The 288358-nt window shown below is 40.5% G+C and overlaps 12 protein-coding genes and 1 long non-coding RNA gene across 21 annotated transcripts; 7 read left to right on the top strand and 6 right to left on the bottom strand.

Moving 5' to 3' along the window:
• Positions 1 to 14110: 14110 nt before the first annotated feature.
• LOC117499471 (trichohyalin-like) lies at positions 14111 to 17287 on the bottom strand. Its single transcript, XM_034151875.1, has 10 exons — positions 17190 to 17287; positions 16583 to 16741; positions 16355 to 16439; positions 15998 to 16033; positions 15769 to 15840; positions 15605 to 15661; positions 15422 to 15481; positions 15294 to 15340; positions 15037 to 15085; positions 14111 to 14512 (listed from the first exon to the last, which is right to left on the bottom strand). The coding sequence occupies exons 1-10, from the start codon at positions 17285 to 17287 to the stop codon at positions 14195 to 14197; spliced, it is 981 nt and encodes a 326-aa protein (XP_034007766.1). The 3' UTR covers positions 14111 to 14194.
• A 2266-nt stretch (positions 17288 to 19553) lies between these two features.
• Positions 19554 to 25690, top strand: rnft1 (ring finger protein, transmembrane 1). The gene is made up of 9 exons (XM_034153343.1): positions 19554 to 19740; positions 20352 to 20806; positions 21479 to 21555; positions 21654 to 21754; positions 21963 to 22116; positions 23278 to 23436; positions 23514 to 23579; positions 23665 to 23766; positions 24677 to 25690. Exons 1-9 carry the CDS (start codon positions 19715 to 19717, stop codon positions 24809 to 24811), a joined length of 1275 nt encoding a protein of 424 aa, XP_034009234.1. The 5' UTR covers positions 19554 to 19714; the 3' UTR covers positions 24812 to 25690.
• Positions 25691 to 25979: 289 nt separating this feature from the next.
• Positions 25980 to 35973, bottom strand: rps6kb1a (ribosomal protein S6 kinase b, polypeptide 1a). Its single transcript, XM_034153342.1, has 15 exons — positions 35600 to 35973; positions 34579 to 34622; positions 34247 to 34367; positions 33758 to 33826; positions 32584 to 32731; positions 32348 to 32405; positions 31068 to 31168; positions 30861 to 30951; positions 30649 to 30739; positions 30416 to 30523; positions 30273 to 30335; positions 30062 to 30139; positions 29868 to 29975; positions 29286 to 29398; positions 25980 to 28667 (listed from the first exon to the last, which is right to left on the bottom strand). The coding sequence occupies exons 1-15, from the start codon at positions 35669 to 35671 to the stop codon at positions 28427 to 28429; spliced, it is 1506 nt and encodes a 501-aa protein (XP_034009233.1). The 5' UTR covers positions 35672 to 35973; the 3' UTR covers positions 25980 to 28426.
• A 9316-nt stretch (positions 35974 to 45289) lies between these two features.
• On the bottom strand, positions 45290 to 109984 carry LOC117469273 (vacuole membrane protein 1-like). Of its 4 annotated transcripts, XM_034113704.1 has the most exons (12): positions 109882 to 109984; positions 108213 to 108306; positions 107894 to 108032; positions 102353 to 102443; positions 100909 to 101019; positions 84248 to 84493; positions 78771 to 78902; positions 68954 to 69034; positions 68515 to 68631; positions 64784 to 64845; positions 49053 to 49155; positions 45290 to 47911 (listed from the first exon to the last, which is right to left on the bottom strand). In XM_034113704.1, exons 2-12 carry the CDS (start codon positions 108283 to 108285, stop codon positions 47768 to 47770), a joined length of 1299 nt encoding a protein of 432 aa, XP_033969595.1. In that variant the 5' UTR covers positions 108286 to 108306; positions 109882 to 109984; the 3' UTR covers positions 45290 to 47767. The 4 variants fall into 4 exon arrangements, with proteins under 4 accessions (XP_033969595.1, XP_033969578.1, XP_033969569.1 ...); XM_034113687.1 differs by lacking the exon at positions 45290 to 47911 and having other exon boundaries at positions 48724 to 49155; positions 108213 to 108309; XM_034113678.1 differs by lacking the exon at positions 45290 to 47911 and having other exon boundaries at positions 48724 to 49155.
• An 83-nt stretch (positions 109985 to 110067) lies between these two features.
• Positions 110068 to 113820, top strand: ptrh2 (peptidyl-tRNA hydrolase 2). Of its 4 annotated transcripts, none has more exons than XM_034152014.1 (2): positions 110068 to 110089; positions 112702 to 113820. In XM_034152014.1, exon 2 carries the CDS (start codon positions 112712 to 112714, stop codon positions 113225 to 113227), a length of 516 nt encoding a protein of 171 aa, XP_034007905.1. In that variant the 5' UTR covers positions 110068 to 110089; positions 112702 to 112711; the 3' UTR covers positions 113228 to 113820. The 4 variants fall into 4 exon arrangements, with proteins under 4 accessions (XP_034007905.1, XP_034007888.1, XP_034007897.1 ...); XM_034151997.1 differs by lacking the exon at positions 110068 to 110089 and adding an exon at positions 111916 to 111960; XM_034152006.1 differs by lacking the exon at positions 110068 to 110089 and adding an exon at positions 111934 to 111956.
• A 2075-nt stretch (positions 113821 to 115895) lies between these two features.
• cltca (clathrin, heavy chain a (Hc)) lies at positions 115896 to 152833 on the bottom strand. 2 transcript variants are annotated; one of them, XM_034114003.1, is made up of 31 exons: positions 152526 to 152833; positions 139969 to 140176; positions 139562 to 139564; positions 136264 to 136532; positions 135923 to 136084; positions 135704 to 135817; positions 134839 to 135012; positions 132420 to 132617; positions 131620 to 131820; positions 129941 to 130093; positions 129535 to 129657; positions 128799 to 128936; positions 128539 to 128703; positions 128242 to 128422; positions 127479 to 127642; positions 126039 to 126164; positions 125806 to 125948; positions 125228 to 125462; positions 125001 to 125123; positions 124172 to 124317; positions 123899 to 124082; positions 123620 to 123812; positions 122566 to 122723; positions 122001 to 122273; positions 121595 to 121912; positions 120872 to 121003; positions 119638 to 119748; positions 119378 to 119548; positions 119075 to 119296; positions 116867 to 116942; positions 115896 to 116534 (listed from the first exon to the last, which is right to left on the bottom strand). In XM_034114003.1, the coding sequence occupies exons 1-31, from the start codon at positions 152565 to 152567 to the stop codon at positions 116401 to 116403; spliced, it is 5040 nt and encodes a 1679-aa protein (XP_033969894.1). In that variant the 5' UTR covers positions 152568 to 152833; the 3' UTR covers positions 115896 to 116400. The 2 variants fall into 2 exon arrangements, with proteins under 2 accessions (XP_033969894.1, XP_033969902.1); XM_034114011.1 differs by lacking the exon at positions 139562 to 139564.
• Positions 136539 to 158630, top strand: LOC117469578. Its single transcript, XR_004554602.1, has 3 exons — positions 136539 to 139311; positions 157612 to 157616; positions 158618 to 158630. It is a non-coding gene; the product is annotated as an uncharacterized LOC117469578 (long non-coding RNA).
• Positions 158631 to 164124: 5494 nt separating this feature from the next.
• Positions 164125 to 168388, top strand: pdzd3b (PDZ domain containing 3b). Its single transcript, XM_034114424.1, has 10 exons — positions 164125 to 164168; positions 164621 to 164685; positions 164767 to 164978; positions 165050 to 165266; positions 165367 to 165500; positions 166142 to 166346; positions 166431 to 166627; positions 166707 to 166916; positions 167965 to 168177; positions 168283 to 168388. The coding sequence occupies exons 1-10, from the start codon at positions 164125 to 164127 to the stop codon at positions 168313 to 168315; spliced, it is 1530 nt and encodes a 509-aa protein (XP_033970315.1). The 3' UTR covers positions 168316 to 168388.
• A 2040-nt stretch (positions 168389 to 170428) lies between these two features.
• On the top strand, positions 170429 to 172216 carry atp5l (ATP synthase, H+ transporting, mitochondrial F0 complex, subunit g). Its single transcript, XM_034115132.1, has 3 exons — positions 170429 to 170577; positions 170992 to 171152; positions 172018 to 172216. The coding sequence occupies exons 1-3, from the start codon at positions 170526 to 170528 to the stop codon at positions 172114 to 172116; spliced, it is 312 nt and encodes a 103-aa protein (XP_033971023.1). The 5' UTR covers positions 170429 to 170525; the 3' UTR covers positions 172117 to 172216.
• Positions 172217 to 175157: 2941 nt separating this feature from the next.
• On the bottom strand, positions 175158 to 195139 carry ftr82 (finTRIM family, member 82). Its single transcript, XM_034115053.1, has 9 exons — positions 195028 to 195139; positions 194561 to 194627; positions 180642 to 181257; positions 179160 to 179255; positions 178825 to 179058; positions 177657 to 177816; positions 177502 to 177558; positions 177241 to 177300; positions 175158 to 176430 (listed from the first exon to the last, which is right to left on the bottom strand). Exons 3-9 carry the CDS (start codon positions 181230 to 181232, stop codon positions 175910 to 175912), a joined length of 1719 nt encoding a protein of 572 aa, XP_033970944.1. The 5' UTR covers positions 181233 to 181257; positions 194561 to 194627; positions 195028 to 195139; the 3' UTR covers positions 175158 to 175909.
• Positions 186961 to 192554, top strand: ftr83 (finTRIM family, member 83). Its single transcript, XM_034115109.1, has 7 exons — positions 186961 to 187559; positions 188252 to 188347; positions 188531 to 188764; positions 189263 to 189422; positions 189543 to 189605; positions 190323 to 190400; positions 191700 to 192554. Exons 1-7 carry the CDS (start codon positions 186984 to 186986, stop codon positions 192221 to 192223), a joined length of 1731 nt encoding a protein of 576 aa, XP_033971000.1. The 5' UTR covers positions 186961 to 186983; the 3' UTR covers positions 192224 to 192554.
• A 100-nt stretch (positions 195140 to 195239) lies between the features above and the next one.
• Positions 195240 to 201027, top strand: ruvbl2 (RuvB-like AAA ATPase 2). Its single transcript, XM_034115098.1, has 14 exons — positions 195240 to 195351; positions 196366 to 196420; positions 196599 to 196654; positions 196863 to 197004; positions 197153 to 197282; positions 197366 to 197432; positions 197999 to 198105; positions 198200 to 198293; positions 198466 to 198684; positions 198766 to 198884; positions 199463 to 199582; positions 199675 to 199804; positions 199956 to 200070; positions 200635 to 201027. Exons 2-14 carry the CDS (start codon positions 196366 to 196368, stop codon positions 200658 to 200660), a joined length of 1380 nt encoding a protein of 459 aa, XP_033970989.1. The 5' UTR covers positions 195240 to 195351; the 3' UTR covers positions 200661 to 201027.
• A 15597-nt stretch (positions 201028 to 216624) lies between these two features.
• Positions 216625 to 286355, bottom strand: spns2 (spinster homolog 2 (Drosophila)). 2 transcript variants are annotated; one of them, XM_034115086.1, is made up of 13 exons: positions 285915 to 286355; positions 265802 to 265867; positions 247437 to 247573; positions 243224 to 243375; positions 240573 to 240639; positions 237924 to 238054; positions 236724 to 236879; positions 236248 to 236437; positions 234119 to 234184; positions 233555 to 233653; positions 229494 to 229657; positions 226492 to 226538; positions 216625 to 220567 (listed from the first exon to the last, which is right to left on the bottom strand). In XM_034115086.1, exons 1-12 carry the CDS (start codon positions 286144 to 286146, stop codon positions 226496 to 226498), a joined length of 1503 nt encoding a protein of 500 aa, XP_033970977.1. In that variant the 5' UTR covers positions 286147 to 286355; the 3' UTR covers positions 216625 to 220567; positions 226492 to 226495. The 2 variants fall into 2 exon arrangements, with proteins under 2 accessions (XP_033970977.1, XP_033970967.1); XM_034115076.1 differs by having other exon boundaries at positions 226502 to 226538.
• Between the last annotated feature and the right edge of the window lie 2003 nt (positions 286356 to 288358).

Genomic DNA, 288358 nt, shown 5'->3' with positions numbered 1-288358 from the left:
AAGCAGTGCTGCTTTTGCCTTTTCCATCCCATTTAATCAATGCACCAAACTTAAAATATTAGATGATATTTGGAAAACATTTATGTTCTTACTGTTACCTTTTGCATCACATCTATTTGGTGGTGTCATGTTCTTCTACATTAAGACATGTGAGATTCAGCACTTAACAATGCCCTGAGAATAATCCTTTTTAGGGTTATGTAGTGATAAAACAAGTGTTTGTAGATATAGTGCTAAAGTTCCTTCTTTAGACTATGTGTAAAACTAATGATGTGAAGTGGCAACATGTTTCAAAAAAGTCTATGCCGCCCTTGCTCTTGTTAAGGTCAACACTGACTCTCATGGACACCTCCTGCTCCTGCTGTTCCCTGACAACAAAACAAAGCTGGTGCTAGTTCATGATGACTCTGTGACCCGACTGTGACTGCAAACTCTAGCAACTGGGCCAGTGGTTTGCATGGTGCGTGTTTTGGGGTTAAGTGCAGGGTGTCTTCGGGTGGATAGAAGATAGAGGAGGGGGAAGTTGAGAAGTGATTGCACAAGCCAGCAATACAGGCAGCTGCACAGGCAGAATCTCTCCTGGCACTGTTGGTTCTGCCTGATTATTTAACAGGAGCAACTGGAAGTGGTTGACATGGTTTCATGGGCTTTGTGCAGTGCGCACTCCTCAATTATGGATGGGAAAAGTGACACTGTGACAGCTGTAGCTCTCAGGGGGTCGGGGAGAGAGAGAGTATGCAAGGAGTAATTCTTCCCTCCTCGAGCGGGAAGATAGGAGACAGTCTTCGGCATAGACGTGGCATACACACAAAGAGACATACACAAATACACACACACATACATGCTTGCACACACACAAGCCCTCTTCTTGTTAAATTAAATATGCCCTGAAAATGACGGAGGGGTGGGGGTAATGAGGAAATTATTCACAATCCTTGACATGCTTTTAATCAGATTATACTCTCCGCCTGCCTCACCGGGCCCAGTCTAAAGACCGATCCATAAGGCACAACGCCTCCTACACAGACACACGCACGCACGCACGCACACACACACAACTAGAGGTACTGTATAGAAAAGCTCATCTGCATCCATCTCAGTTAGAGACAGGGGAAGGAGGAGAGGTGAATTATCCACAGCCTCCTCTGTGGCTGGATGCAAACGTGGAAAGTGGGCTTGGACCTGCGGCCATCGCTGAGAATCATTATGTCTGATCCTGGAGGACGTCACGCTGCGGGTGGAGGAGACAGGCCAAGAGAGAGAGCACGGTTCCCCACCAGCAGGCCGTCTGATGAAATGCATATCAACCAGCTGAGAGAGAGGCAGGGACATGAAAAAAAAATACTAAGACAGCATGGCTCCAGCCCCTTTCCCCTTTTCACCAACTCACATGTCATTATATACCTCCACAGAGGAAACACGTGGCCCATTGTTTAGCATTAAGGGCTCTTGTGCTAAGAGACCCATCCTTGCTGCTGCACCCTGCAATTATGTGGTAATGAGGTCTATGCATTTCACAAATACTTGAGCTGTTAGAGCAGGTAGCAGGGAATGTGAAAGTGGTAGCTTATAGCGCTATACAGTGTCACAAATCTCAGGCTGGAGCTCCGGAAATAAATCAAGGCTGTACTGTTGCAGCCGTCAAACATGTTATCCTTCATTTTAATAGGAGCGAGCGTTTCAGCACTGACCTTGCAAGCAGCCTCAACATGTATGATCTATGGTAATGTATGTAAATTGGGAGCATTGATAGCATAAATTAGAGCTTAAGATGTATAGAGATGCATGTGTGTGTGTGTGTGTGTGTGTGTGTGTGTGTGTGTGTGTTTGTGTGTGTTTTGACACAGCCCACAGCAGCTTGGGTTAAAGCCCACAGCTGGAGGCGCTGCAGGGCCAGGTCTCAGAGGCAACAACATTCAGCTTATACAAACACAGCCGGGCGAGGGAAGTCAATCACACACACACAGGTACAAAGACAAATGCATGTGCACAAGTGCAAGTTAACGGAAGCACACACACACATCTAACTTGCTCAATTTTTGCTGTGTGGGCTCATTTGCAAACACACACAACCTTTGACTATTCATAAAGCAACACTGTTTATAGCTGCATTCCTTTACACAACCTGCATGGATGCATTATCCTCATGCTCTAGAAACGGGGATGCATTCACAATCCATTCTAGTTAGTGTGATTTATCTTACAATATAAATACCTCAAGTAGTCTTTATCTTTTAAGAAGTTACCCCACACTAACAGGAATGTGTAACCCCCTGCCAGCCAGTGTTTTCTAAGGCCAGGAGCTCCGGTCTGTGTTTGTCCCTGAGGACAGAGGAGAAGAGATCGAGTAAGCTGTTATCTCACAGATATCTGCCACCATGGCTGAGGCCAAGGGCAAAAACAGCAATTATGATGGTATAGAGGGAATGGGACCTAGGGATAAAGGGATGACATACACTATGACAAAGAGAGAGATGTTAGAAATGTCTGTCTTCAGTGGATACAATAAGACTTCCCCTGAGGTGAATGTCCAGTGGATGTCCTGAAATAACCGCAGACACTCATGGAGGATCGCAGCAAACTGATTCTGACAGCTGAGTGTCTTCACAAGGAGCAAGAAGAACATATATTATTACTTAATCCAAAATACCCAGTGAAAATGATAGCTGACAACATTTTATTTGGCTGTAAGAAATTCTTCAGCCATAAGATTGACATTTGTCTATCTATAAATCACCTTGTGTTACCTTGAATTAGTAAGGAAAAAATTGCTTGACCCCCACTACAAGTAGTTTGGAATCATCATTCACCATGGAGGCATGCTAAATAAAAGAAAGATTACAAATTCAAGGACACATGGCTTGAGTTATTAATGAACATATTTTAATATTGTGGTTCAAAGATTCCTTTAAATTGACCAATATAATCCTCCACCAACAGTGAAATAACATGTATACACTTAAAAATGAACCAGGATCACATGTTAGATTCTCGAAGCCTTGAAAGAACTGACTCACTGGTCATTTACATTTTTATCAGACGTCACAACATGACTGAGATTAATGCACAAGGGCTGGCCATTTAATCTTCCTCTTTGTGCTTACATCCTGTCCATCAGTTATAAAGTATATTCAGCGGTGATGTTTCTCGAGGAGTTCGCTGCAGGTCACAGCCAATAGAATAATTTGAGACGTGGAGGAACATACTTCGTATTTTGTAGCCGACTCAACTTCTTGTGAAGCATAAAGCACATTCTGCCTCAATCTAAGGGCTCAAATCACAAGGTTTGCAGATAGTTAGAGAAACCATTGGGAATTATTTTTGAATGCTTCTTACTTTAGTCTCCTTGGGCAAAAATGATCTTGCATTGGGATGCAAGATCATAGAAGTAACTGCTGATGAGCTGCAGTGAATAAAAAGCTATATGGTTTCCCTTTCTTCTGGGAACAATAACTCATATTTATGAGGATCATAAAGACAACGTGATGAGAGTAACAGCAGGGCCACTCCGCTAAAAGCTCTTCAGCTGTACCTGTATGGCTTCATTACACACTGCATGGAAACACACCAGCATTGGCTATTGTAATTAGCTTTTGGCAATCAACTCAAGATTATCTGCTTAATGACTGAGAAAAACAAATGGTATCCATCCTACTGGTGGAAGCGCTTCAAACACACAACATCATTAAGAAGCCGGCTTCACACTTCGAATTAGCATGAAACAGCTCGAAGATAATTAAGTTGAGGTGGAGGTTAAGCTTACAGGAGATTTCTGAACAAATAATCACAGTCGCTCATTAATGAGGCATAAACAATCATCCAACGTTGAATATGCTTTTTAAGATACTAATATAGGCTATTCATGCTTGAGAGGTCTACTTGCTTTCAGCTAATATGATCATTCAAATTCAAGCAAAGACTCAATCTAAGGTAAAATCCTATTCTCTCTATTGTGAGTGGACGCTAGGCAAGGGAAGTTTATTTATATAGCACCTTTCAACACAAGGCAATTCAAAGTGCGTTACAAAAATGAAAGACATTGAGAGTAATAAGAAATAGTGCAGTTGAAACACATTATAAAATGGCATTTTAAAAAGGTCATTAAAAAGCATAGATAATAAAATAAACATAACAAATACTAGAATATCAGTCTTTGCCCTTTAAACCATTTTGCTTTTCAATTCCCAGAATTAGGATATTTAAACCTGTTTTAAGATTTTCCCGCATTAATCTTTGGCCTTTAAGCCTTTTTTAAACGCTACTCTATTTCCACCTGATGAACTACTGCCTGCTGTCTTGGATCCAATGATGACAACAAGTTCAAGAGTCATGCATACACTTCACAATCAAGTATTATGTATATGAAGGCAGCTCTGCAACCTTGTGAGGCGTTGTGTCAAAAACCAATCATGACTTGCATGATCACAATCAGGTGCCACTCACAAGTCATCTGCATGTGTATAGCAAAAATAATAAAGCCACCATTTGTGCTGTGTGTGTGTGACAGCTGAGGGCACCTTGTTATTATGGTTTAAACAAAGGTGGAGGAGGATGTGTGCCCCCTCAGGACCTTGAAGTAGATGGGAGGAGAGACAGTGAGGGAGGGTGCGATAGATATTAAGAGATAGAGTTGGTGACAGGGTAAACACAGAGAGTATGTGAGAAAGAACACAGCCTTATTTGCATTCACTACAGACTGACAGCGGCGGCACACACCAAACCAAGACCACCACCACCACCACCACCCCCACCTCCACCAGCATGCCCCAGGGAGCTGCTGCTGCTATCGCCCAGAAAGAAAAGACACATCCTCTGCTGATGAGCAAGCATGATTGTATTAAACTAAAAACTGCGAGTGGAGAGGGAGACAAATGAGACACAGAGGGAGGGAGTGTATGGGTGGGGAATTTTGTTTTCATAATGCTGAGGACATGAGCTCCTTTGGTAGCCGACCATCTGGATGTCTGGATCCAGGTTTTACAATTGTATCATTGTTGGTGTCCATAAATTCCCTCCTGTTTTGTCACATGCACTTCAAATTGAGCACATAGTCACATTAACAGATACAGGATCTTTATTAGAAATTCTGTCTGCATTATCATTGTGTGAATATGTCTCCTAAGGTCTGATTTAAATGTATTCATACATATTGATTTCTCTTATATGTTGTAAAATATATATTAGAATATTCACGCCCAATATAAAATATTTATATATAATATTTAATAATTTTTTGTGGACATCCTGACCTTCTTGAACTTGTTTTGTCATAAAGGAAGAGGGAGGGTTAAGGACATATGTAGGTGGACCAGGACATGACAAATGTCGATATGGAAGTGGTGGAAGAAGTAAAGAGGCAACCATTTTAAGATAACACATTACAAGTAAAGGTTGTTCAATTTCATAAAACGATGTCATATCACAAAAAAGTCATCATCTTGCAGAAACTGGCCCCTTTGACTCGTATATAAAAATAAAAATACTTTCCATTGAAATCATTAATACTGAGGTATCGATGCATAATCAGCATTTTAGATTTACATAAAGATAGGTCAGGTTGCATCTAAAGTGTAAACATATACATCTTATAGGGTGAATAAAGAAAGAAGAAAATACTAAGTTCTGCTTCACAGAATTTAAACAATCTATCAGACAAAACCATCTTTTGTGTTATATATTTGCTAATTGCTCAAGAGCTCGACATCTGCCGTGTGACAATGGTGCCATTAAGAGCTTTCTTTGAATGGGGTCACATGCAAAAATAAGGTTGGAAACTACTGATTTAATCTTAAACAACATGTCGTTTTATGTGGTTATAATGTGTTGATGTGTTATGACAAATCAAATAGTCCCAAAATAACTAATGACTATAGCTATTGAATAAATGTAAGGCAGTAAAAAAATACTGCGAGGGTATGTAGCCAACAGAACCAGCAGGATGCACCTCCCCCTCTCCAATTCTTCCTTTCCATTTTGATAAACATTTTCCAGATATTTGGCTGATGTCAAATCATTTGATGCAATAAGGTTAAGTTGGGTTGAATTTTCAACTAAAACATGTCCTCATTTCCCCTCACAAACTTTAGAACCCTGCTTTACCAGGTTAAACAGTGTGATTCAAGGTATTAAGGTAAGAAGGAGGCTTGTGACTTCTCGACAGGAAGGCATTAAGTAAGTCCTGGCCCTGACACCCAGTGGGTTGAGGTGTCAGTGGATCATCCCATTCTGCAGGCTCCTGCTGGGCTACAGCATCCATCCACTGCAGTAATTAAACACAACACACAAGTACACACAGTCACACACACAAATACTAATTGCAGGCAGGAGGCATCCTACTCGTTATAGGCCAAATTAAAGCAATCAATTGAAAGTAGAGACCAGCAGAGAGGAATTCATTCCTGTGGGTCTGCTCTCCTCTATAAAGAATGCACAGGCTGTGTCAGCTGTATAACTGGATAAAACGTTGCCTATTGACCAGAGTATGTCGCACAATCAGTTTGCTAATCACCTTTACAGTCAGGTAATGGCATGCACTTAAAAATACATTTTAGCTGTTCTATGTTGCATATGAAACTCTTCAACCCTTTATGACAGAGTTATGTTCTTCTTAGAGCCAACTGAAAATGTCTAGGCTTCCACAAGTGGCTACATAGCTGCACACATCTGTAATGCATTTCCTAGTCCTGTGCCTCTTAGTTTATTCCTCTCTTTTCTTGGTTTTGCGTTCTCCAACATAAGCACACACCAGAGGGATGAAAGCATCGAACATGGGGGGGGGGGGGGGAAATGTGGCAGGTAAGGTAGTGTTTTGTGTCCGTCGCTGAGAAAATGAACATATCTGCCAAAATCAGTCTCTACACAAGCCTGCTTAAGGGAGGGCTGGAGAGTATATCCAATTCCAACATTCCCGGTGTTTTTACAAACACATCATGCTTGTGTCACCAGGGAGCCCCCCCCCCCCCCCCCCCCCCCCCCCATCCTCCTCCCCTCTCTTCCCCACCAGCCGGGCCAACTGTTGCTCCATCTCCGGGGCAGATTAGGGGAAGTGCTGGCTCCTGAAGAATGCAGTCCTGCTGCTGCCGCCGCCACTCTCAGCTCAGGATTTATTAGGACTGGCATGGCGGCCCAGGCTTCTGGCCTCTGCTGAGATACAACATGCCATCAATACAAAACATCATGGTGCCTCCTAAGGACAGTAACAGCCTTTTTTCCCCCTGTGTTTGAGGTCATTAGAATTCCTTCTTCTAACAGCCTTCTCAACTCTGACAGCCATTGGTGGTTGTTAAATGGTTAGGAAATTGTGAAATGTATTTAATAGAACATTAAAAAAAAGGCATGACAACAGGCAGAGGATGTATTCGGATACCTCGCTTGAGTAAAATTACTAATAACAATCTGTTTGTTTTGGCTAACCGACAGTAAAACCTCATAACTATTACAATTATTATACATGTAATTCAAAGGAAGAGCAGCACAACTTCACATCTGTGATGGTGGAATCATGAAATGTTTTGGCTAAAAAATGACAAACAAAGTAGTTTTAGCCATTAATATACATATAATTTCAGCTGTACTGAAATCTAGTTGTGAAGTATACTAGAAAACACTCAAATCTATTTCCCAATAAAGGTGGATTGTTTATAGCTGGATGCTCCACTGTGTCTCTGGTCACAATGACATTAAACAAATGTCATGGACATTAAGCAGACCGTCGCATGTGAACATTTAAATGGACACTGTGTTATATAGTCTGAGCAGCAATAACAAAACAATTACACCACAACAGCAACAAGATGTGGGCAGCGATGTGTATCCATGGTGAGTGGCTAGGAGCCTCCACAACTAATGCAGTGGCCTAGATCCAGGCTGCACACATCGATCAGATTGACAATTGAGAGGCCGTGTCGTGGCCGATAGGGTTGTTTTTTTTTCTTTTTCTACAGCGACTAGGCAGAAGCCCATCTATTAAGATGAAAGGGAAAAGGACGACGACTGTGGAGCCGTGCCAGCAACATTGTAAAAAACGAGTGTGAATGGCTACCAGGCCTGAGGAGGAGGACTGGGAGGGAATAGGGCATGTTGTGAATAAGCAGAGGCACACAGAGGTTACAGAGGAACCATTCTTTTCACCTTGGTAGCCCCCAGTGAGCTGTGAAAATGTGAAAACAGCACAGCACGACAATAAGGAGAGTAAATAACACAAAATAAGAATTTGACCTCATCACATTTTCAGGTTTGTGCTACAAAAATGTATGCAAATCAGCACATATTTACTTAGATAAAATATAATTTCAGAGAAAACATTTAAGCAAGTAATCAACCGGAGACTTTTCATGATGAAACTATGGGCCTTGGTTACTGTTACATATCAATTAGCAGCTCAAAATATACAAATCATTTACACTCCTCATTATGAAGCAGTGGGAATTGTACTGTGCTACGGAAAGAAACATTCATCTGTGCTTCCTTTCATCACTTATCATAGAGCGCCACCTTCTGGATGTTAAGGAAAAAGGTGACCAAATAAACTGGTGTGAAGTATCAGAGAAAGATCTGTCCTTCAGTGTCTTTGAAGCTCTGCAGCTCTGCAGCTCTGTCTTTATGATGCATACATTATCAGTAGAAGGCCTGAGGTGATATGTAATGTCACCGCACACAGTGACACTGGCTTTTATGTCTGTGTGGAAAGCTATAAAATCTCGTTATGCGAGTTAGGCCTACTAGACACCATTGCTGTATATGAGCTAATTTATAGTGCAAGTTAGATCACTGTTAGACTTCCCCGTTAATACTGGTTAAACTTTTTTTTAATCATGAAAAGTGCTCTATATATAGAATACATTGTCATCAACATTAATTATAGGTAAAGGCTAAACATTAACAAATGTGAATAAATGCAGAATATTTAATTGGATAAAAACCTGTGGAGAATTTTGGAAATGATTACAACTATCTCTTTTTTTTTTTTTTTTACTTTTAGACTCTGCATTGCTCTGGATTTATTTGAAATATGTGGATCAAACAAGTCAGAAGCAATCCAAAGCTGCCACCACTGGAATCTAATTCTACAAATACTTATAATCTTTATCTACATATTAGCAAACATACTCTATTTAAACACGATTAAAAAAATGCAAAAATAAAACAGGATTCATTTTGATTTATACATTTCAACAATATAAAAATAACCAATAAAATATTTGGTATATTTTTAACATGTGCAACTGTTACTAACTGGGGTCACTGTTAGATAATTGGTCATTCACTTTTTTCCCAAAAAACTCAGTAGATTTTTCAGACCATATTTACATTTCCTTAGTTGATCTCATTTTAACTAATGTTCTCCATAAATACTCATCTGTGGAAGTATTTGCAAATGATGTGAGTGACCACTGTGCTGTAGCCACAATTAGGGACACAAAAGTCCAAAAGGGTAAACCTCGCATTATCATAAAGAGAGACACAAAACATTTTGTGGAGCAGGGTTTTGTTCATGATCTGTTTGGGTTTGATTGGGGTCAAATCGATCTGTGTGCTGATGTAGAAACTGCATGGTCTTATTTTTATCTTGGTTTTATGGAAATTATGGATAGACATGCACCCCTGCGTAAATTTAGAGTGAAGGGACAATCCTTGGTTTTCTGCTGATTGTCTAGTCTCCTGCATGAGAGAAACAAGGCCTGGGCAAAGACTAGGAAATCAGGCTTAGAGATAGAATGGCTTCGTTTTAGGCAGCAAAGAAATAGCTTCACATCACAAATCAAAAGTGCTAAGTCTAAGTACTATTTGTCAGTTACCACAGAAAACCTAAATAATCCTAGAAAATGTTGGAAAGCCATAAAATCGATATCGACCGGTGAAATCCGTAATGAGCTACCTCCGTGCCTCACCACAGCATCTGGCACTATATCGGACAGGGCCACTATGTTAAATTGCTTTAATAAGCATTTTGTGTCCTGTGGCTCTCTGTTTGATTCTGTTACTAACTCTGCTTCTGTAATCACTACCGAAGCAGACTCTGAACAATGTGATTTGGAAAACCCTTTCAGTTTTACTCCTTTTACTATTGATGTTGTTCATGAAGCCTTAACCAAGTTAGATCCTAAGAAACCGGCTGGCCCGGACAACGTAGAACTTTTCTTTTTAAAGATAGCTGCAGATTTTATTGCACCTCAGTCAGCTTATGTCCTGCCTTTACTAAAAAGAGGGGAGGCCACCTTATTAAATAATTATAGACCGATCTCTAAATTGCCAGTTCTGGCCAAGGTTCTTGAAAGCCTATGTGAGTGAACAGACAAAGGAGTTTTTAATGTAAAAATGACATAAACATCAGTCAGGTTTCAGAAAGCAACATAGCACCATCACTGCGACAATGAAAGTGGTGAATGATATTGCGGGTATCTTAGACAATAAGCAGAGTTGTGCAGCTCTATTTATTGACCTGTCCAAAGCGTTTGATACCGTCGATCATCATATCTTGAAGCAGAGGCTACTCAGTATTGGCATATCCAGCCATGCAGTGGGGTGGTTTGTGAACTACCTCTCTGAAAGGTCCCAATGTGTTCATTTTGATGGGCTCACTTCTGAGTGGTTAAACATTACAAATGGTGTAACACAAGGTTCTGTTTTAGGTCCACTTTTATTCTCCATTTATATCAACAGTTTAGGTCAAAATGTGGATGGAGCAACTTTACATTTTTATGCGGATGATACCGTGATGTACTGTGCAGGTCCCTCCATTAAGGAGGCTGTTGTTAAATTACAGGCTGTTTTTAATATTATCCAGACGCAGCTCTCTGAGCTTAAGCTTATTTCAAATGTTGATAAAACCAAGGTAATGCTATTTTCAAAAGCCAAAAAGACACCGGAGACCATATATTGTTACTACGCAAGGACAAGTACTCGAGGTGGTTGCCTGTTATAAATACCTTGGTATCTGGCTTGATGATTGCCTCTCTTTTAAACTTCAGGTCAATAATCTGCTTAAAAAGCTGAGGGTGAAGCTATGGTTTCTTTTTCAGAAACAAGTCCTGTTTCTCACTTGAGGCCAGGAAAAGTCTCTGTGACCTTTTTACCTGTGCTGGACTATGGTGATCTGATCTATATGAATGCACCTGCCCATTACCTGAACAAGTTAGATGCCGCCTATCACAGTGCGCTGAGATTTGTTACTAACTGTAAAGTACTCACTCATCACTGTACCCTGTATGCCAGGGCAGGTTTGCCTTCACTAACTGTACGGAGGCTCAGTCATTTTCATCTACAAAGCCATGTTGGATAAACTACCATCTTACATCTGCTCTCTGATCACACGGCGAATTGAAAGTAGCTATTGCCTGAGATCTCATGATGTGGTTTTGTTACATGTGCCAAGTGCTAGGACTGACTTAGGGAAGATAGCTTTTAGATGCGCAGCTCCTCTAACTTGGAACAGTCTGCAAAAAGAATGGAAACTGAGCAATTTGGTTCCACTATTTGTTTTTAAAGCTCGGATAGATGCTATACAATCGGATACTGATGGTACCTGTAAATGTCGTTAGGTATGTAAATTGTAATCCCTGTAAGTATGATGTCCTTTTAGTTTTTCTGTTGTTTTCTGTTTTTCTGTTTCATGTGGAACCTATTTGCAGCAGGTCTCCCTTGAAAAAGAGATCGATGATCTCAATGGGATTCACCTGCTTTAATAAAGGTTTGAAATGAAATGAAAAGAGGCATCTGTGTGTTGTTCTCCTGCCTTTTTATAACCCTTAATTATTTTTGATAAACTCACTATAGGGGGTCGCTCTGTTCCCAGCAGTGGAAATTGTGTCTGGGCATGAAAATCGTTCCGAATTGTTTCAATCCTTTCTAAGGGAAACAAATTATGTGTCATTTAAAAAAATAGGCTTCCTGACTTACATTAAGTTTAAGAGTGATATACAATTTTGACCTTGGTGAGCTATAGGCTCTTCTAATAATAATAATAATAATAATAATAATAAAATTAAGAGTTAAGGTTCCTGAACCAATCAAAACGTTATCTACAGGCCCTGATCTAATGACAGTACTATGTTTTGTGTCTTCTCTCATTTAAGTTGTGGAAATGGCTCAAGAACACAATTTGATATGCACTTATCAAATTGTGTGATAAGTGCATGTTTTTTTTGTATGTACTCAATAATAACCCAAGCGAACATGCAATTGGAAACTGAAAAATTGTCTTATGGCTCTATGCACACAGACACACATATACGCATGTAAACAAGACAGGGCAGCGCTTCCACTGAATGTTTGGCAGCTCCAGTAAGACATCAGAGGAAGCAGCAGCTGGCACCGTGTACAAAGAAGAGAGCAATGACGGGGAATGTACGGAGACTGTCAGAAGCATTGTCAGGTCACTGCTCTCCTCATCTGCTCTCTGGCAAGCTCTATTCATCTTGGCAGATAGCAATTTATGTGTCAAGTTAACCTCCCTCCATAGACTTGGCTCCGATGTCTTGACCGGGGCGGTACAACTCCACTGGCAATTCTATAGTGCAATAATACAATTACAGGCCGCAGGGTAGAGCTCTCACAGCCGGAGTACATTAACCTCTCTTTACCACAATGGCTGACATCATGCCCATACAGTGTCTGGGCAATGCCAAGGCAAACATTAGGGGAAATAAAACCTCTTTATAAGAAACAGTTCATAGGACAACAGTTTAAAACCTTGAAGACACACATATCCCATTCTGTGAGGAAGGTTCTGGTGATATTTTATGATTCATAGGTGATGTTTTTGTTAGTATAAAGGCAATTTTATTAGAAATGTCTTGAATCGATTTGAATTCTAAAACATTTAATTGTCAGCCCCCTGTCGAATTCTTAAGTGTTATTCACAAGTTTAACTGTTAGAAAAAGACACCGTTTTCATTGAGCAACCTTTGTTGTGTATCCTTAAAGTGAGATTAACTAACCAATGCAATTTACACAGTACAGCAAACAGGATACAACTACTGCTATTATAATTACAATTAAAATCAAAGGAAACATGAGGCCAGCCAGCTTATTTTTCCAGGCAAAAGATTGGCCACAGGTGAGCTGGCTTACTTTGTAGATTGCTTGGCTCCGCCCCTCCACGATGGCAGGAGGTGGGAGCAGGTAGAGGCAGGTTGGAATGGGAGAGGGGTATTCTACAGTTCTTGTGTTTTGCACTAGTGATCTTACTGTAAGTAAGGGAGTTATTGGTCCAAATGCCCTAATTTTATAATGGCAATGTTTTTAAAACTATTTTTATCTATAAAGTTGCTATGTTTGTTACCAAAAGGGAGTGGCTAATTTTGCTCCCTCATTCCCCTCCCTTTTTCTAGTTTGAACATGGTTTGAACCCATTATTTAGACATCTTTCACCTTACCATAGTAATGTAATGCAGCATGTTTCAAAGTGCCTTCAAAACATCCTGTCAGTTAAGTTTTTATGGAGACTCAACGTGTATGACAATATGAAAAATAAACAAAGGCAATGTAGAAAGATAGGCGTACAATTGTTATATAATCAAATCACATGTACAAAATACCATTACTATCATCATTATGGTTCAGAGTATTAGAAATCCAATGTCACAGGATCCTTCTTTTCTTTTCAGTGATTTTATTAAGATTTGGCTGTTGTTGTGGATCAAAAACGGACACCAATTCAAAGGTTTGGTCTCATTTTCTAACTAGGGCATCTGCAGATAAGTTCCATACCTTTTATGTTATGATCTACTAAAGTTATGGCACGATTTGAGATCAATAAATCCCTGCCTTTGTTTTCAATGAGCCCATCTTGACTGAATAGGAGTCACAAACAGGATTGACAATTGCTTGAAAATTAAACTCCGCCTTGTTCAGTTGAAGAAACCTTGGGAAGGATCACTCCCTGGGCAGACAGGTGCAAAGTGTTACGTGTCTTTTTTATGTCCTCTCAGTCTCGTTTTGTCAGGGTCAGTAATTCTATGTACAGTAATGTGTCTTGGTCAAAGGTTACCAGAGGGCTGAACTACAAAGCAGGATAGTGAGGTACAGTATGCTGAGTCTAAAGCCAGATTTCCGGGTAGAGATTGGCTAAAACGAGTCAAACATGCAATATTTTTATTAAAGCCACCAAACGAAGCTGTGCATTTACAGTTACACATTGCTCTTTCCATTTGCCACAGCAACATACGGTGAAGCATTACTAAAGCCATTAGGTCTAGCAAAGTCTTAGTAAACAGGCGTGTGTGTGATGTAGTTCGCCACAGGGCTCCAGCAGGTTGAAGACAATGGTCAGAAGGTTGCAATGATCGTCCGTGAAGAAGCACATGGCGGCCACATGAAGGGAGAGGATGGAGAGGTAAATTAATCCTGCTACCTTTACACCACTCCACAGGACACGCAAACAACAGCTAACCACAAACACAAAATACAGAAATAAGTGAAAGGGGAACATTTCCAGTATTTTGGTGTAAGTGTGTTGTGTCACCGACAAACAGTTTTCATTGTTCAGGTGCCTCTCATCGTTACGCTCAGCCTAAAAAGATAAAAGAAAGTTGTTTCAAAACATATCTAAGCAGTAGGCCTGCCTCTTATGACAAACTGAATTTAAAGAACTACTGTGACATTTTTAGAAATTCTGAATAGTTGAAAGAAAAGATAAATACTTGTATCTGTCTGGTAAATAAAAAGCTGCAGCAAGCAGTTAGCTTAGCATAAATTATTCCAGGCTTTACACGGAAAGAGTTAGCGTTTCTCTATCCAAACATTACACAACCTGCCTACAAGCACCTATAAAATGCAAATAAAGTCCAAATGAATAAACACATATCTAATTTGTTAAATCAGTACAAAAACTAAGGAGTATAATCGACACATTGTGCTTTAACGATGGATTTGCAGTCTTTATGCTATGCTAAGTTTACCGGCTGCTGTCTCCAGTTTCAAACAAACATGGCAGTGATATCAATCTTCCAAAATAACTCTCAACATGAAAATGAATAGCAAGTGAAAGTGTTAGCCATGGCTGGTAGAAAAAAATTGTCTGAATATTATATTGACCAGAGTTAAATAGCTGAGTCGCAGCATTGTTGATGTCTTCTCTGCAGCTCTATAAAACCAAATAACAGAATAATGTTAGAAAAGTCCACAGTCCACAAAACATCTGGTCATTGTAGTTAGCTTAGCTTCAAATTGGCCAACACAGAAATAATACAATGAAATGCTCTTCAGTCAGGCTAGGTTATCAAAACCTGATGATTAATTATGTACTTAAGACTGTAAACCTGTCAGCAAAACTCTGACACAGTAACACCAACCTTTTAACCGCCTGTATGCCCAGCTGCTGTTTGAGTTCTTGTTGTTCCTAAAGAAGAAAGTTAAAATATCAGACAGGTACAATGGTAAGCACAAACTAACATCATGTACTGTAGTATGTGGTACATACCTTGATTGTTTTGTAACAATTCTTGTTTTCTCTGCATCTTTTGTCCAGGGTCATGGATTTCTGCCAGACTCAAAGGCACTCAGATTAAGTGACATTTTTATACCACCAACAACTCAGGAAAATGGAGCCAGTAGATCCCTCACAAAGTGATATCATGAAAATATATGATAAAGGTGTTCATACCTGCTCTATTTCCTCATCTTTTCTACGAATGTCTTCCTCAACCTGTGCCAGTATATGCTGCAAAACATTTGATGAGTCAACATCCAGCCATAATACTATAATATCATTGCTATTTACAATTTAAACATTTTATAACAATGCATCAATTTAACAGGGTACTGTACCTGCAATTCCTGTGCATCTTTTTCCAGCCCTTGTTTTTGATCCTGATGTTTCTCTCCTGAGAATCTTTCCAACTGAAAGAGAAGCAGCTTTTTTTTTTAGTTGCTGTTGTGTTTTGTTCTACAAAGTGGTTTTAAAATGTATCCAACTATGAAATGCTTATAATTGATTTCAAAGACCACATTTTTGCTGTAGAATTGTAAAAGACATAAGCATATGGCAAAGGCATACCTTAATTCCCCTCTTGAGCCTTTTATTTTCCTTCTCCTGCACAAAACAAAGAGGAGAAATAGGAAATGAGTTAATAGTGTACGTGGAGATGGTTGGTTGGTTGATTGGCTAAAGAGACAGCTATGCCACCCATCATTTTAAAGTCCTGTTTTCTCTTGCTTTAGTTGTGTTGTTAACAAAATCGGTTTTCAAATGTTATGCTAATACAGCAGCACTCGGCTAGATGACAATGGTCACTACTCCTGACATTGTCAGCATATTGCCCCCACCTGTAATTTGATTTAATACATCTATTCTTATCCTATTTTACAAGAGGAGTTAATTCACCATCTTCCTTTTGTGGATCTATTTACTCACAAGCTCAATTGTTTCATCCTCAGCCACAAGCTCCCGCTGCAGAGCCTCTTTCCTTCTTTTTCTTACATTTTCCAGATGCTGTAACCTGAATACAAAATGATTTAGTTGGTATGAGATTTACAAACATTATAGACTGTGCTTTTTGGAGTTTAGCTGATTCAATGACCAGTGTAGTCTTTGAGATGATGAAATAAAATAGTTTTTAGTATGGCTATTTAAGTGTCATACTCGTTCCCTTTGTTGGTAAGGGCCTCATTCTCAGCTTCCATCTCTTGTATCGAGGACTGAAGGTGCATTCCATGCGTTAAATATTGCTCATGGAGCTGCTCCTTCACTTGGAGTCTCAGTTCAGCCTGATGGATGCGTCTCCTCAGGTCCTCTCGTTCCCTAAACACAAGTTTTCATATTGACATGTGACTTCAACTCATATTATTGCACTAAAAGACTGAGATGGGCAATCTATATATTGCTTTGAGAAAGTATCTTTACTTAATTTAAGCAGACAAAATATTTTTACATGCTGAGATTTGGCATGCTAAGATTGTTACAGAGTAGAACTAATGCCAACATATTAATAGAAGAGGTTAAATATGAGACCAAAAGGACTCAAGACATTACCAAGCTGTTTGTGACTTGACCCTCTGACAACCCTCATTTAAAACTGGCATGGGACCTGTGTTTAAGTCTATCATGCAGGTTATTAATAATACAAAATCATTTTTTGCAGTCTCTGTGTGCACCTAGATTTGAAGCCTAAATGGATCTAAGATTGTATTTTTTTTTATAACCAAAACAAACTTAGAACATATGGTAAGCAGTATTTTGTATATCTTACCACCCTTGCTCCTCAGATTCTTTCATAACTTCTTCCAGATCTATGACTTGCACAGCCTCTGCCATGTCTCCTCTGAAGTTTTCACATTGGTCAGACATGATGACCTGCCTAAAATGATGGATGATCCAATATAGCTATTGTTAAACAAATAACATGTTTAACCCAAAGAGATTTACCATAGCTAAATTGTCACTGAACTAGCAGTAAAGTCAACCTAACCTACTAACCTAACCATAGCTTGGTCAGTTGTGAACTAAACCAATACCTAGTAACTGTGTGCATCAGGAAACATTCCACTGTCTCCATGTGATCAATCTGCATTCCATAACAGAATGGTGCCACATTTTGAAATATAAAGCATGACCAATACACTTTGATAAGAAACAATGTTTGCAAGTAGTATTACCTCAATGAAGTCATTGTAAAATGTATATCCAGTTGATGTGCAGCATAGTCTGCCAACATGTGGCAAGCATTCATTTTCACAAACATCTCTCACGTCCTGCTAGAAGTGCAAAAAGTATATTAAAGCCTCATGAGAGTTTACTTTAAGATGGCATTAAGTTGTTTTTATATGCTAAAATTGTAGGTATTACCATCTATTGTACACAAAGCCCATATGCCACGCTCATGCAGTCCGCATACAAATATAGGAGCTTTTGTGTAGTATATGAGGGGCCCATTTTGCTCATATGTTTTTTGTTTGAATGAAATAAAACAAGCGTTACAAAGGGGTAAAGCTTGGCAAGATTAAATAATTAGTTTGGTTCCTATGTAAAAGACATATGCATTGATAAGTGATTTATGATGTTCTTACTTGAGATTACTTAAAAAGATATGAAGTCAGATAATAAAGAATTCCTAAAGTTAATAAGGATGAACTTCTGTAATACCAAAAATCTTAACTGAAGACAGACATGGTGACAGAGACTTGGTCATATAGGCCTCCAATTTATTGCAAGTCCACTATCATCAAAACAAGACGCACAGAGGCAATGTCCATCACATTCATTATATCCCCCATACCACAAAAGTAGACATTTTCTGGGTATAAAGTTTGTACTTTGATAGCCATTGTATCAAACATGATTGTCACAAATCTATATTTGGATGGGAATGTTTCTTGATTCCTTTTCAACATGTCCAACGTCATCATTTTAAGGCCAGGCTTGGTATCCCCAGAACTCATCCACCCATCACAGTCCTTATGTTATGCATTTTAAAAAGTGCACTCAAATGACATGAAAAATACATTCAGTACAGCATGTGGGAAGTTAAGATGGAAAGATTATTTCTGCTGGTTATACACTTGGACCAACTAGGTGGAGAGAGAGGGTAAAACAGGGGTTGCATGAACAACTTGGGCGTCCAAGTCTCAGAAGGGAGTGCAGTTTGTCTATCAGTAAAAATGTATGCAGCATAGAAAGATACTTATTTACCATCATGATTATAACATAGGTACATTTGGCTGGTCGAAATAAAATAAAACGTTGTCGTCTTCAAACTTGAGTGGGTAAATGCTCACCTTTGATGTTGTCTGGCACTTTAGATGTTCCTTCACAGATGAATCCTGTATGTGACCAAGAACTGAATATCTGGGGCCCAAGTCATGGAAACTCCTTCAGTGAATGATAAGTGTCTTATTTTGAGATAAAACATTTATATAGTGGCCTTTTTGACAGTAGCCATTTGAACATGTCATTGCAGGGTTAGCACAGGTTCAACTTATTAAAATACTATCGAGTGCGTGACAGCCTTTACTGTGAGTCAGCACGCACATTACCTTAAATGTTTGAATATTTTTAGAGTTTTTTCTCCAATAAGTACTCTTAGTCCTAATACTTTAGTAGTAAAAGTACTAATTATACTTAATCATAATCAGAAACAGGTTTATTGCCAGGTAGGTTTACACGTACGAGGAATTTGACTTGGTGTCGTGGTGCATGAAAACAAGAATTAAAAACACAGGAAGAGAACTAGAAAATATAAAAAAATATATAGTAAAATATAACAGTATGTACATTGTAATGGAATAGCATATGGAATACAAATCAGCTGTAATACAAAATAATGTTGTACTTGTGTGTAATGTAATGCATAGAGTCTATGATGTGGCTGAGGTAAAGTGCAAACATATTTTGACTTAAGTACCATTCTTGATGCAGTACTTTTACTTGAAATTGAATAGTTGTACTGTGTGGTATTAGTACCACTGGTCATGTATGTTTAAATTATGTTAATTTCCATACTGATTTTAACTTGTTGAGGGTAGTTGAACCATGTTCCAGTAGGTGGCGGCATTGCAGCATTCTACATCCGACACGCCGCAAAAACTTCAGCAGAAGAAGTTTGCGACGTCGGCTGTCGTAAACAGCGTCAATAATATGTCTGAACCAACCATGGTCTGAACGAGCAGCGTATGGCTTAGCCTGAACGATTACAGCTTAGTTTTCCTTTTGGTTTATTTTGCTTTCGTTTCGTTTGGCGACTTGGACTTTATATTAAATGGAGACCAATAGCTTACTATGAAACTCCGGGATCAGAATGACAGGTGAGCTGAAGCTTTTAACAATAGCCTGATGGAAACATCTGTTAGCTGCTAATGCTAACGGCACAGCAGGATACGGTCAGCTGTCTTATTTATCTGTCTGTCACTACTTTTGGTTTGATTGTCTGTGAATTAATAATGTATAGTTCTGCTGACGTTACTCAGCTTTCAAAAACATTTAACTTATAGCCCTGGGGAGACGTTCAATGCAACACTGACTGCTAGTCAATGTAAGTTAGCAACTAAACTCTTGCTAACTTGATGATTACCACTTACACAACATACTGACGTCTTCTTGTTTTGGTGTGTCAGCTTTTAGAAATTACACAATACATGTTAATTGGTACTACTTCCACAATTTAACCCTATTCCTATCATCACAAACTTAACTTATTTACACTTTAACCTAGTCTATAAAAGTCGTTTTTGATCAGAGAGCCCTCTGTTCAAAGATAAATGCAGGAGCTTGCAGAAAATCATTATGCTAAACAGTAATATCTACTTAGATTAACTGACAACTGTGGAACTTGTGAAGTATTATAAAAGTTGATCTCAGTTAATGCCACACATTGTGACTGTTGCTATAAAAGTTATTTTTTTAATTTATGTGTTAGGCCTGATTCCAGAAGAGCACTGCAACTGAGGTATTCCCCTGCTGTAATGCAGCCTAATTCAAGTGAGCGGGGCGCTCATGAAGGAAATGGTTTATCCCTGAACCTGCAGCCAGAGCCCACCAGGCCTCCAGCCCCCGGGGCGGCTGCTGCCAGCCCTGAGAGCAACGAGGTGCGGGTAAATATGACCAGCAAGCCGGGGGAGAGCGGTGGAGGCGCGTCATCCAGGAGGTCCAGAGTCAACTCCCACAGCCACACACACTCTCAGCCGCACTCACACAACCGGGGGCCGCACCACTCCAATCCAGAGGCCGAGCTGGAACCGCCGGACTCTGATCTGGACTCAGGAGAACCCAGTTCCTCCTTTTCTGAGCTCCGGTGTCTCTTCCGCTGGCTTCAAAAGAGTCTTCCTTTTCTCGTCATCATTTGTGCTAAACTGGTCGTCCAACATGCTCTTGGTGAGTTCGAGTTAAGGCTACTGTTGGTTACTTTTTTTTTTTAAATAACTTTGTCAGATTCACTATATCCTGGAAATATTATATTAGACAGTTGAAGTGCAAAATGACATCCTGTTCCTCCCTCTCCCACATGCTATTTGAAAGATTCCACTATGCCAAAGGGAAACAACCAATAATATCCAAGGAGTTTCCTGTGAACTGTCAAACTAGGCAGCACTAATCAAATATGAATCCAGATGCTCTTACTTTATTGCCTATTTCTCGCTTCAAAATGTTACGGTTTAGCTATGAAAAGAGGAGGTTTGGAGCAGAGAGGTGGCGCTTGAATTTGGCTCTCAACATGACGGCCTCATTTTACAGCCTAATAGGCAAAACGGTCATAAAAACTTGATATCAGCGCTGCCTAGATTGTCAGTTTGATTAGACTGATTGACACCTCAGCTCTGAATGTTTGTTATCATTCGGGCGAAGTTGCCATTAGAAACACTGGGCAGATGCAGAGAAACATGATATTTTCCAGAGTTTATCCATCTCTGGCACTACTGTCTGGATATAGTGGCAGTTTTTAGCAAACATGACAAAAAGTTATATTAAATAATATCACAAACTGTAAGCCATTATTGCAACTGTTAGCACAACACAACATATTAAACTATGTTCTCCATTTCACAGGGCTAGCAGTTGGGGTTGGCCTCTTCACAACTTTTCTATATGTGAATAAAAACATTCAAACTCAAGTATTTCTTCAGGTAAGTTCAGAACAGAAAAACATATTTTTTTTATTCCTTATACATTTCTTTGTCAATACATCCATAACCATGTGTTTTCTGTCTGTGTGTTCCCTCAGGATCGCCACTCCAAGCTGCAGTGTGTATGGCTGCTAGTGTTCCTGACCTCCTCCACCCTCCTGCTTTACTACACCTTTTTCAGTGAGACACTCCACTATTGGTAAGAGTGAATGCATCACTTCAAAATACTCAGATTGCTTTATTGTCCATTGGATTTGTATAAAATGGAAATGAGTCATGTAAAATGGACCGCACATTACGGTACACAACAATTATGCGTAATAAAAACTTAACATGCCAAAGTTGGAGTAATAAAAGTGTGTGCATTGAACTGAAAGGATTTGACCTGAATGTCCTCCTCCCTCCAGCCTCATCTTCCTCAGCCCCACCATCGAGCCACTGGGTTTCTGGGAGGTTCTGTGGACCGTCGGCATCACCAACTTCATAATAAAGTTTCTCTTTATGGGGATTAAGTGCCTTATCCTGCTGATGCCGTCCTCACTGGTGAACTATAAAACCCAGGTGAGTGCAGCGAAGGTTTTATCCCTAAAGTATTATCACTAAATGTGAGCGCCTGATGGAAGAATATTTAATACATTTCTCTGTCAAAAATAAAAAAGGTAATTTAAATAAACAGATGGAGGGATAGCCCGGTGACCTAGCTATGGAAGGTACACAAATAAACTAATAATCCATTTGTTATCATCGTAAAATGTCTGTATTTGAACCAAAATTCGAATCAATAAATCACAAAACAGTTTAAATTGTGTAAGGAGGAAGAGAAAACTTAGCTGAGGGTCCAAGAAGGCCAGGGAAGATCACAGGTGGTGTTGGAGAGGAGTTGTTTTACCCCACCAGCTCCTGGGTTCAGTGATGGTCAAAAGAAAGCCCGGATGATCAGAAAAGGTCACAAGAAAACTGGGTTCATTAGCTGGGTCAGACTTCCATTCCTGTTGTCTTTCTGCAGTTGAGTGAGATGCCCTTCCTCCTAACCTCACAGGTGTGAGTCGTCATCTTGATTGGCTTCCTCCAACTCTCAGGTGTGGCTCGTTTAGCCACTCCCCTTTTAATCAGGGAGGAATATATTTTCTGGAATTGCCCGTTGGATTGTTGGTTAATTTAAAAAAGATACCACTCAAATGTTATGTCTTGGCTATGAGGGCTTGTTAAACTCAATGCAGTTAAAAAATAAATAATAATAAGTAATGGAAACAAGGGATATTGCGAGAAGAAAACTCGGAGAATTAAGTCACAAATTTCAGTCATACAATTCGTACATTTGCAAGATAAATAACTTGTGGAATTTAGTGATGTTTTTTTAAGGAACCAAATCACACCACGGACACCTAACAGGGAATCCATATACACATTAGTAAGGAGCTGCCCCAATATAAAACATTGATGTCTCAATTGAGTTGCAGTTCCTGATTGACAAAAGCTACTGCCTCACAATAATGTATCTTCCAAGTCTGTTAGCTTATAATACAATTATTAGTCTGGGCAGAAATCAGCAGTATTTCCTTAATGCTGAATCTGATTGCAATGTAGAATTTGATCAGCTCATCCATTGCAGGCATAATAGTATACACCAAGCGGTGGCCCCGCAGATGTTGCAGATGTTGCAGATGTTGTACATGGCGGCTCTTGTTCAGAAGTTCTTATTCAGCGTGTGTGCGTCTGCAGGGCCGGTGGGTGATGCTGAGCGAGGAGTTGGGTCAGGCCCACCAGGCCACGGCTCCTGTCCCGCTGTGGTTCCGCTACCTGGTCACCTACCAGGAGGTGGACGGCACCCCCGGCCTCACACTGGGAGTCCTGCTGGCTTTGCTCTACCTCATAATGAAGGTGTGATCCGTCAAACTAACCAGATATACTTGTTTTTATTATTAATGAACTGAAAGTAATTTTTCTCCCTACTTTAGCTTTTAGGATTGTACGGACAGTCGACGTCCATACTGAAAACTGTGAGGGTCTTTCTAAATGGCGAGGTCAGTGGGGAATCCTCTTAGTTAAATATGAAAAGGTCACATTGAGTAACCAGCTGTGTTGAGGTGTTGGGTTTTTGTGTCTCAGCATACAGGCACAGCAGCCACTAGGAGTCAGTGCAGCGAGGCCGGAGACGTGTGTCCCATCTGTCAGGGCGAGTACCGGGACCCCCGGGTGCTGCTCTGTCAGGTAATACCACTGCTCAGGATCTGGCATTATACTTGTAAAATGTTACATTTGAGTTATTGATGAGCTTTTACTGCTTAAACAGACAGATATATATCTTTTAGGCATCTGTCACATACTGTATATCCTTTGTCTTTATTCATGTTATTATTACTTCACTTTTTTAAACTTTACTGCAGTTGTGGAATTCATGTGCGTTAGATCACAAATGTATAATCAATGAGCAAATATATAAACTTATATCATACATTGGTCATTTTAATAATAACTAAGGCTGTCAATTTGAACCCTCGATATTAATCTGGACACCTAAACACTTCTAAAAAAATAAAGTTAATTGACTCAAACTTCCTCCTGTAATTCCAGCACAGATTTTGTGGTTACATGGCAAACAAAGTTAACACAATGACGGTGGAGATATCCCCCCCCCCCCCCCCCCACCCTGTGTGTAGAACAGAAAAGTCTGTTTTAAAAAGCTTCCAGATGAAAGAAAAAAAATCATGATTAATGACATTATAATTGTGATTACATTGTTTGTAGCCTTTATTTAACCAGGTTAAAAAATCCCATTGAGATCAACGATCACTTTTTCAAGGGAGACCTGCGGTACATTAGTTACACATAAAAACAACAGAAAACAAAAAGGACATCACAACATAATTACAGGGGTATACATTAGCAACCTATTTACAGTGACAGGTATCCAATAACATTTCATCCAGCCGTGCTTTAAAATGATGCAAGGGAATCAAAATGCTCAGATTTAATGACATTCTTAAGTGATTACCACTAATAAGGACCCATGTTGTTCTTTTGAAATGATTCTAATCCCATCCTGTGTTCCTGAACCAGCTGTGGCCTTTAGTCATGCATAATGAGTGCAGGACGTGCTGACGTGTGTTTCTGTGTGCAGCACATCTTCTGTGATGACTGCATCGCGCTGTGGTTCAACCGGGAGAAGAGCTGCCCTCTGTGCCGCACCGTCATCACTGAGAAGGTCTACAAGTGGAGGGACGGAGCCACATCTCCACACCTGCAGATTTATTAAGTAATAAGGTATAAGTGGGGGGGGTCTAGGGTGTTGGGCTTGCATTTATAATGTGATTTTTTTTTTCTTCATACCCCTCTATCCAGTGAAGTTAACACACTGTTTCTTTAACCGGCTAAGGGCCACCAGTTGCACCGACAGTTATTATGTGTCTGATTTATTCACCATTCCTCCCTATTCCTCAATCTCACAGACGACAGAGCTGATTATTGTCATGCCCTTAAGTGATTTATTTTGTATTTTAAGTTGTTTCCTTTTGTGTTGTGTTGCTTTTATTCACCTTAAATCTCAATATAATCGTTCCTATTGTAGCAGGAAATTATTCTACTTTGACAGTTTCTTCTACTTGTAAATACGACAGAGAAAAATATATAAAGTATTTTAAAGATCTTTTTTCCTCAACAACGCGTTTGAACAAACATGCAACACATGGGACACTGTTTCTCAATTTGTGGCAGACGTGTTATTTGTAACAGCTCAGGAGGGCCTGCTGAATTCTGCTTTATCTCTGAGCTCCTACGGCACTGTGAAGGCTTTGAGGAAGCCCGGTCCATCACATGGTCCGAGAGTGACCTCTGTCATCCTGCATCCTGAAAAGCACTGAAAACATACATGGCAGGCTTAAACATTTCTTTACGTGATGGATAAACAGTTTGCCTTTTGCTTTCAGCGTTTGGTGATTATTTTTTCCACAAATGATAAAAAAAGGATGCAACTGAGATTTATTTACAAACTATTTTTCTATAGAGGCTACAGAGCCTCGTTTTTGTAAAAACCAAAGACTGGGAGAAACATCTATTTTATTATGTACAAAAATCATTTCACTGTGTTGTTATTTTATCCATTTAGATGATTCTGAATAAAGATCTACAATTTAAATGTTTGACTTGTCTTATGTTGCAAAAAGACTAAACATTTGCTGTCGCTTTAAAGCAATTGTCAATTAGTGCATGATTGTCTACTCTGCTCTGATTGGTCAACTGCTTAGAGATGTCCCACCCCTTATCACATACAATGTGTTGGAGCGCTAGCCAATGGAAGCGTGTGTTACGTAGTGAAGTTACTATGTACTAAGTTCTAGCAGTGTGTGGGAGAGAAACTCGCTCTGGAAGGAACTTTGGGATTTTAGCTTTTGCAGACCATTAACATGCACACAAACCTACCTTGCCACGGCTCAGACTATTTATTTTATTTGACTTCATGTACATATTGCAACTTATCAATCCCCATGTGAAGGGGCAGATCTAGAGAAGAACAAGCAACATCATGTTATTTAATTCCCACTGGTGATTTTATTCAAAATGTGTGTTTCCCACCTGAAGTAAGCCGTTACATCATCTGTGTGGAGGACACTCAGGTATACCTGCACAGAAGCAGTGTATCCTTGTTCATTTCCCAAACTCTTTCATACAATCTACTCGCACACAGAAACGATCCCACTCAGATGAACATCAGTGTTTTTCTTGCTTTAAGCACTGCAAAAATAAAAAGTTCAAGTTTTCAGCAGGAAGGTTTTAAGACATTGTGTCCCCCCCCCCTATTATACAATAAATACTTATAGGAATAGGTCACCGTCCTATATTTTGGAATGAAAATAAAACAGCTTTCAGCATGTTCTGTGGAAATAAAATCATACTTTACATGCTTATGGGTAAAGTATAAAGCCAGAAGTCAAATCTCTGACAAAATGCCAAATCAATTATCACGCAATCTGCTGCCTTATCTAAAATACTACTACATAATAAATACATAGTTTGCATAGTGTGAACAATGCAGTGGAAACAAAATGGCACTTAAAAATAAATATCACAAGTAAAAGGAAGTTAGTAGAGTTAAAAGTGGAGTGACTGGTCTGAAACAAAAGGAATGGTAAAAGAAGAAAAACCAATAGACACCGACTGACCCAATCTAGAAACTGGATCTATGCTAGCTTCAGCTAGGTTACACACTCGCATACAAATACACAATAAACTGCTTTTGTGAGCATCAACATGGAAAGAAATCTGATCCAATATGAGTGTTTGAGCTTTGATGTTCTCATTTCAAAACAATTTGGTTCATTGTAACAGTGCTTTTGGTCAATCTCTAAAGTATTTGGATAACACAGGGAGCCATTCAAAGACTGAAGCCAGTGTTCATCCACTACATTTTCCTCTAGGGAATCTGCAGAGAAGCTTTGAACAGCAAGAAACTCTACTCTAGCAGATATTACACCTCAGGGTTTAATAGATGGTCTGCTCCCTAAATCAGAGTTAATCCCCCTACCACCAAAGAATAGGGCTGTACCGAATGTTGTTGAACTTAAAATAAAAGCATTTTGATAGGAAGCTATTTTTTCGACAGACGAGTGTCAAGCGAATGCAATTACATAATATGACCCTTTAAAGTAATCCAGTATAATAGTGTTTGGGCAGAAATCAATGTGTTATTGTAGTTATATAAATGCAATGTATGACTCTGTTAGACAACATGTTTTATAGATATTGCAATACATTTTGACTTGTGTAGTTATTTGGAATGTTTAGATCAGTCAAAATACATCGGACGCAGCCACAACTGGCATCTACCAATGGTACAATACTAATAACATGAATTTAGTCTAATCTTTATGTGTTTTTAAACAGGATGAATGGAATAAAAAATACAAAAGAAATGCAGCACTGAATGTTGCTTTTTCATTTGAATGGCTACGTTTCGATGCTTCGTACTATTCGGTACAGCCCTAACAGAAAGCAAACATTTAACACCCGGAGCACATGAACATGAAGACTGCCTGAATCGATAAAACTCGGTGATATCAGTTTGCCTTCGCCTATTTCTGGGTCCAACTGACGGAATAGATAAATGAAAACATAATGCTGCAGGCGTCATTCGAGCTAAGGGCAGGACATTAATGCAGAAAGGCATTTAGAGTTTGTTAACATTCAAAACAACAGAAACTGAACAGTGCTTCTGGTCAGGCCTCAGCGGAAAGCTTTCCAGTCAGAGGACTAAAGCAGCGCCAGCATTTGGTATTGATTGGGGTGGAAGTGATGTTTCCAGCTGACATTTCACTCGACTTTTTATAGCTGCTTTTCTGTTATACGTGCTCCGCCTACTCCTGACCACATGTTCCAGAGCAAAAGGCATTTTGATTGTTTTCCTCAAACAAAAGGAATAGTGTGTTCAGTGAGGAATCGGTATCTGAAGATTACTCTACCTACAGATAGTGTAACCTGCAAGTGATGACTGCTAAAAAAAGAAAGAAAGCCTGGCCTATTAAGGGAGAAAAAAAGCCCCTTCTTACTAAATTCTCTGGAGACAATGAGTCGTTAACACTAAAAGTAACTTTGTCCAGACTTAAGGATAAAAGAGCACCAGTAAATCATATGATAACGCCCCCTCAGCACTCATCAGCAGGCATTACCCAGCCAACTCTCACACAACTTCCCCGACTGACCACTCATCTTCAACTGTAGATGATCTGCGTCAGGCGGAGGCAGGAGGACAGGAAGGCGCTAGTGGAAGAGCTGGTGATCAGCACAGACAGTGTCAGTCAATTAAAAAAAGAAATTCTACAAGTCTCTTTGAACAAATCAACAAAAGGGAAGAGGAAGTCCGTAGGACAGCCGTGCGTCATAGGTTCATCCGTAGGTGTTCGGGCCGTTTGGAGTTCATGGGGTAGGTCTGCTTTTTGTACGGCCCTGCGTTGAGGCCTGAAGGCTGCCTGATGGGAAGCGGCGCAGACACCTCGGAGGAGCCACCGCCGCACGTGTCCATCTGCTCCGCTGCCGACTCCTCCATGGGCTGCTCCACAGGGCGGCCGCTCAGCGGGGGGCCCCGGGGCCAGCAGTCCCCTCCCACAAACTTCAACGGACTGTGGAAGAGGAAGACGTGAGAAATCATGGTCTGTGGTGCAGCAGCTCTTATATGTAAGGTTAGAGGTCAAGCCATCTGTGTTAGGGCTGCACGATTAAGAAAAAAAAGAACTAACGGGATTATTTTTAAGTGATACTGCATTTGCAATATGATTCATAATACTGTAGTGAATTATCATTTGTAATCAAAATTCAAAGATATTTTGTAAAAGAGTTTGTGGAATACACGTTTGAAATCATACCTAGAAAAGAGGCCAAACATTTAGTTGTTATTCTCTTTTTTTCATATATTAAATAGCTGTTTAGACAAGTGTAGTAGTATTGATAAAATCCTAACGCATCCCTAAGTAGGTTTTCTTCTCTAAACAAACCCCATTAAATAAAGTTCAACTGAAGATATAATAAACCGATCCCTACTTATGGACAAACTGTTTACTGCTGCGTATTTGGAAAGGAATTGTTATTTAACCGTCTAATGAGGGCTCTATTTGGATAAAGCTGGCTACGTTTACAAAGTCAGAAAATGAGTAATCAATGTGAGAAAGAATTTCTGCTGGTAAAGTCTGAAAATACAGACTCAATGGAACCAGAAAGATTTTTTTTTAAAATGCCGTTACCTCACAGGTGTCCGGGGGCTTCCTGGGAACTTCCTTGGCGAGCGCACCTTTGGCTCGAAAGAGAACTTCTCTTTGACATGTTCCAGCACAGATGGAGCTACGTACGTGAAACCCTGGGGAGGGGGTGGGGGACAAAAACAGAGAGGTCTGAGTCCACCTCTTCAAAGAACATCTTTCCAAAAAAACAACCCACAGCTTATGACGAGCAATGAAACGCTGAGTAAACCGTATCATGCAATGTGGTGGAAGAGTGAGTTAAGCTTCCAGGAAAGCTAACAGGACTTCACCAGATGGCATGCATCAGCAGATTCTCGTAACACATAACTGTTGGAAAGAAAATAATAAACAACGTCCAGAGTTCTGTTTTTATGATTGTTTGCTGACAAAACAGAAATAGTAAGGGGCAAGGGTAAAACCCAATGTTCTATTAAACACCCTCCGTCTTCAGATGCTCAATCCAAAATGATGTTTTCATTAGGGATTATTCAATACACGATTTGTTATTAAATGAAACTCTGCAAACACAGACAGAAACACAGAAAGAGTTGCAGTTTGCTGAGAGCTACGACAGTAGGCACTCACCAGGAAGGCTTGGTTTGCGCTCTCGCTGAGCGTGGAGTCGTCGGGGCTGTCCACCGGAGTCTGGCTGGTGAACTTGGAGTCAAACTGGCTGACATCATCCGCCGATTGCTGCCAAAAGAAGCAGGTCAGTAAATCGATCGCATGGGTAGTGATCATGTCACTGAGGATGTTGATGCATTGAAAAAAATCCTTACCAGGTAGGGTTTGAATGGAGGCTCTACTTTGCGAGCGAGAAGATCGTCCCAGTTTATTTGCCGGAAGAATGGGTGGGCCTTGGAAATACAATGTAAGCAGCAGAGATGTTATACTTCATGATTAGGACAAGGTTAACAGATTAATCATATCGTCGGTGTTAACAACCTTCATGCATACAATTCAAACTTTACTTTCAAAGGATGTATTTACCTGGACTTCAGCAGCATCTCCCTGTCCAGCCCCAAGTCGCAACGAGGCATTTCGTTTTAGCAGCTGAAGGAGAAAGAGACTTATTTATCTGCTACTCCAAAATGTTAAAAACGGAGAAGAATAAGCCAGTTTATGTTGCTCACCTTTTTCAGGAGGTCCCTGGCTTCTTGTGTGAGGTAAGGTGGAAGGCTGAGCTTGCATTTTAAGATTTTGTCAATCGTCTTCTTTCGGTTTTCACCAGTGAATGGAGGCTGTGAGAAAGTAGCAGGACAGAAACAACAGTAAGCATAAGTAGCCAATGCTTCTTGACTTAATGAACCTTTGAGTGTGCATTTCTTCAGCAGTGATGCTATGGGATGGATCAGTGTGCACTTACTGCTCCCGTCAGCATGTCATACATAAGAGCGCCTAAACTCCACCAGTCCACTGCTCGGTTGTGTCCGCTCCTCATCAGGATCTCTGGAGCCCTGAGGACGGAGAAGAGAATGAACACATTCACTACACTGTAGGAATGAGGAAATATGACTAAATGTACATCGGTCTGCGGACATTAATCTACAGAATCAGCATGATGACTGTGTGACATACATGTACTCAATAGTGCCGCAGAAGGTGTGGGTGACTGTCCCGTCATGGATGGACTCTTTGCATAGACCAAAGTCTGTCAACTTCACGTGTCCTACAAGGAAACAGAGCAAACGTAAGATGGAGATATTGGAGAAAATATTCCTAAGTGGGAAGGACATTTATCTAGGAGCAAGTTTTTCTAATTTGTTGTGAGTGATCCTTGTGTACCGTTGTTGTTGAGCATGATGTTCTCAGGCTTCAGGTCTCTGTAGATGATGCCTTTCTGGTGCAAGTGACCCATCGCCATGGAGATCTCAGCCAGGTAGAAACTGTAAATACAATTTTTTTTATTTATTGAAAACAGGTTATTCAAATGTCCTTTACTATGACCACTGACTATGTATATTTGGAAATGGTCTGAATACTCCACACTGATCTGCAGTTAAAGTGTTATTCTCAATGTATAGGAATATCACACACCCTTATTTGTTCAGCAGCTTGGTTCATGTAATCACCAGTTCCATCTACAGGCGGTGTTTATACACAACAGCAGATACTGCAGGTGTTTTGTCCCGACTCCAAGTGACCTTCACACTCCCTAACAAACTCCATGCTTTCCACTACAAATCTCCTTAAAATAAGTGTATTGCAACTGTGAATCAGCCAGACACCACAGATCACACTGATCATGTCAGACATCAACTGGCATATCGGACATAACTTGTTCCGTAAAAGTCACTGCGTACATGCATGTTTTTTTTAACAGTGAAAGCTTACTGTTAAATAGGTTTTTGTGCATGTTAATAGTCTGCAAAGGCTAAAACCCAGAAGTTCCCTCCAGAAGGAGTTTCTCTCCCACACTCTCCCCCCTGCCTGAAACGCCTCCATTAGACTCCTTTGTTTTTCCTCCGAGAAAACATGACATCACTATTTATCAAAATACAAATATGAACCTGATAATGAACATAATGAATCCTGTTCAAGTTCAATGAGCATAATATTATCGCAACTCGAAGTGGCAACAATGAGTGTTTCACCTTAAAGCTGATAAAACTGTGACTACTACAAAGTCATTTGTCCTGGGAATAGAAGCTGTTTGCGACATTTCCCACTAGTGACAAAAGCCAGATGTTAGTGGGTGTTAGTGGTTAGTGGCTTTGAGTCCGGTGGGAAAGGGGCTTAAGAGATAGATAGCACACTGGGTGTTTGTAAGGATGTCCGTACTCTTGCCATTTTGAAATGGTTTAATATTGTAAATAATGTGGGTTGCCTTTAAAATATTGATACAAACACAGGACGTGAATGGAAAGAGGATGAAAAGATTCCGATAGATTTTGATATGACAGGTTTAGACATAACATCCTGAAAAAGGACACTTTAAAAAGAACTCAATCATGCTTTAATTTTCTCGGGGTAAACTCTCTTTGACCACCAGAGATGCTGAGTCAAAGAAAAAAAGAAGGCTGCTGTAATTTATGTCTGTACTAGTGACAGACAAAATAACTCACCATGCTGTGTCTTCCATGAAGATGCCCTCTCTTTCCAGCTGCATAAACAGCTCCCCTCCTGCAGTCAACACATACAAAGTCAGACACACATTTGCACTTTATAGGAAAAAAAACACCCATCCAATGCCTGGCACACACTCAGATTTCCAAACTTATAAAAAGATGGAATATATTTATGACAATTGTATGACAAAGTGTAGGCAGCCGTGTGTTGGATATGGTGTCACTCTGCTCACCGCTCAGATACTCCAGGATAAGGTAGAGCTTTCCCCCCGTCTGGAAGGCATAGATGAGGTCCACAATGAACGGGTGCTTCACCTCCTCCAGAATGTTCCTCTCAGCTTTAGTGTGCGCCGTGTCCTTTGCATTACGCACAATCATTGCCTGGTAGGGGACAGCAAAGTACAGGATATGAGAAACTATTCAGGTAAAATCTTTAGCCCCATTAGCTATTGCCAAAGCTTCAACATCAGGTGCAGAGTTCGAGCAAAAAACCAGGACACCAGGTAGGTAGCTACAGTCAAGTCTCATTTAGCCAATAAACACAGTCTTTAGCAGAAACCCCAGGCTTCAGGGAATATGGACAGAGTCTGGCACCGGCTCTGTCAGCTGCAGAGAGGAGGCCGAGGTGAACAGAAGCAGCAGACGGGAAAATGCATCTGCCCTTAGCTTCTGGCTTTACAGCTGAATGCACCAGTATGTCACCAGAAAAGAAACACAGTGACATACAGTCTACGTAAAACACAGTTAAAGGCATAGTTTGTATTCTTTGAAGTAGGGTTGTATGAGGTATTTCTCCATAGTCCATGTTATTGTGTGACTTTGGAGAATCCAAACTAAACAAAGTCACACAATAACCCAAATAAACAAACCAATAGAGATGAGGTAGACCATCAACTCTCATGTTCTTCTGATTTCACTCAATGGAGCATGGAAAACAGCTTCAGTTACCCATTGCAAAGGGCTGTCTGACAGCAAGGTAAAGTGGGTAAAATATTTTAAATATAGGGTAAACATCTTTGATAAATATTTTGGTGGCAAAAAAACGTTTACTACTGCCCCCATCCACAGCAGTACACTACTTAGCTTCTAACTTGGAGCCTGCAGACCATCATCTTCTGTAGATTATAAACCAACTATGGATAAGTACCTCATCCTACCCCAATTCAAAAATGTAAAACTATTCCTTTGAAATTGCATTGTGCCTGGGAGTCAATAGAGTATTGAGTTTATGGATTAGATAATGCAGATGCTATTCCTCTCGTACTACACCTCATTATTCTGTATGTACACTATAGGGCAGTTAGTCGCAGCTTTAATTAGTGCAAATGAGCATAGCTGTGTAAACCCTCATAAACAATTATATACAATTGAACCCTTCAGCCAAAGCTGAAACAAACATATTCTCACCTTCTTCAAAACTTTCATGGCAAATATCTTTCCGGAGGTGGCACCCGATACCTTCCGAACCTGAAACACCTGTAAAAATGTACATTGCACTTGAGTATGAAGGAACATATGATGGGAAACGAGAAGTATACATTTTGCCTACAATTGTTGATTATAGCACTTTTTTCCAGATAAGCCACAGAAAATGGAAGAAGAAACTTTAAAAACTGTATAAAAAAAGATTGAGCACCCTCCTGCCTGAACAATTCACTACTTTTCCATACCTTCTAAAGCTTTTTCAAATATACTAAATTCAATGTTTAAGACTTTTCAAAATCCAAAAGATAATCTAGAAATAAATATTGGCATCATAGACCAGACATTTTCTTGAAAGATTATGTGCAATTATTACCCCAAGTAACCCTTCCATGATTAGAGTCATGTTACATTGTAAGAGGAACATTTAGTGTTAAGTTTGTACTTGTCATGCCAGGAAATAAGATGCCTTACCTTTCCATAGCCACCCTTTCCCAAAACTTTTAACAGCTCAAAGCACTCAGGCCTGATCTGCTCTGTTCCCTTGTTTACGTTGTTCTCTGAAATTTCAAACTTCTCACAGTCATCCATGTTACTGGCAAAACAAAGAAAAAAAGAAGAGGGGGTCACATTTTGAAACATTTACTCAACATTATTTCAGTGAGACACACAGTAAACAACACTGATCCACAATAGTATCTACCAGAAAAAGTTGCTATCTAAGCACTAACATGTATTCAAAACTCCTGAGGATCATTTCCAGTCAGCCAAATTACATGGTACGCACTTTTACTTGTAGTACTTACAATTCAAAGCCACTGCACTGGTCCATGTATTCACTGAGCTGGCCCTGAAAACAAGAGACCGGACATGTAATGTCAAATACAAGAAGTTATACACAGGTTTTTAATGAAGTGAGTTTATTTCAAAGCCGAATATTTAGCCGAATATTTAGGTTAATGCGGATTAAGTTAATAGGTTGTTACTAGGCTGGCTAAATAGTCACGCATTTCTCCTTAAATAACAACCTTATTAAAATACCCCCATGTTGGAACCAATAGCTAATAAACGAATGCCCAATTAGGCTAACTAGTGACTTAGCGTTAAGTGGTAAATCTAACAGTGTACTCATGTAAACTACAGTTCCGCTAGCATTAGTATGATTTCAGATTGTTGTTGCAGTGAGTTCATGAATTCACTACTCATACGTATAAACTGTGTCAAAGAAGTTTACAAACTGAACATGTGTAATTCATGCTACTAACTAATCAACAGCCCATTATGCTACTGTACATCCTTACAACCAACGAATGCCGATGCAGATGATAGTAAAACCACTAACTCCATTGTCGGACATGTAATTAGCTAAGCCCGAGGAAATGTAACTTATAACTTTAGCCAATGTATGATTCGCTTCTATTTGGCTTTGGTTATGGACATTTCCTGGCGTTATTGGCTATTTTTTCCTGACAACTCATTGCGAACATGGTTGGTAGTTTCACTGCGTTCACGTTATGTGCGGTGACCATAATCCGAGACACACCAACTTCTCCGCCGTCAACATATTTAACGTTACTTATTCGGGGATGTGGTTGACTGTTATAAAAGCTGAACTTTGCTCAGCTATCATTTTTAGAAAATGTAATGTTAATAGATTTAAATACATTGTAGTGACTTTTTGATGGAGCAGCCAGATTCCGCGGGAAAGGGGTGAATGAGGACATGTCCGATAACGGATCCCTGGCTTTAGCATCGCAGGCCTTGTAGCTGCTAGCTAACTAGCTAACGGCGGCGGCGGTGTTAGCCTGAACGTTAACGTAAACTCACCCCGTCCTCAAGTTCGTCGTCAGAGACGTTCTCATCCGGTTGATCCAAATCGATGTCGAAAACCCCTGCCATGGCCGCGGTACTTCCTTTGACGTTTAATCCAAAAACACAGTCCCGGTCCCCCGCCTCATGGGAGAGCCATCACAGTTACAACCGGCTAGAGCAGAAAGCATGGGCTAACATCCAGCTAACCAAAACAAGACTAGGACCCAGCGGCAGATAAAGCCTCTAGTGTCGGCCACCGGGATTTACGGCTCAGGGTGGCTTGGAGACCTAAAACATGAGTGGAGAATTGACAACTTGCAATTTCTAAAGAAGGGACATTTGATCTTAAAATGATTCAAAAGCATATAAGCATATGTCTAATATTTGTAATATGTAATGTAAATCAATTTGAGCACTTGGAAAAGCGCTCTAATAAAAATGTAATTAATTATTATTATTATTATTATGTAAATCAGCTGCCCTTTAATAAAAAAACTAAAACGACCTTTCCTCACTCAGAAAATAAACTCTGTTGTTTTCAGAGCAAGTCAAACTTGTACCAGATGAGTTTCATGTCATAAACTACATTTTGTACACACAAACATGGAGCTCCATATGTGGTTCCTAAATCCTTTAATAGAGGAATCATTTAAAGTTATTAATAAACTACTCATAATCTGATTTCAGTTGTCGAAACGTGCTACTGTTGTTATTAAATCCCCAATTGATTTTTTGACATTGGCAATTACATTTTTAACAGAATAAATGATAAATGATTGTTAGTCGCAGGTTTTAATTCACCTGGACTAAAATGGTGTGTCAACAACCAGTTTCTCCAGTTCAGTGTTGGAATGAGGAATTGCACAGCTAATCTGAAATCTGGTGTCACAATGATCAACTGTGGATAACAAGACTTTATAAATAAAGCACAGATTATGCAACATGTTACTAAATGACTGTCAGAAATGTAGGTACACACACTGGCAAATTGTGTATACAACATTTATTTATTCTGTAGTGTGTTCATTTGGTTAAATCCTTATTGTTGTGTCTATATTTCTGACACAGAGCGGTGATCACTGACATACAAAGCAGGAAAACCAGCAAATATTTTAATTATGGTATTTTTTTGTTACAATGAAAAATGTTGAGAAGATTATACAAAACTCTTCATATCTCATTGGTTTGAACAGATGTTTTAGAACTTATCTAAGATGCAGCTGAATTTATTGGCTGCTGAGAGGATGCACAACAGGCCTTCTTCACAAAGGTCATCTTGACATGTCACAGTAGGAAAAGTACACATATAAATAACAACATGAACGATTGATGCAATGTTTTCCCTGTCTGTGTCATGATCTTGCTATTACACATGCTGGCTCACTCACATGCGAGCTTCTTGGGACACATGAATATAACCATCATTTATGTTTGTACCTGTGCTTTCCCAACTGTGACAGGTCAAAACGGCTGTAATAAAAATGAAATTATATTTGGCTTTACACTGTCAGAGGTTAAGTGTCACGGTGTTGTGTGTCCCGGCCAATCTGTAGTTCACTGCAGGGTCTGTCTACGACAGCCTTTACTCACCAGTAGGGGGCAGCGAGGAAAAGGAAATCCCCTCCAGGGAGTGGAACTTTTTTTTTTGTACTATATCTGCTGATAGCTTCACTTTTTTCATCTTGATGCAGAATGGGTATTTCCAATCCTCATGTGCTCCCTCATCAATTTCTCTTTTTGTTCCTTTGAGAGAAATATCAAAGTGCGATAAGGTTGAATCATTCTTTTATTTTATAACCTTTAAATATTTGTTCTCAACGTCCAAACATGAATTATGTTATTTTTTATTAGCCAATATGTTTTTTGGGGCAAAACGGAGGTACACATCAGAAATAGATTGTTTAAGCCTAGTAATGCAATTTGCTTTCATATTGTATAACCATTTTTCTTTTAATGTGTTGGCATTTAGATGCTTATATACTTTTAAAAATATTCAATTGCCATTTTTAACAGAGGGAACAGAGTACTTTAAAAAACATTTTATTATAAAAAAGTATGCTTATTCAGGTTAATTCACCCCAGCTGACTCCCAACAACAAATGTAATATCAGTCACAATTTGATCCCTTTTCATCTACTTAAAAACATTCATATATATATTTGTTGTTGATGTTGTAGGAAACATACAAAAATTAACTAGTTAAAAACATCCGTTCCTTTGAATACAAAACCATAAAGTTAAACTGCTGAACCCAACATGTTTCCTCCTTAACTGTAGTCCTTTCCCTTAGTATGAAGGTATTTTTTGTAAACTTTAAATGTGCAAACTTCTCCGACATGTATTCAACATAATGAGTCTGAAGGTTTCAGTTTTCCACATCACACACTAAATTGCACATCCACGATTGGCTTACAACTTGTGATGTCACAAAACCCTTCTCCATGTTTAAAGTGAGCAACATGAAACATTCCCCTTTCTAGATGAAGTATACTTTTATCTAATCTAGAAAGGGGGAAGTTTCTCGGGGAAAGTTTCTGGAAGAATATTTCAAAAGCTGTGTCACACTCTGCACATACACTCCTGTGCACAAGTCAAGTTAAAATATCAAAGTGAGGTATAAACATATTTTTGAGTGAAGGGATAGACTTTAAAGTTAATTCAGTACAGAAAAGACACAGTAGATGACTTGGTGTTGCAGGGCAGCAATACGTATTTATATTTTAAATATCACAGAATTAGTTGGATTTTTACAATGATGTGAGGGAAACTGTTCCTCTCTTTAGGTCAGTTGTTTCAAGGTTATGATTACTCATAATGATAATGGGGTAAACATTAAAACATTAGTGCGTTTTAAATCAGTTTAATCTTCAAGATCCCACCTCCTGCTTCCCTTTTATAGAGCTGTTGTAAAAGCAGTCAGCAGGGTGTCCGAGCCGCAGCATCACTTGATTAGAATGTTCTTAAAAAACTCTTTAACCCTATTGGATCTCCACCGTAATTCAGTAAAAGTGATAATAAAAAAAATAATAAACACAATTAGTAGCACTTCCAAGGTTTAGCCTATTTGAAGCTAATGCACTGGCACTTACGATGAAGTGAATGTACCTGCATGTTTCTTGCTGTTCTGAGTTTGTATCTATGGTTAATTGCTCTTACCTGTATTGTAAGTATCTTTGGATAAAAGCGTCAACTACATAAAATGTAATGTTATGTAATGTAATATTGTGGAGGTCTGCCTGAAACCTCCCTCCCTGCAGGGCAGCGTTACTTTGAACGCTGCCTCAATTCCATCTGATAGTTTGTTTTCCTTTATTGCCCTGTGATCAAAACCAGCTGCAGCGGGTAAGAAAATAGGTTTTCTGTGTGTGTTCTCTGTTTTGTTTAGCTCTGTTTATGTTGACAAAAGAACAGACTCACTGTTAGAGAGCTCTGTTGTGGGTCTGTGTGATGACTTGAGGTCGCTATTGTGATCATTCAACATCACTTTGCATTTCAACTCGCTGCGCTGTGCTCTTATGTTTGGACTTTGTCAATATGGAAGGTCATTCATTTAAATAATGGGTGAAAGCTATCATCTTTATTTTTTCTTTGTGTTTTTTTTTAATGCATGCGCCTGGTGTTGACCACAGGACACAAACATACATAATGCCGATGTTCTTTGTGGGGACAAAAAGTACAGAACAGTGTCATATCTGTTTGTATGATGCCCTGTAAATGCTACAAAACTTTTGAAATGGCAGGTGTTCTTTTTTAAACTGTACAGCAGTCTGTCATTGACACAAATTATCGCAATAGATGATTAAGCAAAGTACGTTTTAAAAGCCATATATCTTAGCATAAGTTAGTCCCTGTCACCCCTGAATAATATATATACTTGTGGAAAGCTCAGCCATCGCATAAACATTATGTCAGCTGTACTGGATTATGGCGATTTTAACTTCAATGTCTAAACCAACAAACTACCGAACAATGGGGTAACTGGAACTGAAGTTCTGTTGCATAACCATACATATCAATGTATATCTTTTTGAGTTAAAATCAAAGTTACTGGTGTTTGGAATTACGGAATGAGCTTACAAAGTTATTTTAAAGATGGTGTCTAGGTTTGCAGGGATTTCTGAGTGCTTCTAATTTATTTGTTGTTTTGTCTGTCTGTTTTTACTCCTGTTTTCTTTGTAAAGCGACCTTGGGTCCCATGAAATGCGCTTTACAAATCCAAGCTATTATTATTATTATTATTATTATTATTAAATGTCTGCTGATAATAGGTCCGACAGACAAAAGGAAAGGCTCAAACTAAAATGTGAGTCATGATTAAAATTAATTGGAAAAAAACTAAAATATTAATGATGAGCCAGAAACATTTACTCACTATGCATTTATTTATTTATTTCATTTTTCCAAAATGTTCTGGCAGCAATGGGCTTCCGTACCATTGACTCTTGCATAATAGTCGTAAAGGGTGGATTTCCTTCAAAAAACGTAATTTCCCTCAAGATACTCGAATTTGATTGGATTAGGAAAGAGTCAACTGATGTATCTATTTAATTGAGGACTTCCGGAAAGATAACAAAAAGAATAATGGGACATATATGTCTGCAGAGTCCATTTTAGGTATTGAAAGGATGAATGTCTGTGGGTGTAAATGATAGACACAGATATAATCACAGATGCTGCTCATCTGTTGAATGCAATTAAATATGTGACATATAAAGTGTAGCGTATGAAGTATTTCTGGTAAAAGTCCTTATGTGGAAGACGAGTGCTGAAGAGCCTGGAGCACAGTGTGTTTGTTGTGCAGGGTGGCAGGGATGCGTCTGGTTGTGTTTGCTCTCTGTGGTTGTTTGCAGCACGTTAATGGGCACGCTCATACAACCGCGCTGCGTGTGGTAAACAGACCTCATGCAGAGTATGTGGACCGGACTAAAATTAGCTCTGATTTCGATGCCATAAAGGCTGAGAGCTTAAATTGGTAATAGTAATGTTATATGTTTTTGAAGCGGGTATATAGACACAGAGGATACTGCGGTGTGTGTATTTTGGTTAACATCTGAGCAAAATGGTAAATCCTTTCTTTGCTATAAATGTCAAACATCCTAACAACATAATGTTCCATTAACATGTGCTTTAAAATGCTAACATCCTGCCCATTATGGGGCACCCCCCCCTTGACTTTTTCTTTTGTGTAGCTATGAGATTGAGAGTTTTGTTTTGAGTGAAAATTCTCAAACTGTGTGCTATACAGAAGAAGAATCAAGCTGTTTAAGAAACGGTGTTTGCTGTATAATTTAGAATTAAAAAGTTATTTTACTTGTTGATAAAGCTTTAAAGGACCTCCCTACATCAGAGATCTTGATTATTTTTGTTTTACAGCTAGAACACTAAGCTCTCCCACTGCTTTTGTTTTAACTCTTGCTCATGTGACCCATGAAAGTAGCTAGGAGTTCTGTTTTACGCCTCTAAACTGGAGCTCACTCTGCTGCCTCTGGTTATCAGAATGGCAAACTCTCTGTATTTAAAAAAAAAGGAAATCGAAGAACAATCTTTTTAATCTGGCTTTTAATTATACTATGAATAAATCGTATAGACTTAATTTTAAATGTTATTTCTTACTGATGGATTTTTCTATACTTATTTATTTACAACACTTTATTGTCTTATTTTGAAGGAGTAGTATGTTATATACCTTTTTTTTTTGCAAGTAAATGGTCTGCAAAGGCTAAAATCCCAAAGTTCCCTCCGGAGGAAGTTTCTCTCACACACAGTCCATCCCCCACCTGCATTTGCATTTATTCTGGCTGTTTGCAGTGCTCAATTTGCATGTGCAACAGAATAAGGCAGACCACACGTTCCCTGCATTGGAAGCTGCTTGGAAGGCAGAGTGAAGCATTCTTGAGTAATATTTCAGAGATGGCATCATGTCATGACACAGAGGCCTGCGTTGACATGTGTGCTGTGCTTAAGCTGCACTCAGCGCCTCAGGATCAAATGTACTGCGGAGGAGTCCATACTGTCAGGTTGAAGCATTCCAAAGGTTTACTCAGTTCCATCCTCTCACATCAAAGGCATCTCTCTGACTGTGTGTGTTGGGGTGTAGGTACATTTCTAGAATTCTACGCCCACTCCACTCTCAGGCAGGCTGCTGCTGTGTGAGCTTTACAGCTTCACGACAGCAGTTTCCTCCCCTGCGTGTTTACGACACACCTGAATGACGCAGTTTCCTTTTCAAACCTTTTGGGATGCCAAGTGTAGGAAGAAGCATGACTAGCCATTATGCAGGTTTATGATTCCTAAGTCTTGTTTTGACATGTAGTCGCATGAAGAGAAAAAGATTCAGAGCCCATTTCTGACTGAAGCACAGAACAAAATTATTTTAAATGGCAGAGCTCTTCCACTTTTAAATTATGATATACTGCAAACTATTCAATTCTTCAAAGTAGAGTGTAATATTCTTTTATTTTGGGAAATGTATTTACTTTATATTTTTGTATATTTACATTTCTTTATTTTTTTAAAAAGTTCTATATTTGCAACTTTTTTCCCAACTTAATTCCTCTTAGGTATGCACCATTTTACACCAAAGCAAATTCCTTCAAACTGTAAATATACTCAGCAATAAACCTGATTCCGAGTTGTTTGTGACAACTTTGGACAAAATGTTCCCTGATCTTTTCCTTTGTAAGCATTTTTCATTCAAACAATCAATGCCAGACAAAACATAAATGCGTCGTTCGTAGAATTCTCCATTTCTAAAGTACAACTTCAAACCTGATTTGGATCGTAGTGTTGACTTTTTTGGGAAAAGAGTAGGCGGGAGATCTTCAGATGTGCATGTTTTGTCCCGGTGTTACCACCTGGCAGCAGGCCTTCGGTGGCCTCCATGTTGGCAGCAGCAGCAGATGATCCTCTGTTGAAATACCCACACATCTTTTATTGGGACACACTGCAGGGACATGTGTTCTGATGTGTCCAATTCACTCCGAGAAGCAGTACATCTTTAGACAGCAGTGCTTTGAATGATACGGTTGTATAAATCACACAGGAACAGAGTCAAGCCAAGATCCTGTTGCTACGTTTAGTTAGACACTCTATCTTTCTTGATGTGCTTCACATGAGAGCAGTAATAAGTCTCCTCTCAGATGGAGTGATTTATGAAGAGTCTTGGGTGCTGATAAGCTCGTTTGATCTTGGCATGCCAAAGCCACAATAAAGGAAACAAAGCCAGGGCTTTACAGTAACCACAGTTATGATGAGGGTGTGCGTATTAAAGCATGTGTGTGTGAAGAGATATCCACACACAGAAAGCTGACAAGGATTTTTGTTTGCCCCTCTTGGGCTCATGGTATGGCCAATCTAGCTTACAATATGTGTGAGGATAAAGCGTTTTTTTTGGTAATGGTTAATACATGAAATAAAAGTAAAAATAAGGAGCAAAGGTATGTGACTGAAGTATAATAAAAGTGCAATACACACTTTCGTACAGTGACTGCTGACTGACTTACCTCACCTACTCTGTGTTAACAAACTTTATAATCTGCCTTATTCTTATTTATGCCATGGATGTGTACTTATTTGATTTAGTTAACATGTGCTTGCCTCCTTATTTAATATGTTAGCATATTTATTGTATTTGCCATTTTATCTGCACTGTGCCTATGATTTAACAATGTAATATTCCCATTGTTAGACGTATAAAAGGATTTCTGATACTAAATGTAAACTATTAAATTGGCTATATGAAATGAAAACATGGTCCTATTTTTTTGTGAATAAAATACCAAAGAAAAATAGTGAGTTTCTTTTTATATTATACAGAACTACTGTATAGTGAAAAGTTATCATAATGATTTCGAATTTTGGAGTAAAAAATAAATCCTATTAAAACAAACATTTGATTTAACAGAGCAGAATCCTTAGGTGTAGGTGTGCAGGGTGTTTTTGTCGGAGTCCAGTTTGTTAATCTCATTAAATGAGGCGTAGAAACCACGGTATTAAAATAGTATCAATGCAATTTATTTTACATCACATTTTCGAAAAAAAGTGAGTTGTTATGTGCTTCTTATTATCAACTAATACAACGTAATTGTGTATCTTGATACCTTAAAATATATGATTTCATCACAATGAACCACTAAACTATTGAATTATTGTCCAGCTCTTTGCCCCTCGTGGTATTATTCTGTTATACTCTGATACTGTATCATCTCTCATTCTCAATACGTTGTGGTATAACAAATACATAGAAGAAGAGGGTTATTCTGGGTGATGTATCCATAAAGTCTCTTTCCTTTGGTAAGCATATTTCTCTGTACCATTCCCATATGTCTCCCTGAAGTCTATACTCACAAAAACAATGGACATTAATGTGATTTTGAATTTAAAAAAGAGAGGATAATAATCCACTTGGTCAGCATAATTTAATGAGACAGAGTGTGAAAGGAACTAAGTGGATAACCAAATGCAGAGTCAGTGATATTTCAGCTTCCCTGGGTGGTAAGCCTGCTGACAGGGAGGGGTGACAGTGAGGGGGGTGGTGTGTGTGTGTGGGGGGTGTGTGAGAGGGTCAGTAATTAAACCAGCGCCACCAGATTTAACTACAGTATATGTAAAGCATATGGAGAGATCAGAGAGAAAGAGAGGAAGGACACAAAGCAGCGTCATTATTTTAATATCAGTCCCCCAGCCTGTTTGGACAGGCAGGATTTGCAAGATGGGTTTTTCAGCCGGAGCCCGGGGGCAGGGTGGGGTGGGGTGCGGTGGAAATAGTCGACTTCGTGGTACTCAGGGTGTGGCTGCTCTGGGAACAGTTCTCCTTTCAACAGGGGGAATCTCAGCACAGGTCACATCCGACCTCAGGACACCAGATGAAACTGCATGTCAGCTTCCTGTTGTCTCTTTCATTTACCTCATGATCAGCGACCTGAACTAAGGTCACAGATACCTGAGCCATACCATCATAAGAACAACGTAAACCAATGTATATATTGTTTAATGATTTCTATAAATGATTATAAATGACACTTATAAAACACATTTTTTAAATATTATTTATTTGAAATGATTCATTATATATACTTTATGAATATTAAGTATATTTTTCACTTATTATGCAATAATGTTTTTTTCATAGATATTTGTCGTATAGTTGTATTCGATTTTTTGTATATTTGTATTTCTTGTAAACATTTTTTTTTTTTATTGATTTCATATTTGCTGCTTTATACCTCTTACTGTGTTTATGTATGCATCATTATACCCCAAAGCTAGTTCCTTTTATGTGAAAACTTATTTGTCATAAAAACTGTTTCTGTTTATTATTTTTTTGAAAATCTTCCAATGGAAGAAACATTTTGCACAAAACACACCAATAAGAAAATGTCCATGTTATAATTACTTACTAATACAAATTCTAGCTTATGGTCAAAGTGTTGACTTTAATTTGTCACATGAGCATAGCTATATCCACAACTCACAGCAAATGCTTAACTTGGAATCTGAAATGGAGATGATGTCAGTGTGGAGAGAGCAAATTAGTAACGTGATAAGCGTTGGAAGTGAAACATTAGACGTGGAATCGGAGTTGTGATGGACCCAGAATCCTGACTGACCCTGCTTCTCGGCTGACATGTGAGATTCTTCAGAGGCCTGAGGGTCAACACCGGCCCAGCGTGGTCAAGACTGATCACATAATGAACACAACACCAATCCTCTTTTCATCAGACTTTATTTATATTGAAAGCACATGAGAGAAACATTACATACAAACCTTTTAAATAACTCAGTTACAGCGATTAATTAATAAACAGAATATCTAGTCAAATGCACAAACACATTCAGAAAGGCAAGCCAAAAAGGGGGGCTCCCTTATGGAACAGGACATTCTGAAACTGCCAAGAAAAAACACTCTACGAGCCAGCAAGCCGTTCCAGCCTTATCAAATGATTTAGTTTTTATGACCAGGAAAAAGTGATTTTGCTTTGTTCTAGAAAAAATAAAAAAATAAAACTGAGGCTTTGCGGCAAAAGTATCCGCTGGTCAAGCAAAGATTTTCAGCTTCGTGTAATTACCAATTTGTGGCCCTTAGAAAAAGAGGCTCAAAGGAGTTGTTCCAATAAAACAGCAGCCTCCTACAAAAAAAAAGTGTGTGTGTTGAGCAACAGAAGAAAGTTCTCAGTTAGAGAGAAGAGGGAAGTGTAAAAGGGAAGGGGAGAGCACTGCGTGTACCATACCTAGAGCTGGGTGTCACAATGTGATGTGTTGCAATAAGGTGTGTACTGTCTGGATTCTCTGGAAATTCAAGAGGACAGAGCCAACACACACACACGTATATGTACACCATTGACATCACTACATCTGCATTTGCAAACATGCCAAAACACAGTTCCCCACATAAAAACCCTCACGGACGTCAGCATGGAGGAAATAAACACTAGACCCACGTTTTCTGACAAGCGGTTGGGATCAAAAAAGGGAAGCGACATTGCAGCGCACACCTCTAAATGGGAACCGATGCTAACTGATAAATGACAATAACAGAAGGAGGACAAAAACAGGATGCTGGTCAGATGAAAGAGCCCGAAATGTCAGACAGCCTACAGACTGTTGTCGCCTTGCAACGTTAACAGCCAACACCAGTCTGATAAGCTATCTGACAGGCCGGGAGAGTGACTGAGACGGACGCATGTACAGAAACCACAATGAAAAAAATAAAAAATAAAATCCTGATCCGACTTACCATAACAGGAGAAAAGAGGAGATGTGAGTGGAGCTGGTGCAGAGCGCAGGGTTCAGCCTGCTCAACAGTGCCCCTCTGTTTTGAATGTACGCAAGTGATTCGTCTCCTGGCGCTGTGACTGGAGCGGTGCAACGAGTTCATTCGAAGGTTCAGCTGAGGTAACGGCACAGACGCTTTTCACTGTGCGCTTGAGGGTTTTTTTTTTTCCCCCCTCTCCCTCCTGCTTGCTCTAGCGCCCACTGTGCTCAGTCCAGCGTAGCACAGCAGCGGCACAGAGACGGAGGAGAAAAAAGCACATTTCTTCGGCAATTACGAAAAAAAGAGAAGGAGGTGAATAAACGGGCGAGCCAGCTGTATTATCCGACAAGCAAAAAAACATAAAAATGCTATTCAGATGCTCTTGAGTTGTCAAACATGAGCTCGCTGTCCACATCGAGGTAAAAAGGATTTAAAGGAAAGCTGGAGACAAAGAAAAACACTCACCCTGACACACACACTGTCTCTAAGTTAAAGGAGCAGCCACTATCTGCTGGAGGAAGACTTCCAGGCAGACACAGTCTATTAGTGGAGCGCAATCTGCTTTAATCCATAAAAGATAAAAGGGAGAGCAACAAATGTGGCAGCCACGCAAACACCTATCTCTCTCCCCCCCCCCCTCGGCTCCCCGTCTCACACACAGGCACGCGCACATAGTGGCAGATCTGATTCAATATATGAATGCATCTGGTGAAGTGGCCCCCGGGCTGACTCATGTGCTCTCTTCCTGGAAGCAGAACAATAACGGCAGACAAAGAGACCAGCAGGGGGATTCAGGGCCGATTTATCATTCCTCGTCCAAAAGTACCTTGATGGGCTTTAGTGCGCGGACAATAGAAGAGGTGGTCGTCCAAAGAACCGTGAAACATTGGTTAACATCTCTACAATACAGTGACTTAGAGCTCTAAAATATGACACCATCATAAAGTCTTATCTTACCACGGATAATACTGCATAACAACTCTACAGTACTCTTCCTAATAATCAGATAACACATCATTATTTTATTGAACGAAAAAAGTAGCGCTGAATTTACAGAACATTCACGGCGCAACAAAAGGAAGCTTACTCAAAAGATGGGAATTAAAGAGACTCCACGGACAAATAATGGTCTTCTAGTGCAGCTTAAGGCCTCACTGGGGAAATGACTGCCTACTTCTCACGTGCTCAAAGTGCCGACATGAACTACTCACGCATCCCGACAAGAAAACCTACCTTACAACTGCTGAAACACTACCAAAAGCAAAGCCTGGAAAAACGAGTCCAAGTTCAACATCAACATGTTGCTACAACAACACCACAGGAACTAGATGCAGCGCCTCAGATAATGGTGGCTTGTCAGCTGAAATGAGTCGGGGGGGTTTGGGGAGAGTTTCTGAAGTTGATGCTTGGCAGTGATGGCTATCTGGCCTTCACTCCGTCTTGCCCTCCGAGTGTTTCCCCGGCTGCCTGCGCTGGCTGTAGCTCTGGGCCATGGAGTTGACAATGGAGCAGACAAAGAAGCATACCATGATGACCACAACCTTCTCGAAGAGCCACGGCAGCCAGCTCTCCTCCTGCCAGGAACCACAGCGAGAACAGAGAGAGAGAGAGAGAGGAGCTCGGTCAGTAAGTTTAGTGCCCCCCCCCCTCACCCTGCTATCCCCTCTGCTCCTGATGCTGTAGGCTAGGTGGGGATCCAGCTCCATGTGCAGGACAGATAGAGATCAGGGGTAATAAAACACGCGGCAGCCCCCCCCCCCGTCCTCCCTCCCAACGCCCCCGCTGACCCCATCCTGCAGCCTGCCTCCACCAAGTTAAATTGCCTCGCTTCACTCCTGTAACTGCAGCGGGCTCAAGTTACAAGGAAAAAGGAACATTGTTCTAAAAAATGCCTTAATCTGTCCTTGTGCAACTCAAAGTTTATCCTGGTTTTTTTCCTTTCTTCTTCTTAGTAAGTGATTGAAAAAAGTAAAAAGAATTTTCAATGAATAAAGAGACAAAGAGGGAGTGAGGAATGGAGGAAAACGCTTTGAAAGAGAAACAGGCTACAGCTACAACTGGCTCTTTTTGTTCTAGACAGGGGGTTTTGATGGATTGTCAGTGGCGGAGGGGAGGGGGGGCCCCCGCCCCGGTCTACAGTCAGCGCTGAGTTCAGGCGGGGCATTGAGTGCAAGTGTGTGTGTGTGACACATAGGGGAGTGACCACACAGCACACACACTCCCAATTGGTAAGATGGAGCATGAGTCAGCACGCCCCGCGCTACAGTAGTACAGTTCAATACAGCGAGTGGAGCCAGACCCCACACTGGCCCCTCTTCCTACACCCCCCCTCCCCTCCCTTCCCCTCCCCCTCCCCTCCCCTCCAGCCCGCCCAGTGCAGCGCTAACCTACTCTGTTATTCTGGCCCTAAACAAGCCCCTGTAATCTACTCTAGCACTACAGGTTATAGTCAAGTCTACAACATGTCTCTTATTAATACAAAAAAAGATATGAAACTGATAAAAAGTGGTACAGGTAGAGAGGGTGAGAACATGAGAGGGAAAATGGGTCAGAGATATAAAGGAAGGCTCAGATAAAGAGAAGAAAGGGACAGAAAAAAAAGTGGAGGGAGAAGGAGTGAAAGAGGCAAAAGTAAGGGGGCCGCATTCTTGTCTTGGCGCGCGCACATGAATGAATAGGGGCCGTGAGCTGGGGGGTCGAGGCCCCTATACTTACAGTCGGGATCCCCTCTCCGGCGTGATGGTGCAGCTTGGCCTTCTGGGTCTCCAAGTACTCCCTGAAGGGCTTCTGCAGTGCCGCACCCAGCAGTGGAAACGCTCTGCCTCCACCAACACACAGAGACAGAGAGGGTGGGAAGAAGAGAGGAAAAGGAGGGAAAGGAAGAAGAGAGAAAGAGAGAAAGAGAGAGAGAGAGAGAGGGTAGAAGGGGAGGAAGGGGGGGAGGCACAAATCACGTCACGTCATTGTTACTCACCAGCCCAAGGGCAGCAACAAAGGGAGGCATGCTGTCCTGTGTCCTGTACAGTGTCGCTCCCCCCTGCTTCCTCTCTCGGAGAAGAGAGAGAGAGAGAGAGGGGGCAACGAGTGCAATCCCGTCACTGCTCATCCCCACACACACACATCCCCACACACACACACATCCCCACACACAGTAAAACACAGACTATACCACAGCTCTAGAAAACAGTGCTGCTGAAAAACAAAAAGAGGAAAAAATGAAATAAAGATAAATAAAGTTGTCCAGTCCTCTAACAGCAGCGGTAGTCAGCCACATTCTCCCGCTCTGTTCTCCTCTCCTCTCCTTTCCTCTCACACACACACACACACACACTCGGCTTCCTCTCACTCACACACACGCACCACGGTGAACCCGTTCAACTCCCCTGCAGTGCCTCCTCTGCCGCTGCAGCGGGGAGAAATGAATGACTTCTCAGAACTCTCACATTTATCACAGGCGGTTCCTGTAAGAACTGGTTTCAGCCAATTAATGAGGAAGTGAGTCGTACCCGAGCTGTGTCATCACTGGCTAAGATCTGGGGGGGATGGCCCACAGAGGGAGGGAGCTCCTGTAAGACAGCCCATATTAGGAAACCCATACAAGATTTAGGCACCAACTACAAGCATACTACTAACCCCCCACCCCCAACCCCCTCATCCTCACACACACACAAAAAAGACACGAGAGAATGCCCTGGAATAGCGAATGAGCGGCCCATCCCTTGGCTGGAGTTAGTGATTAATCACTAAACAAATACATACTAAAGACCTTCACTTATTCTCTTTTGTGGCTATACACACTCAATTATATCCCAGAGCCATTGTTTAAAAACCTTCCTCATGTTCCTACTCTTTTGTTTAAGTTGGGGAGGCATCATCAAAGCTCGGAGACACATCAAAGATTTGAAAGCAGCTTTGCGTGGGCAGTGGTGTCACACACGGTTGAGTTTATAGCTGATAACTTTCTCCGAGGGAGGCAAGTCATTTCCGTCCCTCCACACCTCCGCACACACACCTATGTTAAATGATTTGAGTTTACAACAAGGAAGCCGTTTAGTAATCATTAACTTCATATCAGGTCATGCATTCTACATGTGAGAGCCGACAGGAAGTGTAACAGATGGATCTCGCTTTATATGACACAATAGAAAATGGTATCAAAAATCAAGTTGGTTTTTTTTGGAGGGAAACTAAGCCTCTCCTTTTCCCATCCCCCACTTTTTAAAATTCCTAACATCTAAACACTCTGAAACTCACCAAACTAATTAAAAAAAGATACGTAACCTGGATGAAATGCTGAATAACAGTTTGCTCATGACAAAAAGATCAGAAAACACATGTGGAAATGTACCAGTTCAGCAGATACAAGTAAACAGGCGAGGACAAAGAGTAAGGGAAAGAGTTTTCAGAAATGGCGGGCGAATCATCTCCTACGCGATGAGCAATACTGAGTCATGAGCCCGGGCAAATCCACCAACAAAGCAGCTCCAAGCCATGAGTCTAAAACACGTTTTAATGCCTGAGAGTCACAGCACCTCACCGGCTTTACAATAAAAACTCTGCTGATTTTGTGCTTTTTTTTGGGATATATCGTTACTTTCTTCAGAAGGTTTTATGAAATTGAGGATTTAAGAATTTCTACTGTAAGTGTGTTCATGATTTACCTGCAAGTACCTGTGCTGAACATTTTAACTTGAAAGAGGTTCACAATATTGTCATTTCATGTACTTCTGATTAGGATTAAATAAGGAATGTGCATGCTTTAAATATATGTAATCCATAATAATGTGTTGTACAGTGACTGCTTTAAGAAAAGGTTTTAATGTTAAGTAAAAGTTTGGAAAATGACATTTTCTAAGTTCATTCTTTGTTGAGTAAAGGCGAGAGAGGGAAAAACCAGAAGCTGAACTTTACAACAGCCATAAGATGTCATTTGGCAAACAGTAAACCTGAGCTATTTACTCAGGAGCCACTGAACATACATTAACAAAGGGTTTGGTAAAATCCTGAGCTTTAAGTGAAACAGAAAACACCTCTCTTTTTCTCGGTAATCACTTTGTTCTGGAGGAGTCAGAAAAGACATACATTTGAACGAAAGTATTTACAGCACTTTTTAAAAAGCAGAACATCTGTGTGCTTTAACTCTAAATGCTCTATAACTATGTCTGTTTGAACTTTAAAGGCTTATTCATGAAAACAATCATGTCTCAATTTATGGTGATCATTACTAGGTCAAAAATGTAGATTAACTAGATGAGCATGCATCATATAATCTAGTTCCAAATTAAATATAAAGATGCAGGGATAGTCATTAAGAAAATAAAAAGAGTCTCTATTTGAATCGGCTGAAAACAGCAGTGACATGAATGTGCATTATATTATTATTATAAAGTCATTTATTGTCCTTGTCTTCAAACTGTTTCTAAGCATTTCGTGAGGCATTAAAAGACAGAAACGGGATTTTAACTTGATTCAATGCTGTATATCAATAAAATAAAAGTATAAACAGTAAAAATTGTTCTATGTATTTCTTATTACAATTCTCATTTCTGTGGGTGTGTATCCAAAAAATATAAATTGACATGTATTACCAAGTATTTCAAACATTGCAGTTACTCCGAACTGATCTATAAGATATGACTCTACTCGCACTCTTCCCCCAAAGAGAAAATATTATGGGCTTTTTGAAATGGATAATAATACAAAAATAATGAAAAGTCTTAAAAAGTAGCTGCTTTTACATATATTATTTTTACTATAAAGCCTGCATGTGTAGATCCTATCAAACTTTACAACAGTTGTTCTCAAATTGATCAAATGACTTCCAGAAGTTGTTCAGAAAAGGACACGCTTCACTTTCCTGGGTTATGTGTGGCTTATTATCAATTTGACATGTGTAATTATTATACCTGAACATATTTTCAAACACATCAGTGTGTGTAATGTTACTAATAAACATGAATCTATGTAAATGTAGGCTTCTACATATAAAGAGGCAATGATCAAAGTGATCTTCATTTAGTAACATCATTTATTTCATCTTTAAAAATGTGTGACATTTTGCAGTCCATCTCTAAAAGACAAATTCAATTCAATTGTATTTATGAATTGATCCAATGTAATATAGAGAAGCAAACATCGTAATGAAAATATTTAGAGGAATGAACCTGTTTGTAAATATTTGACATGATTAGACTTCATGTGTGAAGAGAGTTTAGTTGTAGCAGTTAAAGCAGATATAAAACCTGGATGTGGGATGATTTCAAATAAATTGACATTGCCCGTCTGTACAAGCTCTTGGTAAACAGTGTTTGTAATACGGTGCCATTGAGGTATGCAAAATGACTGTGTTGAGAGGGGAATACCACTTCATCTGAGAATAAATGCAAAGTGACCCGATGCAGTTGATTAATATTTCTGACAATAAACATATTTTACTCGGAGATACAGATGGAAAACACAGTCCCATCCTACACTGTCTTTAAACTCAGGACTTTTCCTTTTTTTCAAAATCATTGATGAATACAAAAGGTTTTGACAAATTGTATCAGTGTGTTAGTGAAATTCAACAAGGCTGTCAGTGGACTTCACATGTCTTTTAACCTATATATATATATATATATATATATTTTGTAGTTATGCTGCATGTATCTGAAAAGGTCTTAACATCTGATCTGAGGGGAATTTCTTGTGGTTTACTTTTAACTTATGATGTGTCATGTGTGCCATTTTGTCACTTGAAGCTGCACGTGCTGTATGAAAAGTGCTATATAAATACAACGTTTTATTATTATTATCAAAGTTATTATAATTAGAGCATTATATAACAGATGCACTTATTTCTTTATGTAAAACAGCTATTGTGTTGTCATTATCAAACTGTGAAATATAAATATGAAATTATATATTTGTACAAAAACAAACAATTAGGGGTTATTAAAGATTTGTGGGGATCTGTGACCCCTACCCACTTTCCCTTCTTGACAGGACCAAGCGACTCATCTCTCTGCTAGGAAAAAAAACCCTGAATATAAAATATTTCCCGTCTCCCTGTGAACTACACAGAGGAAATCTTTACAATTACAGTTGACACACAGATATTTCTTATCAGTCACTTAAGTTTAACTAATTTTTAAAAATAAGAAAAATAAGCAAATACAGTATTTGGATCTTTCGGAGTTCACTGCTGGGCTGCAGGTACAAAACAGCATCCTCTGCTCCAAATGTATAACTTCAAAAAATAAAATGAGGGAACAAAAGCTACACATCTAGTCTCATGACAGAGGAAATATAATGCACACACTTTGCACTGAAGCTATTTCAGCGTTGGGTACAAATGATAGACCTTTCACCAGAAATACCAGTGTCAGAAATCAGGAAAAGAAGCTTACAAAAGAAATCAAAATCAATCATCAGGACAGAAATGAGCTTGAGGGATAAACTGACAAATCAATGAAAAATGGAGGGAAAACCCCACATCTCTGTACTTCCTGCAGCCTTTCTATTGCAGTGAAGGGTTAATTCATGAGTACGATGTCAGCTTCTCATTTCTTAATAAACTATCATTTCCTGCTGAGTGTGAAGCGTGTTGAGGCATCCTGTGTTCGTTTTGTGAAAATTCCACAGGTCAAAGGTCTTCTCTGACTCACAGCCTGTCTGCCCCTTCTGGAGGCTGCCACCTCCTATAGCTTCCAACACATACACTCGTAAAATGCACAATTTCTTGTCCTTTATGATAATGGCTCCCACAAGTAAACGCACACACTTGTGCCCTGATGAAAGAGAACAAGGGCTCACATGACAGCCAAACCCTGGCCAGGTCCAACTTGTTACGACATCATCACAACAACTGGCTTAGGCAATCTGGAGTGTTACCCAACGCTGCACCGGGCCACAGTTCACACCTAACATAACAGCACAGACACCGCAAGGCGCACACTGTGGTCTGTGTGACCTTAGGTACTGAAACTCTGACCTCGGTACTATCTCTGAGGAAAACACAGACGCTCTCACTCCTTTCCTTTTATCAGCTCAGGGCTTCATAAATCACTACTGCTCCACATTGATTTGATCAGGTCTTATTAGGATAATGGAATAATGGAATCATGGGAGGAGAAGTGTGTTTTATTTTATTGCAAGGAACATTTGGATTCACGTGTGTATGTTGTAAGGTAATATGTGTGTGTGTGTGTGTGTGTGTGTGTGTGTGTGTGTGTGTGTGTGTGTGTGTGTGTGTGTGTGTGTGTGTGTGTGTGTGTTCCTCCTCCAGTTCAACCGGGCTTTTTCCTGGTGACTTCACCACTAAAGCATGGAGCCCACTCCTGAGTGGAGATCCCCCTTGCCCAGTGTGTTTATCACATCTCCGCTCCACAGCCGACACACACACACACACATGCACATACACACACGTTCAAAAGCTCGGACACATGCTATCCTCTCGGGTGCCCGCAGTGCTGCCAGGAAATCAGGGGGCACCAATTATAGCAGTCTATTATTCCTCTCGCTTCCCAGACAGCCACATAAAGCAGCCCTCCAACCCCCAGGTTCAGGTCGGCATGACCACAGAGACCCTATTGGTCTGGGGGTGGAGGTGAGTGGAGTAGGTGGGTCACTGTGTAACAGGCCTTCAGCCTACCAATGGTGAGAGAGGTTTGTTCAATGAGTCAGATGTGGCTGGAGACACATCCAGACATGTTATATGGGATCTATGGTGACATTGTTTCCTGTTTTGTAATAAACACCTCAAGACAAGACTCCTATTTGCACTTTATTAGTCCCTAATGGGAACATGTGCAGAAAAAAAGCAGAAAACTAAAACAAACCAGAGCAGATAAATGAATATGCAAGAGTATTATTGCCATCCATAAGGGAAATAAATCAGAGGTGGGAGATATTTTTAAGAGGGCAATAAAGTTAAAATGTTGAGAATAACATTTTAATACTTGGGATAAATTTGAAATACCATTTAGAGAATAAAGTCGAAATGTAAAGAATAAATGTCAAACTTTAAAAAATAAATCAAAGTACTATTGTTATTGCATATACTGAAAGTCCTTCTTTATTCTTTTCATTTCACCTATATTCTTGAAACACTGAATAACAAAATGTCTCCTATTTTCCCCCTTATGCCTGGACCTAATTCACCTTCATAGATGAAACACTTAATGATATATTGCTATATCTCTGCTTGCAGGCATTCCAGTAAAAACCATTCAGAGACTAGAATATGTTCAAAACTGTGCCGCCCGGATACTCACAAATCAGAGCACATCACCCCCATCCTTCACTCACTCCACTGGCTCCCTGTAACCCACCGGATCAACTATAAAGTCCTCATAATGGTCTTCAACGCCATCAACCACACTGGCCCCACCTACCTACAGGAACTGCTAATCAGAAAACATTCCCATACCTCACGCACACTCAGGTCAGATAGCTCCAATCTCCTGGCTGTCCCGCGGACAAAACTAGTCACCATGGGAAACCGTGCTTTCTCCTCCCTGGGTCCACGTCTGTGGAATCAGCTTCCAGAGAACATGCAGACCTCAGCATCACTCTCACTTTTTAGGAAATGCCTCAAGACCCACCTATTCAACACCGCATTTTACTGACTGTCCTTTATTTTATTTATTTTTTTATTTTTACACCTTTTATGCTCTTAACCTTTTATTTTTATTTATTTTTATATTGCCATATTTTATCCAATATGCTCCTTTAGATAACTTTTTACTTATTGTTCCTTATAGCTTTGTGAAGCACCTTGAGATGACGTTGTCTTTAAAGTGTGCTATATAAATCAAATGGAAAATAAATGTTATTGGAATAAATCAGAACTTGAGACCAATTGAAGCCCAGTTAACTAAATGTATGTCACTAATCCAACACAACAGGGTAGCCAGTGGCACAACATTGAATGTGAAGGACTTTACAGTAGACTGTGGGAATGTATACAGTCTGTGTGGTTCATACGTATACACTGTGTCAGGCTGCGAAGACAACCACATAGGTTACTACGCATCTGTCAAAAGCCACAAACCCTGTATATCTTCCGCTTCAAAACTCTATCTTCTGCTACGGCTGCTCTATAAGTGACTGCCCCACAAAACAAAGAGCAAGACTTCAGCAGGATCCGTTTTTCAAAGCAAAACGTAGTCAAATAGTCAAAAGGGATTGTAGCTTTCTGATTTACTTTTATAAAATCATACAGTACATGCATTCAGTATAAGCCTTGCATTGAGTTTACATGCTGCAGGGCTTGTGGTTTGGAGCAACCGAAGGCAGATAGGTGAACGTTTCTGACGTCTGTGCGACAGTTAGCTTTGTGCTGAAACACTGATTTAATCAAAAAAATCTGGCAAAAAAATGAACAAAATACTAACATTATTTCCCAGTTGTGTCAATGTGATTTAAGATCGCATAGCAGTTTAGTCCTAACATTAAGTAAAAGTAATAAAATGGTGTTTCCAGTGGTAAATCTCCGAAGTTTGACACAAAATAAAATAATAAGCTAATGATTTATGTATGTGGGAAAAAACATAGCCTCTTTTTAATTCAGATTGCACTGGTATTCAGAATGTGGCCTAACACGGATGATCTACAACAGGACAATAACAGGCGCATTTAAAGGAAAGATGATCATAAACAACCCTGTTCTCTGTACGCATGGGCTGATGGGGGACAACATGTGTGTGTTTTGACTGAGGTGTGGTGTGGCGGGGAGGGGCTGCCCGGCTGGCCTCTGAGTCAGGTCCTGTCTGGGATGACTCCTCTCACACTACACAGACAAAGACACACAAACTCATGACAACTGGTGAGATTACAGCGCACATTACACATTTCATAGGATTCACGGACAATGCTCTTCAGTGGATGCTGCTGATTAAGAGCTCAAGATCAGGTTGTGCTCCCCTGATAAATGAGCTGCTCTAAAAAAGAATCAATGGCGTACTGTTTCCTAAAACGACATACAAGCCGTCCATCGTCCTACATTAGTAATTTCATAGCCTTGGCCTGAGCATTGGTAGGAATGATTTGATGAGCGAGCAGCATGTAAAGACAAATGAATCAGGGATGAATAAAGCAGGAAGTCCACACACTGTACCCCGGAGGCACATAATACGACACCAGACCATAGAACACGAATCTGACCTCTCCCTCTCTTTGTGTCTCTCTGACACACATACACAATTACTCATCAAAGATACAATTACATTCAGATCTTTGTGTATCTTTGTTTGAGTCCTGCATTCTGCTATTACCTGCAGAAATAGAACTACGGTAGCCGATTTCATAAGTCTACTTAAACGATTAAATAAAATGTATTTTGGCTCAGAGTCAAAGCTCTCTGTCCGTTAATGCCTCTGTGTTTCTGTCAGAGCTTCAGGGCCAAGGTAATCAGAATGGAAGTGGGGTAGATGAGAAAATGGACGCCCCGCCGGGCAACGCATTAAACTTAACGACGCAGTATAAAAAAAGGGAGTCGGCCACTCAAACCCTCACTCCCACTGTCTCACCCAGCTTGCCTCTGATCCCGTCAGCCTAATGTAAGTGAGGCGTCTGACTGTGTGAGCAGAGAAGGGCAGGTCGTGGAAGGACTGATCAATGCCATCTTTGTCAGGCTGCTTCTCAGGTGACCCGAGCACACGGTGACTAATAGTATCGAAAATACTCCCTTCTGGCAGATTGGGTTAACGGGAACACGTTGCTCATATGGCTCATAGAGGGCTATTTATAGAAGCAGTATAAATGGTTAAAGAAATACTTTGACATTTTTAGATTTTTTATCACTTCACCATTCATAGTCCAATAAACCAGCACATGTAAAATGACCTAAGGCATGGGTGTCCAAAGTTAGCAAAATCAATGAAATACAGGTAGGCTTGATACTTGAATATGCTTTAGGAAAAAAGACAGCCTACATCACAGCTTTCCATAGGGTTTCATTTATTTTGTTACAAAAGGTGTTGCAGCTCATTCCTTAAAACAGCCTCAGATTGCTTCTAAGGAAAAATATGAAGGGTATATTTCGAGCTTGTTATACAAATACGTTTTGGGCTTATTTTATCAACTCAGATTTGTTAGAACATGTTTTCGACTTTAATTGACACAATTTATTGTAAAAGAGTGCTTATTACCAGATGAATACTGTGTAATGTATTTTTACATATACATTTAAGAAGTACAATATAAGAAAGCAGAAGTTTCATGCTGGGCCATATTCCATTATACTTTCACTAAAATGAATATTTTTGCATCAAAACTATTTATACGGACGGCATTGCTTATTTAAGACAGTTGGACCACTTGATCAATAAAAGGTATAGAAAAGGTATATGCGGTTTACTTCACATCGGTTTTGTATGTAGACTTCACAAAAACACTGATGGATCAAGGAAAATAGGTGCATTTTTCTTCAAATTTAATTTTGGGGAGACATGAGGAACATAAAAGAAATCCTTCACTGCAGTGACTCTCAACTCTTACAAGGCCACAGTTACCTTCAACCCAGACAGCCTCACATTCAGTATGAAACCACACAAACCTAGTTTCTATATGAGCAGGGGGGGTGTTAAAGATGGGTGGAATTCAGCGGAAACAAGCAGTAACAGACTTTTTTTCCTTTCTTTAGTTCTTTTACATGTACACAAATAACTGTGCTACCGTGAAAACCCAGAATAGTTCATGGTTCTCAGCAATTTCACTTCTCCAGAAACCCAACTTTACTTGAGTTGTTTGATGCTTTAACGTCAGGAAAAGCCTGTGGTGACCTCCAGGTTATTTAGAAATAAGAACATAAGATAACATAAAGGAATAGGTTCACAATAGTTTCAAAGTGTCCTTGAAAAAGTCCACTTCAATCCCAAAAGCAAGTCAAAATAAATTGGGAGCAGTGTTTTCCAACAGCATTGGGCACAATTTGTCTTCAATCATTCACCTTAATTCTTCAACTTCTGCATGCCTCCAACCAGGAAACACTAACGTAATAATACAATATAAATTCTGATGTTGATTCAGATAGTTCCAGTGATAGTTCCAATGATCCAGCATTGTGAACGTACTGCCCCCGGCTGCCCTGCCCTGACCTGCGGTTCTGCCCTGGCCTCCCTCTGAGCGGGGCGTCCTGCTGTGAGGCTCTAATGCCGACAGCCGTGTGTGGCAGGAACAGCCATCTGCAGGCCCATTGTGCTGCTAATGGACTCCCGCCTTGGAGATGGACTCGCATGGAAATGGGTGCATTCTCATGGAGACGTGCACCGGTTTCTACCGGAGGACCTTTTCAGGTCTCAACTCTTCCTCTCTGCATCTCAATGGCTTCCTCCCCGAGAGCCCAGCAGCGATAGGCTTTGCTTGACACACGAGTCTGAAGGATTTGTGGAGCTCAATGCAAGACAGAGCGAGTGGCTGACTCAATCAAGAAGATGGATTACTGAGAACAGTCATCTTAAGTGCAAAGCCAGATGATGGGAAGATGAAACTGTAAAAGTGTCTCTCTTGTTGTCTCTTCTCTTTTCAACATTCTCACAAGCTTACCCAGCACCATACTCTTCCTCACACTTTGTGCTTTCCTAGACCTCTAATCCCAGTCACACCAGAGTCACCGCTGACAAGGTGTAAACACCCTGGACTCCTGCAGACAGTGAATCACCAGCAACACAATCATCACTAGAGCTGCTCTCATAATTAGACTTTTTTCTTTTCCCGCTTCACATGTGGCTTCTGAAAAAGTGGCAGGAATCAGACTAAGTAATTTAGTCTAAATAGAGCGACTCACAACAGATCAAAGGTGGAGACTGGTTGTCCAGACAGCATGTCAAACACAGGAAAGCTCCCTGTTCCATTACTGCATGCGAAGGCTGATTTTGAAGCTCTTCCTGCATTCCATCACCACCTCACTGGCGTAGAAACGCCGTGCAGCTGAGATAAGAGAAGGGAGGACAGGGAGGACTGGGCAGAGAAAAATATGAATCTGTGGCCCTGAAGTTATATTGAGCACCAAAGCAAAGATTATTTGCTCTCTGAAGTCCTTCTGGGCTTTTTGACCTCGCTTGCACATTAAATTGAAGGGAACTCAAGAGTAGAAAATGGTGGAATAAGGCAAGACATTAGTCATGATTGTTTCTCAGGGTGTGAAGTGTTTAGTGAGAGCTCCTTAGAGAGAGGGTATAAGTAAACATCTGGGTGAATGAAAATGTTATTTAGTAGTTTAAGTTTTCATCCTAAATGTGTTTTATCAAACCTCACAATTGGAAGGAAAGATGGGAATTCTGTGCAGGGTTTTTCTTTATATCTGAAAATGAAAAAAGTTCCAAAATGAACCCTTAAATAAATAACAGCATGAAACCTCTTGATCAAAGCCTTAATCAATGTGAGTTAGCAGATTTGTCTTCCTTCTTAACAATGACTGTACACGCACGGCTGGCCTTGAAGAGGAGACATCTGTACATTAGTCACAGGACATAAGAGAAGCCCAACAAGTCTGATCACACACAGCTCCATCCGACCTGCTTATCAGTTCCTGTTATCAGCCTGAGAGGCATCCAAGCAGGGTTTTATTGTGACTTTGTGGCAGTTCAAAGGTAAAATTATCTTTATTATTATCCCACCACTGCTGACAGAAGCTCATAGATTTAACCTTAAATGCTTTGCCCGGAAGGAAAACAAGAGCGAAACTCATCTGCCAGAGATATAAGAGTCTGTTTCCACAATACACTCCAACAAGTCATATATCAAGTTTGAAATGCCTGACATTTGTAACAGACAGTAATTAGAAAAACAGTGGAAAAGGGAATAACAAGATTGAACAACTGTGAAAGGACAGAACTTATGTTTCCACAAAACCGTTTTTTTCAGTCTTGCTTACTCAATGAACATCAGACAGTCTTAAATGTATAATGTAAAGTCACTTATGTTCAACTTGTTCTAAAATAAGTTGTATATTTTCTACATTTGATTTCCAGTTGTTGAAAAAATAGCTCCTGGGTTGGTCAGTTTTGTTAGGAGAGGTGATGAAAATGGCTGATGACAGTTTTAGAGCCTGATGACATTTGAGCCTCGGATCCAAAGCTCTCTCGTGAAACAGAATTTCACTCACACACTTTCCATTTGTCATTCACAGAAAAACTCCTTTCCTGATGTCAACCGCCGATGAAAGAAGGAACAACCTTGAGAAATATCCCCAAGAAATTCCCACATTTGGATATGAAATAAAATGAATTGCTTAAGACATAAATACAATGACTAGATGATGATACACACTTTTGTGCAATACACAGTGATTTCTTAATGAAACGTTCTTGAGTAAGAAAGTATTATTTGTCATTTGTTCAGCAATGTTGGCCAAATGAAACATTTATCTATAAAAATCACAATACATCATCCAGCCAGCAGCCAGGGTTTAAGTGTTTTCTTTTTTTATCATATCAGCAAAGGCCTGATTAAGGCAAAGCATTTATTTTGTTCTTATCACCCAAACTGTTTGTGTTGACTAATTTTGACACTTGGGTTACAATACAAAATGCATTTCACAGAATTCACCAGATAAAATAACTCCTGTTTGTGTACATTTAGAAAAAAACAGCAAGTAATGATTAACTCATAGTGAAGTATGTTCTTGTGTGGTTTGTCTGTAAGCTGAAAAGAGGTTTCGATTTCATGATTTTAAAATGTAATTAAAGCAACAATGATAACAATTCTGTAATAAAATAGAAAAACAACAGTGTCAGGATACATCTTCAGTGTTCGGTACATTTTCTGTGTGTGGTTATTTGAAATGTTTTCAGTCCAAACATTACACAGGCTCCGTGAGATGACAGCTTCTCTCTGTGTGTGTGTGTGTGTGTGTGTGTGTGTGTGTGTGTGTGTGTGTGTGTGTGTGTGTGTGTGTGTGTGTGTGTGTGTGTGTGTGTGTGTGTGTGTGTGTGTGTGTGTGTGTGTGCCAACTAACTAAAAATGTCTTTATTTTTTCCATTTAAAATGGCTCTAAAATATTTAGCAGTATACTAAAAAAAAAGTGAAGGCATAACTGTATATATACATTATTGATATTTTCCTCATATTGTGCAGCCTTCGTATGTCATGTGAGAATGAAATCACCATGTCCAAAGTCCAAGAGCGACTTCAGTCACCAACAAAAACTACTCCTTCAGTTTACTAAAACCATAGCCAAATAATTAATACAAACTGAGCCTAAATAATAAAGTTCCTCACACAATTTATTACAATAATTATATATTTGTTGAATAACTTTTACACACTTTGTGTCTTTGTTTAATCATCAAGAAAAAAATGGGAGAAAAATATAGCACATGATGCACAAGCTGCTTACATGCCACATGGGTTAACCAAAAACACCTCAGATGCTATTAAGCTATCTGACCACTCAACAAATAAATTATTAATGTAAGAACTTTCAAAGGCATAATGATCAAACATATAATCCAGGTATGGTTCTAATTCCTTTTGTTATGAATTTGTATTGGAGTAAATTAGTTGCCTGCATGTGGCTGAGGTGACAAGAAAGGGCACAGAAAATCAAAAGGTTGATAATTAGTATAATTGACTTTTGAGAAAGCATTCATAAATAGGAAAAATGTGAACGGCGTATCAACTGTAAGTGCCTGCATTAAAATGTGTGTAAAGGTGTAAGCTTATTTCAAGCACACGCATAGTTAACACTGACACGGTTAGAGCCTAAAGAGTAAAACTGAAAGGCTGTCACCCATTCATAAGGTGATGTGTGATTGAGAGTGAGAGTGAAGGTGGAAAGGCCTCTGAGAGGAAGGAAGCTGACGGTTGACACGAGGGAAACTTCCTCTAGAGAAGAAGTGGGCGGTGAGTCAGAATGAAACCTGTCAATAACCAATGATCTGTCGCCGTGAGCCTGCAGCTCAATGAACAGTGACACACACACACACACACACACACACACACACACACACACACACACACACACACACACACACACACACACACACACACACACACACACACACACACACACACACACACACACACACACACACACACACACACACACACACACACACACACACACACACACACACACACACACACACACACACACACACACACACACACACACACACACACACACACACACACACACACACACACACGCTATGTAAGCTTCATCAATTAGCCTAGATTCGAAAAATATTTATAGTTGTGGCATTAAAACAAGAAATAAAGTACTGTCTGTATAAATACACATGTTGCATGTTACATGGAAACAAAGCAAACGAGCCAAAACACAACATGGCAAGGACGAGAGCTGATGCAATCTCATCGTCTGATTTCAGTAAGTGTGTGTGTGTGTGTGTGTGTGTGTGTGTGTGTGTGTGTGTGTGTGTGTGTGTGTGTGTGTGTGTGTGTGTGTGTGTGTGATAAAGAGTACACCGGTGTACAAGTGTGTATGAGTTGTGTGTGTGTGTGTGTGTGTGTGTGTTATAAATGGTACTCCCACCAGCAGGTGTGTGTGGGGCAGTTACCAGCTGCAACCCCTGGCATCTCTACAAGGACACCCATTATGACACCCATCAGCACCCACACCCAGCACCAAGGCTCTTTCAACTTGTAGGAATTAATTGCAAGAAGCCCAGAAGACGAATGTGTGTGTGTGTGCGTGCGTGCGTGCGTGGGTGTGATTTTGTTTGCATGGTTTTTATAAATGTTTTCCTGGTTTTGTAACCAGCCTGTTTCAAATGCCTCCTGATAAATCCAGTCTTAATGCTGCTGGCGGATAATTCAACACCACACTGATGCTGTTTCCAGGTTGGCAAACACAAATACTGGCACAAATAAATGTAATGGGGTAATAATCATTAGCAATTCTTGCAATCGAGGTCTTAAAATCTGAAGGGCCTTAGTTTATGAAAACATAAATGTTTAGATCATGGTGATCAATCTGGACACTCAAAAGAGGCCCTCTTCTTTTGTTTTGTCTCAGGTATCGACTGGTTAAAACTGCAGCAACAGTGCGTCATGCGAGATAAAGCAGAAAGGAGGTTTCCGTGAAGAGTTCATCCTTAACTGTGAAGCAACTAGAACATGCCCATAGTCATCCAGTGGAAAAATACAAGCCATTAATCACCTTGAAGGCTATAACGGCAAACTTAGGAGCCAAAAGCAGAACAAAATGTGACCAAATAGTATTTCAAACAGGACAAGGAGACAAGACATCTTCCAAAATTCCCCATGTTTAATTCAAAGCCACCTCTGACTCTGCGTGACCTTCACATAAAGGAGGAGGCGCCATCTCCCACAAAGGGACATAAATTACTTGAATGCCACATGCCCACCTGAAAAGGTCCCTCAACCGTCAAGTTCTGCATTAACTCTTTCATGTGAGATAGCTGTACTCCAACAGGGTACTTTTGGTGAGCAAGCCATCACGTACACACACTCACACACGCCCGTTGAGGCTTACTCACCCGATGAGGGAGACCATCTGCTCCACTATGTGCCTGCTGAAGGTGAGGATCACGAACAGTTTCTGTATGACAAAGACAGAAAGAGCGAGTCAGTTACTGATCCATGAGGTCACCAACAAGGCAGAATGTGCATCATGGTTCAAACAGTGATTCTGTAACGTCCCCTTGCACACACACACACACACACACACACACTGCCCATAACGTACCGGCCCATGCCTTGCACCACCAAGGCGGTTTGGTGTAAAAGGGGCCCACAAGCCGGCCTTTTGTCATGGAGGGCAGGAAATAAAAGGCTCTATGACACATGAAATACACAGTACGCTAGGTCAGCATATCATACTGGCTGTCCTAAAAAGAGTGTACGTGTGTGTAGGAATCAAAGGAGATGTGTCATAGCTTCAGAGGGAGGCTGGAGGCTCCTGTCCTGTATGATTTCTGCTTAGTCATCGGCCAGAAGGCGGCTGACAGGCGACTGACAGCCATTTTGGCTCCTATCAGACTGTCCTGCTGCAGGGGGGCAGGAAAAAGGAACCAATAATTGACTTGATTGTATTGGTCTTTTACATGCCCTCTGAGTTTTTACAAGTCACTGTATTCCCATAAACAAACATGCGTTTTGACCACTAAAAATCCAGTATCATCTCGGTTGCCTTCAACATGCCATTAGAAAGGCTTACCCCAACAGAGCCATCATTACAAACTCATGTTGAGCTGAAAAGGATTGTTCGAACCCACAGAGCCCTTATTTTATATTCTAGTCTAGATCCAAAGGTTTCCAAAGACACTAAATATATACTACCGAATTATAGGGACAAGTGTATAAAATGATACACGACAAGACGACTAGAATTTCCATTTCATGTAATGATGGAGGCATAAAAATGTCATTTGAATATTTCACTCTATACGGTTGCGCAAAGCTTCAGTTAAATTAATATATATTATAATATGAAACAGTAGACCACAAGTAATGCAACGTTTAACATTAGTTAGTGAAACTGAGCCTAACGATAAGCCGAAAAGTTTTCAAGATACTTTAAAAGCATGCTGCTTATGTTACTGATGAAATACAATTAAACACTTCTCGCTGATATTATGGAACACAAATGCCTATTGAGTATATTGATCACAGGATTTAACGATAATATCACACAAACTAGCCTCATTGGAGGTAATGAGGAATAATAATATCTTCCAGGACGATTAAAAACAACAAGACATCTACAGAGTGAGATAGATGATACTATAAGTGAAGTAAAACAAATGTGACAGCCAAATTGTCACGTTTGCATGGCTACACTAAAGATAACATTAACAATGTTAATGTAATGTGACAGCGGTCTTTGATCAGTGCTTTGTTACAGAGCTCTTTGTAAGGTTATGTAACATGTCATCCACTTTATACATGTGTTCGGTCACTTTCATTTATGTTGGGCCTCAGGACCTCATGGAAGGTAAGCCAGTATGAGTTAAAGACTTGCAGTCTAAATGTTGGCCATGTCACAAAAATAACAAAACACATAATTGACAGTTGCTATCGTACTATTTCTGGGCCTAACCGTATGTAAATCCTCTCCAAAACCCCCAACTTCAGGAAGAGATTTTGGAGTATTGCTTTTAAATATTGATTTTGTTCACACACATCTATTCAACAGGCATTGACAAGTAATTCATCATCCCACACAAGGCAGGGAGGAAGGGGACAGCAAGATGTCCGACACAGGAAAGCTGACTAAGATGCCTTGAGATTTCTCTGCTGGGAAACCGACGGTGACACAGTCCTGACTCGCTGATTTCAGATAAGTGATAACTCTGATAAGAGCGACACACATCCTGGTCACACAGGGGATACAAAACATGACTTCATATTCAGGATAATCATGAATATGCTAACATGAGGAACTTTAAAAATATGTCTAGCTCGCTATTGTAGTAGAGAAGTGAACAAAGAGCCTGATTTAAGAAATACAGGAAATATAAGAAAGACCGGACAATGTTGCTATTTTTATTTATTCTTTATTAATGCAGGGGAACTTATGATTTATAATAAAATGTACTACACAAGAATGTTTACTTTAGAAAGTTGTGTTTCCTTTCTTTGATGCAATACAAATATCTGTTTCTTAACTCAATGTAAGGTAAAGTGATTCTACTACGTGTTGTGCTATTGAAGTTTTTTATGGATATTTTGATAACATTATCAATTTAATCTATTATTTTGACCAGGATAATCAAGTTTTGAAATGTTTCCATCCTTTTGTGCTCCTGCATTATATATTAATATTAACCACTCTTACCAAAGTCCAAGTGTGCAATAGAAAATTCTCATTCCCCTTATGCTATATGACAGTCCATGTCCTCCTCTACAGCCCCCTCTCTGTTACACTGTCCTCGGTGTAATTACCTCTCAAGGGCCCCACATGTATGTGCATGACATCACCCATCATCCTCAAGTGGGCAGCTGCGTCACAAAGGCGCTGACGCTGTAACCATTCAACAGCGGACATTCACACGTGAAGCTTAATGAGCATGAAAGACTAAAGAATAAAAAAAGCCTCTCCTTGTATGAACACACCTGAAGCACAGGTACAAACTCAGTTCAGAAAACAAGCTTTGAAGCATTGAGAGTAAAACGCCCACACACACAGCACAACAGAAGCCTCAAAATCCCCTTTTGTTCCCTCTTGGCCCACGAGGGAGAGCGTCACCTGCTCTGCTTTCTTCTCTAAGTTTTCTGCCCACACGCTCTAAACTACTGCATCATTTGCATTAGAAGCAAAATGTGAGCTTGAAGGAAATTAAACCAAGCAGCTACGCGAGAGAGTGGGCCCCCCAGACATGCCGGAGAGCCGGGTGAAGTCTTTCTTTCCATGAGCGAGGGAGGGACACACCTCTGTCATTGGGGGCCCCCGGGACCCCTGGGTGTAATCTGGTACTGTGCCTGCCATGCATGCATGCTACCCCCCACCCCTCTTTCTCTCCCGCTCTCTTTCTCCATCACCTCCCACAGACAATGTTTATCAGCTTCACCCTGTGCTCCCCAGGTCCCCACCCCACCCCCCCCACACCCCAGCACCACGTTTTCTCTCAGGACAATGCTTTCTGCGTATGATAAGCAAGGGGCAGAGTGAGGAGAAAATAATAGAGCTTTGCTTTTAACCCTTCCTCTCTGAATCACCATGAGCAAATTCCAAACGTTTGCTAAGAAAACAGAAAGCGGAGCCCCTGACGGTAATCACAGACCTACTGCAGATTCCTGGATGCAAATTGAGGATTTTCCAGGATTAGAAGAAACGTTTGTAATGCCAAGTCTCCTAACACCACTTTCTTATTTAAGGGTTAGGATGGATCTTTTTACCCTGCCATAAATTCTCAATCTGCTGTGGTCAGACCGGACGACTGTACAATGAACCGGGGGTGCTGCAGCTGCCATTACAAAATGGTTGACTCCCCCTACTTTACACAAAATGGCCTCCTTACTGCCAGCTGAATACAGTACAGAGATGCTTGAGTGTGATTCATCACCAAACTGCCTCTGAACAATATTATAGAAAGCTAATCTCACACTCTGCTATGTAAACATGTAGCTTCTCCTCTGTGTAGAATGATATTGAAAAGATACAAGAAGAGCACTGCATATATACTATATACATGTCCTTTACATCATTTCAGGAAACATTGACTGTGGCATTAGATACATAGATACTTGTAATTTAGGTGCAGCTCACCTGAATGTGCATTTTGATGACTGCTTTCCCGATGAGTGTCGCACCAAAAAAAGTCCAAAAGGGAACCAAAAAATGCCCGCACGTTATTCCTGCCAGGTCAAACAACGGATTTGGAATCTGGGGGAAACGGAAGAGATGATTAGACCATGATATGTTGCAACAGCTAAAGAAATACAAAATAAATCATATAGAGGGTCAGAAAGTGCATGAAGGCATCATAACTTCTACAGTATGTGACAGAAACCATGAGCATATTTGATATTAGACAAATATACATTAATAGAAGCTGTTTTTCAAATATTTTTGAACAGTTCAGGACTGTCGTTTTCTTTGAATGATGTCAATGCATCAATATTTAAAAATGACAAAATGATTTTTAAAAGCCATAGTGGGGGTGAAGAGTATTTAATAGGATAACATTATGTGTGATTCGACTTACAGAAGCACAGACTAAAATCCCAAAGAATCCGACCCTCTGGATGAGTTTCTGAATGGCTACTTTTGCTCGGCTGGCAAAGTCCTGAAAAAGAATAAAAGTGAGAAAAAAAGGTTTAATTTAATTTCTATAGAAACATGCTGATATTAATCTGATACTGATAACTTTCTGTTTTTATTGTATACAGATTGCTTTATTTACAGGATATCTCAAAAAATCTCATAAAGATATATAAAGCATTATATATTTGTATTTACCGACAAATCAACACTTTATTCTACTTCTAATTATTGTTGTAGAGCTTTAACAGACACACATTATACTGTCTTTATAAATACTGGATCAAACAAATTTCATATGATAAATGATCCACACTTAATTACTGATAGGTTACAGATTGATAAATAAAGGTGTTTGGATTAAGATAATGAATAAGGCTACTCAAACATTTATTAAGGGGAAATTATAGAAGATAATTGATCAGTGCTAAGCTTTTCTGTGGAGCGGGGACAATCACAGAGTTGTGTGAAATAAATGTGTGCAACCAGCTGTAAAACTCTTAGTGAATAGATGTTTTACCTATGCTTTGAAAACCTATTCAAGTACCGAATTTAAACAAATAAATACTTTAGGATCATATATTAATTTGGGGTACGATTTAATGATTAAAGATCTGCTTTTAGAAATCTCTCCATCTTCTCGGACTGCTAATGTTTTTGTTTATTTACAAATAATGGTGTGCGATGTGACATAAAGCTTTCCATTTTATATCTAAAAACATAATGGCGAACCAATGGAACGAAAAATGTGTGAAAAGTCAGTTCTTTTTTTATCTCTGCCTGTTTTTAAATAATTAGAAAGGAGCAGCAGCTGCGACAGGAGGGGTCTCTGCTTCATGTAAATGTTCCCTCAAATAAAAGTTAGCAATTATTGAGCTAAGATAAAAACTGAAAAACCATAAATAGATCCTCAGATATTAGATGTACAGCTTTAATAAATAGTTTGGAACTTAAAAATATATATATATTAATAGAATATGCATCGAGCTCTTTGCACTTATTAAATCTGTTCTGAGTTCTGAATTGATTTTTAAATGATAAAGATCTCTAAAACCCAATACTTAAATATGAAGTTTTCAAAAATATTTACACAGTTTTAATTCTAATGTATTCACACCTACCAAAATAAATGTGAAATACAAGAAATCAGGAACTCTAAATGAGTCAAAGGGTCCAGTGTGTGCATGTCTAACACATAACAATTATTAACCTAATAGTAAAAGTATTTTTAGAGGTGAAATTAATTTGTTCAAATGTTCAAATAAGTGGGTTTTGCAATTAAATGAACTCCTGTGCTAAATTCCTGACTGTTCTGCCAACACAAATATCTTCAAGTCCCCGGCTGATTCACCTGACACAAACTGTGAAAGAATGTACAGGCTCGTCTCTAAACATGTTTCTTCATTAGAGTTAGGGACAAACTGCTTTTAGCATGTCTGTATTGAACACTTATGGCCAGTTATTAATTCCTTTGTCACTGGAATTGTGTGAACAAGAGAGCAGACTTTTGTTATTCCTGTGACTCACAAAGTCTAGCTTTTTTCAGCTGGTCTTTCCCTAACCCTCCCGAAAGCTCCACAAAGCCTCTTTTCACAGCTATGACATATACATATTCTCTACATACCTTTTCTGGGAAGAAGAGCCATAATCTGTTTTGATTTGACCCAAACTAGTTCTGGGAACAGCGTGGGGATGCAAAGGAGACCACTGATCAAGGACCTTTCATCATTTTGGATGCATTAAATATCTAGGTAATTTATAAAATGATTACTTTATACCCTGCTGAATTTGCAATTGGTAAATTAAATGTGTTTTTTATTAACATAAATTGTTTGATTCTAATCAGAAATGGAAATGTTTATAACAATAACCATTAAATATAGAGGATATTGCATTTCTAAAATATTCAATGCAGGTTTTTATTATTTTGTCGGCCTTGTTTATATGAAAATAATTGTAACTGCTGGCAATAGAGAATAACGATTTTTTCAGCCAGATGGGACTGACAAATGGCTTTCATTTGCTGTATAATTTGATTCTGAATGTAATTTAAGGTATGGCATAATATCATTTAAGTATGTTATTGCATTTTTTGCACGAAAACCAAGAAGATAAACCTGTCTCTTGCAATGTTAATGTTATTAGTGTAGTAATTCTGCCTTTTAAAAACATGCTTTGCAGTTCAAAATATAGCAAACTAATTAGATTACTGTCATAACAAATAAAGAAAGTGTTTAATACAACTCTTGAACTTTTATCTTTGGTATCTATATAAATGTTTGTGGATCAAAGCCTAAATTGTTTATTTATCCTAACATATAATTATTCTCATGATTTAGAAATGTCAATGCTTTTATTTAAATATTAATTAAGTCTTCTACATTAAAAAAAAGTGTGTAATATATAGTTTGCACTGGCTATATGAAATGTTGTAGGTGTTTTAAATGCAAAGCGCAATATTGTGCCTTTCAAATAAAGTTTGTATTTGTGTACAGAACTAATATATACACCTCTGGTGATTAATAAATAACTACAGATACAATTATTTATAAAAACAAATATATATACAGTTTATGTCATTTTTGCTTCAAAAGGAGATATCCTTCATTAAGAGAAAAAAACACCTTTTTTAACTTTGAGGGCTGATATGAACACATATTTATGTTGGCATTAAAGTGAACATACGCCTTAAGACATTCAAAAATGTGTTTATATTTCCTTAACCAAACCTTTAAAACGTTTTTTACGGGGCAAAGTGTTCCCAAAGAGGCATTTTAGAATAACACTGTCAGATAGTGGTCTGGGAAATTATTTATAGACACAAATTCTTTAATGAATGTTCGTTATATATGAAGTAGATTTCATATACAGATTTTCCCACTCACAGCACATTTAAACAATATAAAATTAACTACTGGAGAAATAAAATAAAATATAATTCTTATGAACAGACAATAACAATGTTTTTCATTCTGAACAGAAAGGCCTCAGTTTCCTGAACATCACATTCATGTTTTAAAAAGAGAGATGGTTGAGGGGGATGGCAATTCTCGATCATACCTAATATGGTCAACAAAACCAGTACAGTGCCGATTACATTCTTTACGGAGTGCAACCGAGCGGAGGGGAAATTTGAGAGACATGGGAGGGTCGCCTAATAAGGTGGTGGTGGGGGGAGCGAAGGGACACACAATCTGATTGGTTCACCATTTGAATTTCTGCCTCCACTGACATCCAATCATAACAGTTTCTCCTTGAACTGGCCTGTAGTTTAATTCTAGCCTGTGTGTGTGTGTGTGTGTGTGTGTGTGTGTGTGTGTGTGTGTGTGTGTGTGTGTGTGTGTGTGTGTGTGTGTGTGTGTGTGTGTGTGTGTGTGTGGCTCAGCTGGTGGGAGACAGAGAGGAAGGAATGTGTTTGGTTGGCTGTAGCTGAGGACTGACTCTGGACCAGGGACACCTGACAACTGTGAAAACCCTGCAGAACCAATCAGCGCCATGGCGACGGCCTGTGTGAATCCCATTCATTTTCTGACATCATGACACACGCATTGTTTACATTATAGGTGCCGCGGTTGAGCTATTGGCTCATGCAGGGAGAGCGATCATGAAAAAATATCACCACAGCGTGAACAAAGGGTCCCCGAGGTGGAGAGGGGCGGGTGTAAAAGTGTGTGTACATGTGTGTGTGAACTTGTGACACTGTGATTTACTATAGTTGAACTATGTACTTGGACTCTCTCTCTGCATTTCTGGGCCGGGGAAGTGTCTATCTTGGATGGCTGGGGTTCAGACATCCCGACTCTGTTGTCGGTGGCTTATGGAAAATCACCATCTTTGCCAGGCTGCTTGCCAAAGGCTGCCTGGTCCGCCCCCCCCCACCCCTTCTACCCCTTCCACCCCTGTCTCCGCCGGCCGGCAGGGCTGGGCTTAGCAGTAATTACATTTGGTAAGATCTTGTCAGGGGTGCAGCGTCATTAAAACGGTGGAGGTTTTGGTTCCAGATTTGGCTGCTCGGCACAGATGCTTTACTTGAAGCCTGCACAGTCACCCCACATGGAGCCCAGTCACACCCCCACCACACCCCCCATTAACTTCTGGCAGTCAGATTGACCAATTCTTCATTTGAATAAGCAAATCGTAAAGGCTTCTCAGAAACCACATGTAAGCACTTTTATCTTCCACTCTTATAGCCATATGTTTAATGCTTCATGTGTAAAAAGTATTAAACATATTGGCATTTTTTTCTTTCTTTTTTTAAATGGTTTTAAAAGGCAATCTGTTCATCATCATTTGAAACATCAAACATTTTAAACTTTTGCTTTGATCACAATTAATATAATATACACATGAATATTGTAATGATAAATAGCAGAGCGTTTGTCACAAACTTATGGAATAATGTCACCTGGATCATTAATACAAATTGAGACGGTATTCTTATTAGGTACTTGGGAAAAACTAATATTAATAGTTTTTGAAAGCATGTACTGTCTATATATGTGGTTACAGTTGCCAGGTGTTGAGTTATTAGACAAATTCCCAGGGAACCACCAACTGTTAATATTACAAATATACATTTGTATGAATATGATGTGCTGATATACAGTAAAGTCGTTTGAAATGTCATGTTTTTGAAAGAACTGTGAGTGACATTTGTTCTCTTTGCCTGTTTTACATCGGAAATGCATTACTGTACATGCGATGTTTATTTTTGGATTTGCCAGAAGTTGCACAAAGGACTTTTCAATGTGAAAAAGTTGGCAAAGAAAACACTTTGTTTTCAGTAGTTCGAGGTTTTTTGTAGTGCTTATGGGGTACAGAGTTCGAACACAGACAAAAAGCAGGCAGCGACAAAGCACTGTGCTCCATGTGGAAAATTGAAGTGTCAGACAAGGAAAAATCTATGCATAGTCTATACACAAGTCAACACCCACGCACATTTTTTCTCTCCCCTCTCTCTGTGTTTTCTTTTTTTTTTTCTCAATGAAAGTCTTTCACACAGAAGACACACACACACATCTCCGGAGCGGCCGCAAGCCCCCCGACACGAAGACGGCTAAAGTTCATCTCATTAACTCCTGACAAGCCCGCGCCTGCTCTCTCTGGCACAGGAAGTGGAGTGATTAAGAACTCCTGACGCAATACAAGCTACAGTCCCCTTTAAAGAAAGAAGAAAAAAGAATAGATACACATTGGGAGACACAGGGGAACACACACACACACACACACACACACACACACACACACACACACACACACACACACACACACACACACACACACACACACACACACAACACACACACACACACACACACACACACACACACACACACACACACACACACACACACACACACACACACACACACACACACACACACACACACACACACACACACACACACACACACACACACACACACACACACACACACACACACACACACACACACACACACACACACACACACACACAATGCACCCCTGAGTCCACGTTGACAAATTCTTTAACAAGCTGTGGTTAAAGGGAAGCTGGTTTTACTCTGAGTCACCCCCCTCCTTTCAAACAGTTTACTGGAAATAAAGAGGGAGGAGGAGGGAGGGGGCACTTTCAGAGAAGTCACGTGACGGGGCCGGGCAAACCACAGCACAGAGAGCCTTTGAGTGCAGGGGGGAAGGCAGGCATACGCCCAGCGCAGATGGCCCTGATTTGAATTACAGGAGATACAATCCTGGGAGTTGGCAATCAAGAATTCACAGCCTGTTAACCCCATCCGCGCCGGATGCGGAAAAAAAAGAAAAGCCAGGAAGTAACTTCATTTTCAAGTTACAAGCAATCATGGACTGGTTCCATGAAGGGTCCTTGGAAACAGACTGTGTGGACACTGAGGATTCCTCTCCGACACACGAGCACTCTTGTACTGAGTTAAAGATTTAAGAGGGGAAAAAAAGCTGATGTTCATGACATCAGCGTCTGGAGCCGTTAGAAAAGGCATGACTTCATTATACTTGAATAGCTCTGTTGAATGAATGAGAAAAAAAAACTCTGAGTGCTCTGCTGCTGTGCATCACGTGCACTTGTGGCAGGAAGTTGGCACGTGCAGGCTGGGAGAAATGCCACAGGGTTGAAGTCAAACTGCTGGCACCTCTGTGACTCGAGCGGAGGGACATAGTCAGCATCTTAATCCAGCTCTTCTGCCACAGGGTGGAGTGTGTCAGAGTGTGTGTGTGGGAGAGAATATGAGGATGTGTTACGAGAGGGGAGAGGTTGAAGGAGGTCAAATCCTAGAGGGCAAAATGCAACACTTCCTGTCTAATTCGCAACTATCGAACAATACCAAAGTTTTTTGAATCCGATCCCAGTGGAGTCTGTTTTCCACTTCGCCTACCACTATTGATTTTCAACAATCAATCAAAATCTCTGACACAAATCCACTGCAGATGAATGACTCCGTGTCCACCTTGAAAGGTGCAAAAAGGAGTGAAAATCAGAGGAGAGTGGGAAGTCCTTGAGCAAAAGAGGGAACCCTGAGAAGTTCCGAGTAAAAGCCCTGGCGAGCGCATCAAATGTTTCCGTATGTTGCAGGTCCTCAATGGTGCTAGCAACCTGCCTCCAGATGCTTTCCAATCACACAAGCACACATTACATGCATACACACAGCTGCCAGATATCATCAGAGAGAGAGGAGCGAGAGAGAGAGCGGTTCACAGTGGGAGACGGACGGAGTGCGTGAGAAAGAACAAGAGCATAGGGAGAGGGAAAGAAAGAGAAACAATGTCAGAGAGAGAGAGCAGTGAGGTGGCGTACGGAGAGCAGCGTCACTTCTAATCTAACCTCGCGAGGATGCGACCAGGCGATGCTCCTCCTGCGTCAAACTGCTTGCTTGTTTTGAAAAGACAAGCAGGAGCTCTTTCGATGTTGATATCTAAATTCAGACCAAATTTCCTCTTTCCCATGCTGCCCGTTCGTGAAACTACCACCCCCTCTACTCTTTTCTTGCAGTTTCGGTGGGATGCGCCACTTTATCAGTGAGTGATGTCAGAACTCCAATATCACACGTGTGGACCGGGCTCCCGGGCTGATGTCGGTGCCAACCTGCTACGCTGTCCACAACATTAGTAACGAGAACTTAGAGCAGGTGCATCACTTCGCCTTCTCACCACATTTTCTTCTTACTTCCTTCAATCCGTTTCAGTGTTAGTTTCTCAAAAGGTCACTTCAGTTCGGTCAGTTTAATTATGCTGTTAATGAATAAAGTGATTGATGCAGTATTTATTTTAAGAAGGCTCATTTACACACATCTGCAGAGCTGAATGTATGAATATGAGTACCCAGTGCCTCTAGCCATTCACATGATGTCAGTTGGCAAAAAAAGATTCATTTAAAAATAATTTGGTATATTTAAAAAAATATTATTAAGGGATGCTTAACATGCAGTTTGGACTGATGTCTACCCAATTCCATTTTAGGATATGTAAGAAAGGCAGGGGTAGTGAAGTGAGTGTGTTTTGTAAGAGACAAAACGCTAAGTAGATACAGGAACACCAGTGATTGGGCTATGGCTCGAAATGCAATATACATACAGTTTGTGTTTTGTCAAATGAAGAAAGAAATGCCATACCTACAATATTTTCAAAAATAAAAAGTGCAACAAGTTTTTTTTTGACAATGCAGTGCAGTTTACCAAAACAATTAACCCAAGTGGATTCCTTAGCAGGTTCTTCTACCATCTACTGAAAGATAACAGTGATGAAAATGGCTGTAGAGTATTATTATTTAGATTCTCTTTTGTGAAATACTTAAAAAATACTCCAAATGTTCTGGTAACCCTGGGTATGCCAATGTTGGTCACCAAACCACTGATTTAGTGCATTAATACAATATATTTATTTTCATATTCAATTACTTTAAAAGCAAATCAACTTATTTCCACGTTTTACACTTTACACTTAAAACATGGACATTTGTCAAATCTTGCTGGAATGTTTCTTTACTTCTACTAAGTAGCAAGGAGTTTTATATATGTTATGCTTTGTTATCTAACAGGATTCTAAGTGACAATGTGATAAGGGACATCACATGGTTTAAGTGATTTGAATATTTAAAGAAAGGAAAAAGAGACCGCTCTTAAAATCTATGATCTAAATTCTATGACATTTAACAAATACATACTCTTACATTTCCACTACTATACATACCCACACATAGCTAAGGTTATAACAGTGTATAGATGCTTTCCACCTCACATAAAGAGAGGGTTTTCTTTGCGTGTGTTTGACACTTTTGGCACATATAGGCACACAGAGAAACATCTGAAGATACAAGATAACAGAATGGAAAAGACTAGATTAAAAATAAATGATATGTTAGAACAACACTTCTTCTTATTTCTGAAACACAATGTATTTGGGGACTGATTTCATCTTGTGAGCAGAAGCATGCTTTTCAGGTATTTTTTCTCCTTTGGAATCACTGCATTCTCAAAGACGGCATGCAAGTACTGAATGACTCGCATGTAAACTAAGGCTGTATTATTGCTAAACCTGTATGATTGCTGAATAGTGAAGTAATTACATTAAACAAAATTAACACTGCTCTGAATCACTCAGTAATCCTCTGACAATGGGACCCCCTCATAAATCTGCATTGATGTGTCAACATCTGTTCCTAAAGTCAGCTTCAGTTTATTTATCAAACAAAGAGTAAGTGAGTGCTTTGTAAAGTTGAAAACCGTTAATGGATGCTGTTGTTTTACTGCACTTGACCTGTCTGACTGTTTGACCCAGACTGTTGGAGAAAGAAAGGCATTCCTGGGGAGGAAGTCGGTCAGGAGGACACACTGATCTGATGGAAAGCCGTTACGAAACCACACGCATGTTTACGCACATTTCTCCTCCTCCATTCATAATCACAAGAGGGTGGGAGGATAAATATTTACAGGGAGCTATGAGGAATTGTTGAAGAATTGGCAGCAATGTTTGATACGATAACTTTTTGTCTTTCTCACAGGGAATTTCAAAACGAAGGGCCGGAAACGGCGGGAACATTTCACTCAAGTGCATCATTGCTGTTCTGTGAGTCATATTATTGTGAAAGCACACGCACACAGTTGTGAAATGTAACTTAGTACATTTCATTGATTCACTTTTGTAAAATGTATGTACATAATGAGTGTTTTACCTTTGGCACAAGTATATAGTAAAGTAAGTTATTATATTTGTATGCTAATACTTTTGCATTTTTGCAATATTTCCACACTGTAGTATTGCTATTTCTACTTAAGTAAAATATCATAAACCTCTTCCATGAAAAAGGTTAGTTAAGAAGTTAATTTAATCAATTAAGATCTACTCGAGTATACATTTGAGGTGCTTGTGCTTTACTTGAATATTTCTACTTTATGCTACTTTATAATTCTATTGTAAAGTTTTTCTGTACAAAACGTATTTGATAAGTTTTGTATGAGTTACTTGGCATATTTCGAACAAGAGATAAATCAAGTTATATATATGATGGAAGTCATTAAAAGAAGCTCCATCATTAGCAGAAACAACATTCACATTAAGTGAAGCATGAGTAGTTATATTTGAATTGATTTTGTAACAGGTCATTCTGCATTATAATCACTTTTATTTTGTGTTTTATTTTTTTGTACTTCTAAACTGTAGTACTGCTATTTTACTCGAGTAAAAGGTTTGAATACTTCTTGTTGTTGAGGGTGTGAGGTAACAGAGTGGTGAAGAGAGCGGTGAGTCACCTGTGCAGGCTGCGTCTGGTCCAGAATCTCCTCGATCCTCTGGTAGTCCTCGTCGTCGGGGTCGGCGCCGGACAGCCTCGCAGCTCGGGCCATGAAGTAGGGGGGGAGCTCTCCGATAGCTGTACCTGCACCCTGCTCCCACACATAAACACACGCACACAGAAACACACATCATTGCTCTGTGCTGCTCTGCCGTTCACAGTTCACTGTTTACAGTTGTATGGCATTGCTTCTGTATTCTGTTTTGGCAACGGCAGCTTCTGTCCCAACATGCCAACAAAGCTGAATTCAACTTAGCTTTAACAAAGAAAAATAGAGATGTTAGTTGTTAAGTAGAGAGCATTTATATGGATTTTATTTATGGTAATGCTGTGGCTGATTTTATTGCATACATTGTATTTTTTTATATGCAATGAGTGGTTTTAAAAATGATATATGTGTCTAAATAATATGCTAATAAATATTATAACAGTGTTACATTGGTTCCTGTTGGGCTAATGAAACAAAGATATCAAAATCCACTATCCAAAGGAGCTTGCACTGCTTGGCGTCTGGAATTGTGCGATCAGAACACCTAATGGGAATAGAGCGGAAAGGATTTACGAGAACTAAGATCCCACCGATTAATACACGATCGTGGATATATAAAGCGTAGGCCACTAGAAGGTGAAAAACCAGATGGCACTTCTGAACAGCACATCAACGCTTCACCGCTCACTGCTCAGTTCGAATCTGCTCTGGACATGTGGAATGACGTTTTTCTGGAAAATGTAATATGTGCTAACAAGTCCAGGGTGGTGGGGGGGGCCTGAAGGAACCGAGATATCAATATCTGACAGCTAAAAGGAGCTTGTAGCTGTAAAGCGGTGGAGCCTGTGTGATTGAGGGGGGCTTAGTGGGGAGAAAGCGGAAGTGATTTGAGGGAAATAAATCCTCAGCACTTTGTCGGTTCACCAAGTTCATACCGCCAAAACATGAGGATGGGGGGAATGAGGGGTGAAGGCTACAGACTTAATTAACACAATGAAAACAGCTGCCAAGAAATGCAGTGTTTTTTGGAGTCGCTCACAGCTCATTACTTTAATGTTTCCAGGCACAGGGGGAGAGTGAGGTTAGAGGGGGTTGAGAGAAGATGCTAAGGATACAGTTAGTTTAAGTTACAGTTACAGATGGATGATTCAAAGCACCGACATGTGCCTGACATCCTATGATGCGAAGAAATACAACTAAAGTTCAATTCTTTACGATGAACACACACAAAATCCCAGCTTCAGTCCCTCTCCCAGAAGAACATAACTAACTAATCACAGCCACATTACTTGTATGTAGCTGGATGGCTGAGCCAGAAGATGATTAGTGGGTAGTTAGCAACCATGGCAGCGACAACAAGCACAAACAATCGTTCTCAGTAGGCGGTGCTATCCAAAAACCTGGCATATTTAAAAAAAAAAAAAAAAAAAACTTGGCAGACTTTAAAAAAGAAATCTGGCAGACTTGCATCCTTAATCTGGACACCCTGTTCTGCTGTTAACACTGCCGTCTTTGATGAAATCTGCCAGTATTTTCTCGTAATAAAGACGTGCCCTAATCTCCCTGGCAGCTGCTCCATTCATTGCCTCTGTTTGTGAGCGTGCATGTGTCTGTGTGTATGTGTGTTTGTGCAGGGGGCACTGAAACGTCCACCTGCACAGTACTGGTGTTTGAAGTGGCGCACTTAGTGGACAGAAAGGCTTCACGAGGAGATGGACAAAGAAACTAAGAGAAAGGAGAAAGTAAAAGGAGAGAGGAGGAGGAGAAGAGGTAGTGGTGGTGGGGAGGGCAATGTGTCATGTCTTATCAGCATTGAATCCAGAAGATGGGAAACTGGCAGGAGGAGGAGGAACGCTTGCGTGAGTGCTTTGAAACTGTGGATGCAACAGGTGTCTCCAACTGTAAAGCTCTCAAGCCTGGCTGGGGTTACAGGGGTGTGGTGGTTCATGGGTGGGGATGAATGTGAGGGGATTGGGTGGCACCCACACCCACAGACTCCCATATCACACCTTAGATCATGGTGATGCTGCTGGTTTGGCTGCAGATTGGCTCAGGGAATATTTTTACTCCATTTTGAAGCCAGAAAAACTAAAATCAGGCATTGGGCTGCAAGATTTCAATAAAAATCAAGGTTGTTTGGTAAATCATGTTTATTTATGAGGATTACTCTCATTAAAAAATTACTTTTTGTTATATTCCATGGAATGCTCTTAACATCCCGATAGCAATGAATATCTTAAGTGCTTTGACAAAAATCCATAAAAAAATGTCATCTGTGGAAGCCGTAGTACTGTAAAAAGCACGACCAATCATTTTAGCCGGCCCGGCTAAAATAACTGGATGGCCTACCTGCCTGTCAGCCTTCCATCTGTGCACAAACTTATCTCGTGCCCTCATTGGTCATGTGCGCGTTCGTGTGTGTTGGAGGAGGGGCTCTGTAAGGAAGTGATTTTTTCCGGCTGTGTATTTTCAAATTCTAGCACACTCGAGCGGGTTTCTCCAAAATTACCTACCCCACCTTTAACACACTTTTAAAAACAAATGATCTAAAAGAAAATGACTATATTGTAACATGACTGCAACCTCTGAAAACTACTAAATATATATTGTTAATATATAAAATGGTAAAAAATAATTTAGACCAAAATAAATTAGATCAAATATATTGAGGTCAACTTCTATCCCTACTGAGAACTCCTAAACATATATTCAACATTTAAAAAGTCAACTTTTTCAGACCTATTCCACTTGATAATCTAGCAAAAATTGCGCACCGCTATTTGGAAAGTCCGCCATGTGCTGGACTTATAACACAAGACACAATCATTGTGAAACAGGGAGCGGCACAATGATTGTGCCATCTAGATTTCTTTATCAGAATCATTGGAAAAATCATAAAGGGAAAGTGATCTAGATTTATTGCCGAGCCCTTATCGCCCTTATCACACACACACACACACACACACACACACACACACACACACACACACACACACACACACACACACACACACACACACACACACACACACACACACACACACACACACACACACACACACACACACACACACACACACACACACACACACACACACACACACACACACACACACACACGCACACGTAAGTCTTCATTGCATGTGTATGCGTTTGTGTGTGTAAGTTAATGTATTACAAACAATAAGGAAGCATTGGGGCCAATTACAGTAGAGGGCAGGTTGTGTCTGGTTCCTGTAAACTCTTGGTATTGAAGAAGCAGCCAGGGGTCTGTATTTCCCTTTCCCCTCAGCTCTTTACACTTTATGCAGAACAGGGAAACAGATAACAAAGAATGGTAAAAGTCACATCAAGTGTCAGTGACCAAGTTCTCCTTTCTCAGTGTTCGGCAGTTCTGCCTTTCTCATGAAAAGAGCAAACTGCCGGTAACGTGGGATATTAAAAGATACTGCTGTTACAAAGAAAAGTGTGACACATATCTGTTTTTGTGTTCTTGTGTGTGTGTGTGAGTGTGAGTGTGAGTGTGAGTGTGAGTGTGAGTGTGAATGTGAATGTGAATGTGAATGTGTGTGTGTGTGTGTGTGTGTGTGTGTGTGTGTGTGTGTGTGTGTGTGTCACCTGCAATTCATTGATATTGATTGATTGACTGGAGTTAAAAGTAGAAAGCTGCTCTTTAAACCAAAAACACTGGCATTATAAAGTTTAGAATGTTGTCTTTAAAGTTGTAAAAGTGTTCCTGCTCTTGTTCTGAAGAAAACGTAGTACACTGAAAATGTTTCATCTTTCTCAGCAGCCACAAGGTGTGTGAAACCACCGACACTGGGGGAAATCTCATGGTAAGGAGCTGGGGGTTTCCAAGCAAGTGAGTTATCAATGAAAACATTTGAATGGTGAACATGCACATTTGACTCATTCATAGCTTGATCATTTATCAGTGGAGGTACTGCAGAAAATAAACATGAATTTTTATTCAAGGCATTCATTTTGTTATTCTACAGTATTGTTGTTTTATAGTTATTCGTTAATGTAAATAACCCAATTTGTGTTCTTTGAAATTGAAAAGGATATTGCATTGTGTATGTTACTTTCGTTGCAGTTGTATATATGTCTTAAGTGTAATTTGACTTGGCTTCCTATTTTGTATGGACATGCTTTTATTTTGAAGGAGAGTTAGCGCTGTTGACAGGAAGTTGTTGTTGCTACTAAACAACGTGACGGAGAAAAGGAGCGGAGATTAACGGAGAAAAGTAATATCTACATATAAAGACGGAGAAAGTAAAGGATAACGTTTATGGTTCAGTGTTAGCACCCCCCGAAGAGGCACAAGCTCTTACGTTGATATTGGAGATTTCAATACATTCATATCATCAGTCAAGTCTTCGACCATTATTCGGAGGGAAATGCTAGAGTTAATAAAAATACATTTTCCAAAAGGTTTCATAATACGCTCCGAATCCGAGACACCTGACAAAAACGCTGTGAAGCAGAATTGCAGAAAGAGCATACTACTACGATTTATATTTATAAGATTTATATTTATTTATAACGTCTTTATTGTCTCAGTACTCGCATACATTAAAACGAAATGTGTCCTCTGCATTTAACCCAACCCTAACCCCCACGCTGTGCAGCGCGGCTGCCAAAAAAAAAGAATATCCGAATAACGAAAGTGAAAACCGAATAGTAGGCCAACGACCGGATATTCGGGTACAGCCCTAGTTCATATCTGTATTTTGTGCCTCTACTGTGTCATGTTTCCGTGCTTTAATGTTCAAAAACGTCTTTATTTTTCTTATACTGCCTGTGCTTCAGCACCTCTTTCCACCCTCTGTCTGAAATCAGTGCCAAGTCTGCTCTGATTGGTAAACTGGCCGGCTCTGTTGTGATTGGACGCTCGCTGAGAGATGTCCCGCCCTTTAGCCTATCACTTACAATTTGTTGAAGCGCTAGCCAATAGAAGAGCAAGTGTTACATAGTGATGTCATTATGTTCTGTAGAAAACAAGGGAGTCCAATTGAGGATCACATGTTCACCATTTTCTGCCATTCAATAACCACAGTTGCATGGTAAGTCAGTAAAAATTCACGGTATGACTTGTTAACCTAATTTGAAGTTCTTCGCATGCTTAGTTTGATACGGCCCCTTCAATTTTGGTAGGTTTTATGTTTCCACCTCCCTCGGTCTAATGGCACCTTATAAAAACCCACTGGATAAATTCAAACATGCATGGTGGTGAGTCAGAAAACAAAATAATTTCTCTTAGTGCATGAGGAACTGACATAAAGTAGATATTTCATAGCACACACTCTGAATACTGGTCCCAGCTGTGGTCAGTGTGCAAGGTCAATTCAAACTGCGACCAAAACTGCACAATGAGAAATGTTTATAAAAGCTCTTCAGCTTTTGCGGCCTGCAGTGTCCAATGCCAGCGTGTAACATGCACTCACCCACATACAAGCTTCCAGGCGCACTTTGGAGAGGATGGTCCAGAGAGAGATGCTTCCCTGGATGGCAGCTGTCTCCACCAACCCTCCCTCCCCCGCAGCCTCCACGCCCACCTGCTCAGCAGCATCAGACCCTGCTGCCGGTGCACTCTGCTGGGGACAGATGATTTGGTCTGGATAGGGCGGTTCGGGGAAATCCACCGAGCCACACTCATAGGCTGCCAAAGTCACTGATGCTATGTGTGGTCCCTGGGAAACAGAGATAGTGACAGGGAGAGAAAAAGATAAAGAAGAAAACATGAGTGGGAGGTATGAGTGCACCTGTTGGAAGTAGTTTTGAGTCAGGGGAAGACCCCTTTGTTTTGTCATGTGGAGAAAGTGACAGGAATGACTCAAACACTGATTGTTAACATGAAGAAAGTTATATAGGCCAGTATCTAGGCTGAATCTCCTGAATAGCAGTGGGACTCTTCTTCTGCTTTGAACTACAAACAAACGTCACGAGTGAATGAGCCTTTACTTTCGTTAGGAGTGAAATAGGTCGTTAGGAAATGGAGAAAAAACATAACTATGATTATGCAGATTCAAAGCTTACTGCGGATATGTAACTGGATAAAAAGTGGAGGGCTGCAGGTGGAAACAGTCAAAAATGGAAACCAGAGCTAGGGGGTGTACACACTCACCACACACACATTAATGTCTATACACACATTCACTTTAGAAATGAATCTTGAAGATATCAAAGAATAAGAATGGCAAGCTAAAACACAGGGGGTGACCACACACCTACACACACAACCGAGTGCGCACACCAGAGTTTCCGTTAGCCGGTAATTACCGGACTTTGACCGGTAAAATATGCTGAAGACTGGCAAATCTAAATATCTCCGGTCAAAATAATTTCCCCTTAGCACAATACCGCATCAGTTGCGCCGCTTATGTGACAGACAAGAATAGTATGTGACAGACAAGAAGAGTCAATTCTAATGTCTAACATGCGCTATACTTTGCGGCCTCACCCGGTTGACGCTTATTGTTTAGGTGTCTTGATAAGCAGGTAGTCATATCATTAGCTAGAACTAGCTAGATCTGATCGATATGGACATAAACGCGAGTGAAGTCTAATCTGACGGGAGAGAGAGATCGGCTGCTGCTGACGAGTCGACACGCAGCTCTGCATGATCACCTGCAGCGGTGAGCTGAGCAACACACACACTTCAGGTTAGAAAATCACACTTGGCTATTTTAATTACCTCTCAAACTACTTAAACTAGTTATAGATATGTTTAGTTTTACCGTCGGGTCACTCTTACTGGATCCGCGAGCTGCATGATACTGACGGGCTGTCAGGAGAGAGAGAGAGCGCTCCGTTTATTATTCCCGTGTTGTTATAAGTTACTGTACACTTTTGAATAATGTAGTTAATCTACTATAATTAGTTTGTTTAATATCGAATCATATCAATTTGTTTTAAAGCTCAATAAATAACAAAGAAGACCTTTGACCGGCACCTTTCTCATTTTGTCTGGAAGATTTCAACTTTAACGGACATGTTGACCGGCAAAAAAATATTCTAACGGAAACTCTGGCGCACACAGGCAATAACCCCATGACTGATTTGTTGTAAGATTGCGAAATTAGCATACCTAAGGAGCCGCTCTCTTTAAAAGAGCCTTGTTTGCTTTACATTTCTGACTCTTGTTTATTTTCTTACTTCAATAAGCCTTCCAGTGAGAAAACAGAGGAATCCAAGGAAGGAAGAGAAAGCGTGTTGGATTTCTGATGTGTGGCGTTTATTTAGCTGCCAGCTTTCTGTTCTTATTCAAACCCTGAAACAAGGGTTTATTTATTCTTCACTGTCGGGTCACTCATTACTGGATCAGCGAGCTGCATGAGATGAGAGAGAGAGGGAGAGAGAGGAAAAGAGAGCGCAATTCCGCTCCTTTCTCCCGTGTTATTATCCAAAGTTAATGTAAACTTGAATAATGTACTTCATTTGAATGTAATAATGATGTTGGTTGTTGTTTGTGGAAGCGCCAGTGAATGAGCCCCATTAAATGAGTTTTAAACATCACTTTAAATGGAAGATCCCTATAGGCCCCGCCCACTCGATCGGATCGGCGATCGGTATCGGCCGATACTGATTCCGGCTATCGGCCCCAAAATTGGCGATCGGAGCATCCCTAATTTGTACAAATGGCACTTAGACATTTTACACTGACTCATCATTATGACATGTTGGGGTCTGAGTGATTCACGATGTTTCATTAAGTTTATTACATAACAGGATCCAGTCAGGAGGAGGAGGCCATATAACTTTGCATGATCAATGAACAATGATCTGGATGGATCTTAAATGCAAGAGATTATAAAACAAGTCAGTAACACTAATGTGATCCCAGCAAATAAAGGCAGGTCTGTGTATGTAGGCGGCCCTTCGTACTCTGTCTTTTCTATGTGTTTACACTAATGCGTATGTTTGTGAAACAAGGGTGCTCCCTGTGACGCACATGGGCAGTTTGTAATCACGCAATGTACCAAATCCACCAAAGCAATCTGGCAAACCCGGGGTGGGCCTAAAACTTCCAGAGCTGCTTGCGACAAAGCAGGACATGACAGGACAGGAGGCAGCAGTGTTTTAATGTCAATGAAAAGATACTAATTTATTTTCATTTCTTACTATTTGAGACTGGTTCCATATTTAACAAGTTTAGAACTTATAGTAGGCAATGACTCCCTTTAGAAGAAAGAGATCAGTTTCCATTGGCACAGAAACGCTAAGCAGGCAGTCGTTTTTACAATAATAAAAAATAAAAACACTGCCAGGACTTAAAGAGAAAACACACATGTTCACACACTTGTTTCCCTACAAAATCAGAAGACAAGTGGAAAAATCTTAAGTGACCCAGAAGGAAAAGTCACAAAACTCCCAGCACTGACCCAGACAGACTGGATACTCCCCAGCCTCACATCCTCCCCACTGGAGAGTTCACACTGCCCTGACACCCACACACACTTCATGCATGCACACACACAGAGACTCCTCACAAAGAAGTTTGTGTAATCAAAAAACACTCTATTTCTCTTGCTCACACCGCTCTATCTCAGGTGGTGTGTTAACCAAACACACGCAGACAGCCTGCCAACAGAGAGTGTTGCGTGCCTCAGAGTACCTGCTCTCTCTCTGTGTCTAATGCTTTGTCACTGCGTCTCACCTTACACAAAAACCCCAGTCCTCTCATGTTGTCCAAGTGACTCACAATTAATGTGCAGCCCAGCCCACAACATCCAGGTAGGGCCCTAGCACATTTTGTTTCTGACTTGATGACACACAGGCACACAAAGACACATTTCATCTCCTAAAAAGACACAGATGATGAATCATTTCTAAAGAAACCATTGTTCCATGTTATATTACTATAAGCACATCGTAGTGAGGGTTCCTGTGTGTATGCTGATTCACCTCTTAACTGTGTCTACTTTGAGATGGGCCAAATGTGGATGATGTTTGCCATCAGTACATACAGAGGCACAAAGCTTGTCTATCTGACCGATGGGATCCACAATGGAGGCCACATTGCTGGCATTCCTGTGGTAGGAACCAACGCCTGGCTTCCAAAACGAGAGGGATCCCCGATCCTGCGTATGAGTAAATCTGCATGCAGACTCCGAGGAGACACACACAGTTTAGGTGTGGTAATAAAGTGTGTGTGAACAATATATAAACAGTACTACGACTCATAGGACCTCCTGTAGCTTGATTCTCATTCAAAATTGCATCCTCATATTTAAAGTGGATCTTTAAGGGGTTTTTTTCTGCAGAAAGATTTACTTGCTACTAATTTACCTCGTATATTTTTGTATCAGCTCAGAGTTCAATTGTACTTTTATGTGACATGAAGGAATGCAAAAAAATGTTTGGTAACCTATGACAGGAAAACGTCATACACCAACATGAAGGCCTTTTTGGGAACCAACACAAAGACGTAAAATGAAAACCATCAGGAGAGCAATGGTTTTTTCAATGGCAGATCGTTAAAACTATGTTCAGAACATTGAGTTAAATTACCTCCCGTCCCCCAAATTACTTTTGATGTGTAGTGAGTTGTTCCTTAATCTTTTATCCATGAAATGGCAGTTGCTTAGGCACATCAACGGAAAGGAGGTTCCTCTCAGTGTCAAAGCACGGACAACATAAGCAACAGTGTGCCCACTGACAGAGGAAGTGAAAGCTGGTTGGTCAATAGCTGCTTCTGAGATGAGCTACTGACACGGACTGTCTACCTCCCTCTCTGGTCCTAAAGAACCAGTGGAATTGTTTTGCAGTCATTCATTTAGTTGAGTCAATATGGTCATCGCAGTAGCATCAGATTTGTAACAAATATATGGACCAGAAGAACACTTATACTGTGCTCGTTAGGGCAAAATCTCTCTAAACACAAATCTACATATAGCTTTCATATTTACTTATTATTTTATAGTCTGTGTTGTGCATGTACCCACATTGCAGTTTTTACTTTGACCTAAATCATATATTATTACAGAAATATGCGATGACCAATGAAAAGCATTGCCTACAGTATTTGTTAATGGGCTGATACCTTTCTCTGCCTGGCGGTGGTATGTGTGTAATATGTTACATTTTCTGATAGTGGTGGTCTAATGGATAGTGAGGTGGGCTGAAGATCGGAAGGTTGTGAGTTCAAATCCCGCCAGGAACACCACCACTTAGTCCTTAGTTACTACAGGGAGAATGTCCCTGTAATTGGTAATTGTAAGTCGCTTTGGATAAAAGCGTCAGCTAAATGAAATGTAATGTAATGTAATGATAGATTTTTCTGAAACTATAAATATAACGTCTACCGGCATCCCCCTGAGACCTCAACGCCGCCAACACCGTTTCCAGGCAACCGCAGCGGTCAAAGCTCCAACAAAAGCCGGGCATGAGAGCAGACGGGGTGGTATGGTAGCGTCACAACAAATACACAGAAACATGACCAACTTTATGATAACACCCAAAACACAAGATTCAATCTTGGCTGATTCTGTTGGAGATGGGAGAAATACTTTCAAAAATAAAGAAGGCCAAACCAGCAAATGACTAAATATTTCTTCCATACGCAAAGGGCTACCATTGGGTAGTTGGTCCTTAGAGCTGTCCACCAGTGATCAGATCACTCAGCACATGTTAATGTCAAGTCTAAAAAGAGTCTCTGTCAAGCTTGCTTTAAATTATTATTTTTTACATTCAATATATATGATAAAAGCTTTAAATTGGTAAAATGAGGGCAGCAGAAACTCACTCACAGTATAATGTATCAGTACTTTTATATGCAGCTTGTGCAGATAGGGGCCTCTTACATTTTAAATTATAACTAGATGCAATAGAGTGAAGGCATTCATAATGACATTTTATCACACACCACATCAAATTTCAAAAAACCATCAATTTTTACACACTGGCACTTGACTTTTAGATTAAAAGTGTGATCTTAAAAAAAAACACTGATATTTGCCAAGCCTGTAACTTGAATAGCTATTTTTTGTATTCATTTATAATAAAAAAAAAAGTGTATTAAATTCAATCAAATCCCCTTTATTATTTGTTATTATGAGACCCGGGCGGTGCAGCCGATAATCATCCTGCCACTCTTCATGGGATAGACTCTGCTTGTTATTTTATAGCGCCAAATGTAGTTGCTTCTGAATCCCCAAACCAGGCTTTAATGGGTTACCATAAACTGACCAGTGCAGTGCGGCCACGACCACAGGACGGTCCAGTCATTAACAGGTCGCTGTGGCTGTCAAGGGCCATTTAAGCACATTAGACACGGTCCCGCTAGCATAACCTGTTAACCGCTTCTTACGGTGGGAGACTGCTGGAGGCAAAGCAGGACAAACATTAGAGGTCAGTTCGTTAGAAAGAAGCCCATGTCAGGATCTCTGAGGGAGGTAAGAGGACCCTGGGCTAAGGCCAGTGATGGAGCAGAGACAGAAAAGGGTTAGGGGGGGGTAGGGGGTAGAAGTGGGTGGTAAGCACACACACACACACACACACACACACACACACACACACACACACACACACACACACACACACACACACACACACACACACACACACACACACACACACACACACACACACACACACACACACACACACACACACACACACACACACACACACACACACACACACACACACACACACACACACACACACACACACACACACACACACACACACACACACACACACACACACACACACACACACACACACACACACACACACACACACACACACACAGCAGCTGGAGGTTTGAGGGGCTGGTCTCAGTGATTTATCCATGTGGTTTCACCATATGACTTCATCTTCAGAAACCTCACCCTGTCTAGCAGACAGTCACACTCTGACCCCCCACCGAGCATGGTCCATACACTTGAAAATATATCACTTTCAATCCAAACTGTTTGAAAGTGATATTGTAATTAATGTACAATAGAACATTTGATAACTTCATTGTATATAAACTACAACGAAAATGAAATGGGAATATGTTTTGTTAATTTGCAATCACTTAACATTTGAGAAATATCAATATTGATACATGACGTTTTCACAACCAGTTAATATATTTATAGCCTAACCTTATCTGGACGAAGAAACTAACACTTATAATTATCGTTATGGTAATATACAGTATTTACTAAGTGACACAAGAAGCATAGCTCGCTATCATGCTAGGAAAGTGAAAAAAAGAGCTTGACTAGCAAATATAGTAATCATTATGTAAGAATAAATCAACTCACCCAGTGTCGGTATTTATTTTTGTAGTTTAAGATTACCTTAATTCAAATTTTTTGTTTTTGTTTTGATGTTTTTACTCTGTTGTTCAGTTTATTGGGCGTAATATTGTGCATAGAATGATGGCCTGGTGATGGTTCTGTGCCTACCTGAGGGTGTGTGATGGCGTGACAGGCATGTGTGGCTTTTATGGAGAAACTTCATTACAAAACTATTTTTTCAATAAACTGAACACCTGCAGTCTGCCAGCAGCACACTGGTTTGGTTTGGCTTGTTCTGGCAGGCGTGTTGGTGCTTTTCCAGACTGGCTTCTGGCCCGCGATGGTAAGCTGTGTGTGTGTGTGTGTGTGTGTGTGTGTGTGTGTGTGTGTGTGTGTGTGTGTGTGTGTGTGTGTGTGTGTGTGTGTGTGTGTGTGTGTGTGTGTGTGTGTGTGTGTGTGTGTGTGTGTGTGTGTGTGTGTGTGTGTGTGTGTGTGTGTGTGTGTGTGTGTGTGTGTGTGTGTGTGTGTGTGTGATAGGTTATTGTACTTGGTATTATTGGTATACTCCTGGGGCCTCGAGAAAAAAAAAGACAGACGCTTGCCTCGGATGGCTGAGGTGTGACAGTTAAGACTAGGGATGCTCCGATCGATCGGCCGTCGATCGATATTCACTCTCTGCCGATCGATCGGTGCTCTCTATAAATGGCGATCGGGAGAGCCGATCACATGACGTAAAATACATGACACTTTTCTCTGCGCGGCAAAACAAGCTCGCCAAAATGGCTTCACCGGTCTGGCAGTATTTTAAGGTTTCCGAAAAAGACAGTAAAATAGCGGTATGCAACGTGTGTGAAGCAGAAATCCTGCAGCTCCACCCGCTGTGACGGACCGGTGAGCGGAGCAGAACACACACTAATTAGAGTTAGACCTAACACAGCTATTTTATCTACCTCTGGAACAAGCTAAACTAGTTATAAATATGTTTATTCTTCACTGTCGGGTCACTCATTACTGGATCAGTGAGCTGCATGAGACAGATACTGACAGGCTGTCAGTGGAGGGAGAGAGAGGAAAAGAGAGCGCTTCCGCTCCTTTCTCCCGTGTTATTATCCAAAGTTAATGTAAACTTGAATAATGTACTTCATTTGAATGTAATAATTCTGTTGGTTGTTGTTTGTGGAAGCGCCAGTGAATGAGCCCCATTAACTGAGTTTTAAACATCACTTTAAATGGAAGACACACACACACACACACACACACACACACACACACACACACACACACACACACACACACACACACACACACACACACACACACACACACACACACACACACACACACACACACACACACACACACACACACACACACACACACACACACACACACACACACACACACACACACACACACACACACACACACACACACACACACACACACACACACACACACACACACACACACACACCATTTACACATCTCTCTGGTATTCATCTTTGAAAGAGTTGAAGATGAGTAAGTCAAAAGACATTTGGGCAACCTCATGAGGATTTCAATATACTGATTGAATTAACTGTTAACTTTACTTATCTAATATATTTAAATTCATAGATGAAGGCATTTGTGTTGTTTTTTTAACTCTTCTTTTTGCAAAAGGAAATAATATTCCTCTCGTGGTATATCATATCCATACCCAAAGTGAGATTCCCCCTCACAAGCAGCTGCAGATCCATGACTTACTACTGTAAAATTGCCAACCATCGTATCTTTATGGTACGTTAGTGATACTGCATGTTCAGTAGTGAGAGGATCAAATCCAGGCGATAAAGTTCTGACACACTATCTAGATGTAGTTAAAAATGAATGGCTTCAAATCGAATTTAAGAGGTGTTGCAGTTAGAGCAACAGATCCGTTACTGCCAGCCAGTGGTGAGTCAGGAGTAGCTTTCCAAAGAACTACTGAACATGATCCTGATGTGTCACTCATGATCCGGGCAACATACGTGTGTGGTATCAATTCACACACTTTGGTGAGCAGAGGAGCAATTATTCTATGTTGAGTCATGTTTGTCACAGAAAGCATGTACGGCTAAGTCAAGGACATTCTGAATCGATACAATGTTATATAAACAGTCCACACCCATGAGAGTATTTACAACCCTTTCAAAAGAGCCGACCAGGAGCATTATTAGCTCTGAGTACAGAAACAACTCTCTTATCACGTCACTGTAAAAAGAAGTACCACAACATTTGGGAGTAGTGGAACATTTCGACCAGGGCATACGAGTAGTAGGACCATGTGAGTCACAAATAAAACAAAGCAGCCAGGTTTCTGTCTCTGTGAGGTGCACCATTGTTTGTTTCTGGGGTTGAAGCAAGGCTAAAAGCCACACAATGGTCAGTTGAGTAAGGAGAAGTGTCCTACACACACACACACACACACATACATTTGTCCTTTGTCTGATACCAAGCCATGCTTTGACTGAGTTTCCCTCACCCACATGTTCTTGTCAGACTGTGAATGTGTGCGCGGACTGTTTCTAACGGCCAGCGGTGGGAAGCAACTAAGTTGAGCTTTGACTTCACACCATTTATTTGCTAGCATTGGTTATTTAACAACTTTACAAATAATGGCTTTAACAGGAGAAAAAACACGAGTTAATAAAGCATTATGTTTTTTACAAGAACAGATATTACCATTAGTCGATTGACAAAAACGTACTACTACTATATTGATCGTCAGAGTCTTTTTTATGAAAATAATAATAATGGTTCCAGCTTCTGAAATAAGAAAACATTCAGTTTGTTTTTTTATTATTTAAAAAAATATATACTGTTAAGGTTTGGGACAGTTGGTTGGATAAAAAAAATAAGTGCGATGTAAAATTGTGATCAAATATAATAATAATAATAATAGTAAAAATATTAGTAGATTAATCTATAAATAAAACAATCATTAGCTCCACCTTAACCAACTACAACAGCAGAAAGCTGCTTATATGTTAAAGAATAAGAAAGCTATAAAATAATTATATAATACATAACAGTCACAGGGACATTTTCCTGTTTGTACTAACATACTCTTACTTAAGAAACATTTTAAACAACTTGTAACAGTACTTTTACAGAGTGGCATAAGTAATGTCACTCTGTTAAAGGATGTGAGCACTTCCTCCACCACTGATAACGGCATATGCGTCGATCGCTTTACGGACGTGTGTGGAAGCTTCACTCTCAGACCTGCTCTGCGCTCACAGCGATAGTTAGGGCTAATTAAAGCTCCTGGTAATTGGCAACAGCCAAAACTTAATTTCAGGGGGTTTGTAAGGGAAACTCTGTATATTCTATACAAGCCACCCCTTCAACCTATAATTTAGCAATCCTAAAAGAAACTGAATATAGAAAACTACAGAATTTGCCATTTTTTGAAAGACAAGACACTGTAAATCATGACTCTTAAACACGGTGCTAGAGTTTTCATTATCCAAAAAGATTGCATTTTGTTTGCCCAAGTGTCTGCTGAAAACCATGCTTCGAGAAAGAACCAACATGTACACCTCTAACTTAGAAAAAAAGACTACCCTAGTTTCTATTATATAAACAGCAACATGCGCAGCTTCAATTATGACTTTAATTCTTTGTTGCTATTTAAGCACAACAATTTTCATGCTGCCCATAATGACTTAATGGCAATAGCCATTACCCAGAGTAATTTAATGGTGGATGACTCAGATGAGCTCTCTTCTAAAACATTTACAGCATTCCCAAGCTTTCAATCGTCACACTCATCATTAACCCCTTCTCAGTTAAAAGAGGTTTTATGGAGTGCAGTGACACTCTTGAATACTTAAAAAAGCTAAGTAGGGTGAAAAAGAGTCCCATTCGTGGTTGTAGTATTTTCTAATTAGTATGGCAGATAGACACACAGGTGCAGGACTCAGTGTGCACATGTGTGTACCGGTCCTCGCCTCCACAGCCCCTGATGAAATGAGATCTCTCCTGCTCCTGCATGATTTTATTGTTTTCATGGTCTGTATTATAAGCACCCACCCACAACCTCCTCCCTCAGAGCAGCTGGATAAAATACACTTGATGGTGTGCCAAAAAGTGTGCTTTTTTCCTTCTACACGCTTGAGTTGCAGTGTTTTATGTTTCTCCAATAACCAGTCTGATCTCCCGCAGTCTCAGCGGGATGCGAGCACAGAGAGGAGACACGGGACAGCCATCGCCCCGTCACTGAACATTGAGCTGCCACTTCTGCTCCAGCTTCATTGACTGGAATTGTTCCGGTTACTGGCTTTGCACCCCCCTCTGTTGGTGACTCTAGAGCAGTGGTTCGAAATTTTGAACCACTGAAATCTATTCAACAAAAAATCGTGCTGTAATATATACGCTTTTCAGCATACATTATTAATTAAAGTGAAGTACAGTGCATATATCCCTTCACAGAACTAAATAATGCTTTTAAATAAGGTTTAATGAGATGATGGAATCAAAGCTGAACTGTATAACATAAAAAGGCACACGTGCTGAAAACCCAACCCCAAAAAGGGTGTCCGGGGTGATTCTCCCCCAGGAGATTTTTAGAAATACTAACATATAAACTACGCATTCTGGTACACTCTGAGAAGAAAATAAATAAATCTATTACTACCCGACATATTAATAATATTTTATGCCATTGTTTGTTTTTCACTTTGTTCTGACAGCTGAACTTGCTGCTCCACACAGAGAGAAGAGCAAAGAGGAGATAGTCTGTGTGACTTACTTTAAATTGTGGGTAGGGTAGATAGCTCCCATTGTTCTGTGACCTGTCAATAATCAAACCGGGGGTCATATTTCATTATGTGTTGATTTTTATCTGAAGTTGTACCCATGGATGTATAAAGAATAGTTCTACCGCAAAGTTATTCTCCGTGGGGACTTCCGGCAACAATCTTGATTCTGATTGGCCAGAGGACTCGAAAAAACATGATGATCACTACGTGACAGAAGTTTTCAAAACCGTTTATGGTCTCCGGTACTTCCAGTCCAACGCCTACTGCATGCACAGCGTTAGAAAATCGGGCCTTCAAAATAAAAGTTTGACTTATTTCCCAAAAAAAAAAAAAGTGGGTCGCCGATGTGTGAGTGAAGAAAAAAATTAATAATTTCTTCACTCACACATCTGCGACCCACTCGAAACGGGTCCGCGACCCACTTTTGGGTTGCGACCAAGCGGCAAACTCTGGGGCAGAGCCGGGACGCCAATAAGGAAGTGCCACAAACTGCAGTTCATCTATTGGCCGATAGGCGATGACTGCAGAAAGGAGGAATTTCCATAGACCCCAATGTTAAAATGCCCAACTTTACAGCAGAAATAAACATGTTTCTACCCCTGGATGCAATACAAATTATTCAGGATATAGTTAGATTCCACCTTAATGATTATTAATTGTTGAGTGAATTGTTTTATAACGCGACCCTTTTATTTATATTAGGTCTTAAAGTTCTTGCATAAATTAGGGCGTGGTCACTTTGATGGACAGGTACGTGCCTCACTGTCAGCTAACAGCAACTTGTCCACTCTGCTAGGCTCAACGTTAGCTAGTTGTAGTTACTGTACTTGACCCTTTAGCCGTGTTCGTGGTGATTGTGCCTTTTAGGGAATGTTGTTACAAATACCAGACAATTAAAATGTCGTGCTGTGCGGTTGAATGTACTAACAGAACTTCCAAGAAGTCTACTCTCAGCTTTTTTCGTTGAGTAAAATGATAATATTATCATGTTAGCAGGTGTTTGTGTGCTTGTTAGCTTAGCTTGTTATATAGCTTTTTGGCCAGCTAAGGACGTAACCCTTTATACATGTATATATATATATATATATATATATATATATATATATATATATATATATATATATATATACAGTTTAGTTTATGATTCAGCCTTGGGTAAGACTTTTATAGTCTATGGCTATGACGCCCATAATGCTAAACAGGAGCAAATGTTAAAAGGGGACCCAATTATCCCAGTGGTGGCCACCGGAGTCCGCCAGCCGGAGCTGCAGGGAGCTAGCTAGCCCCCTGCGGCTCCGTTAGCTCCAGCGTCCCGGTGGCGGAGTCCGGCATTATAACTGGAGCTCAAGGAATGCAGCGAAACGCGGACTTGGTTCGCCTGCAGCCCGCTGTAGTATTAGCTAAAGAAATTATGTTGAACAAGGCTTATTAAGTGAGCATGAGCATGTGAGCATGTTAGCCTAGCTAGATCGGGAGCTTGGAGCCCCGCCTTGTGCTTCAGCAGCAGGTCCCGCCTCTTTGCCCTTATTTGGATCAGGCTGGAGCAGGCGGGAGTTAGACTCTGACGTCACTGTCGAGCCGTTAGTGGCCGACTCCACCTACTAAGGGCTTCTCGGCAACTCTGCAGAATCCTATGGGTGACGTCACGGACCCTACGTCCATTTATATATACAGTCTATGGTCGCGACCCACCAGTTGAGAACCACTGCTCTGCTCATATGACAACACTAATGTCACATGTTATGTCATGTGACAAAGCACTACAGAGGACCTTGAAAGTAAGTACACCTTACAAAGAGGTAGCAATACCTAACAAGCTGAAGAGGTAATGCTATTATAACAACTGGAGAAGAGTGTAAACTACGTGTTACTAGTTTAATGGTTGACTATTCCCAATGAGAAAAAAATGATATTCTGCTATAGTGAATACAATATCGAAACTGGGTATCAATATTATGTACAACATGTTATACACATGTGTATGAATAGTGTACAATGATACACATCTTCAATAAGTCAGCAATTATGTTTACGATTTATAGGATTTTCATCTCAAAACCACTGGCACCCTCTACTGACTGTTGATAGCAATAAAATAGGTCGTATACTAGGGGTGTTGAAATTAATCGTTTCTACGATGCATCGTGATGCGGACGTGGACAATTCTGCATCGATGCATGAACAGAACATAATCGATTATAGCATAGTAACGTTGCTTCCTGATCTTCCGGCCGCGGCTGGACAATAACGTTTATTCAATTAATCACTGATTGAGATATGATGAAGCTAACTTAATCTCCTACAATCATGGGATTAATGTAACAGTACGACAGAGAATGTAAGTGAGCACCCACATGCAGTATTTTTGTTTTAATATGCTGTTGTAAATACTCCTGTCAAGTCATGTTTGTGATGCCACATTCAGGACATTCAGTGTCCTTTTTTGAGTAGAAGCTGCAGCTAGACTGCAGAAGCATTAGTTTTTTGTTTTTGAGGATGGAACAATTTCACACACAGATATAGGGAGGCTAGACCTATACAATTGATTTATTATGCTTCATAATTTAATGTCAAGACATTTATGTTATTGATTTCTGACGCACTTTCTAAATAATAAAAAGGAAGTTCATATTTATCTTACTGCATGTATTCATTGATGAAAAAGAAGCCATGTGCCGTAATATAGAGAATTGAGGATGCAACGCATTGTTATGCATCGTGATGCATCGTGATGCATCAGGATATCGAATCAAATCGTTGACAGGATAATCGTAATCTAATCTAATCGTGAGACCAGTGAAGATGCACAGCCCTATCGTATACAAACATCATGTGAAGCTAATCATTTTAGCGACCGAAACAATCAGGTGGGGCAGTATACAGCAATGATTTTTTTAATCAACTATTGATTATTCTATAAAGTGAGAAAATATTAAACAATGTCCAAATTACAATTTCCCAGGGAGACAGATCACAGAAAAACAAGATAACCATGTACTATTGAGATTTCAGAAGGAGGAACCAGAGAATTGTGGCTATTAACTGTTGCCGTTACTTTTGTGCAAGTCAAGTAATTGTTGACTGATTGTTTTAGCTTTGCTCTTTACTTTGAGGGAGATTTCCAAAGTGAAACTACAATGAAAGTTTTTCACCAAATTGTAAACGGGATAAGAAGCTGTGCAATAAAAGTTTATTGTGGCACTTCTCCACTAAGCTTGTGTATACCTCTGGTGGTGCAGTTGTATACTGTTTACAGAGAAACTGTGGTGGTGTTCTTTCCAAATGTTGACATGGAATCAAATCAAAGTCCAAATCTGGATTTCATTTAAGGCCTATTATTAAGTTTTATAGACAGGAATAAAAACAGTGTTAGTCTTGTAAGTTAGTCGTGCCCTCGTATCGAGTGTTCTGATATTGTTTGACCCAGTTACAACAACTGTCCCATTTCCTCCAAATAGAACTACATGTCTGCTGGTACTTGACACCGTTCATTACACCCTCCACAGATAATCTTAAAAATAATCACCTAAAAAGAAATACATATCTGTCAGAACCATCAGCTCGACAAAATGACTCTTAATCATTTAGGCTTCTACAGAAAACAAGATGTATTATAAGAGTTCTCTGAGGTCATGTGTGTTTCCTGTTTGTGGTTTAACCTCAGAGTTGAAGAGAGGAATCAGATACTACATCAGGCAGGGAACTTGATATAACTGCTACGGCATTGGTTGCTGATAAAAAGGCCAATGTTGAGCTACACTTTTTTTCTAAAGAATGAATATCAGCCAATTAAAGACATTAATCTGCAAAGTATATACAAACCTCGCTGACCACATACTTATAAATATCTAATCATTTTGGATTGTTGTACACAGGTAAATGCTGGTTCCTTCTATTAATGCCTGTAGGGTTTCCATTTGTATAGCAATTTCATGGTGTAAATGAAGTTAGGAGGCATTTCAGCCCACAACTGGAACATATGGTGGGAAACACAGAATGCTTATAAGTGAGATTATTCATATATATTATTTTAAACAGCTTCATTTGAATATCTACATAGGAACATCATTTATAAACAGATAACATCTAAAGATAACTGATTTTGTAACAGTATCGACCTTTAAAAAAAAGATATCAGTGCAACTCTATAAAATATGCACAACAGCAGCTCCAGCAAGGAGCACCAAGTTCTGTCATGAACCCAGTGACACCACAACCTGCAGTAGCACCCTTGCTCACTAGAGGGTGACATTGTACATCAAATCCTTCTGAGAAAATGAACTGGGCCAGGGAGAGTAGCAAAAGCTCTCAAATTACATTTGGGAGCGCCAGAATTTGGCTTTTAAAAACAGCAGTGTGGAGGACACACACTTCAATGTTTCCAGTTCAGCTCCACAGGGCGAGGGTATGAAAGTGTGACAGTGGACTCTCTGATGACAGATGGACAGAGAGGGCAAGCAGATGTTCTGGGATCCATATCTGTTCATCACTAGAGACCCAACACCTCCCCTCTCTAGAAATGGAGCAAAAACACTCAGAGGCAGATAGAGTTGGGGGGTAACAACAGAAGAGAGAGGAAAGGGGGGAGTAAAAGGGGGTTCTAAGCAAAGGAGAGACATAGAAAAAGAGTACAAGTAACATGAGGGAGTGTAAGAGAGGGTGAGAGTGAGCCAGAGAAGGGGAGAGAGTGTGTTCCTATCCCTGTGTGCACTCAGTCAGAGGGGTCAGTGAGTGCGATTGTTCCTAGACTGCCTGTCAAAACAGTGCGGCTACCACAGCGTCTATTCATCTCCACCCCACTTTGAAATGCATGCGCTCACAAACCCATACGAACTCCCGTATGCATGTGCAAATGCATAAGGAGCCTCCAAAAGCTTTTAATAATGCTCTTGCTAAAGCCTTAGCAACAACCTAACAACACTAGCATCAACACACAAGTCTTTTCAGAACTGCGTCACTGCACCAACACCATCAGCGACTGTGTTTGTGTTCAGCTCTGCCATAAACATGCACAGGCAAGTGAATAACTGCACTGTGAAAGTGGCATACAACTTGTTGTGGAGTCACAGAAAAAAAAAATGGTCTTACCAGGTAGAGAAGGAAGGTGTGAAGGCCGGTGCCAAGACCAACCGAGGAGAGGATGCCCAGGCCGACCCAGTAGGCGCACCACAGCGTCTTCTTCTCCATGTAGAGCACATACTGCAGAGGCCAGAAAGAGGGACGGTCAACCACATGGCAGAGACACATGCACAGAGTGAGGAAAACAAGAAGGAGGGGGGGCACAGAGAGGAGGGGAAGGGAAGAGACAGAGTGAAAGTAGGTAAGAGTGAAAGTGTGCAAAACAGAGGGCACTTAAAAGGGTGGGTGAGGGCAAGTGAGTGGTAGAGAAAGAGAGGGAGAGAGTGAGAGAGAGGGAGAGAGTGAGAGAGACCTTTCGAGACAAAGGTTGTTGAGTTTAGAGGACACAGCCGAAGGGTAGGAGTGTTCAGCACACTGACAGAAGAACAGAACCATTATTCTTATTGGTGGCAGACAGCTCTTACACAACTATAACGTAAGGCAAGCCAAGATTCAGTCTATCACCATGTTTCTCTTTTTCCTGTTGATCCACCACTATCACTCAATCCATCACTCCGTTTACACCTCCTCCCTTGAGCGTAGGCAGGTCATTTTCAGGAGGAAGCACGGAGTGAGTAGATTACGGGAAGAAGTGAGGGGACTGAGGGGTGGAGGGGATCGGGGGGTGTGGGAGGCTCTGACCGAAGACTGCATTTCCCAGGAAACCCAGCAAAACAAAAACACCACATACTGCATGTCTCCCCTTGCTGGAAAGTGCAGTGCCAGCCTTGGGCGATTGTTACGTGAAGTTATTGAGAAGTGATTGCGCAACTTCCGAGTATCTGCGTAAAACTGTGAAAAAAAACGTTTTATGGCAGTGGGTTTCAAAATACTTCAGCACATGTCAGGAAAGAACCAAAAAAGTGGGCAAAAAAGGGAAAGTCAGAGTCAGTTCTTGTCAGAGTTTGTTCACAGTCACACCTCCAGTAATTTGCCCCGGACATAAGAGATTAGCAGCTACCACTGTGCTTTATGGGAAGTTAATAATTAAACTAACTTGATGTGTGCAGACAGGCATACAGTTGCTAGAGATGATGTTTATTCTGCGAAACAAATCCCAATATTACAATAAAAAATGATGTGCATTATAATCTGACTTCATCCGTCACTATGCACAACCTAAGAAATAGTAAATGACTGCATTAAAGCGTTAGTGGTGCATGAGTGTGGTTAAAGGAAACTTTAACAAGGTAAGGAGTAATCATACAACTAACCCTTCAATCGATATTCACCCGCTCCAATCTCGTAGGTACAGGCGCTCCTTACTGTGTGTGTATTAAATTCACTATAAAGGTAGTGAAAAAGGTAGGAAACTGTAACCACAACATAAATAAAAAATGTTCACTATAGCCTCCCTTTAAAAAGCTAGAATGTATGATTCATGTCAGCCTAACATTTTTCATTATTTAGTCACCTTCTGGTGTGTTCCTTCAATACTGTAGGCAACGAGGAGGAGGATAAGCAGTATCAGCAGTCCAAACAGAGTCTGTCTTTGCTCCCAGAGCCTGGGTGAAGAGAAAAAGGAGGAAAATGATGGATGCAAAGGAGGCATAGATGATTTGGTGCACAACAAGAGAAGAAAGATGGTGAGTAGGGAAGATAAAGTTTGAGGGCAGATGAAGTAAGATGAGGAATCATTTAAGTAATTATGAGGCAGTATTAGTGAAAGAAAAGGTATAATTTGAGGAAAACAGTGGACATCTGTTGGGAATTAATCATTACAACCATAGGTTACACAAACAAGAGTGGCATATGTTCAGTAGGATAAGTATTCGAGTTGGTAAAACACATAGAAGCTATGGGTCAAAAGCTCCCCCTTGTGGCAACAGAAAATTGTGGTTTTAGTGGTCGAATGTTAAAAAATAATAATTGATTTAAGAGAAACATCGGTAATGTTATTTATAATTATTATAAAATGTTGAGGTCAATGGCTGGATATGCAGGTTTTAATTTAGCTTTGCTGTCAGTTGAGGCCACAATGTGGGGATAGCTCTATATTGAAATACCAAGTGCCACTGAAACACGTGTATTAGGCATGTGTACATGGAAGGTATGGTTGGCACACTGGTTAAATTAAAAATAAAGACACTTGAGGACGTATTAAAGGTGGGGTAGGTAATTTTGGAGAAACCAGCTGAGTGCGCTAGATTTTGAAAATACACAGCCGGAAGAAATCTGCTACTTCCTTACAGAGCCCCTCCTCCAACACACACATGACCAATGAGGGCACGAGATAAGTTTGTGCACAGATGGAAGGCTGACAGGCAGGTAGGCCATCCAGTTATTTTAGCCGGGCCGGCTAAAATGATTGGTCGTGCTTTTTACAGTACTACAGCTTCCACAGATGACATTTTTTTATGGATTTTTTGTCAAAAAGCACTTAAGATATTCATTGCTATCGGGATGTTAAGAGCATTCCATGGAATATAACAAAAAGTGTATCTCGAGCCGGTTTCTCAAACTCACCTTTAATAAGAGGCTTTAAGAAAGTAAGCTAACTACGCAGTTACCAGTTGTGCAACAACTTAACGCATTTCAATATCGCAATTTAGCTAGCAGTGACAGAAAGCAACTAAGGCTGTAATATTTAAAGTACCAGTGACTCAAAGATACACGTGTTATGTACTAATGTTTTCAATTTTCCTGCTATTACTCTTATGTTCTTTTACGTAAGAATTTTAATAAAGCGACCTCTCACATCAGCATCACACTGCTGGCATTATCTGGCTATCTAGCAGTGTGAAGCTAATGTTTGTTGTTATTGCTAATGCTAACAGTATCTTTGGCCGTAATTTGTTTTAGCGGAGCGCTGTCCTCGGGTTCAGGAAATTGGCGTTATAAAAAATAAGCTATCTAGATAGGTTTGATTATAGTTGGTCTGGATTTCGAAATATAATTGTTCTCGACCATTTATAAACCTACCAGTGTGTTGTGGTCGTCAATAACGGAGTGAAAAACGTGCGAACCCGGACTGCGGTCAACTCTCGCGTTTGCTTGGTCAAATGAGCAGCTCTTCATTTTTGAGTGCGCGATTAATAGCGTCTTTACGGTAATCGCCGAGAAGCGGCACTGACGCTAGTACAAGCATGTTTTTGTGCTATATTTTTCGATATAAATATGTTTTACCATAAGTTCTTAATAAAACTGACACTGTTGGACTCAGTACTAGTTTGACTGCTACCAGCAATAAAATGAAGTACTTTTACTGTGTTCTTTTTCAATTATTCTCTGTCAAACTCCCCTCCTGATAACAAATTCAAGCCACTTCTGCTATATTTGATGAGGGATACAATTATTTTTAGCCATAAGTTCTTAATACAATTGGCACTGTTGTACTCAGTACTACTTGGACTACTACCACAAGTACAATCAAGTATTTTTACTGTATACTTTTTGAGTAATCCCCTGTCAAACTCCCCTCATGAGTACAATAATGCATATTTTCTGCCATCTTTGATGAGATATAAAATGATTTTTTGCAATAAGTTCTACATGAAATTAGAATACTTGAAATACATGAAATACTTGATTGTACTTGTGGTAGTAGTCCAAGTAGTACTGAGTACAACAGTACCAATTCCATGTAGAACTTATAGCACACAATCCTTTTATCCCTCAACAAATATAGCAAATACATGAATTATTGTACTCAGGAGGGGAGTTTGACAGAGTATTACTCAAAAGGTACACAGTAAAAGTACTTCATTGTACTTGTGGTAGTAGTCCAAGTAGTACTTAGTCCAACAGTATCAATTTCATGTAGAACTTATAGCACACAATCCTTTTATCCCTCAACAAATATAGCAAATACATGAATTATTGTACTCAGGAGGGGAGTTTGACAGAGTATTACTCAAAAAGTACACAGTAAAAGTACTTCATTGTATTTGTGGTAGTAGTCTAACAAGTGCTGAGTCCAACAGTACCAATTTTATTAAGAATTTATGGTAAAAATGATTTGTATAGCAAATAAAGCAGAAAAAACATGCATTCTTTTACTCTTGTACTAGCGTCAGTGCCGCTTCTCAGCGATTACCGTAAAGGCGCGATAAATCGCGCACTCAAAAATGAAGAGCTGCTCATTTGACCAGGCAAACGCGTGAGACGGCTGAGTTGACCGCAGTGAACCCGGGGACCACCCCATACCACGCCCCCTGGCTCAGTCTGTGCAGATGAGATGCTGGTAGAGTTGAGTAAAGGCAGCATTTCTCCCTGTCTCGCATGAACTTATGCCTTTGAGGCCTCACTGACAACTAATTAAACGAATATGGTTCAGTAAATGTTGTACTTGTGTCCACTGTCCACAAAAAACACTGTTAAAAGAAACACCTTTTCAGAGGGAGATATCTACTTTTTCACTTCATTTAATCGTTTATTTGAACAGGGACAGTGCACATTGATGAACACTTTAAACAAATAATGCTTCAAATGTAAATATACCGGATTTGAGCTTTGAGCTAATTTCCATCCGTAGTCCCTCACATACAACATTTAAGAACATGACATTTATATACATAGCAACAATAAATACATGATATGCAGAAAGAGCATGAGCAGCATATACAAGCATTAACCACATGGCAGTACAATGTAGCAGCTACAACATATAAAGTGCAAGATAAGATAAAAGAGCTACATAAAGTGCAAGAGGAGATACCCCTGTATTAAAGTGCATTTAGCGGTGATTGCACGTCTGTTTGTTTATCAACCATTCTTTGAGTTGACCTTTAAAACTATTGAGAGTGGGACAATCCCGTATCTCAGTTGGGAGGCTATTCCACAATGAGCTGCCTTTAACGGAGCGGACATTTTGTCCAAAAGTGGTCCGTCTACGGTGGACTTCAGTCTCCTCTGGTTTCTGACCTAGTGCAGCGTCCAGTGTGTTTTTTGTGGATGAATTCCCCTAAGGGAGGGGGGGCAGTCCATGTAAACATTTATAAAAAAAACACATGCTTTTAAAAGACTTAAAATTGTCGAAACTCAAGAAATTGTGTTTTTCAAGGATGGTACAGTGGTGGTATGAATTTGGCTTTCTGTCAAACACCTTGATAGCTCTCTTGTACAGCTGTTCTATCTGTTTCAGGTGTGTGGCACAAGCAAACGACCAGTTTGTAAAACAGTATTCGATGTGGGATAGAATCATACAGTGGAGGTATGACTTTGCAGCATTGACAGTTAAGAAAGGTCTAATTTGTTTAAAATGTTGCAAGTTGAATTTAATGGTATTTGATACTCAAGTTCGAGTCCAGTATGACTCCAAGATACTTGAACTGGGAGACTAGTTCTATTTCTGCTCCGTTTAAAAACACATTGGATCCTTCGATTTTGACTGGTCGTTTACTGAACATCATGCATACTGTTTGCTTTTTTACATTTAACTGTAAGCAAATGTTGTTCAGCCAGTGTTGCACCTTGTCCAATGCATTGGAGAGACAGGATGTGATTATTTCAGTCTTTTTCCCGTGTACAAAGATGACCGCATCATCGGCATACATTTGCACATTCAAGCAATACTGTTTACTCTACTGGAATATGTGTGCTTTCTCAATCAGTAAGGCGTTTCATCTTTAAACTGGTCTCTCATGGACAGCATAAATTGTATTCGACTTTTATTGTGTATTTGTTTTTAAATGCATGGTTAACAGTAATTTGACCACAATGATTCTATACAAAATAACAGCCTCTCAACATCCCAATCCTCTCTTTGTCTCCATTTACAGAGCCCGAGGACTCCCTGCATATGCAATAAATTACAAACCACTTTAACATTTAGGATAAACTTCTCTGTGTGCTCGTAATGTGTTCGCATGTACCCCCTGCAGCGGTTTAACACCATGTGTTTTGAGTGTTTGTGAACAGCAGCTTCTCTCAGTCAGAACACTGCTCATGGTGCTTGTGGCTCACCACATCCTCTTGTAGTTTAGAAAATAAACACATTGTCCTCACACACTTAACCACAGAGGCCTCTGAGCGTACACTCTGACCTTCTTTTAGGCCCCTGTGTCAACAAAGATTACTTGGTGTGTAAAAAACATGTTGTTCAGCTATAGGAACTTTTTCATAACAGCAAACTCTGATGCTGTCTGTTCTGATGCTGTAGCTTTTGTGTGTGTGAGGTGGCATCAGTTAGTGAGATGGAAACACCTTGCCAGCTCTACCAGTCTGAGGAGTTATGAGGGGAAACAATGATATATAATACAGATCTTTGTGCTGTATTAGGTTCTGCGACAAATCTGACTGAAGACTAAACTATGAGGGAGAAGGCTTTTTAGGTTGAGAGCACTGAGACAATCAAGGTCACCTCCTGTCTGGTTATAGATTTGTACTTTTGTGTGCGAGGGAAGCAGTTTGCTTTTATTTTTTACAACCAGCGTATCCTCTTTCTGCCTGCAATAAACACGCAGCACTAGCACCTCGTTAAATAAAACTGACAGCAAAAATACTGCTTATCTGCTGAGGTCCCTATAGTTACATTAACACATGAATAATACATATTTAAATGTATTTAAATTGTTTAAAATATGCTTTTACAGTTAAACCGGTATTTTCCTTTTTTCAGTTTCTCTCTTTATTGATTTTTAACTCACAGACTTTTATTAAACATAGTAAGTACATTTACTCAGGTTCTCTACTGAAGCACTATTTTGAGGTTCTTCCGTTTCCTTCTACTTTTTTTAGTAACTCCCTTAGTAAATAACAAACAAACATAACTTGACGAGCCGCAACTTTAAAGGGACATTTATTTATGCATCAATTATTCTGGAATGGGCCATTCTGCAGAATGAGTATTTTTCTACTTATATTGTACATTTTGATGCTACTATTTCTTTTATTAGTTAAGTAACATTTTGAATGCAGGACTTTTTAAATGCATGAACTTTCCACATGTGGTATACAACTTTTACTAAAGTAAGAGATCTGAGTGCTACCACCACTATAACACCCCTCCTCTCACCTCTTCAGCCACTCTTCAATGGTGATAAGCAGTTCCAGAGTAAAGTAGTGTAGTGTGAGCAGAGGATTCCTCCATAACACCAGAGATTCCCTCTCCTCCCTGTCCCTCTGTTTCCTCTCATCCACAGACAGCTCCGAGTCTAGCCGCACAGCGTGTGTATGACAAGAACACAAACAAAAAATATACAAGGAATTACATTTTTTAAATCATGAGAATAACAAAACAACTTTTAAATACAAGGCATTTTAATGCACTAATAATACAAGTTTCTTTAAGCGTGGTTATGACCACCTAACCATTGGATGTGTTTCGTTTTTACCTGTCAGCTCTCCGTTTTCCTTCACTGCAAGACGCCTCTGAGGTTGTTCACCTTGGACCCCACACTCTGCCATCTCATTCACCTGGAAGGAGTCCTGCTGAGAGAAGAAACGGGCCTTCAGCACAGAATTACACACTCCATAAATTAGATACTGCTGCGGGCCCCAAAACAAATATAGACTCACACACCACAGCACACCCACACTCTGCGTACACACTGTGTACACGCCGAGCAGTCAGTACTTTCCTGCTCCTGCAACCTGCAGAATAAAAGTAACCTGCTAGGAGGTGCATGACCTAATGAGTACTGAGGTAAGTCTTGTTAGTTTTTCTGTGTGTACAAATGATTATTAATTCACCCCCCCTGGTGATCAAATGGCGTACATGGGAACCAATGGTAATGAGTTTAAATAATGGGTGAAAGAGAAGGACAAGATTTTGCTTTTAGTTTCTTCATTACATATCCTCAAAGGAAATCCACACACACTCTGTGTCTCACTTCAGAGCCTGAGGAATTTGTCAGTGAGCAGTGAGATGGGGACTCTGACACGGAGGTATGCTGTCCACCATCTGGAGGAATTGTCAGTCTCTCTCTGTCCCGTACCCTAGGTCTGCTGGGCGTCTAGCTTCTGTTTCCATGCATCCACACTCTCTGAGCTGTCAGGCGACAAGCTGCACAGCTTTGATATCACAGCAGGCCATGATGCCTGTTCAGAATTTGATGGAAATATTCTGAGGTTTTGGTCAAATTCAAATGATTCCTGCAATGACTTTCTTACATTTTATCTATCTTGTTGTGACTCTTAAGGTCCAACATGTGCTTGTGTTTTATCCCGAAGGACACACACACACACACACACACACACACACACACACACACACACACACACACACACACACACACACACACACACACACACACACACACACACACACACACACACACACACACACACACACACACACACACACACACACACACACAGTAAACATATTGACGGTTAGACTGCAAGGCATTTGAAGAGCTAGCTACTCCTGACCATCTCAGGGAACCACAAACAAAAGCATTTTTATCACAGACGTTAAACCTCAAAGACACTCGCACTAGAACCACAAGCTCTTTTATACACCCTGCCCATGCACATATGAGAACAAAACGTACACCAACAAAAGGGCTCAATATGTCCATGTGTAATATCTTGTAAGTAACACATATTATAGAAATGAGTGACCAACTGATATCTTTGTGCAACACACAAAGCTGCTCATGTATAATAATGTGCAACATTCTACACGACAATTTATTTGATTATTATTTTAAAAACAAGGCAATACTCCCGAGCAATACCTAGTAAACAGTTTCAAAACAACACTACTGCCTTTGTGAAGCACAGCACTGCTCCAACACTTGATTGCGCAATCGCTTCAACCAAAACAAACCAGACCTGTTGAGTAACTCTTGAGCGAGGGACAATGAGAAACTGAAGAGAGAGCACTTACACTTCAGGATGAGACATTTGATAAGCAGTAATTAATTCTCACAGTTAAAAAGAGACAACAACAGTGCACTGGAGAGAGATTAACCATTCACAAAGTGTAAAAACAAAGCAGGGCTGTAATGTAACAGCCTGATGTATTTGAGCAATGCATCATGCAGAAGGTAAACTCACCGTTAAGCTGATCCAAGATAAGATAAAATAAAACCTGAGATGGAGCTGCACTGCAAACGTATGCTAAAGTATGCTGCACATGAACTGCATCATAACTTGAGTGCAGGGTGTGGTGATGGAGGGGGCCAGTCGGGGATGCAGCACTGATACAGAGTTGTCGGGGGAGGGGACAGCAGGCTGACAGAAGAGAGACACAGAAAGAAAGAGGGTGAGATTTCATCATTTGCCTGCATGGTACTACCTCCAGAGAGCCAGTCTAATTAAAGTGTCTATAAATAAGTGGATCACTTTCCGGGAGCACACTTCTAACACTTTTCTGTCCTCAGTAGGTTTCACAAACACTGTGAATGAATGGCATCTGGGCAACGAGTGCTCAGCTAATTCCCAAAGGGAAAAACATAAAACGCCTCAGGACATCACATTTTTCAGGTCATAACTATGGAACCGGAAGTCGCCATGTTTAAATATGAGCATCATCTTGTTTATCAGAGTACAACAGGTATTTATATAGTGTTTTCTAGTGAGAAGTGTTTTTTAAAGTTACTTTATCTTGGGACTTAATTGAGATGCGATTGGAGAAGCGCTTCTGTCTCTATATTTACGACATATAACTTATATGACTGTACTCTAGACTTCTGGGTATATCATCCATGTTTTGGATCCAGAAGTCTTAGAACTGAAATCAGGTCAGTTCCCCTCCTGGGTTGGTTCAGTCAATCAGTGTATTGCTAATATGTAATTTAGTTATTTTAAGAGGTTGAGATAGCAGTTGTCAAACTAGAGACCAATGCATAAAATATGAATGGACACCAAAGCAGGAAAGAAGGACAACTCCACTGCAGTTCCAAACTGAAACTAAAGCAGAGCAGTAAAGAGAAAAAGTGCTGTTCCTTTTGTCACCAAAACAATAGTGTTGTGGTTCTGCTCCAATAACAGTGTAGCCCTATAGCCTCCTTTGGTAGAAAACAGGTCAAAGAATACCATCTAACAATATATTTAAATAAGTAAATATTTCTAATCATTTCTAAACTCTGAAAACCGTTTTGAAATATCCATCTATTCACTCATTATGTTCCAATGTTTCCCAGGGTCATCACTTCACATTAATGTGACCAAGAAAATCTATTTGGTCTATCACTTCTCAGCCATCTGACAGTTATATATCCTTCATTTTTTATACATATACATTCACTGTTTTGTTTCTCTTCTAATGTTGATATGTATATCTGAACTGTTTTACATTTGATTTGATCTTTCTTCTTATTCATGTCTTATCGACATGCTGCTGTGACGAAAACATTTACCAAATTGGCAATAAAGTATATCCCATCTTATTTTATTATAATGTTGTCCAGGTTTACAGCATCTTGCGGCACACTATATAGGCTGGATCATTGGGTCAGTGTTGTTCTGTGTCATTTCCTGTTAAAAAATGTATGCTCGAATAAATTACATGGAGCCTCTCTGCATGCTGGCTGTTTTAAGTGTATGTAGAAAGGTCTCAACGGGATGATTTAAACTAGTAGAAAGATCATCTAAAACGGCACTGAGCTTGATGGAATATTGTTGGGGCAGAATAAACTGCATGTATATGTGGGAAATGTAGGAAATAAAGTTGAGTTTTAGTCTCAGGTGCCAGTAGTTCCTAGTTTTGCTCAATAGAGGACAGTGTTGGCCTAAGAATAGTCTTGAACTGGCCGGATAGTCTTGGTAGGGGGAGTAGAGCAAGGCACCTAATCTGCTCTAAACGTGGTACGCAAGTGTCGGATTAGAATAAAAATAATACACCATAATATTAGATATGGTACAAAAATACACTAAATTAAACAACAACAAAGTGTGTGTTTCAGATGTATTTCTCTTGAACAGAATCTAAAATGCACATAACACTCTGTAGTAAACATTTCCTAATGTGTCTGTTGCTCAAAGCATCAACACCACCATCAATATATAATATAGATAATTATATAAAGGATGCAAACTCATCTTTTATTTTGAAAAGTTTTGGTGCCGTGACGTCATCACCAAGAGACCACACGCCTCATACTGCTCCTGCTAGCACGTCGAACTAACCAGCGGGTATGAAACATAAGTCAGTTTTAGCAATGCATTGGCAGGAAATGTTTGAACATGAGTCTAGTTGCTAAGAAAGTAATAGTTTGGTCCTGATGTTGTGTTATTGTAAAGTAATAGGTCTTTTTCTAACCAGAAAGCTAACGGTAGCAAGGCTTACTCCTGTTATAAAGTTAGTTAGCTAGCGTTAGCTTTTTAGCCCGCGAAGTTTTAGTACAGATTGGTTAAATGTATACACAGTGTTGTGTTTAAAAACGGAACTAAATCTTTAGCCAGAGTTATTTATCTAGCTGTTTGTTAAAAAAAAAAAAAACTATTGTTATGCCACTGTAAAGTCTATATACACTATTTAGCTACAGTAGCGTCAGCTCGTTTGCTCCTATAGTTGCCATATGTCTAACGTTAAACGCTTATTACGTTAACGTTAGAATAAACAAAGAGGAATTCCTACAAACCTATACCTGGGTAAATAACTTAAAAAAGCTACAAAAGTAGTAGCTGTCCTGGAGCTTAGGAACATTTATACAATCTCAATTGGTTAACCAACATGGACTGTTATAAGTTCTCCTTTTCCATGACAACAGGGGAATAAAGTAATATGATCAGACACTGAATGGACCTGGTGGTGATATGGTTGAGTCAACTGCTGCTTCTAATGTCTAGACTTAAACAAAATCTCCCCTCAGTGTATGTAACGGGTTTAGATGTGATCTGAACTTGCCTTATTTTGTTCTGTTGTTTTTGCAGGGTCATCATCATGGACATGCTTTATGGTCCGTTGGGCCTGGGTGTAGTAGCAGGGCTGGGCTGCGGGCTCCTCCTCGGCTGGCACCTTCGGGCTCGCTTAGGTCCAACATCCAAAACCTTGATGGCAGCGATGGGGAACGGCACTGGTGAAGCGAACGTGATGGGAGAAGGAGGCGAGTTTAAGATGGTGTTAGTGGTCCGAAACGACCTGAAGATGGGCAAAGGGAAGGTGGCCGCCCAGTGCTCCCATGCTGCTGTATCTGCCTACAAACAGGTGCAGCGCAGGAACCCTGAGCTTCTCAAACAGTGGGAGTACTGCGGGCAGCCCAAGGTGGTGGTGAAGGTGCCCGATGAGGACACCCTGATTGATCTGCTGGGTCACGCCAAAGAAGTGGGGCTCCCTGTCAGCCTGATTCAGGACGCAGGAAGGACTCAGATCGCCCCCGGGTCCCGCACCGTGCTGGGAGTGGGCCCAGGCCCAGCTGATCTCGTTGACAAGGTCACAGGACACTTGAAGCTCTACTAGAGTTTGCATCTGTAGGACTTGCAAACAATGTCTTTGTTGTTTAAACGAATTGCAATGAGTTTGTGTTTTTATAAAACAATTGACTCGGTTTCATACATGTAAAGTTTCAGATTTGTTTGGGTACCGTTTTGGACACATGCCTACTACCTTTGTTGGCTCTTGAATAGCAGCAGTAACTGCTTGATGCATACTATTTTACTGTGCTACTTCTGTGACAAAAACACCACACACTTTCCTCATCTCTAAACAGTCTGCCAAGGTTTGTTTTTGAAGAGGAACAGAGGAAAAGACATAAATGATTGTTGATCTCATCAGAATCCCAGGACAATACAATTGAAACATTTTCAGTGCAGACATTTTGACTTGTCATAGGAAAATCACTTAAACATTGGATTGGTACTGTGTATATAATGGAGAACCCATTCCTGTCAGCTGGTATGCAAACAGCAGTGCCTTAGAATTGTCTAGCTAGCATAATTGAAATCAGTACTGCATTATTTTGCAGTGGAGCTGCTAACAACGATGTCATATGAATATTATGTCTCTGAAGTATATTAAATGTTCTTGGTCTTGCATTTACGCCTTAGTTTTTTCATTCCCATGGCACATTTGTCCCAATTTATTATGAAGCTCACATCCTTCATTAATATTTAAACAGTGCTTCAAGTGAGGAATGTGGCACTTTATAGTGAACAGGTCTATGGTTATAACTGGTTTAAAATAGTTTTTTTAATTTAAATATCTGGAAGATTAGACCAGTAACCTTTTAAAAAAATAAATAATATAGGAATATTAACTAATATATATCGTTTCATATTGATAGCAGGCCCCTTAATTGAAACTGTAAAGAGCAAGAATTAGTGATAACAGCAAACGTATTGTGATAAAACTTGCAGTTAACACCACTGCTTGAAATAGTTTAACCTATAAAACCAGGAATTAATGCCGCCATCTTACCCGTTAACATATCCACATATCTTTTGAGCATCTACTCAAATCTTCTGAAAAGTAACATTATACCCTGATCATTCAGCTGTTTGAAAATGAATTCTATAAATATGTTATGACTACTTGAAACAAGTTGAGACATTGCACAATGTAGACCAAGTCAGAGGAGCAGGTTGAAATCCAATCCATCAGAGTATCCAGCTAAGTCGAGACCCAAGAAATTGATGTAGTCTCTAAAACACTACTGAACTGTGTTGTAGACAAAGTGGTTTTTACGATACTCTCACATGATCTCTGAGATTTGTCTGACATTCACTTCAACTGAATTGAGAAAGGAGTTTCCTGTTTCTGTGCAATATCCTTTCCTTTCAGACTCCCAAGTTCAGCTTTGGTCTGCAAATATTTCTGCAAAAGTCAGCCAAAGGAAGTGCTGATACACTGTTTGGAAATGGAGAAGCCCTTATTCTAGGAGTCCATATTCAATGTGGATCTCATTCACCAACCGATAAGAAAAGAAAATCTTTAAAAACCCACCGAGGCAGTTTTCACAAAGATTCTGACATTACATTTCACAGAATCTACACACATGCTGGTGCAAAATACTTGTTTTTTTATTTATTCTACAACTGTTTTATATAGGATTTAAATAATATTTCGAATAAAGATTTTTTATTATTTTACGAAGCATTACAGCATTTTAAAATACACTTCAACACTGAACAATTTATATAATTTTATTTTTGATCCACTCCCGACACTAAACAGCTTGTTTGATGTTCGCTTCCTGTAGAATTGTAGATTTAAGTACACATCCCTCTAGTCTCATGACCTTTTATGCAGATCAGAAGGGCATTAAATAATAATTATCAACTGGCGTGCATTTTCTATTTAAATGGAATTCATCACTATATCACCATATAGAAATTCTGCAGTTAAAGATTCATGATATAGGAATATATTGGTATTGTGGCTTTTGTGTAATATTACGTTGGAGTACAAACTACATGTCTTTCATACTTCCATCAGAACCCTGACCCCCCCTGACATTTTTGGGGGCTAAATGTTCAGCTATCTGATTGGACGGAAGTTAAACGTGACCTGCTGCTTTCTCCACCTACACAACACGACACAATCAGACCTTTCTTGACAAACAAGAAGCCTTTATTTTTAAGTGGAAAACAAAACCGCTGTTTCATTCATAATGATCCTGATTATGCACAATCAAGTATCTTAAGTGCACAATTTAAATCTAAAGGTAATTTAGATAAGAATATAAGTTCAAAGGAGTTAATGATTGATTTCCTGTATACACGCAAAAGCCTTTGATACAAACTTCAAATTACCACCAAGTCCTGTGATGCACCGCAGCATGAAGGGAGTTTTTGGGGGGGGGGGGGGGGGGGGGGGGGGGGGGGCCTGGGGGGGGATCATGTTAGTCAAACAGGTCTTGCAGTCCCTCCTGAGGTGGAATGGTCCCACGTTAGAGCAGTATTTAAAGCACATGGAAATGTCGTCTGAATGTTAATTTGTTTAGAGTCCTTCATAGGCTTTGCTGGAAAGAATGGAACTTTCCTGTAAATCATACGTAAAATACTCTCTTGTGTTTCAGCCCGACGTGTAAGTGTGTGTGTGGGATGTGACTGGTAGTGTTTCAGGATTGTGGTCGTGGAAGCGGCGGTCTCATGTTCAAATATAGAAGAACATGGAAGCGTTTTTTTTGTGTCTGAATATACAATAATTAAATGCATTTTACAGTCGGACAGAAGAAGCTGCTCACACACATCAAAAGGAAGAGGTTCTACATTAATTTCTTTTCACTACAGAGTGCAAATCAGATGCTTCACAACAGACCATTTTTTTTTTTTTTTTTAAACCGAGTAGAGGACTAGCTCTTCTCACAAGCCCCTCCCCATTGTACATAAACCATTTCCCATTCAAATAAAATAGACAAAAAGAAACAAATTAATCTAGTCGATACGGAATGTGAGAAAATTAATCTTTGTGATTCAATCTTTTTCTTTGACAACAGAAATAAAACTGAGTCCTTCATGACAAAAAAAAAGGAAAGAAAGAAAAACAGAAGAGAAACGTTGTCTGTGCGGCCCCCCCCCCCCGCTGCCTGTAGGGGGCAGACTGACGCTCTGGTGAAGGACTGTGGGACACGGATGGATGTTTGCTCCAGCCTGCACGTGGAGAGAAGGTAATGAAGGGGGGGGGGGGGGTCTTTACATGCCGTAGCCAAAGCCTGGCTGAGCAGCTGGCGGAGCGAAGCCTGCGGGGGCCTGGTAGCCGTAGCCGTACGGTTGCTGGGGAGCCACGGGGACGGTGGGGCCCGCCGTCAGCATCAGCTGGGGTGTGCCTGCAAGGAACACACGGGGTTTAAAACAAGTGACTGGTATTCATATTCAACCAGAGCCTGTAAATGATCATAGTGCATCCTTATGGATCTTTTTTGGGAGACACTTAAGGTGAATGGGATGATATATTTAACAAATAGATAAACATGAACATTCCCCAGGTTAATCACTTTAAAAAAAGGCACATTTTTTAAATATGCAAACGTTATCCTATTAAATATTTGCAATTCAAACGCATTTGAAGGGGGCTTTTAAAAACTTTGATATTTAAAAAAACACAGCTGTTCTTGTTATGACAGTGAAATGGACACAGACATCATTAGAGGACGGTTACCGTAGACGATGGGTTGCGTCTCTGTTGCCTGCTCCTCCTCTTTCCTTACAGTCTCTGAGGTTTCTAGTTTGTCAACCTGCAAAGCAAAGAAATGATAGAATTTAGAACTGAACAACACCTAATGAGGACAACACCATACTCACCAAGTACAAGACAGATATATTTGTTAAAGAATCTTTCATGACAAAGGATGCTCATGTGGGCCGCCACGCATTGCAGATTTCACACAGTAGCAAAACAATACAAATAAAAATCATGATGAAAAACTTAAAGTGGTTGAACCAGTGGTAGTGGAGGTCTAGCTAATAAATACCATAACAAATAATTGCCTTTCCTCTGTCTGTGTGGCCTGGTTGACATTTACAATACAAACAGCCTTTTCTTTAAATAAAAAAAACTGAAAGAACACAACAGGCAGCAAGTCAACGGGCAAAAGGCTGATATCTGCTGGTGAGGGGAGAGCAGCAGCAGCCCCTGGATGCATGTTATATCTACAGACAATAGTCAAGGCTTCATTCAGATTCCCCATGCCTCTTCAGACACACTGTACGTTCAAAGCTCCACAGTAAACAGACACAGCATCATGCTCTGTGTGATGCACCGCTGGCAGTGAGTCAGAGGCTGCAGCACTGAGATGCAGTTTGGCAGGAGGGGGGGGGGGGGGGGGGGGGGGGGGTCTCAGGTCAGGTGCTCTCCATAGCTCCAGCCTTTCTACAGGAAGCCAGGCACATAAACAGCCTGCTGCTACGTATCAGCAAGAGACGTTTCTATGCATGCTTTATTCATATGACCAGGTGATTCACAAAAACATACAACTCATACTGTGCAGTGTCGATATCTGAGAATGGATTATGAAGGATGTGTCAAATATACTCTGCTTGCTCTACGTGCCATGTTGAAAATAGCTATAGCTAGAACATAAAAAGAAATGTGTCAAAAGTGTTGCTTCTCTCACTCCCTCCTCATAGTGACATTAATAAATGGGCGAGCATGTGTCGCTTATGAGCTGTGTTTTCAGTTGTGGGAAAAAACAAGTCACACTTAATTAAAAAAAACAATCCGACTTCAAAACAACATCTCAGGTTGTCATTGAGAAACTTCCTGTTTCGATAGACCAATTTCACTTCAGCAGACCCCCTCAGATAATATCATTAAGATGAGGCCTTTCGCAATTAAAGCTCTATAAAATGTCAAAATACAAGCAATTTTAGCGCTAAATTTGGTAAATAAAATCAAAAAAAAATACTGTTTTTGTCATACACAAAGGACATTTATAATATTATAAGTCCTATATTTTATAGGACATTTCTCAACTGTGTCAAACACATTCATTTAGCAGGTTAAACAGTGTGACCTCTTCTCAGAGTGTTTCTGTTCTTAAAACCTGACATCCTGTCCCCAACGTGTTACTCATCCACAACACATCTATTACTATCCAATCCTGAAGCCAGTTGGATTTCCATGCATGCCCTGACTGGATTGGCATGTATGCAGTGCGAGGCACTACATATCTATAAAGTTCCTAAACAGGTCTAATGTCAGCCTTAAGGTGTCTCTCTGACTGTGTCAAAGTGAGAGTGTAGCTAAAACCATGCACACTCAAAGCCCGAGCTCAACACTTTGAGATCAAAAACAGAGCATTTAGCTTTCACCTGTTCCTTAACTGCATCAACCTGGAAGAGAAGAGGTGCAGCATGAAGGAGACATTACAAATATTTCCCTGGAAAATAATTTGAGTATGTCAATTCAATACTTTCCACTGTCATTTAAGTCATAGATAAACAATGCTATCTTCATATTTTTTTTAATACTGAAATAATTCAGTTTGTTTCCAAAAGATGGTCTATGAAATGAAGATGGTTTTATAGATCAGACTCAAGAAAGTCAAAGTACCCAAACAATTATGGTAGGATTATAATTGATCAATTCATTTCTTAGTTGGAATAATAGATGCAGCACAATACAAATCTGATGTTTTTGCAAGTAATCAATTAAAACGGACTAATCAGCATCCCTATACTTGACTGCACTGTCTTAACAATTAAAACCAAGCTTAGACTATAAAAGTATTGACTTTTACAATCCCCCCATGAGGTAACCTGCATGAATCTGCATAAAAACAAAGTAAAATAAACCACGTTTGTGTGTATTGCTTTGATGCACTGACATTCAAATCAAAATATTCCTCCTGAAAAACATGTGACCCACCTTGCTGAGGTACTCCCTCATGACCTGAATGAAGTATGGCATAGAGAAGTCCATGAGGTTGTGCCTCCAGGCGGTCTCCATCACCACGTCGGGCCGCAGCAGGTCGTAGCAGGAGAACAGGCAGGCGGCGAAACACTCCTTCTTGTCCTCCTGCAGGAACCAGGACAGCAGCTCCTCGGCCAGCTCCACGTCCTTCGACTCCGACGCGTACTGCATGGCGTCCTGCAGACAAGGCAGCACACAAAGGGGTCAGGGAGGTTCTAAACAGTGTTAGAGACCCATTGGTGAAGAAAGAAAAAGCACCTTGTAGAGCTTGTCCTTCTTGCACAGCTCCACACTCTGTTTCCAGCGGTTGTTGCCCTTGAAGAGGTACGCAGCGATCCGTCTGAACTCGATCAGCTCGTGCTTCTCCAGGCGCTGGGCCAGGGAGATGTTGTCAAAGTTGTCGTAGGCGTCTATTGATGTCCTCAGTGCCTGAGTGTGAAGGGAAAGGAGAAGATTATTTAGTCAAAGAAGGACATTTAGGAAATAAAAAGATCAAACACTGTTGAAGGATCTCTTACCAGATAGTCCTCCTCTGTGATGAAGAGGTTGTTAAGTGCTTCATTGACTGATTTGTTGTTGTGGCTCTGTACTGACCGCATGTAGGGTTTGACCAGAGGCAGCTGTTTCACCTGTAGACACACATGCACACTCATCAGCTCACTAGCCAAGCTTCCATTCTAATCAAGCACACATTTATACAGAATGTCCAGAGAATCTGCGAAAGAACGCAGAAGGCATCTTTTCCGTCCAATAGGGCCGCCTATTTGTTAACTATTTGTTTTGTCAAGTTTTTTGAATGCCTCTTTCCAAGAAATGATGAGCACATCTCTAGTAAACACAAGATTTCAGGTGGTGCTTTTGCATGATTCTTTGTCACGGTTTTTTAAAGATCTGGTGATTAAATCCGCTAACTGATTAAATCATTCGAATGTCAGAAAACTAAGACGATTTTCAGTCGAGGACAGCCCTAACATCTAATGCCGGTATGTAAAAAGTAGGAATGGGGTGCATGGCGATAATGATGCTAATGTTACTGTAAGGTAGGGCTGTGCGATTATGGCAAAAATCATAATCACGATTATTTTGGTCATTTAATTGATATCACGATTATTAAATACGATTATTCATTGACTTTGAAAACATCCATTTATTGAACTTTTAAATACAAATCCTAATTTGAACAGTATCTTTTTAACTGTTGATTTCCCTGAACGTATAATTCAACTGAAAAACCAATACAAAAATAAATGATACATTTATATCTACATTTAAATAAATAATATCAAAAATAATAAATACCAATAAACAAGATCAACAAATATTTTGGAGCGCACTTCAACAAGCTACTAAACATATATAAATATGATAAATACAAACAAATTAGATCAAATATGTTGCAGTGCACTGTCACAACCAAGCAAAGCAAAATATTCGTTTTTTTCGATTATGTTGTTTTCGTAATTGTGGCAGGCCAAAATCGTAATTACGATTAAAATACGATTAATTGCACAGCCCTACTGTAAGGTGTCATTCAATTATTGCTAAGAACAAGATTTTATTAAAAGAGTGCCATTCAATCTTGTGAAAACTTGATGGGAACATGTTGTAGGTTGTTTCTTTCATGTATTAATTTAAGCAACATTAAAGTATTTGTCCACACAGATCTGATGTCTTCATCTGGCATTTCTTCCCTTTTTCACCTCAGCCAAGCATGAAAACAGTTTTGAAACACTGTGAAGTCTTATTGGTTACCTTGCTGAAGAAGTTGACGGCACGGGAGTGGTCCAGTCTGGGGGAAAGCACTATGAGCAAATCATTCAGTAACAAGGGCTTGAACTCCAGATAGAACTGTGTGGCTTTGTAGTACAGCTCCACGTTGGCCACCTGCAGGGAGCAGAGGGATGTTATTAGAAACAATAATTAGCAACAGGGGTCTTATCGTAAAACAAAACTGAAACTAAAATACTTCATCCAGTACCAGCATGCATTTCAGTCAACGATTTAAACATTATAGCCATATTCCAACAAAATATGTTGTAAATATTTGTAGCTACATACTACAGAGACAATATAACTGGCTCTAACTAAAATGACTGCAAAACTTAATATAAACCTACAACCTTCTGTACAAATAAAACCAAATGATCAAACACACAATTGGAAAGTCAAAAGTTAAATGAAATAAAAACAAATATAAAAATTCAAAACTAATATAACCGTGATTAGCATTAACATTGGAGGGGGAAATATATTGCAATATTAGGCATTATGATTATTTTGCAATACTTTTTAGGATAATTTAGGGAAAACATAATAGGATTTTTAATCAGAGAACCAGAATTTGAAATATTTGTAGGCAGTATGTCAAATATCATCCTTCGCCATAGGGGTTACTACAAGACGTCAACATGAAAATAACAATATAATGATGTTAAATAAACATAATCCTAGTTTTGACAACAAATCCAACAGCACCTTGGTGATAATGTCTTTGAACTGGCCCTCCTTCCAGGCGTCTGTGGGGTGGTTCATCATGGTGATGATGGCGTTGTCGAACTCCTCGTACTTGTCGTACAGGAAGACCAGCTCGGCCCACAGGTGCGCCTGCTCCGCTGCTCTCAGGACCTTCGGGATGTTCACTCTGGACCAGAAGAGCTCCAGGTGCTCCCTCATCTTCTGCGGCTTGAACTTGGAGTACAGGATGGCGAGCTCCGTGAACATCCCCATGTGAGCGCGCTCCAGGCCCAGGGCGGCCTCCAGCATGGTGATCAGCTCCTCAAAGTAAGCGCGGTCCTGGGAAAGAACAAATAGAATGATGAGTTAGATGTGTGAATCAAGGCCAAGTAGAAATTAGAATGAAAATAAATGCCTTCCATCTTACCTGGTAGTAGTTGATGAGCTCCTCCAGCTCGTCAGCGTGCACCACGATGTGGAGACCGCACATCTGGGCCAGTCGGAACTCCTTTCCGTCCACGCAGGCGAAGCACACCTCCTTCCAGGTGCGGGTGCTGTTGGCCTTGCGGGCGCCGTCCACAGCGGCCTGGTACTCCCCGAGGTGCACCAGAGTCGAAGCCAGACGACCGAAGTTGGAGACGTTGTTGTAGAGAAGTTTCGCGGCATCGTACATTTTCTCGTCGTAGCAGCGGTCACCCACCTAGAGAACAGGAAAAACAACAATACAGTTCATAAGTTAACAATGCATGAGAACACTGCACTAAACTCTCACGGTGTAGATTAAAGTACAGTGTAACGCAATAGTTAGCAGGCAGTTGAAAATTACTACATTTTTGACCCAACAGCGCAGAGAGGAGTGAACTTAAAAAACAATGAATGATAACATTGCACTTTATTATAAAACAACTAGAATAGCTGAGAAGAGTAATACACCTCAATATTAAAACTGAAATGATAGCCTTCCATGTCTGACCTGACAGGGCAGTGCTAACCTGTTGGATGTGGGCGTTGTTGGGTCCGTTGATGAACTCCTCCAGTTCTGCCAGGCGGTTGGTCTTGGCCAAGGCAAAGATGAGCTCTGTCTCCACGTAGGACTCGCGGGCCTTCTTACGAGCCATCTGCAGGAATTTCACCAGGTCCTCCCAGTTTCCTGAAACACATGGACAGAGATCAAAAGTTAATGTTGGGTTTCTAAATAATAATGTTTCTTTTTTTTTGATTATTTTCATTTATTGTCAATAGTAATCCATTTGTATTCGATTAGTGTATTTTTTTGTTGTATCTTTTAACTTTAATTTATTAAGTACTTTACTTATATTGTATACATATCTTTATATAGCTTAGATGCTCAATTTACAAATATAGCTTTACTTTATGGACATATCTCTTTTTTAATTAATATTTATGTTTGTATTTTATATTAATTTGATGGGCAATGCCTTGTTAGCATTCTGCTGTATTAAAACAATGTCCCAATTTAGAATCAATAAGTATATCTTAATATCCCATTTATGAATAATCTAATATGATATATAGGCTCTGTATTTGACAAAGAAAATCATACCCTTAAAAACTATAAACTGTGGGGAGTTAAGTCACAGGGGGATGAAGGTGGAGTGTTGCTACTGGTCTGTGGTTAAATATATGAGCCCCTTCTTTGTGCCACTAATATATCTACTATGGCAATAAAATGTGTTTATTTATTTAAGGATGTGCGACACTGCATCAACTGTATTTTATGCTGATATTGTGCAGTTTCAATAAAGATTTGCTGCATTGGCTGCGACTATCAGCAGATACTTCTTGAAGAAAAAACAACAAACTCAACACAACCCATCTGATTTGATTCATATTGATTGCTTTCAATCGAAGTGGAACTGGCAAACAAACAACAGCTGCCGATGTTCAGCAAGTATGGTAGTCTCGTTTCCCTCAATAAGTTGTTGTTTTTAAAAGCCCTTTGTCATCGGCAGAAAAAGGCCTTAACAACTGGAAAAAATATGTGGTGCTTTTCCCCCTCTCTTTTCTGTTTTTAAGTCTCCTTACCGCTCTTATCAGCAGCCTGCACCACCTCCATGTATGCAGAGGGATCGTCGGCTTTGATGTAGGAGTCGATGGCCTCTTTAACCAGGTCCTTCTGGAGCTGAGCCTTAGCCAGCTGGCTCCACACGGCAGGCTCATTGCAGCGCTCCGCAAACTCATAGGCCCGGTCCAGGTTGCCAATATGTTCGATCAGCACCTGGGTACAAAAAGGCAAAGAAAGACAGTGAGGACTTGTTCAGGCAATCAGGGATCAGTGTACCTGCTCAAGATCTGATGACTGACCTGCACAGCGGAGGTGTTAACATCAAACTTCTTGAAGATGGCGAAGGCCTCCTCGAAGAGCTCGTTGCTGATGGCGATGTTAGCGATGTCGGGGGCGTCATAGTTGTCTAGCCTGCTGATGTACTCCATCACTCGGGTACGGTCGGCTTTGATTGCGGTTAGGATCAGCAGGTTCTGCAGATTTCTGTGGGAAAAAGACATGGAACGCTTAGCACCCTTTGCCATCTCAATTTGAAATGATACATCTTAACACAATCAGTTACAAATAAACACCTGTGTTCACTGAAGACAGAGTTGTCCAGCACAATCTTCTCCAGCAGCTCGATGAGCTCGTTGGGCAGGTCTGCGGTCATGAAGGCCTTGACTGTGACGGACACCTCCTCTGGGTCCTGGGTCTCTGACAGCGCTGTCTGCACCACCTGAAGGGCGGGGGAGCAGAGGCTAAAGTTGCGAAACTTCACAGATGTGCTTCCTTTGAGATCTCAAAACATACTCACAGTAGAGTAAGATTTTAAATAACGGCGCAACTACAGGATACAATTAAGATTTTATTGCCAGAGGGAGTACTTTAGCTAATGGGAAAGCAGAAACTCTAAACTGACTCTATAGGAGAGCTTTGTAGTGAAGATAAAAAGCAGCAGGCTAGAGTCTGGATGAGAAAATGGTTGGGGAGACCGTCCAACACGGGTTGTTCATTCTTCCGCAAGAACTTGAGGGGTCATTGTGTGCTAGCTAACATTAGCTGTAAGGTCTAGAAGGTTTAACGTTGCTTAACAACACAAATAGCTACTCCTGGAGGTCTCATTAGATTTTGGAAAGTAATTATCGATATTAAAACTCCCACACATGTGTAAAATTGCATCGAGGTGGCCTTAATGACTTCAAACAATCCAGGAGATTTAAGACTTGATCAGGTTGTAAGCTCATCAAATTACCAGATAACCGTAGCTGAATATCAGTACCAACTAAGGAGCCAAATACCATGCCAAGGGGGGGGGGGGGGATCCAGGATAAATCGGCTGAAAACTCCTTTTGTGTGAAGCCAGTTTTAAAGAAGCAACAGTTAGTTACAGCAAATGATCTCAAAGGACCTGTACTTCACCTGGTCAATGAGTGGTCTTCTGAAGGGGTTGGTCTCCAGCAGCACGCTGGCCCACAGGTCAGGGTCTTTGCGGCGCACCAGGTAGCGAGACAAGCTCTTGAACAGGGAGTTCTCATTGCAGACCTGACATTAAAAGAAGTAAAGGTTAAAAAAAAGGAAGGTGAACTGAAACGGAGAGATTAAGATACAAAAGGTGAGATGCAAGTACAAATCATCATCATCCTCACATTGATCAGCTCCTGGTCACACTGTCCTCTCTCGTAGGCCACACAGGCCAGGTGGGGGTCTCTCTTCTCGCAGTACTTTCCCACCACACGGCTGTCGTAGAAGGGGTTTTCCCTCAGGAAGCGTTCAGGGTTGTTGTTGCTGTCGATGTAGATCTTAGCCAGGGCATTGTGGGTGGCGGGCTCCTCACAGCCTTCGTGGATACGAGACTCCAGCCAGGGCAGCAGCAGCTTCAGTCTGGAAGAGGAAAGGAATGTCAGGAATTTCTCTGAATGCTCACACGACATCTCAGACAGGGACAAAGGACAAGGTACTAGACGGACAAAGTTCTTCATGTGCAGATCTGTAGACTTGAATAGGTCCCAGATTCCCCTTTTAATTACTGTATTACAAAGATAAATTGTCATTGATAGAAAAGTCGTCCAAATGTAGGATACTCAATCATCTGGTGTATCTGACAGAGCTGAAACAACTGTCTACTACCTTTTCTAAATTGAAATCAAAACTTCACCTTTATCTGGGAAGACAACATTTTCTATTATTTTACATTAAGAGGCATGTATGTGGAATAGTGCATTACCTGTTCCTCTTTTCCACCTCAGCGACCAGTTCATCGGTAGAGAACTGTCCCCTGACGACCAGGATCAGACTCTTGATGACATCCTCTGAGCAGTCAACATCCAGGAGACCACCGACCACAACAGGCAGGCGGCTGGGATTCACCTGAGACACAAATTCAACCATAGATCACATGAAATGATTCCTTGAATGCAGGGTTTTAATTTAGAGAAGTTGCTTCTTGTTGAGTCTTACCTTCTGAACATAGATCTCGATGTACTTCTGCAGGTTGTTGCGGTACAGGTAGAGCACCAGGTCGTGGACAAAGTCAAAGCGGTCACAGACGATGATGAGTGGCAGCTGGTCGGTGAGTTTGGCTTCCTGTTGGTTTCACATAGTGGAAAGAATGAGGACAGATTCAGAAAGGTAACACAACAGACATTAAACCCACAAAACATCAACCAACAGGGCTGATCTTCTACCACTGCACGTGTCATTTTTTTTATAGAATACAGATTTATTTTTTGACAGGTGTTGTTAATGGCTGTAAGTAAGACATTTATCAGAGTCACTGAAAATGAAATTTGAGATATCATTTTCCGTAAGTGATTCTAATAACATATGTAATGCAATATCAATGGGGAGGAAGATAAAAGGTTTGTCACTACAACAAATGGACATAACATTGCAAAGTGTGTTTCACAGACACGAAGTCAAGGAAGAAAAACATATTCATAATAGAATGAAGTAATCCAAAGTAGTTATCCTAATAGAGATGCACCAATTTCAATTTCATTTTCCAAAATTCAGATTTGTTGGAAAGAATGTAGATTTCCAATTTTGTTTCCTTCATTATTATTTTTTACTTTGTTTTTCTTCACAGAAAATGCAGGGTCTGAAAAGTGGCTAAATCAGGCAAAGAAAGTCGTCGGTAAACCCTGTGTGTGTAGCTGGTCATTGGTGCATCTCTATTTCTTACTGAATGCAGTTGTATGGTCAACACTACACAGCACTTAAAGCTAATCCTTTGTCCAAATACGGGACTACACACTATACACACAGACACCTTGGGCGTCTTCAATAATGGAGTGCAAGACCCTAATTTGTTCACCAATAACTGCAATAACACACAAAACATCCACTGAATGACTAGGACTACATAAAGCTATGTAGTATGGGTGTATGCATGGTGGTGTATGAGCATACACGCCTGCCTACATACAAATCCCAGTTTCAATCCTGAGGCTGAAGTTCAGGGGAAGGGGTGAAAGCAAAAAAAAAGGGGAGGAATCCTGCACTGTGTGGTAGGCCAGATTTACCTGATACATGTCCTGCCATCCCAAAGACAACAGAAGAAAAGCACAAAAGATAATTGACTGCTGCGGATCTGCTAGTGACAGTTATGATGTTCTGGTCTGGTCAAAATGTTAATATGCAAGATTTCCTTTCAATAGCATGCATTATGATAGAGACAAACTCGGCACTTCAAAAACAGTGTTATAAATTCTTCTTCTGTGCTTTCAAATGTCAACACTTAAGTGTTTTGACTCAAGACCAATATGGTATAAAAGTTGGAAAAACTGTTATTGTTCAGTCTGGATTAAAAAATAAATAAAAAATGCAGATCGGGTTCAGAAAGATACAATGTACAAGGGAGAGAGAGTGAAAAAAGTACAAGTTAAATGTGGGCGTTACCTTAAGGAAGTTCTTGACGCGCTCCGGGTCGTAGCAGTTGCTCTCTCTGCAGATCCTCTCCACCTCTTTGATCTGGCCGGTCTTGCAGGCGGCCTGGATGTATTTGAAGTGAACTTCAGCGTCCTGACTGAAGTTAACAATAGAGCCCAGGAAGTAGAACAGACCTGGTAGAGACACAGTCACATATCTTTAGATACAGCTCCTATAGCTTCACTGATCCAAATGACAGGACTATGGACTGAGTGATGCATCCTGGAATATATAACAGACGCACAATGACTACAGTTTTGCTTTTTCCCAAATCTGGTAAAAAATGTACAGAATGATGAAGAGATAACAATTTTGTGTCTTGTCTTGCAGAGATATTTACCGTTTCAGATAGTTTGAACCCGGTAGAAGGGGGATAAAATGCTGCCCCCTATATTTGGGGCATGTGGCCAGGTATTACACATTACACCCTTATGTTCATTGATCCAGTAATAGTTGAGGTGAACTCCACCACCCCGGCTAGTTTGTATCTATTGATTGTTCTGCATCTGCTCTGGCCTACTTGTCTAATGATGTTTGGGGACATATATCCAGGTACATAGGCAGGAGGGAATGGCTGCATAAATACAACAGGAAAAACAAGTCCAGTGGCACTCTGATGTCTCCCCTGGATACAAGGATATTGAGGGTCAATACCCCTGTTGTACAAAACATATTTTAGGGATTGTATTGGCTTCTTTTCTATGCTTTGCGTCTTAAAAGTTTTGGATCTTACCTTCAAAGCTCTTGAAGGACTCAAAGAGCTCAGTGAGGGACTGTGTGGTGAGCTGTTCGTGGTACTTGGAAGCCACCTGGACACAGATCTGCAGGTTCTGGCGGATGTTGGCGGACAGCATGGCCCTGAGGCACTCCAGAGAGTCCTCCACCGACAGGGAGCCAAAGTAGTTCACCAGCCACTGGAGGTAGAGGAGTATTACTTTAACGTATAGGTTGTGCAACAATATCTACATTACCATGGATTGGAGGAAACATTTCACAATAAGCAATGAAAATGTCAGTGGTTAAAGCCTACCTCTGGGTTGAGCAGGTGTGTGTGCACCACGGCGCGCTTGATGTCGTACAGGTCGGTGTAGTGCTCCAGCGCTCTTTGAAGGAGTCCAGCCTTCTCACACAGCTGGGCGATGTGTGGACGATCGTAGTTGGTGAACATCTGGTTGCCCAGGATAGCATCAGCAACCTGCGGACATGACATGAAGCGGGAAAGAGGTTTGAAAAATAAATGCAACCCAGCTCTATAGCTTCCTTGGGTAATGTATGTATAAATGTGTGCACCTGTGGAGCATGCATGAGGTTCATCTCCAGCAGGCGAGTCTGCAGTGGTCCTTCTGAGGGTCTGTTGTTCTTCAGAGCGTCCAGGAGGAACGAGGTGCACTGCTGGATCAGGTTGTACTCCATGAAGACATCCACAATCTGTACACACATGGAAACACACAGGAGAGCACTCAAGAGAGGAAGATAGACCATGCTTGGCTAGCTGCTAAAACAGAAGGACACTTAGAAAACACTTTTTTAAAGCTAATTGAAGGCTAGTTAAAAGTTGCTTAGAAGGAAAAGAGAAAGTTTAATAATACAACACATTCCCTATTGCAAAGATCGAAGTATCCAATTAATTGTGTTTAATTCTTGTGAAATGCTAGTATAGCACTTAAGGAAACACAGAGAGCTGTGTCAGCAGTTGACATTGGCACTGCAGTGTACGCAGTGGCAGGAGGGGAAGAAAGAGGTGCATTTTCTCTATACGATAGCTAAAGTTCCAAGATGTTGACATGGAGTGTGACGCAGTCAAACACTTTGTCCAGTTTTGAGAAAGTTGTGGCTATATTTGTTAACAGCAAAACTTGGGAAGTAGGAAGGTCACAATGTTTATCTTTATTTGCAGCAAGGCACACATCTATGTAATGCTGTAACAGAACTATTCCCCTCTTTAATAATATGATAAAAAAAGCAGAGATTAAAAACCCATGTATTCCTGATGGATCACTGAATATTCGTGTTTCCCTCCTCTGACCTGTGTGATGTCGGCCAGCGGCTCCTCATCCTGAACCAGCATCTGGGCAAACTGCAGGCCTTGTTCTGGGTTGATCCGCATCACATTCCTGAGCAGAAAGATCCAGTCTGGAGTGTAGCCCACCTGGGACACAAAAAAGAAACATCTACATTACAATACAAGTTTCAATGCTACGGTTAAATCAATACATTTATTTGACAAAGACGAAGGCATAACGTGTATTATACTTCATTTAGAAATATGAGTTCATTAAATCATGAAACCATTTGCAATAAAGTTTATGGAAAACTGTTTTAAACTATTTTTTGTATATGGTATGCCTCTCCTTTAATGGCCATGAATTTCATAATTTCATAATTATTAAATATTTTAGAGCTCAAATATAATGTTAGCCAGTGAGACGTACCTTCTTGGCGTACAGGACGATCTTGGGGAACTGACCAGTCTCTGCGAAGCACTGGATGACTTTGTTGGGGACGTTGGCCCTCAGGTAGACACTGAGAGCCAACGTGGGATCCACTGCCTTCACCAGGTCACCCAGCTCCTCCGAGCATTCCAACTGAAAGGCAGGAAAACTAACATCAAAAATGCGACTAATTCAGGACCATTTTAAACAAGCATATAGTGATATTCTTTTATTGTGGTTTTATTCGTTTTTTTATTTGTTGTCTTTGTACTTGCATTTTATAAATGTAAAGATAGAAAATGTATGACAGATAAAACACATACAAAAGTACTGACAATTCAAATAGATCTCAGATTTGTCTTGTTTACCATTAAGGCAGCTTTGAACCACCCAAATCTACAGTTTCTAATACCCCTTTCACACCAACGGTGTTTCAGGGCCGGTGCTTGAAAAGCACCGGGTTTTCCTGTTCACACCGCAGCGGAGCAGCGTCATAGCTCCGGAATCCGGTTCGTTTCGAGCACCAAAAAGTTGTCCGTCTAGAAGCAAGAACCGCATACGTCACGCTTACGTCGGAGGGGGGCGAGATTAACCTGAGCTAACACTTAAGGCGAGTACGGCAAATAAAAGTTGTAACAAGCAGTAGTGCTGAGCAAAGTGACTAGAACGCAACCACACACTTGTTAAAAAAACACACTTTATAAAGTCAGGCAACACTAAACAGGCTTCGTGTGATTCTGTTTATTTGTACCTTACTTTGACCATCCGTTCGCTGTTATTGATCATTGTGGAGAGCAGGCAGACGTTTTGTTTGTTATTATAGCAGCTATCGGATGGAATCAATACATGGGCTGCACAGGTTGTCATGTCCGACTATCACAAGTAGAATCATAATGAAAAATACGTCGGTAAAAAGTGCCTGTAGAAAACTGCTTAGCAAGTAGTCAGTTTAGCTTCGGTTGCTATGCTAACATCACCCATGTTATACCAGAGAAACTTTCATAACAGCGTTGTGATGCCAAACAGCGTCAATTCAGACTGACACCAAACAGCGTCAATTCAGACTGACACACATTCACTTAAGGGGAACTGGGGATATGTATCAGCTGCTTGTGTGACAGTCAGACAGTGAATACTTTAGAGCCGTGTGAGCTAACCCGGAGCTAACGGGAGAATACACTCCCGTTGAAGAGCAGCCGGCCAGCACTGCAGCGGTCGGTAAATGCCGCTGAAACACATTAATAAACAATGAACCACGGCACTCTGGAGAAAAGTATAAGGTTGGAGAAGTCGTTATTTAATTTAATCGGGCTTCGTATGATTAAAAGCAACGCAGTCCCCGGCCCGTTGTTGTGAGGTGAGCTCCGGCGTTGGGGAGAAACTCAGCGACGTAAACTGTGACGTCATGACGCAGCAGCGGCAGCACCAGTCGGGCTCTGAGCGGTGTGAAAAGAGCCGGCGCTAAACCGAAGAACCGGTTCTGAACCAGAAAAGCTCTAGCACGGAGCTTGAACCGGAGTTGCGTTGGTGTGAAAGGGGCATGTGTGCAACTCTACACATTCCTTGCATAACAGATGTTCCCACATGATCTATTATAAAAGGAGAGTCATGTAAACTAACTGGAAGATCAGGAAGAGCCGCTTCCTGTGAGTGGAGGCTGAGATGGAGATCTACAGTACCTTGTCTTCCTTCAGCCACTTCTCCAGGAGCTGCTTGCGCCCCTGCTGGAGGACCGGCCTGCAGAGCTCCAGGGACTCAAACTTGTTGAGCTGGCCCTGGTCCAACAGGATGCCGAAGTACTGCAGCAGGGGGGAGGTCTGCCCCGGCTGGGTGGGAACGCCCTGAAAGCGACGGATGGTGTCTGGGGTCCGCAGGATACCCTGAGAGGGGAAAGGTCAACTGACTGTGAGAAGAGATCTGACGTGTGATAGAAGGCAAAACAAGTGGAAAATAGAACGCAATCCATTACTATAGCGCTGAAATAAATACAACCATCTGCATCGTATGGGGAGACTCTATAGGTTGACATTTGTAACAATAGATATCAACATGAAACTTACCCAGAATATTAATTATATTAACAGCTTTATTTTTTGTGTTAAACATTTTACGGATATATCATGTTTAAATATGCAAATAAGACATTGATTTATACAATTATGCTAATTTGGATACATTTTGGATCAATCAGTCTGAGAAAAGGACCTTTAAAGATACGTGTTGCAAAACTCCATAAAGTTTTCAAGACACTACAGGTAAGTAGGGTAAACAAAGTAACTGGTGGATACCACCATTCAAATGTAAAAGTAAGTCAAATAAACACCTAAATGTGATTTTTGAATGTTTTCTTTCCACAAGTCTGAAAGAAGAAATGCTATGGAAGCACAAAGTCTCTCAAAATCGACTGTCTCACCTAAAATTGACTTTTGTTTAGACTGTCAACAGATGTTGATTGGCCCCATGCCCACAGTATGCATACCTTTGGTGCGTTTGCAGCAACCTTGGCAGCCTCAGAGTAGGTACCGGCGGCAAACAGGTTGTTGAACTTGCGTGCAAAGAGCTCTTCTCCACCAGCGAGGTTGTTGCGGACAGCCAAGCGGAGAGCCAGATCTGGATTCTGGAGCACGTTAGTGATGTAGGGGATGATGTTTTCCTCTTCCACACACACTGAGAGCACCTGTGATGCCGGCAAAATAGAGAATGCTGAAGTACAGTACACAAGAGACAAGAAATACACCATAATCATGCCTGGTTTAATCTTTTGTAAAAGGCTTTCGGTTTACATACATATGATGGTTTTCTGTTTTCAAAAGTCTGTCTATAGTAGTTAGTCGAAGCAAAAGTCAAAGTACAGATTCGTAGCAACAAACTCCTTATCAATTCTCCGAATTAAAGCTAAGCTGATACAGACAGATGGCTTTTTACTCATATTTGAATAATCTAGAAAACACTGACAAATTTGCACAATTCTTATTCAGTTCCTGTGCCAGTAATTATCAGAGTGGGCAAGCTCAGCTGAATATAACTGTGGGCAATAGCACTAATCTCCGTTTAAACACTCTCTGGCCTTGGGTTGTGGCTGCTGAATGCAAATGTGTTATTAGTGGGTCAGTGTAACGCATGGCTTTTGTGAGCCGTCTGGCAACAGAGACAGAAAGGAGAACGAGTGGAATGAAAAGAGCTGGGTGGAAGGAAGGCGGAGGGGGGGTTGAAGGAAAAAGACATCCACTGTCGGCCCCTCTACAAACAAGCACAGCAGGTCAGTGCCCCTGCCTTTAACACGGGTGACTACACCTCATTCTTCCTGCTACTAAAGCAGAGTCACTTAAAGTGGGTGGCCTAATTGGAGGGTGTTGAACTTAAAAATGGACAGAAAGACGGAGTAAAACAATCCTGTAGTGGAGATTCTGTGTTCTCATCAGTCAGGGAGGATACAGCTACTGTTCTCAACAAGAGAGCGCCAAGAGTCGGAGGACATACGAGCTGTCGTATCGAGTGATGCACTGGCCCAGACACAAACACACACACACACAGACTAGTGGAACTGCAGGGCAGACCTCGCACGTCTCTGCCATGCTGCAGACGTGGAAGATAAGGTGGAGGTTGTGATTGGATGACTAGCACTAAGAGGATTGAGGGCACCAGGCTGTGCCTCCCACTTCACATCATGTGCTGCTGATGGGTAGTGGGCCCTTTTTCTCTCCTGCTTATTCCATTTAATTTCCCCTTTCTGTCCCGGTGGGGTGTGTGAGTAGCAGTTTTGCCCTGCATTTATTTAGCTCCCATAAATATATACATTAGCTGACAAGTACAAGGACAGCTTGGAAGCAATCATTCTGTAGAGTTGGAAATATTGTAATCAGACACTTGCGTATAACAAATAAAAACAGGAGAAAAGTAGGTGGTTGTGTTATGACCTATGCGACCACCTAAAATAAAACAACTGAGTATGTTTAGGAAATGGGATTTATTGATTCACTTTTGGAACTAGTATTCAATTGGGTATCGAGAATAGTGGAGTGTTTTAGTCTAATCTGTGTTATGTTTTGTAGGGGGTTTACTTTGAGTTATTTTGCTTATGAACTTTCACTACACACATAGTCATCTATAACTTGACTTAAATGTAAATGTCAGCCTTTATATCATGCTGAACCTTTTCAGTAGTAGGAACCACACAGCCGGCAACATATTAAGACAGCATTAGATAAAAATCACTTTATTTTCTTATGCCACTTGTGGCCATAGACGGCAGCAAGAATAAAGAAATGTATGGGGAAATCATTGTAGTAACGTATAATTAGAATCGAGTTATAATTATTGTTTATAGCCAACCCACTCAGGACCGTTGCCTATTATCTCTCCGATCACAGCATCAATGCGTTTGTGTGCATGTGATGTACACACGCATACGCACTTCGCTGAGCCGCCATACAGCGTGTTTGTCACTGCTTCAGATCAGCTTTCCTCCCTTCACTCAATTATTCATGTGGTGTGTGGCCTGGCTGGAACATTATTCATTAGCTGGCTGGATCCTATTCTCCTCTCTGGTTCAACTCAAACAAAAGCAATGAGAAACATCCCTCTCCCCTCTCTGTGTGAAACCCTACACCTTGGATTATTTATAATGCCTTCTGGCAAAGTCTGAGCTTGCCTGATGACAACAGACAAACAAGGAGTTGTCGTTAGTACCCCATGACACAACTGATCGTTTACATTCATTGCCGTGTGTCAGATTGTCTGTTTATGTGATGACTGATGACAGTTACATAATAAAGTGGTTCTGTTGTGGCTGTGTGTTAAGAGATTCATTTTTATCAGCACATTTCTACTTTGACATTAACAAAACTTTCCCATAGATTTAATTTACACTTAGAAAAGAGCACAGGGGTCCTTCTTACCTGTCCCTTCCTGTTGACCCCGATGATTCCTGCGGTGGCCTCATGTGGAGCAGTCACAAAGATGGTCTCCCCGCTGATGCGGTTCATGTAGATGCAGGTACCCGTCTCCAAGTCATACAAGTGAATGTAGCCATATTTGGTAATGAGGAAAACCACATCTTGCTTGGAGCTTATCTGTTTAAAAAAGAAATTATGTCTGTAAATCACGTTATGTTAGAAAAACAACACACTCTACTCGTCTATTATGCTTTGTCAGCCTACTGATATACCCTTATCTGGGCATAGGCTGTCACTTTTCATTTGAAACTTGAACATGAGAAATAACAATTATTTTTGAATGCCCTGTTGGACATAATGTACAGTGCATAAACACAGAGGAATAAACTGAAGTACCTAAAGAAATTGCAGTGTGGTCCAACAGAGTGCATTCTTAAAAATCACTAACAGTTTGACCTTTTGACTGCCCTGTTGACCTACCACTACACAAATGAATGAAAAATGGAGGCCGACATTAGCGAGCATAGCCTTTCTGATCATATAATCAAGACGCAGAAGGAGCTAAGAAGCAGAGTGTGGAACTAGCTTGTGTTCTTCATTGCAGATAGCAACAATACCAATAACCTTATGCGTTTGACAACTGCCTTTGCAAGACAAAGGGTTGGTGCATTTAGGGGTGTTGCAATATACCCATTTACGTTTATTTCGGTTCTCGCTTAGTGTCCCTCCCGTAATGCCCTACACACAAATTCAATTTCTAAAATAATAGACAACTTTTTTGCCAAGACAATTGAGTAGTAAGAATGTGATATTGTAACAGCCCTAGTATGCTATATAGGTTGTGTTCAAATGAGTTCAAGCTAATTACCTGCATGGCCACAGGGAAGTCGTTCTGGGCTTCTGGAGGGAAGAACACATCCACTGCTTTCTTTGGAAATGGCTGGTTGCCAGTTGGTGGGGTCCCCACTTCAATGATGTGCAACTGTGTTGAAAAGAACATCCATGAGAAACAAATGCAGGTTTTGCATTGAGAATGCCAATGAAATTACAAATATGTTTCTCTTAATATGTCATTAACACCAGTCACCTTTCCTCCAGCCTGGCCTCGGACAGCGAAGCAGAACAAAGTTGACTCCTCTGTGTTCCCCTCCATCTTGAACTGGGCAAAGCTGGCAGCATGGCCTTCGATGGGCTGGGAAACCTTTCTGTCAACGGAGTAGAGCTGCATGGCTCCAACAACCCGATTTTGCTAAAAAAACAAAAAAACAGATCAAAACACATTAATATAAAACATGTATAAATCAGACTAGTGCACCAAATGAAAGCTACTTAGTATCTATGGTTACTTATCAATGCACATAGGTTATCGCCTGTATTTTCCCCGTGACGAAGGCAGGCTTGAGCTCTAACTTACAAAACTTAATTTACCTGGGCTGAGATGCCGATGAGCAGGAGCCATTTCTGCTTGGCGTCCGTGCGGTAGTTGATGATCTGACAGCCTGCCAGGCTGGAGTGGCGGTCGAAGACTTTCACAGGCTGTGAGTCGCCCTCCATGCTCCAGTGGTAGACGGCATTATCAGTCACAAGTGCGACTGTGTTAAGGGAGATCCACTTCCAGAAGGTAACATCGTCCGTCATGGTGTGCGCCTTCATCTTGCTCTTCATCTCGATGTTGAAGATCTGAAGGGTTTTGGAGGCTAGAAGTGGGAGAAAGGGGGCAGGAACCAAGCCCCGGAATAATTTTATAGTCTCGGACCAGTGTGTCCAAACAAGAACATTTACAGGAAACACCAAATGTAATTAGAGAGAGAGATTCAGATTTAAGATATTGGTAGTCGAGCCACAACGCCATGACTGATAGAAAGGGGATGCCATACATGCTGTAGTCGGAAATTGTGTTTTATCTGAAGTGTAGTGAGACAACGGTGCACATTATAAATTGTAAAGGACAAAATAATACAGAACTACAGCAGTCTAATGCCTCTAGAATTGTATATAAATAAATAAAATAAGCGTTGTGAGGGAAGTTGTTTTCAATTCTCATTAACTTAAACAATCTACTGGAAAGAAAACTGAGACAAAATATGTACAGGTGCTCCCAGCTGTCGGAGATTGTGAATTAATACATGCTTACCTCTTTTCTTAGCATAATAGTCACTATAAATTAAGAACATAAACAAAAATAACAGAGTATTTAACAAAACTGACCAGTTATTTTAAGAGGTAAATGTACTCAGTGTATGTCATGTATTGTTATATCCGACTACGTGGCCCTCCCCATCAAATGAAGAGCCTTAATTGAGAGGAACAAAGCAGAAAGAGGGTCGAAGCGAAAAAAACTAACAATTCACAAAGAAGGCAAACACATCTGCGTCTGAGTCGAATATATAAGGGTGGAATACGACAAAAGTACGACAAATACAGGCACAACTACAGGAGAAGGTGAATTTAAGTAAGAGACTTTTGGACAAGAGTTGCAGGAAAGGTTTCCAATAGTGGTTATGGTTGATTTTCTACAATTAGAGTTATGATCAGAGATTGTCCTGATAACAGATCATGTTAACTGAAAAAAGGTTCACTCACCTGAATTTTGTGTTTATTAGTTAGGGTTAACTTAGTGGGCTAAAGCTTTATTACGAAGCAGTGTGACTTCCTTGTTTGCTCATTATTCACTACTCATTACCAAAGTGAGAAAAGGCAAAAGAATCAATGCGCAACACAACGGCCAAGATCATTGTGCATCACTAAGCCATGGGATCAGAGTACAAAAGGCGGTGTGGCGAATGGATCACTTGCAGCAGCCACATTTCAAAGAGCAAGCAGAGGGATTTTTGATTGAATTATGATCAGCTGTTGGGAGGTGGGGGTGTGTGCATCATGTTCGTCCTTCGGAAATGGTTACATGAAAAGGTTAGGGATCGGTACTGTGTCACATGACGCGGTCGGCTGATAAGCATCATTATGGTAGACTGAGCAGGGAAGACAGTGGGGGTAGAAAGGGGGAGGAAGAGTCTACACTGTTGTGACCCTACGCTGCATAATGAGTGAGGAAAGACAGGTAGTCCAACTTGAGCCAAGATGAATCTGCAGCTCTCCGTATACTGTTAAGCTACTTCAACTTTTCACATAATCAAAATATATCCTGTGGCTAATGAGAAATGTGCATTGCTGAAATGTAACTGAAGTTGTATGACTTTTGAGGTTTTATAGAAAGAAAATACTGAATACTTTGTTTTATTCGCTCTTTATTGCTTTGCAGTAAGCATTTTCTGCGCTGTCCTTATCCCAAGAGGACTCCATTTACTGTAAACTGAGATGATCAGGGTCTTCAAATTTGTAGGACTACAACAACAACAACTTATAAATGTTAAAATGATTATCAGAGTGAAGTTGATTTAACCAATGTGCTTCTTCTCAAAGACCGGGCCGTATGTGTTTGCTGTGTAAAGCTTAGACAGGCAGCATAATGGGCAAAGGTAGAACTATTGTAATGCTCATTCCTGAATATCACATGTTTTTCAGCAATAAGTTGTAACTATAAAAAAGTTCAGCACACAATTTATGACTGCACATTGTACCACATGCTCAGTAGAGCGAAGATTTAAATCATTTTAAACTAACGTTTAAATTGAAGAGGACCAGTTTAAAAGAACGTACACCGTCACATCTGGAAAGTTATGTTGCCAACAACCCAACAAAGATGGCATCCTACCATTTATTACCTCCTCATCCTCATTGTTAGGAGTCCTTCACAATTATACAAGTCAAATGAGCTGGGGTCAATTATCTGGTCATGTTATGCCCTAATGGTCCTTTGAAATGATCACAATAATGTCACTTTACCAAAGGGCCCCTAGATATTCAATATGTGTATATATAAAAGGCTGAGAGCTGAACACAGATGGCTGTTGGATCAGAAAGTGCTCCTTAACTCTTCTTGTCACACCCTGACAAGCAAGCCTCACAGGTTATTATCCAAAATCTCTTCTTGACCCAGTTCACTCCTCATCTGGGACTACTTATAATACTGATAGAAGACATCCCATCAGGAACTTGTCAAATCAAATCAACTATCTGATTCCATTAGATTTCATGCAAAGGTTAAAAGTCTACACTCTTTGATAGTTGGAGCATACTAATCTTCAGTCCTTGGTATAGAGAGAACCACAAGTTGGTCAAAAGTTGCTAAAGGAATTAACAAATATTAAACACAGCTGGGAAACAAGTGAACAGGTTTGGGTAATTACCACTTCACACAGATGGAAGAAGACATGGATTTCAAATGAAAATGGAAAAGAAATGTGGATTTCAAATGTAATCATGATACCCATAGTATAACCACGTGTAAAACAGGTTCTAAATCACTTATACATGTAATAGAAATGATGGAATGCCAGCAAGCTATAATGCTGTGAAAGCCAAATCCTGTTTACGAAGAAATATTTCTATTGGCCTAGATGTGGGACAAGGTCAAAAGTGGGTTCAGATGCATGTCAAATGTGAAAAGCTAGGCCATTTACATACAGGCTTTAAGAGCTTTATATTAGAACCCGAGTGTCCAATGGAACACAATGGTGAATAAAGTAATGTCAGATTTAATCAATATAGTCTGCATGCCTTATTTGTGAAATAAAGAAGGTAATGCTGGATAGAATGCTTTTATAAATACCGTCTTAACTTAAACAGGATTTTACTTTCACAATGTAGTAGTTAAATTTCAACTCACCGTCTGCAAACACATAAGAAAGCAGTAAAGGAAAAAAAAAGAACATAGAAAAGACAAAAACAAAAAAATGTCAAAGCAATTATGGACGCTGGACAAAAAGAATAAAAATATGCTACTTTGAATTTTTACAGGACAAATGTTTGGGAAAAAAACATACATGTCTGCCAATAAAAACTTCTTTACAATGGAAAACTAAAGTAGCTAAATGTGTATGGACATAAATAGAAGAAATTATTTATAAATACTCTTAATTAATAAACGGATAATGTCACTATATCGAGCAAACATGTCATAACTGAAAGCTGCAGGCTGTGTTTATTAGTTAAAATAAAACACTGAAATAATACTATGTTGTTTTCACTGATTAAGAGAAATGTGACTTCTGCAATGCCAATAGACTGTCTTACCTTTAAGTGCAATGACTTTGCTGGCTGGATTCATAATGGCGCTGTCGGCGGAGATGGGCCTGCGGATGGGGGTGTTGGGGTCTGCCATGTCGATGATCACCACCTGAGACTGCTCGCCCACTTTCTCCCGGATACAGATGAACTTATCCGACTCCATGGTCAGGGTGCTGAAGCCTATGTTGGCCGGATTGATCCCTAAATTTTGGAGCTAAGAGAAAAAAGGGGAAAAGGTTAGGTTGAACAGAATAAGCCACAAAAGGTAACGTTGCAAAGAATACCTTCAAAATATTTATATCATTCTTCTTGCCAAGACAAGGAATGACAAGAGTATGCATTATATTTTTATTTAAATGCAATATTTGCCAAGATATGTCTGGGAATGAGGAGAAAAAAAAGACGTACTGGTGAGATGATAGTAATTTCCCAGTAACTTAGTAAAAAATGTGTACACAGAAATGATGATGAGTGGAAACATTTAAATGCCTGGGGCTGACCCAACAACAACAACAGCAGCGTCAAATAAGAACGCTTGAGTCTGTGGTCAGCTGCTTCGCACTAACACAGCCAGCGGATGAGGTCATGAAGTTTAGCCCGGACACTGAGCAGCAGCCCTTTGGACACATGGAGCTGCTCACAGTGGTTACAGAGCTGGGCCTGGGTGGAGGGCTAATCCAACGCCAAGTTCTCAAAGCGTGGGCCAGAGAGGAAACTACAACTACATAAATCAACACCGTAGTCTGGATACCAGCAGCTGAACAACTTTCTGCATTAGGCAAAAAGGACAATCATTGCATATAGACAATTTTTTTTAAACAGCGAATCGCCATCACCATCACCTAAATTGAACCAACCAACAAATGTACACCACAGTTGGGCAGTGTGACCTCAGTTTCCCTGACTTCCCTGGTGTCCCAGCAGAACAAACAATGTAATGCAGGACATAAAGAGATTTAACCTGCATGAAAGCAAAAGCCTGAAGCTATGGGTAAAATGCTTAGCAGCACGTAACACCAGCGAGCTCTGCGGCCCCGTTTACAGCCAAGGCTGGAAACAGGGCATCCTGCCTCACACAAACCCTGACACAGCACTGCCTAGCAGTGCCAAAACAGCTCTGGGCAGGAATGTCAGGACTTTAGTAGCAGCGCAAACCATGTATCAATGGTTCCAATTTTAAAAGAAACCGCAGCAAACCAGATTTAACAATAACAATGAACATGGTTAATGAAAAAAAAGAAATGTTTAGTTACACAATCAGAGGTTGTGTGTGTCAATACCTTCAATTTGAAAGTTGGAAAAGCAGCTGTAAAGTGAACCCAGGACAGAGGAAATGAAACTACTAAAATCATGTCCAATAGACCATGTTCGCTGTTGCAACTTCCTGTATTTTTGCAACCTATCTGAAATATTACACAGTTGTACAAATGATGCACAACTACTAAATCTATCTGGATTCCCTTATCAATCTTGAAAAATACAGTAGCACTGTTGATACATCTTTACAAATTGATTTTGCACTTTTGTTATGTCATTACACCATTTGCCATAAAACTGATTAGAATATTTCTACACAATAGAGTGCCACAGTGACGCGTCCTAAAACCTAGAAGTAAACTCCTTCCGGTTCCTTCGACAAAATCGAAATAAATCTATCAATCATAAATCTATCTATTAGATTTATGATTCGAAAATTATAAAAGTAGGGTAGACATGTGGATATTATCCGGCTGAACAAAACGTGATCTGTCTCTTCAATTTGTGTCAACCACAGACCTTATTTCGAGCTGTTTTCCAAAATCCTATGGAGAAATTGCATTGGTTTTTGTCAAAGGAACCGGAAGTGGTCAAATGCTAACTAACTTCCAGGTTTTAGGACGCGTCACTGTGGCACTCTATTGAGACATCATATTAGAAGGAAATGCTAAATTGACACTCTTATGTGCGGTGTTCTGTATTTTAATGGCACACTTTCATAAGCAGATTCCCAATTTGTTCCCACCTTATTTAAAATGTTAAAACTCAAGAGTAGTTTTATGAACACATACTGGATGAAAAAGCAGCAGCTTGCCAGACACAGCCCCAATTTACCCAGGTTTAGAGAGGGCTGTTACATTTCAAGGCTGGGTTAGGACAAAAACTGGCAACACGGTCAACCATTTGCCATAGTCATGCCAGAGCCCTAATCAGCAAACAGAAACCACAGTTCCAGGAATTGCACAACGAAAATTGGAACACCTTTTATCAATGACAGGACACACCCTCCCCTCAGCCAGCCCCACCCACATTCTTTCAGAAGTGTGTAACCTGGTTCCATCTCAATGACACTGATAACAGACCTAACAGAACCAGTGTTACTACTAGCTATGAGGAAAGAACTGACTGAAAAGCAAACTGTCTGTGGAAAGCTTTCACCACAGTCCTTCATGTGTATTACTTAGGAGGGAGACATCATACAATAACGTCATTGTAGCTTCAGTGCCTCTTATCTGTGCCATTGTACACTACAGAAGCCTTGTTTACTAACCCAACATTTATTCAAGCCCCAGACAAAGGTAAAAGCGCTCGAGAGAGAATTTAGTTTGGACATGGAATACATCTTATTTTACTTCTAAAAAGCAAGCTGGTAACAGTTTCAGTTTTCTTTATCACTATCACTTTAAGAACTGCCTTGAAAGTGACGTACAAACATGGAATAAAATCAAGAGCAGTCTCTTTTGTAACAATTCAGAAGATGCCACGAAGAAGCTATGAGATGTTGTGAATAAACATTTGACTTTAAATCGTCTCTCTAATCTCTGTAAACCAGACTGGGGTATGTCTACGTATTACGCACAAGAGGGTTATCCAGTTAAATTACACAACCGCTTTCTAGAAAGATTTACGTGATCTCTCTCCCTCACCCTACCATCTATTCTGGGAGCAGCAGGAAGCACTTTCATTCACAATGAAAAAGCATTCACTAAACAGGAAGAAGGGTAGGGCCCTAATCACAATGTATGATTTATGTAACTAAGAAAAACTAAACAAACGGACAGATGTTGCACTGATGGGAGAGTGACCATCACACTACAGTTTGATCTGTGACACTGGTTCCCTATGAAAACCTTCAAGTCAAACCCTGCTGTGGGCTAACACTGCTGTGACGTCAATAAGCAGGAATTTGGGTGAAAGCAGGTCAAACCAGTGGAGCTAAAAACAATGTGGAAAATCATTTAGTCATCTAGTCTAGCCTGCGCCGGCCTTGGGGCTGCTGCTTTTAGCTCAGCCATCAGCACAAGCTTTCTTGGACAGATGCCAGTCTAAAAGTTTTAAATCCATCAACAGTGAATTAACAAAAGTGTAGCGAAAGAAGAGCAGAGGGGAGACCGGACAGCAATCCGAGGGAAAACACTAGCACAGTGGAGCCCACATTTTTTCCCTTGGAGGGCAAAAAACTAACTTATGCCCCTTTCACACCGGCGCTTTTTCCTGTTCACACCGCAGCAGCGCCGCATCATAGCTCCGGAATGCGGTTCACTTCCAGCTCCAAAAAATTGTCGGTCTAGAGGCAAGAGCTTCGGAGCTATGACGCGGCGTCGCTTACGTCTCTCTTACGTCGAGGCGTGCAGGAAACCTTACTTTGACCATCCGTTCACTGTTATTGATCATTGTGGAGAGCAGGCAGACGTTTTGTTTGTTATTATAGCAGCTATCGGATGGAATCAATACATGGGCTGCACAGGTTGTCATGTCCGACTATCACAAGTAGAATCATAATGAAAAATACGCCGGTAAAATGTGCCTGTTGAAAACGGCTTAGCAAGTAGTCAGTTTAGCTTCGGTTGCTATGCTAACATCACCCATGTTATACCAGAGAAACTTTCATAACAGCGTTGTGATGCCAAACAGCATCAATTCAGACTGACACACATTCACTTAAAGGGAACTGGGGATATGTATCAGCTGCTTGTGTGACAGTCAGACAGTGAATACTTTAGAGCCGTGTGAGCTAACCCGGAGCTAACGGGAGAATACACTCCCGTTGAAGAGCAGCCAGCACTGCAGCGGTCGGTAAATGCCGCTGAAACACATTAATAAACAATGAACCACGGCACTCTGGAGAAAAGTATAAGGTTGGAGAAGTCGTTATTTAATTTAATCTGGCTTCGTATAATTAAAAGCAACACGATCATCGACCCGACGCAGTCCCCCCCAGTTGTTGTTGTGAGCTCCGTTGGGGAGAAAATCAGCGATGTAAACGGTGACATCATGACGCAGCAGCGGCAGCTGGGCGGTGTGAACAGAGCGGGAGCTGAAAAGGGAAACCGGAGCTGAACCAGAAAAGCTCTAGCTAGGAGCTAGAAAGGGAAAAGCGCTGGTGTGAAAGCCGCATTAGTGGAGGCCCTCAAGCCATAAGCAAACACCTATTGTACTGTATTGATAGGGAGTAAAATGGTACAGGTATAATTGATGGCACGGGATGAGAAAGAATCGGAGCTAATGTTGCAGAGACTAGGCCAGCTAGCCGGTGCATTGGCAGCAACAAATTGCCAGCAAGAGACATACTGATTCAAGATTACAGTATGAATTACTATCATTAAGGCCTTGAAAAACCCTTAGCTCAGCTTCTCTGTTCCTCTATTCTAATCACTTTCATAACTGACATGACATTATAGTAAGGCTTGCCCTAAATAAGTGTCTTTGCAAAGCAAGAGAAAGGAAAGTTGCCTTTCAAATAAGTAAATAATTAACAGCCTTGTTTAAAGCTCCTGGATATGGCTACAAAATCCAACAAAATTGCAAAAAGAAAATATACTGTAATTTAAACTTAAAGAGCAACTTGCAGGTTTTTTTTTATTACTAGATTTATGCTTAACCTTACCTGAAAATTACAATTAAAAAAAGTTAATGCAGGATTTGATATGTTTTACGAGACATAAGGGCAGGAATTCAGAGGGGAAAGGAGCCGTTTTGAGCTCTGCTACTAAAAACTGTTTTTTTTAACGTCATACGTCAAACGTGTCATATTACGTCACATGGGGGAGCAACTTTCTCGGACTCCTTCTCTGCCCAATCCGCGGTAGTAGTTGGTAGTTGGTTTGAGCGGTTGTGATTTAGTGAGCTGGTATTTCTTCGGTAATTTTACATTGCATTTCACAATTTGTAATCATGGTGAGCTTGTGTTTGTGCAGGTTGCACAAACTCCAGCCTGTCAGGACATCGAGTCCACAGTTTCCCTAACAGGAAAAGGACCGGAGCTAGCTTTCGTTCCTGGGTGCGTTGTGCCGTGCGTGCATCCACCTCCCTGCAGCACACTCTCCACAGCTGAGGCCTATCAAACAAAACGTTTATCAGGAAACCGTATTACATCTCTCTCCCCCCCTTCGCTGCTCTCTCTCTCTCTCTCTCTCTCCCCCCCTTCGCTGCTCTCTCTCTCTCCCCCCCTTCGCTCCTCTCTCTCTCCCCTCCGGTACACAGCACCGTATGACGTATTGTGGAGTTGCATTAGGTAACGCGAGATACGGCTGATACTTGCGCATTAGTTTCTGTTGTGGATCAGTATCAACAGTCCTGCCAGTAATGTTACTATATTATCAATACTACTTTAGTTATAGCCTGATATATGATTGCTAACTTTATAATGTTGTGATGTGACTGACGTTAGCTAACATTAACTGTAGCTAACGCCGGTCACTCACAAGACAGCTGTGGTGTGAGGAGAACTCCACTGGTTCTCCTCACACCACAGCTCCATTTCTCTCCGATGGCCGTTATTTCTTCTAATCTTTGGCTGCTCCTGGTCTTGTGGACGCCTAGCAGGCTCATAATTATAAGGTTGTGGTCCGTCATATGCATTTTCAACCTCTTCTGTGTCAAAACTAGCATTGTGATCCATGTTTATTAATACGTTAGACCGGCCGCTCTCCCTCATGTGACGTCACACGCGGGAGGTCTTTTTTTATGCGGAAGTAAAAATGTCTTACAAAAACAACGCCAGATGTCATTGTAGTGTATATTTATGTATATATTTTAGAAAATCTAGTGTATACATAATTTTCCTACACATTTATTCACTGGGGGTTCTAACCTGCAAGTTGCTCTTTAAATAATATATGATGAAGTCCTACTCCTGGTTAATGACAACAATCGATACGTTTATTATCCAGATTTTCCGGTGTCAGGAAATAAGTGCTCTTTTTTGCTAACTCAGTGGATTTTTTACTGAAGATATACTACAACAGTCAGTCAGGTTAACACGATCATCTACAACTGCCTGCAGGAATCAGTTGACATACAGCAAGCCACAACTGCTGATAAAGAATGTCCGAGTTGACACTTTTGTACAGCATGTTATCAAAGCCTCATGAAATGTAAAAAGTTGCTAAGATATGACGGTGTAAACCACATCAAATACTTTTGTCGTTGCCACCAGAAAAAAGTAAAGTGCCCAAAGCAAGTATTTTACATTCTTAAAATCTTTGTTTTTCCACTTGTTTATTCAAGCTTTAGCAAAAATAATTGGTTTGGAAAGAGACGTCAAAATATATGCTACTCTCTAAAACTGGGGTCTCCAACCTTTTTTAGGATGAGAGCTACTTTCAAAAAATAAAACAAGTCGTGAGCTACTTTTACTCCTCTTTTTGTTTGTTTTTTGCAGTGTATGTATTTAGCACATTTTAACATTATGATATGCTTACCTTTAACCTTTGTGTGCTGTTTGGGTCTGTGGGACCCGTTTGCAGTGTTTACTAAAATAAAATGTATTACATTTAATTATTTTAACCTGCTTTATTTGGGGGTGGACCTCACCTCCTCTAGGGGGGTCCGGGGGCATGCACCCCCGGGAAGATGTTTTTTTAAATGTTGAAGTGAAAAGCATCAATCTGGTGCACTTTGAGCACAACATGAATTTATGGATACAGCTCTCAACACTCAGATGAAAGGGAGCTGTATACTTTTCAATAATCAAAACATCTTTAGAATATGATCACAACCAATAACAAATCATTTAAACTGGTTTATTCTTATCTTATGTTACCTAGTTAGCATTCTTCCTTTTTATTTATGCATATTTGACTAATCACTTTCCTTTTAAATACAATATAGTACACATTGGAATGATTTCTTACTTTATTTGTTACAACTATATTAAATAGATAAAAGGTGTGCTCTCTCTCGCTCTCTCTTTGTCTCGCTCGCTCAGTCTCAGAGGCTGTGTGCTCCTCCGTGGCGATGACGGCTTGCGTTAAAAAATAATAACAAACATATTTGTAAAGTGGGGGGACACAAACAGGATTTTTAAAAGTGGGGGGGGACATGTCCCCCCTGTGGTCACTCTTTATGAATCGGTGAGCTGCCGCTCCACATTGCTTTTCTTCCCGACTGCAACGCTGGTCCAGCAAATCAAGAAGAACGTGATTGGTCGATATTCATTGTGGGGGGTGGGGGGAGGAGGGGTGTTGGATAGATATAGGGTTGTAGTAAGTAGATAGAGTTTGCTATGATTGAGGTTTTGTTTATGCATAGGGTAGATTCTTTTAATTACATTTCCTTTTTTGTTTTGTGTATTTTTTACATTTTGCATTTGCTTAGCGAGCTACTTATTGAGGGCTTGCAAGCTACCGGTAGCTCGCGATCGACGTGTTGGAGACCCCTGCTCTAAGGTTTAAGGCAATTGCAACAAAGAAGAAGTACTAACATTGAGTTAGAATTGAAATAAAATTATTTGAAAATAAGTTTCTATTGCATGGGGAGCTTTAGCGCAGAGCTTTACTGCAACAGGTGCAATATCAGGCATACATTTCAAGGTCCCAAAATCCCCAAACAATTGTATGCAACTCTTAACCGATACATATAACTGAGACATCATGATGCAGCCCAAGAGAAGATGTTTTCTTGCTCAGTTAAGCTGATTAATAGCAAACAGTCATTCAGTGAAGAGGACACTTTGCTCTCTAGTAAGACAGCTAATGCAGAAATCCCATTAAAAGCCATACACAATTGAGCTTCGGACTTTCACACAGAAAAGGAATCCACCAGCAGATTTGAACTATTCCTAAAGACCCCAAGGGAGCCCTATCTGTGTATGTAACCTGTATGCTCTTCCTTCAAAAAGGAAAGCAACATCTTGCTCAGCAGAAAAAAAGCCTTGTGTGTAATGTAAACATGTAAAGTTCAAGGCAGGGCAGGGAAGGATGTGCTATGTAATGTGCTGAGGCTTGCAGCACTGCACTGCACTGCTCCACAACAGGAAACCAGGGACCCATTGTCTAACGGGACTGAAACAACAGGCCTGCAGAGTGCTGCCTCCTCCAGTACCATGTGACACTGGTGCGCGACATGTGACCAGCCCAGGGGTGAGGAGCAAGAGGGCTGCCTCTACTGTTAGATAGAGAGAAGTAGGGGCAGAGAAGGAAGGAATGCATGCATTTCTGGACATCATCCATCTTCACTCCAGGCCAGTTCTGCTGAGCTAGTTTTGTGATTGCAATTTCCTTTTTCTCACAAATACACACTTTATCTTACATTCAGACAGTGCTACACAATGTCAAGTGTTCAGCAGATTTGTATCCTCACCCGCCTGTCACGGGATGTCAGCTGGTCAGTTACTAGCACAGTTCAAAGTGCCACATGCACACCCTGAAAGATTTTTAAAGAGCATGGCAACATAAAATATTGCCCTTCCCACATGGCAAACATTGGGGATGTAATTATAAAGATATGTGGATCACCAATATTAAATGTACTATCAATCACCAATGCAAATATATCTGAATTATATGTGCAAACATCTAATTTAAAACAATAAGCTGGATAAATCTAACAACCAATTACACTTGTTTTTCATTCCTTCATTAGCATTCCGGGAACAAACTATGTTTATTGTTTACAATAGAAAGTTAGGATTCTCGTTTCAATGTTTGCCTTTGTTCACTCTTCCAAAAGTGTTGATAACTTTGGGATCTTTAAACCTGCACGCCAAAGCCCATTTAACAAAAAGGTTCTTGGTGGGTGGTTTAGCAGGGATTTAAACACGGCCATATTGTGTAAGCAGATTATTTGTACACTTACAAAATATCAACATCTGCAGTCAAAATAAATAAACGGTAACATGTCATTATGAATATGCATGTGAAATACTGTGCTGCTGCACCAACACACTGTTTGATCAACTTGGGATTTTCCATCTGCTGTGCCTATTTGTCACAGAGAATGAAACCTGGCATGTCAAACACTGCTTACTAAATAATATATGCAAGGAAGCCTTTGTCAACAGAGGATGGGAATGATGTTGTCATTACATAAAACGGATCAAGAGCCATTTTTAATTATTACTGACAGAAAACTCCTATAGGGATGGGCCCGTGAGACCAGTCTTTAAATGATACTGGTTCTGATTGACTGTGGGCGCATCGTTTGTCGTCTGAAAGTCACTCATTCATATATATAGTTTGCTAGAATAAGTGCCAAACCTAGAGCACATGACAGAGTACATGTATTTTTTGTTGTTGGGGAAAGATCTTGAGCCCTAAGTTATAGTTGTTTTACACATGACACTTGTCCAATCAAAGTTATTTAACTAAAGTCTGCACTAAACTATATAAATGGATGATATATAAAAATGCAAGCTATGCAAGTTGGCCGGATGACAGAGGACACGCAATTGCAAAGTTTGAAGGAAGAGGAGGGGGGGGTGGGGGGGGGAGAGAGACAGAGCAGAGACCAAGGTAAACGCTTGCTTTAATCTGTCCTAGAAAATGCCTTGCTGGCTCTATTAACTCCCTATAAGCCTATATGAGAATAATGTGTGTAAACCCATCATTTAGTGTAAAACAATGGGATAGAAGAAACAATAAGTCAACATATTAGACGATTAGTATGACAACTGAGAAGTATAATATTTTGATCTGATACATGTATGACAATTTTCACTAAAGTTATCAACCAGCATTTGATACTTGTAAATATATATTGAGAGGTTTTGAGCAAACTCAAAAAAGTGGCTGTTGATCTCGAAATCAGTCTCAACTTACAGTAGTGGTGGTAAAGCAAGCTTAGTTGGAGAAAAAAAAGCTGAAGTTGATCTGCTGAGCATGCATGCTGTAGAAGTTGTGTAAAAAAACATGACAGCTTGTGGCTGCTTTGTTGCCATCAAGAGGCTGCTCTCTCCAGAGTCCTGTTACTCAATAAGCTAGAATACTATCTGGGTGCTCTTGTGGGGAGCATACAGCATCTTATAATACTTGACAACTCCTGCTCATTAACAAGATTAATAGACAACTTCTAAAGGCAAACCAATCAAAATTAAAGAATCAAAACACTCTAATGTGTTATTGTGAGAATTCATCCTGACACAGATTTAAGGTCATGCCACCCAGTTTTAATATTCTGCATGATCTGCTCGAGTGTAAAACATGCATGAAACAGCATATGCAGGTCATGCATTAGTGATAGTTGGTGGAGATCTATTGGGCGTTGATTAGGCACACACAATGACCTTGTGACGTGCCAATGACACAAATCAGTGCAAGTACACAGTTGAATAAAATGCAAGAATCTATTGCATTGTAATGCAGAAAATGTAGGCCTATAATTAAATAAATCATAACAAGTATAAATGACAAAAAGCTACTTGAATTTCCATGTGAAATACAGAGGTTCTTCTTGAAATCTTATAAAAAGGTACCATTTTACTACAAATGTGTGATGTCAGGACAGGATTTTAAAAGCCATTCCCTTGGCTAAATATACAATATAAATATTACTTTATTCCACAGTACCCACAGCAATTTACCACTTCTGTAATGCTCTCACTTTCCACTCATACTTCTGCAATCAAGAGAGCTTGACAAAAGGAATAAAGAAAAACATTCCATTATCATTTCAATGTAACTGTACACACAAAAGACCCTAGCAGAGCTTTTTAAAACTCTTCATACAATCTTTTGTGAAAATCCAACTTATTAACTCATCAGCTGTTGTCACATAACTAACATGTCCTTTACATGTTGCACTGTGCTGCACAGTGTCTTGGAAAATTGTTTTAAAAATAATTGTTGTACATGTCCTTAGTTTGAACATCATCAACAACAGACACTAAATCAAACCAGAGGGAAGCACCTGCCTGCTGTGAAAAAACACAGATGATAGTTTTATAGTAGCAGGAATGAATATTAAGACCCGGAGGCCTAGTGCCATATGCTGAGCTGTCACTGACCAAGATACTGAGAGTCACAATTTACTCCAACGGTAGTGACCCTGACCTCTGATCATAGAGCCGTGCCAAAACACCGTTTTTATTACTTAGTGTTGAACAAAGACAATTTCTTAGAAATTAAGGGCAAATAACAGCCTTGACCCCAAATAAATTGTCTACTTTTAGAGAATTTGTCCTAAAGCTGTTTGGGATAAGACAAATAAATGTAAGACCGAACAGAACAATGATTTTCTTGAAGCCATAATAGAGAGATCGCATTTCTCATCTAAGGTTCGACAGTAACACCAAAAGTCACTATAATTTATTCATTACATGTTGAAAGTCAGCACTCCAGACTGATCCTATAAGCCTGGAGAGCCATGAATGTTTCCACTTCCTCAACCTGACCTACTGGCAGTTGTATTGGGGTTATAGTAAAGGTGTGGCCATTTAAACCAAGGAGCAAGCTCAGTTCATATAGTACACCACCTGTTTTCCTTGAGTTACAAAACTGTGTAATATTAGCTTCATTACTACCATACCAGGGGAGAGTTTACCTAACAGACTACAGGAGCAGAGATCAACAGAAACAAAAGTCATTATCGGTGAATACTTGATCCACAGCCAACTTTGACAAAGTCATTCAACACGGGGAAACCGATAGCTATCGGACAAGCAAACACATCACATGACCATTTCTACAACCTGCCAACGTGATTATCCTCCTGATGTCGGATAATCACTTTGAAAATTATAGAACAGTGAGTTATTAAAATATGTAAACGACACACAACTACATTTACTATATAAATGAAAAATACTTTATCTTTCATATAGCTGTCACTTTGTTGTGGCAAGCATTATTCCTAATGTAGTTCAACCATGTCAGTACATGTGATAATAATCATTAATAACTGTTAAATGTATTGCTCTAACATCCATCAATGTTGCAGGATTGACAATTCCCAGTTGTACTAAAGCAGTGTGTAACGTTAATCTCAGAAAACGAACACTTTTCTGAGAATGAGTTCATGGCCGATATAACTTAACATTACAAGAAAAGGCTAGGAAAACGCAACATATCTAATAACGACTTTGTTGTACATTGTGCATGTACAATCTGTATGTGTATTACATACGTTCATAGTTTATATACCGAATTAGGGTGGCTCGTCAAACTGTTAGCAAGAAGGCTAGATGCTAACTAAGATAAACGTCATCCACCCTGCCAAGCTAGTTAGCATAGCTCGCATTAGCTAAGTCAGCTTGTTAGCTATGCTTAACTTGTGTTTTGGAAGTCTCTGGAGCCGCTAAGTATCTCGCGGTGATTAAGGCTGAAAGACAAACTGTATCTTATAATTTAACCTTTCATTCACACACATACCTGCAGGTGCTCCTGAAAGCGAATAGGCAGTATCTGAGCCATGGCGGTTCCTCTCTCACTCTCCTCCGGTTTCTACTAATGCTAACAAACTACGGCTTCTTCTCTCTGATCCTAGCCGGACAGCCAGGGGGCCGCTGGTCTAAAGTCCAAATGAAAAAAAATCTAAACCTGGTGTCAAACGTGCTGTCGGTGTGGTGCTACTTTCTTTATTCGTCCCTAAACTGTTTACTTGCGGGCTTCCCCTGGCTAACAACTGACTGCCGCTACACCGACTCCTTGGACCTGCAATGGCGGTGGAGGTTGGTCTGCAGAGAAAACATCCCGGAAATGGAAGTCCACTCAATGAGGCGGATGAATATGGAGCTACACTTTTTTTTAAAGTGCACCATGGCGTTTATAATGACTATTTCTTTGATACATTCAATCATATTTATCGATCATTTGTTATTATAGGTGGGACATAAAACAGCGGCACCTGACTTAGACATACAATAAATAAAAATACATCTTAAAGTGGAACTACTTCTTTCTATTCGCCCTTTGATTTTTGCCACATCATTCGTCTTTGTAAATTAACGTCAGTCCTACGTGTTGTACACTTGTTCCTCTCAGCCAATCAGAACACTCTCACCTCAAGCAAGAGATTCAAGTTTATATTGTAGTCAATAAACTGATATGCAACATTAATTGAATTTAAATAAGGATTTATGTCCAGTCAGTGTGCTCCATATCTGTACTATCATATGATCATAAATAACCCTTTACTTGCCTTCTGTTAGACATCACATGAAAATAACCACAATTAACATCAAAAGAGTGATCTTAAACCTACTCTTATGATGAGGAAACACATTGCTGACAAACCCTTTATACGTACATAAACTTGTGCTGGCAGAATTTGTTTTGTAATCTACCATGACATATACTGCAGCATTTATGTTAACTGTTTTCATGACACAAGTAGATGCACAGACAGGTTCTTACGGGCATAGTTGTTCTACTTGTTTTAACATTATTACATTTTCATTCATCAAATATGATGCCATTTGAGCAAAATATGTACTTTTGACATATTATAATATCCTTATTACACTACAATGTAATGTTAATTAGTTTTCTTATATAAAAGAATATATGTATATATATATGTTTTGATATATTTTAATTGTATTCCTCGGGATTGTGATAAACAGCATTTGGATGTCCCTGTCTGTATCACAAAAAAAGAAATATTGACAATAAAGTTGACTTTGACTTTTGACTTTGAAAAGCACCTGTTTAGTAATTTTCTTGAGAAAATCAAAGAAAGAAAAAATACATGCTAAACAATACATATCCCCTTTTATTCACTCAAAAGTGGGTTTGAGTCAGAATCATGCAATAAGTGTTGGGTGGAGTGTGGACCCAGTGATCATTTCCCTTTTTTACATCCACAATTTATGTTGGCAGAGGATGTAACTTTATTGCTCAATGTAAAACGGACAGCTTGGAAAACCGTTCCTCAAAAAAGCTGACCTTTTGCAGAGATGTCATTCTGCTGAGCCAGCAATTATTACTTCCGAAAACAAATAGTATTAGCAGGAAAATGAGAACATGGCACTTGTCAATCAAATATAATTTTGCCTGGGTAATGCAGTAAGATCCACACACCTTGATGTAGAGACACAGAGAAAATAGAGCCATATTTAATAAAGTGACCATTTCATAGTCATCTGAGAAGATGTAATGGTTTCTGACTCCATGATGGGTAAGGAGACATGATATGACTAGAATACATTTATCTTTTACTCAATGTTTCATTATATATGATGTTTTATATTATAATAAATAATGAAAACAAATTAATCAATCCTTGTGTTGAAAAAACATTAGTATATAAATTACAGCCAACAATCGATAGATGCCAACAATATACTGTAAGCTGTTTGTGCATTGTTCAGTGGGTTTTGAGGATACATGACATGAACATAAACTACAACAGATGAGATGGCTCAAAATATATTAGGAGTATAACATCAGTGTTTTATTGTTCATGGACAATGTCCAACTCCAATACAATTATAGGCTTTAATCAGCTGATTTTCCAAATGAGAGTGTCCATGTGCATTCGGAAACGTTATCACAGATTCATACAGACAAATAACTAAGTTATTTGAAAAACATGCATGAATTGGGCTCCAAATGATGTAACTTTCTGTGTTGTCATAACACCGTACGGTCCCAAGAGCCTCAGAATTCAAAAATAATGTGCACTGTGATGCATCCAGAATGATGTTCTGGCCAAAGCTACTCAAAAAAAGAAACAAAGAAAAAACAATCTAAAATATTTCACAATCGAACATTAAGGGGAAGTGCTGGGGGTAGGGAATATAATGATGATGATGAAATCTAGAGTGTATTTACAATATTTTTGTACAAATTAAGGTTTTACGTGAATGTATTTCTGAGTCAAATGAAAGGATGAATGCTTTTGCACTCCATAGCAATAATGAATAAGATTCATATAGGACACCAGTCACGTTTGAGATGACATAGGATTGCATGGAGCATACACAGCAGTTTCCCTATTCTCTTCTCCTTAAAATCAAATCCAAACGTTTTCACATTTACACCTGGGACCAAGCCTATAAACCTGGACCAAACCATGCAATTTGTTTGCTGATCTATCCTATCAGGAGGTGGCAGAGGGTGTAATGAAGGCTGTCCTGAATAGACCATTCACGCTGCTGTTGCCATGGAATCACAGGCCGAGGAAACGACACAGAGAAGCCATGTGTGTCACGATAAAAGAGTGGCCTTTGGACTCTCCGCAAGGATGACACACAGGCCTGCCGATGCTGAGATTAGCCCCAGGCTCCATGCAAAATGAAGGGCAGCGCTGGATAGTGGTTCTGCAGCCTTATGCCCTTGTCTTTTCTAGTAGACTCTCTAAAAAGATGTCCCCATCTTTATGCAATTGATGTCTTCTCCTGCAGCTCACCGATGACTGGAGTCAAGTAACTGAAGAGCAACCATGCTTCGACTTGAGGAATGTGCTGCAACTGGGATCATGCTTACAAAAGGTAACTGTCTCCTTTACAGATTTGTGACCGGTAGTACACTCCAGTGCTTTGGCAGGGGTTTAGGCACAGATGGGAGCTCCGTGTCTTCCTGTGGCTGGGAGGATCCCATCAGGGATGACTGGGCGGGACTGACATTTGGATCCGGATCCAGGATTGAAAAGTCCCATAGAAGCCCTATTGGCTCTTCTCTTCTCCCTTATACTCTCTTCTCTTATACTCTCTCGTCTCTTTTCTTCTCTTTCATTTTCAATTCCAAAATCCAAAAAAAAGTTTTTGTCAGCCATCCTTCATCATTGCTACATAATACACACAATACGATTTGAAGCCTTGACAAATGTGTTCTCACACTGTAATTGTGAAAGGTTTCTCTTTGTTGCTGGAAACAAGAAGAAAGATGAAGATAACAAAGTTAAAGCTTTTGATTTCGTAGTGTCACAAGCTAAACTGTCCATTTATTAAAGTAGGGAGAGTGATATCAATAATAATGGGTCAGGAATGGATTTTCCTTTGTTTGTGCCATTGGTGAAATCATTGGTGTGTGTTGTGGTTTTCAGATAATTTCCCTGATAAAACCATGTATCAGCAATTTCAACGTTTCAAAGTGTTCCATTACAGCTATTTATTTCATTTTTGTATTCTGTATTTGTTTTGAAAGCTTTTTAATTGTGTGTGATGATCTATCCTGACTGATCTGTTTCTGATTTATAAATAAAGATACATTTACATTTTCTCATCCTCCCATGTCCCCTTTTAAAAGGCAGAGGGAAGAGGAATGTCACTACACAAACATACATACACTGAAAAAACAGAAACGGTGACTTTAATTAAATGTATTTTGTCAATAGATTTCATATAACTGTATTAGGTTAGTTGAAAGCGATAACATTCAGTTTCAAAAGAAAATATTAGGTTCAACTTAATATAAATTACAGTTTTTTCAGTCTACGCTTTCTGTAATTTCTCTTTTAAATCCCTCTGATATTTAGCAACTCCCTTGTTTCTTGTCAAATTATGTTACCATCACTCTTGTAAACTTGTCAATATGTTGTCTGTCTAAGTTCAACTTTTAAACACATGCTAAATAATGCTTGCACAGTTATTCCTCTTGGCTCATTTAGGTTTTCATTACATTTCACAAACCCACAGTATTTTGTAGTCTAACCTTTGAAACTCAGCCAAGGTAAAGTTACTAATTGACTGTGCATGGGCCTTTGAACCTCGCCAGCAAGAGGAAGAATGGTATTCAGACGATGGACCAATGAAATCAAATACATTTGATGCAAGGACATGGTGCTGTCTTTGCACTTTGGTTACATGCATGTAGGAGTCAGCTGTCCTCATTGTAATAAACCCAGAACCTACAACAGTCCAGTTTCGCCCCAAAATAAACATATACTAATAGAGATTGACATTTTGCTAAACCGTACTTTAGACTATGATTAACTATCAACAGATACAGTTTTCACATTTTTAAGTATAATTAATATAATGTGTTATTCATTATTAATGATTGATAGGTGCATAGATATTTGATTTGCACGTTGATGCCATCTAGTGGATGGAGTCCTCAATTACAAGTTATTGGCTTTAAAATATACCATTTAAATTAAAATGCTAAGGTCTTCTATTTTCATGTCACGAGTGTAGCTATAATTGACAACAACAACAATAATAATAACAATAATAATGATATTAATAATAACAATAATAATGCTAATTAGACAGAAAAAAGAAAGAAAAAAAAGAAATCGAAAAATATCTTAATTCTTCAATTCTTAAATGCAGACATTTGTAAGGAAATTTAAATCACTTTATCTTGATGAGTGAAACATCTCAATAAAATATGTTTAGTGTAAATATTACAACAATACCAAAATGCATTGGTCCACTTAAATTGATTTAAAAAATATATCTTAGATACAGTAGAAGTACACATTCATATATTTTTTGGGACTTTGACTTTATAGATAAGGATCTCCCCAATTTCAGACTTGTAGGTGAAAGCACAACGAGCAGCTGTTTAGCAAATGTGTAGGGGGCGCTATAGAGCCATTTTGCTTGCACCGATTATGAAACTCCCCCAAAAGAAATCACCAGTGCAAGTGTGCAAAAAATCTCCAGAATGTAAGCATGCTCAGACCATCAAGCAGCATCGAGCAATTTTAATTGGTCCTTTTATTAATGTGTTTCATTTATACAGTGCTTTTCCAAATACTCAAAGACACTTCATAATATGTGACAATATTATACAAATGTACACACAAAGATGCAATAGAACTATAGAATAGAACTAGAGCTGAATGTTTTTGGTGAAGTTTATGGGGAACATTAGTCCCATAACCATCTTTCATATTCATTTAGTAGTGAGAAAAGATAGGACAAGAAGTACTTTATTGATCCCAATTTGGGACATGTTTGTGTTGCAGCAGCATACAAAGACATGACATTGTACAATAACAATTAAAAGACTAGAAATAAACAAGAAAGTAGAAAATATGTTGAATTACAAATTTACAGTAACAAAATATAAAACAAGTTATTATATATACATAACTATGTGAGGCATGGAATATTAAATATTAAATCGAATATAAATGTAAAATGTACAGTGTGATTTTTACAGTTCTCTGCCAGCCAGAGGTGATTTGTTATAGAGAGTTATTGCAGTGGGCAGGAATATTTTCCTGTATCTGTCCTTGTGACAGCGGATTATTGTCCTTTTCTGGCAGTATAGTATTCTGTACATACTGCTGTGTCCCCTGTTGAGCCTCTAGTACCACGTATTCACAGAGGGCGGCACTATCTACTCCTGTGTCTCCTGTGATCCAATCCATGCAGGCAGTACACCTATAAGCATCTGAATATTTGCCATTCTCAATGGTGGTAATGCCCGTTTTTTATCTTTACAACTTCACCTTGAATTGCAGCATTCACTCCCTCAAAAACCTTTACTAGTCACAATATCATCTCTCCACATAAAATATTTTTGCTCAAACATACATGCAATTTTGCAACTCAAGTTCATGGGAGACACAAAAGTAGGCGAGAGGCTATGACCCAAGGGATTGGGTCTTTACAACAAAAATGTCAAAAATGATAGGGTGTTTATTTAAGGAATATCATTGCATAATGCCTTGTTGCTTAGTTTCCTGGAACGGTGAGTTACGTATTGTAACCCTAGTTATATAAGCACAGGCGGAGCCCTCTACTGGACTCTATGGGTACTACCTCTCAACAATACTATGCGAGCATTCACTTACTGAGATATTTATAACCGTAGCCGGCCCCCGGGGCGGGCCTAGCCGAATGCGTGCACAAGCCCACCGTATATAAGGCGGCCACTCCCGTTACCTGGCTGGTAGAGCACACTCAGACACGCTTACCTCGTGAATAGTGTGCCTGGAAAATAGTGAGGAGGGCCATGTAGGCCGTAGGGCTGGGGGGGGACTCTCCCTGCCTGCCTATAGGCAGAGTCCCCCCCAGCCCTGTATGGGGCTTACTGCGCACCATGTCTCCCGGGTCCCTAAGGAGCATGGGAAAACATAAGTGCATTAAGTCCAGGGGGGGTCAGATACCTGCTGACCCCAGCCCTGCATGGGGCCTACCGTGCACCACGCCTCCCGGGTCCCTAAGGAGCATGGGGAGAATGCAAGTGCACCACGTCCCCCCCACACTCAGACACGCTTACCCCGTGAAGAGTGTGCATGGAAAATAGTGAGGAGGGCCATGTAGGCCGTAGGGCTGGGGGGGACTCTCCCTGCCTGCCTATAGGCAGAGTCCCCCCCAGCCCTGTATGGGGCTTACTGCGCACCATGTCTCCCGGGTCCCTAAGGAGCATGGGAAAACATAAGTGCATTAAGTCTAGGGGGGGTCAGATACCTGCTGACCCCAGCCCTGCATGGGGCCTACCGTGCACCACGCCTCCCGGGTCCCTAAGGAGCATGGGGAGAACGCAAGTGCACCACGTCCCCCCCACACTCAGACACGCTTACCCCGTGAAGAGTGTGCATGGAAAATAGTGAGGAAGGCTCTCCCCGCCTGAGGGCAGGCGGGGCTTACTGCGCACCATGTTTCCCGGGTCCCTAAGGAGTCCCTAAGGAGTCCCTAAGGAGCATGGGAAAACATAAGTGCACTATGTCCAGTGGGGGGTCAGATACCTGCTGACCCACAGCCCCCCCAGGCCCCCCCCCCCCCTCACCAGTCCTGTGTTGCCTCAGCAAGCACAAATGACGAGAAGGAGCCAGACATGTCCAAGAGATAAAACCTTATGAAGGAGCTGCCGTACATATGTCCTCCACACTCACTCCGTTAAATAAGACTGTTGACACAGCCATACCCCGTGTAGAGTGTGCACGGACCCCCGTGGGGAAGGCTCTCCCCGCCTGTCCGTAGGCATGTGAGATGCACTCGCAGAGCCATCCTGCCAGGCGTTTCTTGGACAGAGCTTTACCGGCCACGCCACCCCCAAAGCACACACACAGTTGTTCAGTGCGCCTAATGGCAGCCGTGCGCTCCACATAACATGCAGCTCACGCACCGGGCAGAGGAGGTGCAATTTAGCCTCCCTGGCCCCAATATGGGGTGGAAGATTAAAGCCCCCTAACTGAATAGCCCTTGACCTGAACGAGCTCCCTAGGCTCTTGGGAACAAAGGAGGGGTTCGGTCTGAGTGTCGCCCCGCTACGGTCACCCCGGCTCAACAAGCAACTTGGGTGCACCGACAGAGCGGTCAGCTCTGACACTCTCCTGGCCGAAGTTAAGGCAAGAAGCAACGCTGTCTTCCATGACAGTGCTTTCAGGGAGGAGAGCTCCAGAGGCTCAAATGGTTCTGTGACCAGGTCCCACTGCGGGGGCGGAGGCGTGCACTACTGGGCGCTGCCTCCTGACCCCCTGCAAAAACCGCGACATAAGCGGCTGACTGAAGGCTGACCTGCCGCCAAATCCCTCATGGCAGGACGAGATGGCTGCTGCATACACTTTAATTGTGGAATGAGCAAGCCCCCTGTCCACCAGTAATTGTAAGTAGGACAGAATAGAGCCCATCGTAAAAGATAGGGGCTCTAGACTCCCCTCTTCACACCATCGCTGGAATCCCAACCACTTTGGCCTGTAATAGGCTGTGGTGGATCCTGCTCTTGCTGCCTGGATAGTCTGAATAACTTTGTCAGACAGTCCCCCCTGTCTCAGCCTGTCCCTCTCAGGAGCCAAGCCTGGAGACGCAGTAATATTCATACAAAAATATCAGATATTGTACTGGCAGGGAACATTCTATACGGCACAATGAGTAGTTTCAATTAAAACACTTTAAGTACATACTTTCATTTCATTTCAAACCTTTATTTATCCAGGTTGTATCCCATTGAGATCATTGACCTCTTTTTCAAGGGAGACCTGCTCAAGTAGGTTCCACATGAAACATTAAAAACATAAACAGAACAACAAAAGGACATCATACATTAGCATTACAGGGATTACAATTTACATAACTAAAACTACTTTAATTAATTGCTTATTACCTGTAAACAAGTATAATCAGTAACCTAATCTACACTGAAAAAACTTAAACGTTGACTTAAATGTTTTATGCAAACAAATTCCACATAACTCTATTAGGTAAGTTGAAAGCAAAAATATTAAGTTGAACATAATATTTGTTATTTAAACTTGATATTATTGCTTTCAACTAACCTCATACAGTTACTGTATGTGAAATCTGTTGACATAATACCTTTAATTAAAGTGTATGTATTATATAAAAGTAATGTCACCTGATACATTTCCATTACTTTTGGATTGCCTCAACATCAAATACAATGACAATGATTACAAGAGAAAATAAATATAAATAAGATGGCTTTAACTTAAGTTAACTTGATATTAACTTGATAAACTGCAAGAGTAGTTGTGTTTTTTATAAGACTTGTTCGTGAATTCTTTAAATGTGTGTGTATGTGTATCTTAATATCCTAACGGTATATCATGGTAGTAATCCACTTGTAAGGGAATACAATTAGCATTTTTGTAGCCTGATTACACTATCCTGTTACATTTATTCCGTTACTCCTCAAGCCTCTTTCTCGTAATTAATCTAAAGTGAACGATCTCCATTTACACCGCTGCTACACTGTTATTTTTATCGGATTGTTCGTCTGTTTGTCTAACTTGTCACTGAGCTTTGGCCTTGGCACGGACAGTCAGTGTTGGGTGTAATACTCATGGGAACGCAGCACAGCTCGTACACACACACACCCACACACACACACACACACACACACACACACACACACACACACACACACACACACACACACACACACACACACACACACACACACACACACACACACACACACACACACACACACACACACACACACACACACACACACACACACACACACACAGATAGTTGTAACCTTCTGAGTAAAATAAGATTTTATTCAGACAGATCGAGGAGTGAGATCTTGTTATGTGTTTTGCACTTTGTGTCTACAAGCAGACGTAACAAATTATGTGTGCTCAAAATTTCACACACAGATTAAACATTAAGCCTGGTGTTTTTGAAAGGGAGGAGTCTCTGTGTAGTCAGAATAAATCTTTGTACGTGCAGTCCTCCCACAGTAACATCCCTCTGTGATGGGTAAGAGACACAACATGAAATCAGGTAATACATTCAAACCTTTCCACAATTCCTAACTTTATTTTATAAAACTATCTAATATGTACTGTCTCATGCATGTTTTTGTCTGTATACTTAATGTCCTTTTTTCCCTCAATGTATTTTTGTGTTTTGATTGAATTCGACTGTGCTGCATTAAGGATCAGATACATTTAGATGATGAGCAACCATTGTATATGTGTAAAGAAATACAGCTTCTAAATATAACACTAGATTTCTAAAACTTGATTTGTTGGACAATGTTTGTCCAGATAGCGCTTCCGATATTGCAAAAAAATGCAGCTCATTTTGTGTGTTTATAAGACCTCTATGACCTATGACATTAAAAATAAGCTTTATGGTAAGGAAAAACAAACAGTGACCCATTAGCTGCTCTGAAGTGCCCGTCGTATGAGCTATTCACGAGAGGGGCCGCTTACATAGATGTGATGTGAGAGATGGATATTATCTGGGAGCAGAGGGTAGCTAAGCGGGTTACATTATTCATTTGAAACAGTTTGCTTTATGTGACACTGTGTCAAAGAAACAAGCACTCTGTGACATTATGAGTCAGGCAGATAAGCAGCATACAGAACAGTGACACTTTAATGTGTCATCTGTTGAAATTTGCTTTTGTATTTGAGATTATTCATTGAATCCATTTTTATTAAACCTTTATTTATAGTTCATATGTTGGCTACAGCATATACAAAGCTTTTTAAATTTTGATAGAGCAATAGAAGTCAATGAATATAACAATGTAAAGAGAGGTAGAAGGGTTTAAGACAGAAAAGCCTCTTGAAGCACATTCACAACATCTACTTAAGCAAATGTTCGAATACCACACTGTAGAACCACTCTAATATAAGGGATAATCTTGGATTCAAAGTCCTAATTCAATACTAGAAATTAGAAAACATGAGAAGTAAATTGTTATTGGATTAATAATACTGAAGTATTTATATGTGTGTGTTATTTTACTGCCGCAGATGTTGAAGGTTTTATTCATTTCTACTAATTTATATCATTTTATATTTTGGTAGTGTAGTTGTCCTGTAAGAACCAAATGTATCTAAAAGGTAAACTCTTTATGAGCTCAGAAAACCAGCCGTGTTTTTAGCAACGTCACAATGCAATGGGAGGCTTTATTAAGTTTAGCTTACTAAGTTTAAGAAGTAGAAGTATTTTCTCAAAATAGAAACAGAAATTGACCAAGAAGGTTTTTCTATATGATATTTCAATGTACATTTCACATTAAACCAGATTCAATTTAGTGACCCCATCAATATTAAATCGTCAGAGTGGAAACAAATGTATAATGCAATCTATACTCTGTTATATATATATATATATCTCTGTTGTTTTAAACCCATGTACTGATTATTAAATTGTCTGCAATTACATTAATGCACGCTAACATTTAAGAATGACTGCCTGATATTATCAGTGCCTTTGATAATGGGTTATATGTTCATTTGACATCTTAATGGTTTTTGATTTCCTCTTAATCCTTCCCTTTTTTTAGAGGGCAAAGACTAAGGACAATTACATAAAGCAAACCCTGTTTTATGGTGCTTACCACATCAAGCCACCAGATATGTTTTCCGACGCTCCAATCTTTCTGTTATGCAGATGCCTAACAGTTTAGTGGACACAACAGCGCAGACGTTTTACAGAGCTGTACCTTCAAATGAATATACCATCATTTGACAGGCGACAAATAATACTTGTTGATTTGTGTTGCAATGCTACATTTGATCTGGTGTGTGTTGTGTTAATGAATACAAAATGAATATAGTAACTCAAAAATAATGACAGAAATGTCTGATTATGAAATGTCTCTCCCTATATATTGTTCTGCAAAAGCTAATAAACTCATTATGCAATATGTTTTTCAAGGTCTGGAAATCATCCGGTTAACAGAGTAAGTCTACTTTTATATTTTATAAAATCCTCATACATGTTACTGTCATTTTAAACTTAAGAAAAACATGGACACTAAACTGCCATTACAACAAAAAATAATGATAAGATAGTAAGGCCAGTTGGACATTCATCCTAAAAACTACACATTCATGACTTGCCAAAATTGCTGTATCACATTAAAGTTTAGTATGTACGTACAATAAAAAATGTGTTATATGACTTTTGGAACAAAGTCATCTTTATACTTTGGGCCCAAGATAAGGTTGTCCATTGATTAATGTTGTAATGATAATTACACGTGAGGTTGTGAAAATTGAAAATGATTGATTGACTTTCAAGGAAAGAAAATGTACAGTTTTTCCTTTTTTCCAAAACCCACCATCATATTAGTCGATTTTTATATTTGTAAGTAAAACTTGAGTCTAATGTTTCTAATTTCTCTTTTTGCAGGACATTTACATTTAATCCAAAAGAGGGAATAGACAACCCAGTGATGGTCACCATAGAAGATGCAGGTATAAACCTTCATACTTATTTCTGTGTATCTTCTGTTACCCCAGCAGCTCTAATGCACTTTTCTGTCTCCTTCCGCTCAGACTCTGTGTCCACACCCAGCCCACGTCTGTGTGTTCTTAAACGAGAGGAAGGGGAGTCCTACGGCTTTAATCTGCGGGTGGAGAGGGGACGCCAGGGTCACATCGTCAGAAATGTAGTGTCAGGAGGCGTGGCAGGGTTCAGTGGCCTTAAAGATGGAGACAGGCTTCTGGAAGTCAACAACTGCTTTGTGGAGGACGTCCCTCACCCTGAGGTAAGATGGACTATTAGAAGCCTATTCCAAGCCTAACGGGATTCTAACTATCTTCTTTTTTTATGAATCAGGTGGCTGGGAAGATAAGGCTCAGTGGAAATCAGTTATGTTTATTATTGTTGGATGGCGAGGAGTACGAGCAGGCTTTGTCCCGAGGTGAAGACCTCCAAAGTCTGGTCAGTGCGCACAAGGGCGAGGGCTGCAGACCACCCAGACTCTGCCACATCACCAGGGATCCAGCCTCAGGTCTGGGCATCAACTTCACACCCGTGGAAGGTAACTCTCACCGTCCTGATAAAAAAAACGTCCGGGTTTGATGACTAAGCGAACAGTTGAGTTGAAGTCTGTGCAGTGTTATTCAACTGCTCCTCCTGTTCCTGCTCTGTAGAGAAAGGTTGCTTCTCTGTGAGCCTGGCAGCAGGAGGTGCAGCGGAAAAGGCTGGGGTGTGTAAAGGAGATCACCTGGTGTGGATAGACGGAGCAACAGTGTCTGATCTCACACACTCTGCACTCAGCAGGATGGTAAGACAGTCTGTTTATATAATCAACTTGTGAGAAAAAACGAAACAAATAAAACTAAACAACAACTTCACCCCCAAAATGATCTTTTGTACATCAATTACTTTTTACAAAAGAAATTGTCTTGCATGCCTCCATGGGGAAGAAGAATCCAAAAACATAAGAGAAGTCTTGATTCATTTTTGTAAATCGGGGCTGCCTAATAACAGCAAAACCATATCAAAACATCCATCAAATCTCTCACAAAACGTATGAGTTATAAACTATGTCTCATTTATCGAACCGTACTGTATACTTACTACTTTCTAAACAAATGCATTTTTTCACAATTGCTAGGGCACGGGCGCTTTATTTTGCCCGCCTGTTAGGCCTGTCTTAAACAAAATACATGTATTTGGGAAGTAGTGAGCATAAAATTGGATTAACGAGACATGTACTGCCTCCATTTACTTCAATTCATCGAGTCTATTCTCGATTCTTCGTTCACCGTAGAGGCATGCCAGATAACTATGGTGTGAGTAATTGATATACAAAAGATGATGTATTCCTTTAAAACATAATGCCTACAAGAGATGCTTACAATTTCAACATAGCAATTACTACATCCAGCCTTGTCTAGCAGTAAAATAATGTTTTTGCTGTAGATAAAAAAATGTGGCAATCACATCACCATCCTTGTGATTGACGGTGAGAGTGAGAAGAACTACCTGCGTCAGAGGAGGCCCATTCTGCCCGCCATGGCTGTTCCACATAACCTGCCTCACAGAGCCAGAAGACTCCAACTGGTGTCAGAGGGCGACGGCTACGGCTTCCTGCTTCGGCTGGAGAAGGCAGCATCAGGACGCAAATGTGAGAGGATAAAAGAGGGCAACATTCACACACAGGCATTCCTGAACTTACTTTTTCACTTTAACATCTGTTTTTGAATACAAGCTCATGTTCTGCGTGCGATGGAGAGTGGCAGTCCTGCAGAGAAGGCAGGTATGAAGGATGGAGAGCTGCTGCTGGAGGTCAATGGGGAGGTGGTGGAGTCATTGAAGCATGAGGAGATAGTTGACAGAGTGAGACAGAGTGGAGAACAGATATCTCTCACCACCATCACTCTCGTGGGGCTGGAGTTTTACACCCAGGTGGGCATCACTTGGTACACTTTTAATCTTAAAAGCAGAAGAAAAATGTGAGTTTATATCCTTTGTTTTGTGTATGCAGTTGGGTCTATCCCCGCTTCTCTTCTGTGAGGATGCTGCTGTCGAGAGAGAAAAGGAGAGCAGCATATCAGCCTCTGCAGCAGAGCAGGCTCCACAAAAGGAAATGGATGACTCATGTAAGCCCAGACACTGCTCCGTCCGAAAAGGCCCTTTGGGGTTTGGCTTTAACCTGGACAGTGTTCCACAGGGTCCTGGGACCTTCATCAGTCAGGTAAGATCAAATGCTGCATTAGTTAGTGTTGAAAGAGGTTCTTAGAGCCTTTGTTTAAGTAAAAGTATAAATATCAGAGTCTAAATCTCAGCAATGTATACTTAAACAGAGATGGTAGAAGTACTCAAGATCTTGTACTTGAGTAAAAGTAGAAGTACCAGAGTGTAGGAATACTCTGTTACAAGTAAAGGTCCTGCATTCAAAAGGTTACTCAAGTAAAAGTACTGGCATCAAAATATATTTAAAGTATCAAAGTAAAAGTACTCATTAAGCAGATTGGTCCTTTTCAGGATAATATGTATTATATGTTATGATTATAATTATTGATGCATTATAGTGTTATCAAAGCTGGAAAAGGTGCAGCTAGTTGTAATGACTTTGTATACTGCAGGGTAGCTTGTGTATTAACTCCAAGTGTAGTCCAAATCTGCAAAGTAACTTAAGATATACAAAAAATGTAGTAAGTTACACGATTTAGTAGTGGGGTAGAAGTACAAAGTAGCAAACAATGGAAATACTCAAGTAAAGTACAAGTATCTCAAAATCGTACTTGACTAAATGTACTTAGTTACTCCCCACCTCTTTACTTAAAGGTAAAGCAGTCATTATGCAGAATATCTTCTTTGACAGTGTTATATTTTTCTGTTTCTTTTTTTTACATTTAGTTGTGTAGTTTATAAAAGTGGAACCAGTTCTATATGCGTTGTACTTACTACTGGGTAGATTGGTAGAAAGGTATTGCATTGTATCATATAAGCATATATGTGTGTTCGTTTTTTATGAAATGAACTGTGAGTCTAAAATAAATGTTGTGCAAAAAAGCATAAAAATGTCCTGAGATATAACAAAGAAGACGTATAAAGTAGAATAAAGTGGAAGTACTCAAGGTAAGTACAAGTACCTCAATATTATACCTAACTACAGTATTGAGTAAATGTTCTCAGTCACTTCCCGCCACTGCACTTTGTCAACTTAGTAGTGGTAGAAGGATGTAGGTCAGGATCTTGTTGATATAATTAATTTTGTCACATGTTTTTTTCCCCTTTAGATGGCTTTTGGGGGCTCTGGTCAGAGAGCTGGACTGTGCGTGGGTGATGTTGTGATGGAGGTCGATGGACAAAATGTGGAAGATAAGTCTCTGGAGGACGTGATTATGCTTGTGAAAGAAGGAGGACATTTTATTTCTTTACTAGTCATGTATAAGACTAACATGAGGCGCAAGCAGACTGACACACCAACAAGAGACATCCCTGACAGTGAGGTGAAGAAATGTGAGTATAACTATTAGACATAACCTTTTCACATAATTATAATGTCATCAGTGACCACCTTTTTTAACCATATTTTCTTGTTTGCATCTCACCAGGAGGAAGAAAATAATGAAATATCATGTCTGTGAGTGACAAAGATACTCACCCTATTGTGAAGATATTCTGCATCCCATACGTCTACTGAAGAGACTTCAAACTGAGCTGAACAAAAATAATGATTGTACTGTATAACATAGTATGATTATTAATATTATTATAAACACTCGTCACATTATTTTTCTTCTTATAAATATGTTATATTTATTATTGGTAATAACAGCATTACTGTATATTGGTCAAAAATGCTTTTTTCTAATGCCAGGGTTTCACAAAGAACACTAAAAGATTAAAAATATTTTTTTAAATAAGCCAAATATAGTAAGAGTGTCAGTTGAAGAAATGTTGCAATATGTAATTGTGTATGATATAAAAATGACGTTTACAAATGTACTATAACTGATAATGCAGAAAATATATGGTCAATTGTGATCTCAATCTCAAATACTTCCATGACTTAAACTCAGTGGTGTAAAGTAACTAAGTATTTATTCAAAGTCTGTACTTAAGTACAATGTTGAGGTACTTTCCATTTTATGCTACTTTGTACTTTTACACTACAATTCAGAATTAAATATTGTATTTTTACTCCACGACATTAACGTAGTACCTTTAGTTACTTTGCTGATATGGAATAATGATATGTGATCAACACTTAAATAAGACTTTAGTTACACCGCGATTAAATTCACATGCTACCCAGCAGTAAATTAAACGGGACCTATCATGCAAAATGCACTTTTGTACGTCTTTTATACATGAATATGTGTCCCCGGTGTTCCAGGGAACTCACCAAGTGTCAGAAAACACAACCCTCTCTATTTTCCTCCATACCCAAATCTCTAAAAAAGGGGCTGCAACAGATCTGATACAAACTGATCCAGATTTGAACACTATCCTGACGTCAGGACGGTGGCGCTACGGCTATTAGGCCAACTCCACCAATCAGGAGGAGACAGCCACGGCCATTGCCGTTCGAAAGCGCTGGAGACGCTGTAGTACATATGTCAGGCCAGTAGATGGTGCTGTTCTCACTGAATCTGTCCAGAGCTAGAAATTGTCAAATTGAGCAAAATGAGGCATGGCTAAAATGCATGATCTGTTTGGTATATATATTTGGTAAGTATAAATATGCCTTATATGGTATGGTTATGTATGGTCCTACACTATATTATTCAAATATAGCATGATAGGTCCACTTTAAGTAATTCAAATGAGTTCCACCTTTACCAGCTGGGATAATCATATTTAAACATCAATAATTATAATCATAACAATGATTATCTTTACTCTTGGTCATTTAAGTATATTTTGACGCCAATACTTTTGTACTTTTACTTGAGTAATATTTTGAATGCAGGACTTTTAATTGTAACAGAGTATTACTACACTTTGTAAGGCTACTTCTATTTTTATTTAAGCACAAGATCTGAGTACTTCTCCCACCTCAGCTTAAAGTACCGGAAACTGTATTAACTAAAATGTTATTAAACAATACCTATTAAATGTTTGTTCTTGCAGAGAGAGTGTATGTTTATTGAGAATGAGACTGATAGTACATTTTGTACGTTTAGGCCTACCTATGTTTCTGAATAATCTACAGCCATTTACCATATTAAACTGCCAGTAATAAAAAAATACATTAGACAAAAACATATATGGGCCATGTGAAAATGTATAATAAAAAAAAGACACACATTTCTGAGTCGGGAGATGGTGCCCATAATGGATCTCATTCATTTTCATTACATGACGTCTCCCATCTTCAAGGTGAATAGCCAACCATTGAAACTTAGATAGCTATGATAATAAAATGTTGCCCACCTAAACACTTGTATTCCTATTTAAATGTCTCTAATTTATTATCCATATCTGTTATCTTTATCTATTTGAATGTACGCATGTCACATTCATACAAGACACAGCCTACTGCACCCCCTAGTGGCCGTATGGCAAACAATGCAGCTGTTTACTATTGAATACAGTAACTAAACTGTAACGTACTTTAGACATTTTTAGAAAGTGAAAATAAATAATGTTGAACTTTTTAAAACGTTAAAATATTATAACTTACACCATACAAGTCAATGAAGTAATTTGTAGTATAAGACATACAGACACGCAGGCTATTTCTGTTCAGGCAGTTGTTTGGTCAGCAGACGTCACGGGTCCTTCTGCTGGAGGTGACATTCAGTCGGCTAACAGATTAAGGGAGAGAGTTAGCATCGACAAACGCTTCAACATGGCACAGGCAGTGCAGAAACTGGTCTCCAAAGTACCAACCCTGATAGGCGGTAAGTGCATTTCTTATGTCAATAACCATAACGTGCATCCAATAATGGGGGAGTGAATTGTAGTTAGTATAATCTTTATTTACAATGCAGCTCGGCCGACGCTGTCAAGACCCAGATATCAAATGAATTAAATGGATGTGACATGAGCCAGCTAACATTTATTGCAGAAAACACAGAGTTGAGAATTTGAATTGCTTTTCTTTGTTTTTATAAAGTACAACTTCAGCTAGCTTGCACGCGTGACTTGTATTGTTTACACTAAATAAGTATTAGCCGTGTATCAGTTAGCTAAGTGGCTAAAGCTATCCAGCTGTGTGTGTGTGTGTGGAGCTATGGAGCCAGAGCTAGGTTTAGCCGTAGCTAATGAAAGCTGCGCTCACCAGACTTGTACTTACAGCATTTCTTCTCTTACAGCCTCCCTCAACTACACAAAACCTCGGCTAGCAAAGTTCTGGTACTATGCCCGTGTTGAGCTTACCCCCCCTTCCCCTGCGGAGATCCCCAAGGCCATCGAGGGGGCCGCAAACCTCCTGAAGGGCTTCCAGTCAGGACGTCTCGGTCAACTTACAGTGAAGGTGGGTGTGTTATTGCCAGACCTTATGTAAAGATATATTCTGAATGACTGCTTGAATATCTATCAAGTTTTTGTTATGAAAACAATGGTGACATGTTATGAGCTCCACTGTTTGTGATCCACCACAATACTTTTTCTTTACCTTCTTTTTAAAAACGGTGTATTCTGTTTAGTCCTTTCACATCTCTGTATGTCTGTTTTTAATTATTACTTACTTGCTTTACTACTTCTCATTATGCATATACATTACTAGATTACTGCTAACATTTAGTTCATTCAATTGCAATTTTTATCACACGTAACAATTAAGTTAGTTTTAATAATGTTTATATTTTAGTCCTTTTGTTGAATTTGCACTATTTGATGTCTCTGATTCTCATTTTGCTTTGTCTTGAGTAGTTTTCCTGTCTATTTGTATAAGCATTGTTGTACAGAGCCTAAGACTCAATATTTCTGCTTTACTTAAATTGTTGTCTAAAGGATGACAACTACCTTGAAACTTGGAATATAAAAATAATAATATATACATTTCATTAGAAAGCCCATTTAAAAGCATTTCAAGTTGAATTGGCAGTTTGTATGTGCGATTTTAGGCCTGCTTCATTCATTGAGAGAAAACAAGTAGGTTGTGCAGGTTGATTTCTTTTGAAGATATGTTTTTTCCTTATAAAATGTTCAGTGAGGATACGATGAGGTGTATCTATCAGTATAATTCTCTTGTCATTTTGAGTCCTGTAGAAAATAAAAACATGATTTTATCATTCCACAAGGAAAACAATGACTACGTGTCATCAGTGGATTATTCAGCATTTTGCTTGATACATTTCTCTGGAAGTGAATCTAATGCAATCTTTGTTTCCTCACAGGATGCTTTTAGGAACGGACTGGTGGCCACTGAAGTAATGATGTGGTTCTACATTGGGGAGTGCATCGGCAAAGGAGGCATCATTGGCTATGATGTCTGAGATCTGGACTGTAATGCTTTCTTTTTTCTTTTGAGCGTTGTATGCTCAATTTCTAGCAAGAATCCTGGGAACCAATAAACAGATATCTATTGTTAACACATGTCATTTTCTGAGTACTTTCTTTTCATATAATATGCATGGTTTGACAACTTTGTTTTTGTATAGTTTCGATTGAATGTAATAGTCCCTTTCAAAAAGTATGTCTGCTCTGAAAAAAAACCTTGTTACATGAAACTCCAGTGGGTTTTACTTTATGAAACATGCATATTAAAAATCTACTTTCTGCTCAAGATACAGTATTAAGTGCTTATAGTCATCATACCCTGTGAACATCTTAACCTTTTGTCACATTACACCCTGGAATTTAAAATAAATTAAATCTTACCTTTTTGAGCTCTATGTACACATTATGACCCTCATAATCAAAGCAAAATGTTTGGACAATTATTTTAAATGTATAAGTGAAATAACCAGTTTGGTTAAGTGATCAGCCCCTTGGAGTATACCATTATAAACCTGCTCAGGTGCAACCAATCAACTTCCAGATCAAACACAAGGATAATTGTCCCCCACCTGACATCAATTGAAGTGATTTAGATTACTTCAGAATAAAACCAGCTGTTTCTAGAGGATTCCACTACTAGCAGTGCATGGTACTGCAAAAAAATCACCATGGTTGGAAAAATGCTTTCAAAAGACCTCCGAGATAAAGTTGTAGGAAGGCACAAGTTAAGATGAAGGCTACAAAAAGATTTCGAAGGCTTTAGCTATCCCTCCGAGTACTGTTCACAGCATTATTAAGAAGTGGAAAGCGTATGGCACAACCAACACTTTGCCTAGATCAGGCCGTCCGTGGATGAACGAGCCAGGAGGACATTGATCAGAGAAGCTACCAAGAGGCCAATGGCAACTTTGAAGGACTTACAAGACTTTCTGGCTGTGACAGGTCGGTCTGTGCATGTGACAACAATCTCACAAACTTTACACAAAGCTGGCCTCTATGGCAGAGTGGCAAGAAAGAAACCTTTTCTGAAAAGGTGCCACACTCAGTCTCGTTTTTGCTATGCAAAAACACCTGGAAGATTCTGTTGCTATGTGGAAAAAGTTTCTATGGTCAGATGAGACTAAGATTGAACTTTTTGGACTGAGCTCCAAGCGTTATGTTTGGCGGCAACCAAACAGCACACCATCAAAAACACACCATACCTACTGTGAAGCATGGTGGTGGCAACATTATGTTGTGGGGATGTTTCTCTTCAGCAGGGACTGGGCACTTGATCAGCATTGAAGGGAAAATGGATGCTGCCAAGTAAACCCAAATTCCTGCCAAGTACACCCGGAAAACCTGCGTCCTTCTGCTTGACAGCTGAAGATGGCCAGTTCGTTCAACTTCCTTCCATGACAAGGATCCTAAACATACCGCCAAAAGAACAACTCAGTGGCTCAAGGATAGGAAGGTGAATGTCCTAGAGTGGCCAAGTCAGAGCCCTGACTTAAATCCGATAGAAAATCTGTGGATGGACTTGAAGAAATCAGTCCATCGTCGCTCCCCATGGAATTTGACTGAACTCGAACAATTCTGCAAGGAAGAATGGGCAAACATTCCCCAATGTAGGTGTGCAAAACTAATAGACATATTCAAAAAGATTGATGGCTGTAACCGCAGCAAAAGGTGGCTCTACCAAGTATTAAATTAGGGGACTGATGACTTTTCCAACACTGTTATTCTAGTTTTTAATGTTTTATTAATTTTCAGAACTGTTGCCAAGGCAACATTTGTAAATAAAGATTTTTTTTTAATGGGTTTTGATTTCAGGTTGTACGCAAATAAAGTAACTGTTTCAAAGGGGTATGATGATTTTCCATAGGCACTGTATATTAAGGAACAAAATGCTCACCTCTTACTTAATTCCTACATTGGATTTACACTTGTCATTGCCAATATTTTGCAGATTACACCTGAAGACAAATATACACAATGAGCTGATCTCATATACAAATGAATGTGTATGAGCTGCTGTTTAGATAAGCATAACAGTACATTCTCTTCTTAAATCAGTATAATGATGTACTATTGTAGATTTGTGCAGAAAACTGGATGTATCCTTTTAAACATGTCATATTTCCTTAGAGAGCACCTTTGATGATGCAGTCAGAACAAAGTTATTTTGGCAGCTTGACTATACATTTAATTAGGATCAATATTTATAACCATGGTCATTTCATTTTTATTTAAAGGGGACCTACTGTATCATGCAAAATGCACTTTTGTACGTCTTTTATACATGAATATGTGTCCCCGGTGTTCCAGGGAACTCACCAAGTGTCAGAAAACACAACCCTCTCTATTTTCCTCCATACCCAAATCTCTAAAAAAGGGGCTGCAACGGATCTGATCAAAACGGATCCAGATTTGAACACTGTCCTGACGTCAGGACAGTGGCGCTATGGCTATTGGGCCAACTCCACCAATCAGGAGGAGACAGCCACGGCCATTGCCGTTCGAAAGCGCTGGAGACGCTGTAGTACATATGCCAGGCCTGTAGGTGGTGCTGTTCTCACAGAATCAGCCCTTGCAAAAACAGAGCTAAAAAAGTGCAAATTGAGCGAAATGAGGCATGGCTAAAATGCATGATCTGTTTGGTATTTTGAAAAAAAAAAAGTATAATTAAATATGCCTTATATAGGTATGGTCCTACACTATATTATTCAAATATAGCATGATAGGTCTACTTTAAGTTCAGTTCCTATAATCAACCAACAGGGGGAGCTGTTAGTATTGTGAATATGGAAGTGTTTGTTTCAGAGCAGGTGCTTTGGTTATTCACATGTTCAAGTGGTTATACATGGAATGGTCCACATACCAGCTCAATCATTTCAAAGTTAGAATTATATCTAAACACAATTATTTAAAAATACATCTTTTTTAAAACACATACAAAATAAAACCTCTTAAATCCTCAGCAATGAGATATAATTGTTCCTCCTTATGTTTTTTTATGTAGGTAGGGATAGATAGAAATAATCTCAAAAGCACATTATTCATTCATTTAGCTCTTTATTCAGAACTAACAATGAATCATTTTGTTAAAAAACAAGTCTTTATCAATTATACTCTGCGGGTCCATTATATAAGTAAACATACATACAAATTAAATAAGGGTTAGTTCAGGTGAAAAAATAACAGCTGTAAGAACTGATAATATCAAAACATTTCAACAACAAATGACAATGAAATACTTCTGAATGTGTTGAAACCATAGTGATAGCTGCAAATGCACCAACATGAATATTAAAGTATTTCTCATAGAGATCACAAGGGTGCAATATATTTTAAATTACATGCAATAATATTGGCCAACAATGTAAAGACCTACCATAAAAAAGTATCTTATCTCAGTGTACATCCATTATGACTTAATTACATCACCACTTCAGATATGTCACAGCCCTTTATGACATTACATGTAAAAATATAATAGTGACATGTTATAATATTATCCAGCAGTTATGATCAGCTGCTAAAAGTGTTACAATTTTAGTGTACTTTAGTGATTATGTCTATTTTTAATAATATCTTATAAAATCTATCATAAAAATGTGAGTTGAAAGCACAATGCAAAACTTAATGTGTGAAGTGTAGCGTTAAAAAAGTATATACACATTGGGAGGAGCATTTTTCTTCAAAAATAACTTCATTAATGTGGATTGGTGCAGTTTAAAAATGTTGCAAAAATATATATTCTGAAAGCATAACTGTATAATAGGAGAAAAACATTCAGATTTTCAAAGATCACTTGACGTTGCAGATCTTTACAGAGGTTCCAACTCCGAAGCCTGGGAAGAGGGGCTCGACAAAAGTGGTCTCAAACCTGTGCAGGAGGGTCATGGTGTTGCCTATGCTGTAAAAGGCCAGCACCCCCGCACTGTGGTCCAGGTACACGCCTATCCTGGGGGAGTGGGGGCCGCTGACGGCTTTGTCCACGCGGTTGTGCCAGGCGGAGTAGCCGGTGTCGGAGCACAGCAGGCTCCAGGACTTGTCGTTGTAGCCCAGCAGACACAGGGAGCCTTTTCCCTTCCTGCTGATGCTCTTGTAGGCCACCCCGATGGAGAACTCCCCGCTCCACTCGATCTCCCAGTAGAAGCGCCCCCCCGCCAGGGCCTCGCGGCACAGCACCTGGGCGAAGCTGTCGAACCTCTCCGGGTTGTCCCCGTACGGCTGCAGGTCCCTGGTGCGGAGGACTTTCCTGCTGTTTTCAGACACGTACAGCTCCTTGTAGGCTGTGACCGCGTCCAGTTTCAGCTGGCAGAAGTCTGGAGGAGAAAAATCCACACAGCTCTGTATTATTTATCTGCTAACTGAAGTGTGTTTTCAGTTTGGATGATGATGAGAAACTACAGGCAAATGCACTGGAAATGTACTGGGCCATTTTGAGATTTTGGGAAGTTTTGCTGCCATTTTCTTTCAGACTAGTGAAAAGAAAACATCAAAAATACACAATAAGGTGTTTATTTTACCAACATTGTCTATTTCAAATCCACCCAAATTTGCATATTTAAACATATCATTTTAATAATATTGTAATACAAAAAATAATTGTCTTGAAACTGCGGAAGTTTCATGGGGATATCTGTCGAATAAACTCTTTCACCCCGTTCACCTGTATCTTGCAAAATAGATGGAATTATAAACGTTTATATAAAAAAATGTTTAAGGCCCATTTCACAATCTCTATTTCCGTTACATGCAATAAACTTTTATTTCTATATATATTCTGATGGTATTTACACAAGGGTTTTTACATATATCATTCACAGCCTGATTTATATCACATTTTATTGCTAAAAATATGGCATAAATGATGGCTGCTGGCAGTATTTTCTGATTTATGAGGTGAGAGAAAGAAATATCTAAAACCTTTGTCCGTTATACGGGAAGTTAACAAAAGAAATCAGCTCATATTTAATAAGATGATGTCTGCTATGCATATTCAAACATACCATTTCAGAAAACTTGTAATACAAATAAAAGATGGGCTGAATGTAAGTTATTAACCGTGGAATTTTAATGGTGTTGTATTTGAGTAAATACGATATTTTTACCCTTTTTCAGCAGATACTTACATTTCACAAAGTCAGCTCTGCCTCTCGGCTCTGGAGGAGTGTTGTCCACCACTTCTTTGCCTGAAAATGGAGCAGCACAGGTCAGCTTGAACTGAACACACCCACACATGCCTTTCATTCTCTTGTTTTTTTGCAGTGTTTTCAACTAAAGGCTCTATGATGCAATCACTTAGTGGTTTTCCTTCAACAACCACATTGTTAACCTCAACAATAATTAACTTTCCGCATGCTTATATTGCTATAGGACGTGACAGCACTCACCTCTGCTCCTTCTGTCCAATGTCCGACTTTCTGTAGTGTACACTGGAACCTCATTCACTGTAAGAGAGACAACATTTATTTTAAGTAAATTCAGTCATTTGTGTGTTTTTTGGCCGTCATGTAAACATTTTGCGTGACTGCTGCTAAGGTCTCACCTGACTTGGAGATCTTGAGCAGCTCCTCTCGGCCAAACTCCTCCAGGCGGTCCTTGATCTCAGCCACAGCTTTCCTCACAGCGCCGAAGGAGAAGTCGGGGTTCACCGTCACTTTGGGAATATAGCCGTCATCAGTGGGGGTGCACAGGTAGTTGAAGTTCTGATGGGACAAAATAAGTAAGTGTCACATGGCGAGGAATTAACATGAACTATTTAAGGAACCAGATTGAGTAGAGTAAATATATATTTTCACATGGAACATGGATTTAAAGCTTTTAAAACCAGTGGTAGAGGAAATAAATGTAGACTTGAAGGTCTAGATGCAATTGAAATATCAAGACGCACAATCCACAGTCAACCCCTATAAAGAAACAGTGACTTTAAAAGAAAAATACTGTTTTTTGAAGATTAAAATTGAACTGTTTGAGTATAATAAAAAAGAATCATACTAGTCGATGCAGAAAAATGGCTCCAGTGACTCTTATATTATTATATCACTAGATTATTATTCATCCATTAAAGTAAAAGCAGGATTGTACTCTTTTGAGATGTTTTGTATAGAACTGCAACAATTAAATATTTTGTTATGGATTAATCTGCTGTTTATATTGTTGATTGAATAGTTTGAGTTAAAATAATTCGGCAAATTGTGAGCAATGCCATCACTAATTTATTTAAGTGTATTTGAGTCTAAAAATGACTAATTAATAAAGCTATCAAATTATTTGTAAGAGTCACATTTTTCCTCTGAATTGTAGAGAAACAGAAGAAGAAAGTAATTAAAAGAAAAACTCAAGTAAAGTACAAGTACCTCAAATGTTTTACTTAGGTACAGTACTCAAGTCACTGTAATTAGTTACACTCCACCTCAAATGAATTAGTTACACTCCACCTCTGATTGAAACTCTCATCACTTTTAGAGCCAGTCAATTTTTTTAAATGCATGCAAATTCTATTCACAATGAGTCTGCTTTTAACGCCTCTTGAATCACTTGCTTAGGAATGTCAACGTCAAATAAATATGACTAAGCATGACATCATACTGTCATTGTAATCATAGACAGCCTGTGTAAAGTAAGCTGTCAAATTAAAAGCTACACCCAAATACCAATTACTTGAGTGTTCTTGATATTGTTTGGTTTAAAATCGCTCTTTAGCCGCATGTTACCTGCAGAAAGTGGATGTGGTCGTCGGTGCTGTACAGCTGCTTGAGGCCGGCCTCCTTTTTCTTCAGCTCATCGATCTCCTGTTCCAGTCTCTCGATCAAAGCCTCGGACTGGTTGAAAGCGGCCTTCTCGTTGATACCGATCAGCTTGCTGACCTCTGACCTCATCCTCTCGATGGAGCGGATCATGTCCTCGAACATCTTCTGGCTGTCCACCATGGCTCTCTGGGCCGAGTTCTGGAGACAAGGCTCGAAGTGTCAGCGTTTTACCGAAGACACATCCATGGAGAACATCTTATAGCAAAAATGTGATGTTTGATTCAACATTTATTCCTTACCTTCAGTGATTCGACAGCAGTCTTCAGTTCCTCCAGCTCCTTCACCCTCTCCTGGCATTTTTGTCTAATCTCAGCTTGGGAGACTCCCAAAAGTTTCTGCAGAGAAAAAGGCACATTACACACCCATCTATTTCACTCTTTTGTTCAGAGTGCACTCCCATGCTGACTGGCTGTACCGGCTTCCTTTAATTTACTATGCAAAGTTGATCATAAAAGTCGCATTAAAGCAGATTTATAAGAGGTAGTGGATATCATGCTGTTTTATTGTATGAGACATAAAGCCCCATATTTGTTGGTTGGGTGAAAACATTCTTTCTCATGGAGGCATATCTGGGGAGGCCCTGTCTAATAAACCGCGCTCAAAGAAATCTTCTTAATACGAAAGGCTTTTATCTCAGAGGGAGATGGGGGGGGGGGGGGGGGGGGGGGGGGGGGATCTGTAATGGAATTCTGTCCACGTCAGGAATGTGAATCTACCGCTGCCCGACTTTTAAAGAGATGTTTCAAGGTGCACGTAGCACTGACATGCAGAATAGAGGGCTTCTAATTCAGCTTTTACTCGAGCCCACCAACCCATTCTTCAAGATAAGCTTGAGGAATGTGGGGAATCTAGGAGGGAGGGGGGTGAACATAAGAGGGGGGAGGGGAGAGAGCGGGAGTGAGATGTGTGGGACTCAGGTTGTAAATCTTTGGATGAGAGAAACCAGACTCCCAATGTAGAGAAGAAAACGGCAAGATGAATTATTACTCATCCTGTCCTAAAAAATCCTTTAACCCATATTCTCCCATAAAACGCTCGTAAATCACTGATGTGTAAAAACTAGAGTTGCTCTGAATGATTTTTACGACAGTATCTGTTGCCACTCTTATCTACTATCTACTCATCCTTTTTACAGCGATGTGATTGGTGAGTCATTTGAAAGTGCGTGGCCGTGGTTGGTGGATCGTGAGGTGTTGAAGGCCTTGACTCCCTGACATTCCAGTTTCACTGCAGACCCCCTCCCACAGGTGGGAACCAACGCAGCCGAGAGGGAAGTTTCTGTGTATCTCTCCCACAACTGGAACACTACATTTTCTCTAGAAAAAGGGAGCTTTCAGAGGCGATAACCGTTAGACCCTCCCACGGCTTCAACACAGCTAATGGGAGAGCTGGATTTTGTTTTGGCGGTGAGAGACAGAGTGCCAGTTTCAGCTGATAGTGTTGCTGAAATGGGTCAAAGTACAACCGGCAGGATATGGGAAAAACACCATGTTTGCTTTAACTCAAGATATTCACTATAAAATTAAATGTATCACGCATGTTCTTCTTTTTAATCTGTCTGTAAATGATATTATGTTTGGACTAGGAGGCGTGTGGTTTCTCTCATGTACTGAATACACTTATCTTTCTGACATGAAATCACACTTGCATTCCCTTAGAAGCTCATTTAAATTCTGAGCCTTTTAGTCAATAAAAAGGATCCATTTAAAGTGATTTCTTACCTGCTTCTCCCCCCTCTCCGCCTCAGCAGAGACAATGTCATGGCCCTTGTGTTCACTGACAGTGCAGATAGCACAGATACACATCTGGTCTGTTCGACAAAAGAGCTCCAGGGACTTCTGGTGCTGCGGGCAGATCTTCCTGTCCAGGTTTCCGAGCTCATCCACCAGCTTGTGCCTTTTGAAAGTGGCTGACTCGTAGTGGGGCTTCAGGTGTTTCTCGCAGTAGGACGCCAGACAGTTGAGACAGGACTTCACAGCCTTTAATTTCTTCCCGGAGCAGAAGTCACAGGGCACGTCGTTTTGTCCTGCGTACTGGTTCCCCGGGGTCATGTTGAGGTTGAGGTTCAGCCCGCTCTTCTTGATCTTCTCTGCCACCATGCTCAGAGTGGCGTTGGGCCGCAGCACTGGCCTCTGGGTGAATGTGATATTACACTGAGGGCAAATGTAAATCCCTGTGTAGTCAGCCTCATTCCAGTAGCCGCTGATGCAGTCCATACAGAAACTGTGGCCGCAGGGGATAGCCACAGGGTCCCGCAGCAGGTTCACACACAGGGAGCAGCTGAAGTAATCTTGAGACGTCTGGTCAGCCATTGTGAGAGTCTCAAAACAGTCAGACCTGTGGAAACAGACAGGAGCAGATAGAGAATCCGTCGAGTGTGCCTGGGAGCCCGCCCTCAAGACTGTGGTACAGCCTTGCCAGAGACAGGACCTACTTGTATTTCTGAATTCCAGAGGTTATTGATTGAAAGCAGGCAAGGCCCTCCCCTTGTGCTGTGAGTATATCGAGCCCTGCCCAGTTTAGATAAGCAGGTTGAGCAAGGACGGAGAGGGAGAGAGGGCTGGCAGGCAGGAGAGAGAGCACAGAGTGAAAGAAGGAGAATGAATGAAATGTAAAAAAGCTCTCAAAGTGACGACCAATGTGCCAGAAAAGCTTCCCATTCCATTCTCCTCGCAGCTTCCTTTATGCTCTAATTTCTCATGTGGCTCATCCGCGGGTGAGTGGTGCGCACACTCCTCGGCAGCTGTATTTCCACCTATTGTTGTCAGACAGAATCGCCATTGTCCTAAACCGGTTATAGTCCGACAAACATAAATGAAGCCCAAAGTACTGTAGGAATTTCAGGGACCACCCAGTAAACAAACAGAGACACACTGCTGAGCTCAACAGAGTTTCAAAGTAGTTTCAAACACCAACGATAACATGTTAAGAGTTTAACTTGGAGGTTTGTGTAGGAGCAGCTAGTGTTCAGTGTTGTAGTATTTACACTGTGGCCTGTCAGACCAGCCGGGTTACTTTTGAAAAGTCAATGTGTAACTGTAGATGTGTGTGCAGCAGAAAGGAAACGGAAATGCATGAGTGCACGTGCACATGCAGAACATTCCTGTCAGCTCCAGGTGTGTTGTTGCAATGCAGGCTTTACATATTAGTTTTTTGTGCTTCATCATAGTTATAATGCATGTTTTAATTCCTAAAAATATCCCTCTGATAGTGAAGCTAGGGGGAAACATTGCAGACGTCTCACTCTGTGTCAGAAAGTGTCCGCTAAAATCGTAGCTTCTCATTAGCATTTCAATTAGGCCAAGTCTATTGGTTTCAACAATACTGATACCTCGTTAGCACTATTAACATTACATGAAATGTCATTTGTTAGACGCTTTTATCCAAAGCGACTTACATACATTCAATACTGTGGACAATCCCCACAGGAACAATTTGGGGTGAAGTGTCTTGCCCAGGGACACAACAACATGCTGACTGCAGTGGGACTCGAACTTGCTACGCCCTGATTCAAAGTCCAGCACTCTATCTACTGAGCCACAGCCGCCCCGGCACTATCTTTCTGTTCAAAACTAGAGTCCATATTGTAAAAGGAAGTTCTTAGCAAAAAAGTATGTTAAGTTAAGGTTGTAAAAAGTAGACTACATGGCTGCACCTTCAATTCATATCTAGCCTTACGTCATACAGCAGGCAGTTTCACCTCGCCATATTTGGTCAGGTTTCTGATAAGCCAGTTTTTCCTTCCTTCCTCCAGAGTGAAGGGAGCGCTCTCTGCTTACAGATTAACTACCTGTGAGAGGCCATATCCTCTACAAATGGACTAAACTCTGAGTATTGTTTCAGTTTTATTCTAGAGTTTCTAACAGACGATAGCCAAAGCTTTTGCAAAGGACACATGTCCAAAAACGTCTAATACTTTCAGAAAGTCAACAACCACACAATAGTAATTTAAAACCATTGAAATATTCTGTAGAATTTTACATATTTTGAATAATTGACTATTATTTGTATTGTTCTGTGTTATAGTTTGAACTATTATATAGAAATACAAAACTTACACTTATCCAAATGAATGCTACACTACAGAGCTATAGCGTTTTTTTTTTAATTGATCAACAAACACACTATTTATAACCTTCAATTATTTAAAATGTAAATGTAGTTGATCTTAAAAAATATTTTGCTCTCTGTATTTACCGGTTGTATAGAATTAAAGAATTCTAATATGAATTTTTGGTAATGTTAAAGAACAATGGTTAGGGTTAATATAAAGAATAAATCAAAACTTGAAAAATAGTTCTCACAAGGAATGTGTAATTCAATGCAAAAAAATAATACACTGAGGTACAATTATTTTTGTACAAAGTAGCAGTGTTTGGGATTTTTGCAAACCTATTAATGAAAAAGTTGCATTTTACAATATCCTATGTAAAAAAAGGTAGTTCATATTTCTGTTTTCCAACTACTACTACCAGTACACCACCACTACTATTAATACTACATCATGCTGTGTTATGTTTATGTTACAAAGCACTCTTATACGATTTAATAACAATATGAAACAGAGGCCTGTCTGTTACCAGTGCCAGTGTTTTTTGATGAAGTCATCTCAGTCCACGTTCAAGGTGAAAGGTCAGCCTCCGTACTGCAGGGCAGCGCGGGACAACACAAATGGGTATTTGATTAAAGGAAACAAGGCCTCATTTCACCGCAAGTGAGTAATAAAAACAGGAAGTAACAATATTCAAACATGTTCTGCGAAAACAGTGAAGAGTGGTTGATGCTGGTGGATACACAACGGTGAGGAGTACTGACACAGATTCAGACTGAATGGGAAGGCTGCACACCACTAGTCTGCATTGTTGATGTCATGACAACCTCAGCCAGGAGACAAGCAAAACCAGCACATGTTGAATCGATATCAGTCACATTCAAGGCCAGACGCTTTTCTTTGTTTATCTAACTTTGTCTATTTGCATTGATACATTTCTCCTAAATTATCCAAGCAATACATATAACAAAATGAAGCAATACTTTAACATTTGCGTAGGTTTATATTTCTGTTAGTTATGTATTTTTTGTTGTTGTTGTTGTAAACGACAATGTTTGCTTTGCATATTATCCATTGCCATTTCAGGAACATTCTTACACAAAAGAATGATTGTCCTAATGCAAGAAATCACAGTTTTCTTCATAAAAACTGGACTTTAACTGAAAAATAAGAATAGCTAAATGTAAATTGGACTTTAAGTACACAATATCATGCTTATATTGTGTGTGATAACATTCTATAAATTAATTAAAATATATATGTTTTGAAAAGATTAGTTTAACCCTCTGAGACCCACATAGGACATTTCCGTTTTTGTATGTTTGTGTTTTGCCTTATAAATTGTCCTTTCTTTACAGTATAATCAAGTTTTACACATCCCAGAAATCAGCACAACCTCAGCTAATGATATATGATTTAATTTCTTTTAAAACGGAGCTTGAATGTTCTACTTATTTCATTAAAAAGAACTGCTAACCATAACATTGAAAAAAACATTCAACACAGACAATTGCACACATTTATTATCATTGTATCAGAAGTGATTAGAAGATTCTAACTTCTTCTGTTCATTAGTTATCAGTCCATGGGCGTTTTTTTGCAAGGAATTGTCTTTTTTTTGGTCAAGACTACAGATTATATATAGAATGTGTAGTTCCTGTCCACAATCACACATGGCATGCTGAGCAGATTCGTCTGAATTTTCATCAACATCGTCACCTTGAAAAATCAGCTCCAAAGCCTAAGCTGTAGTAAACTTCCTTGCCATACCTCAGTTTACTTTCAAAACACTAAAAGAACGTATTCCAACTTTTATTTTGTTTTCGCGCACGGCTCTCGTTTCAGTTGGTTTCAGTACACAAAACAACGGAACTGACTCTGAATCAGACTCCGATTGGCTGTGACTGCATCCACTCACAGTGTCCGATTCAGAAACGTGACTCTTACACTATTTACGTCACAAACAAAGATGGTGGATGAGAATAGACCTATAAAACAGACAGAAAAGGATAAGCAATGCGCCAGAATCAAGGTGAGACGATCCGCATCTTTACAACTTTATGCACATTCGTTTCACCGAAATAAGTAAAGGAAAAACACGACATGTCTCAGGCTCAAACAGCTGAGAAGTTATGACGCTTTGAACACAACGTGATATTTGGGCCCGTGGGTCTCAGAGGGTTAAGCTAAAAGCTATTTTATGTGTCTGGCACTCATTACATAAGGTAATTTGTCAAACTGAAACTTCCAAATGAGGTCAGAGCGTAACTTTGCAGTTAAGTTCAGGAAAAGCATGTTTGTGTTATACAACGCATTCTTTATGTTTGTATGCATGCTTTATCTTGTGTTTTATGAGGCCTGCTTTAAGGTGGGCCACAGCTCTGACAAATGTTCATTTGATTGTTTGCTCTCAGAAGCCTGGAACCAAATCTTATGCAAATGAAATTATCAGTAGGTGTGGAGAAACCTTGGGTGCTCGCTGGCTCAAATATCAAGGTTAAACTTAATAAGTGTAGTCCAACATGTTGTTTTATCCATAACATTTCAATATTTTTGTTTTATAGAATCAAAGTCCATCTCCAGGCTTAAAATAGGGTTAAAGGTTGGAATGGAAATTATGATTATCAAATAATTTAATGCTATTATGTTGTATAAATAATCATTTTCTTCAAGCCTTTCATGTCAAAAGATAGTAGATCAATGTAATTGAGAGATCATCCTTCAGGTAGATGACCAGTCACAAGGTGCCATGTGACCACCAGTGGGTGACCATTGATCTGATCATGGGTCTATTGTCCTTTTTAAAGGGTCATGGGTCAGGTATCATGACTAAGCATTGGAACTGAATAAAAGCAGACTCTTCAGTTTGAGTAGAGACATTGCTTTCTGAATGCTATGTGCCAATTTAGCTAAATATTATTAAAGACTCAACTCTTTGACCAGTTCATTTCAAGAATTTCCACAACAAGGTTGGTAGAAGAAACATAAAATAAAAAATAAAAAGTCCATTATTTTCATCACAACAACATGTCTGCACTGAAGCCCCCTGTCTGTGGAATGTTTGGTCAAATAAGATGCTACATTAAGTGTAGTGTGTCAGCTGTAGTTACTGTTGTTGATGGACAACAGACCCCATAATACCTGGCACTGGGCTCGGGCCCTGCTGGCTCTAACACAATGGAATCTTTTAAGCAGGCTTGCTCGGCCCTCCTGTTATCTGCCCTATCAAGTGTAGTTGCATTCCTATCTCCATTTCAACAGCCCTGAAACTCAATTTTGACCAGGAGGTGTGTTCACTGTAAGGTGAAATACAGAGGAATGTATTTTGTTCAGAAGAGCAAACATTCTTTGTTTGAAGAGTTGGTTTCAAAGAACAATCTGCTTTTTTAGATGAAACAACAGTTGAGTTTGTGCCATTAAAGTATAGTTCCAGTGTTGACTTACAAAAATGGAAGGTGTCCAGTCAAACAGGAAACAAATTGTGGCAATGAAATGGAAAGCAAAACAGATTTCATAAAAATAAAGTGGTTACAGGTGAGGTAAAGAGAGGAAGTTTCACCTGAATTTAACAAACAAAATAGTTTGTTTGGCTTCACTAATTTACATGCTTTTCACTTAGATTCACCCTTTTTTAGTGATGGAAACATTATTCAAATATTATAAAAGCATTTCTCCATGTTTTGCTTGAGCCAGTCTCCTGCTTGAAAATGTATAAAGTATTCATGGCCTATATTGTCATACATTTTTTTTGTCATCACTCAATGCAAATACTTGAGTCCCATGATCACACATTTCAGTCATTCTCATTGCATTCTGTAACCGATGAAGCAATTCACTGTGTCCTTTTTTGCCCCGCCCTTGTTTGACTGGTTTCGGCTTAACCCGTTTGTCCGCCCTCTCTGTTTACTCTATATAACCAGCTCCCGTAGTCCCTGTGAACTCACTTTGCCACTGTGCTGACACCAGCCACTGACTGTCACTGCATTAGAAGGAACAGAACTACATCGTCTCCATGTCAGCCGAACAGGAAGACTGCCACCTCTGTAAGGAGTACCTCAGGGACCCCGTGTCCATCCCATGTGGCCACATCTTCTGCGCCGTGTGCCTGAAGACCTACTGGGACCATGCCGACCACACGGGCTCGTACATGTGCCCGCAGTGCAGGGTCACCTACAACAAGAGGCCCACCCCGAGACGCATGGGAGGCTCTCGCCAATCCACCATCCAACGCAACAGCGAGCCCTTCCCACCTCCCCCTCCGTCCCCTGACTACAACTACGCGGGACCCCAGGATGTAGGTTGTGACATCTGCATTGGAAAGAAGCACAAAGCCATCAAGACCTGCCTGATGTGTCTGGCCTCGTACTGCGAGAAGCATCTGAAGCCCCACTACGAGTCAAACACTTTCAAAAGGCACAAGCTGGTGGATGAGATCGGCCACCTGGACAGGCAGATCTGTCCGCAGCATCAGAAGGGACTGGAGCTGTTCTGTCGCACTGACCAGATGTGCATCTGTGTGCTGTGTACAGTGAAGGAGCACAAAGGTCACGACATGGTGTCTGCGGAGCAGGAGAGGGCGGAGGAGCAGGTACTGTTTACTTTATTTAAAGCTACAACACTGGGAAATATAAGAATGCTAAAATGTGCTTTAATCAACATAACAATTATTGTTTCATATATGCATTGGTAGTATGTTAAATGTAATTCTTTACTTGAGTTCAAATTCAAAGTACTTTACTCAAGTATTTGAATTTTATGCAACGGTATACTTATTGTTGTCTTTTACCTCACTAGATTTGTCTGACAGCAACGTTTTAAATCCAACGTAAATGCAGCAGTAATATTAATCAAAGCACAAATAACTTTTTACTGCACAATCATAACTTTTACTTTTAAAACGTTGGGTTAAATTTGCAAATAAAACTGAAATACTTTGCCTTAAGTAAGGTGTGAATGCAGGACTTTTACTTGTATTGGAGTATTTTCAGTGTGTCATAGTACTAAATATAGATGTGTATATTTCTATTAATAGTGACACATGTACCTATTATAGTTTGATGCACTAGTGTGGTAGTTATAGCAAAAGTGGAAGGTAAAGCATGACTCAGCAGCTTAAAAATCGATGAAACAAGCACTTTGTGAGACCCACCCATATGAAAATAATGGTCACAAGTTGTTATAACAATATAAACGTTTTAAAAATAAATTCAAGGATTTTGTCATTTTGATTTGTGGAATTGCTGTCATCACCAAAAACAATGTCTGTTGTTTTTGTCATAGCAACGGCTGGGCGCCACCCAGGCAGAGATCCAGGAGAAGATTCATGACCGACTCAAGCAGATGGAGGAACTGAAACAAGCTGTGGACACACTCAAGGTTTGTGCCACCATCAACCATTATATAAAACCAGACTAACCACTTGACATTGAATGGAAAGTTAATTCACTACAGACACAACCACATTCCTTGGTGTAGTAGCGATGACGGCTTCTAAGTGCGCTTGCCAAACCAGTGTGACTACATGGTGATTTATGGCATATGTGTCTGTTTTCTGTACAGAGCTCCGCCCACACAGCACTGCAGGAATGTGAGAAGATGTTTGCCGACATGATACGCTCCATTGAAAGGATGCAGCAAGAGATGATGAAGCTGATCTCATCCAACAAGAGAGCAGCGCTCAGCAACGCAGAGGGCCACGTGGAGCGTCTGAGCCATGAGATCTCTGATCTGAAGAGGAGGGACAACGAGATCACCCAGCTGTCCCGCACCGAGGACCACATCCACTTCATCCAGGTAACTGACAACAGGTCCACAGATAAATCAAATACATTGAGTACCATTAGGGACAGATTACTGAATCGGCCTACTGGGCTCAAGCAAAGGCAAGATGACTACAAGGGGATGTATACAGACCAAAAAAAGTAGAAAGATTACCAAAAAGAGATGCACAATGAACAAAAAAGAGAAGCATAATGCTCCCAAATATGTCTGTTTGGATCTGTGAATGTCTCATAATCTCTCTTTGAGTACTACCTTTGCATTAAGGACGGATGATGGCACAATATCTCCACCCATCCATCCAGCAATTATTTTAACATCCAGAACAGGGGGGCTATCCCATAAGACCACCAGTCAATACAAAGGCTAAAAGACAGACAAACTTGACATCATCACAAATATTTTATCTAATACACTCTAAGGTATACTGCATGGTGCAAAATGAACAATAAAGTAGTAGAAAACATGTTTTAGGTACCAGTTTTCCTTACATTCCATTTGATCCCTTATTAGAGCTTCCACATGCTGATAGCCCAGACGGAGGCGGAGGAGCTGCCTACAGTGAGCGTCAACCCCTACTTCACCTTCGGCCCGGTCACTAAGGCCGTCTCTGAGATGAAACAGCACCTGAACGAATTCAGCAACGAGGAACTGGTTAAAGTGGCCAAAGCAGGTGAGTTAAAACACACAGAAAAAACGTACATTGATTGAAATATCTTCAATTCTCTGAACATCTTATGAACATATTACCTCTGTTATCATGCTCTAATTATTATTATTTCTTTTTTTTCAGTTAACAAAATGACCTTCTGCCAACTGGAGGATTCCAAAAAGAAACAGGCAAAATCAATCAAAAGTAAGTTGGCCATTTAAGAAAATAATTTGCCTGTTGATTTTATGTGGACAACATATTATTGTGGTGATACTAAGGGTATTTATTACTTTTAATCCCATAGGAGATCCTGTAATTCATTATTATGATATGCTTTTGTACAGTTTCTGACTTATAAAACCATTTCTCACTATTTTTAACAAAGTTTCTCATTGTAATGACTTACGGGATCTTTTATTTTCAACACATTGGATTCTATAGCCAGCAGAGCTTTGGTGTTTAGAAATATATTGACCCAAATTTAAAGCATTTTAAAAGAGACAGTTAGATAGATTGACAATTCCGACTTTCCTCAATAGGGCTTTGTGCAGTCGTGTTTGATGTTATTCAGTGGAGGGTAACCTGAGGTCACTCAGTAGCCACATAGTTAAATGTTTACTTTGATTAGGATGTCAAACTGCCAGCGGGTTTCCACAAACCTTCTCTTCTGAAATAGAATTTGGTTGAGTTTCACTTCAGATCTGCTTAATTGATAAAGACAGGACTGGATTATTATACCAATAATATCAAAACCACCACCACCACCACTGGGATAGAACATCTATTGTATTGTTGAATAATATGACGTAATAGAAAGTAATGTAGATAAGTAAAGTAAACACACCCTTCAATTCAAAGCCTAGTAATCCATTATGTCGCTATCACCATTTTCTAATATGATACAAATATTTGTTTTCCCAGGTGAAGAAGCCACCGCCGTACAAGTGTACAAGTCTGTGCCAATGCAGGAACCTCAGCACAGGGACGACTTCATGAGATGTGAGTCTTATTTTCGCTGACTTTTCTCTGCAGTGACACAGATCACTGCTCTCACTTCCATTTCAGTGCATGATGCAAATTAAATCCTGATGAGGTTCTCTGCCAGACCCTGTGGTTGACCACAAATCTGTATGTCCCACAGTGTTGACAGAGACTGGGATTGACTCATTAACAACTATATCAGATTTGCAGTTAAAGTGCTCCCTCCTTCCTTAAACTGAGTTAATAAAACACTGATTAACTAATTTAACTAACCAGACAGATACGAACAAAACAATTGGAGTAATTCTTCTTATATTATAACCAAATACCTAATATCATAAGAATTTGAAGTGGTACTGTTATTTTTAACTAAAACAAAACTGCATAGTCTTTGAGGATGCATTAAAAAAGGAGTTCAAAGGTGGTGGGTCTCGCCTTTTAGTAAATGGCCTTCTGTTTGTGGTCAAACTCACGAACAGTGTTGATACTCTGGCATTCCAGATAATAGGCCGGGAGATAATAGGCCGGCCAGATCTAGGAGGGGCCCCCGCATGTCCCACCAACTGTGATCCGCAGAGGTGGAGATAAACAGCCAGCAGGTGACATCCAACACCTGTCATTATTATTATTATCTGATTTCTGTCTCCAGTCAAAGGGTCTCCCATTTTGCCTTTAAATCATGTAATAGCAAAAGTTAGTTCAAAATGTAAAATAACTAGAAATCTAAATTTCTGGCAGCTTGTCGTGCAAGCAGGATCGGTGCTGCTGTAAATAGGCTTCGTCATCAATTTGAATTTGTAAAGTAGAAGTGTAACAAAATATCAATACTATTGCGTTAAACACTATTATGTTTTGTGTTACTGTATTGATTATCATAAGCACTGTGTTGATCAATAACCAATAGTTGATAATAACAAATATGTCTGCCAGCACTGACACTTTTCTAAGTGGTATAAGTATATAGGCAGATATGAATTCTTCCTCTATCCTTTGTTCATATTGCACAAAAAGTGTGCTCTAATGCTGGATGTTACAGGGACTGTAATAAATGCAAATACAAATCCCACTGTGGCAATAGCATAAAAAACACATTATTTTTATAAAGTACACTTCTTTTACTCAGATTTGCATATGGCAGCGTTTTCTTTATAATATGATGGCTTTTCTCAAATAAGATTGAAAGAATTCTCAATATATCGCAAAGTAAAGCAATATATCACATTATATTGAACCCCATGCCCTGTATCATGAAATGTCTCTTATTGCCAGATTCTTGTCGATACACAGCCCTAAGTTAATGTTCATTTATCTTCCCAGATGCCTGCCAGCTGACTCTGGACACGAACACGGCCTACAGACAGCTCCACTTGTCCCGAACGAACAGGAAAGCCGTCCTCAAGAGAGACCCCCAAACCTACGGTGATCACCCCGCCAGGTTCGACTCCCTGCCCCAGGTCCTGTGTAAGGAGAATCTCTCTGGAGGACAGTACTACTGGGAGGTTGACTGGAGTGGAGAGGGGGCCGCCATCGGGGTCACCTACAAAGGCATCAAGCGGACGGGCTACGGAGACAACTCCCGCATCGGCTACAACCGCAAGTCCTGGAGTCTGTTCTGCTCTGATGCCAGCTACTCCGCCCGCCACAGCAAAGACCAGATAGAGATCAACGCCCCCTACTCATCCCGTATAGGGGTGTTCCTCGACCACGAAGGCGGTACCCTCGCTTTCTACGGAGTGGGGGAAACCATGTCTCTCATCCACCGCTTCAAGGCCTCCTTTGCCGAGCCTGTCTTCCCAGGCTTCTGGGTTTGGTACGAGTCAGGCATTACCCTCATCCAGTAGGGATTCAATACACTTCCTATGATTAATGTACAACAGTGATTCAGTGTGTAGGTATAGATTACAAAACCAGTACTACTTTGTGATGATATGTTATAATTATTTTACAAGATTGGATTTTTTTTTTTTTTTTACTATGTGTTGTGTATCAGGGTTCTTGATGCTTGTGACTTTTCTGCAAATCAACATGTTTGAGGATCAGATGTATAAAGTGAATGCATTTAAATTATCGTTTGAAATATTGAATGATGTACTTGATTGAAACATGTCACAAGATAATTTATGAAGATGTTGTACTTATTTTGCTCAATAAACATTTTATATCGAGCATAAATGGGGAAGTCTTTGTTGCATTTTTACTTCTATTGTCACTCAATCAATACCTCTCAAACTGCTTCCTGAGCGCAAAAAATAAGAAGCTTGAAATAAGAGAACTGTTATTATTTCTTAGTTTTGTCCAGGTTAAATCTTCTAGGGTTTCATGGGCTATAAATATCACATCTACCATGCTCTAAGAGTCTAAAAAAAGGCTCATGTTTCTAAGATCACCAATGTTTAAAAGTCAGATGTTTATGATATGATTAAAGGCAAAATTCAACGTTTTTTAAAGTAGTTTATATGCTTTATTTTTCAAAGTCAGTGTGGTATTGGACTGGGAAGTGAAGCTGCTATCAATGCTCTCTTGGAATCCACTTCTTTGACAAAAACAGTTATTTTACCTTCCAGAACACTGAGGTTGCTGTTCTACTGCTGACTCCTTTGGTTAGTTTTTTTTATTGTGTGACTTTGGCTTTTAAAGAAGGTAAGTTGGGATTCACCGTTGTCTCATAATAAAACAAACAAACTAACCGAGTAAGGCAGGGGGAAAATAGCAACATCTGCAAGGTACAATTACTGTTTTTGTCAAATAAGTATGGTGGCTTTGACAAGAGAATAGAAAGCAGCTTCAGTACCCTGTCAGAAAGGGGTGTTTAAAGGCAAGATAAAGCACTCAAAATACTCTTAATATTACATACACCTAAACCAACATGTTTTGCCTTTTGTTTATGTGGCTAACATGCTGGTACTTATATATGTTTCTCCAAACTGATTGTGTGCTGACTGTCCTTGACTATAGGAAATACACTGACTATGGACAAGTACCTCCTAACCCCACTTCAAAAAATCCACTCTATCCCTTTAATGCTTTGTCTGTGTAGAGCAGTGTTGGTTTTGCGGAGGTCTGAGAGGCAGAAGAGATTTGCAAAGGAGTAGGTGAGGTGTGACTGAGAGTCTCCTGACTTTACAGATAGATGAGCATCATCTGGGAAGCAGTTTAAAATGTTTTGTGGCAGTCTCACTTTTACGATTGTTATCATTGAAAGCATAGATTCAGGCAGATAAAGTATAATTGATGTGACAAATAAGCTTTTTTTCTTTAGGAAAATAGCTGTAAAAGTGTCTAGGTTCCAGTCAATCATTGTAATAGATAACTATATGCAAGTGGCCATGTTTCTTTTCACTAAATCTTAACGGCTTGTAATGGTACATCAGCCTGATAAGACTGTATTGTCATTTTGTTTTCATTGGCACAATTTTAGCAGTGTCAAACTATAATAATGAAAAAACATGTTTATCGTTTGGACTTGCATTTTGTCAGTTCTATCTGATCATTTTAATCAACTTCTCCTTTGGTTTTAACTTCTCTACAACAATCAACGCCAGGAAACGTCACAACTGTTGACAATGGCAAACTAAATGTGTTGTCTCGGTTCCAGTTCTCTGTAATGTTCAGTATCCTGAGATTAGATTGTGGAATCCTAAAACTGCAGCCTTAAGGGAACGTTTTTGATGATACAGGGAGAGGATATGAAAAGCTCCTCCAGAAACCTTGAGGTTAAAGTCAGCGGGTGACTTTCTCCTTTGTTCAGTGGAATGGTATCTCTGATTCATATGTTTTCTGGAAAAAACCTAATCCCACAATTTCTATGAGCAAGCGGAGAAATGTGCAGTACAAGAATAAGGGATTGTGCAATTTAGGTAAATATTGATGTTGATAGAAAAATCTATTAATCCCAACTCCACAAACCACATAAAAATTTTCATTTTTAGTGCAGATACATATGCACTCTCAAAATCTAAAATATTGCCATTGTGTATTATTAATATTTCTACTGAAATGCTTAATTAACTGACATCAAACATTGATTGATTAACTAAATACATATTTTGAGCAATTATATGTGACAATTTGCTAAATTTGGCTGTTGCAGCTAATCTGCAAAGACATTTTTAAACGACTTAAATTAATTGTGAGGCTTGCTACCTCTAGTGGAGAAATTTAGCTTATACAGTGCTCACCAATGCTGTCTTCATGGGCACCTGTTCACCTCACTCTGGAAAAGCTTCTGTGTAAGAAGATGATTCACTGTTGGAGATAGAAAACATTATATAACAGTGATAGTATAGGCCTAGCAAACAGGTCTCGTTGAGTAAACAGTAGGCTTACTGGTTCCGTTTACCTATGGTTTAAAAGTTCAAACACAGAAACTATTATGGCATTGTCTACTCCCTGAACAAATATACCTTCCTACGCTTAGTTCTTTTTTTAAACTTCAAACATCATGTAAAGTGATTGCACACTTGTCATTTTGCACCACCAAGAGTTAAAAGACATTTTGAATGTAAATTAGTCAACAACGTGATAACATGAATGTTTGTTAAGTTTTTAGACACAACTTGTTTTTAAATGGCAAACATGATGCAGGGAAGCGAAATAAATACAACAAAATAAGTTAAATACAAGTAAAATAGATAAAATACTTAACCTTTTTTTCCGTACACCAGGTAGGGACACGAGGCACGAAAGTCATTGACACGAGGTATAATCGCTTAAATAACGCTAGGCTAAAATTCAAACTTAGATAAACGGGCAGTCATTCCTCCAGCCACTCCCTATTTAATACACCTGTAACTTTATAAACGTATTTCAATTTTGCATCAAATCATTAGGCCACCCTGTCTGTAGAGGGCAGTCAATCTCAAAACGTACATAGAAAAAGAAAGGCTTGTTTCTCGTCGGACACACTTACCCTGCGCACCATTGGAAAGAAGCGCCGCATTCTCACATTTTCGCAAGTGTGGCTGCACAGGTGAGTTACAATCATAACATAATTGTAATACATTATTATTAACTTTTCAAATCATAATACTGTTGAACTCTTACTATGATACAATCCCTTGCTATTCGCCTTCTAATCAAATCTTTGTAAGGTAACGTGAGTTGCTGAAGACAGCAAATCGTTTAATGGAGCTAGCTAATTTGCTAACATAACATTAGCTAGCGTTAAATACTTTGCTTCGTTCTCGCTGAGGAGAAGATAGTAGGTAACATTTGTGGCTTCTGCATATCATCTAAACAATCTCATGTTGCTGATGACTGAGATGTGTGTTTTGGCAAAACGACAAACATGACAAATGAAAAGCCAAAGCAACATGGCTAACGCTCTCATACACGTTTGTGTTGTGGCATGCGTTACAACTGTCACTATGACAACCGACTGGACAAGACATACTCAGTAGGTACATTGTTATTTTCCAGCTCAGATATTAGTGCGGAGTCTTTATGTGAAACCTGATGCTTCTTCTATGTATTCAGAAAATCCAGGACAGGAGTACTGAACATCTCACACACTGGGCTCCTTGTTAAGAGCGTTGGACAATATACATTCGAGATCTGGATTAGATAATTGAAATATGTATTGACTTTAATTGTTAATTAATTGGCCAGAAATCTAAAACTCTTATTAGATTCTACAGTGCGCAATACCTTTGTTTCATTTGGCATGGCAGCTCGCACACCTCTTGAGGTTTTTTGAGCTTCTTTCAGTCCAGCATCCATGGTATTTCTCTCTGCTCATGAGGAAGATCGCATATTCCTATCTTCCTCTTTAGCTCACTAATATACACACTACACAGTCACAAAGTGATTTTGACTATTTCTTTGTGACTGTGTTGTTATTAGAGTGTACCTCCTAAACTCCATACAACGGTATTTTCCTACTAATAAAAATAATAGTTGAGCGGGAAGAATTATTTTATTCTGAAACTAGTTCTTGTGTTTTTATATTAAAGATATTTTTCTGTCTGCTTATAATCAAATTCAGATGGCGACTACAAAGGTCCCAGAGGTCCGTGACATCACACGGATCGAGAGAATCGGTAAGCATCCACATTCACACTGAAACCCTGACTGTTAAGCTTTAATGGAGACACATTAATGATTGCTTGTGCATATTATGATCAGGTCAGCGTTGATTGAAGTCTTACCCAGCAGCAAATCCCTCTTCCAAATGTGCTTAATATTCATGTGTACATTTCTATCTTATTTTGTGTTCAGGAGCACACTCTCACATCCGTGGCCTTGGTTTGGATGATGCTTTGGAGCCAAGACAGGTAGCGTTCAGTCTTCTTCTTCAGTTGGCATTACAAACCTAAACAGATGTGTACTGTTGTATTTAGAGAATAACTATGTAGACTAGAAGTACTTGGATCCCAAAAATGTGACAGATACAGCTATATTGTAAAAAAGAACGGAAATATATTCAGATGTGCATTAATATTTGTGTGACTTCAACCTTCATATGTTCATGTTCACCTGCAGGTGTCTCAGGGGCTGGTGGGCCAGCTGGCCTCCCGTCGGGCAGCGGGGGTCATCCTGGAGATGATCAAAGATGGCCACATAGCTGGCAGAGCAGTTCTGATCGCTGGCCAACCTGGCACAGGAAAGACTGCCATTGCTATGGGTAAGTGTTACGTTGGAGGCTTTCCAAAACACAACTTCATTTGATCCTCCCCCTGTGGAAGTCATATTGTTGTTGTAAATGGCTAAAGTTATTGTTAAAGCCAGATCTTATTTTCCTGGCCTCGATTTATTTTATATTTTGTATGCAGGCATTGCCCAGTCCCTTGGCCCTGATACACCCTTCACAGCGATGGCCGGCAGTGAGATCTTCTCCCTGGAGATGAGCAAGACCGAGTCACTCAGCCAAGCTTTCAGAAAAGCCATCGGAGTGAGGATCAAGTGAGTGATCAAAAACAATATTTGTATTATGTAATTTTCATTGTTTGAAATGAATCAGTATTCATTGTGTGATTCTTCTACAGAGAGGAGACGGAGATCATTGAAGGAGAGGTGGTGGAGATCCAGATTGATCGACCGGCCACAGGAACGGTAGGCTGCTGACGTGACAACTTCAAGTGCACTCCCGTCTCGCAATGTTCTTTTGATGCCAGAACACACTACGAACCTGTTTCCTCCTGTTATTGACATGCGTCTTAGGCAATTGGATCATAAGTAGATAGAAATAACATCAATACGACAACGAAAATGTATTGGATCACTCAAAGCAGTTGTTGACGTATTTTCCTGTTGCGTCCTGGTCTGGGATGCATCTAACCACATATATTTTGTGGTGTAAACACTTATGCATCCTGATCCATCCTAGTAAAGAAACATTTTGTTCCTCATTTACTCTTTCCGTTTTTTGCTGCTATATACTGCATCACTGCTTTTCAGAGAGAACTTATAATCACTAATGGCATTCCCCCAAAATGCAACTCAACAATATAGCATCCACTGACTTATGCACAATGTTTTAAAAAAAGCCATGAGAGAAATTACAAGTGCATCAAACATATTAGTTGATTGTAATTTCAAATGTTCAAAGTTTTACAGGAAAACAGTACACCATCATCTGTCCTTAAACAATCTTATACACATTAAACTTTCTTTTCCAGGGTGCCAAGGTGGGCAAGCTGACTCTAAAGACTACTGAGATGGAGACAATATACGACTTAGGAAATAAGATGATTGACAGTCTCAGTAAAGAGAAGGTTCAAGCAGGGTGAGTTTATATCTCTTCACACTTCAGGATCACTCAGGGCTCAGGATAAGATGTGTAATCTAAACTGGCTTTCTCTGTTTTATTTTTTTCTCAGAGATGTTATTACAATTGACAAAGCCACTGGAAAAATCAGCAAGCTGGGCCGCTCCTTCACCAGAGCCAGAGACTACGATGCCATGGGAGCTCAGGTATCCTCTATCTGTCACATCAATACAATTCCACCTTCAATGTTTTTTGGACATTAGCCATGTGGTTTCTCAAAATGCATTAGCCTGGGTTTTTAATGTCACCACATTCCTCGTGATTGATTTAATTCGACAGCTTTTCAGAATACATATTCATTGTGTTTGTGTTCTGTAGACCCAGTTTGTACAGTGTCCAGAGGGGGAGCTGCAGAAGAGGAAAGAGGTGGTCCACACGGTGTCCCTGCATGAGATCGACGTCATCAACAGCCGCACACAGGGCTTCCTGGCGCTCTTCTCCGGAGACACCGGAGAGATCAAGGCTGAAGTCCGCGAGCAGATTAACGCCAAAGTGTGTGAGTGGAGGGAAGAGGGCAAGGCCGAGATCATCCCTGGGGTAAGTGCAACTCTCTGTGTGTTTTTGTATCTGCTTTATCTGTGATTGTCCTTGACTAATTGTTCATGTGTCTGGTTCCAGGTGTTATTTATCGATGAGGTGCATATGCTTGACATGGAGTGCTTCTCCTTCCTGAACCGTGCCCTGGAGAGTGACCTGTCCCCGGTTCTCATTATGGCAACCAACAGAGGCATTACTCGGTAATCATTTCTGTCTACATTTTTTTGCATTTTATTATTAAGTTGTATTTTTCATGAGTTGTATAATAAAGCTTTATTTAGCTATTATTTGGCACTCTTTATCAGCACGAAATTCCCCTCAGATCAGATGTTAAGACCTTTTCAGATACATGCAGCATAGCAAGAAAATATAAGATTTTAACAGGTTAAGAGAAAAAAGGAGGTAAAAGGTATGATAATAAAAATAAATAATAAATAAGACACAAGACTAAGTTAATCGATGCACCAATGTAAAACCCTATAAAATGAAGTAAACATATTATGCACAAGAAAAATAATAGTAATAAAAACTTCATAATTCTAATAAAGCTTAAAAATATTAAAAGACCAACTTAAAATGAATTTTTTTTGCAATTAAAACTGTTCAAGTTTATAAATGTGGGATATCATTTTTGGGGGGATTTTTTCATTTCAAACAAATCTTGTATCAGGCTATCGTGTTTCTAAACTGTTAGTAGCTTAGAATTAAATTGAATACGGTACGATTCTGTAAATTATGTTTTATTTTTTCTAAATATGCACTCTGTTATTGCTCTTAGCATCCGTGGCACCAACTACCAGAGCCCTCATGGCATCCCCATCGACCTGCTGGACCGCCTGCTCATCATCGCCACCTCCCCTTATACCGAAAAAGAGACGAAGCAGATCCTCAAGATCCGGTGAGAATCTGAGTTTATCAGCTGTCAGCAAACTATCTTCACTTCTTCTCAGCGTTGTAAATCTGACGCGAACTTGCATGGTTTAATTTCAGGTGTGAGGAGGAGGATGTGGAGCTGAGCGACGAGGCTCACACCGTCCTGACTCGCATCGGCATGGAGACGTCTCTGCGCTACGCCATCCAGCTGATCAGCACTGCTGGACTGGTGTGTCGCAAACGCAAGGTAAGCTCAGTCTGAAGAAGCAGGGCATATTTCTGCAGCTGTGACACAGTGGGGAAAAACTGCTTCCTCATGGGTAGATTATATAACAGCAGTTTAGTCATGAATTTCTGTAGTCTTAGTGTTGATGTCCTCTTTGTTTTTGCTTCTTCAGGGGACAGAAGTCCAGGTGGAGGACATCAAACGGGTTTACTCTCTGTTCCTGGATGAGGCCAGATCCTCTCAGTACATGAAGGAGTATCAGGATTCCTTCCTCTTCAATGAAACACGTGAGTTTGATGTTCATCCTCTTTCTAAATCAGGGGTTTCAGGCTTTTTGTTATAGGGACCCCTTAAAGAATACACACATTTACAATTGAATTACTTTTCATAGTAATAAACAGAAAGATATTTCCATTTGAATCATGTGAATGGCCTATTTTAAACAGAGAACCATTATTATTATTTAAATTGCATTTGGACTCATCTTGACGTCACCGATTCATGACGTGATTTTTCACAATCATATCAGACCATCTAATGAGCAATGCTTGTTTTATTGATACATATAGTCCCCATCTAAACATGAGATATTACATTTACAATTATACAGGATTACTCAAACGGCTCTCTATAGTACTGATGGCCAGTTGTTTCAGAGCAAAGCAGAGAATAGTGATATAAGGAGAATTAAATTATGAAAGAGTTGAACTCTGATCAGCATTTCACCAGTAGGCTAAGCTCTCCCATCATTTAATTTAAAATGAACACATATTAAAGAAGGGGAAACTGCACAATATTCCAATATCTAATGTTCATATTGAATAATCAAAATGTATCTGTCTACATTTCAGAAGCCCCTACCATGGATACCTCATAATGAAGATGACTGCTTTGTTTTCTTACTCTGAAGTTTTTACGTTGTCGATCGTCTCTGCGTTTGGAGTCAATTCAAAACTGGACTTTGCCTAAATTTGAATTCAGCATTGAACTACATTAGGAAAGAATTCAAATGTATAAATTAAATGAATTCCTCTATCTGTTCACCTCTGTTCACCTTTAGTTCTACATTGTTTGAATAAAAAATGTTCACTGAAATTTCTAGTTAATTCTGAATTTGCCACAAATCTGTTCATCGAGGCCTTACGGCAGGAATATGCATTCCTTCAGTGTTTTCTTTTTTTGTTGACTTGTCTTTACATGGTTTATTTTTAAATATTAAACGGGCTTTTCTAAGCACACTTGGATGATTTGTTTTCCTTTTTATCATTCAGTCTGGAACGTTACAAAATATAATTTGTGAGAAAACATTCATTTGATATCATACCACAAATTTCATTTTGAATTTTTTTTATGCGGTCAGCACGACCTTCCTGGATAATGCAAAAGCTTTTATACAAAATAAATCCCAAAATAAGAAATGTCTTTCTATTTCTGATGAATTATTTTTAGTCTCAACACACAAGCAGTATTATGGTGTATTCACACTGAACCCTACACTGATGCTGGTGAGCTCAGTGAATGTTTGAGTGTGTGTTTTAAAGTATGCTCTATTACACCTACCTGTAACCAAACGCAACATTGATATCAATGTCAGGAAGCACAACTCAGGTTAAACCACTAGAGGTCATAACAAACCGTTTTTCAGGCCTTGCTAAGTAACTCTTTAAAATTGCATTTTTGGAGATGGGTGGTGTTGGTTGCCATCTCTTACAAAACCTCTTTAAATATACATAATGGCATAAAACTTTAGTTTTGATACTTGGACAAATTATTTTAAATTCCTGGTTACATTTTGAATTATTTAAATATATCAAGCCAATACAATTTAAGACACATTTCACACCAATTTAAACGGAGAAAAGGCTAACACCACAGATTGAAAATGACAAAACAGCCTAAGAGTGTGCTATAGTTTGAAATTGTTGCCACAAGGTGGAGCCCAAAGATCTCTTTCTACAAACTGTCTTGAGATAAAGGAAGCCCTGAACACGTTCTTCAATGAACAAGTCAAACAGCATTTCTGACAGCCTAAAAATATCTTCCCCTTGCAGCAGAGTTTATTAAAGCCGCCCGTCTGTATGATGGGTGTGAGCGCTTTCTGTAGGTGACTGCAGCTAGTCCACACCTCAATCTCACACCCAGCCTGATACACTGTAAAGGTGTTACCATGCTCTGCCTCTGAAACACACACACACACACACAAATACACACACTCACACTTTCATTCTTTTATCTTTGGATAATCTGATGCTTATTACCACAAGTCCCGACCTTGTTTTTATTCATAATTTGTATAAAGCAGTTGCCTTTTCATTTGAATTGCGAAAAGAAATTCAGAATCAAAATCAGAATTAGGATACTTTATTTATGCTGGAGGCAATTGGGTTTCATGACTCCATTTTAGAATGATTAAATAAAAGATAAGACAAAAATACAATACAAATATTTATTAAAAAAACACAACTTAGTAGTAAAGTAAGTATGGGCAATGAAATGATAGACAAATAAAGAAAAATTGTTATAACATAATCATTTAAAGTAGATTGTCCAATAAAAGATACTGAAAACAAACATATTTATATACACATAAGTAGTTAAAGGAGAATTGTTTAACATGTATTTTACAATATATACAGTGAATCAAAGTTTAATAATATAACTTATTAAAAGAAACGACATAAAAGTGTTCAGAACACTGTATTCTATGACATCTATTCTGAATTCTATTAAACCCGCAGCTGTTCATTCATGGCCTCCAGTCCTCCATTAAGAAGCCTCATCTCTAAAACCAATTAGAGCACATTAATCAATTTTACCTGCATATAGTATGGGTACAGCACAGACGGTTCCCTATGTGGAAATGAATATTTAATGTTTAGTGCTGGTGGGAGAGAGTTCTGCGTGGATTGCATCCCATAAACCCCCCCCCCCCCAGTCCCCCGAGTCTGCAGTTGGCTGCCTACTACCAGAGCATCTGATGGATTCACTGGTTGGATTAAAGCTGGGATAAACTTCCCGAGGGTTCAGTTGTTTGCATGTAAACCAGTGTGTGTGCGCACTTCACATCTATAAATGTACTTTATGTTGTGTTAAAAGAAAAAATGTAAATAAGAATTCAAAGAGCAGATACAGAATCCTATGTATACCTCTGAGCACCATTACATCATTCTCCATGTATCAAATATCTGTTTGAATACGACCCGAAGACATTTATTTTTCTCCAGTGTCGCTGTGAATCCAAACATTGTTTGCAGATCATGTTCAGCTCAGGCCCTCCGGGTGTGAGCAGGGCTTCTTGGATTTGATCCCGCTCCTTGTGTGTACACACACACACCACTGTCCACAGGCTACAAGGCTGCGCTGCATGCTAACATGTTGTGGCATTTTGCCTGCTGCACTGATTTGGATGCCCTTTCTTCACCAGTTAGGCCACGCTAGCATTCTGCAAATGTCCCTGTCACAGCACCTTTATTTATTTATTTTAATCGTTTATTTGGCAGGGACAATGCACAGTAATGAACACTTAAAACATTCAAATGTGTCAAGCGTAACAGTGCCAGATTTAGCTTTGAGCTAATTTCCACTCATTCCACCTGTTGCCCTTGTGTTTCTGCCTCTCTTACCCCAGCTGTGTCTTGTCTTGTGATTACCCCTCCCTGTAGTTAGTCTTGTCTCTTCCTGTGTTCCCCTGTCGGTTCATTGTTGGTTTTTCCTGTCTTCCTCCATGTCAGTCACGGTTGTCTCTCCTGTCTCCCTCCATGTTGGTCACGGTCAGTTTTTTGTACAACCCATTTGTTTCATGCCTTGTTTTGGATCAGCTTTTAAAATAAAGCTCGCTTTTTGTTACGAGACCTGTTACCTTTTTTGATAGTCTGCATTTGGGTCCTACCCTTCCACGCCATCCTAACAGAATGAACCGACCAGCTTTGGACTCAGCAGACTCGGATCGTTTTGCTCTACAGGCAGAATGTCTTGGGTACTCTCTGGAGTACATTTTTTATACCTGGAATGGCGCCTCTTCTAGACGTGGTAGAGAGGCTGCGTTGAAGGAGGCACGTCAGGAGGTTGCTCGCCAGCCCTGGCTTAGGAGCATGTTGCCTGAGTGGCTACAACTTTTCACAAGTAGTCCTGAGGACTTGTCCGAAGCCTCTAACCCTTTCCTGGGGTATGACCAGGCCTGGGGAGGCCCACAGATCCTCCAAAGAATCTCTAGGAGACGCAAGACCAAGATTCCAGCCCGTGCTCCAGTGGTTCCAGCTCCATTCTCTGGCCCTTTTTTGGGATCCCGCCTGGCGTTTGGAGGTCCACGGAGCCTCCAGGGGGCCTCGGAGAAACGCAAGGTCGGGAGGCCGGCTCGTGGTCCAGTACCGGCCCACACAGCCATGGATCCGTGCACCAGTACCGGCCCACACAGCCATGCTTCCGTGCTCCATTACCTGGCTCACACAGCCAGGGTCCAGGCTTCTGTTCCGTGCCCAGCAGCCATAGTCACTGCTCCAGAACCGGACCTTACAGTCATGTTTCCGTGTTCCAGTGCCGGTCCACACAGTCATGGTACCGTGCTCCAGTACCATCCCACACAGCCATGGTTCCGTGTTCCGGTTCCGTGCCCAGCAGCCATGGTGCCTGCTCTAGTACCGGCCCACACAGCCATGGTTCCGGCCCCAGTTCCGGCCCCAGCGGCCATGGTTCCGGCCCCAGCAGCCATGGTTCCGGCCCCTGTTCCGGTCCCAGCAGCCATGGTCCCGACTTCAGTTTCGGCTCCAGTACTGGCTCCCCGGCCGACGCCAGCCCCCCGTGTCCTGTCGATGGTCCGGCCGACTCCAGCACCTCGTGTCCTGTCGGTGGTCCGGCCGACTCCAGCACCTCGTGTCCCGTCGGTGGTCCGGCCGACTCCAGCACCCCGTCTCCTGTCGGTGGTCCGGCCGACTCCAGCACCTCGTGTCCTGTCGGTGGTCCGGCCGACTCCAGCACCTCGTGTCCTGTCGGTGGTCCGGCCGACTCCAGCACCTCGTGTCCTGTCGGTGGTCCGGCCGACTCCAGCACCTCGTGTCCTGTCGGTGGTCCGGCCGACTCCGGCCCCCCGTGTTTTGTCAGTGGTTCGGCCCACTCCAGCCCCTCGTGTTCTGTCGGTGGTCCGGCCGACTCCAGCACCCCGTGTCCTGTTGGCTCTATGGCCGACGCCTACCCCATGTCCTGTGATGTTGGAGGTCCCGCCGACTACTCTTCTGCCGGGGGTCCTGCCAACCCTATGTCCTGTGCTGTTGGAGGTCCCGCCGACTACTCTCCTGCCGGGGGTCTTGCCAACTCCATGTCCTGTCCCATTGGGGGTCCCGCCGACTACTCTTCTGCCGGGGGTCTTGCCAATCCTATGTCCTGTCCCGTTGGGGGTCCCGCCAACTACTCTTCTGCCGGGGGTCCTGCCAACCCTATGTCCTGTGCCGTTGGAGGTCCCGCCGACTACTCTTCTGCCGGGGGTCCTGCCAACCCTATGTCCTGTGCCGTTGGAGGTCCCGCCGACTACTCTTCTGCCGGGGGGTCTTGCCAATCCTATGTCCTGTCCCGTTGGGGGGTCCCGCCGACTACTCTTCTGCCGGGGGTCCTGCCAACCCTATGTCCTGTGCTGTTGGAGGTCCCACCGACTACTCTCCTGCCGGGAGTCTTGCCAACTCCATGTCCTGTCCCATTGGGGGTCCCGCCGACTACTCTTCTGCCGGGGGTCCTGCCAACCCTATGTCCTGTGCCGTTGGAGGTCCCGCCGACTACTCTTCTGCCGGGGGTCTTGCCAACTCCATGTCCTGTCCCATTGGGGGTCCCGCCGACTACTCTTCTGCCGGGGGTCTTGCCAACCCTGTGTCATGTGCCGTTGGGGGTTCAGCTGTGGGTCCTGCCAACCCCATGTCCTGTCCCGTTGGGGGTCCCGCCGACTACTGCTTCCGCCAGGTTTCCTGCCAACACCAGATCCTGTCCTGTTGGGGGTCCCGCCGACACCTGCTCCACCAGATTTCCTGCCTACACCATGTCCTGTCCTGTTGGGGGTCCCGCCGACACCTGTCCCGCCGGGGGTCCTGCCAGCTCCATGTTCTGTTCTGTTGGGGGTCCCGCCGACACCTGTCCCGCCGGGGGTCCTGCCAACTCTGTGTCCTGTCCTGTTGGAGGTCCCGCCGACACCTGTTCCACCGGGGGTCCTGCCAACTCTGTGTCCTGTTCCGTTGGAGGTCCAGTCGACACCAGCCCTTGCTCCATCCGGGGTCCCATTGACACCAGTCCATGTCATGTCCAGGATCCCGTCTACGCCTGTTCCGTCGGCTCCGGTTCCTGTCTGGCCAACAACGGGTCCTGCCCGTCCTCCGGAGTTGTCCCGTCAGCACCTTCCTGCCCGGCCTCCGGAGCTGTCCCGTCGACGCCTTCTTGTTCGCCCTCGAGCCCGGCCCCCTGAGTTGGGGGTTCAGCTGGATCTTCAGGAGCAGGCGGAGCAAGATGAGTTGAAACCAGGTTGAGGTGATGTCCCATCTGTGCTACGTTGGCAGCTAGTGATGCAAGGTTATCCATAACCTCTCTGAGCATCTGGTCATGCCGGCCCACGAGGACGCCTTGGTTGGAGAGAGCCTCACGAATTGGGTCCGAGCCTGCTGGGTCCATGGTGGCCAGATTGTTCTGTTAGGATTATGTTTTAAACAGGACCCAGGCGCAGGCAATGACTGGAGATGTTTAAAAGGTTTATTGTTCTGAGACTCAGGCGGGTTTGGAGACTATGGAGGTCCGGAGTGGAGGTAGGCAGTTCAGGCTGGACTGAGAACAGGGCAGGCAGGTATGGTGAAGGAAGAAGCAGGCAGGTTGGCTGGAAGCTCTGGTGGCCGAAACAAAAGGTGGAAAATGAAAACATAAATACAAAACCGTAACGATCGTTCACATAAAACATTTAAGAAAATTACATTTTACAAACATAGCAAAAACAAAATACATGATATGCAAAAAGTGCAAAAGAGCAAGAGCAGCATACACAAGTATTTACCACATGGCAGTACAATATAGCAGCAACGACATATAAAGTGCAAGAGAAGATAAGAGCTACCTAAAGTGCAAGAGGAGATACCCCTGTATTAAAGTGCATTTAGCGGTGATTCATCAATCAATGTTTATTTATATAGCCCAATATCACAAATGTTACATTTGTCTCAGTGGACTTCACAGTTTGTACAGAATATCAGTATGACAATACGACACCCTCTGTCCTTAGACCCTCACATCGTACAAGGAAACACTTCCAGAGAAAAACCCCACAGTTTAAAGGGGAAATGGGAGAAACCTCAGGGAGAGCAACAGAGGAGGGATCCCTCTCCCAGGACGGACAGACGTGCAATAGATGCCGTGTGTAAATCGAAGAGATAATACATTTTACAGCATAGGTAGACCAAATGTTTGGAAATGCATGTGTCTATAATAAGAAGATGAATCCACGAGGATGTCAACAATCCTGTGGGAGCCATCAGGGAAGTAGTATGATGAGAGTCAGGCAGGAGCACAGAGACAGGTTCAGCCACGACTCGAAGTCCAGGACTCAAATCCAGAACTCAGGATAGAGGATCCAGGACACAGGATCCAGGACTCCGGATCCAGGACTCAGGATGCAGGATGCAGGACACATGATTCAGGATCCAGGACACAGGACCGCAGCAACAGGATCAGCCACGACTCAGTATCCCGGCGTAGATAGACACCAAAAAGAAATTTGGGGGAAGCTGGGTTATTCGGAACATGAAAGTACACAGGTACAGACAGAGAGAAGGAAGAAGTAAGGTGTCCCCCGACAGTCTAAGCCTAAGCAAAACTAACGTGTCTGTACATGGACTCCCTTAGGATAGGTTGACGTGATTGCACGTCTGTTTGTTTCTCAACCATTCTTTGAGTTGACCTTTAAAACTATTGAGAGTGGGACAATCCCGTATCTCAGTTGGGAGGCTATTCCACAATGAGCTGCCTTTAACGGAGAGGACATTTTGTCCAAAAGTGGTCCGTCTACGGTGGACCTCACAGTCTCCTCTGGTTTCTGACCTAGTGCAGCGTCCAGTGTGTTTTTTGCAGATGAATTCCTCTAAGGGAGGGGGGGCCAGTCCATGTAAACATTTATAAAAAAACACATACTTTTAAAAGACTTAACACCTGACCCCTCTTCATCTCTTAAAGTGGAGATTTGTCACTAGACAATTTAGTTCCATCAACAATAGAAATCAGAGCAAGATGTTTTAAACACAGCCACTTCTGATTCTTTCCACCTGTATCTCAACAACAGGCAGGACATCTCTTTACTCTACTGACCGTTTCCGAGGTCATTGACATTCTCATAGTCTAACTAGGCTTTCCGTCTAGATGTCATTAGCTTAATGTAACCATATCAAAATCAATTCCATCACTCATGCAATGAATCGACTTGCTGATCAATGTGATTGATTTGAGATATTGTCAGCTGGAATTATCACATCCATCTTTGACCACAATGAGGGTCCAATTGGGATTCCTATTGTCGCAATACCAAAATCAAATGTTGTATCAATATTTATAGATTCAATTACTTTTGTTCATATAAGTAGGATCTTGAAGCAAATACAAAATTGGAGTAGTGATGTAAGAAATTGCGTTATTAAATGAATGAATTGGAATGTTACACAGTCCCTAATACTATATATGCCTTTGTCTTATGTTGTATTGGACTGGGCAATTTATCATTATTGCATTGGTATTGCGATATGAGGCTAGTCTTAGGTTATCTTTATCGTAATAACGTCATAAACAGTAAGTGTTGGTGAATTACAAGGGTGATGTGATTTTTCTACTTTTTTTAAATGATTTTTTCTTTAGCCACGTAGTCATAATATCCCCAAATTCTAATTAATCTCAATTTGAAAATATTTTATGAAAGCACCAATAGTCAAACCAACAATATCGTCACAATGTTGATCTTGAGGTATTTGGTCAAAAATATAGTGATATTTTATATACTCTATCAGCCCATCCTAACTGTTACTGTGTGTGGTCTTTGAATGTGTCATGATGAGGCTCCCTGCTTAAACTGAACTCAGCACAGAAACTGATTTCACTAACCTTTGTCTTGAGACTTTGAAGTTACACTTGACTCTACTCTTGACTCAAGCACCTCTCAGAGACGTGTTTATGCAGAGGTTGAGTTCTCAAAGCAAAGATGACTTAAGTGTTAAAAGAAGGGCAGGAGCAAACAGTCAAGTTAGTGTTCAGGGCAAAAACACTGATGACACAATAATGGACACTAAGGGAGATTGTGCAGGTGAACAAGTATGTCTGAAATGTTATGTTTAGATATGCAAATGAGACCTAATGCTAACTTTTGGTGAAATTAGAATAAACATACAGACAGAAGTTAGTAATATCACAGCTAAATATGTATTTTGGATGTTTTTCTTTCCACTAATCTGAAATAAGACATGTTTTTGGAAGCAAAATAGCCCTCTGTAAACTTTTAACATTGACCAGTGCATGTAAAAACAATGTTTTTTCTTGTTTTGTTAAGACCCATAAGAATAGTAAAGCCTTAGGAATATTGTCTGTGCACACATACTATATTTATTATTTAGTCTCTCTTCATACAATTTCTATTTCCATACTATGGTTCCAAAATAGGATTTTAGGATGTATACAACATTTGGAATGTGCTGCTCGTGAATGGATAGAGTTTAAGTCCATTTCCTGAGGTATCCAAGAAAAAATAAATCCTTTTTCCATCCTCTCTCTGTTCACCATATGTGAAAAGGCCAAGAGTGATTCCTGTGGTAGAATTAGGATGAGGTCAATGGAAGTGCATATACTGTATGTACTTTCACATATGGCAATGTGTGTATTCTCTGATGTTGGAAAAACATGGTTAAGTGACACAATGTAATCACGCTACATCAGATTTGGTAGAACGTACATGAAGGAATTCTTAGAAGAAAAAAACACCACTGGGCTGCTAAAGTATCACCCCGACCACCAACTTAAGTTCTGAATCCACATGTTATTCCACTTTGATCCAAAAGATTTTTGACTTTATAAACCACAACTTTTCTGGTTGGACTAATCTGAAGATTGAGTGGCAACATGCAGTCAGTTTTGACATTGCTGTGTGATAGAATGCATTGCCTGTTAGGTCACCTACCATCATGAATAATCTATCAAGCTAATTTATCATTCTCAGAGTGCTGCTCCAATGACACTCATTCATTTGCGGTTAACAGCTCCCTGCTCCCATTCCTCTGGTTGTGTAAGAGGTGAGGGAAGTCATAGAAGAGAGCAGAGCATCTTAGTTCAACTAAGGGCTTGGAAAGAGTAATACCAGGATAATATCTGATTCAAAATAAAATATAAAGATGGAGACGGTACATGTGTGTACTCATGTAATGACAAAGGAGGCGAACATGATAGAACACGCTAATGCTTACGTAAGGCGTTATGGCCTTGAGTCAGAGATGAATTAATCACCAAATGTTGATGATGAATAAATCTGTATCCACATTGTGATCAAGTCATTTATAAACTCCATGTCAGGATATTACTTTCCATATGCCAGTTCTATGACTTGTGCCCTGATGCATGACATTGCTCCGCATGTTCATTATGTTGTGTACAACCACAGTAGCAGTTTTGTGCCATGCTAATATATTACAAAGAAAAATGCCACAACTCTAATGTTGAGCAGTTAAAGATTTTCCATGTACGGCTTCTCTGTGTTAAAATGCGAACATTTTCTAATTTTAAAACACAAATTACAGTTTAGGTTGATTTGGATGTTTTGACTCAGACCTGAATGTCTGAACCACATTTCATGGCTTTGTGGCAAACTTTCCAGAAGTTGCAGAGACATTTCACTCAATACCACAAATGTCACCCAATATTGCATTTAGATTAATCCGAATAGACACCATGTCTGCACAAAATTGAATGGCAATTTATCCAAATAGTTGTCGAGACAATTTACTAAAATGTCAAAATGTCAACCTCATAGTGGCAATGAAACTCATCAGGGCTAATCCTCTGAGGACCATGAATGGGTACCACATTTCAAGGCAACCAACATGATAGTTTAGATATTCAGTCTGGACTAAAATGGTGCAGTGAGAGTATTAGGATAAACTGCTGCGAAGTATAATTAGAGCATAACTGGCTCCCCCCGTAGTTAGGAAGCACTTAATTTCCCATGGAAGTGCAATATTAGCTGCCTGTGTAATGTATTCCTGTACTCAAGCACTTTTAATCACACCAAAAAATGAAGTAATATCCTGAATCTTTTATCTATTCATATTTAATGACGTGAAACTATGAAATTAACCCACTTGACCTCTTGTTCTCTTGTCGAAGAAGTGGGTTTTTTGATCTATCGGTGTGCACCAGTATATTTGTGGCCTATTGGCTGCACACACCTGTATAACCTGAAAGAGGCGGCTATTTGTTGTGTGTGTGCATACATGCTGTTGTTTCCATTCATTGCTTTAGCCAAACACAAACCATTCACAAAGCCCCTTCCTCACGTGTGGGACACATGAATGCAGATGCTACATTACACACATAGGCGCATAAATAGCCTTTGGAAGTATTTCTGAATCAGCTTATGTTGCATTGGAAACAGTAGTTCTAAATATGGAACCATGAGAGCTAAAAACAGCAACTAAAGCCAACTAACATCATTCACTCTTTGCCAAGTCAAGCGTAAGCTCATGTTTAATTCAGAAAACCTTGGTATCCATAACTCACACTTGCTGCACCCGCGACACTGAACCCACATAACAAGCACAGATGCGGTAACACTATTCCACTGTCATTTACATTACATCCTTGTTAGTGAGCATGCAAATCAAATTAATTCCTCATCGCATTTGGGACCTCTGTATCAGTTTGAAGTGAAGCCACTGCTTCAAGGCCTGACGAGAGGCGAGGAGTGATCATTAGAGCTGGCTGTGGGGTAATGACGTCTTCTGCTAACGTGGCTCCTACGACAGCTAGCCTGACCATTACTTGCCATTTATGTCTTCTTGAATCGTCGGCGTTGGTTCCCTCATTGACATTGCTCAGCCCACCATGAAGCACATCACTTATTCATTCCACATGGGTAGACAGTAAAGAGGAGGAGGACATGTCATGCCTCCTCTGGAACATGTGTCGGCTTCTTTAATGACACAGAGCTGCTATGCATTAATGCAGACTCTGACAGCTGAGGGTTAGTTGGCTCCTCGGGCCTGGGTATCCATTCACACATGAAAGGAGAGAGGCTCAACAACGGGAAAGGAAGAGGAGGAGAGACATTTCTCAGCTGTATGACATTCAACACTTCATCTGGCCGCTTTTTCTGTACAATATTTTTGGTTATATTATTTATCTGTGTCCATTTTCTTGTTGAGCAGCTGGTTATGTATCGTCTCTCTGGTCATGGTTTAAAGTGTGTTGATATTTATAAGAAAATAAGTGGTGTACATCAGGGATCACTTCTTGGACCACTATCGTTCTCACTCACTTTGCACACAGTTAGAACAAATGATATGTGCGAAAGTGGTTTATTTTCATACCTTAAAGTAAAAACACAGTATTCGGAAATGGCCACACTATTTGTTTAACTGATGTGAATGTGTGGTCTTTCTATTTTCTCCAAGACACACAAAAGAAAAGTTGTTCTAAGCATCTTCTTATACAGTTGTTTCTTTGTCATACTTCCTGGCAAAATATTAACTGCGCCACCAAATAAATCAAGCCATTTTCGTACCGACTTGACATTTTCTTCCCTTTCTGTCAATATATTTATGTTTGACTCCTGTAACATGGTTGTAAAAACTATACTGTATTAAGCTGGGTTTGAGGTTTGCCTAAAGTGCTTCTGCCTTGGCATACCAGTCAAAGTATGAGGACCAGAGATGAGAGCCGTTTAACCATTTATTGCTTTCACAAGAGTTGTTGACCGCCATAGTTAAAGATGATGCTTTTAAGGTCAAAGAATGCATCAACAGTCAACTGGTGAGGAGAGCACATGTGAATCAGTTTGCTGCTTCAGACCCCAGGAGAGACACTGAGCAGGACTGATTCAGGCCTTAAATGAGTTGTGGTGTGGGCTGGCTAAGCCCCGCCTCCCACAAGACCGAATAGGCAGGAGGATTTTCTGCAATGGATGTTCTTTTACATGGTATCTGAAGTTGGCTGTCTCTTTTCATAATACAAGATTTCCTTCATGTGGAAATCAAAATTATTTTTGCCTTGAAAGATTTTATATAAATAACATAATAATAATGATTATATAACAGAAGGACAGGCTAGTTTATGGGAAGCATATTGCAGTGATTTCTAAATGCTCTCACTTTACAAAAGAACTGAAGAGGTTTGAAGAGGTTTCATTGTCTTCATGTTATATGTCAGATTTAGTATTTGGATTTGACTCCGGGAAAAAAATGCAATAAAAACATTACCTGATGTAATATTATATAAAAAGATAATGCATTTTGTATTCTGCTGTTGACATTTTCCTCGATGGTTACATTTTCCGTGGAGGTGTTTTATTGCCATCAGCCCTGTGTGAAGGTTACTTAGTTGTTAGCTCGTTGTGTCTTCGTGTAACGACAACAGTTGAGCACGTCCCTGCCTCAAGTCAACCTCTAATGAAGCAAAGAGCTATTCTTGCCTTTTCCCCTCAATTGCACAAACAGCCTGAAGAGTCATTTGTATTTCACGATTCTCTTCTCCTTTTAATTCCTCGTGTTGAATCGTGTTGATAGCAATAAAAGAGTGCTACATGGTTCAGTGGATGACTTAGTTAGTCAGTTTGTATATTTGTCTTTGCACGATACAGTGTGTACCGAAGTCTCATTTAATCAATCTTTCATCCATGTTTTAATCAAGCAATATGAACACTGTAAACTAAGTAAAAATGTGGGTGTAATAAAACAGCCAGTAGAAAATAGATCCCAGATCTCACATTCACATACAGATGACACTATTTCACATCAAAAAGGTCTGGGAACATGACAAATCTCCCACCAGGTGCAATCGGAGACTTCTGTAATGTTTCCCCTACACTTGCTTTTGTGAAAGTAAATGTGTTTCCTCAGTGTGAAGCAGGTTGGAAAAGTCTGTGGGGGAACAGAGGGAAGGTGAGAGATTCACAGCGGAGATGTGATTCTACAGACTGCAGATACTTCTTATTCATGGATTTTTTCGACAGAAATATCAATTATCACGTCTAGTTTTCTTCCCCCGACCTCTATGTCATGCTGTGCTGGTAACTGCATTAAGAATCAGTCCTATTACATGGATGTCTCTTCCTTTCAGGAGAAAACATAAATCAAATATATCACAACTCTTATTGTCAATAAACAATGGTGTGAGTAATGTTTCTTGACAGATTCTCACAAGTAATTATGTAACTGTGGTTGTCTTGTCACTGCAACATAAACCTTTTGTTTTCTCATTTTGCAATGAGACGCTGCAAAGACAAGCCAGTTTTGATTGATGAAAGAAACCAATTTAGGTCTTTAATTGAAGCCTTTATATGTTTTTAACCCGCTTACACACATTACCCTTTTGGGGTTGTTCCACCACAGACTATTTGTGATCACTTGGAGGAAGTTGAACAAGTTTCAAGGCTTTATTAGATTATTGGACTGCCAGGATGTTAAGAAGATTGGAAATATTAGGATTCAGAGGGTGGAATTGTGTAAATTGGAGGTACATGTCTCAGTTCAGTATTTACTAATATGAAAACATAACATAATTCTATCCATAAATACAGATTGAAACTTTAAAATTGAAATGTCATGATGAAAATGTACTAAATTTGAATGTTCATAAAGCATTGTAAACCAATGTTCAAAACAACCATCCACTGTTATTCATAATGCACGGCAACATTTAAAAAACGGATGGCCTACACAATGGTGCTTTCTAACCTTGGACAGGCTGACATTTTAAACATTCACATCCACCCACAGCTATTTTTCAATCTCAATGTACCCTGCGTGTTGTACAAAGTTTGTCCTCTGTGAATTTAAGTGGCAAAGTGCAAATGGAAATTCCAGTGCTTGCTAGAATGGCTCCCCTTTTCCTGTCTACGCCCCAGTGTTTCCTGCCTGCTGCATGACTAGGTGTGTTGACTTTGAGATTGGAGCGCCCTGACTTCGGGGTACAGATGGGTCTGACTGTGGGAAAGGGTGTGTGTTTCTCCTGGTCATCCACACACCAAACACTAATCCTTCACTTTGAGCTTCCTCTGGCTCCTATGTAATCTCGCTCTCTTCTAACTGAGGGCAAGTCGGATACAATGCTCCGTTTAAAATGTAGCTCTGCCTAATTAAAGGTCTCAAACCAACATTTCAAGTCTTCTTTTGTCACAATGGCAGTGTATACTTAGCCTTTGTGTTTGAGCAGCCCTGTCATAGACAAGTCCATTAGTGCCATTAGCTGCCATGTGAGGCCCTTTCTGATGAATGCTAGCACACAGCGGGCCTTTGACTGCGTACTTCCTCACTTCCTGTGAAGGTAAATATTATGTATTTTTCCTCTTCACCCAGCACGGATGTGTCATGTCTGTGATGTGTCAGTGCGTCTGTAAACCTCTGGGGAATTTAAGATTGCTTTGCAAAGTGAGCCGCACAGAGGCCTGCCTGACTGCACCTGAACAATACAGTAGTTCATTCACTAACTCCAGCCCTCTCTCACTGTGATAAAAATCAAGTCTTTGTAAGCCTCTGCAAAGATGAGGAGAGGGGGGATATAGTATCCAGTTCTCAAAAGTATGTACAAAAAAAAAGTCTATGCATGAATACCTCTGACCTTACTCTTCTTCATTGGGTACATCTGAACAAGTGTAACATCCAGTTCTGACAAATGTATAAGAGTTAGGAACGAATCAATGACTATCAAGAATACTTGTGGAATAATTGTATTGTACTCATATTTAAAGATTATTGAAGGATTTAGCGCTGAAGAGTCTTTTCTCCCTTTGACATTTTTGTGTTTGTATAAATGTATGTATACTGTATATGTCTTTTTGTATATTGAATGTGTAAGCACCATCATACATAGTCTACTGACATTTCTTCCTTTTTTAAACTCTCAATCCTTTCTTATTTTTACAATTAAATGTATTTATTTATCTTTTTTATTTTCTTAACTTTAATACTTTAATATGTCATTTAAAAAATTGAATAAACACTGCCTAACTGTTCATTAAATCTCAGGAAATAAGAATAATAAGCTGCTAAGGTTGAGATTGTTTCATCTTACGATTCCCTTATTTCCCTCAAGTAAAGTGATATATCCAGGGGTGTAAATCAAGTTTTATCACAATATTATTTTATATTGATTCTTTGGACTGATATCATAAGTCTGCCATGACACTATTTCAAAGGCCTGTGATTGTGATGTTTGAAAAATGACACCTCACATTGGACATCAGCAATACCAATGCTACAGAATAAGACATGTGGACGTGATAATTAACAAATATGTTCTCTGAAAACGATCCATGAGATGAGAATCCATCTGTTTCTGGAATCAAACGTGGGCATATCATATGCACAGCATGTGAAGCATAACTGCATATACCTAAATCCTAAGCTCAGTAATGTTACACTGAAGCGGTTCTGTAGTGTGAAATTATAATTTGTTCAAACTACCATTGGCTGGACTCATTTTAACTCTAAATTGTAGCAAGCTCTTTATTAAAGTCTCCTAAAATAGATCAGGGGGAAATAGTTAAGTGAGAAATCATTTCTAGTGGAAGACACTACTGGATTTATTTGCATTTGATGAATCCAAGACACATATGAGGAGAAAAAAAAGAGACAACACGGGGGTATGAAGTGATTAAATAGGTTTATTTGATTTACAGACATATACATTTTCTATCAACCCCCCGAGGGAGCCTCACAGTTCAGTTCTAGAATAATATCCTTTGATTTTTCTACACATCCCTTGTAATGACTTGCTCTAAAAATAAAAAATAACCTCTGTTTTCTGCTCAATATCAGAAATAGGTTTCTTTATACACGATTCTTGTATGACAAGAAATAGCACATTCTCAATACATCACTTCAGTGATTATTAACATAGAATTACTCAATAAAACGGACTTATACTCCTAAAGGATTGGTGCTAAATGAACTAAAATTTGGCAAAGTGAAACTCAATTCATGACCCATCTGACCAGAGCCAACGTCCCTTCTCATGATGACGATATGTCAGTACTAGCTGTACTGTGAGCATGAAGAGACAGACCTGTGTTAGAGGCCGTGGAGTTGATGCTAGGCTATGGTTCAAATAAATCCCTGAACATTAAGTGTGCAAAATGGATGATCAGTTGAAAACATTTACAAGAGCTACAAAAATGAATGCAAAAAAGTATTGCACCCTAAACATGAGACCGATATGTTGTCCTAAATGCATCGCATCGCAGTTCCTTTTGTGTGTAATATGCGTGAGATGTCCAATTCATGATCACAGTAAACAGGAGGAATCTTAGTGATGTAAAAAGGTATTGTGTTGTTTCATTGTGATACAAAAGGATGAACAAACAGGCATTTCTAAACCCAATGACATACAACAACGTGTAATATACTCAAACCTTAAATTCCCTTTATAGATTATTCTTCATTATGGTAACAAACAAATAAATACATTGCATTCAAGCCATCATTTACAATATATTAAAGTTGCTGCGTGATATATATCTCTATTGTAGTTATTTAAAAAGAAAAACTAATTTGGTAACATTAACAAAAAATCAACAAAAGGAAGGTAAGAAGCTTAGTTCATTAGGAAGGTGGAGGTGTGTAAACACGTCAGGTTGGACAGAATCACATTCAGAAAGCTCCACGCAGTTGGAGAGAAGCTAAAGCTAATGATCTGGCAACAAGGACACAGCCCACACAGCACCCCGCACACAGCCGGTGAGTCATGCTCACACATCAATGCTACACAAAACACCTCGACGTTTCCCTTTTATTCCTCCGCTAAGGTCATTCCATCCTCCTTCTGTGTTTTTCTTGGACGTCTGCAAAGTGCTTTTTTCTTCCCTTTATGCGCCAGTTTTAAAACCTTTGACTCCATTAGTGGCTTCAAGGTTTCTATTAAATTGTATCCACCAGGTAATGAACAACAAAATTATTCTTCAGGGTAGCTTCTAATGAGCCTTCTGCCTACATCTTTGTATATACAAGCAACTAGCAATAGCAGACATTTTTCTCCTTTGTAATTTTTAGCATTAAACTTGCATTATTACAAATATGATGCAAATAGTGTAATTAATCAGGGATGAAAACTAAATTCTATCGATTGTGTACTGATTCGTATGTAAATCTCTGTCATTCTCACTCCCTATACTTGTCAAATAGGGCAGCCTGTCAGTGGTACTACGGATCCTTCAAGCCTCGTTTTTACAGATGCAGGGCTGCCTCTATTGGCCATGGTTATAATGACGGATTTAGAGGGGGATGTCAAATACAGTAGGCCTATATAGCAAACAAAAGTTTTGAGAGGGTAAGGCTGGACGGTCAACTTAAGACTTTCAGGAGTTAGCTGTTTGTGTTCCTTGTGAAATTAATGTTAACTTAATTAAAGTTGACAAACGGACTCAACTGCCATCACGCACGCAAGTAGTAACGCAACATAATTCAATTAATTTACTCACATAACGTAAGGTAATCTAATGTAACGCACTCAATGTAATTAACGTAATGTAGCAAAGGCCAACGTATCGTAGCATAACGTAGCATAACGTAGCATTTGGTAGCGTAATGCAACGCAACACAATGCAATGGAGCGCAATTTATTCCAACAAAACTGAATTCATCTAAACATAATTTAACCTACTGAAACCTAACGGTACTTAATGACAGACTCTCTACTCTCTTGGAGTACCCTGCATATTGAACAATTATGCTAAAGGTCTAGTACGCCAGTGTGTTAAAAAGTGTCGCCATGGGCCCTAACAGAGCTGCTGTATTTGACGAGTTGGGAGTGAGAACATGCTGCTGGTGCAGGTATTCAAGTTGACTCTGTTTTCACCACATTGACATAGCTGAGGACATGATGGTCTGGTTTCATAGGGGATTCCTTTCTTATCCGCTATCTACGATAAGAGCTCGTCATCAGTGTAACCTGGGCCTGAAGGATTTCATCTTCCTGTCTGGGATTTTGATGTCTCTCAGTAATAACTTGATGACCGTGGCTCCAGCTCTTCTCAAAGGTCCTTTCTTTTGATTGTGGAATGGGATATCTACAATTGCGAGGGGGAAAGGTCTCTTTCCACAATGCCTGGTATTGTAACCAGGGTAGATTGGACTGGAATCCATCATTAAAAGCCATTCCGTCTCTGTGTGGGTGATGTGTCCAGAAATTCAAAACCAACCATCAGAGAGCTAATCTCTTTAAAGAGAAAACCAAGCTCACTGATAAGGCAGTGTGGATAAAAAGGTTGGCTCCTTCAAAAAAGGTTTGTATTGCTTCTAATGTACACATACAAACACATCTGTGTTTCTCCTTAAAAGTCAAAAGAGTAGCATTTCATTTACTTTTGGGAAAAGCATGTACATTATAAATTATAAAATATAGAGTCCAGTGTCTGTTTAATCGCCCCGATTGCATCATGGTCCTTCTGAAACAATCATAGGCAGTAACCTCCAGTTTCAAATCCAACATCACACAGGAAAAAAAAAAATCACAAGAAAACTTGTGAAAAAAAAAGATGTGCAGAAATCTGTCATCTCTGGAAACGTCTACGTCTGGCACCGTCTACTCTGATGTAAGTGCTAAAAATAAAAGCACATGTAGGGGTCAAAAGAAACAGCTGCTGATAGGAACGCTCCAATTTTTAAGGCTGATTCACTGACTTTTAGACAGTTTTTGGCTCTGGGTGTGACTGCTATGTTTACATGCACAGCTATGACTTTGATCGATTATGAGAATACTGCATTTATCGTGTAAACACTGTAGTTTATGTTGGTAATACTGCCATGAAGATGTGCAGAATGATCTGACTTTTGGAGCTCTTTTGATGGGTTGAAAATCCATTAGAGAATTATTATCTTGCAGCTTCTTTAAAGAGTTTAAATGTGAAAGCTTCTGTCTGTTTACAGGCTCCGAGCGAGGGGCAGAATTAAGTGTTGATTATTTGTATGGGAGCAGAGGAGACACCAATGGAGCTTTATGACAGTAGTAAACAACTGCTTCTACTGTCTAGCAAATACAAACGGCTACTTAATCATAGTGTGCACGTAAACATAGTCAGTGATGAAGTCATGAGGGTTGTTGGTGGTCAGTGCAATGTCTGAAGGAATGTATGACGCTATGGCACTTGGTGCAGATTGACAGCCGATGAGACAGACAGTTACAAAGAGAGAGAGACAGGGCAGGTTCATGGTCAGCATTCAGTAGTATGGCATCGGGAGTCGGAGGGGTCACTGAGGGAGATACGCCACCCCACCTCCTCCCTGGAAGGTTCAGTGGATCCTCGCAGAGGTGAGGAGGACACCAGCTGTCGGGTGGCGGCTTTAGCGCCTCGCTGTGCGTCGTCTCACCGACCTGTGATTTAGAGGCCTTTCAAGGAGGGGCAAGACGCTCCCTCGTTCCAGTTCTGAGCAGCCTCTGTGTGGAAAAGGTAGAGCAGCAGGAGCCAATAGGAGGAGGAGGATGATTATGGTGGCGGTGAAGAGAAGATGGAGGTGAATTAAAGAAGTGGATCAGCTCCCCTCGCGTTATCTCCATTTAGTCATCCTTGGTTGCTCCTCATATGGCAGTCACCTAAACGAGAGAGGGAGAGAAAGGGGAGAAGAGTTCGGTTAGAGGACGCCATCACCACAGGCCATTTTCATGTAATTAATGTTGAGGTCAGAGCTCTGGGGCCATCTGTTAGGACCTTCCTGATAGCGCCTGCACACCAGGACCAGCCTGTGACCCAAATATTTCCCTGCACACAGCATACCAACACATAACAGTTTGTTTAATGCAGCCTAACCCCCCCCCCCCCCTCCCCCTCCCCTCCACACACACCCCAATCTGTACAGCAGCCAGCTATAAGCCACAGTTACACACAGATGCTGCCTCTCCAGATTGCAGCTTTACATTAGATGTTGATGTTCCTGTGTATATCCCTCACAGTGTACATATCATGTATACTACTTCTAATTATACACAAAGAGAAAACATGTTTTTGAGGCTTTCAGTAAATACAGACTGCATAAATTAACATAAATATGTTAAAAACACTGTATGACCAACCATCTTGGAAACGTTTGCTTAACTAATCTATGATGTAAAAGTGGTATTGTACAGTATGCCAGAGGTTGAATAATATATATGAATACAGCAATGTAACAATACTCTATTCCAAGTAAGACTCCTGCATTCAAAATCTTACTCCAGCAAAGCTACAAATGTGTTATTGGCAAAATGCTGAATATCTGTTTATGGTCTTATATTATTGTAGAGTAAATTCTTAGATCATCAGTATTTCTGCAAGAAAGATATGTTGATTTTATCTTTATAAAATTAAAATACATAGTTATGTATCTATAGGTGTTAAACAGTATTATTAATGGTGTAAAAAGCTCAATACTCCTACATTACTTGATTGTAGTGGAGAATAAATATAAGGTACAACAAGGGAATGAAGTAAAGTACTATTAATGTCAATTACCTTGACTTAAGATATTCTCCAGCTGCATAAATACACAAATTGCGCATATGAGGGGAAATTGTGGCACCGCAGGGGAAAATCACACTCCAGTTTTTGTACCATTAAGCGATCAGGTGAACGCGTTGTGATCTCTTCACATTGGATGAGTGAGATGTGTCCCGTTGTTTGTTTGCGGTCTGTCATTACGGTGCCCTGGATGCTCCAGTGCACAAGCTACTACTGCTGCTACAATAGGATTAGTGCAGGGAGCTCGGGGAAAGTGATGTTCCAAGCTAGTGTCTCATACTCTCATACTCTCACACACACATCCACACACCCCTGAGACACTGCTGTGTTCCAGAAACACAACAGCCGCACAGCATACAAACAAGCGTAATAGCTTCAACAGGAGGATTTTGTTTTTGTTCTGCTGATGCACATCCAAAACTCTCTGTAATGAACTGTTTCCCTCAATGATTATTGTCAGTTGTTGCCGTAAACTGGGAATTATTGAAGAGCCAAACTTGAAAGGAAATTGCTCAAATGCCAGTATGACATAGGGATAATTAAAGCTGTGAATGCTTTGATATGTGCGGGATTAGCCTGCCTCCTCATAGCTTCACTATTACTGTGCTGCTTCTCAAGCAAAGGGGAGGTCTGATGGGTCTGGCAACCAAATAGAGGGTAATTTAACACACTTGTGATGGTTTCTGGCTGGGAGGATGCCATTGCCATTTATCTCTCTGGCTTTTCATTCTAGAGTGGCTGGAGAAAACAGTGATGTTTGATTGGATTTTTGCAACAACTAAAAAATGTATTGTGACACGGGAATCTAAGAGGATAGCACTTTGCTGTGTTCCTCAAAACAAGTAAACATACAATCAATGGAAATTACAACATAAACCTCCCTTAAAAGTGCACCATCATAGTTGAACTAACTTTTATTTGCAATATTGCCTTTGTATGGCTTTGTTAATATGCAGGGGTATGTTTTCTAAGGAGATCCCAGTATAGAAAAATGGGCTTGCTATTTTGTCTTTTCATTATATTCTGGGGGCCTTTTGCAAGTTGGATTTGGTTGTATGGATATGGTGATGATTTATTTTTAAATGTCAATCTGCTTATGTAAGAGAAAGATCTGAGGCTTGAAAGTATTTCTCAATGCATTGGAAGCTCTACAGGTCACACCAGAGCCTGGCTGTACATTCTGTGTGTGTGTGTGTGTGTGTGTGTGTGTGTGTGTGTGTGTGTGTGTGTGTGTGTGTGTGTGTGTGTGTGTGTGTGTGTGTGTGTGTGTGTGTGTGTGTGTGTGTGTGTGTGTGTGTGTGTGTGTGTGTGTGTGTGCGTGTGTGTGAGCATGTGTGTGCGTGTGTGGTCTGTGGTCACTGCCCTACCCGGCACCATGAACCCGTTCTGCTGACAGAGGACTCGGAGCTGTTGTTGAACGATAAGAGGGCAAAGAAGGAAAGTATGTGCCTGCAGCTGTATAAACACTTTGACAGTAAAAGTTTGGACAGCTTTGACTTAATCAGAGTTTGGCCTTGTGATGCGAGTTTCCTCCCAGATTAATACAGATTGTAGTTACTGAATAAATGAGTGTGAAGCTCTGCTGACAGATCTCACGCTGATCTTTTGACAGCCCCCCAGCTCGGGGATGTCCTCTAGTTATCATGCAGTGTGGGGTGAATCTGGTCAGCGGAGGCCGATTCCTCCTGCAGAGGAAGTTAATTGGATCTCAGTGTATCTGATCTCCGTTTGGGATTACATCTCCGGAGATTAATAGCTTGCGATGTATAACAGCTTAGGCGATTAATGCTTCTCCTCATCCTCATTAATTCAGCGCTCGTGTCTATTCTCTCCCCTCCTCTAAATTCATCACCTCACTTCCTGTCAGAGCCGAACATTTTTTCCGTAATCTGAATTGTCTTCTTAATCTTCCAAGTGGTGGACCAAGTACTAGCAATGTCATCATATCAGTGAATTCAGCACAGTCAATGTACATATACTAGTTGAAAAATAGTGAAGTTACCCTCTAAGTTAAAGTAACAATATCCCAGTGTAGAAATACTATGTTACAAGGGAATGTCCTGCATTCAAAGAAAAAAAGTACAAAAGTACTCGCATCAAAATAAACTTTAAAGGTGGGGTAGGTAATTTTGGAGAAACCAGCTCTAGTGCGCTAGAATTTGAAAATATTCAACACACACGAACGCGAACATGACCAATGAGGGCACGAGATAAGTTTGTGCACAGATGGAAGGCTGACAGGCAGGTAGGCCATCCAGTTATTTTAGCCGGGCCGGCTAAAATGATTGGTCGTGCTTTTTACAGTACTACAGCTTCCACAGATGACATTTTTTTATGGATTTTTTGTCAAAGCACTTAAGATATTCATTGCTATCGGGATGTTAAGAGCATTCCATGGAATATAACAAAAAGTGTATCTCGAGCCGGTTTCTCAAACTTACCTACCCCACCTTTAAGTACCAAAAGTAAATGTTAATATTCTTCCCAATGGTGTATTTTATATTATTGAATCATAATTACTGATGCATTAATGTGTTCATCCCTTTTTACTACATTTAGCTGTTTGGGAGTTTTCACCATGGGATAAAAAGTGGAGTAGTAGTGAAGAATGTAAGCTGATTTTAAGTACAAATTAGCAGGAAATGTACGATCAAGTACCTAAAAATAATACTTAAGTACAGTACTTGAGAAGATGTACTACGCTACTGTCCACTACTGGAACTACCTCAGCACTTCTTCTTCCACCTCCCCTCTTTTCTACTCTTTTCCTAATTGAGCTGCATGCTGTACCTCTGGGGACAGTGGTCAGAGTGAGTGTGAAGACTGAACACTTGTCATCAGAGAGCGGATGAACTGTGAACTGTATCGATCTGAGACTCAGACACCAATGTTTCCTGTCACTGATTGGATTATCCTCCAAAACAAATTTGTTGAAAATCAATCAGCAGTGAGTGCCTCGGTGGTTCACTTTAGAATATAAATGATCAGTTCGCAGGCACATTCAACTCTGACCTCACGTAGCTGTAATCACTGTTCTCTATAATTAGCCCCGTTTGACAGCGGAGAGAAAATGCTCTAGCCGCTGTGTGTGACAGAAGTCATACGAACCCTGAGGCTTAAAGTGCTCCTGAAACCTGAGATGTGTGGCAGCCATGTGGGAGCCTTTCATGTCACCTGTCATTAGCTCTGCACACTAATGCCACCCTGCCAATGGTAATGACATTGTACAGTAACATACCCTACTAGTAGTTTTGCATATTGTAGCTGATTAACTACAAATTGGGTATAATTGATATTCCTGCAGAATATTTCCTCGAGCATGCCTCAACTTCTTTTAGATTGATTTCCTGCCTTCGGCACTGCCTCCAATTCATCAGCGCACAGTGCAAATCATGTTGAAGAGCTTTCAAAGTTGCTTGTAATGGGTAATCCATCACACTTTTTTTGGGCCTATGTCATGTGCACCAAGCACAAACTTGGAACGGTTTCATTGTTGGAATATTAAGGACACTATTGCTGCAGATCTGACATTTGGTTAATTGCAAATAATATCTACATTTATATGGTTATTTTCACAACATCAATGTTTGCCTATCGCTTGTATTTCCAGCAACGTATCTACTTAATGATGGCCAATTATCCAACATTTTGAATAATTACTAAGAGGATTTTTCAGTCTTTGCATTCCATCAGTCAAATATGAGTATAATACAATACAGCATTGCACAATGATACAATGAAGCCTGACATTCAACCCTGAATACAATGCTTTTCATAAACTAATGCTTAAATGTCAGATTTCAGGGCGCCCTTAAATACAAAGAAAGAGCCCCTGGAAGTGGATGTTTTATTCTTAAGTGAAATTATATAAAAATTATGTTTAAGCACAAAAACGTGAATGAAGCCTTAATAGAATAGTCAATAATTAATGATTGTAATTGTAAATATAAAGGGTTGGTAGTTTATGGGATCATCCTCGCTTCTTCCAGCAGGAATTTGCACCTTGGTACAGTTTTTTCACCAATTGGGCTGTTGCCTTCAAATACTGCAGGGAGATGCTACTGGCAGATCACACTGCTTCCTCAACTGAACAATCTTCACACCTCGATTTCCGGGTTGTCACAAGTTGGTGCAATTTAGTAATGAAAGAAAATCAGAGCGCTTGTCATATTTTAATCCTTGCACACCAAGGAAATAACTCATTAGCATTCCGTTCTAAGAAAACTCAAAGACATCAAAAAGGAAGTGATGTGTTAGTTATATAATAACACACAGGGAGCATTATTGCCAGTGGTTATAATAAACCAACAAATTATGACCTATATTTTTGCACTTTATGTAAATACAATTTTGACAAATGTTTAGACGAAAAATAAACCCAGATTACAAAGGAAGGGGCAAAAACCTTGAACTCTTCTCTTAGCGTGATATCCTTTACGAATAAGTCACAACAGATCCCTTGTCCTTCTAATCAGTGTGTCAGAGTTTAATCTTGTTATCCTTGTCCTCCGACAACTACAGTAGCCCCCCATTGTCCTGCAGTGCAGAGTTGGCTGGTATGCTGCCAATTATTGTGTCTTTTCTATGCTTGGTTAATAATTAGAGAGGTTTTGCACCATGTGTGTGAGTCTGATAAAGGCAGGAAGGAGGGAAGGCAGCTCGGTTCATGATAAGATGCCTGATAGTTGGTCAAATAACCACTACTCCGAGAATGCCTGGACACTCCCTGATTACAATGGGATGGGAAATGGTTCATAGATCAATCATCTGTGTGTAATCATGTCACCTTTACACTGTCATTAAGCTCTGGATGGCCTCAGGTCAAAGTGCCTTTTAAGAACTTAAAAATCTTGTTTCAGACCTTTGTTCCTCGTAATGAAAGGAGCTCTACATAATAATTCCAAGGTAATGAGAAGAGAGCACTATAAATGTTGATGTTCCAAGACCGTCTCTTTGTTAGCAACCACTTAAACTGCTGATGTGAAAAGCATTAAAAGCGTCTGTGGGAGAAAAAGCAATTTACCTGGTCATACCTTGACTGTGGAGGGTTGTCTCGTCATCTGGCTCAACCTGAGAAGAGAGGAATAGTTTTCAGACATCAAAGATGCAAAAATGCTCTCAGACACATAATCTCACACTATTTTTCAACATTTATTATTCTCTTTTTCCACCAATTTCTCCCAATTCCACTCATCACATGGTAACCGTCTTCTTCGGTCTGTCAGTCAGCACAATCTCCAGGGCTGCAGTGCTCACTCTGCCCTGACCCAGACTCAATCTGTATTATGAATACATTCTGGCATTGGAGATGAGACAATTCTGCTCTCACACTTCACTAAGTGTAAATGTAGACTGGGAAAATAAATGGAGGGGGGGCATGCGCTGAAGCGGAGCTATTAATGGCAACCCTGCAGCCCAAAAAAAAAGCTAACAACCTAGAAATAATAAAGCACTATTTATGGCTGGAAATAGAAAGGCGCGCTCCAGTGAGTAACTTGTTCGGCTCCGCGCCTTTTATAAATAGCGCTGAGTAACTGAGGACAGACTCAAAGGAGGGGGGAAAAAGACGCAAAGCGCTCGGTAAAGTCAGGGGGAATTTATAAATCGTGGGCTTTATAGCGTGAATGGAATCTATAAATATCACAGCCATGAAACAAGCCTAGTTGTACAAAGTTGTGGATGTTGTCTTGGTCCCTGAGGTTCTGTTCGCAGCTTCTTACATAAGAGCTGCTTCTGTTTAAGATTGAGTTTTTTCTCCATAGGGATGCTGCGTACAAATCGGTACAGTTTTGTAGAGGTTGTAATTATACTATGTGAGGTATTCAAAATGTGTGTTTGCTTTGCGTACACCTTGATGTAATCTCACAAGCTGGTGTATGGTTAACCCATCTATAGGTGAGGCATACAAGCAACAAGTAGGGTAGGATTCTTGGTAATACAGTATGTGTTATCATATATATCAATATTTTCTTAGTAGACCATTTAAAAGTGCAGACTTGCCATTAATTATCCCGGATTAATGAATTATTACCACTTATAACTGCAGAATTGCTGTTCATTGCCATGTATAAATGACTAATTACCATTTGTAGCTGCTAACTTGCTGTTTATTATCACGTATTAATGACTTGCTGTTGACTTTTTATTGATGGTTTAATGATTTGACTTCTCAATAGACTCAAAAGACAGAGAGACTTTACAAAACCTAGCAAACCAAAAGTCATTCTTTATTAATGATGCATAACTGATCTATAAAGCATAAGTAAATCATTTATTTAGGGGTGATAGAGCTCTTAGTTTGGGAACCAAAATGTGTACAATCATTATAAGCTTTAAAATGTAGTGGTAAAAAAATAAACAGCCGCCCTCCACATATCTATGTTAAGGATAGTATTAGTGAAAAAGGACTTACAGGAACAACATTCCATGCCTTCAAGTCTTTCTGTTTCGTATTCGAAATCTTTTACTCCATCTGTTGCTCTATTAGCTTTGCCCTCCAGCATGTTGTGTGAATGTGATGGGGCTGTGGTTAGATATAGTTTGATTGAACATGTGCCATCTGCCCACACTTTGCAATAATGTGGTGAGAAAGCTTAAGCCACAGATTGGACCACAAACTAGTATCTTTACTGGCACGACGGCAAGAGTGTGACTTTTCTTTTGTCATTGTTCCGCATTTCTCTTGTTTCCCCCCCCCCGAACCATGCTCAATAGAAGCCACAACACAGCTTAGTGGTGGCCTTGCGAGACCCCTTTAAAAGTGTATATTAACAACACACAGAGCAAATATTTAACGGCTTGGATGGTAGCTTGACCCCAGGATTATAAAATGCAGTAAGTCCACTGATACTTCAAGTTTAGTTTCCACACTTCTTTTACACATTTTAGTTTTCCTCTACAGTAAACGTTAGTTTACAAATAGGCTTATTCTGCTTAAGTTGCTCTTAAATCTGTCTTCATGGGGTTTTAGTGTGGGAAGAACAAGCGGCTAACTCCAGTGGGTAAAGACAAGGCGACAGCAGACAGACGTCAGACATAAGAACTGCCATCCTGTCTAAAAACGTCCCTCATCTTCAACAGGAAGGAAGTCATTTCTGAGAGCGCTGGCACCAGGGGAGTAAGTCAATGCGATAATAAAGAAGGAAAAAATAGTCCCAAAAAAACAAGAAGTCATGTGTCACCATCTGAAAGAGGATGAGTGTGTGTTTGCTTTTGCCTTTTAAGGCAATGACCAGCTACTGTGAACTAAGTTCTCGTTTTTTGGGGTTCTAAAGAGGAAAATATGAATGCATGAATGAAAGGGGAGGCAGCTGGTAAAAGTCTAAGTAAGAACACTTTAAGAAATTGATGGCAAGAACAGCTTGTGTCAGTGCTGGAGCACTTTGAGCTGACAGGGACTTTCTATTGGCTCCTGGGCCTTTTTGGGTCGTGCAGGGTTGGCACCTTTGTTGGCTTCACAATGCAGCTTGTCCCTGACACATGTCAAACTCCACCATCACCTCTGGGTCAGACTGTTCTCATTCACTTTTTGTGCTTGAATCTACGAAAAGTTATCTATTTTAGTACGTTTATAACTCCAGACGTGAGGGCTTCTAAGGAAATAGTGAAGTAGAATAAATAGTGAATAAGTCTGCGAAAGTTGGGTTGGATGAATGAATGATCAAGCCCTAACCCTAATTTTAACCCAAAACACAATTAGTTCCAAATCATGCATGGGTTGCTTGTGCTTAGTAGTATAACTTTTAAATAACCTTTATATAAGAAAACATATAACCGTTAAGGATACGTTGCTAGGGTACAGAGTATAGCCTTGTCAAGATAATGTGTATAACTTATTTGTGTTTGACAGAATAACATCAATCTTATTGCTATTTTTCCAGCCTCCTGCACTGCAGTGGCGTGTTTGGATTTGTGAAGCTCTTACTCAGAAAGTCAGTGGAGGCAATCTTAAATATTTAAAGAATGAATGACTTAATACCCAATGTAACAATGATGAGTTACTCAAACAATGTCTGAGTCACTTACTGTTTGTCGGCCTTCTCCTTGTCATCCAGGAAAAACAGTGCAGTGGCCAGGAAAAACATGCCCCCCAGGACGATGATGAAGGGACAGAGCATGAGGGCATAGCCTAGACTGAGGAACCGCCAAAGCGCTGATGTGGCGTAGCTCTGCTGAAGGCCGTCCGAAATCTGCACATGAACAAACACAGACACACAGAAGAGAGGAGAGATTCTTTTAAAACTAATCATCAACCAAAAGTTCTTAAAATATCCTGTCAAGCACTGACATACAACATGACGCCATGCTCTTATGAACTCACACTGACACATGCAGGGTGAGTTCTGGATGTTTCATCATAGCAACAGACGAAAGTAACGGCATGATGTAAGATGCCCCGTTTTTGTTTTAAGCGAGAACGTATTTCATAGCTAATAGCTCATATTGCTGTCCAAGGCTTGAGTAACATTGGCTTTCAGTCTGTCATGCTTCTGCGCTGAGGAAAACAACAGCTGGAGAATGGTGGGTGTGAAGTGACCATTTCTACCTCCTAGTGTCACTCAAAAGGCAGCTCCCAATCAGCATAGATCACTGTACAGCAATCGGGATGTAGAGGAGGCTGCCGATAGTAGCTTTTAGGAGATTATGTTATGTATGCACATCAGGAACATGCAAAAGCTTCTAGTCTGAGAGAGAGAGTCTGAGCAGCCATAGGTCATCCTGGCTGAAGCACATTGATTATGTTTGTGTCAGCAGAATGAGATTCTCTACGGAGGGAGCTGCAGAACTGCTGACAGAAGGATGTTGGAGTGAGTCACCGTGTGTATGTGTTCATGTGTGCATGCATGAAGAGAAAGAAAGGATGGTGGAAGAAAAAGTAAAATAAATCTATATGACAAAATGTGGTGTACAGTACAAAGCAGCTGTGTGTGGCCTGTGCAGAGGAATCTCGCCAGGTAAAGTAAATTGCCTGCCTGTACAGCTTAACTAAAAATACATAGTGAACTGCTGCATGTCTAATTATCAAGCTAGAAGGCATTTCTTGGGAGATTGCTGAGAGATTGTTCCCGGCGTTCCCCTGCCACCCACTCAGCCTGCAGCCATGTCCTACTCATGCAGTAAGGAGGAGTCCATTATGTGGTTCTCCAGGGACTCTTATGTGACAACTGCTTTGGTCTACGTGCCGATGGAAGGGGATCTTGGCATAAACTGAGGAGAATTTCAGATGCACTTTTTTACACAACAGGAGGTGGTGATGTGTTATAGTTGAAGTGGTGGTTGTGCTGCATTTATATCTGCAGGCGTTCCCACATAAATACATCTATGGTACACTGCGAACACCACATTGGTTTGCAGAAAGGAGCACTTCATCTGCAGGACTGTTTGGTGCACATGTAAAAAAAAACACAATTGTGTACCAAAATGACTGAATCACTGGCTTACTTTCTCTTGTGGTTGCTTAGCAATAACCACGAGTCTGTTTTTCTTGAGATTCTTTACTTTGCTCTCAAGATTTGAGCCAGTCTGCATGAGTTGACTGTATGTTTGCCTGCGCTCAGAGTGCGTCACGACGAGTCCATCACACTCGCGTGCAAAACCTCAGTGCAGGAACTGAGGCAGTGAGTGGTGACGCACTCGGAGCATTCTGGGCCTTGATGGTCAGGAGGTTTGCAGAAGAGTGAGAAACCCCCGGACATTCAGTGTGTCACTCAGAGCAGAGTCGTGACCCCGGAGGCTGGATGGAGGACCGGGGCGACTGGCTTACTGTGGGGCCAAGACAGGGTAATTCTGACTGGCAGTGTACGACCGCGCGCGTGCGTGTGTGTGTGTGTGTGTGTGCGCGCGTGCGCGTGTGTGTGTGTGTGTGTGTGTGTGTGTGCGTGTGTGTGTGTGCGTGTGCGTGCATGCGTGTTTGTGTGTGAAAATTGTCCATTAAAAGTTCCAAAGTGATATCATTACATTGCTTATTTTGTCTTTAACAGTCCTGAACTCAAATATATTTAGTTATTAATTAATTTACATAAAACAGCTATGAGGCAGCAAATATGAGAAACAAAAAAAAGCTAATGTGTATAATTTTTTGTATTGCTGACTTAAAGGTTCGAAATAAGGACATCTGGGATTAGGGACTATTTCCACTTAGCTAACACCATTGTTTATGGCTGAGCTGGTGGCTAACAGCTAACAATGCTACCAGCTAAGGATACTAACAGCGCTTACAGTGCAAACAACAGCAACATTGCTTACAATGTTAGCTTTAATTCACTTTGCTCAAACCGGGGTGTGGGTGTCACACTTGAAACGGCGCCATGAGTCGGCTGTTGTCAGCGATAACTGCTGTATGAGTGCAGCGCACAGTGGCGGCCATTATCTAGCAAGTTAGGCACGACGACAAGGACTAACATGCACTAACTGAAGCTCTGATTACATCACACACACAGAGAGTTTGACACAATTATTTGGTCAAGACATTGCACCAATAGCTCTTTACAAGGCAAATGGTTATTTCCTGTATATAGTGCACTTAAAGGTGGGGTAGGTAAGTTTGAGAAACCGGCTCGAGATACACTTTTTGTTATATTCCATGGAATGCTCTTAACATCCCGATAGCAATGAATATCTCAAGTGCTTTGACAAAAAATTCATTAAAAAATATCATCTGTGGAAGCCGTAATACTGTAAAAAGCACGACCAATCATTTTAGCCGGCCCGGCTAAAATGACTGGATGGCCTACCTGCCTGTCAGCCTTCCATCTGTGCACAAACTTATCTCGTGCCCTCATTGGTCATGTGCGCGTTCGTGTGTGTTGGAGGAGGGGCTCTGTAAGGAAGTGGCAGATTTTTTCCGGCTGTGTATTTTCAAATTCTAGCACACTCGAGCTGGTTTCTCCAAAATTACCTACCCCACCTTTAATCTTGTATAGGCAAAATGAAATATCATAATTGCTGTATTTATATTTTCTATCCAATTTAAATAACTGCTTTCAACATATCAATTCAATTGGGGTGATCCAGAACGAGTCACAGTATTTCAAATTACTGCAACTCTTGATGTGTTAATAGTATATTTGAATAGAAGATGAGAGTGGGTATTATTTGATCTACAAAAATAATACAGCACCAGTCTTTGATTTTATTTTCAATACTAGTTTTGTTTAGTCTTTTGAAGAGCTTGTCAGTACTCGGAGATAATTTACTGCTCCTTTTATCTGGCTTCAACAATAGTTCAACATCTCCATTTAAGGAGGAAAAGAAAAGCAGTACACTTTGAATGCAGCACGACAAGCAGCTGCGTCTGCTGCCAGCCTGTCAGGACCCGACAGAGCATCTACAGGATCAGTTTGATTCACTAATCAAACACTTCCACTCTGCCTTTGTAAAAATGACCTAGGCTGTGAGCCAGAGGCACAACAAATAAAACACAATGTAAACATATGACACTAATGCAGTGTTTTCTCTTGTCTGGCACATCATAAATACTTATTTAAAAGGCTTGATATGATGTAAAGATTGTCATATGGGTGTAATTTCACACTTGCGTGTTGTATATTGCTTCCTGTAGGCTCAAAAAAGGCAAACAGAATGCATTCCTCCACGGAGTTACTATTTCACTTCTGAATAGTTCATTCTCTATCTGGAATAAGAAGTATGCTGCTTGACGGTGGATCTTGTTTTACAGTCTATTGAATAGCAAGCAGCATTCGTAATCTGGCCTCCTGGACGTATGCATGCAGTTTAGATGGTTGGGTTTGTTTGGTTAAGGGGGCTGTTGTGGGTTGATTGACTCTGAACTTGAGGGGCCTAGCCTAGCCTACCAATCGGATACAGCAACACCGGCCCCTCCTGATTTACTAGAAAACACCACTGACAGCCTGAAGAGCGCTGGTGAAATCACGACTCTGTTCACCAGCCCTCCCGAGACGTGTGCTAAAAGCTCCTCTTGTACCTCACTTTGCACTGGCCCACTTAAAGCTAGCGCTGAACTGGTATCTGAATACATGGTGTGTGCATGTATAAGGTGCTCACAGAAACGCTGAAGGGTTTTACGAACTGGGATAAGAAAACATCCTCTTCTGGAGAAATCTTACCAGGCCTATCAGGTACGGACTTCCTGCGTCACCCAGGAGATGCGAGGTGAAGCTCTGAAAGGCGACCGCCGTTGCTCTCCTCGTGGGGATGACGACAAACTGCACACAGAGAGGAACGGAGGGTGAAAAATCCACATGAGATGATGATGAGACAGAGGTAGAAAGATTCACTCAGCCATGTTAAAACGGCTCGTGCTGCCTTCAATTATGTATGCAGAGCCCACCTCAGTGGGTCAGAACACCGCAGGCATATCTGTCAGTCAGAGTCTATCTCTTTCTTTACATACTCAACCCAGTCTCCAAACTGATTACAAATTCAGGCACTGGTTGGTACACCTAACTGAAAGTCTTCACTTCACAAGATACCAAACCATACACGAGAGAAGGGGCTCCCCTCCATTTGTTTCCATGAGCAGTGTTTCAATCAATCAGACAGTAATTATCATCCCCCACCCAAACTGTAGCCCACTTACATAATTATCAAAACTGACTGATTGGATGACCGCCATTTTTTGCGGGAATTTCCAGTGACCCACTATATAGGTATAGGTTTCCAGTACTTACCATTAAAATGTCCGCCGTAATGGCCCAGTTTAGGAAAAGCAGCGTCTCTCCTATGAAGATGCAAACCTAAATGAAGCAGAAAAAGAATGGTCCATTTAGAGGTGCTAATTAAGATCAACTGCACAAAGGACTGGTAACCAGGCCTGGAGGTTTTGTGCAGCATTGTGTGTGGGAATCCTCTCCTGAATAAAAGTGCTTCGGTTGCTGTGGTTTAAAAACATGTTATTATGCTGTGACCCAATTATACATGGAGGCCTTCATTTCAGGCCCACGAGCTGAAAAACACCACAGGATGATAAGGATTGTTTATTCTTGTAAGGAAATATTTTAACACTTCCTAAGTTTAGATCCAGCTGCACGATTTGAATTTATGTTCCACTTCTGAATGGGTGGAACAGAAACTTTAAATAACATGATGGATTGGATATACACTGAACTATTTGTGCATGTAGGCTACTGTATATACACGGGTTGGTACCAGCTAGTGTTGCTTTCTTAGAAACAGACCCAGAGGGATTTGGTTGCAGTGGAATCTCTGTGTATGTCTGTATTACAAAGTTTCGTCTGGTACGGATTAATACGGGAGGTTTATGTGTGTTTCCTGCAGGGGAATAACCCCTCTGCCAGTGGGCCAGATCTACAGTCTGACGGAGGAGATTTAGACAAGTCTGTCCTGAGAGCTGCGAACCAGACACCGTGACCGACGTGTTGCCCCTCAGAAGAGAGAAGCCCGGCCTTTCCTCAGATTAGCTGTGTGTTGACGAGACAACAGCTGCGAAGGGTCGCTGGTTACAGCCGCGTCACGCCTTATAACATGACACATCTGTCGGTGCTTCGCCATGAAACCTGAGCTGATCACTTACAACTGCTGCTGTACTGTACGATCATTTGATAGTTTACAGAAGATTAGTCTGAGAAGAAGGCAACCTTTTTAAAGTTACAGCCTGTTTGATTGAACTTCTATTACACTTGTTTGAAAAAGATCTCTTTGCTTATCTCAATACTAAGGGGCTATAATCGGCCAACCCTTATTGCTAAATCTAATAGCAAAAATCTTTCCCAAATGTGTTAATAAGAAGATTAATATATTATATATAAAATAATGTTGGACGGATCTGTAATTATTTAATTAATGAATATGGACATTTCAGCACCTCATGTCTCAAATCATTCTTCAGTCAAACACTAAATAAATGTGGGCTTTTGATCTTATCTGAGTTCATATTTGAACTTATTAAATTAAAATCATCAGTTAAGTAAGTGATTTATCATTTAGTAACTACTTAGTTAAAAAGCTGTTTCCACCAGCATTCTCCAATTAATTAATAAGGTTATTATTTAATACTGCTTTGTTGACTGAAATGGCATGTTATCGCAGTCCTATATAAGCAGACATTGTCCAAGATAAGATTACATACTTGAACACACCTCACATATACAGCAAGGAAGTCAGGGTTCAAGCATGCCAAGGTTAGCAAGTTCCTTTACACGCAGGGAAATATTTTCCATCTTTTCCAGTTTCCAGCAGTATTACCGCCCAAGTTGTTGAGAGTCAGTTCCTATTCCCATGTCTCTGATAAGAGTGAGAAAAGTGGTGCTTAGCTCGGAGTGCATTGTTTCAGGGCAGGGTTTTTTAAGTTGCACCCTTTCCTGCTTCACAAGGCAATCAGACTTTCACGTGCTCTGGGCATTAGCCTGAGACTTTTAACTTTTGGCTGGATGAGGTATGAGCCTCAGCTACCTGCAGCGGCTCCTGAGGCTGTCTCAATCTAACCTTCAATTACACTATTCATTATGAGGAGCGACACCCACTCACTGCCTGTGGGCCTGAGAGGATCTGGCATTAGGCAAGGTGTCTTTAACATGTTTTATTCCACCTGATGAGCTTTTACTAAGCCTTCTCTTGTTAGATTGGATACCAGACTTTCCCTTTTAATTCTCAGCCTCAGAGGCTAATCCTTAATTAACATAATCACTCTTTGTAGAGGGCCATTTCTCACTGAGGCACTGTTGATTCTTGGAAATAGGAAAGCAAAATGTGTCCTTATCACAACCCCTCTCCATTGTTTGATTAAAGTTCCTCTGTCGCACATATTATACACAGAATAGTGACAGGAAGTGAGTCTTACATAGGCTCCTATAATGCTCTTCTTGGCCACCACGAAGATGAGGCAGATAAAGATGGCCGAGCCCAGCATGCTGACAGCGCACACCAGCGGGTCGGCTCGCTCTGTCTTCTGGCGGCACATGCGCGTGGTGACCGCCCCGATGACCACGCCCAGCAGACCCGTCACACAGGTGATCGCCCCGAAGATGAAGCTGGACAGGAGAGCAGAGAGGAGACTGTTAATAAACATATATTCCATGCAAGTTGGTAGACAATCACTCAAAGGAAGTTTCAGTTAGCAAGCAGCTGCTTTAACCGTGATCTTATAAGCGTTTTTCCCTGTAGATGAACTAGACTGTACAGCTATATCTCTATTGTAGTTCATTCCAGGTCATCCAGCTGTGAACACAATGCTGGTTATCTTTCTCTTTTACTAGGTTTCACATTACACCAGTGACTTCAAAGCCTGTCTTATGTGTTTAGTCATTAACCTCTCACCTGTCTGTGCTGCTGCAAATCTCCTTAGTGGTGCAGGGCTCTGCCGTCTTCTGCACCACCTGAGCTCTGGCCAGGTACACAGGGATCCACATACCAAACGCACCAGTGGCAAAGGACACCGAGGAGGATGCCAGGGAGGAGAAAACGTAGCTCCGACTAGCCAGACAAAGAAACAAAGCGATTAGAACAAGTGATTATCTTGGCTCACAAAAGGCAAACATACTCTCACACACTCACACTCTCTCCGTCTCTATCTCTTTGTAAATTCCATCTGATAACAGGGAGGTTATAAAAGATAAGCATTATCTTGCAGGTGAGAATATTTGAATTGAAAGCAGCTCTGGTGCTGAAATCATATGCAGCTAAGGTTGACAGTTTTACTCAGTAGACAACAATAACACTTGTTAACACTTTCCATTGGTTGTGAATGTGGAAGACTGTGTAAAGCTAAAAGTCGCACTGAGCTCTCATAAATGTACATGGCAACATCTCAGTAGAGTTTATAACATTTCTTAAAGAAGTCTAGCCCGCAGGTCATATAATAACAAGGGCCTACAGTGTCCAGGATGCAAAGCTGCCTTCACAGTTCAGCAGTATTGCAGAGAGCTGCTGAGTGAATGATACTGGTTCACTGTGTCCTGTGTAGACATTCCTATGCCTCTAATGGCTAGTGTAGGTTAACCAGGAGTGAATGTGTTTATGTAATAAGCGTGTTCAATAAAAAGAACAACTGTGTTAAACAGTTGAGAAGTTGGATTCAGCTAATTGTTCAGCATTTTGAATGACTTAAGAGAATACTTATCCTTAAGTACATTTGTCAAATAATCAACTTTGCGAGAAAAACAAAGTCTTCTTTAAGGATTCAAGGTTAAATGGGGTGAGTAAATGATACAAACATATCATTTGGGGTTGAAGTATTCCTTTAAATGATCAAAATAGTTGATTCATTTGATGATGATTGACAAAATATTTAATGGACTAATCCAATTTGTATACAAAATAAAAACGCCTGTACAAAAGATCAAATATGTAATGATTTATATTCAAAATGTGAAGAATTTTCTTTTTTGCATGCCTGGCTATACAGTATTTGATGTATTGGGGTAAAATAGACGATGTTAGGGCCTAATCTCTGAACAGGTTAACAGGTCAATACCTCCTAAACCTTGTATGTTCTCTAAAAGGGATAGTCGGCCTTACTTCTTGGCGAGTGCCTTCATGTCACAGAGCCAGGAGGTGCGGGTCTTGATGTATCCCATCTGGTCTCTCTTTGGCTCGGGCACGAAGAGCAGGATGAGGGTTCCTGCCATGATCCCTAAAGCTGGGGACACCTATCAGGGCAAGAAAGACATAGGAGGTTTTGGATCGTATTAACACATCTCCCTGACATGATGTTCACAGTGTGTGTGTTTGAGAGGGGGGCAGACATGAGATTCAGGACAAAGAAAAGTGTGTTTACAATCTGAATGGAAGGCCACTGTTTGCCGATACGCCTGACATCCTATACAAGCCCTCTGGAGCCGAGAACATTCCCTCTGCTTACTCTGTTGTGCATTTATGTGTGTGTGTGGGGGGGCTTTTTTTCTGTGTGCATCAGCATACAAGACTCAAGAAGAGCTTTTGGGCTTTGAAAGCTGCTTTGTGAGCTCTGCACCAAGGTGAAACCCTTTATAAATGCCCATCTGCTATTATGTTCACTATCATCCTTTATGGAGGTAGCATGTTTGTGCATGTGTGTGTCTGTGTGGGGGACACAAAGCAGGATGGGATGTGTGGGGGAGGATTTGGTAGAGTAATACAAATTGCTCACAAAAAACTAAACAATTTCATCTGTCAGGGGTATTCATCATTTTATATTATTGTAGCTTATAAAATCCATTTATATGCACAATTACTGGGGTAGAGTAAAATGTGTGTGTGTAAGTGTGTATATGTGTGCACTGGTTTTCCATCGAGGGAGTAATTCTGAGTTTGATGTGGCTCATAACATTGCTGATTATGCGGTCCAATGCAGTGGGTATGGTCTCAGGTGCGGGATAACACAGCACTGATAATTTCCTTTCCTATAATGTCTCCTTTCTCCTTCTACTTGTGTGGAGCAACTTAATTGGATCCACATCGGCGTATTATAATATGCTTTCAGCGAGAGGCAGCCTAATGGAAGAAACAGAGCGGGCTCATTTGAAATAAAATTAATATTTGCTTTGTTTTGCACAAGTTTTGCACTCATGTCCCCTCATCATTATTTAACAAGACACCAGAAGTCTGTGATCTTTGACCCTCACTCCCACAGGGCCCATTAGACACTCCCTGCATGGATGGTTGGCAATCAAACAAATTAGCTGCTGCCCTCTCCTGCTCCTCATACTGTATCTATGCACCCCACCCCTCCCCCCCTATTCTTTCTTATCGACTACATTTCGCAAAACAAGGTAGCTGGAACATGTTGGGCAAAAACAAACGGAAGCGCTGCAGTGTTTTTTTCCTTAAAGCAGGATACCGCCTCACAGAAGCTGTTTCATGTCTTGGTATTTGTTTTCCTCTACATGCCACACCGGTGATTAATTGGCTTTGAGATTGTTTTATTGGAATGTCATTGTGGCTGCTGTGGAACAAACTGCCCCGCTCTTTGTTTTTTTGAATACCCCACAAAGACAAGAAGAAATGGACGTGTGTCCTGTTTCCTTAAACCTAGGGAGCTGTCACTTCCAGGAATCCCTTCCTCCACGCCATGCTGAGGGAATGTTTAATGGCTTCCTTTAAAAATGTCGGTTCATGAGAGTCAGGTCAGACTTTGTTTTTAGGATTTTTAAAAGCTGACCCCAAAGTCGGCTGCTCCTGGGGAGTCCCGTTAGACCGTTCATTGGTGCTCTCCATTACTGCTGGTATGCCTCTAAACGCTTTGTCTCAGGTACTCATTGGAGTCCTTGTAAAGAAATGCTATGACAACAGTGATTTATGGTCCTGATTTAACACTTGTGTCTGCTTTTAAGTATGCAGTAAGTGTGCTACTGCAAAAATAACTGTCCAATATGGATTTTTTGTTAAAGCAATACCTTATCAAGGGTGGACATCTCACCAATTTTCTTCAGATACATTTTCTTGAGAGCTTGAATCAGCCTTTAATTAAAATGGAACCATCTCAATGTTGAGCCAGTATGAAGAAAGAATGTGTCTTTATGCTAGGTTGGTGCCTTCTTTGGCAACATACAGTACAGTATGTAGGCTATTTGTTGCAAGGGATTTTTGCGCTCTTTGAAAAGCATCTGTTCCTGAAATGCGTCATTTCCCACCCATGGACTCCATTGTTCTCTTTTGTTTAAAAAATAGACTGTTGAAGAGGCAATAGTAAGCTGGTGACGTAAAACTCAACCTATTACGGACATAGTGTAACAAACGTAACACATGTTTTAAATTATTAAAGCAACATACCTAGAGCTAACTTAAGCACTAATGTTAATTAGCACAGCGTAACTTAACATTACGCAAATCCACTTTAGGATCAGGACGGAAAAACATTACAAAACACAGCCTTTTAGCTTGAACTCATATAAGGTGATTGAGTTTGATGTTTCATTTTTTTGATTTGATTTTAGAAAGGGTTTTGTAGGAGGCTGGAGGCTGAGCTGCTGATGATGTGGATGTATGTGAGAGCCTTGAGCTCTCTCTGCTCTGTCACTTCCCTACAATGTCAGGGCTGTCCCCCCCCTCCCGGAGGTGCTACTGCCACCACCGACCCCTCTGACCCCAGATCCAAGACAGTCCTCAGCGCAGAGCCCTGCAGGAGGGGCTCTTCATCTGTCTAAAGTTGTGTCCATGTTTGTGTGCAGTGTTGGGGGATGACCTTACCCTCAGTGCCCAGTGCCAGTCTCCTGCAGCCACCTTGGCACTGGAGCCCAGGATGTAGCCCAACCCACTGCAGAGAGACAGAAAGATACAAAACATCATATAAATAGCTCATAACCTGCTTCACCCAGGACACAGTATATCAAGTAAATGAGCCCATAATCCACATCTGCCTATATCCTGTTTGTTTGCGGCGTTGAGTGTTTGGTTGCTTGACATGGAGGGCTTATGACAGTGATGAACTGATCAAAGCACCGGTAGCTACTTATCTCGTTGGTCTATTTATGGAAGTGTGATTCGTGCACAAAATGCAGGTGCAAAGGTACCGCCCACGAGCCAACAGAGCGCTCCAGTACCACGGCTGTCAGAAGGCTAGAGGCTGTGTGTTGTCACAGTGTTATTGAATTCTACCACATTTTACTTGAGTTTAAGCGTGTCTTGTGTGTCATACAGGGACATAGCATTGAAATGCTTTGAGGAAAATGTTGCCAGATCTGATCAGATAAAGCGCCCCTAATGCTGTGATAAGCCTCCGCTGCTGGATAGCATCAGCATTTGAAGGACAAAGAGGATTTGTAGAGTAAACTGAAGGACAGATAGCTAACTCTGTGGTCATAATCTCAACACAACAATGCAGTAAAGATCTAATCAGTCTTTGATATTTGTTTGTGTTCAGTATAACCTGATTTCATCTTAGTCGTTATTAAAGCAAAAATGATAATCTGATTCCAGCTTGCTATTTCCTACTTGTCTTTGTTTTATGTGATAATAAACTGCCTTTTTCGTATTTAAAACTGTTGGACGAAAAAAAGGCAATTCTTTTTCTTGTACATTGACTTTTAATTTTTAGTGCCAGCCCACCTTACCGCAATCATAAACAAACCAAATGAGGGAGTATCTTTAAAAAATATGGTGTTCCTTTACCACAAATACGATGTAGTAGCGAAATACCTAGACATTTCAGGTGGTTTTCCCACTATATTTGTCACCCATCCTATTGTAGTTCCTTAACTAGAAATAGCCAGTAAAAGTCAGTCAGACTTCCTGATTTTTCAGAGAACCTGTTTCTCTGCATGTGCAGTGCCTCAGGAGGTGCTGTTTTCCATTTTTTTTTTTTTTTTTAACCTTTATTTAACCAGATAAAAAGCAAATGTTGCCAATGACTTAACAGTGGGTTCTTATCAGCAGTGGCTGCTAAATGGCCAAAACATGTTTAACTGGCTTAACATACACACACAGAGCAAAGGGGAAACAGTCTGCTTCCATGATTAGATCTCCAAAAATAACACAGCAGTATAAATGGGCTCAGACAGCATATGATATTTCCAGTGGGTGACTAACAGCTAATCTTATCAGAGTCGACCCACCGAGTGTTTGGAAAGTTCAACACCCACAATAAAACTGGAGCATGAAAAATATGCTCAGATCAAGCACCGGCGCGGCACAGAAAGCTGTCTCTGTGGCCAAGTTTAAATTATGGGGAAAGGGAGAGCAGGGGAATCCATTTCCTGTGAATCCGGTCTAATTCCTGAGGTCATTTCCTGGAGACGGTCATAACAACCTCGGTACAAACAAGTGGGAGACTGGATAGGATGTTTGAATGCACTTTACTGAGGCCCACTCTTTCACCTTCTATTGTCTCTGTTGCTGGGCAGTTTACTGCGACCCAAACATTTTGGCATTACACAACCACTCAGTTTAGACTTCACATCCTTTTTTGTCCAACTGTCTCGAATCAGCCAATAGAAGCGGCAATAAAGCGGCAATGATTTATTGATTAGTGGTAAACTATTACATGAATTGCCATCTATTGTGTAATTGATTAAATGGTTTGAGTAGAAATACATTTCAACATTCTCTGATTACAGATTCTTAAATGTAAATATTAGCAGGTTTATTTACTCTTCTTTTACAAAAAAATGAAAGTCTTTGTGTTTTGGTCAAAACATTTGTGGACATCAAGTTGGGCTTCAAGGAAACACTGAACGCCATTTTCGAACTAATTAATTAATCAAGAAAATAATCAACCTATTATTTAACAATGAAACTAATTGGAAGTTGCCAACCGATTTTTATGTTAACAATCTACAGAGCAGCATATTCCCTATTTACTTAACATTTCCTTGTCTGTGATCCTGCATGCAGGAGCTGGAAAACACTGCAGGATGCTGCTGCTCAGACGCATACTGTTAGGCACCGTATAAAATGATAAACCTCAAGTGGCATCCACCGGTACATTCATCTTTTATTACTTGGCTTTGTTTGTTTTTTCCCTGTGGCCCTCTTTCTGATTGAATGAACTGAAAAGGCAGGGGATTTGAGCTTAATAATACCTCCTACTCTCACAGCCCCACGCCACAACCCAAAAAGCCTCTCTTCCTCCTTTGGCTTCACACAGCCAATTGTAAGTTCTACTTTTCTTTCTGCAGAGGGCTCTTTGTGTGTCTGGAGAAAATAAAGAGCCAGACAGGAGCTAGCCTGACCTTTTTCTATGTGAGGATCATTTAAATTGTCGATGCTCATTCTCCTTTGGATTTAACATGTAAAGAACCTGCTGGATTGGATGAAAGCACTAAGCTATAGTTTCATAAAATGTCTACAGGAACACCTCTAAATATAGAAATGTGGTTCTCCGGTAGCTGTCTGGCACTTACCTTCCCAGTGGGATGGCCAGGTAGAAGACAGAGAGCATCATGGTGCGGCTGTTGTTATTGAACAGGTCTCCTATGATGGTGGGAGAGATGGAGGAGTAGCTGGACTCTCCGATACCCACCAGGCCTCTGGAGAGCACAAACAGCCAGTAGTACTGCAGAGAGAAAAAGAAATATGAATTATGTTATGAAGCTCAGAGTCAGAGCACACTGTCAAATACCCAACGGCTATTTATCTTTGTCAGAAATCTTTTTCCGAAGAAAAGTTTCAGTGTAACACAGTATAGACGGTCTAAGTCTACCTATACTCCTAAAATACTAAGCAGGTGTACAAATGCCCATATGGTCATATCGTCTGACTCTCTAGGAGATTATTTATAAGATAATCAGAGGTAGAAATATATTGGTAAAATATTCTTTGCAGTCTTATGCAGTCTTTCATGATCTCCTGGCTACATTTCATATTTTTCCATGTTATCCCTTTTTCAACAAGGCAAGGCAAGGCAAGTTTATTTATATAGCACCTTTCAACACAAGGCAATTCAAAGTGCTTTACAAAAATGGACGACATTAAGAAAATGGCATTTAAAATCAGTCATTAAAAAGAAAAGATAATAAAATAAACATTAAAAGAAAAAATACATGGATAAAACAAGGCAAACATATTGCCTATTGTCATATATCAAGACATCCAAAATGTTGTTGCACTTGGTCTAACATTTTAAGGAGGTTATCTTTGGTCAACCAAAAAGAAATGTACCTAATGAAATTGTCAAGTAGCTTCACATTAGCATTTTAATGTGCAATCCAATTTAGCTGTATTGAATTACCATGGCATATTATCTTCCATCAGAGGTAATAAAGTGATAAATGAAAAGATGAATACTTAAAAGACTTTAATAAGAGCATGCACGCTGGCGGGGGCACTTGTGTAGGCAGCTGGATTGTTAACTGTCTCCATGGAAACCACTACTCACTGGATACAGACTCTGGTATCTGCTTGTGAAGATACATAGTAATCTGGTTCCTGTACAACCTGGATGGAATGACTCATCCTGCAAATATTGGCCCTTGATTTTTTTCCATTAGTCCCATGATTATTATTAGATTCATGTAGAACTAGTGCCATTTGTTAATGTTTCAGTAAAGGGACACTGTATTATTTTCACTTGGTAGCTTTCGTAGATTTTCTTACATTATTATTTCCTTACATTACGGAGGAAATGTTTATATTTCCACCTAAAAAATGCTCAATGTGGGACCTAATAATGTGAGAGTGTGCTATGATGGAGCGTGATGAGGTGTACCACTGTAGGGTTTGTCAGCAGTTAAAAGAGATTGATGATGGTGCTGTTGGTCGCAGAGCAGAAACAGTGATCCCTGCTGACCCGAGCTCTTAGCCGACACTAGAGGCTTCACGCTGGTGGATGTGACATCATGTCATGGGGTCATACACACAGCCATCAAACATGCACTGGAGACTACAATACACACACAAATACCTCCTATTTAAGATACAAATAAATAGCCTCCGCTGTGGTATTTACACCTATTGTTTAATTGTTTTTCATTTGCCTTAAAGTAAGATCTTCCACGAAATCCAAGAAAACATATTTTTCCTCTTACTTGTAGTGCCATTTATCAATATAAATGTTTTTGGTGTGAGTTGGAGATATCGGCCATAAAGATGTCTGCCTTTTCTCCAAGACTACTAAATGGCGCCCAGTTTGTGGTGTTCAATGCGCCAAACAATACGTTTCAACAATGTTTTATTCTCAAAATCATGACGCTGCTTTTTAATGTAATCTATAAACCCTGTTGTGAGCAGTTTCTTGTAGGAACCATTTGATTTTTTACCGAATTACACTCATGAACTGTCTCACCACGCAGATGAATGGAAGCATATGGCTAGCTCACCGAGCAACACTGGGCTAGCCTAACAGTTGTAGTTTGCTAGCTTGCTAGTTCCTGCATTAAACTGCTCACAGCAGGTATTGTGGATTATTTTAAGTAACCGGGCATGTTTTTATGAAAGAGACATTGCTGTTGAGTTTTTCAAATCCATTTCTTTGGTGCTCTGGGCACCAGGCCGGGTGCCATCGAGCTCCATTATATTGGAGAGAAGGCAGACATCTCTATAATCAATACCTCCAACATACAGAACCTTACACCAAAACAATCTAGATTGATAAATAGCACTACAGAAGAAACAAACAAACAAATATGTAGTCTATTTTGATTTTGCAGTGAACTTTCTCTTTCAATTGTTTGTTTCTTCTTTTATGTGGGAGCCGCTGTGTTCATGATTGATCACAGCTGAGCTCTCCCTGCTGTATATCTTTCTGTTTGTCACATTGTTTTGAATGATTTACAGTCAGTCTATTTTCTTCTTTTGCCCGTCGTTTAGTGGGATTGTAATGGTAGTGCTTTTTGTTTGTGTGGTCACCAGAATTTCATCACCAATTGGAAAAGAGATGCAAGCAGCAATAAACAAAAAGTATTTTTTTTAGTAAGTGCCAGACAGATTAGATTAGTTGTAAAGGCAGAACATTCTGATTTGATAAGGAGAATAAGGGAGGTAATAGGAACATCTGAAACTATTTCAACAGAACACAGCCATGTTTAACAGGTAAAATATTTACCATGTGAATCATCCTATTATAGCGGCTTAGCATGCAGACATTTGCTCAGTAGCTCCACATTTCTGATTATAAGCTATTTAGGCAAATCCTAATAATGGTTATCATAAGTTATAGAAAACAATTCTTACCACTATGCAAATTGTAGAGTACATAGATAGTTTCTTTTAATGCATGCGTTATATCTCTTTAATAAGGCATAGAAGGCTTGACACTCGACAAATTTGATGACTATAGAAGGTAACATTTTATAGATTTGATAGGATCATGAATCAGAGAGATTGGACCGTAACATTCATTATCCTGGTCTCACCCTCTTTATAGATAATATTTAATGACATGAATCATGTTTCCAATGGGTACGAATTTATAAATAGACTTCCACTAATGTGTTTCAAATGCCATGCAAGTGATCATTTTATGAGTATAATCTGTTGTGCTTGTGCAGAAAAAAGGGTGGAATCTCGCTTTTAAGCACTGGCAAATGTCTGTTACATAAGATCTGAACTCTGAGTCTGCTGCAGATCACTCAAAAATGCCCCACAGTGTCTTAAATGCGTAATGATAGGACTCAGTTGTAAGTGGTCATTAACATTTCATTACACGTCATGTCTTTCATCTCTCATGGCGACAGCTGTTGCATAAGAGCCATCTACTCGTGTCCCATTTGATTGTCACTCTCAGGATTATGTCTCAAAGGGGAAAGTTAAAGTTGGGGGCAAAGTACTGCAGGAGCTGAGCATCCCATGTCCTCATCAGCAATCAGCGGCATTTGTGGCATCTGTCGGAGCGGAAGAGGCCCTTCATTTTTGATCTTAGCCATAAGCAGCATGAATTTACTTCCTTCTTGGGGAATGGCTGCCATCTTGTCTCCAAGCAGACGATTCTATCGAGTATTTAAGGAGAAGGACATCCTGAGACATCTCCAAGCTGTCGTTCCCTTCCACTGCTCTGGGCTGAAGAGCTTTGGCTTACTCACTGCGGGACTTCATGACACTGCTCTGCAGACAGGCCGCATGCCGCATCAATGTAACTCACGTAGCTTTTAATGCCACACATCCCTGCCTGTGGAGCGACTTCAGATCGTCAGAATGCTATCGAGACCGTCCATCATGACTGTATAATGGTTCGGTCTACCCGAGCCGCATGCACAGAGCCTTTTACTGTAATGTGACGGCGGGACACCCCACCCCCCACTCCGGGAATAATTTTATTGTTTAATGCATTCAACAGCACACAGGGACTTTTAGAGATATCCAATCTAAATCCACTTGTCAAGGGGCAGTGAAACAACAGAGCCTTATCTTCTAAAGACTTGTAATTGAGACAAGTCTGAGGCATGGGCTTTCATTAGTTGATTGGCTAGTTGCCAGTAGGAGAGGGAGGGAGGGACATAAAGAATGTCTACAAAGGCAAAGCGGGTGTTCAACATAAGGAGCGTGTCATTTTTTTACTAGCCTTAACATCAAGCATATCCAGATCATAACAGAATAATTAGCTTGTCACAGTGACGGCTGCCTAATAGAATAAGACTGCAGCTCTGGTGCTGCCATACTTTCTGTCATGCAGTGTCGTACCTCTATGCTGATGAAGGAGCTGGACAGAGTAACAATGGACCAGAAGAAAATGCCACAGCTCAGGATGACCTTTCTGTTGAAGCGGTCGCCCAGGTAACCGAAGATGGGAGCCGCTACCATGAAGCTGCAGATGAAGACTGCGGAAAGGAAGGAGAAGAGAAAATATTAGTTGCATATAGTGACATAAAATGACTAATACAGACGCAATCATACGTGTCTCAGCCTTTGTATTGCATTTTGCTATTTACAGCTTCAAGTATTAAATGCTTTTTACTCCTGGCAATACACTTACATTTTTTTAAAAGTGGTGTTCATTTGTGAGGATTATCTTTCTTCACAAAAACTGTGGGTATCCTGTGATTGCCATAGAGCTTCTTTTCTGCCCTAATCCAAAATCAACCAGAAAAATCCCATTCCCTTTTTTCTTTTTTTACGGGGATAAGGGGGGTGTTATCTTTCGGGTTGACCCACAAACATAACTTGAATTCCAACTGGACCCAGACAAGTGTTTCAGCTTTCAGGTCCCATTATGAGGCCGAGACCCAGTCCAGATTGACTGTGTGATAGCAGTCAGCCAGAGGCACACTGAAGGACTGCCAGAGGACACCTCCATTCAACACAACCAATTAGGATTCCATTATCCTTCATAACCTGACATACACTACACGAAACCTAGCAAGGGGAATATTAGATAGAGATCATACAGCACTGAGGGATGTCTCTGAGAAAGGTGATGAGGGTCGTGAGTGATTCGATTTGTGGAAATAGAGCGATAGACCCTTGATGGGAAACCTCGAGTATATTGATTTATGGCTTTCTGCCTTTGCTTTAGACATATAAGGTATGTTGTTGATTATTAGAGATTATTTGAAAAACTGCAAGTTATATTTTGACCTAGGACAAAAATATATTTTCACCAGGAGTTGTAAAAAACAAAATATAAGTAATATGGAGATGAAAGTCAGTTTAAATTACAAAAGACAGCTGGAAATTAAGTAGATTACACAGTCAAAAATGACTAGAGGAAAGCTAGGGTTAATGTTGTATTTACCTAATCTTTCTTTTTTTACAAGAGATCAAGTGGGATATATTTATTGTGGATTGTTCGAAAAGCTACAGTTTGGAAAGTGGCCAAAAACAGTAGCTCTTAAAAAAGAGAGTTAGATTTTATTATGTCAGTTATTTGGGAATAAAAAAAATAAGAAAAGAAAAAAACATGTCTGGATTGAATGTATCACTGCGGGAATTACAATTAAAGTGAACAGATGCAAGGAGATGAATAGCAATATATCACAAAGCAGCACCAGAGGACTGCGGTGGCCTTGGTCATAAATAATTCCTCCATCTTAATTTCTTACAACCAGACTTATGTCCCATGAAAGAACACAAGCGCTTTAAAAAATGTTCCTCCCTAATTGCCCCGCAGCTGAGGGGACAACTAGTCCTCGTTCTCGGGGCTTTTAGTCAATATTTATGAGGAGGACCAACCCAAACAGAAGCTGAATCTTTAATGCTCTCAAACTGTGTTCCGCGTCTTTGCAGAGGGGAGAGGGCAAAAATGTTTCTCTCCTGACAGCACTAAGGGAGGCAGGCTGAAGTGTTTTGACACATCATCAGCATAAACATACAGAAGAGGAAGGGAGGAGAGACATGAGAGAGAAAAATGGGGAGGGGGGGTTATATAAGACATCACCATCCCACATCTGCTCAGGCCAACCAACAGGATAAGGGGGCATTAATCAGATTAAAGCAGAACTTTAGTTATGAACATGTGATATGAGGGTTTGATACACATTAAAAGATGTGGTTTTGTAATCATATAATGTGGAATAGTTACCCCAAACAAATGTTATAAAAGCAAGTATGCAAGAGTTGGTTATACAATCTACCACGTTTTATTTATTTGATGGCCTTATTTTGTCAGCTTCAATACCATTATAAATCATAACTTTACATAAGACTTCATGCTACCATTACCCTTGTTTTATTCAGTTTTCTCTACCTTATTTTTCATTTTTTTCTTTTTTCTTTACTTTTTACGTTAATGTGGTTTTTATTCTGATGCTGGTGCAGAAACATGCACATAAACACAAATACATTTGATGCTGGAATAATTTCAAAATATGAGCGCTTTTGTGAGTAGACTCATTTTTACTAAACTCCAAACAATGCATATTCTGCAATGTAATCCAATGTTTTAAAGAAATATAGTGTAAAATGATTGTGTATATAGATGTCAATTCATATTACAGTGATATATTAAGACATTTAGGTCTAAAGGTCTAAATATATTTTCCGTATAATATTTAAACTTGTATTTTATACAGGAAATACCAAAACGACTAAAATAAACCTACTCAGCATGACCTCTTTGTGTCATCTTGAAAAAAAAAAATCTCATTTCAAATAGCGAAATGTAATTTAAAATCGAATTTGAATTATTATTATTAATGAATCAATCAATTACAGTTTGGGCTTTCACAGGTGCTGCTCATTTCACATAATGAGTCCCTCCCCCTCAGTATGTTCTCCCTCTCAGCCTCACGTCTCTCCCCCCCCCTCTTCCTCTCTCTTTCGACAGCCTTCAATGTGAGCATTTATGTGGCTAAGTGCTGCAGGTTTGTTGTGTAACACTAAATTACAGTGATGACTGCTCAGTGCAGGTCCGGCTCTCTAAAGAGCTTTAGCTTACCCTGCAGCCACGGCACTGCTGGGGGGAAAACACACACACACACACACACACACACACACACACACACACACACACACACACACACACACACACACACACACACACACACACACACACACACACACACACCACACACACACACACACACACACACACACACACACACACACACACACACACACACACACACACACACACACACACACACACACACAGAGCAGGGCGTTCTGGAGATAAAATGAGGGAGAGGTCCACTATCAGCCACAGCCAGCTTGTTCCACATGGGTTTAAAAGCCAGGGGCCAGAGATCATTGCTCTCCTTGGCTAGCTTGATAGAAATACATATCCTTATATCATGAACAGGCCTATTAGAAGTCATTAGCAGGACCACCCTCCCCCCTCTCTCTGTGTTTCATATTCATTTTGTGATTTGTTGATAAGCTATGCCCTTTAACTGAGGCTCATTATCACCTCTTAGCAGTGTCAGCTCGAATGAAATCACGTCCTAGCTGTGTGCTCACACTTATTTAGTTGTAACCTTGCTGCTTTCTGAGCAAGAGGAGGGAGCCCTGTGTGCATATTCTTTAATATCCTGCATACATTGTATGAGTTAAGCTTCAGTAAGCAACAAAGCTGGGGAAAGAGATAACGCCAACCCTTATAAATCATTGGTGCAGAACAAACACATGTCTCTAATACCATTCTTAGTTTAAATCTAGTAAAAAAAACATTGTTGACTGAACTCCCAAAAGGGCACGTGTCAGATAAACATTTTGACAAGAAGCTGCTTTTAACTGACAGAATAATAACACTATGAATTACCGTCACACATGCTTTTTTTATTTGACAAGAAGCATAGAGGAATGTTGGCAGGTTGTTTATTTAAAGCAAAAACAGGTACACCCTTCAACTCAATCGGGTTGCGTAGCTGCATTTCTTTCTCTTATTAAATTATTCGGCTCTTACATCCCTGCTGTGCTCCAGATTTGGATTTAGGGAGGATATCACATGTTGTTACTGAGACCGGATGCACACTGATTTCACATGTAACCTTTATAGAGGATCTTCATGCTCGCAGGAAATGCCCTGTCACTTTAAAGAAAGTGTAAAAAACATCCCACTGTTCTCCTGTCAGTCTTCTGTCAAGGCTGCGCAATTCTACAAGGGCCCAATGAAGAAATCTGTCATACTTGGAACACATGATTCCCTCTGAGCACATCTCATTTTGATGGATCTGGTATGTTTTCTTTAAAGTAAAATAATGCTAAAAAAAATGTCCACAAGTCTTTACAAGACACACTGTGAAGGGTTAAAGTTGTAAGACAATAACATGCCCAAATTGGACAACACCAGTGTTACCTATCACAAGGTAGCCCCGCCTTTATTGTCTATTTTACTCTAAATGTATTGGAGAAGACTTGAAACTAGTTGTGGAAATCATTAAATCGTTTGGAAAATGTTTAATCAGGATACCAATCAAAAGAGAAGTAACTTTCTCATAGACTTCTATTCAATCTTTGTTTCTCAACCTGTGGAGTTGCACCCTGCTGGCCATTCAGAGTATTTCTAGACATTGCATAGAAGACATACAAACCATGACTAAAAATTAAGTATTCACAGATGCCAGGTCACACCCAAAACTAGAAACGTTCATTGAAAAAGTTACATTTTCACTAGTCAAACTACAGTGGAAAATGTCAAATTAAGCAATCTAAAACACGTTAAACGCTCTGTTGAACACGTGATTAGTTAGCAGTTGAATGAATAAACAGGTTTGATTGGCACACAGTAAACAGCTCTTGAATTTATAATACGCATAATATGTTGCCCGTCCTCACAAGTCACATTCCTAAACCAACCACCATTGTCTCAGTGCTTATTCCTGTTTGTACAGTGGAACACCGCGAGTCCAAGTGTTCGTGTGATCTCGACTGTGCCATCAGAGATAAGCCCTGGCTAATCACCAAAGATGGAAATCTCTCATATAGTGCATATGTTACAAATATGCAGCAGGAAAGCCCTACCAGTGAGGAGTCGCAGTCTGGAGGAGACTGAGACTGTGTTTGTTTACACTGCGGGCCAAAGGGGGGGAAAGTTTTCATAACCTCTATTATAGAACAATGGTCAGCTTTGACTTCTGTTCAGACAGTCTGACTCAAGCTGCATTTTCAGTGTGGTAGAGGCAGCTTTTATTACTGAGCTCCAAATCATGTCCTACACCTACTGTATGACATTAAACAAATTATAGGATTTTTCTGAATGAATAAGGCAAACCAAACATAAATGTAGCAGCCTGTCCTCCTACAAAAAACGACCAAATAGGTCGATTGTTCAGCAGCTTATTACGACCCATAGTCACGTTTTAAAGTGTAGCACCTCTAGTGGTCGTGTAAGAAACAACATGCTCCCGTTGATTGCAATCGCTGCGGAGGGTCGTTTATTCACAAATAACCCTCTCTGGAAAATCCTAAATTGTGGAATAGTTTGGCCATTAAAATGCTTTTTGATTCGATTTCTAGCGAGAAGTGTATTGTACTTTTAGAATCTACGTCCAGTGGATGTGTAGGATCTATAGTTTGATCGATATTACGAAGATGATTTGAGGTCTCGCCAGGAGAACGTGTATACTACGTCTTTCCGCAGCGTCCATGTAAAGTTGGCGTCAACCCTCACGGGGTGAAAACAGTATTTCCGGTCTCGAAGTTTTCATAATAAAACCGGAAGTATTCCCCTCACTGTCAAATGATTACACAGTGATATCTGCATTACTCATCCACTAAAAAACATCAGTTTATCCTTGTTAATTACACAATGTTGATTGGTTTAAATTGTGTACAATGCTTTTGTGTTTTTAACCTTCGATTCGGAGAAACAAATAGTTTTTTCGGAGTTTAGACACTACAGAGTTTCCGAAGACACTACACTACCCAGAATCCTCAGCTATCGTTTGGGACTACAACATCCGCTTTGCTGTACAAACCCCGTGACTAGTCCTCAAGCTCTGTGATTGGATGTTGGAGTGGCAGTGCGACAAGGTTACGCCAAGGTTATGGTGTAAATACAGCCAATTGGATCAAATATCAAAGTCAGCCGAATTAGTGTTGATACTGCAAGGAGACGTATTGTGTGAAAAGAAATGGAAGATGTTGTTTAATTGCTGATATATTTATGATCCACGTCACGTATTCAGTTTCGGTGGCAGTTCTTCCAGTTTGTCCAAAGGTCTTCTGATCATAGATAAATAAAGAACTACGGCAGATATGTAATATTTAATGCAGCCGAACCGTGTATTACAATGCCGTTATGTGATGACTTCCAAAGAGAAAAGCAAGCACACTCGAAATAAAGTATGAAAGTACAATATACACTTCTCGCTAGAAATCGAATCAAAAAGCATTTTAATGGCCAAACTATTCTAGATTTTAGGATTTTCCAGAGAGGGTTATTAGTGAATATACGACCCTCCGTAGTGTTTGCATTCAACGGGAGCACTAGAGGTAGAAACTATTAACACTCAATAACATTGTTGGATAAATAAATACATGAACTGATAATGGGATTTTTCACTGTCACAAATAAAAAAAATAAATAAAACTTCATTATTACTGAAAGACCTTTGACTCTCATAATTATAGTTTAAAATGTGGCGTGTAATTATGATAGGCATTCGTGACTTTGTCAAGTGACTCAACAGCAGACTGGAAAACAACTTGAACCAGCCCTGAGTTTCAGCTCTGAGTTTCAGCTCTGCCTGACATTTCGCCTTTGTCATAAGGCTTATGCAACATATTCCGGCTATTACCTAAACAAACACAGATTCCTTCCTTTTGAAAACCATTGTTTATCTGATAACTACCTCCTCATAGGCCATGAGCAATTATAAATTCCTCACCAGTGACAAGAGTTAAGAAAACAAGTTGTGCAGTTAATTAATGGCAAGGACATCTATGACTTAATTATAGTGTATACTCGGTGCAATGTCACACAAAGCGTTGCGGTGAATACAGAGACGATTCCCGGTGACATTACTGAGTTGTTGAATAATTAAGGTCATTTTATTGTTGCCTCATCTGACTGCAGAGAACTCATTTGAGGTCAATCTGGTAGAAGCACATTTGTATTTTTTAAAGCCTTCACAGAGAAGATAAATGATCATTATTGCTTCTGAACTATTTTATTCTCTTTGTAGCCAGAGGTAAAAGAAAAAATCGAAAGTCTCTCGAATTCTCTGTGAACTTCTGACAGAATTTAAAAAAGCAGTCCGATGATAAACATTACAATTTCCCACAATGAATCTCGATTCCGGTCTTTAATGCTTTAGCTAGGAGTGCCAAACCGGTTCTGATGTTCTTCAAATTCCAAAAAGATGCTGTGCATATTTCTCGAAGTCCCACAAAGAGCAAATTGCATCAATTACCTTAGTCTTACCACATTCCATGAGAGGACAATAGCTGTGTGAGAAGACTAAAAGCACACAATAACATGTGTTCCTGTCACATTACTGTGATGTTATACGCAGGTGAATCATGCTGCATATGTCCGCAGGTAACCTCTTTCTGATGAGGATACAGTAAGTAAGTCAGTAAAACTTTATTTATATAGCACCCTTCTCAACACGGATGTGCGTTACAGTACAGTACACAGGACACAATTCAACACCTATAAATAGTATGATCAATGTCTGTGAGTCCTGGCTTAATCATTTATAATCCTTTATTACCATTCACATCATCATTTATGATCTTTTATCATCAATAGAACCTTAGGAACCCTTTTAACATTTTGAACTATGACAATGAATGGTGACTTGAAGCACCGTACTATAAAAGTTAATCTAATTTGTATTTTTTTTTTGTCATGATATTTTACAGTTAAATAAGTATTTGACAAAAACAATATTATCGTGATACCTACAGAACGTTATAATATCATTTTTCAAATTCATATTTCACTTTGTTTATTGTGCTTTTTGTCTCTTTCCCTCGAATACAGAGAGTAACCATGAATTTATAAAATGGGAAAAAATATCAATTGCCGAACGTTAAAATATTTCTAAAATACCACTTGGGCCTATATCACGACACCCTTCTAAAATGGAACTCAAATTTTCATCACACACACACACACACACACACACACACACACACACACACACACACACACACACACACACACACACACACACACACACACACACACACACACACACACACACACACACACACACACACACACACACACACACACACACACACACACACACACACACACACACACACACACACACACACACACACACACACACACACACACACCTCTCTTTGATTGGTCAGAACAATACCACCTGGGATGACTCACCCCTATGATTCAATGTTCAATGCCACTCTGAATGGAGCATCAGGAGGAAATGCAGATACATGTATGTTGTGAGTGTGTGTGTGTGTGTGTGTGTGTGTGTGTGTGTGTGTGTGTGTGTGTGTGTGTAATTGATATTCACTGAGCCTTTCCGGATACATTTCCCTATGAAACACCAGTTTCCACTGAACAGAGCACCTGTGAGGCCCTGCATCCGGCCGTGGGATACTGAACGCTCTGCACACCATTTGATCCTTTTTTATTTTATATTCTCACAAAAAGCCATTGAGACACTAGAATATGGAATAATTCAATTTCTCTGGAAGGAACTGACAGTGATTCTGTTTGAAAGAGTGGAAATGAAAGTACTGAAAGGTGGCTTAATCCTCTCACGATGTACACACAAAGTGTCCTGCCGCTCCCCTTAAGCTCCTACCTCTGAGATTAGACTTTCAAAGTAAATATTATTTGTCACAGATTCAAGTCCATTAAATACTTTTTAAAAATAGAAATAAAGTGGTATAGACTCTCACTGCAGTAGCAGAATTTCAGGAACCCATTTGATTGGGTTGTTTCTATCCATAAGGATGCAAACCAATAATGTATCCTAGTGAATGAGATCATTATTATCAGGGGTGCACATAACTGGTACGCAGGTACGCATGCGCGGCAACAATCTGAAATGCGTACCGTCACTTGTGTCACAAAGCGCATTTGCGTACCGACGTACTTGTGAAGCTTTTCCAGAAGGCGGTTGCACAGACAGGGCTGCTGTTAACGTCGGTAAATCACAACGTACCCACGTTCCGCGGCCCCAAGCTCTGTACTCCACTACCACTGGATTGGAGTACAATCGCGAAGCGCTGTACTCCACCCCAGCCCCCCCCTCCCCCCCGTCGTACCAAACACTGACTCCAGGTACTCATCTGAGTACCTCACTGAGAAAGTTGTGTGCACCCCTGATTATTATACTCTCTACCCCCTTAAAGTCAGATCTCGTTCATTCGGCATGTCTGAAACCTGCTGCTTCCGGTCCTCTTTCAAATGTATTGGTTTTGTAAATTGGGTTTTTCCCACCATAGCTGAAGGCGCTGTCAGCTGTGAAACCTGACAGTCAGCATCGACAGTGCAACCGAGGGACTGCATTTCAAGGAATTTGAATGTCCTTCAGCTGCCACAGACAGAATTAGAGGAATGGGAGAACCACATCCTATCTGCAGGTCTGGACATGCCTGCGTTGTAGCAGGCGTTGTCATTGGGTGCCATTTACAGCACCGTATGTTTCACTTTGACCCGTTCACTGTGGACGAGGTGTGTGTCTATAGGTGTCAGCGTTCAGCACATCGCAAACACACCGCTACCATAAATACAACTTCCATCTCCAGTGTCTTTGTTGCCTCTGCTTTTTCCGTCATTACAAGGTTATGCAACCGGAGGCGATACTGTGACTAAGTATTGTTTGTTAGTCAGTGAAAACATCCTTGTAACTCTGTCCTTGCTTTTGTATAGGCTAAATCCAAGAAGAACTAAGCTCGAAACTTGCAATGAATACACTGTTGGGTAGATATTCAGTCCAAATGCTTGTTAGATTTAGCTGCTTCTGATACCAATATATAGAAGAGCATACGATACAACAAATAATAATCACCCAACTCCCGCAAACCTGCATAGTTTTTGTCCAAGCCAGACCCACGTCTGAATCCCAATTTGGGACCAAGCGCGATTACAAATCTGAAATTCAGATACAAGTTTTTATTAAAAAATATATATATATAATAAAAATACAATAGCTTAAATCAACTAAAGTTTATTCAGTGCAGTAGAAGACATTCGATTTTCTGCAACCAAATATTGAAAACAGCCCTAAAACTCTCATATCAAAGAATAAAAAGGTCTGCACTTAACACATAATAAAAAAATAAAACCTGAGAGTCAACTGGACCTGATTCAAGCCAAAGGGTATATTTTGGGTCGGCCCCAATCGGTTTGGGCAGAGAATCAACACTCTGTGATACAGTGCATTTGTCATTCAGATATAATGTGAGAACCACACTTGTCATTACCCTTAAGGGTGCCAGTTTAAATGTAGGGTAGAAGGCCCTCGCAATGTTGTGGAAACACAACAGGTAACCAAATCTTCACACGTCTGTCAGGGTCACTTCACACAGAATGTCCGGCACTTCAACCACATGTACCCCCCCTCAGTAAAGAAACATTATACCATATTGCATAATATTCCACTCTGCATCAGATAGCAGAGATGCATGGATGCCGTTAAAGACAACTGATCAAAGACAGCAAATGAATAAATCTTTCTACGGTATCCAACTGTCACTACTTTTGTTTGGCATGAGCTGCTGGCTGACACATCTTTGACAACACCGCCTACTGAATCTGCGGTAAAGCAAGATTCTGATGGAGCTTCTTCAGTGGTTACCTTTAATAGTGAAAGCATTCTCATTCATAACGAGACACTTTCAGGGATGCCCACACTTTTTCAGCTTGGGAGCTACTTTTAAAATGACCAAGCCCAAAAGATCTACCTACAGGGCCGCCCCTGCCCAATCTGTATCGCATGTGTCCATTTCCGTACACATGAAAAAGTACCTGAAGTTTTCCACTTGTGAATGTATAGGTAGAGGAATCATTGTTTTCAGAAACGGTGTGTACCAGTTTAATAATTCAAAAAAAAATCCCTAAATATAAAACTATTATTGTAGTGCAATTTATACTCTTTTTTTTTAGATAGCAGCTCTCTTTCTATTATTGATTATTCTATTTCACATTACACATGTTCAGCTTGGTATTACATTTGACAACTTATCACTATGCAAATGTGCAATATATATATAGTATTACAGAGGTTGGAATGGCATGGCGAGTTTACTGCTTTGGACAGCATTTGTTTGTTTAACTGAACGCAGCCTGGAGGTTTGCACCGTCTCTGTGTATTCTATTACACATAGCACTAAATCTGATGCTGTTTACTGGAGTTCAGGGTCTCATAAAAAGGCTGCTTTGTATCCAAATGGAGCGTAGTCATTTAGTCCTCTTCCTGTCTTCTCTATATGAGCTTCAGATGGAATAAGAGTGGCAGAAATCAATACTCTCCACTACAAAGGTTGGGATAAGATATTACCATGATGTTGCCACTGATTAATATAGTCAGCAAATGAAGAGATACATTATAACAGAGAGTGGAATAAGGATATTCAGAGTGGTATATATTTGTTTTCATCAATGGTGATTGGTGCAGTGTGGCAACAGTGTGTTGTGTTAATCAGGTGTGCAGTTCAGGTGGGAGTGGCAGCTTTGTTCTCTTTTCCCCTAATGATTAATGGGACTGCCTGTGGAGGGTGTGACACATAACTTTGGTTTGAGTTGGACACCAGAGCCAACGTCTTAGCTCAGACATTCTAATACATCACATCTCTTCCTGCTGGGTTCCCCTTCATGTGGCGCCTCGTACATTTCTGCATTCCTCAGATTTTTGATCACCGCTAATTCTGTCCGTTCTGACTCCACCGGTGTAGGATTACCAATGCCGTTTGATAAATGCCACATGCAGCCTGGGAAATACCCGTGCAGCACTCTCTCGCCAGTTTCTGTCAAGCTCAGCAGCTAATTCCCGCAGACGCTGCCATCAAGCGCTACCTAATGCCAACTTAAATCCCTTTTTCTTTTATTAAATCTACTCTGAGAGCTGATAACTTGTCTCCGGAGCTACAGCAGAGCTTTCCCTCTACCTGCTCAGTGTGAGAGCTGCAGCTGGGGAGAATTACACGCTGCTACGAATACCAGGCCTGGATGGCAACAGTGCATCATCTCAGCTCAATACCGGCAAACATGTGTTAAAAATAAAGAAAGGTGCATGCTTTGCACAGGAAAACAGTAGTGAGAGGTGCAGCCAGTTTGAGTTCCAGACTGCAATCCAAGCTGCAACATTAATAAAAACATACAGTTATATTTTCCCAGGGATATTTCCTGTGGCTGGTGACATGCCACCGAGCTGAGATCCAGCACAGCACTTGAGTGCGGGGGTGAGGAGTTTTTCTCTCCTGCAGTAACTACAGGAGCAACCAGCTTAATGACAAGCTCCGGCTGAAATGACAGAGAGCCCCGCTTGTCTGTGTTTGTGTTCCTGTATGCTACACTTGTTATTGGAACTAATGGGATATGAACACTAGTGCTGTCACACACATACAGGCACACATTACCTACACATACACTCTTAACGACGAATGAAAACAGAGCAAATGAGCGACTAGCAGCCTTATTTTTTACTTTGACTTGCTAGGGTGTGTATAAATTGTGTATATGTGTTACTAGGAGGGGTGTGTGTGTGTGTGTGTGTGTGTTTCTAATTGATCTGTTGATGCCAGATCGAGGAGAGTAGCCTCCCGTGGTGTCAGGCATTGATCTGTTTGCAGCCTCTTTTTCTAAGAAGCAGGAGAAAATATCGCCCAAAACCTTTTCGCCACAAATGCTCTATCACTCCCATATCGACTAAAAAACAAGATGAAATAACAAGCCTATTTTCAAACCCCCACCTTCCCACTGTTCATGCTGTTCCTGCTGTGTTTAAAAATAAAAGGGGATTAGAGATCTGATAGGATGTTTACATGAAGAGGGGTTAACAGCCTGCTTGATAAACTGGCCTTAAAATCCTGATTGGATTGCAGTCACTCTGTTGGTTCGTTGACAGGAATTGAGGGGGAAGGAGACAGGGAGCAGGGTGCCAATCATCGCCCCACAGCTGCCTTCCTCCGAGACATGGCCTATAAAAACAGCCCGAGATGGAGACGCACACACTCGCGGCTCGATGTCGACGCAACATCAGGTCATCGTTTCTATTCTCGTCCCAGCAGGAGAGGGGCTGCTGAACACCATCGCAATGCAATTATTTGGCTTTGGGAATCAATAGTGGAGAAGATTAAAGCTCCCTGCCATGCATGACCAGAGAGAGGAAGGCACAGGTGGCCCTTTCTTCTCCCTCCATCTCTAACTCTTATAAGGTGCCAGTGGGAGTGACAACGAGGCAACAACAGCTGCCAAACCGCTGATAGAGAGGGAGGGAGAGGAGAGAGCGAGAGGGGAGGTACCAAGGGATACCACCGAGGGCAAGAGACAAAATAAGAGCAGCTGTGATCACCCGAAAACAGCTGATTAAGCACAACTTCCCACTGTGTAAAAGGGAATCAGAGAGGCTTCCATCCAACTGTAGAACATTTTTGATTGACACTGACCATAAACCTACTTTCCTACCAACAACTGGCTAGGCTTGTCAAAGTAATTATCTTCCTTTTGTAAGATATATGGACATGATCTCTATAACTTGTTGAACTTGATTTTGTCAATGACAACAATGCTTCCAATAAGATGCCAAAATCATCAGCTGTGTTTTTACTAACATTAGAAGACATGAGTATTGCGCAGCCAATGGGCATTTTTGTTCACAAAGACAAATAGATCCTTACAAGTAGAGGAACCGTCATTGTTTTCAGGAAGGGTGAGGCTATGCAGTTGTTAAATGATTCACAGAAACACTAAATATAAAACTATTATTGGAGTGCAATTTACTTTAAAAATTGGATAGCAGCTTTGTCTCTTTTACTGTACGCTTTACGTAAACCAATGTTTCATCCAACAATGTGAGTTATCAGGCATACAACTGACCAGGCCTTTGACCTGGTATATACCAAGATCCCAACAGCCTAAAAAGACACAAATGCTGTCTTCTACTACAGTCCTGGCGTTATGGGTTAATTCTTGGACGTACTTATGTAAGTCTGGTGTGTTAGCGGAGCTCTAGCCTAAAGACTTACACAGCACCTGTGGCCTCATTCCATACTGCTCACATACTGGCTGAATGGCAGACTGACACCATGTTAAGACTGGGGCAATGTCAGTTGGTGTGTGTGTGTGTGTGTGTGTGTGTGTGTGTGTGTGTGTGTGTGTGTGTGTGTGTGTGTGTGTGTGTGTGTGTGTGTGTGTGTGTGTGTGTGTGTGTGTGTGTGTGTGTGTGTGTGTGTGTGTGTGTGTGTGTGTGTGTGTGTGTGTGTGTGTGTGTGTGTGTGTGTGTGTGTGTGTGTGTGTGTCATGTTTCAGACAAGGTGGGCAGCTACACACCGAACAGGGCACAGACAGTCTGCGAGCTGTTTTGAGCGCCGGCTCCTTATTAAGCCACCGCCCCACTGTACATCCAGCCCGACTGACCCCAATAACTGCTGCCATGCTGAACGAGTGACGGATAATTACTCCGCCATTGTAGGGAATAATTACACCCATTATGAACTCTTTTTTTCTGATTTGCCTCAAAGCACTTGAATAACAGGAGGAGAAAGCCTTCTCTCAGATTCCTCCGTCTTGTTGACAAAAGTATTCAAAACTAAACCAAAGGTAACACTAACCAGGTGAACCCCTTCTCCTCTTCTTCTCCTCCATTAACCTTTGCTGCCCTCCGTACCCTGGGGGACTGGACCAGTTCACAGCTGCGTGTGAGCGCCACTCACTTAGCCGCTGCCTGAAGGCCATTAGCAGGAAGGCCTGTCATCTCCGGAGGGGGTGCTGGGCTCAGGCTGTCCCGGTGCTCTGACAGGTCTGCTGAGCTCAGGTGAGACCCTCTCCCCATGCTGATGGACGCGCTCAAACAGCTCAAACTGCCTTTACCCCTAACCTGAGTGACAGCTCCGAACACCTTATCCTCTCACTCGGAGAGCTGAGACCTCACCTCCTCGGGCAATAATGACACACATGCACACCTTATGCACAATGAGCACATTCCTCGTGTCAATATGTGTTGTGTAAGCCGCTTTAGGAAGGGTCCATTGCAAAATAACAGATAACTGGTGCTGTGGAGGCCGAGCTCACCACAGGGTATTTTCCATGTGTTGTTCTTTAGCCTTTAAACACCAGTTTACACCCACTGTACCGCAAAAAGCATTCATCAGGACTTGTTTTTCGTATTTTCCTGCCAATGGTGGTTCCAATAACTTACTGTAAACCAAGCTAGGGAGAGGAAACATTTATTTACCGGATTATAACAAATGCTACTAAAACTAGAACTACTCTCGGAAAGATTCGCCCAAGGACATTGGTGCATTCACTTGCTCCTCCATTTCAGAGTTTGTAAGTTATTATTTTGACTTGTGTGGAAACAACATGGATGCTACAAAGAAGATGTATTTTATAGTTCAGAGCGTTGAGATATCACATTCCTAGTTGTCATCTTGAGGGGCGTTCATGTACATTTTCTGACTCGGGATCTCCTCTAGCTGCCTCTATAAGCTGATTATAGACGTGCACTTTTTGAGTTGACCAACTACAATTTCCCACGATCTTTAAAGGCCAATCACCTTGCTGCTGTCAAACTTTAAATCGGTTCTCCTCTCTCCAACCGTCAGCTGTCATCTCAGGTGGAAACGCTGGGAGGCCTCCTCGACCCCATTCCAATACTTGTTACAGTTGAAATATTTGACAATGAGGTCTTATACTCAAAGACTATTCTCATTTCTATCAGCTTTTCCATATCTATAAATATGATTTAATCAAAAATAAGTCCCTCGTGATTGAGATGCCACTGACTGATTTTGTGCTTGTTCCAAGAAATGTATATCTTATGAGTTATAAATATACAGAGTGCAAACACTGCAGCAGGCCTAAGAACCCTGGTGCTTATACAGGCTAGTATTTCTAAAAGCAAACAACTTGTCAGTACCTTCTAGATATGGGACATTTCTCATTTCAGTAGTTCTGATCAAGAGCCAAAGAAAAGGGTCAAAACTATCCTTTCCTCAAGCTGAAACACGAGCAGAGTTCATAAAGTGATTCTGACTCAGACTTGTGTTTGGATCCTGCAGCGTGTGGTGAGTGCTTTTTAAAAAGTGTGAGGGTGACCTGGCAGCAGACACACAGAGAAACACCCACCGGCTGTAAAACACCTACGTTGGCAGTTTACTTTCCCAGGTGGACGTAAGCTGCCAGGACGGAGGGAGCGAGGAAGGAGAGAAGGCAGAACCGGCCTGGCCTGCAGGTGCTCACACAGGCAGGGATTGTTCCCTCTGGGGCGGAAGAGGGGGGTGGGGGAAACCGGAAGAGACGTATGCATACTGTAAACATATACACGCACAAACTGAGAGTCCGAGATTACGTCATCCTCCTAGCCTCTTCTTCACACCTAGGCTCTCTGTCTGGGCCGACCCAATCTCACATCCCAACGCCCGGACACCCAGCATTCCTCAGGCCAGTGTGAGAAAAAAGGTCGCCCGGGGATCAGGGGCCAAGCGGAGGCTGAACCATGACAAGCCGGGACAGGCCAGGGAAACCAAACACACAGCAGCACTGTTGTTTTTCTGTGTAAATGCAGACGGTGCAGAGGGCAAATCAGCTGCACATGCCCCTCTACTGACTTACTGTGCGTTTAAGTGTGGGTGGGTCTGTGCCAGTGTGGTAACTCAAATTAAAGAGCCAATGCAAACACAATTAAGAGTCAAACACCCTTCACAGTTTCCTTTTTTTTTTTTTTTAAACAAATCTTCCAGTGCATGTATTATGTGTTTTCCCTGCTTATGAAAATAAACAAATCAGACGTGTTTGATTCTACACGAGGGCCTTCAGCATTCTGTGCAGGCATCATCTGAAAAAGTTGCTTTGAAACACCAGACTAACAATTTAACCCTACTGCAATAACACATTTAGCAAACACATCAAAAGGAGATGTAAAGGAAAAAGAGATTCTGAAAAGGAAATATATATTCTTTATGCCACGGGGAAACTGGGCGGAAATGAGTTTTGGCGTTGATGAAATGCCTTATTCACCATAAAGCCAACAGAACACTGGTTTCTTTTTTCCTGCTGGATATTTCTGTCCTCACCGCTCCATTCAGCTCACCTAAAGTTAGTCTGAGAACATCAAGAGAAGGAGGAAAACACTGGGCTGTATTCTCTCCCCCCTCAAACTCCAACCTGCATGCTTGGCCTCAATGGCACTTTGTGTGCAGGTTTGTTGGTGTTCGAATGAGTTAGAGACAAGACTGGGTCCTGTCCCCCAAAGAGGGGGTTCTGCAAGGTATCTACCTAAAAGGTGAATTTATGGGGGTGTGTTGAATGGAACAGGAAACCCTGCCCTGAGTCCTCAGACGCTCCTGGTACATGCATGCAGGCTCTCAGGAGAAAAAGCATGCCTGGCTACTGATGGTGTTTTCCTCCCTCTGACCTGCTGCTGCTGCTGCTCTGTGGAAATGTCCCTCCCTTAATAAATACCTCAATATTGTTGGTGGTGTAACTTTTAGATAGTGTTCCGATGGAATCATGTAGTTACACACACACAATGAAAGAGAGCGTTTGGATAACGTTGTCTTTTTATCTTGACGTTTGTAATGATTGCTAAATATAGATATGTGTTTTTTTAATCCTAAAATCCAGTCAAATCAGTCAATCGATCGTAATTCCTCCTTTTTTATTCTTGTAGACGGTTAAATAAACAGTTTTAAGCCAATTCTCATCAGTGTTTTCTGAAAATGACTTCAATTGGCTTCTATTGACCTTTTGCCTTTTCTTTTTCCCTTACATTATTGGGAAGTTTTCTGCATGTACTCCATGGAAAAATGTATCAACTGATCTTAGGCCTTACCCTGGCTGTGTTTCTTGTTTGATCTAATCTTCTTTAATGTTACACAAACTCTCAGAATTTATGTTTATTGTTGAAATTCTATGTAGCTGCTATTCTTGGCCAGGTCTTTCTATGTATATTATCGTAATGCAGTGGCGAACCGTCAGGGCCTTCAAGGTATTCAGAGAATACCCTGGAACACTCAGATTAAACAAACAAAAAATCGATTTAATTATATAAATAAAATGTAATAAAATGTATGTAATATGAATAAATGAGAATCGTATCTGTGTTGTTGATCTGTAATATTACAGTGTTACGTTGATTTGTTTGTCCTTCTCGGTCCATGCACTACGCATTTCAGTGGTTTTGTGTGTGTGTCTACAGAAGGTCCAGTTGTGATAGACACGGTTCGCCACTGTCGTAATGTATATAAAGGAGAACAATATGAGGTATTAGATGTGTTAAAATATAGTGTTTAGCATTTCCACTTTGAATTGTGTATCTCTTCCAAAGTAAAAGCTTTTTCTTTTTGTGTGTGCAAACAGCATTTTCTGTTGATTGGCACCTATCATCAGAGCCTCTTAGCTCCAACCAATTTACCAAACACCAAAATATAAGAGTTACACAATAATTACACCCATCACACTGAGAATGTGTTGAGCTGGATTGTTCACACAGGCAATTATGGGATTAAAGGAGACTTACCTGTTTGCAACAAGCCGATTTTACTGTCTGATACTCCGTAATGCCGCTGGATGTCTTGCAGAACACCTGTTAACAGGAGGAGAGGCCAAACATAAATGTGGTTTCAAGACATAATAATAATCATTATAACCACTGAGCTCTTTTTGAATTTCACCTACATTGATTCTGGCTTAATTAAGTATTTTGTGGTTTGTTGGATATGATGGATATAGACAGCACTCACAGGATATCATTCACTAAACATCCCTGAAGAGCAATATAGTATTTCTGATAAGTGCTCTCTTGGCTGCCATACAGAGGTAAAGTTTAAGTAAATTGTTGTAAAGATTTCACCGCTGTGTGTTATATACTAACAACACACCTACAATTAAACCAGTGGAAGAAATATTCAGACCTTTTACTTAAGTAGTTGTAAGAATAACACACTGTAACAATACTCCACTACAAGTAGAAATCTTGCATTCAGATGCTTACTTCGGTGAAAGTGTGTAAGGACTATCAGCAATATGTACTTTAAGTATGGAACGTAAACTTAATTGTGCAGTAAATTGTTCCCCTATTATATATGACTTTTCTTGATTAATATTTGTCATGATCCTATTTTCTTGATAAATCTGTTTCCTTTTATATTTTGTTTAAAGTTTTCCTCCCTTGTCTGTTTTTACTCCCAGTGTTTTCCTGCGTTTTTGATTGTCTGCCATTAGTTTCACCTGTTCCCAATCAGCCCTGCTTCACCTGTCCTCCTGCACATCTGCACTTCATCCCCTCATTTGTTACAGCTTGTATTGAAGTCCTGGTTTTCTGTTAGTCTATGCACAACCCTTGTATGTCCTGCGATAAGTACTGTTCTGCTTGCCTTGGTCATTTATGTTAAGTTGTACCTGCCTACTGCATTTGGGTCCACCCTGCCCCACTAGCCCTTGAACATTACTGCTGCATGAATATTTATTTAGCATTTTACTGCTGTACATGATTTTTTAATACCTTTATATACTGTTAGCTGCTTTAATCAACAGCAATGTATCATAGTCATCAAGTTTATCATGTTTGTCCCATAAAGAAACACTGCTTCCTTAAGTGTATCACACACAATCACCTTACTACATTTGGAGATACATGGCTTTTACTATAAATGAACTAATCTGAAGAGTATCAAAAGCTGTCACACGTGGGAAGTGGGAAAAACGTCAGTAAAGAAAATGAACACATGTTCTCGCAGACCATGTGTCATGTGCAAAGTTCAGGGGAGTAGCACTTGCAAGCACAGTGACTGGAGTTGGGTTTGTCTTCACGCGATGACACTGCGACCAACTGTTTGAGGTCATTTTTCCTTGCGGCTCTCATAAGTCAAACAGACACAGAGCAGCACCTCAACATTGCTCCACTGTGAGAAACTGCAAAGTCTTTGAAGTCCTGTTAATCCTGTTACTGTAACCCAAGAGCTGGAATGGAGGGAATCCACTCACTGGCCGTTTCTCAATGTCGAGTAAACCTGCTGCAGAGCCACTATTTCAAGTATACTACGTCATCAAGTGGCGCCGAAGGACTGTTTAAATGCATGTTAAATGCCCAGCATTCGGCGCCACTCGATGACGTAGTATACTTGAAATAGTGGCTCTGCAGCAGGTATACTCTACATTGAGAAACGGCCCAAGTGCATGTCTCTAATGCCTTAATGAATAAATGAAAGGCACCTGGTGCTCGGCCAAAGGTAGGACAGCATGTGCACATCTGCTCATCATAACATCACGACTTGTGTGCGTATAATGTCAGTAGCATGTAAAGTAATAAAATAGTTTTAACATCTCATAAACATCAGAAGAATGGAGATGAAGAAGAAGATCAGAGGGTGATTCATTAGATTTAAAGAAATCTCTTTATGGCTGCCATACAATTTGAAACCCCAGTAAACAAGGAGCAACATAACCCGTGTAATGAATTCTGCTCCTCTTGAGACCACCAACTTTGAAAAGGTTCAAAGTCTTATTTTAGCACTGAAAGGGAAATAAAAAAGTCCAAATGCAACGTGGTGTGCATGCTAGAGCTGGCTGTTTCTGCTCCTGGGGATTGCACCGGCGCTCATGAAAATGGAACAGTAGCATGACTGACATTTTAAAAAGCTGGCGGCCATTAATCTGAGCCCAGCAGAGCAGTGTGACCTAGCATAACCTGACCTCCACACTGGGGCACCTGAGTGATGTAACTTTTAAAAATACCTCATGCATCATGGAGGATGATGAGAAAGAGCAAAGCAGGTTAATGATGTACTCAACATAATATTTGTGATTCTGCCATCCTCAACATTGGAATTGCTTGTCTTATTGTCAATGGTGAGACAGAATGTGGCGGTGGCGGTGCGATGCAGAGGCAGGTGCAGGTTGGACTGTGACTGCAGCAGATACATGCGTCAGATTCCTGTCATCTGAGTCAAACCACCTGCCCACATTCTCACACAGCAGGAAGCATTCCTGTTAAAGAGCTAACACTCACACTCTTTGGCTTGTTTCTCTTTTATTAAGGTGCTCCCATGAAGACGGTTTCAGTGAAACCGACAGTACAATGTAAAAAATGAGGATAAACAGAATTGAATTAGAATTCCTCGGAATCACATAGTTCAGTTTGCTCTACCATCTCGGTGTCTATGTGGGGACTGTGGTTCTTGTTAGCAGCTCTCACAGCAGCAGTCAGAGCATACAGTGTGACAATTATGCAGCAACAGCCTCAAGGCAGGTACCTCAATATACAGTTTACAGGAAGATAAATCTCAGTTCATATCAAGTCAAAGTTACCATGAATGATACAGATCCTATTTCACATGCATCTCAGGGATTTAGTTTTAGGACTCCAAAGTGATTTGAAGTAAGAATATAGGAGTGTGGGAAGAAGTACTCCAATTATTCACAGTTAAAGTAGCAATACCACAGTGTACAAACACAGATTGGAGGAATCTAACCAACTTTAAGTAGGAAAAACATATGGTAAAATATTAAATAATAAATATCAGGCTGCCATCTTTAAAAGGCAACTCTGCCCCCTCCCCTGTGAAGCCTGTCAAACAGTGACAACAGTGTTTAACAGTGTACTGTACAACTGCAGCTGTACTACTAATTAGCCAAGAAGAAGTTCTCACACACACACACACACACACACACACACACACACACACACACACACACACACACACACACACACACACACACACACACACACACACACACACACACACACACACACACACACACACACACACACACACACACACACAGAGCCTGCTGGGAGGGGGATTCCAGCGCCAGATGGTGGAGCGTCCCTCCTGGACAGAGTGGGCATTTGTCTGAGCCACACCCGTCTACACTTAACACAATCTCCAGACAATTAATTAAGGTAGAGTTGGCAACATCTTTGTATTTTCTTATGTAGGAACTGAGTAGATAAACTTAAGCCACTGTTTGATGCATGACTCCAACAAGATAAGACTTATTCAAAACACATGATACATTCATATTAGAGGTTATTATGATAAACATGATCTATTCAAGCAACCAAATGTGTGTACCCTTTGAAATAAGTGTTGGATATCAGATCGTAGCAACAGTGTTATTGTACTCGATTCAAGTGCAATGAGCTGTGTAATGAAGTGCGCTAATCTGTAAGGGATTACAGAGAGCCAGCAGCTCTGTGTTTGTGTAGCAGCCTATCCCAACTATCATCTCTGCTCTCAATGAGGCCTTTTAATGCTTGGCAATCAAAGTTTGTTCTTCTTATTTCCCTTCTCCACCACACTGCCCTTCCTCTGCCTTTCAGCGGTGTCTCTTCTTTTGTTTCTTCACTATACAGCCAGTAACTATATACTGTATAGTGACTTATTAAGAGACAGAGATTCAGTGATGTATCTGACGATGAGGGACCACAACCTCTGGCATAGACTGGCAGCGCCCTGTTTAGTTGCCATGGCAATGCTGTACAAGATAAAGGTCAAGCGACCAAAAAGAAACTCAGCGTTCCAAATCACCAAAACTGCCTTTTTTTTGCTTTGACATCCTCATTTCAGTTGCAGCCCACAATGCAGCATCTGCTCACATGTTCCTGAATTACACAGGTTATTATAGCCCCAGAAATATAAAAAATAGCACCATAGCAACACTCTAGAACAAATTAAAGTGACATGTTACTGTGGTTGACATGACATTGCAAATATAACGTGACAGATCCATTTAACCATTGTGACTCACTATTTATTTCTTACAGTCATTACGGCATAAAATAACACCTTATATTTGATCAGGCTTTCAATTAAAGTGCTTTTTTTCTACCAGATTGAGCAATTTCTACACGTTTGCCCAATGCGGACAAATCACTGCTATTTTCAAGGTTTAATGTACCAAAAATAAAGGCATCAAATGAATCTTTAACTCTGAAAAACATCCTGCTATAATTTCGTTTACACATGAATATATATTTTTTCATAAAGAGGCGTAATTTTTAAAGTGTTGGAATTCTAAAGATTAATGTATTTTTGTCGTTATATGAAATGTACGACTCATGTTCCTTAACCAACTCTATCGACCTTTTTCTGTCATGGCAGTTTATGATCACAGACCGGTCAGTCTCCTACCCAGACGGCTGTTCCAAAGTGATGCACACGGCTTAATTGAACAACGTTAATGGGTTTCTCAAGTCTCGAGCCTCGGGGGGGTCGGCGTGCACCTGAGCGTGACGCAGAGCGAAGAAACACGCCAGGAATGTGGATCTTCCTGACAGCACACAACAATAACACCAGCCACTTCCATCTTCATTTATGGTAACAGCACTCAGACACAGAGCATAGTCACAGCGGGCAACTCCCTCTGACACACGGTCACTCCCTCAGTGTACCTTAAAGAAAACATAATGAACACTGACGGAAAGGCATTTCTTTATAATTCTGACTATAAATACACGGCTTTCCTGTAAGACTATTGGCTTACAGAATCACTCAAGTTGTTGTATTCTTTGACCCTTCCAGAATTTAATGTGATGCTGAACTGTACACGCTATATGGCTGCTTGGTGAAACTCAACACAGAGAGTTGACACAGAGTCAGGGGGCCATCATGTAGCTGACACTTATTCCACCCTCTCATAAAGTCCGCCTTTATGACCACTTTTCTCAGAGTAGCTTTTAAGAAGAGCACTCAAATTGGTTTACATGCCACAAACGCTGCTTTTAGAGCAGTGAATGGTGAATGATCATTCTTCAATATGAATAGTACTTTTCTTTCACTCCTTTCCAAAATAAGGCTATACCAGTGGACGGCTCACCAAGGCGTTTTGTGAAACAATTTATATCAATGTAACTCCGGAGAAACATATTTATTGTCCTTTATCATGTCTGCAAACAAAAACAGAAATAAAACATGACATATGGTGGATTTTTAAGATTTCTGGAGGTTAAATGACCTGACGTCATAACAACATGATGGCGTGATGCTGTGTCCATTAAATGAGGATGCAGCATGCTGTTTTTGCAAGGCCAGCTTTCGTGCAGTGACGCACACCGCCAGCATTACTCCTCTGGGACCACCGTACACTCAAAAATACACCATAACACACACACCATAACACACACGCACACGCACACGCACACACACACACACACACACACACACACACACACACACACACACACACACACACACACACACACACACACACACACACACACACTCAGATATGCACACGCAGAACTTCCGTCAGCACGGAGAGGACGGATTTAATATCAAATCCCCAACAGAGACTTGTGGATCTCCGTCCCCCCCTTGGTTCTATTTCTGCTCTAAGAAACTAGGCTAAGAGGAAGGAGAGAATAGCGGTCCAATTTAACAGCGGTGAGTGTTAGACACACAGACACAGAGAGGTAGGGAAGAGGACTCATGAGGAGCAGAGAAAAAATGGGTGGTGGCTACAATCGGGTCTTGGCTGGATCCGTTTTGTAAAGAATATGTTGCCATTGTTTATATAGTATACGTGTGTGTGTTCCCCTTTCCCCTGGTTTGACTGTGTGTGTGTTTGAGTGAGAATGAGCCAATGGGATGGAAGTCATTCATTCTGGCCAGAGTGACGGATAGCGGTGAACCGCTCTGCTGATGTGGCTAAATCCTTCCCCTTCATTCCTGCTAAGGGGGGATCCCTTTTCATGTGTCAACCCCATCCGTATAAATAGTCTGGGAAAGGAAGACGAGGTAATGAGTGAGGAGAAAGTGCATCTTTTCGGGTTGTTCTCGTGGCCAATTTTTGGGGGATTTGAGCGTGCAAGAGAGAGTGAGAAAGAGCTCAGGGAGGGAGCAACAGAGTGCAGAGGCAGGCCGCGCTGCAGACTGCAGAGAGGAGAAAGCTGACCACAAATATGCCCGACTGTGGCCGGCGGGCTCCTGACCGACTGCTCTCCTCCCTTGCCATGTGGCCGCAGTGGGCGGGGGAGTGCTTTTTCCATTCCACTTCCTCTCCCTGCCACACAGAAAGGAAACGTACTGCAAATGTCTGGGAAACTGTGAAGAACTGCACAGGAGGGACTTCAGAGCTCACGCAAGAAAACAACATGAGCAAGAGTTTGAGCACGCCAGAGAGTTCAAGGGCTGCTGCTTTTCTAATTCACTACTACCAGTGAGAAACACTATAGATACATTTCAGTCGAGTCATGTAGACTACCTTTGATCAGTAGTTGTTCAGTAGAGCTATTCCCTGTAAAGAGAGGACATGTACTCAACATTAGAACTTGGTTTGGTAGAATATTTAAAGGGAAAATGTACTATCTAAGATTACGATGGCAATTTTACATACTGTACGTGGTTAATGTTGTAAATTGAAAAGACACACAAATAAAAAATGTAACATCATATTTATTGGTTAGGTTAAGTAAAACACCATTATTTGACTAAAGTGTCTTAGTTATGTTATTTGAATTACAAACTTTGAAAACTGAGTGATCACTAAGTTTTGTTTCACACAGCGTCACCAACAACACCATCTCAACTTCCTACATAGGCTGGCTTTTATTATAAACATATTTGTGACAGGATTGTCAGAATGTACTTCCTGGATCATCTTCTCACCTGTAACAACAACCCATCATGTCCGATCATGTCAATGACATGACAGTGCAAGTGCTTCAAAAGGACACTAAAGTCCAATATACCACTATAACACACCAAGATAGATGAATTGAAATCAGAACACCTGCCTGAGTGTGAGGATGAATATGCTGTTATTTCAGTGATAAAACCCCTATAACATTTGGAACAGCTTTCACTCTAATCTTCAAAATGTGTGACAGCCAAACTGGGGCGATATCAAATTAAAGGCTTGTAGGATTGCCAGCCTAACCACTTTGATTAATAGAGCTTGTTTTCAACCTAATTTTCTTTCACTAATCAAAAGCTTGAATTCAGCTGAAGGGCTGCGGTGCATTAGTCCCAGCCAGTACGTGCTAAATATTTGATGGTAGTGGAGAGGATGCATAGTGAAGCATTGAGGGAGCAGACTAAACCTATAGCTCATCTATAATACATCCACATGTTCGCTATGAGATAATGCATTAGATATATAAGAGAGGGACGCAGTGAGGCGAAGCAAAGGTATTTGAGATGAGATGAGACTGTCTGACTGCCAGGGGATCTCCGCGAGCTGCACTCGTTCACACCAGCGTCTCCCAGGAATACTGAACAGCAGTTGAACTCAACCTTGAATGTGAACCCAGGAGGAGTGTTATTTATGTGGAATTTTGAAAAAGAGCCACGTTAACCGGAGAAAGAAACAGAGAAGTCTACTTTCGTTTGATAGAAGATGTGAAATGGAAATGGTCTCTTTCACAAAGCAATGAAAATGCTTTAAGGTTTCCATTCAATTTGGACCATTTAAATCAATTCATAAAAAAAAGTACTACCCACAATGGCATTGAGCAATGCCATTGTCAAAATGCTCAAAATGGCAATGCTAACGTGCTAATATTTAGCAGTTTGCCATGTTCTCCATCTTAGTGGAGCAACAACACAAAACGTGATGGAAATGCTTATTTTTTTATAGATATTTCTAGCTTTAATTGTTGAATAAAGTCACATTTTGACATAATCTGGGCCATAAAGGTTATTTTTGTATTTTATTTTGTTCATCCCCTGGGGATCATGAATGTCTCAAACATAATTTGCGACAATATATCAAATATATGTAAGATAATTAATTGAATAAGTCAAAATGTGTAAGTCAGGGTTACCCAAAGCATGATAGGATTGCCAAAAATAGCTCTTGTAAAAAAAATGTGTCCTATATTTGTTGAGATATGTCAGTCAAAAGATAAGTGGCGAAACCACCAACCATAGACTGACCAGCTGGACATGTAGGGTTATGTAAAGATGGGGGTCAATGTGTCCAATACACTACATTAGTGTGTCTCTGTGTGTGTGTGTGTGTGTGTGTGTGTGTGTGTGTGTGTGTGTGTGTGTGTGTGTGTGTGTGTGTGTGTGTGTGTGTGTGTGTGTGTGTGTGTGTGTGTTGTTGTGTGTGTGTGTGTGTCTGTGTGTCTGTGTGTCTGTGTGTCTGTGTGTGTGTGTTTGAGTCAGTACATGTGAATTTGAGAAATCCTGTCGGTAATCCCTGTGCTATTTTTACATAACTGTGTGGTGGATTAATGTCATTATGTAGTGTTTATAATGAGATTTCATGTCCCTCTCTTCCTTTCTTTTCTTTTTATAATTTATGAGGATGTGGGGGAATCCACATTGAAACATTTTGCTGCATAATCATCACAGACTGTACGAACAGCCATGACCAGATCTCTTATATTATCTCTTTAATGAAGCTCATTTAGACAAAGCGTACTCAAAGATAAAGCAGAATGCTCTAATATGCTGCCCGTGTATTCAGTTACTTATTTGATACTTTACAGATACACTTTGAACAGAATATATTGTTGTTCTCTAGGCTCGACACCTGACTCATCTTGTTCGTGTTCCTTGTTTCACTGGCAGTGTGAGATATAAAGCATAACGATAAGATGTCCACAGGCTGTCAAACTGACTGTATATCCCACAGAGCTGAACATTTTTTCAGCTCAATTTAGCATCAAACCGCTGCAGTGAAGCTATCATCTGTCAATAATCACAGTGCTTAGGCTCCAAAAAATGGAGAATTCAGTAGCAATAATGGCCCAGCTGGTCCTAATGTGTATAGCATATTATTTTCATTTCCATTCTTCAAGACAATAAAAAAATCCAAGAATGTATTGGGTAAAATTAGTAAAATTGTTTGTAACTGGAAAAGAATGAATAAAAAATACACCTGTCACACACCATTAAAAATCCTATTATAAAAAAAAGCTTTTCGTTGAATATGACATAGTGAATAAAATGTAGTTAGAACTTGGAGATATATTTATTTTTTGATGAAGAGTAGTACAAAAAAAAAAGACTTAATTTTAGCCTCCATTTTGTGACAAGGCTGTTTGACTGGATTATGCGGCAGTATGACTGATGGAATAAGGAAACCATTTATAGTTTTAGTGTGCATAGTGATAACCTCCGTCATGAATGAGTTTGTCTCTACTCCCACACATCGATCATGATTCTCCAGGTCAGCCACACCTTCTTCATTTGGACCATGAGTAATGTCATATATCTGCAACTCCTATCCACTAAAACACAGCAGAATAACCCAATAGATACTTTAATGCTGCAATGCCTCCCGGGAGTTCAAAGGTAAAACAATTTGAATGTCAAACATGTTTTTTCTATCTCCAGGCTTTGTCCTCTATCCACAGGACACAGCCAATCGGACACATAAAAGCATTTTTCATTCTGACATCCTGTCAAGGTGACCTCTACAGATGCTCAAAAGCAATCCAACCAATGCCACTCTGACACTGTCTCTTCATATAATGGGAAGAAAATAATTCCCAACTCCATTTCATCTCATTTATAGGGAGGACAGTTTAGTTAAGGCTGAGGGGTTCATCTTTCACTGTCTCATGAATTAGATATGCATCTCATTACTTCCTCTGCTTTTTCATCAAACACTCTGAGAAACCCAAATATGTCTTTTTGCGCAAACTTATAAAAGATGACCTCGGGAATAATTACAAAACATAATTTGATTTCTGATCTCATTTTGCATGATGAAAAAGTGTGCAACCTCATTGCCAAAAGTAAACTCTGGACATTTTTAATTGTAATGCGTGACTTTGAATTCAACTCAGCGTGGGAAATAAACACCTAGGTATCCTCTTTCGCCTTCTATGACTTCTTCCACATACCAGGCGTGTTTCCTTAAAGAATGGCACACATACCTACAGCACACAGCCTTGGGCAGTGAGGCATTATACCACAATAAAAAAAATGCACAAGACGCTTAACACTGGTGCGCTGCCCACATACTTCCATCAACAACCTGAATGGTGCTACTGCAGTATGCTGCGGTCCAGTCTCCTAAAGCATCACTGAACATCTACGTCTTGTTCATCAGTCTCACTTTATTCCAGAACCACCACAACAGGAAACAGACTTAGCTTAATGTAGAATGTTATATATCCAGTGTTATAAATACATGCAATATACACTTTTGAAGTGGTGTGTTGACAGGCTGCCTGCAGATTTATGTAATTAAAACATGGACCAGTAAACATTTATGGTGCAGAAGTATCAAAAGAACGCTGCAATAATCCTCCCGGGCAGTGAGGCGTAACCAAACATTCTGGTGTACAACTGCAATGCAGAAACAAACAACCTAAACTCAGCCTGGCAGCCTGTCATAAGCAAATTCTTCTACAGCGAATGCAGAAAATAAAAACGCATACATATGCTTGCCTGATGATCAAGCTGTGCAGTGCCATATTAGCTAGATATTGAATGAGAAGCTGGACTGATTGGATAAGATATGTTGCTGCCAGCACAACATTAAAATTCACATTTTTACCTTTAGGGCTGTTTATCAAATTATGAGGTTTTGGTTTTATGCAGTATCTATTTTACTTTCTGACAAATGTACTCGTTGCCGGTGTAGTTCTGTAAAAAATGTATCCACATGAAACTTCTCACTACAAGGTCTGTGGTTTATTTTGAGTGATAGAAATCATGACATAGCTACAGTATAGATAAATAGCACTACTACTAGGTAAGAAGAAATAATAGGTGTTTTTAAATTTCGGGAGGAACTGTCCCTTTAATACCTGCGTAATGCACATATGTATTTTCCCTGTGACAGCACTGCCGTCTTGGCTCGTATTCTCATAGGAATTCAATCCTAAGTGTGAACCTTTTACAGAAGAAAGACACACTAAGGTCTGTGTGTGTGTGTGTGTGTGTGTGTGTGTGTGTGTGTGTGTGTGTGTGTGTGTGTGTGTGTGTGTGTGTGTGTGTGTGTGTGTGTGTGTGTGTGTGTGTGTGTGTGTGTGTGTGTGTGTGTCCACCTCTGACCCAGGGCATTAACACAAAGATCTAAGGTCTTTGAAAGAGGTCACCGCCCTCATTCAACCCCCAGCTCTTCCCATAAACAGTAACGCATACACCAAACACAGTAATGAAAATCCTGCTGCAATCTCATCTAGCTCTGACACCATGAAAGATATGCTGAAATGAAATCATAAAAAGATCTGATGAAACATGTGAGGAAACGCACACAGGACCTCATCTTGGACCTGATCAGTGGATATTAAAGATTACATAATCCCAGTGCCAGGCTCCACTATTTACTCAATCACATTGGAAAGATTACATTTATCCTCAGCAGGGAAGGTTTGTCAAATATAGGGCTGCTGTAAATAAGCACTCCAAATATTATTCAAGCAGCTGTGAGAGCCTCAGGAGCTGAGAGCTAATATCACTGCTAGCTGCAGCTCTGCTTTGACAACCTCCGACTGTGACTGGTGCTGCAGGTCAATATTAGATTCCAAATCCTCGCAGGAACAACTTGTTAATGTGTCAGAGAAAAATCCAATTTCAGTGTGTCCCAGGACATTACGGTTTCATCACTTGTAACAAATTCCAAGCTGCTGTTCTGTTGATCAATATTCAGGGTCTGTGTGTGCGTATTTTGCAAAGTCGAGAAATGGATTGCATTGTCTTCTATTTCCATTTCTTCATCCCTATGCAGTCTCAGCTAGAGTGCTAAGTGGAACATTTGAATATGACCGTTAGCTTTGTCTTTTTTTTATGTTTTAGGAGATTGTGTCTCCAAGTTTGGGTTAGGGTTAGGTTTGTCATCTGTCTGCCTGCAGGCAAATTCAGTTTTATTTTCTGTAACGAGACATTGTGCTGCACTTATGTGTTAATATGTGTTGAATTATACTGAAAAACATTGTTCCTAAATAGTGGAATTGATGTGATCAGATATCAACGTGTTGTTGAAACAAAAAGTCGGAAGAATGACTTCACAACTGTAGAAATTGAACCACCTGGAGCATGTGAATGCAGCATTGGCTCTGGAGGAGGTTTCCTATCTCCAAGTGACATTTTAGATTGGTTTCTCTCTTTTGGTGTGTGATTGTTGAAATGGATGTGAATGTCATTGGAATGTTTGGGGTAGCTGGAGACCACTCAGTGTGGTCTGAGGAGTGAAAAGTCAGTGTTGCCTAAGAATTAGGGATAAATGTTTTGACTGTAGAATGTTATTTTAACAACACAATTATTCATATTTTCACCTCAAGAAAAATGTTGGCTGTAGTATTTGCCTTAATATTTTCAGAGGTTATCAAAAGAGATGGAATGTTGGGAGTGAGGAAAGCAACATTTTTTCCAATCGCAATTTATAAACAGGGATGAGCAACGTGCTTAACACATCCCAAATCATTACTCCTTCCTTCCTGCAATGTTGCCTTCTGGCTGGAGAGAGGAATATCAGCCCTTTTCTTCAGATAAACACTCTCAGATAAACAGACAGGAAGGGAGGTGTGCCTTTTAACATTGGGGCAAATGTGTTTAGGAATGGCTGAATGGAGACTGGGAGAATCCCCCTCCTTCTGCTTGTGACTCATGTCACTATCAATTCAACATGTCTTCAAAGTTGCACGGAAGTTAGATGACACTGTTCTTATCTCAGGGCTGTTATCCCTATATAAACTTGTTGGTGGTTGTCACAAAGAACACACTAACGCCCCGTCCTTATGTCCACACGCTCCTATGATGATAAAGGGGAGGTCAGTGATTATCACCTTCACATGTCAAAGATCAACAGGCAGCTTGAGCAAGCACGGCCTTCTTTTACAAGTTGACTTGTCAAGCTACTGGAAGTTGAAAGATAAAAAAACAGATAAGAGGGTAAAGGATAAGAAAAAGGCTCTGTATGTTGAAAGAGCCACTCAGTTTCTTGATGATGATGGATTTTGTCAAAAACTTGATGTGTGGCTTTGTTCTAAATTGATGTGTTACCCATTGGTTAGTGGACTATCATTTTAGAGTCTTGAGTTTGGCATTTTGTCCGTCGCCATCTTGGTTTTTGGAACCATGGTTAGGGTTAGGGTTAATGGACAATTCTGTGGTAGTGACCTGTCAATCAGACAGTGGCCACGCCCTAGAGCAGTTTTCTAGCTTGTTATGACTCAGGTGCTGTTTACACGGGAACGAAACGGGTTGTATCCGCTACTTTTCTCTTTCGTATAGCCCGTTCGTTCAGACGAGGCCGTAACGGAACCGCAGAAACGGAACCGCAGAAACGGATCCCTAAAACGATAACGGGTCTGGATGGATCTGCGGACGGAACACTCTGGGGGGCCAAACGGCTCCGTGTCTACGTCCTATACGATCATTTTCCTGATAATGATGAAGCCATAGCCCCACCTATCCCCACCTATGCTGCTCACTGCTGTAGCATGGTCAGTAGCTACTGTCAGTAGCTACTGCTACTGCTACTGACCATGCTACAGATGTTAGTGCAAAATCTACAGCTCCTCTACCACAACCATCAGCAACAAGTGGACATGGAGAACTACATGAACTACATGTTACTAAATCCACCGCGGAGAATAAACAGAAGAGCAACCAGGCAACCATGGCAACCATGCTCGGGGGTCTTCTTCTGTGCTTTTGGTGTATTTTGTGGCGGAAGTACAGCGCGGCAGACTTTTTTGATATCGAATTCGGTTCGTTTGCGTTTCGTTTGCGTTCCCGTGTAAATGGGGCCTCAAAGAAGGAGACTATTGAATGCCAATTGAAGCAATCATGCACTAAGGTTTTTAGAGTGCCTTTCTTCCTACATGATGCTGTGTCGCCAAAACTACAATGACTTACTTCCTGTTGTTTCTAGTACAATGGGATGCACCTGTCCCTTTCCTCTCACGCAGTATCCTTACCTCATGTCGCTCCCTTCAACTTAAACCTCTGTGTTACAGCATTGGCAACAGCGTGTATAAATATCCTCTTAGAATGCAACACATGTAATAGCCTCGTAAATGTGAAGAGAGATGTCGGATGCAAGGTTGGGGCAATGCCAAAATAACAGCTGTACGGAGGGGAAGAGTCAAAGAGTCGCATCAAAGTGACCATCAGCAGAGTCATGAAGCGGTGCGCTCATACCGGGGGGGTCACAGGGGTGAACGCTGCTACGAGGGAAGTGCGTCTGCTCGATGGTAAAATCTGGAGTAGCCACATGAAAGAGCCTACACTGGCAGAGGAAGAAACCTCGTCTAATTCCACTGGTTACTATTACAGACGTCGGCTAAATCGGAGCCTAAAGAACACACAGACTGTTTTCTCACAGCAGTGGGAATGGCACGCCAGGATATAGACATAAAGAGATTAGCGAGACCTCTGTGGGGAACCAGTCTGGAAAAGTCCACTCGGTAGGATATCATGTAATTCCAATGACTCCATTTAACATCTGTTGAATAGTATCAATAAGATGCTGTCAACAGCAGTTTTAAAGGATGTTGAGGTATTCTGTACTTAACTAGTGCTGAAGTGGTAATGTCTTTCGAAGAGACATCTCATACTGTACAGGGTCTAATTCGAAACAGCTCAACATGAAACGGTAAAAAAACACGCAGCAGCCCTATAAAGTAAATTACTAGAGGGCCTACCATCTTTTTAATGTCTGTGCCGTTGTTTTGAGTCCTTTAATGTGAACGCTATAAAAACAAGAGAGGGTGAAATAGGCAAAAGTGTGAAGACTTGAGCAACTTGAGCGTTGCCCACACAGCCTCTCACACAGTTTGGTAGTCAGGAGACACTTCTGTATGTCTAATCCTGACATATTCTGCAGCAACACTTCATGTTACTGAGAAGATCTGCACTGACATGTTTCTACCAGCAGCTCCAAAAACTGTCAGCGAGATATTCTACACTTGGGATTGTCATGCAGAAACACTATTTTCTACTCTTGAATTTGAGTAGAATTTGTTTTAGCCCCAAACAGACACAGAGATTACTGTCTTCACTTCTGTTATTTCCTATAGCCTCTGCGGAACTGAAAGTGTTGCACTTTCTTCAACTTTGATGACTTCCACCCAAGAAAGAGCACTTTGTGTTGTGACAACAGACAGGAAAATATGTAGAAAGCAGAACAAATGTGCATCATTTACACTGTGAATACAGAGGAATGGTGGACAGTGATAATTAGTAGCCACAAAGGAACTGGACAAAGCTATCAGGAATTAATCTGCATAGCCTGTCAGACTGGATAGATTGCTACATCTTCTTTACAGTGCGACAGAGCTTGCCTTAAGAGGATTATCACCACATGGTCATCTCTGTCTGTAAGCAAGATGCCAATAGTTCACATGCAAGGGTCCTGCACTTGTCCAATGGGATGCAACCCCATTTTTGGGTATTTCTGGAATGACAGCTTGACTGAGACGACTCAGATTAAGGTATCGGGAAGACCCGCTAATCTGCAGCTCCTCAACATTTCTGCACACCACAGATTAGGCTGCAGTCAGTACCCCCCAAAATGCCCCATTGCTGGCTAAGAAGGGGGTGCCTCTGGGTGCACACAGGGGGGTGGCTAGAGTTGACACACATCAGGGTACTTAGCAGGCAAATAAGTTTAAGTGCCCAGTGTCTGCCTCACATAACCTCATATTCTCTGAAAAAAGGCTTAATCCCCTCTTTATGATAAGCTGTCGAGGAGCTTGGACTGTCTGCTGTGGGGCTGCAGAGACCAGCACCGGGATTTAATGTTTCAGAGCCACCTGAAATTAAATTAAATTGTGGCCCTCTAAATCTCAGAGCACTCTGAAAAGCAAATGGAAAAGAAGTGTCTGGGGTTTTCTTCCAAAGGCCACACACCAGTGACCCGACCGGAGCATCGTAACTCATCCACCTCCACTCCAATCATGTTTGATCTCCATCTTATTTCCCTGCCTGCTTCTATTTTCAAATGCAGTGATCAGAAGGGGTTGACAGACCTCTTTAGGACAACTTGAAATGTTCCAGACGCTCCCCATTTCTGCCTCGTCTGCTTCACAGACAGTCGTAAAAACGAGCACATGCTTCTGAAGGAGCACTGCAGGTCAGGTCTGACCCACCGGCTGAACAGCTGAGCCTAAAATCCAACTTTGAGTTTTTCTCTTCTTTTCAGAAGCCCTTAAATTGGGCCTTCTCACACTTGGACGTGGCCCATAACAAAAAACAGATCACTGTCTCATTTCCACAACGCATTACAAGACTGCAACAGATATTCAAAATGAGTTTTAAAAGGAGTGGAAAGAACAATTTAAGGAATGGAAAAGTGGAAGTGTATTACTGTGATTTGCTTATTAGGTAAATATAATTCCCAGACTCAGAGTTAGTCATTTTTAGAAACCTGAATGATTACACATTCCCTTATTCCATCTTAAACATTCCCTCCAATATGCAGCAGCTCAAGTCTCACACAATGACTATGTTGGAGCCGTCTCTCCTCACACACTGCTGGTATTAAAAATCCAAGCTGTGTAATAAAAAATATTGGCTGTGATTTATCAAATCCAGAGAAAAACAACCCCTCATAAAACTAAAAGACATTGTGAGTTTTTTTTGTGGTTCACACCATCGGCTTGGAGAAGTCAAGTGTTGGAATCATAAAGTGTATTGTAGGTGGTGTTTTTTTATGTGCGTGTGTGTGTGGCTTCACCTCTGACACCGGGGATTAACAGAAAGATCCAAGTCTTTTGACACTGCTGCTGTGCATTGGTTGGTGCAATTTTCCCATCATTGTTGTGGAGCAGAATAGCCCCGGTGTCTGGAATGGTCACCCTCTGTCCCTGTGACAATGCTTTAGTGATCCACACACACTACAGTAATGGCTGCTGGTACAAAGACCTTTTGACGTCGGGGAAGGTTGTGGGGGGGGGGCGGCATCGCTTGGGCTCAGCCCTGCACTCTGCGTCCACTTCCCTCCGACTGCCTGCCACTGCAGCACCGGCCCCTCCCCTCTCTCATTCAGCCCCTCTTGAAATGGTGGGGAGTGTCTTTTTCTAAATGTGTGTGAGTGTTCTGTGGGTGTGTGCTGATGCCTGCCTAATTGACATTAAGATCTATGAGTCGGGATGCGCTTTGGGTACCTGCCGCTTAAGAAAGAGAACAACAGAGCTGGAGAAGCGGAGAGCAAAGTGATTAGTAAAGGAGGATGGGACTGAAAGCTCGGGGGAGTCCCACAAGGTGGAAAGGAACATTTGATATAAATATAAACTTAATCCCACTAAGGAAAATGAACTAAGGAAAAGACAACATTAAGCTGAAAGACGCATTTAAAAAAAACAACCCTTTAATTCCAATACCGATAAATCTGCAAAAATGTTTTGCTCATTCAATCTAATGTCAAAAACTAGTGAACATTTTAAATCCCACTTCCTCAAAGTCAAATGTGATGTCTTGATGTGTCAGTCCAAAGCCCTAATATTCACCTAATATGATATAAACGCAACAAATCTCCATAAATGAGAGGCTGAAAAAGACATTATCGTACATTTTAGCTTGAAAATGTACTTTCATGATTACCAGAAAATAGAAATAGTTGTCGATTATTTTTCTTCTGATCAACTAATCGATGAGTCAATTAATCCTTGCAGCTCTACATGGAAAAAGAACACTGCGCCTCCAACACAGGCACACCACCTAATTACTACTGCAATGTAGCTCAGGAGGAGGAGAGAGGAAGGAGGAGAACAGCAGATCAGCTCTGTTGGTATCAGTTGTGTTGGATGCACATGGTCCTCATTCTGTGTGAGAGTCTGACTCAGAAGCTGCCAATGCATAATGCAAAACAGTCCGTCAGCGTTCCGGTAGCAGGATTAGGAAAAGATGGGGATCCCTATGAGCCACATGCACCGAGCACAGCCTCCTCCAAGAGGGTTAGCCCGGGCTGCTGCAACCACCCTCCCTTTCCTAACCCCATCCTACGCATCCACTTCCCTTTCTCCACTTTCTCCTTATCTCTCAGTCAATCATCATCCTGCCAAAGCACAGCAAGGTCCAGATATAGAGAACGGAGGAGTTGTGTTTGCGCCCTTATTGAGGGGTTTCCTCTGATCAAAGCATGAGGAGGTGTAAGTAGTACAAATGGTTAGTGTGGAGGGAGACTGACGCATCCATGAGGAGGATGAGCACAGCCTGAGTGCTGCTTAAAGATGCTAAGATTAGATATGACCCATCATCACATTCTTGACTGTAGGTTGAGCAGCTAAAGGCTTCCAAGATCATTCAGGTGCCCGAGGGTGTGTAGCTTTCCTCTTCACCATGCCCTTAGGATGATGAGCATGTGGATACTTAAGTGTACGCATTGTTCCGTTTTAATGGGCCACTCCTTCTCCCTGCCACAGGCTACAGAGTGAAATTACACATTTTCCATCTAATTTTAGATATCTTGATGTCAGATAATTGCAGTCATTGCAGCCATTGCAGCAAATAAATTGGGACGATTAGAAAAATGCAAGATTTGGAAGCAAATGTCCACAGGTCATTGAGATTATCAATGTATTAATGTACTTTAACCAGGAAGGTGTTTCTTTGTACAGAATAGCATGCTCTCCCCATGCTTCCCTCCATTCTCCCTACTGCAGCAATAATTTTAACCCATTCATTTCCACAGTCCGATGTCCAAGCCTTGATAACTAGCCTTACAAAATCCAATCACCAAATGTTGGATTTTGAGGATAAGGACTAATGTAACACCCTTTAATTTGCATAGAGAAGATAAAGCTAATACAATTCTCTCTTATATCCATACTAATTAACTAAAATCAGATTCATTTGTGAGTTGTGGGACTACTCAAACATCTAAACAATTAGATTCTACCAGGGCTATTTCTTACAATATTTAAACAAAATAAAATATCTCTCACTCTGAAAAATCTGCTTTATCTCGGTGAGCTCTACTCTTGGTGGTCTTTTTAACATCTATGATTGTTAATCAATTAATCGATTCCATAATTAGGCTAAAACAAATCTCTTTCCTCGTTGTAACACATGCCAAGCTTAAATGTCCCTCTGTACACAGTGTTCAGTTTGAATAAATGATGCTCTGGATCTCAGCTATAGTGAGGAAATGCAGACACTTGAGGGGGATGAACACCACATGGCCCCATCACAGCACCACACACACACACACACACACACACACACACACACACACACACACACACACACACACACACACACCTCACACACTGCCTGCCACACAAAATACAGGCGATTAGATGTTCCTGGAATAAATCGCTCCCAGAAACGGCGAGAAACTAATGACTGATTCTTCACGGTGATACACTCTATCTCTCATTCTGCAGTCGCTGAAACTGACAGACGAGCCCACAGCAATATCACAAATACACACACAGTGGAGAGTTGGTCGCCTTAATTGATGAATCTGCAATTATCTATAGCCCTGGGTAAAAAAATATCAGTGTACAGCCTTTTCTTGAGTGATATCTTAGACATGTTATTAATTTAAACCACAGTACACAGTGGAAACCTTACAGCCTTGTGGTTTTTAGCTGATTGTCCACTGCGCTTGGGCAAAGCCTCTATTGTTCCGCCCGTCTCAGCTGAGGTGTGCTCCATAACACCGCTCACGGGCAATTACGCGCATGTATCACTCGTATCGAATACAGAAAGCAGCCCTGGTGTGCTTAAGATAAATAAATGATGCTCTAATAGAAAGGAAGAAGTCAGATCTCTTACCCACTACGGTGTATCTATCCATGTAATTGAGGACGTTCCCAAAAGTGAGGATCCCGGCGGCAGCAGCCGGTGAGCGGCATTTGAGCAGAGCGGCTCGGAATTTGTGCCCCGGCTTGCACGGGTGGAGGTCCGGGTTGGATTTCAGCGCGGGGCTCATGCTGCCGGACAGCGTGCGCACCTCATCCAAAGTGCTGCAGCCTTCAATCTCGCATCCATCGCTCTCCACACACATGTCTTGGCTCGAAAGATCCAGCGCAGAGAGAAGGGGGGGAACAAGAGACAGAGAAATTGAGTAGTTGAGACTCGGAGGTGTTCTGTGATTTATGTTGGAATTATTCGGTGTGTTGTCCTAAGTGTTGAAGCGCAAGAGTCACTCTTCTCGGGGTCATATTTTTGTAGCAGTGTGCAGTGACGGACCGGCTGTGCGCTCCTTGGTGTTTTTTCTAAGGACCGAGTGCTGTAGTGCAGGGGGTGTGACCCGGTGCCGGAGACTCCGCCCCCTGAAGCCCGGCAGCGAATGATGGAGCACCTGATACCGTGCTGCAGATGCCTGGGACCGGAGTGTGGTGCGCCTGCCTGGGAAGGAAAATAAAAATGCTTGCTGTGCTGTAAGGGCAGTGGTAAAAGGACAGTGTAAAGAAGGGTGTGACTTTGTTTATCTTAATACTTATTGATAGTCATCTTTGAATTTATCTCAAATTCAGTGAAGTGTCTTCACTTACTTATGATACCAAGCCAATACAATATTATAAAAACACTGTTTTGCAATATATACTTTTTTTCCATGTATAATTGTAATTACTGACTGCTCCTTTTTTTAAATTAACACATTAAAAATAACAAAGAGTAATATATACTTCTGCTATTCACTACTGTTATTCCTGGCTGCTACTTCATTACCTTTGGTCCACTTACTTTTCTAAGGCTTCTATGTATCTTTACTACCCTAGTGTATCTATGTGTACCCATTTGATTTGTATTTAATTAAAGTGTGCTTGTCTCTCTATTTAATATGTTAGTCAACTAATTTGCTTCATCTTTAATCCCCTGTTTTAACATTGACAAAGGATTATGATTGTGACTATTTCTGCAATTATTTGTAATCATTTTAATTTCATCTCTTCTATTTTTATTTGATTTTATGTCTTAAGTATTGTATGTTGTATTGTTGGGGGAACCTGGGAATTCAGATGTTCAATGCCAAACTGTGCTTTATCTATTGTTCATATGACAATAAAGCCTCTGGAAATGGAGCAATGAATGCTAGACGGTACTAGCCCACTGAATAAATATAGACTAATAAAAGTAGGTCACTATGTTGCACAAATAAATTTAGAGATGAAAATAAGATACTGCATCGCTCCTGGTGTGTACACATTTTTAGTGTAATAGTGTAATAATGTTGTTTTTTTTCCTGAAGTTGCGAAATGTACAATGCTAATTAATCATCATTTCTGTTTCCATCCCAATTTAAATGTGCCAAAGTTGGTTAATGAGTAAATTGTTATTCGCAGTCCCTGATGATTACAAAAACACAGGCATAATTATGGGGATCATTCACACATTGCTAATAATTTAGAATAAATAATTATCTACAAAATCATCATCAAAACACAACAGAATTGCACAGAGAAGATGTCTTCATGATGGCTATTAAAACAACTTTTCTTATCTTGGAGTCAATTCAAACTCGTTTTAGTTTGCAACACTTTAGTTCCAACAACAGAATATGCCCAATGATTCCAGATCATACATTGAATAAAGAGCAGTGATTAGTCAGCAGATCTGAGGGGTGTCGAGGTGGAATACGGGCATAAGGAGTTCAGAGATACAACCTGTTCAGTGCAGTCCATACAAATAAAAATGATCTTTAAATAAATTCTGCACATTCCGAGGCCACTCCAGCAGATAAGCAACCTCTCTTCCTGGTACCAGGAAGAAGTTTCGCTGCTGCATTTTGAACCAGCTGCAGGCCAGATAAGGACTGTATTATTTGCAACAAGTAAGATAAGAAGAAATAATAAAGCAAGACTTATAGTTTCCAAATCCTAAACAGACAGGTAATCTAATCTAGTGTTGACAAGGAGCTGCTTTGACAATCAAAATGTAGTTACTTGGATGGGATTCAATGACAGAGGCCACAATTGTTGATTGTGGTGTTGATGTAGAGACACATTTAATGTAAGAAGTTTATGATCATGCAAGGTTGATTCAGACGACATTCAATTACAATGAAGAAATTGCACTTTATTAAAATAAATGGAGACAGCCAAAAGTAATAGAGAAGTACTCATTTATTCTGTATAAACATCTCAAAACATTGCATTTTGGCCAGACAACAGTACGGCATAAATTCCAGGTGTACTGTATGCGTCTTCCTCAAAATGGGGGATGCTGTTTATTTTTGTGGTATACGTTTTTGTTGCTGTTGTTTTTGAATGAAA

Source organism: Trematomus bernacchii, unplaced genomic scaffold (genome assembly GCF_902827165.1).
Source record: "Trematomus bernacchii unplaced genomic scaffold, fTreBer1.1, whole genome shotgun sequence".
Taxonomy (NCBI): domain Eukaryota; kingdom Metazoa; phylum Chordata; class Actinopteri; order Perciformes; family Nototheniidae; genus Trematomus; species Trematomus bernacchii.
This window is presented reverse-complemented; position numbering and strand designations above follow the sequence as displayed.

Excerpts from the sequence above, each read along its gene's own strand:
- cltca (XM_034114003.1), bottom strand. The coding sequence starts at position 152,567 with ATGGCTCAGATACTGCCTATTCGCTTTCAGGAGCACCTGCAG. Across the intron at positions 124,318-125,000 it reads GAAGACCACTCATTGACCAG|GTGGTGCAGACAGCGCTGTC; the intron begins GTGAAGTACAGG and ends CCCGCCCTTCAG. Across the intron at positions 119,297-119,377 it reads AGAAGGACAAGCTCTACAAG|GACGCCATGCAGTACGCGTC; the intron begins GTGCTTTTTCTT and ends CCTTGTCTGCAG.
- ruvbl2 (XM_034115098.1), top strand. The coding sequence starts at position 196,366 with ATGGCGACTACAAAGGTCCCAGAGGTCCGTGACATCACACGGATCGAG. Across the intron at positions 197,283-197,365 it reads GCCATCGGAGTGAGGATCAA|AGAGGAGACGGAGATCATTG; the intron begins GTGAGTGATCAA and ends ATTCTTCTACAG. Across the intron at positions 198,106-198,199 it reads AAAGAGAAGGTTCAAGCAGG|AGATGTTATTACAATTGACA; the intron begins GTGAGTTTATAT and ends TTTTTTTCTCAG.
- rnft1 (XM_034153343.1), top strand. The coding sequence starts at position 19,715 with ATGAAACTCCGGGATCAGAATGACAG. Across the intron at positions 20,807-21,478 it reads GGTCGTCCAACATGCTCTTG|GGCTAGCAGTTGGGGTTGGC; the intron begins GTGAGTTCGAGT and ends TCCATTTCACAG. Across the intron at positions 21,556-21,653 it reads AAACTCAAGTATTTCTTCAG|GATCGCCACTCCAAGCTGCA; the intron begins GTAAGTTCAGAA and ends GTGTTCCCTCAG.
- spns2 (XM_034115076.1), bottom strand. The coding sequence starts at position 286,146 with ATGTGTGTGGAGAGCGATGGATGCGAGATTGAAGGCTGCAGCACTTTG. Across the intron at positions 247,574-265,801 it reads AATCGGCTTGTTGCAAACAG|TCTTCATCTGCAGCTTCATG; the intron begins GTAAGTCTCCTT and ends TCCTTTCCGCAG. Across the intron at positions 236,880-237,923 it reads ATGAAGGCACTCGCCAAGAA|TCGGAGCTACGTTTTCTCCT; the intron begins GTAAGGCCGACT and ends TTGTCTGGCTAG.
- LOC117469273 (XM_034113687.1), bottom strand. The coding sequence starts at position 108,285 with ATGGCAGAGTGTGGGGTCCAAGGTGAACAACCTCAGAGGCGTCTTGCA. Across the intron at positions 101,020-102,352 it reads TTGAAGGAACACACCAGAAG|TATGTGCTCTACATGGAGAA; the intron begins GTGACTAAATAA and ends TGGCCTCTGCAG. Across the intron at positions 84,494-100,908 it reads ACACCTTCCTTCTCTACCTG|GGACCACACATAGCATCAGT; the intron begins GTAAGACCATTT and ends TCTGTTTCCCAG.
- LOC117499471 (XM_034151875.1), bottom strand. The coding sequence starts at position 17,287 with ATGTCTGACCAATGTGAAAACTTCAGAGGAGACATGGCAGAGGCTGTG. Across the intron at positions 15,086-15,293 it reads GGCATACAGGCGGTTAAAAG|AGCTGCAGAGAAGACATCAA; the intron begins GTTGGTGTTACT and ends TTGGTTTTATAG. Across the intron at positions 14,513-15,036 it reads GACTCAGCTATTTAACTCTG|GCTGAGCGTAACGATGAGAG; the intron begins GTCAATATAATA and ends TTATCTTTTTAG.
- pdzd3b (XM_034114424.1), top strand. The coding sequence starts at position 164,125 with ATGCAATATGTTTTTCAAGGTCTGGAAATCATCCGGTTAACAGA. Across the intron at positions 165,267-165,366 it reads CGTGGAAGGTAACTCTCACC|AGAAAGGTTGCTTCTCTGTG; the intron begins GTCCTGATAAAA and ends CCTGCTCTGTAG. Across the intron at positions 165,501-166,141 it reads ACTCTGCACTCAGCAGGATG|ATAAAAAAATGTGGCAATCA; the intron begins GTAAGACAGTCT and ends TTTTTGCTGTAG.
- ftr83 (XM_034115109.1), top strand. The coding sequence starts at position 186,984 with ATGTCAGCCGAACAGGAAGACTGCCACCTCTGTAAGGAGTACCTCAGG. Across the intron at positions 187,560-188,251 it reads AGGAGAGGGCGGAGGAGCAG|CAACGGCTGGGCGCCACCCA; the intron begins GTACTGTTTACT and ends TTTTTGTCATAG. Across the intron at positions 189,606-190,322 it reads ACAGGCAAAATCAATCAAAA|GTGAAGAAGCCACCGCCGTA; the intron begins GTAAGTTGGCCA and ends TTGTTTTCCCAG.
- rps6kb1a (XM_034153342.1), bottom strand. The coding sequence starts at position 35,671 with ATGGCAGGGGTTTTCGACATCGATTTGGATCAACCGGATGAGAACGTC. Across the intron at positions 34,368-34,578 it reads CAGTGCAGTGGCTTTGAATT|TAACATGGATGACTGTGAGA; the intron begins GTAAGTACTACA and ends TTGTTTTGCCAG. Across the intron at positions 30,952-31,067 it reads CATCATGCTCAACAACAACG|GACACGTGAAGTTGACAGAC; the intron begins GTACACAAGGAT and ends GTTTCCTTGTAG.
- ftr82 (XM_034115053.1), bottom strand. The coding sequence starts at position 181,232 with ATGGCTGACCAGACGTCTCAAGATTACTTCAGCTGCTCCCTGTGTGTG. Across the intron at positions 177,559-177,656 it reads GCTCAAGATCTCCAAGTCAG|TGAATGAGGTTCCAGTGTAC; the intron begins GTGAGACCTTAG and ends TCTCTCTTACAG. Across the intron at positions 177,301-177,501 it reads ATTGGACAGAAGGAGCAGAG|GCAAAGAAGTGGTGGACAAC; the intron begins GTGAGTGCTGTC and ends CTCCATTTTCAG.
- atp5l (XM_034115132.1), top strand. The coding sequence starts at position 170,526 with ATGGCACAGGCAGTGCAGAAACTGGTCTCCAAAGTACCAACCCTGATA. Across the intron at positions 170,578-170,991 it reads AGTACCAACCCTGATAGGCG|CCTCCCTCAACTACACAAAA; the intron begins GTAAGTGCATTT and ends CTTCTCTTACAG. Across the intron at positions 171,153-172,017 it reads TCGGTCAACTTACAGTGAAG|GATGCTTTTAGGAACGGACT; the intron begins GTGGGTGTGTTA and ends GTTTCCTCACAG.